Genomic DNA, 275,230 nt, shown 5'->3' on the forward strand with positions numbered 1-275,230 from the left:
CAGTGCATATATCTAGAGACCTTTTGCAAGAAGACAGCCCCTAGCCAGAAGGATGTAGTTAGTCTCCAAGGACCTAGTTTCTCAGAGGAACTGGATTTTCGGCAGTTGTCACAGGAGCAATGCTGTGGACTGTCTCCAATTTTTGCCACAGGAACTGGGAGCTCCATTGTGGTGGCCAGCCCTGATCTTCTCAGGCTCTGGTTCAACAGTGTCTGTTCAGCACCATTGCACAGCGTTTGAGTCTGTTCTAGGATTAAAAGCAGAGAAGCCCAGAGAATGAATGAGGAAATGGCAAGAGATACGGCAGTTATCACCTTCCCTGGGACTCGCAGGGTCCAGGAGTGCTCCCTTTCAGACATGCCCGGAGGTTTTCTTTTGTGCCTGCTTTTCAAGAGATCCTTCTTCCCTGGTGAGCCCTGAGAAAGCAGATCCTGGAGAGGCCAACACAGCTTCTGTAATCCTGAGCTGCCTTCTCTTTCTGAAAGGGCTGTGTTGGGAAGCAGGGCACCCATACCAGGACCCTTGCTCTATAGGTCACCAACTTTGGCTGAGGAACATGTTGTCATATTTTACTTGACTCTGGGTAAGCTTAACTAAAAGACAAAATTTAAGGGAGAAGTATTTGCAATAATGCAATAGGATACAGACAGACAAAGTAATAAAATCCCCACTGTTAAGATTATACTTACTGGTAAAGAGCCTTTGTGGATCTCAGCCATTTTATGTTTTTCTTTTATCTTATGTTAGGCACCAAAATGTCCCTTTATTTATAGAAGATGGAGTTTCTTTGCCAGAGGTGGCTGCTGCAGCTACTGTCTCCCCTGTCACTCCCCAGTCGCCCAAGGGAGGGAAGGGTAGAGGGCAAAGGCTAGGACTGCTTTTCTATGCCATCCAAAGCTCCAATACCCCAGTTTTCACAAAGCTTACTTGAGAAAACTTTCTTCTCAACACCTGTGATTAGTTTCTGGACTCCACAGGGCATCATATAAAGAATTACCTTACTTCTGTCTTCCCTGTTCCTCAAGATCCTTTGATTGACATTTTGGATCTATACCCTAATTAACAAAATCCTAGCTCTGGAATACCTGTCTTTGTCACTGTCTTCTGCAGATAAACAAAACACTATGCCTGTGTAATAATGTCCACAGTCTTCTCACTAGACTTACAACCATTGTATTTCAGTGACTACCTTGTTAAAAAAAAAAGCAGTACTACAGATGATGTTCAGCAATACCAAACACTACTCTGTACATTTCACAGAGGCACCTTTGACAGACACTGTCACAGATACTACGTGAAAAGCCATCTTGACTTATGCCACATGTAGGAAAGAAGAAGCCATCTCATGGTCTGGATTTTTAAACAAGATGCTACATCTGGCATTGCATTTAGGCAAGAACTGATTTTTATGTGAATGAGAGTTACTAACAAGATGACAGAAATTAAAATCTATTCATACCTTTTCAAGAGTGAGATGTACAGTCACTGCAGTCCTCCATTCCACGCTCTGACACCTTCTCTCCTTCTCTTGAATAATCTAATAATAACTGAGGTTTCCACTCCAAAAATCCCTCTGCATTAATCTTTTGGTCTGTTGAGATCTCAGCTCAATTATTGTCAGCCTGCATCTCTGCAACTAGGAAATTACATTAAGAGTTCCTCCAAAGTGATGTCAGAGTGCAAGAGTTGAATGGAGAAGGGGTAGCTGCGCTTCACTTTTACAAAGCATTCTCTCCAGCCCACTGCTGAGCTGGTATGCAGTACCGTTTCCCAGGAAAAAAAAAAAAAAGTTAAAAAAAAATTAATGCAATCAATTTACTTCGCGTTTTGCCTTGTCTCAAAAATTATTGAGTCATTAATCTTAGCAATGTCATGGTGTTGTCATTCACCAAATTCAATTAAATAGGAGCTCACCATTAGAAATCTGTGTTCTTCACATGCAGTTATACCCTTCTTGACCATAATGAGTGGAGCTCCCCTTGTCGAATTAGTGGGGATTTAAAGGAAAGGAACTAATGAAGATGAATAGGGTAAACTGCTTCAGTATACTGCATATTGTACACACCTAACCCTGACAGTACCAGGTCAAATTCTTCTTATGGAGGCATAGGCATTAAATGGAAATGCTAGTTCACAAGTTTCATTTCAGCTCTTGTGTCCTTCCATTCTCTAATTTCTACTTTCACTGAGATAATGCAGAGTTTCTGGACCGAGAGGCCGGCAGCCTTCGTAGACCAAGGCAGCCAGCTGCCTTCCTCAGAAAACCGTACTGTGAAGTGGCTTTGTGCCCTTGTGTCATAGTAGCCACTACTGAAACAGCACGGTGTTGCAATGCAGAGAAGTGTTCACCAAAGGAGCCGAGTGCTTACGGTCTGAAGGAAAATAGCAGGTCTGAAGAGAATTTGGAAAAAAAACAACATATGTCAAGAGGTTAATTGAGCTGAAGCTAATTTACGCTGCATGAGCAAGCAAAAGTTTCTGTGATGCCAGACAACAGTGGAATTAATATGGGAATATCAATGAAACCGCAGTACATTAGATCAATAGATCACCAGGAAAAAAAAATTTGATCATGTCTAAGGGAACTGCCAGAACAAAAAGTCACATAAGAGTCTTGGGTTTGTCCATCGGGTTGAAATTATGTCACTGGGAACGCTACAAAAGATGGCACCCAGACTCTGATCAAGAGAAAGTGTTGCTGCTGACCACTAGGGAATTCTTGGGGGGGTCTTGGGTTTACCTCTATTTCACACATGAGCACGGTGCCAGGAATCCCAGGCTATCATTGACTGGTCTCAGGCCACCTTATGACACGGGCTGCAGGCTATTAGAAATAACAAATGTTAGTTTGATTTCCTACGGATGTAAAGCTGGAAGATAATAGGGCTGCACCTAAGGTAATTAGTCTTGCCTGTCAGCAGAACTAATCAGCTATAGCGATAGTGATAGTGTAATGACATGACAATAGGGCTTCTGGTTTTGGAGCTAGCGTGGATGGGTGTCTGTTCTACCTGTCATTACGCAGCACTCGTGCCATCTCACAGGCACCAAACTCGGCCTTAACTCCAATCCTTATGCTTGGAAATGCTGTATACAAAATGTGTGCTGGATACCATACGAGACACTTTCTGACCTGTTTCCCAAAATTACTAATATCAAATAGGGTCAGCGCATGTATTGTCATGGGGCTACACAGAGTCAGTGGTAGGCAGTGTAGATGCACATGGTGAAAGCGAGTTCTGGCATTGACTCTGAAGAGCTCCTTTCAAAAGAGACAGAAGTGGAGCACAGAGCGCACAGGTACACACAGAGCACACCATGACCATGTAAACATGGGACACAGTCAACGACTACAAAGTGATTCAACTCAATGTGTTATGTTAATGCGCCTAAATTACAGGGTGTAGAGTGCCATGAATCCTCAGGTGAGTAGACTCATTCAGATGTGTATTGTATTTTCACTGCAATGTAATCCTCTTTAGAGGATGAATTTATTCCCAGATGAGGACATCTGCATAGGAGTTTAATGCACTTTAACTTGTGATTATTGACTTTGAACCATTAACTGACTTGCTTTCACTACCCCGAATGCACCTACGACAGAACAAAGTTTGTAGCACTGCAGCTCTAATCTTCACAAATATCTAAAGACTCACCTGCCTTTGGTGTTATGGACTGAAGAGACGAGGGCAAGTTATTGATCACACTGTGCTCCTGTGGACAAGAGGTATGACTTCAGAGTTGCCAAGGCAGTGGTATTATTGTCACTGATACCGCCCCAGTCCTGGGTTGGGAAAGGAGCTTTGCTCTGTCGCTGGCCAGGTGTAACCACAGGAGGGGAACCTGAGAAACGATGCATGTGTCTTCATCTGTGGTCATTTTCTGGCCTCCTAGGCCAGACACAGCTTCTTTCAGAGGACACATTAGGGTCTGGTCTATCAGTTACTCAGTGCACACTTTGCTTATTCAAAGTGTTTCAACAGGCTTTGTAATGACTCATGGCAATGATTATTGTTCATATAATAAACAGTCATAGTGGCTTAACTCCTTACAATTCCCCATCATTTGATTAATTACCCTTTCTTGGAGATAATTCCTTCATCAGAAGAGAATATGTGTCTGCCTTTACAATATCTCAGTTCACGCCATCTTTCTTAGCCCAAGCGACCCTTCAGTAGACGCATCACTGAATTTTGAACATCAGAAGGCAGGCAGGTGTCTTGGCAACAGCTTGCATCAGAGCTCACCAAAGTCTTGACTGGCTCAGGACTGTCCACCAGGATGCTTTGGGCAGAGTCCTGCAGTCCTGCTGCAGCAAGTGATCCATGGCTGGTACTCAGCAGGAAAACAGTCTTGCAGGGAGCTCTGTACTCTGAAGCCTTTGCTTTATTAAGAAGAGGAGTGCTTGCGTGGTGCAGCACCAGTTTGCTGGGGGACAAAAGTGGTCTTTATTCACATAGATGTGTTTATTTGTAGCTCATCACTTTGAGCAGATTTTTCAAGTAATTGGAAATACTAAGTCCTGTATATTGTCGTTTTTATCACCTCACATATTTTTTTCTGCTTTCTGCTCTTGTTTTATCATTGATAAAATATCTCTGACTAGGAAAATAACTAGAAGGAAAAAAGCAACAAATGGCCACATCTTAAAAATGAACAAGTATTTTAGACTACATGCTTGCACCTTCCCTTGCACTTCTGATAAGCTGTCAGTTTGCAACACATTTACCACAGACAACTTTTACTATTACTGAATTACCCTTTGAGTTCTCACAGCGTATGGCAGGAAACAGCTTGTATTTCTGTACATGTAACCATTTTAATTAGTTAGCTAGTTTAGTTTGACTATTAAGGTGCTAACAGCAGCAGGGAGCTACCTTTGTCCTGCCCTGGGCCCACTGCAATACTTTGGATGCTGAAGCCAGCGGACCGTGCTAAGCGAAGGGTGTCATCCCACCCCAGCGTGTCACGGACAGGCTCATCCCACACTGCCTTTATCGTGGGAATTGGCTGGTGTGACGGCTGCTCCCCCCATCCCCTTGTGGGATGCTGCCTGAGGAGAGGATCTGGGGAATGGAGTGGGCAAGACAGGGAGAGGAAGAGGAGGAGGAAGGGAAAGCTGGCACCAAACAAAAATGGGTCTGGCAAGGGGAACTGGAACAGAGCTGGGGAGGGGTGGAATAGCCCCACAGATGAGACAAGGGCACCAAGAAGAAGGAGTAAGGCTTGCCAGGACCTGAGGAGAGCGGATACTGGGACTGGGAGAAAAGGACCAGCCTGGGCAAAGGCATCAGCATAAGGAGAAACCCATGGAGCAGAAATTGGGATGGGATGGGATGGGATGGGATGGGATGGGATGGGATGGGATGGGATGGGATGGGATGGGATGGCATGGGATGGCATGGGATGGCATGGGATGGCATGGGATGGCATGGCATGGCATGGCATGGCATGGGGTGAGATGGGGTGGGATGGGGTGAGATGGGGTGGGATGGAAAGTGGATTTGATGGAGAGGGGAAGACTGGGGAAGAGAAAGCAGCCTCATCTGCTGCAGAAATCCAGAGGTACAGGGTGAATTAGGCATTGAAGTACAGGGAATTAAAAGCTTATCTCAAGGTTGAAGCAACTGATTGCTGCTCTGAAAAATCCAATTCTGTCCTAACAATCATCAAAAAGATCCTGTGTCATGCCTGACACTCCACTTAAACCAAATTTGGCATCACTGATACCGTTTTTCTTTTTCTATTTTTTGGTGCCTGACTTGAGACGCTGGAGCTCTCCCAGATGCAGAGGCTGACAACGGACAATGCTAGTAGGTGTGTTTAGTGATGTAAATTGCCAAATATGCCCAAATCATCAGCACACCCTCATAGCTTCAAACAAGGTGCTGAAATCAATGCTGCCTTTTGTCCTTACCCTTGTCATACCTCAGCTGTGAAACAGGGATCAGACAGCCTCCACCCCTCATAGTGCTGCTGCGGTGCAAAGTCACGCACAAATTCAGCAGGTCCCAAGGTGTGAATCAGCCCACAGGGATGCAGGTGGGTGGCCCGTGGGATGCACCACAAGGGCAGGAGCCTGGCCGCAGAGCTGGAAGCAGCACGGCAGAGGATGCCGCGCTGTCTCGGGCACGGAGAGAAGGAAGAGGGGTGTCACGGGGCTCGCCAGGAAGGCTGTACTGGGAAAAGCAGCTTGGGAATTGTTGGACCAACATTTGAGATGGGTTCAAAGACTGTAGTGCTCACCTGGCAGACAGCCAGGTGAGGAAACGCCCAGCTTTCTGAGAAGGGTTCGTATAATGAGCAGAAAAGTAGGTTTCATTTGCAGAAAGCTGCATTTGAAACAGAAAATATTGAATATCTGCCCATCAAGGGAGCACAATCCACCACGTCGAGTCACTGCAATAGGCTCCACGATAAGAAAAGAGATGGGGGCACAGTGATTTCAGACACGATGCGTTCCTAACTACCTAATTTTTGAGGGCGTAATTTGGCAATCTTAATAACGCCTTTCAGTGCTGCTTTTCCTTGTAATGACTGGCATTTTGGAAATTTTCAGCACAAAAGCAGCACATATTCAGCCTCACTCAGCAGGACTCACTTGAAAATAATGAGACTTCAGACAACAATGCCTGTGTTGAGCACAGTTAGGTATTTATCACCTTTGGGTTGGAATGAGGTTAAAAGTACCGGTATTGCTGAATTCCATGTTAAATGATCTAATCTCCTAAAGAAATTCTTCTTATTAATGACACTGTAACGGGCTTTAAGCTGCAATGAGTGCTGATGGAAAATGAAGTCCAAAGTTGATATCTTTGGGGACAAAGCAACAATCGATCCAAAACATTGTCTTATGGAAAAGCTAACATTTCTCTCTAGATCCTTTTCTCCTGTGACCTTTAGTATTTGGACATGAAATTTCTTCAGAAAGTTGCATCTGTCTCACAGCAGGGAGAAAGAAATGGACCGGTAGGTGGGAAATCTCTGCTATGCAACTGAGGTAAGAAATTCTAATTGGAACACTGTAAATCAGGATAATTTCAGAAAAAAAAAAAAAAAGTAGTTGTGTCTGAGAATTTGTGATCTTCTCCAGCCATTGTGTCTCTATACAGCATGGGATGGTCAGCTAACTAGCCTTTGTGGCATCTGTTTGCACAGTTCCTATGAAGCACAGAAAAAGGAAAAGTGAAGACCCAGCCAACATGGCAGCAGTACAAATATCTTTCAAAATAGTCATCATAGACAGAGTCAACAAAAGCTGAAAACCCAATATAAAAAAAGTCAAGTCAGGGGGAAAGATTGTCCTGTGTGCTCAGGCCACACACTAAAGTGACGATATTGCAATCAGGAAGTAAACAAAATGAAGCGCAGCAGTGAGGTGAAGAAGCTGGTCATCGTGACCGTGGTATGGTGCAGACTGGGAGAGAAAAACAGCCTCTTACTGTACATTCTGCAGCAGGAATCATGGTGCCACTTCTTTATCAAGTAGCTTCCCAGGAGCCAAGGGGGACCATGGTGAGGCACATATGAGAAGCCCCCACAGTTGCAGGTGAGTGGGGTTATTTCTGAGCACCACACTGGACCATGTAGCTGCTGCAGTTGGGCATGTGCCAGCGTGCTCCTTCCCAAGCTCTCATTCCAAGAGTGAGAGTTTCAGTTTCAGCCAGCCAAAAAGAGAATGATCCAGCATCACTTTTTTTTTTTATTTTTTCTATTTTGAACCATTTATATTTATAGTTTGTGAATAACAGAGAAACGCAGGGATGCTACCATGCCAAACAAAGCAGTCGAAACACTCTGCTCGTCCTTCCAGACCAGAGGAAAATAAATATCATGGCATTTAGTGAAGAAGCAACACAGTTGTAATAATGAAGTACTTCTTTTTTAAGGCAGTGATTGAAAATAACAGGTTCACAAGCAGAATAGGTGGGACCAAACACATTAGGTACGCAAACCTAGTAACAGTAATTAGGGTTATGTTCCTGGGAGGAAGAGTGTGACTAATACAGATGACATGCAATTTTTTTCAAACAATAGCAAATTGTTAAAAGGCCTTTAAGTGGAGTAATATGGCACACGAGTGATCCCATCTTTTATTTGTTGCCTGGCAAACTTGATTAAGTTTAATAGATATAAAAGGCTGCAAGCAGCTACATGATCTTCCTCTAGAGTTATGTAAGCAGGTTTTGACTTTGCAGGAACCTGTGTGCTTCAGCAGAGAATGACCAAAACTCAGCTTTGATTCCTGTCAGAAAGAAGGGGAAAAAAAACCTGCAAAACTGATGCAGAATGTTTTCTGCGTTAGCTCCCTTTGAAAGGCAGAAGCCTGGGGCCTGATCCTGAGCTGTTACCAAGAGAGACGGCTCCGCTCCCTCCAGCTGAACTCTCAGCTTCCTCAAGGTTGCAGACCTGGCCGGGAGCTTTGCAGCCCATGCCTTTCTTTCCAAACTGCCTTTGAAGCTCTAAATAAAAGCAAAAGCAGTAGCCATACAACCCTTCTCCCTGCCTTTTTAGGTGCTCCATTTTTAGTACAAGCAGTGCAACGTATGAATAGGGAAGGTCAGAGAAATGAATTTCTTTTTTGAAGTTGGTAGAAAGCTGTGGGTGGCCCACATGAGGTCTCGTGTCAGGAAGCTCCACCGACTCGGAAGCTGGGGCACAGGGGAATATTTTATTTTTGAAGGGCATATTTTTGGTGAGGCTGAGTCAGTGTGACGTGCTCTTGACAAAAACTGAGATGGAAAAGTGGAAAGGTGCTCCTGTATTAGTTGCTAACACGTTTGGTTCCCCTACTACAGGTGTAGGACCTCCTAGACTGGCACTCGCATTTCAACAGTACCTGCAAGTGGCACTCAGGAGCAGAAGCTGGCCTTCTGGAGATCAGCCCTTCGCCAGTGTCCCAGTGTCCCACCGCCCCTCAATAAATCGCTGGGGAAACTCTGTGTTTCCTGAGGGTAAATTTTCCCTCTGCAGAGTCTTCAGGAAAGCTTCCCCTGTTTATGCTCTCATTCAAAAGCATCAAGCTAGGAAGGCCTAGACTTCCCCCATAAATTATCAGGACAATTTAAATTTCTTTCTTACAGAAACAAAACCAAGAGTCTGTTTCGGTCTTAAACGCTTCTGACTCACATATTTTGTATTCAGCGCACTGGCTCTCAACATATAAACAGCTATTCCACAGAGTCATATCAGAGAGAGATTTGACTGTTCCCATTTTATTCTTAGCTAATTTGTAATAAAATGTCCTTAAGTCATGGGCCATAGAACTTCTGATTAATGTGTACATAATAGTTTGCCCCTGCGTCATAAAGAAACCAAAATAAATCACCGAACAACTAAATTAACACTTTAGCTCTTAGCTAAATAAGTAAATGCAATTCTTGATTAACACGGGAACTTCAACGTCTCGTCCCAACTGCCATAACCACCACCACCTGCAATATGGTTGTGCCTAGTTTCTATAGCGGGGGCCCACTCCATGACCTGGCTAGGGAAAGTCTCCCGGTAGAAAAAAATCACGATTGACAAAGAAACAAAGGCTTTCTCCCTCCTTAACAGCCGCGGAGAGGAGAGGGGAAACTGGCGACAGGCTCACTGCTGCCATGAGTGAGCATAATGTACATACCTCGACAGGCAGAATCTGAGATTTTGACAGATGTAACATAGCTGCAAAGCAAGTAATAACCGAGTGTTAAACCCCCGTAGCGAGGGCGCAGCCCATCTCCGCTGGCACTCTCCTTATCCTCTTTCCCCCACCCTTCCTTTGTAAGATCTTCTTTGTATTTTTCAGGTCTTTCTTCCACCTCCTTTCCCCTTTCTTCCTTTTGTGCTTCCCCCCACCTCTTTCTCCCCTCCTGGGATCTGGCTGTTTGGGCCCTGCGATTCTCCACGGTTCATTGGTTTTGCTTTGCAGGGCTTCATTCCTCCGCATCAAACAAAGATTGCGAGGAGGGGGGCAGAGGCTATAGAAAGGAGGTTACATCAGGCATGTTGTAGACAGCGCTGAAATGTGTTTGTAACCTTGCCAGATGGATGGACAGCCCCTGCTGCGCAGGGGCTCTCGAAAGCAGATTCAAAGTCATACATACCAGAGGGTGGGAGTGGAGGGGGACGGAGATGCGGGATGTCGAATTTCCATATATTTCCATGAGCTTACTGTCATTTCTGCCTAGCATGTCACTAGCAGCATATTACAAGGCTTTCCTTTACTAACCCTGCCCACTGAAAGCATACCCTGACCTAGATGCTTCATTTCCCCTTCAAAATAAACATGTACTGGGGAAAGATCATAGACACTGCCTGGAGCTGGTAGGAAGCATCCCTTGTCATGGTTTGCTCGTTTGTGCTTGTTGCAGTTGCTGTTCTAAGTCATGCAAAACAATTAAGCGACTATAAACAGGGATATCCCAGTCACCCTTTAAGTGTATCAAGGATTTGATTCAACGTCATCCAGGTACAAAGGCGTGTTGTATTAACGGGCAGACGCTCATCACGCCAACACGTCTTACAGGTGTTACAGTCTGCGTGGCTTCAACACCTGCAGCCGCAGCCCTGGATGGAAACCCATGGTGCCAAGCTCCATCCAGAGGGCAACAGGGAAGAGCCTGTGCTGGGGACCTTAAATTGTAAATGCACCTGAACAAGTGGCATCGTTAAAAATAGCAAACAAGAGCATTCAACACTGTTTATAAAAGGGGCTTACAGCAATGGCAAGGCCTTGATACTCCCCGTCTGCCAAAGCCCCAGGGAAGAAGAAGCCTCACAAATACTTCATCCCATGTGCAGTCTATCTGAGGCACGGTGGGCGGCCCAAGCGTAGCCCTCCATCCCACCATCACCGAGCCAATCACCATCAGCTCTGCTCCACTGAAAACCAAAGGGATAGATCTGTCCAGGGAGACATGAGGATGGGGTTTTCAAAGCAGGGCTTTCTCTAAAGGTGCATTTTTCTGTTCTTCAAAATGTGCCATAGTGACCAAACCCCTGGTGGGCAGCTGGACTACTTTGCAGCCTGTGCTGAAGGCTGAGCGATGCCCTGCTGCCCCAGCAGCTGAGGCTTGTAAGAGACTGACAGAAACCTCCTTTTACTCCTGCCAAGACTGTGATACCAGTCGCCACGGAGAGGACAAGTCTCTGTCCCGAGAAGCCAATGTCAGCAGCTCTTCCTATCACGGCAGTGACTCACAGCTCTGCCATTGACCTTTCAGGGTGGAGACTGAGGAACCAGTTTTTCTGTTTCTCATGTCCCAGAACAATATAAGGTGTGTCCTACATCACACCCACCAACCTTGGACCCTACAGGCTTTTATGTCAATTGAGCATTACTGAGTTGTGATGCCCAGAGGCAGATGCTTTAGCTGCTTCATTGAAGTGCTCCCTGCACTCAGCCAGACGCTCAGCCCCGAAATGCTGTCCTTATCTGGAGAGATGCAGCGGGAGAATCCAACCTCACAATGTCCATGCCCAAGTAGGGCAAGACATTTTTGGAGGAATTCATGGCTTAGAAAAATTGTAAAAATTTTTAAGTATCAAAAAGTAGACCGTATTATATCATGCCTGTCTAGTATCCACTTTAAAATCAAGTTTTAGTCCAACTCTCTTAATTTAGCTAGTTACAAAAGCTCAACTACTTTTGAGATATTTTTTCATATATTTTGTCTTATGCCAGTGACAACCATATGTAAGTGCCTGTGTGTATGTGTGTTCTTAGTTTAGCCAAAATCAGCCAGTTCTTTATTTTAGAGGGAAATAAATAATTTCTTTTCTGCCTTTTCCATTCTCTACCTGCCTGCTTCTAGCACTGCTCCCTGCTCCAGCAGCTGAAGGCCAGAAGATTTCCACAGAACTCACAGAATTCTCAAAAATTAACAAGAAGAGCCTGAAGACCACAGGTTTGGTGGCTTGAGACAGGTCAGCTGAGTCTCCAGCCCGTCTTGCCCCTGTGCGTGGCACCACAGCCTCCAGCACGCTCTGGCACACAGCAAGCTGCGTAACTGCTTGACTGCTTCAAGGAACTTAAAATAGGACCCTCCCTTGGAAGCAAAGTTGGTGGCTGAGGGTGAGCACAAGCCTAAGGATTTTTCCCAAAGCATCAGAATGAGCCCGGTTTGGCTCTCACACACAGTGGATTTCCAGTGCTTTTTTTACGGCATTTCTTCTCTCCTTGGCACTCTGTAAAACAAGGAGTATCAGGCCCCTCAAACACCTTCAGATGCCACTGAGACATTTGTCACTGAACCTTAAAGCTGTTGTTTAATCACTTTGCTCACAGCCAGATTCAGCCTTTTGTTTACAGAAATTTCTGCAGTCTCCTATTCGTTTTCAGGCAAGATCAAGCTGTTTTCCAGAAAAAAGGTCTTTTCAAATCTGCAGTCATGTCTTATTTGAACTCCAGCTGGGCTCCTTTCTGAGTGCAACTTGTCATGGTTTACAACCCAGCGTCTCTTTCTGTAGCTGTTGTTTTACCATTTGCATTTAAAGATGACTCAGGTTCTGCCATCCTGTGCCTGCATCGTCTCCTGGTAGGAAGCACTGGGAAACGAGGGCCACCACCATGCCATGCTCGGTCTGGTGTAATGCGGGAAATACATAAAGATGTTACGTCATGTTGTGTTTCGTTATAAGCAGAACACTGCAGCCACCTGTGCAGAGCTACATCCAGCAATTGGTGTCATAACACCATGCCTGATAGGTGGCTGGTTTACCCAAATATCTGGTGGACACTCGGTGGTCTACTAAGATAAGTTACTGTCTAACCACTGCTTCCTACCCCATTAACTTATTCATTGGTTTCATGCCAGTGATGAATAATGGTAACATTTCAGGGAATTTCAGGGAATTACCATTTTTGTGATTTTTTTTCACCTCACAGCTCAATATTGTCTGATTTTGCAAGTTAAATTATCAGCTCGGGGTCTCTCTTAACCTGCTGTCACAAATTTGACATGCCTAATCTTTTTTTTCTGTGTTTCTTTTTTTTTTTTTTTCTTGTCACTTGAAATAAGAAAATTCAACCAAAATAACCACCTAGGAAATATTAAGGATCTTTCAAGGGTAGTTTAAAAGATCTTTTTTTTTCCTCTTCTTAATTTCTAAAAAATACTAATTAAAAAAAACCTTCACCCTACCCCAGTGGGTATCAAGTGTAGAAGTAAACTGTCATATTACAAGAAATGCCATCCAGTAGATGACAATTCTGTCTAGCATGGCTCCCATGAGAACATTACAGTGTTCAGAGTAAGCAAATGTAGCTACAATAGCTCAGGTGCCTCCCAAATACGAGTATAACAGTGTCAGCAACCCATCTAGTGTCTAGGGGCTATGCACAGCCCATTTTCACCGCACACAGAAATAGTCTGCAGAAAACTATTTGGTCAATTATCTGCCATTTCCCTGTTTGGCTGAATGCATAAGGGGGAATAAAACAGAAAAAAAAAAAAATCAGAATACAAACCACTTAGATGTCAATGCAGTAACAGGATGTGTAGGATGACTGCTAACAGTAGCTCATTTCAGGGCTCACAGATAGCATAATTTGTTACTTTACTTATGGCTGCTATCCAGCAATAGTGGTAAGCGCGGTTGGGCAGAAAAGGGTAGAATAGGAAAAACATCTACAAATTTTACACGAAGTTTGACAGTATCAGCCCCCAAAAGGGACCCAGTAGAGCTGGCCACAGCCAGGTTAGCTGCAGGGTGCCAGAGGAGGGTCCCACCGTCCGGACCAGTCCGCTCAAGCAGGGTTGTCAATGTAGGGAGCAACATCTCCTTCCATCCACCAGCAGATCCACACCTCACAGAAGAGGATTTATTTTTTTCCCAAATTTCAGTGAATCCTGCTTGAAAAAAATAATGGAGTCTACCAATTTTTCACTTAGGTAAAGATTTAAATCTCACATTTATTTACCTGTACAGACTAACCAGTCACTGGAGAGAGAAATTAAACAGGTTGCAAAGCCCCACACTTGCAAGATCTCAGCTCCTACTGAAATCATTGGGATTTAGGCACCCATTTTCCTTTGAGGTGGTGAACCCAAGTACATCCCACATCTCCAGCAGTTAAATGAATTCCAAAACAGGAAGAGGGCTGGAAAGCTTAGCTTCTAAAACCAGCAGTGTACCCCATTAAAAACCTCGTGTTATATTTCATTCAGTGGCTGCTCCACAAATACTCCCAGCAGCTGTTGCAGCGTCTTGGTTGGGATTCCTCTCACCTAACTTTAGTCTTCCCAGTTGAGGCCTCCAATCTGAATTTGATCCCTTGCCCCCCTCCTCCCCCCCAGCTGGGCAGCTCCTCTGGATGGCAATTCAGAAGTCCAAAAATTTAGTAAGGGGAATTTCTGTGGCTCCATAGTTGAATTTACTTTAAATAATTAGCTGGTTTATAAAGTGCTGCTCTGAGAAAACACCCTTCAACCCTTTAAAAATCACTGCATTTTGTTACATGGAGCATGAGACACACAGAAACCTAGATGCAAAATAAAACAATTGTGTTTACTCTGAGATTTCCACTGCTCCTGTAAATCATAAGCTGTAAACCAGCAGGGAGCTGGCTGGGGATGGCCCCTGAGAGCAGGATGCTGAGCTCCCGAGAACTCCCAGAGACCCCAGAACAGGAATTAATTAATGGCTTTGGCCTCATTTCTGTCTCCAAAGGGTGGCGGGGCAGGATGCTTTTATTTCAGCAGTGTTACTTTTGAATTGAGGGTGACAAAGCCCAAGGTATCGCCCTAGCTAGGGCTGCAGTTTTCTGCACTACAGTAAAAAGGCCTTTCCCAGGCACAGGGGAGAAAAGGAGGAGAGAGGGGATGGCTCTCTGGAGCCCACAGCAGCCTCCCGGCACTGCAGAAGTGGCTCCGGAGCAGCCATTAGAGCTGACACAGCTTCCAGGGAGGTTGTGAAGAAATGCAGCCACTTCCCCAAGGAGCGCTGGTGAAGCCCTTGGTGCTACAGCTTTGTCACATTAGTAGGCTCTACTTAAAAGCAGCTCATTTCTCCAGGTAAAAGACAGACCTTCCCAAAACAAAGAGCTCCTTCAACTCTGGGTAAAAACCGGTATCTGGGACATGCAGATTTGACTCCTTGGTCAAGGCATTGAAAAAAAAAAGGGGGGCGGGGGGGATTAAGACAAGCACCAAGACTTTTGGTAGAGTGGGAAACTAAGCTATTAACCTGGGCTGCTACTGTTGTCCTCTTTCTAGAAGGTTTGGGGTTTTTTTGGTTTTGTTCCCAGTGCAGGGGGGTGAGGGCATTTCTACTCATTTAGGCCACCTGAAGGAGGTAATCAAATTTGCTAGTGAGGTAGCCCAAGCTGCAATTAATGTAATGACTTGCAAGCACTGGAGCCTGTGATGGCTGCTCACCACCTGCGGCTAATGATGAGGTGCCTCGGCAAGAGCCCTTTGACCACATAACCTAGAGCAAGGAGAGCAGTCCTGCTGAGCAGTGAGGTGGGTCCTGATCACGTTTGGGTGGCTGATGGTGAATTGTTGGGAAACTGTGCTTACAGTCGGTGCTGAGAGTGACAGAAGCAGTTTTGTGGACTGAGCTTCGTAGATGTCTGCTAAAACTTACTGGTGAGTGTTGATTTCTACCCGTTAAGCCTCTATGCAGCAGCTTGGCTGCAATTAGCAGAATGGAGCACTGTAAGAGTTGACTGCAAAAAGAATCTGTGTCCCTTTTAATAGTATCTGAGCAACCCTTTAGTTGCCTGATTGGCAGGGCCCTTTGAAAAGTGTTGCTTTCAGAGGAGGTAATTGTATCTTTGCACGTTGTAGCTCTGGTGCTCTGATGTTTGAAGTTTGCAGTAGAGTTAAATATGAGAGTTATCTTTCGTGGTCAGGCTTTTCTTGACCCTGCTGAGTTCTGGGCACCCATCCCCTTTGCTCAGAGGGACTAGTCCCAGCCATGCTGAAATTGGTCTGTGGGAAGAATTGTTTTTGCTTTGGCCTGGGATGACTTCTCCTTTTTCCTCTGAAAAGAGAACTGCTCCTTTTGAACTGGTTTTTAATCTCAGCTTTTAGATCTGTTTCATGTGAAAAGCTTGTGTCCTCCTGGGACGTGGCATTTTCCTTTCCTCAAACCCCAGCTCCTATGGTCTCTCCACCTGGTGCTGCTTCCAGAATCCAGCTTTGTCCCTGTTGGTGAGGAGGGGTCTCAATCCGTTTCTCAGAAAGCAAAACTGCCCTCTCGTACCTGGGGTCTGCCCACATAAATCCTGTGAGCCACCCCCCCACTGGCCCAGGGCCATGCCACGGAGGAATATTTCCAGAAAGGCTTTAATTTGGGGAAGGGGAGGCACGGAGGTGTCAGTGTGTGACCGCTGCCACAGCTGTGCTGTGCATATCTCGGCTTTGTGCTGTGGCTTCTACTCTGTTGGTAATTGAATTGAAATCAAAACATAACCATATTGCTCTGATGCTCTGGCTGCTAAATAACAGTATTGTGAATAAATCAGAGTTACTTCAGAGAATCGCTTTAATGTGGCAGAATTGCAGCAATCAGGGGACAAAGTTAGATTTAAGAGTGCCTGGTAAAGGAGCTGATTGGCATTGAAAGGAAAACTGCTTTTGTTCGGTCTTTCTGCGAGTGGGGGTAAGCATCGTCCAGAGGAATTCGCGGTGCTCGAGGGCCAGGGTAACTCCTCGTTCCTCCTCGGCCCCTGATTTTTACCCTGTGGCTTTATGTAGACAAGTTTGTTTCCTGCCATTTTTTCCTAGTTTTAAGAGCACTTACTTCCTCATCTCTTAGTGCTGCGTAAGACTGCTCGTTTCACTGTATGAAGAACTATATGGGCAATGAAGAACCTCCCCCTCCCCAATACCAAACCAGCCAGGTTGAAGGACAGGGAATGGAATTGCTCAATAGCTGAAACTGCAGGGCAATGATTGGAAGGGCCTAGTGGGATTTCAAACAATTAATCCCTTGAGATAACCTTATGTCTTGCCTTCTACAATGATAAATGATGCCACAGTTCAGTATCGCTGCTATTCAGTGCTCCTTCGTGTTGATCTTGTGCACATCCCGCTGTCTTTGCTGTCGTTCCCGTAACGCATCTTCACCATCTGCCGCAGCCTTTAACAAGACCATGCTCTACAAGCCCTGAACAAAAGAATTAGCCTACTGAGATAGAGGGTAAGGGGAAAAAGATAAACCGATCTTAAAAATAAAAACCTCTAAAGAGACTATTGTTACTGGTTGGCTTGTGAAGGAAACTTGTGCTACAGTCATGGTAGGTTGGGATGGGCAGGAAGGGGTGTTGGGCTCTCCGGTCTTTCAGTAATGGTGATGGGCAACAGGTGAGCATTTGGTGATGAAGCCTGAGTCTCAAGGAGCCCAAGTATGGAACTTTCTGGTGTCAGACTGCCACAGCCATGCAAATGGTGAAGAGGAAGGCTGATCAGAGGGGTATCTGACCTGGGTTTACAAAACCAGATTATCTTCTAGGTATTCTGTTAAAGACATTAGTTTTCAGGGAAGTTGAGCATCTGTGACTTTGACTTAATTGAATTTGTTAGGTTTTAGAACCTCTGGAAACTTTTACTCTAAGTCTGTGGGTCAATGATTTTTTTTTTCTTTAAACCCATGGATATCTTTTTTTTTTTTTTCTCCCTAGTTTGAAATGGGCACAAAGACTTTCCACGTAGCATGAATTGGCGGAGGGAAAGAAGTCAAGGCTCAATCCTGTTATCATGGGCACTCACACTTTAATGAGCTCTAGTAAATGGCCCTGTGAACAGATAATAAAAATACAATCTGTTTTTCCAACCTCTTTTATGATGGCAGAAAAAACAACCCTCAGCTTGCCCATTTAAAAATGTTTTTTCTCAGCTGAGCTTATGCAAATTAGGATCTTTAAGATTTTATCAAGAGTTATTCTAGTTTTACTCAGAAATGCCTTTAACTACAGCCACATTAGCATTACAAGTCAAAAATAAGCTCTGTAGATAGATATCCCCCATCAAAAGTCACACTATGTCACCTTTTTTTCTTTTTTAAAGTAGAGATAATAGAGATCTGTGACAACCTGATTTATACATTCATTATAAAGCATATGGATGAACTAATATTTGGGTTTGTTTCTGATGCACTCTTAGTTGGGTCTATGTAAGTTTTATGAAAGATCCTTTCCATGTGTGCATGTGCAAGTTTATTTCAGTTTTGAGATGGAAAAGATAGCATGTACTTTGAGTTCTTGATGTGGTATGTTGGCACTAATCTGATTCACTCTAAATCAGGACAAACAAATCTGTTGTTTCTGATGTGTAGGTCAAATCTATTGCCTCTTATAATTGCCTGTATGACAACTTCTGTATAAAAGGCCTTTACGCTTCACAAGGTGGTTAAAGACACTGAGAATAGATTTTATTTTTTTTTCCTTCTTAAACCAATAACCAGATCCCAAGAACAGGTTGAAGTTATCCATAACACTAAGGCATTTCTTTCTCTTCCTGTAGATGTTAACCTGTTTGTACTTCAAAGCATTATATGCTTTGAAGTATGCACTGTTGTCCTCTTTGCTGTTCTTCAGAATATAAGGCAAGGGTCTAAGGCAAAAGTGGCAACTACTTAAGCATTATATGGGACAACCTACAGAAGTCCTTGCTCCAGGATATTCCTGGCATTCCCTTTGTGTGAGTAAAGGAGAGGGGGGAAAAGCGTATATGGAAGTAAAGTTCTGCCTTATCAGATTTCCTGTATAACTACAAAGCAATATGACAAAAAATTTCCAGCACTATTCTTCTAAGTCAGCCGTTTCAGAAGTCTTTCCAAAACACCTTGGTTATAATAGGAGCCGTACACCTTGGTTGTCCGCCTCTGCTGTTTCAAAAGCTCCTGCCTGTCAATACAACCATTTCCCTATGCAAAGCTGCCAAACTGGTTTTGTCCTGCCTGCGGAGTTCACTCGTTTCAGCTTACGAAGCCAGGCATGAGGTGGAAGAATGTCTGAATTTGTGTGGTGTGAAACTCCCTCTCAAGTTTCATAAGCGACATGAATACATTTGGACTGAAACACAGTGGGAATAACAGGCTGGGGCACTTTCTTACCTGTCTATGAGAAGTTATTTCCCCATGACATACAAGATATTTTGCTTAGGTCTGGTGATCTCTCACACTCTGTTACTCAGGACATGGTTTACAAGCAAACAGGAATTGTCTTGTAACCACCACAGAAGGCTTTTGGGGTTTTGTTTTGGCAGTTTCCATGGCTCTTGAGTTACTTGCAAGAGATGCACTGTCCCAACTCAATAGCACATGTCGGGCTCCAGGCAGGTTGCCATCCTGCAGGGTGTTTCAGGTTGTCCAAAATTCCTGAAAATGCTGTCAGTGAAGTATCAACAGCTTAGAGACCCATGTGATTATCAGGGGTGCAGAAAGAGCAAGACTGAAGTTTGTCTGATTTGGGGAGATCAAGAATGTGAACTTGATTCTCCTGTACTCCAAGGAAGCACACAATTGCTTGTCTACTAGCTATGGTGGGAAGCACTGGTAGCTTCTTAATTGCTGGGGGGGTTTTGTTGTTTTGTTTTGCTTTCCTTTCCTTGAGCGAGAAGACTGACAAAGCACGATTTCCTCAGGAGGGATACAAAAGGGAAGGTTTCTTTTCATAGGATAGGAAAAATATTTCCTGCCCAGCAATATTCCATTAGTTCAGATGGTATTTCAGGTAGGCAGTGTCTCTGGGCGGTTGGGAAACTTATAGGAAGGAAACATTTCCCCTTAAAACCATCTGTTTCCAGTATTTTCTGGCTCTTGCTCAAGTCTAGAACTAGTCAAAGATTGTTTCTCATCTCCATCCGCCCCCTACTCTCACAGGACCCAGGGGAAGGCAGAAGGTGCGCAGCATAGGAAGGGAAGGCTTTGTCGTTCATATTTGTGGTTAACCAGGCTTGAAAGGCAGCTCAGCCTCAGTCTGAGCTGAACTTTGCTTTGGCCAATGGCTCTTATTCTGTCAACACCAATTCCCTCATCCAGGTTCATCAAAGCAATTTATAGGAGCCTGTACCTAGGTGCTCTTGTCAGTGGAGAGGACAAAGCCATCAACACCCTCAAAGACAATAGGAACTTGGCTCTTGCCTCTGGGTGACGGTAGCAAGTACCAGCAAAGCAGAAAACTCTCCAGAAGGCCAATGAGTAATGAGGAGGAGTCAGGATGACCTGGGACTTGGACCATGTTGTTGCCTCTGTCCCAGCCACCTTGGTAGCTTTTCAACATGCTGTTTTGCTGCTTGATGCTCCTGCGCCACTGTGGGGTCAGCCTACGGCAGCACTGGCTGGACAGGGTGTGCTCTGGTCCTTGCTGGATTGCTCCAGTCAAGTAGGAAACATCATTGTAGATATTCATGTGTGCAGGTTTGTTCAAGCAGATGGTGCATCCTATAAACCTGCAAACAAATCCTGTGCCTCAGTGCTTAGCTGTGGAGATCCTCCTTAATAGAAAGTCCTGTTGCTCACAGCATTGCCCCAAGGAAATATGGGTTTGTTGTTGAATTTATTTATTTCCCCCACTTGAAGATTAACCCTGCTAGCTTTCCCCCAGATAGCAATTCCCAACGCACAGCAAAGATGAATATAGAACACAATAAATGTTATTAAAAGGAGAAGTTGGAGTCTTTGCTGATCTAAGCTGAAGTATTAGATGGCAAATGAAAGCCATTAAAGGTAGGCCAATTTGCATCTGTATTACCAGTGAAACTCAAAATGTTATCTGCTGCCTCTCTCATTCTGTGTAAATTGTCACATGCATGTACCTTGTAAATGGTGATACTACTGGTGGTGTATATTTTGGTCTTGGGTTTTGGTGGTTGGTTGTTTGCTCTTAAGTGTTCACCGCATGGTCCTCTGCAGTCATAAAAGCACAAACATCTGCACAGGGTTACCTCTTGGCCTGCTGGCTCTGGCAAAAGAGGATGAAGCCTCTCTCCTCTTTGTCTAGCTAAGTTTTCCACCTATGCTGCACTGTGAAGTACTGGGCAAGAAGGAAGTCCCAGGTTATGCAAGATTGTGCTGGAGAAACAGCCAGGAAGGGCGAGTGTGTGGAGGAAGCATTTGGAAAGCAGAGTTTTCTAACTGTGAGACTCTGCATGTGCTAAAGGAGCAGCGTGATTATCGGGTTTGTTAGAATCATAGAATCATAGAATTATCTAGGTTGGAAGGGACCTTTAAGATCAGAGTCCAACCATCAACCTAATACTGCCAAAACCACCACTAAACCATGTCCCTAAGCGCTACCAATGATGGATATCCCAGACCTTTTGTTTAATGGTGGGACTTCACTGTCCAGACTTCTTCATTTATTTCAGGCTAAAGTAAATGAAAAAAAGCATAAATCCTATTGGGGTCCTGTAACCACAACCTTGAGCAAATTGTGATGCTCCAGAGCAGCAGTTCCCGATGGTGAAATCTGAACCTGTGGACAGAAGTGGAGGGAAAGCTGTGTCCCACAGCCTGCCACGGCAGCTTGGGGCTGGCGTGCTGAGGTCTGTGCCCCCACCCAGCTGGGGGGACAGGACAACAAGGGTGTCTTAACAGGTGGGTTTATCAAGGCCAGCTGGTATAATGACCAAGAACATCAGTTGGCTGGGTGCGAGGCCAGGTGTAAGAGGCAGTTCCTCCTGCCCATGGGTTTGAGCTCACAGCCCTGGTCTCCAGAGGGCTGCTGCATGCCAGCATGCCCCTCCGGCAAGTGAATGCGCTGGCTTTAGTTTTTGCTCCTCCTTCCCTGTCCTTCACTAGCTGCTTTTCTGCCTTCATGACTCTCCAGCCATCTCCCAGTGATGATGGCACAGCAATGTGCAGAAGAGTGTCCCCTCTCCTGGAAAGGGAAATCCCGTCCCTCTGGCATGTAGTGTTGGATGAGTTATTTCCTAGCTGGAGCATGTTTGCAGGGTGTCCTTGAGTGTTCCTCTGACAAAGGAAACCAAACAAGAGGTGGTAACAAAGGAGAAAGGGCCTGTCTGCAGCAAGAAGCTTTAAAAAGTGGGAATTTAGGCAAAGAAAAGTCATCTCTGGTTGCCTTGCTGTAACTCACCTCAGTCTCTGGCGGTCCTATGTTTATAGATCTTATTCCCTCTCCCTGTTTACATCAGATTCATCTGAGCTTTGCACCTTGCATGTGAAAGGATCTTCAAAGGTTGACGCTCTCTCCAAAATTTGTGCTGTAAGGTGCTCTTTTTCTTTTCTTTTATTTTTTTTTTTTGAGAGGGGAAAAAGAATTCCGACCTTTATACAACAATGCTTTTGGTGGTTTTCTAGTGTGCAATTTCAAAACTGTCGCTCCTTCGTTACTCATAGCTGCTGCTTTACAGCAGCAAAAACATGTAGTACATTCAAATTGTTTACATCCTACCTTGAGATTGAAGTGGTAGAGGGATGTATGTTCAATAAAACAATGCTTCACAGTAGGGACTTAACCATCCAGCCTCCTTAGGAAGGTATAATGCTTTAGAAGGGATGTGGGTTCTTTGAAGTTTTGTACCTAACTCTTCTTTTAAGAAGAGTCAGGTTCAATTTATCATCTGGACATTGTATGAAAATTAACGTATTGGTCTTGTCTTGACTTTGGGTTTGAAGATCCATCTTGTAGCCAGTTGTAAAAGCCTTTGAAAGCCTGCAGTTGTAGGCGCTGTGACGACCGGCTGAAAGCGTGCCACGAACTTGTGAGGAAAGGCAGCAGATGCTGAGCGCGTGGTCGCTGTGCAGCCAAGGGGGCTGCAACGCACCAAGGGAAATTAATTTGTTGCAGATGCTCAATCTGCAACTGAGCCAATGGAAGAAGGGGGAGAGGGCCATATTGCCTCTGACCTGCATGCCACAAATGTACATTTTTTTTTCCCTTGCCAGCTGCGTTTGCTGTGTACGTTTGGGATGGATGGGAGCTCTCATTTGAAACCTACTACTATTCTGTGTGGTAAAGAATTTGGTGTCCCCTACAACCTTTCTGCTCCCTCCCGTCTATCTGCCCCTGATGTCTATAGGAGTAGGACAGACTACTCAGTGTTTGAGACCTGAATATATCAGCTAAATAATGGAGAATCTTGCTGGAGTCCTTAAAGTTGTATAGCAAGCATGTACTTTGCTAATCTTAGATGGGCTTTGATGTCAGTGTTTCAAAAAAGCTCAAAAGGATCCCTTTTCACTGCAACTACAATAAAAGAGAAAATATAGGAGATGACTTTTGAGACGGAACAAAAGCTTGTAATTGAAGTTCTTTTCCAGGTGCCACATGCAAGTGCAACAATACCTGGAAATTCAATCTGAAGGGACTCAAAGTCAGATTAAAAGGTTGCAGACGCTTGCAGGATTTTGCCTTCACTAATTCATTGAGTATCCTCTATGAAATAGTCCTTAAAAATGAAGGTGTTTTCAATGTAACACTGGATGGTCAAAAAAAAAAAAGGAGCTTGTAGTCTGCACGACCCCTCTCTTTCCCAGCCTTTCTGGGGGGTGGCTCTTCCTGGGACTGCCAAGCCTTTTTTCTGCCCTACAGGCATTTTGTTCCCCTCCTGAGCCTCAATACAGGCTTTCAGTAAATTGAACAAACTTGACTCAAAGTACGTACGTAAGCACCGGACCTGAAGGTTCCTGATCTTCACAGGCCATAGCACCTGCAGCTCCCACAGAAATTGGTGGGAAGCCCAAGCATTCCTCTCCTTGGAAAACTGGCGCAGCCTCTTTGGCTCCTTGAAGCCAAACAGAAGGAGACAATGCAGGAGAAATGTAGCTATTGTCCGTTTAAGGGATAGCTACATCTTGCTAGAGTCTGAGATCCTGAGAAAATCTAATCACAGGTTTTTACTGTTGTTTGGAGGGGGGAAGTGCCTTTCCCCTTCTTTTCTATTTTGTCTGTGCTGTCCCGCTTCCATGAATAGAAGATAAGGAGGGCCTTTACTCCAGGCCCCTGGTCATGTCGTTACATTTGGCAGTCTGAGGTGCCAGAGGGTAAGGAACTGTGTGATACAGGACAAAGGAGGTTCTGCTTTTTCACCTGAAATACTGCTGTCTGAGTGAGCTTTGGACCGTGGTTTTCTGTTGTTGTTGTTCATGCAGAATTTGGGAGGCGGTAGCAGCCCAGACTATCAGTGTACTCTCTGGCGCTCCTGGGGTCTATAAATGCTACCTGTTTCAATGCACTGTCAGGTAGAAGTTTTGAGCTCGTCATCATGGGGAAAAACTACACTATTCTGGCTTAAATGGAGCTAGATGGCTGTCCTGACGCAGCTACCTGGAAAACTGGCGTCCAACACCTGCTTTTCAAAAGAGCAAAGCCCTGCCTCAAAGGGGAAAGCAAACACGTTGCAGGTGTTGGAAGACGGTGAACGGAGGTGAGTCCTGAACTGGAAAAGGACCAGCTCTTCAGAGACCAGGGGCGTTTTCTGTTTGGTTTGCACAGAATGGCTCGGAGGACTGGTAACTAATGAGCCAGCGCTCGGATGTGGTCCTCGCTGATAATGTGGCGTCAGCTGCTTGGGACCTGGCTGCTCAGTGAAGTACGGCAGGCTGTTTGGTTTCTGTCCCAAATGCACGTGTTCACATCAGGAAGCAAAATCAGAACTGGTGCTAATTGGCATGGCAGCCGGCCATCTGCGTGCGAAGGGAGGGCGAGCAGGCCCTGAGCGCAGGGGCTGGGAGAGGGCGGCCCCGAGACGGGCACGCTGCCTGGGCTGCTGACTGGACTGAAAGCAGTGGAGAAGTCAGGCTGGCTCTGAATTGGCTTTAATAGCCATTGAGGCTTGATGGAGATACAATTTATCAAGTGAGAAGTGAAGCCCCGACTCCAGATGGGGGAGGCCAGTAGAGAGTGGGAAGGGGTTAACTCTCCCCAGCTGAGCTGGGGGAGAATGTCTTCATTTCAACAAGCTAGGACGTTTCCGCCTGCAGAAAATGCTGTTTGTTCAGAAAAAGCGAATCTGTGCTAAAGAAACACTCTGCACTGGACAAACTGGTAGGGAATAAGGCCCGTTGTTACTGGGTCCCAGACCTTTATTTCAGGTGAAGCTCACTGGAAGTGAGGTGTTTATTAGCTGGAGGGGAAGGTGGGAACACTATCTACAATTACACCTACTGGAGTATTGGGAAGAGCTTTAGAGCCAAGCAAATAACATTTGTGGCTTACCTATTTCCAGTGAATGCATGGTGTTTCTTCTGTACGTGGAACTCTGCCTCTTCTCCTAAAATACATCTGGGAAAATAAGTGAATCATTTCTCATCAGGCTACAAGAGTTTCAAAATTCCTCTCCAGGGTTCCTTCGACACTCTTCTGCATACATCTTAATTTCCTGTAACAGTCCTAATCCACTTCCCATAGGTACCCATGGGAGCCTTGTTATCGACCTCAACTGGAAAAAGGATTGTTTCTCTCCCTCATTAGAATTGCTATTAACTGGCATAGTTCTTGTCTGTCTCCATTGCGGGGGCCATTAACATAATAGGTCAGAGAAAGCGAGCTCTGCCTGTGCCCCTCAAAGCTGTCCCTGCAGCGTGGGGATGGAGCGTGTTGGCTCTGCGAGAGGGAGCTGGACTTGCTCCCCATCTGCTCTGGGAGCACCGAGACCTGGGGCTGTCAGTAAGGGCATCCTTCGCCAGCATTTAAACCCACACGCACACGTCTGGGAGAGCGATATGGGTGACAGGGCAGAAGCTTCCCTTCACTGCTCTTCGTTAATTGCCTGTTCCTGAAGCAGCCTCTGGGGCAAACCAGTGCGTGGTACCTTGTTACCTGAGTGGCTGCTGTAGGCTTCCTGCAGAGCCAGGGGGTCAAAGAGATGCTGAATGGCCCTTGGAGCTTGCCTTTCTCCTTTGCCTTCCCAGAGTCACTCGGCACCGGAGCCAGGGCGAGCTGCCAATTTGAACAACGCGCTCCCTCCTGCATTGGTGTGACAGAGCACACTGAAGTCTCATCTTCCTCTCCAGTACTGGGATTACCCGAATTTCAGGCCAGGGCTCAAGTGGAGGGACTAGAAACAGATTTGGTGGAGAAAATACAAGGATGGTGGAGTCCCATGTGCTTGTTCTAGGAACAAGTTGCAGGTCCTACAAGGAAGATCCTGGGTTAGCTATGGCACCTGAAAACCCCACAGGAGTTTTAGCTACCGAAACTAGATGCATGTAGGGCCAGAGGAAGGTGTAGCACAGGCTTGCCTGGGTCTTGGACTGGCCACTGGAAGGTATTTCAGATGATAGTGTCCTCTAGAGAGATCCATTCCTTCTGGAAAAGCAGCCCCTTTCCTCCCTGACAGTAGAAGAGGAGGGGGATGCTGGTTCTTCTGTGCCCGTGCTCTCATGTTTGCGTTGCCTTGAGCCAGCCCTTGCATGAAGCGTTTGGGATGGGAGGGCAGGGCAAAGAGGCGCTCCTCCCGCCCTGTGCAGCCTGCTGGCATGGGCAGCTACAACTACTTCTGTTAGAGTAGCAGTCCCAAAGTTCAGGTCTTTGGGTATATCCATGCATGGCACTTAGCCTGAGAGGAGCACGGTGTCTGTGCTAAGGCTGGGACAGGCCTGTAGTTAAAATCTGACTGGTGTCACAGATCTCGTCGCCTGACGTCTGCCCTGAATGTTTTCTTGTGGCCATACAGATTAAAGGGGGTGTGGAGGAAGAGGTAAGAAAAATAAGCTTCTGTGCTGGGCAGCATATAGTCTTCAGTCCCGACAGATCAAAAGCATCAAACATCAGTCTGGATAAAGGAGGACTTGGAGATGTGCTTTTGCGGGGGGGGGGGAAGTCAGAAAATGAGATTAGAGAAGTACTTGTAGTTCTGCACGTGGCCGGTATGCAGAGCTTGCTAAGAGCCATAAAGATCTGTAATTACATTTGTATGGATTATACTAATCCACAAATTTGTAACCCATGGGACCTGGCCATGTTGGGCTAGAGAAACACAGAGTTATCAGACGCTGCTTTGTGATGTGCTAGTACGTGTCTTGTGGCTTTTCTCATTAACCCCAGTAGGACCTTTCTAGTAAGGTGCTGCTGCCCTCCGACAGTTTGGGTTCTGGTTGATAACAACAATTTTTCTCTGTCTTTTTGGGAGTGTAGCCTCAATTGTACGTTTAGGAGGCAGGAAAACCTCACCACCCTTTAAACTTGCCTTAAGGGACAGCATAATTGGGGATTTATTTAAATATAATTGAGGAATTTACTTGCATGTTCTTATTTTCTTACGGTGGTGTTAGTTATGCAAATGCCAAACAATCTTAAAATCACAGATCGCTGTTTACATTGCTCACTTTTGAGAATAAATTCACCCCAGCTTCGTCTGTTTGACTTCTAATGTTTCTCATTCTCTGGCTTAATGCTGCAATTTCAGGGTCCCGGTGTCCGCAGGGGATGGCTGGGCTCAGGCTGCTCCCTGGCAGCTGTTTGAATCTTAGCTCTCCCCCTTAGCTTTGGCGATTGCTCGGCTACCCCTGACCCTTTTAAAAATGTTTTATCTGACATAATTTGATAATGGCTCTGCTGGGACAGAGGCAACACTATTTCATATGCTCTTTAAAAACTACAGAGACTATCGAGGAATGTGACTACTTAAATATTCACCTGCAACCTATACTCAAAGGAGGTTGTGGCCAAATTGGAACACCTTACGTGTTATTAAATGGGACTGAAAGATAAATTTAAAAATCATCAACCTCAAGGGATCAGGGCATGGGTCAAAGCAAATGATGCTTCCACTAAGCTGTTGAGCATCATCTATACCTCCTGAAACTGAGGATGCTGGAGGGGCTTGTGATGTGAACATCTAACACCTGTAGTATCGAACACTTCATGCTTAACTGGGGAACAGCAGTGAGATAACATCAGCTGATAACATCAGCTCAATATTTGCCTGGACTATGTCTTGTGTTACAGAGTTTGCATTACTAATGTGGACTGAAGCCAACCTGTGGAGGTCACGTTCCTGTGAGTTCTGCAACCACGGCTTGTTGGACCCTGGATCTATTCGATATGTTTTCTTTAAAGATGCAAAAAACTAGGCAGGGGAGATGAGCTGTGCTGTGGAGTAACTCACTCTGCAGAGTCTTTCTGAAAAGTTATGTGTTTGTAGGAATCCAAGTTGGGGGGCAAAAAAATGCAAAAAAAATGTATCTTCCAGCTACCAGAGACAGGGAAATAGCAATATAGTCACGGAGGGGCAGCAGGTCTTGCAAGTGCCATTTGGGAAGCATTGGAACAGCAGTAAATGAATTTCTGAACTCCAGTGTGCTTGTGAACTGCTAACCTGACGTGACTGCTTCCTGGCATGTACAGCACTTTAAAAAAACGCTTCGGCATGTGATGCTGCCATCTGCTAGGAGATGGAGGCATTTTCATTGTGGCTAATAATGGGGTTTCTCTCAGCAAGCTTCATGTGTTCCTCCAGAAACGTGGATGGGCCCTCAGTACCCTCCCCAGGCTCCCAGAGGTCCTTTGTCAGGCCAAAAGACAGGAGCCGATCCAGAGCATGGCCAGATTTTGTCCCAGACACTAGCTGTTATAAACTGCCATTCGTTTCAGCGGAACTGGGATACAAGACCTCTGGTGGGGCGTGTGAGAGGAGGGGAGAGACAGATATCAGACACTCAGCACAGGCGCAGGCAAACAACCCTGCCCTGCTTGGCTTAGCAGAACCATGGCTAGACTTCTCCAGTGATTGATGGCTTCCTAACAGCCACGCTTCCTAATTCGGTGTGTGTGGACTGACGGATGGATACTGCTCTTCTGGTCCTGGTTTGCTCCAAGACAGTCAATATTCTCTATCCTGACAAAGTTTAGAAGTACCTTCCCAAAATAAAACATTCCCTCAGTTTAAGTCACACAGTGCATTTGCACTGGGCAGAAGATATCGTCTGTTCCTCAATATTATCCATCCACCGTTGACCAGAGAGTTAAGACAAGTACTGAAACTTCATTAAGAAGCCTGTGAGCTGGAAATAGAGAGGAAGGCAATATGGCCCTGAGGGTGGGGAGTGGGGGGAAAGTGAGGAGAAATATCATGTTCACGGAGAGCATTTGATATTTAAAACTCGGTAGCATTTGCAGAGTAAACTGATATCTGTGGTTCAAAATGGCCTGTGAAACGCTGCTTTGCCAGCACTCCTGGGGATGCACATCCCGTTCTCTGGTTCTGTGGGGCTCGATGGAGCTGTCTACAGACTATTTGGCACCGCCACCTGTGACACAGCTACTGAGTCAAAACAGGCTCATAGGCTCTGTGACTCTCACAAAGCTACTTTTAAACTGGTTAAACATCATCTGACACAGATACCACAGCTCTCATACGATACATACGTGACTGATGTGTTAAAGTGTGATTTGGCTCAATAACATGTCTGGGGTACACTGGTGGAGTGTATTGAGGCAGGTATGGACTTTCCCTCGGTCCTGCCATGTCCCCTTGCGTCTCCTGACACAGAGCACCCCGGCACCATGTGCACAGCAGCTCTTCAGCATGGTGGAGCAGTACCAACGCGGTGAGTCACAGTGCAGCAGGTGGCACGGCCATCCAACAATGTGCCTGGCCACTGCCTGCAGCTTCCCTGGTGCAAGAACCACAGCATTTATGTGTTAAATAAGAAAATGTAGACCTACTTTTACCAGCTAAGTACTGTGTCAGAATTGGTTAATTAGCCCATATCATGATGAAAGTGGGGTCTTGTATGTGCAGGTAGGAATGAGTAGTACCAAAGGGCTGAGAGGTGGGGAAGGAGGGAACGACCCTTCAGATTGACTGGGGATATTGTGCCTTCATCTAGATAATACGTGTCCTGACTGCTGCATGAAACATGGTACATCTGTCTGTGCGCTGATGTTTGCTGATCTCTGCATTCACTTCTCTTGGTTTCGGTGGGTCAGCGGTGGGATAATCCCTCCCCTCTCAGTGTGAAGCTGATGAGAACCAGTGGTGGGAATGGTGAGCTCCTTCCTCCTGCCCCTGAGTGGGTGGCACAGAGGGGTTCTTTGCTGCCTTGGAGTGGGCTGCTGCTTAGAAAGTTGACTTTAGTCATTTTATCGACCAGGCTTGAGGATGTGCAGGGAGTGAGAAAGGTATCTCTAATGTGGGGTGCAGAATGGAAAGGAGCAGTAGATGGAGGAAACCCTCTTAGCAGGAGCTCCCTGTGCAGACCAGGCAAATGGTGGGGGGGGGTCCTTGTTTCTTTGGATTAGCTCCACACTTAGACACGGGTCTTTATGTCTTGGTCCATGAACCTGGGTGAAGGAGGCTGTTTGGCTATTTTATGCTGCGTTTGCAAGACTGTAAATCCTGTGAGGGAGAAAGAAGTTACTGTCCTTGGTTTGACATAAAGCACAAAATTTGTTCCACACAAAATAGTCTGGCATGAATAATACTCCTGCGAACCCCAGGTGTGTGAGGAGATGGTGGTTGAACTCCTCAAGTCACCTTACCTCCTCTTTTCACTAAGAAGGCTGGGTTGTTGTGTTTTGATTGTGTTGGGTTTTTTTTTGGGGGGGGGGGCAGCGGTGGTGGTTTTATTATTATTAATCCACATAACACAAGGAATGGGGGACACACCACCTTCTGCACTGTCTTGCTGTTGACATAGCGATGCTAGTGACTCATGCTGTGGACCAATGTAGGCAGACGTTATGTATGGATATGTAACCACCTCTGTCATGACAGGGATGCTGAGAAGATGGGTCCATACCCCTTTGTGGCTGTCAATATTTAATTAGGCTAAAGACAGGTCTTGTTTTGTAAAAATAAATACCTTGTTCTTCTCAAATGATCTTCAGTTTTGCTGACTTACATTCTATTCCCTTATTGTGGCTAAAAATGAAGACTACAGCTTTCATTTTCCTTGTTAAAACGGTTGTGCAGCATCATTACATTAGAATGACTCCCACAACTTTTGCACAGGGGACTTTGTTTCAGCTGGGGTGAGATGTTCCCAACACTTTTTGGATGAGAGATGAAATAAGAAAAAAATCTAAGCGAGGTAGTATTTTCCTGAGAGAATCCAATGGTGGCAGTGCTGCCACCTTGAAATGCATGATGGGCTCGGAGGCCTTACAAGCCCTTACACAGAGGGAACAATGAAATAAGGTATGCGAAACTGTGCCTTTGAAGGGACCTGCCTCGCATCTCCTACTTCACTGGATGAAAAATGTCAGGCTCATAGGTAATTTGTAGAGATTCTGCGGTGTCTGGCCTGAGTCTGTTTTCTGTTTATTGCAAGAAGAGCAAGTTCCCATCATCCTCTGAAAGCTTCACATCTGTCTCTGAGCTGGAGGAGCCAGGCTTGTACTTTACTTTTCAATGTCTACCTTCTGGTGCGAAGTTTCAGTGAGAAATGTCGTCATTTCTGTTATTTTATGAGCAAGAAACAGATGAACTGAGAGGACTGTCTTATACCAGTTTCAAAGGGGAGAGACACACGAGGAGCCCTAGCGGAGTTCAGATGCTGTAGGGATGTGGCTGCAGACGTCGGAGCTCTTTACCTTGTCGCCACAGGTCAGCCTTTTCTTAAGCAGCTCGGCTGTGACTTCAAAAGGGGCAGTGAATTGTTCCTTGTGCTTAAATTTTATGTTTGGGTCAGTGCTGCTTGTAAAGATGCAATTCAGAAACGAAATGCACTCACTGGCTGCCGTTACAAGCATCCTGTGTGAATAAGTGTCGAATCTCAGGTTTTCCTAATATTTTAAGAGCAGAATTCGGGAGCCATGTCAGTGGCATGCCTCTTGCCTCAGTTTTTCTCCTGATATCACTTTGTGACTCTCCTTGGAGAACTCTACGTGATCCTGCACGCTGTAATGTTCCCTCCAGCAAAACCTCTTAAAGGATTACTTTGACTTGTGATTAAAAGTGGCAGGGAACACTTGGCAGATCTGAGACTCAACAAAGCAGGGAAATTTGCTTTCTGGGCTTTTTTTTTTTTTTCTTATTTATGTTTGAAAACTGTCAGATTGCCTACCAGGCCTGGGAGGGCAGGTGGGTTTTGGTTCAAGACTCGACATTTAGTCTGGGAGAGGGTGGGGTGGGAACGTGTGTACTGAGGTGTAGGCGGAGCTTTCCCTTTGACAGCCATCCCCTGCTAGAGAGGCTGGATTTCTGCAAGGACAAACCCTGAAGAAGGAGGCAGGGTCCCCAGAGGGCATCAGCAGGTGGAAAGAGAAGCTGAAAATCAGCACCAGGCTTTTAGGAAGCAGCTGAGGCTGTGGGAAGTGGAGCTGCCTGCTGGAATCACCCGTGTTGAGTAGTGCCTGCTGAAACTCAATCCGGGTCCCTCCCTGCTCAAGATCTGGTCCAGAGCAATGTTGTTCCTCCATGTGAGCTGTAGTAAAACTGCTACCTAAAAATAGCACGGGGGACGTTGTTTCACCTCTTGGTGAGATGATGCTAACACCATAACCTCTTGGCCAGTGGCTGGTGGTTGAAGTACTGGCATTTGATGTTGTACTTGAGGCTGCTGCTGGGGCAACTTGTTCCCTCTGGGTGAGAATTTAGCGGCGTTCAATGACCTACTGAGAGAGATTTACAAGAGACATGGTTGAAATCTTGTCACCAAGTCATAAGGAAGATTTGACCTCTAAGGGGTACTGAACTTTGCAGTTTGTGTGGTCACACAGAGCCTGTTTTTGGTTTTTTTTTTTTTTTTTTTTTTTCCTACAGCACATGCTTCAGGGAGGATGTCTTGTGAGCATCATTCCTCTTCATCAACCAAGGGGTTACACAAATCCCTGCCTAACTATAGATGATCATGATGCTTTTTCTTTTGCCTCAAACTTCCTTGAAGCGCTATAGGCATTTTCAAAATTAAACTGGTGCCCCAAGTCAGAAGAGATGCAGACCCAAAATAAAGGGCCTGATGAACTGTGTCAGGTGCACAGTGCATCCTTGCAGAGGGGGTTCCCACAGACTGGTCAGGAGGTGTGATTGCCAAGAATAAAGAGGCACATGGATTTCATCCTAGTGTTAGTGAAGAAAGACTGACTAGAAAGCTCAGCAGGGACAGCCTTGCCATCCGGTATGCAATGTTTTTATAGTAAGGACGTTGGTAAAATTTACGAGGGACTTGGGTTTACATTCTCAAAATCACTGATGTGCTTAAAGGCCCTGAGGGACAGGGACCTCTGCCCTTTCATCTCCCTTTAGCGAGGACAGCGCTGAGCAACACTACGAAATATTTGAGATAGGTTGGAGTTGCCTATCAACTATGAAAGGTTTCCTCTCTCCTGTTTCTCTGAAGTCCTTCACAACTAATGACTGAGCTACACGGGAACCGCGCAGGACTGATACGTTAACTCTTGCTGAGCCTGGTACAGCGAGGTGCAGGAAGCCCGGGAACACACAGCTGAGTTTTGGTAGGGTCAGGTGGAGAATCAAACCTCCCTTGACTCTTGAATTTGTTCTTGTTGTATTTCCAAGCAGATAAGTTTGCTTTGGCTTCGCAAAGACGGGAAAGAAGGTGTGTGTGAACATGTTACTGCAGCTGATAAGCCCCTGTGAGAGCCTGAGCTTGGTAGCTCAGGTCTGTGCGATGCCGACAGGATCACGCAGCTCTTCCTCCTCCGGGGGAACCACCAGGGCAAGCCCCTGCCTGCCCAAATGTACCTTCTGCCACCTGCTTCAATCCGCAGAACTAACCTTTCTTGCCTATCTGGTGGTGTTTTGTCAGCGTTTTTTGCAGCGATAGGGAGATTTGTAGGTGCTTTGGGCGTGTGAATAGAGACAAACGGCTCTGCTCTGTGCCAGGCCGGCCTCAACCTCTGAAGAGGCAGATGTACGCGAGACTCGGCTGAAAACAGCTTTCTCTGAGCTGACCCCCAGGGATCCTTAATCGCTGACGGGCATGCCTGCCTGCCTGCCTCCCCCGAGCACCAGGCTCTCAGCAGGCTTGGACCCAAAGGAGTCAGGGTGAAGCATCTGGGCTCTGGTTATTAATTTTGGACCGACCGTGTGTGCGAGGAGGCATGCGTGTGCCCAGGCACGTGCGCGGAGTGCAGGGGTGAGGGCTGCCACAACCACCCGTGTCTCAGAGCTGAGGTGCCAGCCCACGGCAGAGGCAGGGTGCTGTGCAGAGAGATCAAAGAAGAGAGCTGAAATGAGAAGATGACTAGCGCTGGGGGGAAAAATCCTTGAACTCCAGTATGAATTTTGCTTCTCCCCCCCCCCTTTTTTTTTTCTCAAATCTGTGCACCATTTAGGACACGCATAAGCCATATGTTAAAGGTGTTAAAGGGACGAATGTGGAGTACATGTGTCTGCCTCAGTCTCTAGCCAGGGCTGGACTGGCTGGAGAGAAAGATAAGCACCCTGGGAGCTCCTGAGCATGAAACATCAGCCACTTTGCTTACGTCGCTATAGAGGACTGTCCGTACACAGGACCTGGGATTATTTTCTCCTATTGACTCAACTCCTAGCTAAATATCACCTCCCATAATAAATGGTCCAGTAACCATTAACAGTTTTAGAGGCAAAACTTGAAGCTCACCAATATCTTTTGTGAAAGATAAGCAGGCTCTGTTACCAATTTATAGGGAAAGTGAATAAAGAAACACCTGAATGATTGCCCCCCTGGCCTCAATACATCTTGTGGGAAGAACTTTCTAAAGCCTGAGAACTAAGGCTGCAGAAGAGGAGACATTAACCAGGCCTAGTGATTTATTTATCTTGCAGGAGACAACATTGCTGCTTCATTTTTTTTTTTCCACTACAGAAGATCTTCTTTATTTCAATAGGATTATTAAGCATTGACATTTAAGCAGACCCAATCAATATTACATTTCCAATTCAGGATAATAAAAAACACACACAGTAGTAAGAAGGAAATAAAGCTGGCGATGCCTTACTGTTCCCGTGTCCTAACCAGGGGGTACTACTGTGCTGGAAGAGCTGCTGTGTGTTGCTGCCTTCTGCCCATGATGCTAGGGAGAACTTTCAAGGAGAGTTGGGGATTTGGTACAGCTGTAGCACGTACTCATTCAAAGAATTTGGGGCACTTGATGGGAAGACAAAGAAGAAATGTTTCCCCGTCAGGATTAATGGAGAGCGACTGGCTTCACTTGCTACAGCTCATTATAGAAAATTAGCAATGACAAATCACGTATGGCTGTGAGAGGCAGGGTGCTCTTTTCACCTTTCCCTTCTCATTTAATGAAAACAAGCGGCAATAGGTTGATCAGATGCCAGCGCCGTGAGCCGAGACAAGCAGTGCCTGATGGCTGCAGTGCTGGTTGGGTTTCTTTGGGTTTTCCTCTGTTGCAGAGGATGTTGTGCAGTGGTGCAAACAGCTGTGCTGCCTCTTAGGCTGGAGCTCAGCACGAGCGCTGCGGCGCTGCCTCGGCTCTCTGGCCACCCAGTCCGGTGCCGGCATCAACCCCGTCCTCCTGGTGCTGCACCGTGAAATGTGCTCCCAGCCCAGTTTAACCTGCCTGCCCCTGGGACGGAGGAGATTTGGCTGGAAACCCTAGGCTCCTGCCTAGTCAGGCTCTGCAGCATTTTGTAATAACTTCAGTCCTGTCGTCCCAGGAAAGAATTACAATAAGCCCTTCCTTAACGTTTGGTTTCACTTGCCCTTCTAAGCTAAGGTCAAGATCAGAGAGTAGGTGAATAGGCTTTTCCAACTTGCAGACACCCAGCTGCCCTGTCCTCCCCGGCCTCTGCAGCTAAACAACAGTTTATCAAAGCATTTCTGCATTTCTTCTTTCTATGTCGTCTTTTTTTTTTTTTTTTTTTTAAAGCCAGTAAGGAAAATGCCTATATTTTAAGGTAAAGCACTGTGACTATTCCTCGGTGCCACACGTATCGTGCAGGTTGTACAAACCTGTGTCGTGGTGTTTTCTGAATCAAGTGTGTTACATCTGGGATGCAGGAGGGCTTTTTTCACAATTTTGGGGGGGGGGGGGGGGGCGGAAATCCCAAACTTGCTTTAACTTTGAGAGACAGAGTTTCTTGTTCTAATGGTCAATTACTGTCCTTGCTAGAAATGTCTTATTTTTCTGTTGTGGAGGATTCTGCTAGATGAAACAGTCAGTAAGCATTGGAAATCTTTCTCCATGGAATTACTAAAGCACATGAGAGGGTCACCTTTGGTGTTTAGTTGGCGAAGTTATTCGTATTGAGCTTTGCTGGTCTTCTGTTGTAAGGATGTTAGTTTTTCCTAATCTCCAACCATTCTTGTATCTCTTTTCCTGAAACCTTGTCTGTTTTTACTTTACGGAGGCAGCGGAGTTGGCAGCACTTGTAAAGTCTTGTCAGTGGCGTGTGCGGATGGCAATGCCATGTTTCTGCTCTTCAGCGTTGCTCGTTTAAGTGGTGGAAATGTCCTTGTCAACCAGTCAGCTGCTGCTCCAGGATCTCATGTTATTGAAAGCGAAAAAAGTAGGCTGTGATCCAAACTCATCAGACAATAGCTGAGAACAAATAGGTCTCATTGTTTAAGCCAGAAGAAATTAAACGATCCTGGTCCTTTTAAATTTCATGTCATGGAGGATGCATGAGGAACTTCCTGAAAATATGCTTTAAAGCAAAAACAAGAGGAAAAGAAAATTTTTAAGTTTCTGAAAGAGCACAGAAATAGTAAGATGGATGTGACCCTATCACCACTTCAGCACCCAAGGAGTGGAACAGGTTGGCCCTGGTATGTCTAACCCAGTCTCTGTGACACAGACCGCCAGCACAGTCCTGGAGGAGCTCCAGCATGCAGAGCTGTGCCTGGCTCCAGGCTGCCGCTCCCCAGTCTTGCACTGGGGCTGCTCCTACAGGGAAGCTTGAGAGTGGGCACAAAGCTCTGGGTTTTGGGATTGAGCTGATACGTTTAACATCTTGCGCCTACTTGGCAAGAAAACCCAGAGGGGCTTCCTTTTGGTGTTTCGTAGTCTCATTGCCAGAAAATTAATAAACTTGAGCTTGTTTTCTTCCCCCTCGTGAACCAGATTGTCACTGTGGAAAGGTCTCTTAATGTTCCACTTCTCCAGTGAGATCTATCATGTGTCTCCTAGCTGTGACTCTGATTATTTTAATATTCTCTTTCTCTACTTAGTATTCCTGTACAGCTGCTTATAAACTATTTGTTCAACTTTGCAGGTGATTATAAGAACAAATAGCCTAGTGATGTATTGACTTTGCGAGCGTCTTTGACAATGCCCCAACACCCCCATCCCTAAGACACTGCTCTTCCAGACAAGAAAACAAGGAGAGACTGACTGAATACCGTGCATGTGAAGAATTCGGACATTTCCTTACTCACGCAACCCCAGATGTTCCTTTCCCAGGCCTCATATTTAAGCCTTCATTAGAAATTTGAGAGAAATGCTTTACTGTGGCTGTTGGCTTGGCTGCCTTTCAGGTTCAGAAAGAATCTCCTATATTTACAGGCCCTTTTTTTTTTTTTTTTAATATCTCTCTAGAAATTTGTATTATCTTCCTCAACGGTGCAGAAAAATATCCACATGTGCATAATATTTCAGAGCTTCTTTGTAGCATGTTAATCTCTGAGACTAAAAAAATCTCTTGGTCTCAGTCTCATTTTTAATAGGATAGCAAAGTAAGAGGATACATGAGGATTATTCTAATCTCGCCCTGGAGCTCTCTCCAGCACTTCTGCCTATCTGGGACCCATTATTGAATTGCCTTCTCCGGTGCTCTAGAAAAGATGTGCCTATCTTGATTTAACAAGAAATTATAGCAAAAGCAAAAGCCTGAGCTGTCACGCTTTAGAAAGAACAGATTAGCTAACTGATTGCAAAAAGAAATATTAGGCTGGAGCTAAACACTGGTTGGGGTGCTGTGTCCCCTCCTTGCTTGCTTCTTTAGTCCCTTGAGAATACGTTTGTACACTGGAGGGATGGGGGGGGTGTATGAAACCCAACCAACTTCTCATTCTCCAGAGCACATGCAATGGACTGCTCATGGTGATCTGCATCCTCATCTTGCAGCTCTCCTCCAGCAGTCCATTGCATGTGCTTTGGAAGGGCAACGAAGCTGGTGAGGGGGCTGGAGCACGAGTCTTACGAGGAGCAGCTGAGGGAACTGGGGTGTTTAGCCTGGAGAAAAGGAGGCTGAGGGGAGACCTTATTGCTCTCTACAGCTACCTGAAAGGAGGTTGTAGTGAGGTGGGGGTCGGTCTCTTCTCCCAAGTAACAAGTGATAGGGTAAGAGGAAACAGCCTCAAGTTGCACCGGGGAGGTTTAAATTGCATATTGGGACAAATTTCTTCACTGAAAGGGTTGTCAAGCACTGGAACGGGCTGCCCAGGGAAGTGGTTGAGCCACCATCCCTGGCGGTATTTGAAAGACAGGTAGATACGGAGCTTAGGGACATGGTTTAGTGGTGGACTTGGCAGTACTAAGTTAACAGTTAGTTGGACTCAATGATCTTAAAGGTATTTTCCAACTGAAACGATTCCGTAATTCCATTGCTGTGGCAGAGGTTTCTGTACACAAAGCCTATATGCCTCTCTAGGTAGTCAAATGTTTAAGGGCTGGTGTCTCAGAAAGGGAGAGCATGTGTACCAGGCAGGGAAGGGGCTTATTTCTGGTGAGATTCATTGTTTGCAGGTGATGGGAGACCAGTCCACCTGGAGGTGACAGAGTCCTAGCAAGCATATGTAAAACTGTTTGTGTTTTGGACACAACAGGCACTCTCCTACCTCTCATCGTGGCAATAAGGGTGTCTGAGAGCATGACTTTGACCTCAGATAGTTCCGTAGCCACTGCACAGTCATACTTGCCTTCTGTTGACGCTTTTGCATGGGTGAGGAACTAAGGGAAGGCAGGCAGGAAGGAATCGGTTGCACAGCAAGGCTGGCTGAGTGAAGCCAGGACTCAAGCTATAGAGACAGGTAAAACCTGAGCTTATTTCTCTCCCTTTCACACTGAAAATAGCTACATCTTGCTGTGAGACGCTAGTCTTGAATGTGTTTTTAGACTGTTTCCAGAAGGCATCACAGAATTTCCCAAGCAGAGGAATCACTGCTGTTGACAGCACAGTAATAGTCACACACATGGTTTCTTCTTCCCTCTCCTCCCCTCCCCATTAGTCCTCCCTGCCCCAGGATGAAACTTATAAAATCTTCTGCACTGCACAGAATGCAAACAGACACTGGGCTAGTTAAAAACATACTTCTCTTTATTTGAAAGTTTTCCGTCCACAGATAAAAGGCAGATGATACATTGCATACTATACTTTTTTTTTTTTAGTATGTTTATTATTCAGCACGTCTGAGAAAAGGAATGATTACTGGCTCTAACTTCCCACAACAAACAGTGAAGTTAATGGAATAATAAATTAAAGTAGTAGTAGTCCACATAATGTATAAAATATATGTTAACAGATACAAATATGACATGAATGATGACTGATTCAGTTTCCCTTCTCCTCAGGAGCTCAGTGTCTTTATTAGAATGGTTGTATAAGTTGAATTTTTATTAAAATGCAGCAGTTCTCTGAAGCTCTGAAACACGAAGACCATGCAGGTTTTTAAATTGCATGGGAATGCCTTCAAGAAATCTTGCTAGTGAGACTGAGGGTGCTGCTCTCCTGCCCCTGTGACGGTTGGTTACTGCCCCTGTTGTTAAGCCCTTGCTGCTGCAAGGAGGAAGCCTTCATGCTTCAGCTGCGGCTGATGCTGGCTCTAGGGCACACACAGCGCCCACCAACTATTTACATTACAGGCAGTACCTATTCAAAGAACAGAACCCCACACACCCCTCAGTGTGTGGAAGACAGGGGGTTTTGCAACCTCAGTGTACTGGCCATCATCTCTGGGGTGTCCTCCTCGTCCTGTAAAAACGCTCATTGCTGGAAATTCAGCACCCAGGCCCTCTGTGGCGTTAACCCACGAGCAGCTCCTGCTGGCCTTAAGGAAACAGCTGTAGGAGAGATGTGCCATGTCAGTGTGCTTTCTTTTCTCTTTACCTGAACTCACGTGGGTTTCCGTGAGTGCTTTCTGGCTGACAGTCACCCCCAGGCAGCCAGGCTGTGCGTGCCCAGCCAGGGTTTCCCAGGGCAGCCCCTCCTGCGCATGGGCTGAATGTCAGTGCCACGGGGTGCTGCCTCGAGCTGGGACCGAATGCCTTCATCATCTGCCTGGGGGAGTTTTGAAAAAGTGCCAAATCTACTATGAGGAGGTAAGTGTGGAACAGGGACTGTCCAGCAAAGCCTGGAGAAAGAAACTTGTCAAACAGAGCACAGCAGAAGAGCAAGAGAGCTCCCTTTGAGACTGGGGATGGGAACAGAGTAGCAGAGTCCATGCAAGGTAAAGATCCATAAGTCTTTACCACAACGTGGATGCTGACCCACGTATCATACAACAAGGTAAGTCAACCGCATTCTGATTTACAGGGTTGTAATTCCACCGTGAGGACCTGATGACTACAGAAACCACCTGAGCTCTGCTCCCCTGGTTTGACAACTGTATACTCCTGGATGCAATTAGAACCCTTTGTACGTCTCAGCTGCCTGGCACTTTTTTTTTTTCCTCCCTTCGTATTTAGTTCACATTGAGGTAGAAGTTTCAACTAGTATTAAAACACACAAAGAAAATGAAGACAATCTGAGTGGGCTAGTAGTCCAATGACCTTCAGACTTTGCAAAAACCTTCACAATGTGGCTATAGAATGAGTAATCGAAATAGCAGAAACAAAATAATTCTAAAAAATGTCAGAAAAATAGTATCTAAAAGTACAGTACTGAGTTGCTTCATCTACTGGCTTAAAAAAAAAAGATTTTTTTTTTTAAATTCTCCCTCTGCAACAAATGGCAGAAGCAAAATTTTTTGACATCAGAGATACTCTGGTATATATACTAGTTGGCTTCAGTTGAACATTGTTTCTATTTCTTATAAAAATACATGTTTAAGTATGTGTATATATACACATGTGTCTATTGCAAAAAAATCTGCATTTCTTCTGAAGTTTATAAGGAAGATCAGAGTAATATAATAGCAATAATAAACTTTACAAGGAGATTTAAATGACTTATTGTTCATACAATATTTAAATATAAGGAATACAAATCACCACCACAGTAATTTTTTTGTGCTTTACAATCCCTGTAATACTAAAGCAAGTTTATATTAATACCTAAATGAAAAGAGTTAGACTACTGCTATAGGGGCTGCTGTTAGTTACCTCCATTGTACTCAATACCACTGAGTAACTGAGGTCCAAATTTCAGTTGGAAGAACTTGATTAGCTTGAATTTCATCCTATTGATTTAACTGTTAGCAGGAATGTGAAAATACATTCAGTGTAAGAAAGCTGTTTAAGGCAAAGGGGGGGCGCGGGGGGAAGCTCTTATTCTTACAGCTTTTTTTCAAGAAATACTAGATGTTCCAGCTTTAACGCCACATTTTTAAATCAGGGAAAAAAAATCCATGGGTAAGGAAGACAGATACTGTTTGTGAGTCTTCAAGGAGAACATTTCACTGACATTAAAGGCAACTCTGCAGACTCACTTGAAATGTATCAATTTGTAATCTACACATTTACAGGGGATGCTCTGCTCTGAAAGCTGTTTCCCAATCTGTGCCAAAACATGTGAGGCTGTGTAGAATACTTCTGATGATAGACCTCCAGGCTCTGTTTCTCCATAATTGATTTAGTTATTAGTTATGCAGGGAGCAAAGAGATCCCTGAGGCTTGGTGAAACAGTATTCAGTTACTAAAAGCAGCCCTTTGTGAATTAATGTCATCCTACCAGCTCTTTCTGCTCATTATTCCTTCAAGTCTTGTTTTCCTGGACACCAGCTGTCACAGAGGAAGTCTCCAGCCTTTTCTTCTCCTGCCTCCCTGGCTGGCTGAAGCTGTACCAGCACGGTCTGGAGTGTCTCCTTCACCACCTGGATCTCCCTCTGCAGAGACTGTGCAAGCTTTATTAAGGAATAAATCTATAGGTGATTGGCAGTCCCTTTTCTCTTTCCAAGTTATTAAATAAATTCTTGTTATGCTGCTCACAACAGATGGCCATGGCTATCTAATTGTAGCTTCAAGTTCTTCCAAATTGTTTGGATTAAATATTAATACATTTCTCACACTTGCTTTTTTAAAAAAAAAAAAAAATCCAGGCAAACTGAAGTCCTCAAGTAGTAGTATTCAGCACTTTGAAAAAGGGAGGGGATGGGGGATACTGCTTGGATACTGTTCTCACGGGAAGGAAGGAGATGGAGAAATCGTACCATGGAGGCAGCAGCACGAGCCACGAGTTCCCTGTTGGATGGAGGGTGGAGCTTTAAGCCAGAGACGCAGACCTGGGTGGATCAGACCCCTGGTGAAGGCAACAGGGCAGCGGGAGAAGTCCAAGACAAGCCCAGTGACCACAGCTTGTGTGGCATTAGTGAGCTCGGCAATGTGCGCTATGCAAGGCCGGGTGGGAATCTGGGCAAGTAGCAACATAAGGTTACAGTAGAGAAAGTGTTTCTGCTCTACTTAACTCCAGAAGCCTTTAATCTTAGCTGAATTATCAGTATAATTATAGCACAGAAAACACAAATATAAAGCAATACAAGGCTCCGCAGTGAATGCTTTGAACAAGCACAGAGATTAGCAGTAGCGAGGTCACGCTGTCATGTGTTAAAAGGAAAAAGGCCACCCAAAATGCATCTGATAATTCAATAAAAATATTTAATTTTCTTAAGAAAGGAGAGTTTTCCACATTTTATTTGCCATTGTCTAGTTCAGGTTCCCTGCAAGACACTCAGGAAGAAAATGATGGCTGATGGCTCTGCCTCTTAAACGACCTTTCACTGCCCTCTTTCCCCAGCTCCAAAACAGAGGGAAGACGAGGGGTGCAGCAGTCAGCAAACTGGCAGATGAAGGTAGGACATGCACGGAGATATTCCTAAGTGCTGAGACATGCACAAGTTTTAAAGTGGCTGGGCTTCCCAGGCAGTAGAGCTTTTTGTTCTGATGACTAGTCTCTCCTGGGAATAAGCGCAGTTTGTACCATCAATACATCGGTCTTTTTGCTGAAGGACTGGGTACAGCTCAATGAGACAACCAACCTTATCTTCTCTTCCATAGCTTACACTACATGGACAGCAAAGCAAGCATGAGCCAAGTCAGAGCCTGCTGAAGCTCTAAACCAACAACCAAATCTATGCGAACAAGCCCTAGAGCCCACCCCACTCACACTCAGGCCTCCTGTACAGACATGGCTGGAGGGCAAGAAGCTCAAAAGTCTAACCCAAACGGGTCAAGAGAGAGAGAAATAAGTTCATCTCTAGCACTAAGTCATCAAACAATCTCTGAGAGACCCAGAAATTCAATTCAAGGGAAATGAAGCAGCCGGACACCAAAACCACTCAATTTCAAAAATACAACGCACAGGAAGGGTAACGCACAAGGACAGGCTTTATCCTATACAGAGCTCATCCATTATGAAACATTGTTTTACTCAATCCCAATGTCAATGCAATGCCAAGAAAAAAAGACACCTTCAGGTTATGTGACTGTAAAAAGTGAGGTGCTACTTTTGAAAAATTGAGACTAGAGAAGACCATGGGAAAGCTATACAAATCACTGCTATTTCAGACAGCCGCAGTTATGCCTTTGAAAAGCTTTTTGGCTGCTTTTCATTCTGTTATCAATCCCTAAAAATTTCATCTTTGTGTATATACATACATTTACTGTGATGTTTTCCTCTTAATACATTCCCCAGGAGTGTTCATGCATACTTCTAATTTCTGGACAGCTCTATTAACATAAAGGGATTCTGTCTCTGCTTAAAAGTAAAAAGTACAAGCAAAACCTCTCCTATCCTAGGATCTCAAAGCACTGTACAAGGACAAATTAATTATGCTTTGCATCCTCTCTGAAGTAAGAAACATTATTATCCTCTTATAAGCAGTCCTGGACTGTCCACCACTGTGCCATTTAATCATGATGCTCTGCTGAAAACCCAACTGGTATAAGAGAAATTCTTCAGTTTACGAACACCGTGAAGTCTCTGAAATTTAATTACTTCTGATGCACAGTCTCTGACTACATGCTGTTATTTGTAATATCCCAAGCAATTACAAAATTCTTTTCAGATAGAGAGAAAAAGCAAAATAGAAATGTTTTGCTGCCAGTGGATCAGAAATCTTGAAGGATAGAGGAAAATGAAGGAAACGGGGAAAGAAACTCAACCAATGGAAAGATGGAGCAACAAGAAAGATGACTACATAGTCTACCTACAGCAAGTCTCAATAACCTCATGAATAATACCACAAGCAGCTGTAGACCAGTAGCTGTCAAATGAGCCTTCATGGCTAGGCAAAATATATGGAATAGGGCTTGAGCATGGAATCTCTATCCATATACAGAGCTTATTTCTGGATAACCAGCTTCACCCATTTTAAAAATGCAAAAAACTTAGTTTTGCATAGATCCACAGGCAAATGTGTCCTTCATGCTTAAATTCTCTACCCAGTGCTGCAAATATTGAGCCAGTATCAAAGGCAGACACCAAAATAAATTTTAACTAGGAACACTTTCTGGTCCTGCTGCCTTCCTGTGAAAAACTGGCAATATTTCTCCAATGTCTCATAAGCAGTAAATTAAAAGTACTTGGGAACAGCTTCACAAAAACACTATCCATATTCTGCGACAATTCTGCAGCTCTGACGTCTTGGTGGGAGGTTTTCACCTATTTGACTTGCTCTCTTTAAAAAACTTGGGCATCATGACAGTCCATGATTTACAAGGAGATAAAAAGCAGAACTAATTACTGCAAACTTACTTAATTTTTTTTGAAAAAACAAAATCTAGATATTACAAACCAGGTGCCTTCCCATTGGAAAGATTAAAAACAAAGAGGCCTTGTAAGACAAAAGGCCTTAGAAGGACAGCCAAGGACTACCACTGGACTGAGGCAAGGGCCTATGGGAATTTGGAGAATAATACCAATTTTGGACTTCTGAAGAGGAAATTAAGACTCGAAGAACAGAAATAATCAGAAAGAGGGCTGTTTTTCTGGGTTTTTTTTTGTTTGTTTGGGTTTTTTTGTTGTGTGTTTTTTTTTTTTTTTTTTTTTTTTTAACCTGTTTAACTATTCTGCTTGTTTCTGAAAGCTGAACATTACAGTGGCTGGAGACAAAAGCTCAGATAGATGTCCCACTACATCACTGCACGTGTCTCTCCTAACCCCAGGCACCAGTACAGACAGGGGGGCAGCCAGCTGGAAAGTAGCTCTGCAGAGAAGGACCTTGAGGTTATGGTGGACAGCAAGATGAACATGAGCCAGCAATCTGTCTTGTGGCAAAGGTGGCCAACAGCCTCCTGGGCTGGATTACAAAAAGCATTGCCAGCAGGTGGAGGGAGCTGATCCTTCCACTCTGCTCAGCACTGGTGAGGTCCCATCTGGAGTGCAGGGTCGAGTTCTGGGCTCCACAGTACAAGGAAGACTTACTGGAGCAAGTCCAGAACAGGACTAGTTTAATGGACTGGAGCATCTGTCACATGAGGACATGCTGAGAGAGCTGGGACTGTTCAACCTGCAGAAGAGAAGGCTCAGGGGAATCTTACCAATGTGTGTACATCGCTGAATGGTGCGAATAACAAGCAGGAGCCAGACTCTTCTCACTCGTGCCCACTGACAGAAAGGAAGCAACAGGCAAAAATTCCAAAATAGGAAATTGAATCCAAACACAAGAAAACAGGTTTTTTTACTGTGAGGGTGGTCAAACACTGGAACATGTTGCATGGAGAGGTTGTGCAGTCTCCATTCTTGGAGATACTCAAAACCTGCTCTTGGTGACCCTGCTTGACCTGATGACCTCAAGAGGTCACCTCCAACTAAACAATTCTGTGATTGTGTGTGCTACTGCCAAAGGACCAGCAAAGAGGCAAGACAATTCAGTATTTATTTGGAATGACCTGGATTTAGGCCTTTTAAAAGTGAACTATTGGGAATGAAGGAAAGACATTAAGCAAGTCCCTACTGATCCTATACGAGCCCTGCGTGTTCTCACAGCAAGAGAGCAAAATGGCCTTTGGAAGTCTATCATTTACTTCTCCTTACAAAATACAGGGGCGCTCATGGTACTGAAACCAGACTAGAAGTTTCCCGTTTCCCCCCTCCATTGCCCTCTCCCTCCTTCACACCCACAAATGTGTTTCTACAAAATAACATACTATCCCTCCCACATAAAAACCAAAACACTCTCCCCAAAAACGAATAAACAAAAAAACCCAACAGAATGACTGCAACATTTTGAAAAATTGATCACTTCAGGGGTCTGGATATCAGCTGTCTCCAAATCACTTGTTCCAGCAGAAAAAGGAAGGCAAAGAAGCTGCAGCACAGGGGTGGAAATTCACTGATCTACCTCCATCATGGCATGAACTATAGAAGTGGAACCACGGTCTCATCGTGATGCACATTGGAAAGGGCTCACCCCCCTGTTACCCAGAATAAAATCAAAGAGGACATCATTGCCACCTTTCACTCTTACGGGATCCCAAAATTTCTCACAGGTTCACCAGAGTGAGATTCCACAGTGAGGTACCTTCAGGGGCCAAATTCTACGCTCCTGAGTCTGTTGAAAACATACGCTGGTGTAAAGTAAGACTTGTATGACAGCCTGCTGTATGATGAAGGCAAAGGGTTAGCAAAGTGACCTAATGAACATTTAGGCACAAAATTCTTTATTCAAAATAACTGTTTAAAACGCTCGTTTTAGGGCAAGGAATGGAGATTGCTTTTATAATAATAGTCCAGCCAGGTTTTCTTCCAAGAAAAGCATTTTCACCAGGAGGAACAATTACATGCATTCAAATTGTCTATCAAAACGTAACTGCTAATTAAGAACAAAAATGACTGTGAAATTGCAATATAGGCTCCATTTAATTTTACTAGGAATTCCAGGCCTTTACTGTCAGGAAAGTAACACCTCTCATCAGCTCTGTAGACACCAGAATGAGTCACCTCTCGTCCTTTGGTTTTTCCAATTAATGATGTGGACTGTTTTCATACACTCGCCAATGATTAACCGTAATTGAATGTTTTGTGGGTTTATTTGGTTATACTACATAGAATTTAGCAAATATGTCATAGTGCTACAGAGGAGCTCTTCCCCCCCGCATTGTTTGACGCTTTTTATACAAAATTACAGTTTAATATTTGCTGTGAAAGGCTCCAATAATAAATGAGAAAAAGCGCGTCTGTGCCTATACTGAGGACCAAGAAATATCACTGGATTTCTCCTTTGTTCAGGTCGTGCCGGCAATTACGAGCAGCATGGTTGATTTCAGTGTTCCATGCCATCGAAACGTAGAATGAAAAACAATGACATCTGGGATTTTTCTTCTAATACAAACTTAATTATTAATCAAAGCTATGACACACACTAAACATTGGCAAATGGCTTGAGAGCATCAGGAATTTATCTTTCTCAGTGGAGTCTTTAAAAGTCTTTTAATAATCAGACGACAGGACTAATTTACATCAGTGTAGCCCCCAGTCAGATTTTTGACCTAATAGTTTGTAATATTCATGCGTAAGGCAGTTTTTGGGGGGATGAGGGAAAGGGCGAAAATAACTGGTGAACAAGAGTTTGAAAAACTTATCCAGCTTTGATTACGATTTCAGATCTTTAAGCTCCTGCTCTCAGAGTTCTACAGATTTTTCATGAAGACTGCGTAATTGTCCCATATTTGGGATAAGTAATTGTTTTATTTAAAACCAAATAAACTGCCATGCAAACAACAGCTCCACCTAGTAATCATAAATTCTTCTATTGAAGCTAATTATTGGAACCAATCTCAGTGCTAGTTCCTGCCATATAGGCAAGTTATGAATGAGTGAAAGTTTATTTTACAGGCACTGAGCAGTTTTTATTTAAAAAAACCAATCTACAGGTCTGTAGCACTGTGGTAGATATTTTTCTCATTCCTTTTTGAAGTATAGCACAGCGATTACATGTACCAGATGGTAACATTTTATGCACATTGATCCGGACTACCTCTGAGATAGCAACGGAATGTTAATGAGGGGTAGTTGAATTGCTGAACTGCTTCTCTGTATGCCCCTATGTTTTAAACATGTTTTAAACATGGTTTCTTATTTTGTGACTGATGGTCTTGCTAAGAGGACCAGGACATCACACAGTGTACACTTCTGTATTTAGATAACGTGAGCTGAACTTCACTGATAGAGGAGATCAGATCTATATCAAATAACTACGGCTTAGAACTAGACTAATCTACAACTCTTCTCAAACTTTCAATGATTAGATTTTATTTTTTCAACTAACTCTTGCAGTTTCAACAGCTACAAAGAAATACGTATGGTCCACAGAAATTACAAATTCTACTATTTTACATACTCGTAGCATATTTTCATCAGGAATCAAAAAGGCACTTTTTCAGCTTATTTCACCTTACCTAGTAAACTGTAACTATGGTCAAACCTGACTGTTTGGTTTGAATATGAACTTAAGTCCACTGCAAAGAACCCTTAACTCCAACCCTCGGTGTTCTTCTATTAGGGTCAACGAGAAAAGCTCTCAGTTGAGAGCAAATAGAGGTAAGGGAGGAAAGAAGTAGATGCTCTGCACACACACAGGGCACACACATCCATATAGCTCCAAGAAGAATGCTCACAAACAGCATTGGGGAAACACAACTGCAGCCGCGCACGCATGCTGTAAATACAATTAAAAGAATATTGCAATCTGGCCCGTGGTAAACACAGGAAAATAATCTTTCTGTACAGTGAAACACTTAGAAAAGAAAGATTTGAAGTAGTAACAAATTAGTGACTGGACTGCTCCTCTCAGATGCAAAGCCCTCCAGCACCTTCCCTGCCTGCCTCCCCCTTAAATTTATCATTCTGATAACTTTAAAGAAACCAAGTTGCTAGAATAGGAATTTTGCAATGAGCTGGCAATAGGTGCCCAATTATCTAAAACACAGTGGTATTTCCACACACTATTTATTATCCTTTCTCTGAACTCTCTCCTGCAGTACTACCTGCCTCAGCTTAGAAGGAACCGAATCCTTCATCTCCACTCACCTTCATCATCTCAGCTCAGCTTCAGGTGTCTGTAAGGGCTCCTCTGCTAATCTGTCCAACTTGAATGTATTCATTTTTCTTCATTATGCCATTGCCTGCCACCTCTTCTCCACTAAAACCTAACCAGCTAAGTATTCTCATCTTCCCGAGCCTCACTGATTCTTCTTCTCTTTCCCCGTTCTTAGAAAGACAAAATCTCTTTTGCGATAAGTTTTACTATGGATGTTACAAATGAAACAATACTCTGTGCTCTTAAATTCTGAAAAACGTTCACAGATGTAGGCCTAACAAATGCCTCATAAAGGTTAAGCAATCTTCAGTCAGACACTGAATGACAGATGAAGCACAGAAAGAGATCAGGGTGCTTTATAAGACAACATCTCATCTGGTTACTTGCACTGGAGTGTCAGAGGCAGATTAAATTGCATAGGATGCCACATGATGCATCTGCTGCCCATTTTTTTATAAAGGAAAAAAAGCCAAACTATCTGTGACAATATACAGAGTCTGTGTCAATGATGCAGCATTTAATTTAGCGAAATCATGTTGGGAAATGCAGGTGCATGGATGCTTGTATCCATGCAGCTTTTGATGCCCTACGTTTTTACTTATACGAGCATTACAAACAAAAGGATTTTAACAGTAGAGTAAAGGCTTTTCAGCGCTTAATCTCAATTTAAAGAACTAGCTTCTGTTTAAATCAATTAAAGCTGGATCAGACCACAGTGAAAATGCACTGTAGGAAAACTTGCTACAGCAAGAACGCCCACTTCAGCAAAACAATCAATTCTCCCCTTCTTGATGTATTTAATCTGCATTAAGAACTAGTACTCCATATGAATCTGAAAGGCAAGTATTTCACATACATACTTACATAGCTTTATCCATATCTATAGCTATATCAAAAAGGATATGAATAACTCCTTCATCAGTTCTGCAGGAGGAAGTCTGCAGTTGCTCTTCCAGATGCACCAATTTCTCACTTATTGCTTCACATTTTTCTCCCAGCTCTGCAGAAAAAATGAAGAACTCCTACAGGAAGTTGAAAAAGAAAAGAAAGCATGTTTGATGCTGTTTCTACATCAAATTTGCATCAAATTAAGGGGAAAAATAAAATATTAGCAAGGGGATATGATACTTTACAGTGCCAAGACGCTGCCTGAAAGCAAATTCCCATTAGAGGGACAGAAAGTTGTTACTATATAATAATTTGGTGATGTATATGAAATGGAATGAGCTTGTGGTCTCAGTCTATTTCCCAGCAGAAAAAAAGTCACGATCTCATTTTCAGCAGAGGATTAAAGGGGTGTGAAGACTGAACTGTTCTCCCTCTTCCCTGTTGTCTCACCACAGCAGGGGAGGGAAATCTCATGCTGACTACACCATTTAGGTTCCTAAATTTCAAGTTTTTCATGTAAATATGATTTACGCTTTTAGACCATTTAAAGATTTCAAGCAGCATCACTTTCGGTATCTCTTATAAACACAAAATGTACTTACTCTTTTGAGGAAAAATCTGGCTAGAATACTTAGGGACTTTGCTCAACTGATCAGAGAAAACACATCAAAGCCTTACAGATTACAAGATGAAACTATATTTTTTTAGTGCGTTATCATGAAACAAGACTAAATTTTCAAAAAACAATGCTTAGATACTAATACTTAGAACTTATACAAACACTTTTTTGTATTTTAAACCGAGTATTTTAAATTAGTTGCAAAGTCCTTCCCATAACTTTGTCTGCTTTCAGATACACTGCACAAGGGTAATTTGTATCTTTTATATTTTGTATTGAGTACATTAAGAAACAACCCCCCAAAAAGCAGCAAATATGAGAGGGGGAGAGGAAACAAAACCCATCAACCAATTTGTGTAGCACTGAGACAAGCCTCTCCTCTCCCTCCCAGGGCATCAAAGTGCTGTTTACAGTGAATGACAGGGGTTATCGGTAAGGAAAAGATTATGGTGCCAAGATGAAATTCTTCTGGAGCCATGTTGAAAAAACTGGAGTCATTAATCAGCTGGAATCCAGAAAATTGGATTTTCCTCTAGACCTAGTCTATGCACTCATCCATAAAGCCAGCTGCACATGTGGCCATATACAATCTTCAGAAAGTTCTTCTCCTTTCACAAAGCATTTGGAGTTCTTTGCACTGATCTGTTGCTATAATAGCAGCCATCGGTGGTTGCGTAAGAGAAATGAAGCCTTCAACCAAAGACCTTCCAAAGAAATCGCGCTAATACTTGTTGGAACACTGCCCATTGTGAAACAATCTGATTTTTGGTAAACAGATTTACCAGACCTCGCTTCTGTGCTATCCTTACTTTGCGTCACACAGCGCATACGCAGAGTCAAATGTCAGAAGAGCTCTGCTTGCTGGCACGTCCCCTGTTACAGCGGAGAGCTTTGACCTTCCTGCCTTCCTAGGTCTTCTGCCAGACAGGGCTATCCAGCAGATCGCACGGGTAGACAACCAGCTGCAGCTCGAACCCTGGATGAGCGAGCTGGTTAAGAGGGGTTACGCTGCAAACACCCACAGCGTAGACACAGAGAAGCGCAATGTGAGAACCAGCTGGCTGAGTCCCTGGCTCTGCGCACGAGGCCTGAGCAGCCATCTTCAGCGTCGTTACCAAACAGGAGAATCTACAGCAGCACTCGGCAGAATTTATAGACGTAACAATGAACCATTGTTCTTCAAATGAGCACAGGGGAGGAGAAGGTACACATTTCTCCCTACAGCAACTAGGAATGTCCTTGTCTCATGACCACGCACAGAAGATGAGGAACAAGTCTCCCATCCAGCTGATAAATTGTTATTCAGTATAGCAGCAGGACTCCATATGCTTTTAGGGAGTGGGATAACCCAGGCAATTTATATCATTAGAATGCTTTCAGGGAATCATTCTGTGACACTCATGCAAGAACAGATGACAGTTGTCTAAAAGAACTTAGGTCTCAGGCTACAAAAGTCAATAAATTATAAAAACCTCGCACTCTGAAAATACATCTAAAATGATGACCATCTAGAGAAAGCTCCACCTCTGAACACCAATTTTTCTCTAACAGTTAATTACACATAAGAAAATCAGGTCTTCGCATAACCACTATCTCAAGATGATGAACAGGAAAAACAAGACAAAAAATGCTCAGTGCTATACTATTATTGACTAGTTCATTTAGGAAGAACAGCTTTTAATTAATACACAAACCCCTAAGTATTATGGCTTTTGTCTGTCAGCATAAGTGAATTTTTCAAACCAGACTTTCTACAGACTCTGTACTCCAACAAAATGAATTAGTCCTGTAGATCTCCTGAAGAACAGGTCTTTTATAGTGACACATCAAAACCAGATTCTTGCTCTTATATAACCACTATACTGAATACTTTAGTCTGATCCAGTCACCGCTTTTATCAAGAACTACCACTATATGAGATTTTGGATCACATTCACGCTGTCAAGAAGGATGACACTAGCAGTCCTGATTTGAAATCATCAGTTACCACAGAGAGCAAATAAAAAAAGTACATGTTACGGTACACTCACGGATACCTGTGCCACTAAGTATATTTAAACATAAAAAGCATTATAAAGATGCACATTACAGTAGGGTATCCCTTTATTTTTTAGGGTATTGTTGATGGCAGGAATGTTTATCCAGGTAACTGGTCACCCAATTAGCACTATCATTAGTTGCTGTAAGAGAAGATCCGTTTCCTCCACTTCAAAACTGCCCTCACGGTTCCCGTCTTGTATGCGCAAATACAAGGAGTTCACTGAGCAGCTATTCTAAACAATAAGCACACTGGCTGGATTTGTCTAGTCCTGCTAGGAAGACCCAGAGTGGAAAATTTTTCCCTGTTCACCACGTCAATGAATGTATGGGGCAAAATGGGCCTTTTAGACCTACCCCCTCACTGAACTTCAAGCGGGCTGAAAGATGCTGGCAACAGGAGACAGCATTTAGATACCCGGTTGGCAAAATAAGGTCCAAATTGCAAGTGTGGCCTAGCTCTAATGTGCATATATCCTGAAAACCCGAGATAAAACCACAGCCTGAAATCTACAGTCGCAGCATAGCTAGATGACTATACTTATCAGTGTATTGTTACTAATATGATCTCACGTTTGACTTTTTCTTTTCCTTTTTAAATAAAACTTTACAGCCACGTTAAGAAAGGTCCCAGGAAGGATGGAAGGAAGGAACCCAACAAACAAGCCCCCAAGACCCTAGGATGTCAGGTGAACGCTCGTTCTGGAGGCAAAGGCACCTCACAGTGCTTTGCATCGGTACTAACCTGTGTTTTGGGGTTCCAAGCTTTTGCCAGTAGTGTCTACCCCGCTGAAATTCCAGACAAGGACTTTATTGGTTCACTGGTCTCACACTAAATGCGCTTAGAAATAAGAGACTATAATTTTTAACTCACCAGCTTTAATTCCTTTGTGAACTGAATACTTAAATTCTCAGTTAAAGTAAAATGTCCATTCTATCTCATGTAAAAAACTATAGTGTATTCTTCCTGAACAATCACATTTTGAGTACATAATGAATCGTCTACGAGTGTAACAAAGATCCTGTTTACTTTGGAAATTAAGTGAACAATGAATACTATGAAAATGTGCTCAATGCAGAATTGTGACAACAATATGGGAAGGCAGGGAAGTCTGAATGAGTAAAAATCAGATCAAACTGGTGTAGGTCTTTAAAGACTTGAAACAAACTTAATCGTAACTGTATGGCTATGGCTGTGCTGCAGTGGAACTAAAATAGCTCCGTAAATTAGGGTCTATATTCTACTAAGCTCCTAATAGGTATTTTGCAGCTTAATTACTCTTTAATACAGCAGTAATAGTGTATGGATAAACTATTTTTGTACCTACATGACACAGCTGCCTTTTTAGTTGAAATGAGAAGTTCCTCCATAGTTTAGACAAGCATCTTCTCTCAGGAACTTACTTGCAGGTGTCATGTGAAAAATGCAGGAGGATCATGTAGATTATGATTTTCCAGAACATGTATTTCTTTCATGGCCTTTCTTACTTTGGATTGAAAAGATGTGGTCATGCAGAGAACTCTGACTTTAGTTTAACATCAAGAAGAGTTATAAATGAAATGGAAAAATATATACTGCTCTCAAAAACATACAAGAATAATTTCAAATATTCAACCGATTCCACAGCTTCTGCCCCCAGGCCCTCGTTGGAAAAACATTCGGTAAGCCAGAGAAGTAGATAGGAAAGATTTCTCTCAGTGCCTTTCATGCCTAGTAACGTCACTGGTAACATTTTTATTTGACATTTGTCTATGTAGGCAGGGAAACCGCTGTCAGTGACACACAAACTATTCAGAACAGCTCCTGGTTGGAAAGTGGCACTTTACACTGATCAGCAATATCTCTGAGAGGGGAGTGGACTCTGCCTCCAGCTCAACATGTTAATAAAACACAACCCATCCAAGCTTGTAGGTTATGTCAATGCTACAAGCTACTGTAAGTCTTAAGAGTTCTTTGGTTATTTTTGCACTAACAGCACTTTTAGGAAACAGCTAGATTGCAGGAGTCAGAAAAGAGCTGAGATACAATATTGCTTTATGGATTTTTCTGTGAACAGCAGATGCAGCTGGTTGGGATTTTTATTTTTTTCCCCTAAATCCTTAAGCAGGTGAAAACAGCACAAATGTGGGTGTGTTTCGTTATTTCTTATGGTGGTAACTGAAGAAATTCTTCTGCCTTCTCACACAAAGTAGAAATTCTTATTCTCTCACAGAGATGCAAGTCTGATGTCAGAAACAGGAAGAACAATGTTCCAGATGATGCACAGCTGGAGCATCAGCACACTGAATTAAGAGCAGAGGGAATGGTTTCCACTTTAGTCTTCCGCCTTTCAATTTACTCTTTTACAAGTCATTTTAGTCATCTATGAGCAACAGTTCCTTGCTAGCATCGCTCAAGGAAAATGTTTGATTAGCTTTTCCAGTGCAAACACCTTCCATGCTCTCTTGGATCTAGGTCAGCAATTTTATATAGAAGAATTGGTACTCTAGCAGCTAGGTTAATCTAACTCTACTAGGGATTAGAGTCTCTATTAGAGTCTCTGGTGGTCATACTGAGAAGCAGGATTCCCAGATAGATACAGATATATATATATATTGAGGTGCTAATCTCTTTTCCTTGGTATCCAGTGATAGGTCACGAGGGAATGGTTCAAAGCTGCACCAGGGGATGTTTAGATTGGATACTAGGAAGCAGTTCTTTACAAAGAGGGTGGTCAAACACTGGAACAGGCTTCCTAGAGAGGTGGTCAATGCCCCAAGCCCATCAGTGTTTAAGAGGCATTTGGACAATGCCCTTTACAACATTCTTTAACTATGTCAGCCCTGAATTGATCAGGCAGTTGGACTAGATGATGGTTGTAGGTGCCTTCCAACTGAAATAGTTTATTCTATTCTACTATAACCTTAAAATTCATTCCTGCTACAGAGGAACTTTGAAAAAAGGAGTTGCCTTACTTCAAACTAGCAATATCATAACCCCAATAAGATACGTAAAATAAAAGCCTCAGACTTTCTGCAGAACATCAAAGCCAGATTTCTTTCACCTGTACTAAATCCTCTCTCTCCTATAATATTTAAAATAATTCAAAACAACAACTATGAAAAGTTGCCCTGGCAGACAGACACTTCGTGTTATGCCACAATGTTTAGAACAGTGACTTATTGTTGGGAGAAGTGCTGCATGCACTTCTCGCCCCTTGCAGAAGTTAACAGAAACTGTGAGCACTTGAAACTCCACAAAGTCAGGCCAGGACATCCCTTAACTAATTTCTAGAAACAAAAGGCAACCACCCATATGTTTGTCCTGCTTGAGCAGATGCTTCAGTCACATGCAGGCTAAGTGCACATGCCCTCAGATAATGAGCTACACAGCCACAAAGTGTCCAAAGCGGAGGAAGCTTTGTCCCTGCTTACTGTCCCAGATATCCTGCCCTGTGTTGCACTACCCTGGGCCGGTGTTGTAGATGAGGAGGGCAAAGTGGCCACAGAGAACTGCCTAATCTCTAACTCTGAAAATAATGCATGTTTCTTATGACCAACACCATCCCAGCATCATGGCAAGGCTGACCAGGAAGCAACCAGGGACCACCAAAGCCCACTCTGTGACTTGCAGCGAGATCAAGCCCACTGTGACTGTCCTCAGCAGGAGTCTGTCTACATGACTCTTAGCAGCTGACAAGGATTTTGTGGCTCTGGTTGCAGGGTAGAGCCTGTTCCAGGATGAAACTGCCTTTGCAGTGAGCAAGTTTTCCTAATCCAAACTTCCCTTGCTACGAACCAAGACAGTTACACTTCATTTTACCCTTACATAGCACATAATAATAACCAATCGTTGTCGTCTTCATCAATATTTTTAATGTGATTGAAGACTTCAACTTTCACGCCGATCAGGATTTCTAAACCTTTTCTTTCTATTCTTTTCCTTCTTTTCTTTTCCTTCTTTTCTTCGGTGTGTCCCTATCTTCTACAGAGTGAGGTGCTCAGACCAGTGCCATAGTCCTCTGGAGGCTTTGACATTCTCAGCTAAGCACAGTAATTATTTCTGTCTTACAACTGACATTCCCATTAATGAGGCTGCAAATGACATTTGCCCTTTCTTGCAACAGGATGAAGGTAATGAATCCCACTCTATTTGTAGTCCACTATAACCCTAGATTCTGCTTCTGCAGTATTGTCATCTTAGCTGCTGTTTACCATCTGTATACATAAATCCAACTTTTTTACTTCCTCAAATGTAATTTGCACCTGTCTTTTAACATATCCCATCTTATTGATTTGGGGCTATTCTTTCAATCTATCAAGAGAACTAGGAATTCTAATCCCATTTGCAATTATGTTGACTGGCACATAAACTCCTGGCCTACCTCCTTTTTAAAGGCAAATACCAAGTCTGCCTTTTACTGATCCCCTGGGACTTCAAGCTTCCTCCAGGAGTTTTCAAAGCAGCCTGTTAATGGTTTGGAGATTGTTTTTCTTGGCTCCTGTGCACTCAGAAGAAATTTCATCAGTCTAGCCTGACTTGAGTACATCTCACTTGCCTTAGGACCCTTTACTGTGTTCGTCTCTTGATACCCGTAGTGAATACTGAGAGCACTACATATATTGACACCGTTTATCATTTTTAGAAAGACCAAAAGCAAAGATAATAAGGAAGACAAAAAATTTTCTGCCTTCTGCTATCTTTTCATTATTTTCTTATTCACCTTTCTTACTAGAAGACACAAAACCTTTCTTTCACCTACTCCTTACATACAGCTTATCCCTGAACTCCCTTGCCACTTGGCATGTCTTTTGCTTACAGTAGCTTAGTGTGGTCAGTGGTCTTGCTGGCTCACTCTCACACCGTGCAGTACCCTCTCAGGCTCATCCTTAGGAACATTTTTGTCCTTTCCCTTTCAATATTCTTTTGGGCCACTGAAGAGTTCCTGACGTAGGTACGTAGCCTCTTTCTGTGTTTGATCTTTTCTGCACCAAAAGAAGATGGTGCTGTACTAGAAATATGATGTCTTCTGGAGGGTGCCAAAGATCATCTGCTGCTGCTGAATCCTACAGAGTATGTCCCACTGAAACTCACCTGTTGCTTCCTTGATTTTGTTTAGGTGAATTTTTTCTTTCATGGAGGTGAGTACCCGTCTTTTCTCAGAAGATGGATCCAGGTTGCTTCCCAATTACTTTTGCCCTTATCACCTTCCGCTTACAGACTGCTAGTTGGTTCCATCAGCCTGTTTATTTATATTTAGAGGACTGCAGCATTACAACACACTCCTCAGTTTCTCATATGCAACAATTCAGGCATAAAGCTTTCCAGACAGCTGTTTTGCAACTGTGACCTACCTCCTCCCCATCATCACATGCTTTTCCCACATACCCTTTGCTTGCACTGATCCCCTTCCCTCCTCTGCAGGGATACACCACCACATGGGAACGTTAAATGACTCATCAAAACTGCAGCCTGATATTGGCAATTCCTCCCCTCATGTATCTTCCATTACAGCTATGGAGGAGGGTCCTTGGAAAAGCATCTACGCAGAAATAGAGCTTTTCACTGACTTCCAGTACCCCGCTGAGGTCCGGGTGATGGCAGTCTCCCCATTCTCATCTTTACTAGACTGAAGATCTTCCCTGAGTGCAGACTTCCTAAAAATCAGTGCAGACTACTTCGCTGGCTCATTTAATAAACTGGGACAATTCCAGTTCCTGCTGCGGGAGGATGAGGCTATTTACTGACTTACCAATAAAAATTCACAGTGGGCCAGGACTTGGAAGAGAAACAAAAGCATCCAACTGTTTTCTAGTGTCCACGCCCTGCTGTGCCAGGAGTCAGCACAGCTGGGTATCGTTTATAGGTGGTTCCTAGTATTGTTCACTCCCATCTCTGCTCCCGAGTCACTAAGATCCAAAAATCTGGAGCGAGTGACTAACAGGGTGCTCTCCTGCAGGCAGCGTGGAGACTGACAAGAGTGGATTAGGGGACCACAGCATCAAAGGAACATTTAGGCAAAGCCTTGACATGGTACAGGGTGCTGACAGTTTCATAGAGCTTTTATAGAGCTGTCTACAAGTCAACATCAATCCAGCTGTGGCAGTGTGGTAGAGCCTGGCTTTCTAGCAAAATTCCACTTCCTTTATTTGTATCATTGCTCTCTAGTCTCCTTATGCTTTATTTTTCTCCTCAAAACTTCAAAAGGTCAAAGTTCCTCTGCTTGCGAGGACTCTTAAGATATTAAGCTCTTCGTGAATACTTCTACAGTGGCAGCCCTCTATGCCCGTGAGCTCTGGTGCATTTGCAAACCCAGCACACACATCACACTCACATACTCTGAGCGCATCTCCTTTTAAGCAAAAGAACAACTTCTTCAGTCATGGGCTGGGCTGTACTACAGCTTTCAGTGCAGGTCACTACTGGACACAAGCACGCAGTTGTACTCTCATTTGCTTCAGTCCAGACCATATGCAATTTTTAGTTTCCAGCAAATATTTTGCTGTCTTGGCAGCCATCGCTACCAATGTGCCCTGCTGGCAGTAAGGCTTTTTGCTACCTCTATCCTGTGGGACTACACGTCCCTGTTTCGTGTCATCTGTGGACACAAGCACCTGTATAGTTTTGCTTGAATTCACAGCAAAGTTCACTGATGAGAAAAACTATTTGCATTTTCTGCAAAGTTCACCTTCAAGGCTTCCCGTTTTTATTTATGCTGAACTCACACCCAGCCAAGCGGTCCGTCCTGGGCATGCTCTCATGTCACAGTCTCCTCGTACACAAGGTCAACAATCTGAGTTTGGTCTTGCAGTTAGATAATCTTTCCTGGAGCATTCCAGCTGCTACACAGTCTTTGGATTCATTGGTGGGAATCCAAAGAAATGCCTCATCTGAATAGTTATAGTTGCAGTGTAATTGATTTATTTATTTAATATTTGCTTGGCTGAGCACTCGTCACTTGTACTTGACAGGTGGCATGTATGCTGTTATGGAAGGTGAACTGGGGGTTACTTACCCGTGTCATTAATTTGCTGGCTGGACACAATGCTTGGATACTAAATTTCCTTAATACGGAAGTTGCAACCCAAGGCATACCAATATAAAAATGAACCAGATTGAATCAGTACAGCTCTTAGAACCAGCATAACTCTCCTTACGTATATATTACCTCAACTCTTAGTTTGCATGTAGACAGATTTTTGTATGTCAGCAGATTTTTCTCCTCACTCTCACAGGAAATGCATCTCATGTTAGTCAATTATCGTAAACTTTCTTAAATACATTGACTAGGATCTGACATCTTTTTATTTATGAAAATAGTGTAAAATGACAAACATTTAGTATTTTTAGTGAGATGAAATTCCTATTGCCCTGTACTCTGCTGCAATATGCTTTTATACTTCAAAAGTAAATGCAAAGGTATTTTTAGTGGTACACAAGGAACAAGCATCATGATTTTGTTCCATTCCTAAGCATCATTCCAGTGCTACAGTGAGGTTGGCTACGTGTTATTGGTCCTACACTTCCCCAACATATTCATCCTGTTGTTACATATTAAAAACACTAGCACAGGATTTAACTATAAGCTCCCTGAAATACACAGCAATTTTACACTATCCCCAATGGAAAAAAAAAGAACAGGCTCACTCTAGTTGTGCCTGTGCTGCTTTTCTAAGTGCCCACACACTCTCTAGCAATTTTTACCCAAAGGTAATACTATAAAAACAAGTGTCATTAGTTCTAATTGAGACCCAGAGAAGTCTGTACAGTATCACCACTTTATACTGCCTAGAAAACACTTACCTCAGATAAATGACCCTCTGCTCCAAATGAAATGTCTTCCATAACCTGTTAGAGATAAATTATTAAGTATACGGTAGATACATGCTATATAAACAGTAAGATTTGAATGGAACTTATAAAAACCATATAGCACATTAAAAAGTTATATAAGCTGAACAATTACATCATTTTGCTTCATATGCATGAAACACTTCAATTGCATTTATAACGGAGCAGTGGCAGCCACCCAAATTTAAAGCTAAATTTGAATACATTTTATTAAAGCCTGCCTTTGGCTTCCCAATTAAAAACCACAAGGAATACTGCCTATAAAACTGAAGGACTAACTATAGATTGAAACAAACTTTTCTATCAAGCTCTTATGGATCTATAAACCGTTCAAGAGACTACAGAACTATTTTTTGGCACAAACCCTGGAAGGGATTTTGGGCAGGAGAAACAAGAGACCCCACTGATGTTTTGTATTGGTAACACGTGCCAATTATAGTCAGTTCCTCCTTAAAAACTTCCTTCGTCTGTAAAGTCTATAAGAAATTAGCCAACATTTCATTGATTGGCTGAGGAGCAAAGAAATTTGATATTAACATTATTGGAAAGTCATTAATACTTATCACACATAACAGTATTGATAATCTTTAAATAAACTGAGATAAGGATATTGCTTTGGTAGGGCAATACTTAGTATTGCAGGTATGTACATATATATATAATAAAGTGCAAAATCCTTACTCTGCCATTAAAATCATTATTATTACTGAGTACTGTTTTGAGTAATCTACCTGCAAAGAGGTTGCTTAAATTTCTTTTACCTGTAATACTAATTTTCTGATGATATTTTTACTGCAAAATGCACGTAAGCATTAAGCTTACTGAGATGCTACAATCTCTAGCATTTTTACCCGTAGATATTACACAACAGTATCACACTCAGCTAAGGGGCATCTTCCTGCACAACCATGATGATCTGACCCTTGCGTACAAGCCAGCTGCCTGTTGCTACGAAAACGCTTTCCAGCTTGGATTAATACAAAAACCACTCAAACACTGACTTTCACTGATGCTTAACGCTGACATTTAAAACGAAGATTAAATTTAAAAGTTTTCAAATTTTTTTTGAAGCTCTACAAATACAACATTTAATTAAAACTCAAATGAATGCACAGTTTATTTAGCTTTCTAAAGGCTTTGTCCTTTACACATTGCACATTTGCCTCCTGGACCACAGGCTATCTCAACGTATGGTAATGAGTTACAGCCTGCTGACAGAGGCTTTTTTGGTGCTTGCTATCGCTAAATTCTGAAAAATGTTGTGTCATATCCTATGATGACTTCTTTTTAATGACAGACACCGCATTAAATATTAATGATTATTTTTTCATGATTGTCCACTTAGTATCACTTAGAACATTCCTTATCTTTAAGAAAGTGAATCAAATGAAGGCTTTGCAATTATAGAACATCTTCCCAACACCAGAGCGCTCTACAAAAGACCCTGAAACATCATCCCAGATGGCAAAACTGAAGTATGCAGAGGTGAGGGAAAGACAGCAGGCCTTACTCTTACCCCCGCTCTCTGCTTATTTATGGTGAAAAAGTGAGAAATTATCTACAAAGAATTCTGATGGGGTAGCTACCAAAAATGCTGACTTACAAAAGGTAACACTACTGAATTTTAGTTTTTACCTTGTAACTTTAATCACCTCAATTTTCTTGAAATCTAGTAGGTGTTTCTTTCCTTCATAGTGATTAAGAGGGAGCACTGCACAGCATGCCAGATAGCAGAAGGAGAAGAAAAAAGGATAGGTCAGGAACTCAAGCCTGCAGGTGCACACAAACTCATGTTCATCAAGACGCTTGGTGTTAGGGAGGTCCCAGCACACACACATCTCTCTTGGTTATCAACGGCATTTCTGGTGTTATAAAAAGGTTTTGCTTACACATACACTATCAACAAGCAAAAAACAAAGCCAGATATCATAAGGAGCGGAACAAGCAGGCATTAATGACTGAAGAGAAAGGAAATGTTACTGTCTATTTTAGAAATCACCCAGATTTGTATCTATCTCTGTAATAACGATCATAGCAGCTTCCACCTCACTCACATGTCACCTGGGCAAAAGAATTTGCAGTCAGTTTAACAGTATGGAAATTTCTGGGATGAAAACTAGAGCCTATCTTTACTTCCTCAGAGACTTGAGAGAAAATCAAGCCCAATTAGTCACAAAAAGACAAACTAGAACTGCAATGATGGGACATCCTAATTTCATCAAGATAGCTACCAGCTGGAGAGTAGACGCTTATATAAAAATTCAAAAATCTATCTCAAATACATTAGACAAGAAGCTGACTTTGATGTGACTGAGGCTAGTAATATTGCCTATATTTATATACTATAATCTAATGAATTATCCATAATTGAGAGTACATCTTAATTTTTAAGTAACTCGGTGTTTTCCACAGGATAATTTGTGCTGGCCTCACTTTATTTAGTTTTGACCAAAAAATTAGTAATGATGTTTCGACAAGCTGAGCTGCCAAAGCATGTGATTGTCTTCCCTGTTTAATAGTGTTATAAAGGAAACCTGATTTATCGGATTATTTTGGGATGCCACAGTCTACCACATAAACAAACTGGGAAAAAAATCTGTACTGTCTTAGAAAACACAGTTATGAAGACTATAAAGTAACTGTTGACAGTTAATAAACCTGTGCTCACACATGACAGTAAAATATCTGAACTTTCAAAGAACTTATACCTTACGTATTTTATACCAGAACATGTCACATTTTATGATCTAGGGAGGATATTTAATTAAAAATGAAAAACAGCCCCTCTGCAAAGCAGTATCTGAGGATGTAAGCGAAGGGTTCTTTCCATTCATCTATTTTGCTTTTCTTTCTTATTATTATGTTTCTTATTTGTTTCTTTGTTTTCTAATGAAACCTATAGAGTAAGATACAGTTATATGCAAGAAAATTGCATTTATTGTATACATCAGCAAAACCAATATCCACTCCACAGTAATACTTAGCCAGATACGACATGATAAATAACTGGAGAACTTTACTTGTAGCATTTCACCATAAAGTAAATCAATCACCTGGGAATGAAAGGTACCTTCCAAAGTGTATACGCACGTATAGTATTATTATCCTTTGCTATACTGTTTTGAGGCAAGTAATTTAGTAACTTCTCAATACAAAGAACGCCACTCTCCTTTTGCCTCAGCGACCAACAGTTCTCTTTAGAAATTCCCAAGAACAGTCATTCTAGAAACATGGCAACCACATCAAGCTGCTCCTCTCACAGGGACACCACAGCCTTGTTAAATAATTTCAATATAAGTATTTTGATAAATACATGCTTTTCTATTAGGTATCCCCACTTGGTGATAAATGGCTAGAAAAAGGTTCACTGCTAATGGACAATGGGTAGGATTTTCCATGTAAGTCACACGAACGGCTAAATTTAGAGACTAAAAGCCACGCCACTTTTTTTTTTGCCACAAATGTGATTTTTTTTTTTTTTTTTAAATACAATACCACATAACAGCGCACTTAAATGCTACAGAAGTGGTTTGTCTTTCATCTCTGGAAGTGCTTAAGGCCAGGCTGGATGTGGCCTTGGGCAACCTGGTCTAGTGGGAGGTGTCCCTGCCTATGGCAGGGGGGTTGGAACTCGATGATCTTCAAGGTCCTTTCCAACCTAAACCATTCTATGATTCAACTATGTCCATTTACAAATCAAGACACATTCTCTCTTCTACTTCAACACATCAAAAATTGGAAGTTAGCCTGATTTGTAGGTAATGTGTGAGGGTTTTTGTTTGTTTTTTTATATTCTGCCTTGTGATGAATTACTAGATGTTAGGGAATGTTATGCTATAGCTCTTCTCTAAAAGTTTAGATACCGCCTGTCACTTCTACTGAAATCCTACCAGCTTCACTACCTAAAGCATACTACTTTGGGTAAAACACCTATATGCCACAACAAGGAAACCATCCTAGCTCCTAAAAGTATACAAGCAAGCTGACCAACCCTAATTCCGGAACCTAGAACACAGTCTATACGTTGGGGTTTTTTTACGGTTGCAATGGGTTGCAGCCATCACTGATGCATAGCTTTGCCTCCAATGGTCAAAGCTGCAGGCAGCCCCGAAACTAAGGAAGGCGAGTTCAGTAAGCTGTGATGAAATACTGCTGCGTTGCTCAACTCCTAAAAGCCTGAAAACAAATTAACATTCTTATATTAACAAAACTGCTTCTTTTTTTTTCAGGTGTGTCAGTCCTAGGAGTGTTGTCAGAACAGATGCAGGAATACTTCCACAGGTCCATCACTGATGGGCATTTTCACATTTACATTTGCACATCAGCTTCTGAATGGATTTTGGCGCGTTCTGAAAATGGAGTTTATTCAGGGTACCAGGATAGGCCAGATCCCATGCAAAGGCATTTATACTGCAAAGTTTAAGCGCCTACACGAAGAGCTGAAGTTAAGGGGATAGCCTCCATAAGTTCACTCTATGGTTGATAAAGACAAAGAGGAAATTATCAAAAAGCAAGTTCAAAAGGAGCAGCTCAATGGAATCATAGCAAATACGCTTTCCTCTTCCAGTTAACCTATGGGCAAACTGTCCCTCTGAATCCTGCACCTCTCTCCAGAACCAGAAGTCACCACACTTCAGTTGCCTAGATGTCATTCTAGGACAGCAACAGTGATTTCCAGGGAAATGATCTGTACTTGCAGTGGTGAAATAGACAATGATCTACAGCACAAATCTCAAGTGCTACAGAAACAGTCACAAAAACTCCAAACCCTCCAGAGCTTCTCATCTGCGCTTTAGAAAGGGGAGCACAACTTTCCATAACCAACAGAACTGCTCACATTACTTCAGCAGACTCATCAGGAATGCTATGGGAGGGGGCAAAAGTAAAAAAAAAAAAAAAAAAAATAAAATAAAATCAAAGCCACAGCTGACCATTTCCAAATACTCTCTATGTGGAGTCAGTCCATAAACCATTTTCCCTAGGAAAAGGCCGCAAGTATTATTGAAGACCAACTTAAAACCAGAATTTTACTAACAAGAGGAGATTTTACAGTAAGGCAAGGGCCTGCTTTCCACTAAGTCTCAGCCAGTATAAATGCAAAATTAGGCATCAGCTTTCAATGTAACCAGCAGTTCAATGGCTTTTAACATCAAGTGCAATTACGCACACTTTTAATTTCTGTCAACCAAATTCCAAGGTAATAAGACTAACAACTCCTGTTGGAGGGTGTTTTTGTCACAGTGGTGCAAGTTGAGTGATGAAGCTTTTTAACAGCTTGTTTACCTTGGCGGTGCAGTTAAAAGATTATTAGGTAGCTGTTCATTTTTAAGCAAGGATGGTATTCCAGAGCAGGACACAAAAACTTAAAAGAAATTTGTCAAACCCTTTAAGCCTCATGATTTTTTCCTCCTTTTAATATTTGTTGGATGCTGGAAGCCTACCAGCATCTGACCTAGGAAACCTTTGATCATTTCACTAGGGGAGGAAAACTTCCTTTCTCCCCATTTCAGCTAACATAGGTCCCGGCTAACAAGTCAGCAGAACTAACTCAGAGTGAAACTTGTCAGTGAGATGAGGAACAGCTGATAATTTGTGTTAAATACTTAATCGTTTTTCCTTTAAATCCTGATGTACATTCTGCATTCACTGCCTGAATAATTTCCACATTTTAAGAAGACTGATGGTGAAAGGATAAAGGGTTGAAGGGCTTCTGAGAAGCTAATAAGCTATTTTATTCATGTCCCAGACTGGAGGCCAGATGTTAAGTTCATACTTAACCTGCCCTGCTGACCTGTTACCCGGATTCAACTCCTCCTCTCAAAAGGAAAACCGGCAGTATTGCTTGAAATGCAGCTGTAGAATATTTCAGATACCTTTTTTAGCTCACTGTGTTTGGGACAGGGAACACTGCCCCACTCTGCGCCCTTCGGAAAGTGACCTTCTTTTCTTTTTTCAGAATCAGATGGGCCATCAGCAGTCATCGCCATCTCATCCATTTGGTTCTCCTCTTCCTCAAAACCACAGCAACTGGTTTCTTTCAGCTGAAACCCTCGGATCAACAGCTGACAGGCCTCCAAGTCAGCTTCCCACACTCTCTGGAGCAGCTGGCTCCCGCAGCTGAAATAAAAGCCAAAAGAAAATAAAACTGGAGTTCAGGGAGAATAGTTGCTATTTCAAGTAACTTTTGGGGTGACAGCTTATTATTAGAAAGGAAAATAAAAACAACAAAAAAACAACAGCAGCTCAAATACTTCCACAGAGATTATACAAGCTATTTCAAACTGAAAAGCAGGAAAATTATGGCCCTATTACAAAGCCGATGCCATAAAAAACCGCTTTGTTGCTAAGATGTTGCTTCCAACTGTACAGCGTACACTGGCTGCACGTGACCTTCTCCTGATCGGACACAAGTCCAGGGGCCTTGTGATCACAATCAGGACTTCCTTCATGCTATCGGATATATAGGCCTGTCATGCTAAAAGCAGTCATGCAGTTTTCCTGGATTTCACGTAGAAGATCATGTATGAGCAATCACAGGATTTACTGTATTAAATCAGGTCTAACTTTTGGAAAATAGGAACTCTAAATTTCTTGTTAGACTGAAATGTGCTTGCTTCAACTCTGGTGAATCAAATTAGATTAAACTACAACACTCTTCCTTTCCTTCAGTCTTACACTTTTGAGTGTTGTCCTTATTTCTCACTAATGTGCTTTGGGTTTGGGCTTTTTGTTTGTTTTTTTTTTTTTTTGGTTGTTGTTGTTTTTTTGTTTGTGTTTTTTTTTTTTTTTTTTTACTTTGTTATCCCACCAAAGAAAAAACACAAGTATTAGGAAATTCAAAATACCAAACTTCTTCATACTTTTAATCCATTTATCATCTCTCACAGATGTCTATGTACATTACAAATACTGCTCCTGAGATGCGTCCAATAGGTATTTTCACATGCAGTAAATGGGAATTCTAGGCATAGACAGTTTTTCAGAACAAAACACTGAACACTAACATCACACCGTTCCCTGATGGGGTCACATCTCCATTTAATACATGTTGTCTCTTAGGAACCAAAAGATTAGGTTGCCTGCTAAAATATAGCAGATCAGGGACAGAGCCTGGGATGGGACTCAGAAGCACTGATTCCCATGGCAATAGACACTTCCAGACAGATTTGAATGCTAATATCTAATAACTGCAATATTTTTTTTTCACAGTGCTTTTCAAATTATATCATTTGCTGTATAATAGCAAGCAATTATAAGTGACTAAAAGGAGGAAAATAACTATTTCATTTTAACTTTTCTGACTAAATTAAATACCAGCTTATCTTTTATTCTGAATGAAGGATAAAGGAGCTGCACTGCTCACAATGAATTCATTAATCTAACAAAGGTATGTGTTTAACTCTACAAACTCTACAAGATGCCAAGCTGTAAAATTCACCCAGCAATATTTTCAGACTGAGAGTAAAATTAAGCTCCAGAAGCTGAGCTACTTGATCTGTGCTTAGAGTCAGTATATATGTTTATCGAAGGCAGTACGCAGCATGAGGTCCACAAATTGGTCTCCCCCAAGGAGCTCAGAGTATCACTAATTAGAAAGGGGAAAAAAATCTTCACTGGATTACACTTCTGTGTTCCTTCCAGGTAGCATTTCACCTACCAAGCCAGAAAAATAAAATAACCCCCACTGTTTCTCTACTTGTCAGTCACATCATCATGGTTACACAGTCAAAACATTTCCCTGAAGACATACATAAGCCCATTTACTTGCTTTTTAAAAACGTTTGCAGCTATATATGGCTTATTATTAAAGGCTCAGAAAATACACTAGAGACCTAACTCATAATTTCCAGTGGATAGCTTGTTTTGGCTATTCAATTTAATGAAGAGCTCTATTGACAAAACTAGGGCAGAGATAGTGATGTATGTGGTATTCACAGTGAAGAAGATGAATAGCATATATAAAAATACAGTGTAATGGTGCCTGAGCTGCCATTATTGGTCATGACTCAGCTCATCGGTCAACGCTTTTGATTGCATCTAAGTTTTACACCCATTTTAGTAACCAGCAATTACTGAACATACTGCTAATAGCTTGCTTTTATTTTAAGGACATCTATGTTTTGTCATTGTATCTGTAAAACTCTGATACATCTTGAACTAAGATACTAAGATGTTATGCTTAACTTTTCAGCTGAAATCAGTGAATGTACGTATACTTGGCTATTCTGAACATACCTAAACCCAAGGACTCTGCATCTTTTAGCCTGTATTTTGAAATTCAGTGCTTAGAAGCATTTTTCAAACACACTTTTAAAATCAGAATTATTTGAAAGCTACAAATAGCTGACACAGAAACACATACCAAACAATTACTAGAAATTATGTTGTCCCCAGCACGCAGAAATCTTCAGCTTCCACATCAGGTGTAAAATCAAGCTCAATTGAATTTCAGAGTTTGATTTATTCATGTTCAACCCACGCTGAAAGTGCATTTGCAGTGCCCATGAAGCTAAAAGTGTGTGGATACCTGAACTGAACACAGTGAGGTTTTTCAGGTATGCAACTTTTTAAAATGATGGCTCGAGATTGGATCAGATTTTATATTATTCCTATACTTATATATATTTTATGATGTATCAACCTCTAGGTGTTATACACCTGTCTGTACGTTACTATCAAATTGATATATGCGGCAAGTTCAATGGAGGTGCCAGGAGCACCACTGAATCCACAACAAATCCATTTATATAGACCCAGCCATTTATATAGACCCACCAACAACAGAGCACACCTTAATCACCTACTGATTGTGAACTTCCAAGTGCCATAATGCTCATAAGTCCAAATTGTCAGGCTTTGTACAAGCACCAAACAGATTATGATGATGGTCCTTTTCTGAGAAAGACTATTAAGTTTACAACAAGCAACAAGAGCTAGGATAGGAACAGATGAGGATGTTCAAAGAAACACTGAGACAACAGTGGACTGAACATGGCACATTAGTTACAGTACAACAGTTTAATTAGTTACATCAGTAACTAATTAGTCTAATCACTGTCAAGCACACTGAGGTATCACAGTGAATGAGAATTCTAAGGACTTGCAGGAGACCAATGAAACAGCTCAGTGGATATCTAAGATCTCCATCTGTCCATCAAGGAATCAGGTGAGAAAGGCAAAAGATGCTAGTATAAAACCATAACGGGCAAGTGATAGATACAAATGTGGTTTAACATCTGTAGATGGAAATAGGTCTTGATGTAAAAAAAAAAAAAACAAAACAAAACAACCCAAAAAAAGACTGAGAGACTGAGTAGGTGGTAAAAGGTTGTGAGAAGCCTTGACATTGAAGGTTAGTAGTTATGTTTGATGTGACAGGACAGAGGGAACCAATGGAGAAAAGAAAAAAGTTAAATGATCAGAAACACAGAATTAAAATTAAAAAAAAAAAAAGAAAAAAGAGAAAGAACAGTCATTGCAGTGGCAACAGCACTGTGAACGGATGAGAGTAGGGCAAGACTGCTTTTGTCAAGTCACGGTCAGAGAAATGGATGCTGAAATGAGACCCAAGACTCAACCCAAGTAATTTTTTAGCTGGATGGATAGCTGGGACAGGTCTTATCTCAAGGATACTATGCAGAAGAATCTATAAAAGCAGGCCTAACCTGACTTGAAGAATGGCTGAGACATCCACAGCAACACAAAAGGACGCAGCAGGGAGAATTCTGGATTAGGTCAAGTTGATGATGATGAAAGAGCTGTCAGAGAAACAGAACTATTTATGGACAGGAGGAAATGAATGTGGAACAGAGAGGTTTATCCTTGAGTTCTCTTGATAAAGCGGCAATTGAAATTGTAATTGCAGATACCTTTACCAAGGCTCAAGTAGTTTTCTAGGAAACAACACCGGAGACTGGAGGGTACAAGGAAACTAGCAGGTATCTTCAATCTACACATAATATTGGGTGAAATTCAAGTTGAGAATCATATCCAGCAAGGATCCTCTCTCTCTTCCTTGAAGTCCAAAGAACATTGCTTCTCTGCCTTTTCACAAGATTCCCAGAGATATCAATGGGGGCTGTCTATGTGGCTCTCTGCACAACATTATTCTAAAGCTATTTATAGTGCTAGCTGGAACTACGAGAACATGACTTTCCTATTGAGGGCTCTGCAGACATATAAAAGGCACATTCAGTTCCTGAACATTATAGCTTAAATGAAAACATGCCTGCGTAAAAATAGCCAAAGGATTTTATATTAAACCCTATTTAAACAAAACAAAACAAAGTCCCCCAAAATCTCCTCAAAAGAAAATCGGAATCAACACAGGGGGATGTCACTACTTGTAAATCTCATCAACTCTAGTTTTTAGGAATGCCCGTTGGTGGGTGAATTGTTAAAACCGGTTTATAACACCCTGGGGTCAACACTGTGAGTTGATAGAAGATGTTGCTTATTTTAAGGGAAATCCCTGTAAGAAGCCACATCTTGAAAGCCAAGGGAGTGAGACTGAAGCTAAAAGGCTACATAGAAAGACACCTGTTTAGAAACTGCATAAACAAAAGCTAACTTATGATGGGAGACTGAACTAAGAGCTAATGCTCTGGACAACTTCTAAGAGGTGGGCCACGCTAAGATGCAAATTCAGGAAAGCACGTACTTACCTTTTCTGAGTACCTGGCACACACATTAACGCTGCATTCACTGACCCTAAAGGCATTTTTCTCTGGCAAGAGAGCAAATGAAATGCAACAAAAATAGTCTGGCAGAAACAACAGGGATTTTCATTACAACAATGAAAATGATTGGAAATTTTGAGGCTTGCAGAAAATGGCAACGCGAATCAAAAGACTTTGCTCTATATCCCCATTCTTTGTTGATCTATTGTACAAACTAGGGAAATTTTCTCTGTATTTTGGTCACTTCTATTTATATTTTGCACCACAGGGAATAAACTAGCTCTTCCTACTCTACATTTAGTTATGTCTTTGTTGCCTTTTCTTAAGGCAACAGCCATGGAGTGAACATAGGAAGCAAGCAAAAGAAAGTGTGAAGTAACAATAATACTTAGAGGAAGGCAGACAACCGTATTGCTTTACTGTTAGCAGAAATCCACCCCTCTGATTTGGTTTATCATATTCATTCATGGTCATGCATTAATACCCCTTCTTATATTTAACAAATATTTACAAGTTCAGGAATATGTTTTGCTTCTGTCCTTCATAAAAAAAAAAAAAAAAAAAAAAAGGGGTTCCAGCCTGATCTGTTCTTAATCTTTAACCTTAGCTGTTATATGGTGCTGAGGCACTGGAACAGGTTGCCCAGGGAAGTTCTGGAGGCCCCATCCCTGGAGGTGTTCAAGGCCAGGCCGGACGGGGCTTTGAGCAACCTGGTCTGGTGGGAGGTGTCCCTGCCCATGGCAGGGGGGTTGGAACTAGATGATCTGTAAGGTCTCTTCCAACCTAAACCATTCTATGATTCTATTCTATGATTTTAAGATGCCTACAACGAATCTTTTGAACAAACCAAGGACTACAATGTTCCTATTGGTGAGTCACATGAGGCTCTTAGGAGAGGGAGGCACATAACCCTGTTTTCTCCATCTGGCTGGTGTGCAAGGACAGACTGATAAGGCAAAAGGTATAGCTAGGGCTTGTCAGATCACAGCTTTCAGCTGATGAACATAAAAGAAGAAAGAAGGTGCAGGAAATGAGACAAAGAAAATCTGCACTCTGCCCGAACAGCAAAATATATTTTTTTTTCCTTGACCTGCACACTAGAAGGTTACCCTTTCTAAAGATCTGAAATCAAAACCTTTTGTTTTTTAGTTCTTGTGAAGTCTCCCTAATCCTATAAACCCCTTCATACAACCTCAATTTCATAATTCGATTCCTTGCATTGTGTCTCTTCTCTCCAATCTCCTCAAGAAGCAATCATCTCATGAATTGACTTCATATTGTTCTGATCATGTGGTTGGCCCCAGTGCATGAGACATTCTTTCTACTCCCTTATTTCAAAGCTCACTGAAAACACTTGTTTGCTGTTCAGCACTATTATTGCACTTCATGTAAAAACAAGAATCATTCCTAGAAGGTCAGGAGACTCTACACTCCCTTGTCAGATGACAACCTGCTCTAACATCTACCATGGAGACAAGCTAGAACTCCTAAGCAAAGTCTGAATCTTGCGGTACTTTTATCGGGCACAATTTTCTTCTCTGACCTTGCCTTCTCCCTTATAAAACATACAATAATGTCTAGAAAACAGCAAGTAGCTCACCCTCTTTAAATGTGATGTTTGACCTACCGGAGAATACAGAACCACAAGAGCCCAAGAAAGCAATACTCACAATCCCCATATAACTTCTAGACTCTTAACATTTTTGACCCCTAAATATTTTGCTCTGGGCTGACTTTTCTAACATCTAAACCTTAGAAGCCACAGACAAGTCCTTTGCACAACAGTCCTATCCAAAAGACATCCACCACATCCAGACAGGACGTGACAGTGCAGCACAGAGATGTGGATGCTACTTTCGCACAACTGGAAGAATGGGTGACAGCAGGTGCTTTGCTTTCTACAGCATCCCAGTAGCAGAGGCAAATGTGCAGAAAGGGACAGATTTGAGGAAACAGGTGACCAGCCCAGCCCAGCCCTCATTGTGGTGGCTATGGCATCCTCCTCTCTGCTACTCAGGGATGTCGCAAGGGAGGATACCTGGAGGTGCAGCAGGCAGAGTAACTGGAGCCAGGTCTCCTGTGTCTTTGTTGAGTGATCTAACCTCTATGATATTGCTAGAGAACACCTACCACGGTTTTTTAACTTATGTTGGGGTTAGGAGCTATCGCTTTTTGGCTTTGTAAGCAAAAAGAGGAGCAACAGTTAAATCCCCTCCTTGACCCTTTCTGCCAAATTTCAGACAAGTCCTAGTGGAGAAACCCAAATATGAGCAGACACCTGCTCATCTGAGATATTTAACACTGTAGACACCCTAGGCCCATAAAAAAAACCACAAGCAAACAAAAAAAACCACTTACAGAATGGAACCGAAGTGTTACAAAATGCCATGCTGGAATGCAACTACTCAAACGCTACACAACCTCCTTCAGACTGCTGCTGCCTGCTGCATGGACCTTGCTGCTTTCACATCTCTCCTTGCCCCTGTCTGAACTTTCACACCAGGAACAGCGTATTTCTGCAGGTCTGGCCACAAGGACAACCTCCACAGGTCTTTATACTCTTTTCAGCTGAAAAGGGAACTGTTTCCTTCCCTGCCTCTATCGTCCCCCCACCCCGTGCTGTTATCTAGCAAGTAACACTACCATTTTATTACTTGTGATAGCTCCAGGTGTGTAGATGGAGATCCTATGAAAGATCGTGCACAGAAAATTCTATAGTGCAGCACAGGCTTAAACTAACTGAGAACATCTAAATTACACATTATGTTTATAACAGTCTATTTGCAAACAATTTCAATTGTGTTAGTTTACCCTCATGTGAAGGACTTCACAGTACATGAAGGTGAATGTATGTATGTGAAGACGTATATATATGAAGGAAATTTTCGCATTGTGTTTTACAGCAATAACTGTACGTTAACAAAGTGATGAACTAGGCATAACTTGCACACCTCCCATAAATTTCACTCTGCACACACACACAAAGAAAATCTAAATTATCTGTAACGCATCAAAATATTTGTCACTTGAAGATTCATTAAATTCTCACATTAATATCTTAAATAACTTTTGGGCATTTTGTACATATGCATAATGAGGTTACACCACTAATTCTATAAATTGTATAATTAAGAAAAAATGGAAAACGCATTCTATTAAGATGGATTCTAAGATTCCTAAGGAATTTTCTCAGACCTTTCAAATGCTGTTAACCTGAACTGACCTCATAAAACATTTTTCAAAAATTCCTTCCCACTAAGGCATTCAGATTTTTTCATAGCAAGAGGCTAATAACAACAAATAAGAAATAATATTCATGTAAAAAAACATGCCCACTCACAGTGGTCTCAGTAAACAGAAAAATATAAATATCTGATAGCATTTTCTGCCAAATGTTTAAAAAAACCCCTAAGCCTATGAGCTACACTCATTATCCCAAAATTCTTCCACTCAGTATAATATTACCTACTGCTTCCAGGATACTGAAGGATTAGAAGCTAAACTGAAATCTGAAAACAATCTGCTAAGAATAATGACATCTTTCCCTTGCCAATAGAAAAAAAAAAAAAAAAATGATATCAGCATCTTAAGGACAGAACTACCACCTTGTATTTTCTGTGAACTGTACATATTTTATATCTGCTTTTTCTTTTCTGAAAGGCCTGCTCAAAACAAGGAGGAAGAACAATTTTTCTGGTGCTTAAAACCAATAATGGACATTTGATTAGTGTTATTAAAAAACAAGATACCACACAATACCAAACAATATTTTTGTCATTCTCTCTTCAATCCTCCAGCCATTTATTTTACCCAGCACAAAACTTTAATCACAGCCTGTCATCTTTCTATCAATATTCAATGTCACTGCGTTATACTTAAATTATCTCCACTGGAAACACAAAATGATAGAGTGCTGCAGCTGATGGTTTTCACTTTGATTCTTAGTGCAAGGTGGATGCGGGAATGGGACTGACACGTCGAACGCAGGAAATTAAGTAATTTACAATGGAAGAGGGAAGGCACCTTGCAGTAAGAATTTACTACTCAAATTTTGTCCCTACATTTACTGTACAGTTTATTTTTACTATATTACCTAATCTATAATGTAAAAATTTACTACCTCCTTTCAGGGCTATTTATTTCTCTTTAAAAAATGGAATAGAGTAATGGTCCTCTACCCCTGCCTCCACTGAAACATCTATTACAAACAATCTATTCTAAGAGTAAAAAACTTAAGTTTGACAGATGAGGAGAAAGCTACCAGGGAATTCTTATTAAGCAGTCCACATAAAGGCCGCTTCTCAACCCTAGTTTATCATTCACCTCATCCATAATCTGATAAAGCAGCTTCAAGTTTGGTACTAACTCCGATAACTCAGTCTGCATCCCGCTTGCCTTTGGATCCTGCAATAACAGCAAAGCCCCACAATGTCACTAAACAGTTGGGATGGGTTTTTTCTGACTGAATGGGAATTGCTGGAATTAGATATTTTTTCTGCACTATTTAATATTTGATCCCAAATCAGATTTAAAGGAGAGGCATGAATTAGGCCCTGATTTTGGAACGCATACATCTCAGGATCTATGTATTCATCCAAGCTCGGTTCAAACAGTTGACCTGCTGCACGAGCCTCAACGTTGTCATGAGCATGAACCCTACAAAGGATTCCAGCGACTTCCACTGAAACTGGAGCAATTTAGCGGCTTTCAAAGTCGCAACCCATTCTAATCCAAGAAAGCACACTTGTTTCCGAAAGTATGCCACAGGAAGAAAACACAGCGTTTGCATTGAGACCACATTCTCAGCTGCTACAAATCCGCACTGCTGCAATAGCAGCAATGGCTATTTATACCAAGAGAAGAATGTGTTCTTATCACAAAGCAATTAGAATAATGAGCCTGATCTCTTACTGTTTATTACAGTCTCTGACCACAAGTGTTAGGAAGCACACAGAAGGAATTTACAATTCTCCTATCATTTTTATTCACCTCTGATCTCTGATATAAAATTCAATAGCTTATAATACATACCCCTCTCTGAAAGGATAACAGATTTAGACTTTCAGTGTCAAGTGAATTTGGGAATGTGAATCATCCTGTGTACTGACTGAGCAGGAATTAAGCGTACATAACAATTAAAAACAACAGGACAAAGAAATGCCCTTTTAGAAGAGATACAGTTGGGAGAGATGACACAGTGTCATCCTGTGGGAATGTACCTTGAAATTCAACCTTTGTAACCAGGAAGGCACACCTGGAAAAATGAGAGTGTTGGCCAAATACTGATGTCAATAGCCGCGTGCTTACGGAGTTCCTCTGAAACGTCCGAGGGCACAATATCACCCGCTGTAGCTGCAGGGTCAAACAAGGTCAGGAGCCAAATCCTGTTCTGGCTCAAACAGAGCAAGAGAGAAAGGGCAGGGTCTACAGATCCTCCCTGCTTGGACTCTGTTAGCCACAACAAACCGGTGCTGCTGCTGACAGCACACTTTAAATTGCTGGGGCCTGCGTGTCTTCCCAAACTGGCAGAGTACATTCCCAGCAATAAGTGCTTTATGCTCCAAATGCTAGAGGGAAAGACTGTCCCAGTTGCATGCAGGATAAAGCTATCCTACATCTTCATGCTTATGCTATGCAGGTGGTGATACTTTATTTATTTTCTACTTCTTTAATTTTGTGATGCTTGTATATACTTGGCCAGTCAGGACTTTGTGCAATGTATCGTCCAAACGCAGGACAGGAGGATTTAGCAGCACTGCTAGACAGCATGCAGATGATGTCAGCCGTCCACCCTCACCTTCCTTGATTGCTCTACACCCATTACCACTGTTGATAGCAATCCCGCTCAAGAGAGATGACAAAGCTTCTGAGAAACGCACAAACTGATTTCAAGTCTTGTCTTCAGGGATGCACTCAAGAACAGTAGCAGTAGGAAAATAGACATTCACCTCTGAACAATTTTCTTGCCAAGTTCAGAAGGTCTTTCTCCCCATGTATATTCACCCACATGCAACCACCACGGGGACTGGGCAAGATAGCAAAAGCTTAATGCCACAGACACAGAGGTAACAAACAGCTTTGCACATCCCTCCCCTCATGTAGTCATATCCCCACAACTAAGATCAGTTGAGGTTTGCATGAAATCAGCTCCCAGAGAAAACAGCAGCACAATAGTGCAGGGCAAGGTGCAGGTGACACTGACGGGAAAAGTGAAGCACTTTGAAGAGTTTACAGCCACGATGCACTCACCTTTTTCTCAGTGAAAATAAAAGACTGGGAAAAGTCCCATGAAATTACAGGAAACAGTTTCTGCTTAAGCAGATATCTTTTTATCAATTTTAAAAACTCAGTCCCTAGTTTCTAGAGTGCCTCTCACCTGACACTATGCTCTTACAAAACATCTGCAAATTACGCTAGCACCTCCTGGTGCACATTTTCTCAATTATTTGGATGGGATGATGAAGCCACTACCCTTTAGCTCAACAGAGCATCCAAAAGTAACTCCTCAGCAGCTATCGCACCTGCAAATGCATCCTCATGTTGATGGTCTTGGACCTTCTCTGAAAATCCCAGGATGAGGTCAGTGGCTGAATACTCTTTCTGAAGCACAATGGAGCTGTGAGCTAGAAAACTCTCACAGTCAAAGAATTTTTGCATAGGAAAGGGAAAGCTACTAAAAGCAAATCACCAAAGCTCTTTGTACCAACCTTGCCTTCGTTAATGCAAATGTACATTAGCATAGATATCTACAAGAAAAATTGTATAGGCTTCCAGGTCAAAAAACCACACAGCCTACTCTCAGGGAAGAGGAAGCCAGTGTGATTGATGTCTGTCACGTTAGACATTTGCCATTCACAAAATGGGATCCTCTCCGCATTCACAAATATCACTGATTAACAAACAAAAAAACGGATGCATATAAATTTCAAACTCTTAATAAAATTAATGTAATTTATCCCTGGACACATTCAAGGTCAGGTTGGACGAGGCTCTGAGCAACCTGATCTAGTTGACGATGTCCCTGCTCATTGCAGAGGGGTTGGACTAGATGACCTTTAAAGTTCCCTTCCGACCCAAACCATTCTATGATAATTCAATAGAAAGAGATGAGAAAACAGGGAAGAGCACAATTGATTGGAAAAAAAAATACAAAGGAAACATTACTTCTGCTCCAAAATAGGAAAATCTCATCACACCAAAGCAGCAAAGTGATGCAGAATTACTTATTCTTGATGAGGCAAGAGTTAGCAGTAGAAAGGACCACCATGACATTAATGAGTTTCACCAAAGTGTCAAACTCTAGCTTTGTGGGCATGACTGACCAGCACCAGAACAATGCAGTGTGGGGGAAGAAAAAACAAAAGACGTCCAGAATAAGAAAAGAGCCTAACAAAACACACAATTTCTAATCAGCTAGAGAGGCTGTGAACTTTCATTACATTTTCTTTTTAAGCAAGGGCAATACTTTCTGCTTTTAGAAGGGGAGACCCAGTCTTGCCCTCTGATGATTTTTGCTACGCTGAATATGAAATGAATGGAAGACAAAAAGCCTGGAGGGGAAGGGGGGAAGCAGGCAAGCTTTTCCGTGCACAAGCGGCAAAATCCCCTGTCACCTTCTCTTTGCCAATGCTGCACACTATCTACTGAAGTTAATTCAGTAACTTTGAAAAAGCCCTAGCCTGGATAAAACCTGAATTAATATGGACAGATAGTTAACTAAAGGCTGTGTGACCACGTGCTTTGCTTTTTCTAAAGCTTTAAGAGACATTGGAAACTGGCCCCAAACCTGACCTCATTTTTTTTTTTCTAAAAAGATCTATTTTCCATGCTGAGATTAGATTTAAAAAGAAGAAAGCTTTCCCTGTTTCTCAGAAAACAGTGCAGTCATGTGCCACAGTTCCCCCACCTCCCAATTAAAAATGGAAAAAATAAATCAATATTTGTGACCCAAAAATCCCTGAACAGGCAAAACGCCAAAAGAAAGAAGAAAAGACAACAATTGCTAAGCTTGTCATTCTTGTACCCTTCTTCACTTCTTACTGCCTCATATAGAAGCCAAACAGTCATTAAAAGATATTCAGGGCACAACGTATACCAAACATACGTGGATGCAATACTAACTCTCTACTAGGACTTAAAGTGGAAAGTAAATTTTGTGTAATGTCCCCTTCCCCCAGACAACTGCTGGACCCCAAAGCCTCCCCATCACATCCCTTGCTTTCTGCAAAAAATCTCCCTCCACACGTTCAGCCAGCAGATGGGTCCTCAAGAATTAAAAACACGGTCCTCCTCGCCTTGCAGCAAGCATTCGTTTTACCACTGCAGACCCAATAGATAAGACACGGTGAGTTCCATCTTGTGGAGGCCACAGACAGAAACAATAATGGTTTGGGGGGTTGTTTTTTAATAGTTTCGCACTTAGTGGAAGAAACAGATTGCGTTCTTTGTCCTCCTCCATTTTTACTGCTTGTGCAACGTGCATTTAATCTATAGATGGGTATAAATACTACTTCTGCCAGTGCTGAAAGCCACAAGTTACAGCTTGGGGACTAAGAGTTGCATCCTGGCACAAGACATGCATTTGTCTATCAAAGGATCTCCACTAGGACATGGCATCAGATCACCCTGAAGATGAAACGTGCATTATGCTGCAGAGACATGATTACAAACTATCCGCTGCACTTCCAGAGAGATGATTTCAGTTTCCACCTCCTGTGGGCATTAGCTACGCTTTCCACATCCAGAAACACAAGGAACAGCAAATATTCTCCCCTTTCCTCCAGACCCTCCAGAATTGAGGCTAATCCATTTCCGTGAAGCAATAACATCAAATTTCTTGTGAGATTATTTAAATTTACTAAGAGCTTCCAAGATACTATACTCTGTCGGGGCATTGCAGACATTTTCAAATATATTGCAAGTGATTGTGAAGACAGTAAGAACATTTAATGAGAACCTGCAGTGTGGTCATGCAGTTGAAGATATCTTGAAAAATAACCTGCTGTGTTTCAAAGGTGAGAACAGGTTTTCTGTGAATCAAGTGCTTTCTTATATTCCTACTGTCCAACTTTCTCCCTGTTGGGAGACAAGGAATGATAGCTTGACCACAGTCCCACCCACTCGCTTTGTCGTACCTAATGGAGAGATGAGAATTTAACACCAAATCGTAGGGACAGATCAACAGGTTTTTTCCTCCTCACCCCCAAAAGGGGCGCCCCCTTTCAGTGAGATTTGCCACCTTGGCCACACCGAGTGCTTACCCAGGAAATCAAGCTTGTGATTACAATCATATCTTTAAAGCTATATAGCTATTCTGCAGTTTACTGCGTTTATCACCAGCAGTCTCAAAGAATCTGTATATGCTGCATAAAAATAAACCGTGCTATTCCTGCACCTGACCGCTTCTTTTGAACACAGCTGGATCTACAGCTGACAGGCTGTTCACGCATCCGCTGTCAGGCCCGTAGTCACGGCAATAAGTGGTCCCACTAAATGCAACACCACCACCCCCCCACCCCCCCATGAGGACATAGAGAGGAGATACATTCCTACATACATATATATACATACATATATACAGCATTCATATTTTTGTGTATGTACATATATGTATGTAGGAATAAAGTTGGAAACAAAAGAAAGAAGGTAAGAATAAAATTTACAAAGTGGAAATAAGACAAGTGGAAGGGAGACAGAGAAGCCACAACAAAGGAAAGACCAGGAGGAGAATCAGAAAGCCCCCTCTCTAAGAATGCTAACTTCAAGCTAGAGCAATTAAAGAACCGCAGCACACAAACATTTAAAGCTGAGGGAAAGAAAGAAATAGAGTAAGAAAGGACACTTGAGTTTTTCTTCTTTGTTAATTGGATTCACCATTGTGAAAATTATGTTTTCAAAACTACTAGAAAAAGAGCATGTATCTCCCAAATAAGGCTTGGCCAATACAGCAACCAAAAAAAAAAAAAAAATCACCTGTAATTTATTAACTAGCACACTTAGCAGTTTGCTTTTCATTATTCACAGCTCCTTTTATGCATTAATATTTCAGGCAAGTGAACCAAAAGATTGGTGTGATAGCAAAAAACTTGAACACTGTTTCTGAATATTCTGTGGGAGCAACTCTGCATGTACATGCGGTTTTGCCAATTTTCCCCTCTGCTATAGAAATCTATTTAAAATGCCATTTTTGTTAACAAGTTCCTATGTTCTTGTTACCAGCTACACAGCTGAAGTGATAATCCTTCAATTCCTGATATCATAACCTTTCCATAGCAAAGTAAGTGCTATGGCATAAGTTGCTGTTTTCAGGCTGGAAAGGAATATCAGGAAAACATAAGCCTTTAAGAACCAATAATACTGTTTTCATGACAGTGTCTCTCACATAGACTGAAAGATAAAGTAATGGCAACAAAGCGAACGTATTGTTAACAACAAGGAGAATTGATTCTCCAAAGTAAAGTCTTTGCCCATCCCCATGTGCATTGCTTTTTCAACACTACTGAACCCAGACAAGTTTTTTGTTGGCAGTGGTGGCTGAAAGCTTTTTGGGAAGCTTTACCCATCAGTATGGTAAAACTACACAATATGTTCAAAAAGAGAGTTTTACTATAAAGAACAGCAAATTACAATTGAGACAGAATGCTTCCAGATGTCACAATAGCATACAACAATTTCTTCCAGTTTTGTGAATCTGCTAAGTTATTTACCATATTCACTTTCAGTGGCATCAACTTCTAGCCATGTTCCCAATTTTCATTATTTAAGATAACCGTACCAGACCTAGTCCTGCAGCCCTTTGTTGCACTGGCAGGCAACGCAAGTGATTACACTGACATCCAAGGGCGCTTTTTCAGGGAGATAAGGATCACTCATAAACAGCTTGAAGTCACGGGCAAACAACACATTTTAGGAAACTACCCCTGTATAGTCAATGTTATATTAAAAAAAAAAAAAAAATATCCCGCACAGACAGGAACAGTAGAGAAGTCATAACCGGATAAGAGAGAGCGCTATGCATCCACAAGGACACTCAGCCCTTTTGACATGCTCTAAGACCATCTTAGACCAGTTTTAAGACCATCAGCAGTATGAAACGTTGTCCCTCCTGTGAGCCATGCTATTTAAAGCATTCATACCCAGCTCTGCTCCCAAAAACATTTCTGTATGTTATAAAGGAGATCCAACATACTTGGTATGTGAACTAACAGGATGAATAACAAGGGAACAGAATAACTGTTTTAAGACTGTTCATTTCCAAGCAAACTGGAACATAATGTGGTGGCAATTAATCCTGAATTATCCTCTTCTGGCACGGGACCCTCAGGACGTCGGACTTGTCTGAAGGGATGCACCTCAGTGAAGATGACACGTTCAAATACATCGAAAATACTGCCTGCAAAAGAAAACTACAAACTTCCAATGCAGAATGCGTGCATACACTAGCAGCCTGAGCAATCAGGTTGCAGTACATTTGTTCTGAAGTAGTCAAGTGCCATTAGATTGAAACCTTAAAAAAAAAAAAAAAAAGTAGTCATAGATTTATGAGATCAGGTAAAACACACCTTGGGCTTGACTTCTGCTTCTTTAGTAAATGCAAGTTGCCCTAAACACACATAGTCCCCTTCACACCTCAGTGAACAAGGAGCCATGCAGATGAGCACACCTGAGACCAGGGTAAGACTCCACTACATTTCCGGCACTGTGCATCCATGAGTTGGAAAAAAAGCCACCGTTAACATGAAAGCAAACATTGCTGAACAGAAAATGAACCAAGACAAATAGCAAAAAAGAATCAATTATAGAAGAGAGGTGTTGCATACGTTTGCAAAGTTACCAGGTGCTGTATCATTCAACAATGGCAAAGCACAGTCATTGATATTACATCTTACTAGTAGGCATATTTATTCATTTCCCCGTTCTTGCAGAATAGCCCAGAAAATAGCTCAATAAAACACCTTTGTGTAATTGTCACCAGTTATTCTGAACCAACATTATTCCCCCAAAATAATTTCACGATTGCTATCTGGGAATTAGAAAAAGCAACTAAAGCGCCCCATTTTTGTGATGAATGGAAGTCACAGCATAATCTTTTTGAGGCCTGGAGAACAGTACAATCATATTAAATTCCCTCAGCTGAAGAAATGTCATCTTTACATCGGCTGGTACAAAAAAATTGTTTCCAGCCTGAGGCAGTTATGATAAGGGATTTAGAAGCCATCACCATGTGGGCCATGAGATATAAAGGAATGCATCACCGCATATAAAGTGTCTGCTGCTCACAATTTCGGAGCTAATGTTCTCACAGCTGTGTATGACTTAGACCAGCTGGGAAGAAGAAAGGGACTAAATGAGTCCCTAGAAGGATCTCGTATTTTGTCTAACCTGCATTTAACACTCCTGCAGCAGAACTGCTGGTAAGCAAAAGAAGATCAGATCGTTATCCAGCAAGGGACGGGGGCTGTGAGCTCTCTTGGAAGCGCAGTAGAAAACACGGTATCTTGGGGGAGATAGGCAAGGATGGCATTTCAGTCCTATCTGTGCACTCATACACTCCCAGCAGCTGAAACAGCCCTCAGCACGACTGAGACGGGTCACAGGTTACACAGAATTACCGCAGGCCATCTGGCATCCCCAAGCATGCCTGCGCTGCTGCCTGTACAAGAGGGAAAAGCTTTTGGAAAGCCTTACTCAGCAGCCTCAGCACAGCAGCTCTCCTCTGGCAGACACCAGGGCTTCGACACAATGACATACAGGACACTAACTGCCCAAGATGAAATCTTACCCTTACAGAGGACAAGAGTCTGTAGATGGACACAGAGGGGCTTTGTCATTCAAATGCTTCACACTCGCGAGCTTGTACTGGTAGACTTGGATACCACAGGCTGCTCTTCAACAGCAGTGTCAGACTACAAACAGGGTTCTGGGTGGGTGCAGGAGGCTAAAAAGCTCCAGTTGGACGCAGGGACCTCATCTCACTGCAGAAAATCATTATACTCTTGAGAAACGTTTAAATGTCTAATTGTTTAATTAGCGATGAAGGCAGCTCCTTCTGGGGTTTCTGCTGCCTCGGGGTTCAATGCTCTGTGACAGGTCTGGCTCTTACATTCTGAGTGCGTGCAGAAGGATGAACAATGGTCCCAAGATCTTTGGTTTCTCTTGACATTTCATTTGCTCTCTGCCTTCTCCCCCTTCACTTGCAAGATGCTCCTTCATTGCATATCATATCTATCATGAATTGCTCAGGCTACGGTTCAGGCATAACTTTTATGTTAACATGCACTGCTACTCAAGAAATATTTGGTATGCCAAAAAACCCAGTTCTGAGGGCAAATGTCAAATCATTCACAGCCTACAAAAAAGAAATCTTCAGATGACGCTTTCTTATAACAATTCCACCACATTCACTCCATCTGCTTAAGATTGCAAACTTTCACAGATTATCAGTTTCTAATAAGTTTCACAAGGGCAATGTATTCCAAATATGTTTCCATGGATGTCTAGCAGATGGACGCTTAAAAACTAAAAGCATTGTTATTTCATCCTAAATCTCATGAAGCTGATTTGCACCATTAATTTAATCTTAGTTTTCTTTGGTATAAAAAAATATTTAGAAAGAAAAAGTATAGAAAAGTAATAAAAAAAGTTATTTTGTTTTTAATAAAATGGCTTATTTCCCTCTACTAATGCAAGAATAGCACAGTAGTGTCTCCAAAGGTAAGACTGAGCTGAAAGAAGCAAAGCCTTTTACTGCATGTTTCAGTGATGTAACCGAACTCCTGTTTTTGCACAGCACTTTATAAGATAACTGTATTTGCTGTGAAACATTTACTAGCGTCTACAAGGGCAATGGTCTGAAAGATAAATATTTTTTTTTTTTTTAAATTTCACCTTGTTCCACACATTTGTTTTCGTTTCTCCAGCTATCAAATGCAGTTCTCACACAGATCAATCTTTTTATGCACATGCATTCTCCCAACCACCTTTGCACTGGAAAGGAAAGAGACTGAAGCTAGAACAGAGATTTAATGAGATACATGATGCGTGTAAAATGTGACAGATACACAATTGCTCATGTCACATGACTTTCATTGAGATAGGCAAGAGCTAAAAAATAACTCAGAAGATTATGACCTTTCATGCTGAAATACCTATCTAAGGTTTTTTACCCATTTAAAAGGCAGATGATTTTTTTGGTATCTTCAAAAACAAGTGAAATTTACAAACCTCAGGCCTAGACTTGGATTCCCACATCTAAGTAACTAAACAAACATAACTTGGTACTCTCTCTCCATCTCCACTGATTTCAAAGGTGTTTATTCATACCCAACACATTTTGCAAAATCTGGCCACTTTTATTTAAGTATTGATTTAGGAGACGGCATTTAAGCACAAAATCCCAACACAAATCTTCATCTCTTATGGCTTTATAGGACTCTTTCCTGGGCTCAATTCACAACCCTCAACCATTTACATGACTTAAGCTCACTTCATAGAATGGTTAGAGTTGGAAGGGACCTTAAAGATCATCTAGTTCCAACCCCCCTTCCACTAGACCAGGTTGTTCAAAGCCCCATCCAACCTGGTCTTGGGCACCTCCAGGGATGGGGCATCCACAGCTTCTCTGGGCAACCTCAGCCAGTGTTTCACCACCCTGACAGTACAGAATTTCTTCTTAATATCTGATCTAAATCTACTCTCTTTCAGTTTAAAACCATTACGCCTCATCCTACCACTACACTCCCTGATAAAGGGTTGTCCCCAGCTCTCCTGTAGGCCCCCTTTAGGTACTGGAAGGCCGCTATAAGGCCTCCCTGGAGCCTTCTCCAGGCTGAACACAACCCCAACTCTCTCAGCCTGCCTTCATAGGAGAGGTGCTCCAGCCCTCTGATCATCTTGGCCCTCCTCTGGACTCGCTTCAACTTACGGCAGAACTTGGTGGTTCTTGAAAGAGCTGGATTGTTGAAGCTCACTTCAGTTATGGTAATGACATAAAACCCCAGCAGAGCCTTCACTTAGAGTGGAAAGAAGTGAGATGAAGAAATACACTTTCTGTGGAAGAACAAAGGTCCCACAAGAAGATGCTCAGCTGACTCAGTGAGCTAGATAAGACAGCTATGGTAAACTTCTCTTAAATGGCTCAAGTGATGAGCTGAAGTTACCTAAGCAAAACTTCAGAATTTCATATAGAAAGATGTCTTCACTGAACACAGTTTCATTATCCTAACTCTGACCACTTTTGCACATCTCCTGTTTACTAACAAAAGGTCTACCATGGAAGTGATGGCAATGGTATTTAACATTCGCGAAAGACCAGCTAGTGATTTAATGTATAAACTCTAGGAGTGGCTTGATGTATATTGGTGACTGGAAAAGAGACAACCTGCAGGATTACTAAACATGCTATTTATTTATTTTTTTCTTGAAGGATACTGTCCTCTACAACTGTCAATCCACTACTCAGAATACAAGCTATATTTTAAAAGGAAAAAACAATGTCAAGTAATCTGTATACTTAATGGGTTGTTAGTCTTCTTTGGGGTGAAATTATTAGCTACTGAACGTATTTCCTTTTTTTTTGTCAATGCGTATTTCCCCTTTTTTTCTGCAGATGCAAGGCTATTAAAAGAGTACTGTTTTTAATCAAACAGATTAACTTGTTATTAAGCTACTTGAGAACAGATTCATTCTGTAGGCTGCAGTCAAAAGTACTGCATTTGCTTAAAAAAAAATAAAAACAACAAAACAAAACCAGAAATACTGAATAAGCCAGGTTCCACCCCCCACAAAAAAAAAAAAAAAACAAAACAAAACAAAAGAAAAAATTGCAAGAGGAATATATTCCAAACTTTTCTTAAGAAAAAAAAAAAAAAAAAAAAAGAGAAAAGGAGACCAGGGAAAAAACTTTAACTGATAAAATTGATACTTTTTGAACTTTAATCTTCATTTCATCACAGTTGTTTTGGTCTGAGTTTGCTTCATTAATTCTCTTCTAGTATAAAAGTGGTCAAAAATAAATTTCTAACAGTTCTACCTTATTTTGGAGCTATATCTTATATTGAAGGCTTTTGAATCTAGGTTATTTCTGTTTGAAACATTACCTAGCAAAATGATATGTTTCGTCTGGAGAAAAACTCTACAAGCTTATTTGAATTCATGCTGCACAGACTTGATCCTCTATTGCTTTCAAAAGCATCCAAAAAAGTGCAACTGTGAGCCAGATGCAAATTCTACCTCTGTCTACAATGTAAACCTAAAACTTATTCTTTACATTTTCCTTAGAGAGTCTTTCTTTAGGTTATGATATATATAAAGGAGTAATCTGAGCATCTATATGAAGACCAAAAGAAAGAGAAACAGTCTCTCAAGTTGCTTCTCTAAGGGGGAATGGGGGGAGGGGGGCAAAGCTGCCTCTTGGGCTCTTGCTTACTTTTTTTAATTACTCAAACTGTGAAGCAGGTGTAGGTAATTACTTAAAGCCCAAATAACCTTTAAAAAACAAGTAGCTATAACCACTTTATTAGCATAAATATGAAAATATTTCAAAAATATAGTATCTTAGAGACTTCTTTCTGGTAAAAACATTAGAGATTTTTCTCTTCCCACCAATATTAAAAGAAATTCTTAGCCCTTAATTACTTGGTGTAAACTATTTTTAGAATAATACCATTTGTACATATTGAAAAACTGTCACTGGTTCAGGACTGAATCTTTGCCATCTGGGGACTTGGCCAGCACTTTGCGGGTTTTTGGGGGAGGTTTTTTCTTGGGTTTATTTGGTGAGTTTTAGAGGGTTTTCTTGTTGGTTTTTTTTTGGGTTGTTTTTTTTTTTTTTTCTTCTTAAGGGCAGGAAGGGAAATTTTAGAAGCTTGGGAACACCACAACAGTCTGTTAGAGGCAGAGAAGCTGATGGCAAGCTCTGAAGTACATGTTAAATGTACCAGTACGGCTGCAATGATATACTTGGACTTCATATATTCGTGTCCTCAGCAAAGGCTGAGAAGAACACTCATCTCAATAGCACAACTTTGAAGCCTGTAGCCTGGTTGCAATAGAGAACCTAGACCAAAACAGGCCCAGGTCTACGTAGTACTGAGGAAGGCAACCCTTGCATACAAGAGCAGCAAAATATATTACAATATTCAACAACTCTTAAATCTGCTACGGGAAATTTGAAATGGTCGACTACTGTTCATTAAAAAAAGCTTCCAAAATATAAAGCAGTTCAAATAGGAGGATTTAACTTTTAATCCCTCCCTTGAAACGATACTCCCCACAGGAACAGGCTGAATACCAGCAGTTCAGCGTGGAAATTTCTCCTACAAATAGCAGGAAGAGGGGAAAAAAGCATGCTGCAAACTCATTAACAACACCTATCAAGACATATAAAAATGTGTTGCAATTTAAGATAGTGATGCAGAGAAGTCCAGGCAGACAACCCAAAAATTATACAAAAAAGGCATAAATAAATAAAATCAAACCATAACTGCAAATTCTATCTCATAAATTCTTGGAAAGAGAAAAAAGTCTATACAGATTCTTCAAGTATTTAATTGTTAAATAGAAATTTACTTCTTTCTGGGAGCCTGATATGTCAGTTAAATCCATACAGCCTAGAAGCATCAATACGTGCTGTTATACTTTATATTTTATTTTTTAATAAAGAGTATGGTTTTCAAAAAGACAGCCCACAGAAAGTTCTTAAGACTTGTCTCTCACATGGATTGGAGTATATGGAGTATAAATGTTATTAAAGTGGGGGTAGGCAGGAAACAGACACACAGCTTGATCTTTGAGGTCTGTTTCCCTCATTTTTCACTTAGCTCTCTAAATTACTTTTAAAGTTAAGAGTTATGCAAAATAAATACTGCTGTAGTCAAAAGTATGAATGAGCAAATCTAAAGATCTAGAACCCTCTTCTTTATCAATACAACAAAAAATAATGAGGGCAGCAAGTTTATTAATTAGACCTGCTCAGTAACAGAAAAGGAAGTGGCGCTAATTTGGCGGGTTGCATTTTATCAAGACACAAACTCTAATTACTTCCTATGAAATCTTTTTCCAATATAAATACACCCACGCAAGGCAAAGTCCACTGTAATAGAAGATCCCATTACAACAGCAGAGCAACATTTACCAGCCATACTTTAAGTAAGCCTAAAACTTGAGAGTGATCTAGAGCCCCCTGCACACAGCAAGGGAGGGAAATATAAATGCTAGCATTTGTTTGGGGAAAAAAAGGCCTAAAAATAAGTAAATTCTGCATTAGAATTCAGTTCTTAAAATACCCCCATTGTTGTCTTGGTTTCTATTTGCTTTCCACAATCCCCCCAAATGGCAATCTTTCAAAACTGTTATATAAAGAGTCAGTACTTGTTAAAGATGCCCAGAATTCTGGTAAGGGATCCCTTGGCTCTGCTCAGGGTTGCGTTTTGCATAGCAACAGAGTGGGGAATTTTTCAACCAGCCGTCACATCCCCGACACTTCAGGGCTTCTGGGTGTTCAAGAGCTCACACCACAGAGCACAGCACCTGCAGGCAGAGCTGGAGCGATGCGCACCAGCTGCACTCATGCTCCCTCTTCTCTGGCCATACCAACGCCGCTCCGGCGCAGTCCTGTGCACTACAGAACACAGCGATTCTTTCTTTTACCTGCATCCATTGACAGGCCAGTGGCAAAGCTGCTGAACATAGCCATGAACAGAGGTCTTTACACTTACGGGATTTCCAACTTTGAACTATTTTTACTATTATTCTAATGCAAGTTCCAAAACATTCCCGAACACTTTTATGCACGTCAATGCTGCATTAACAAGCATTTTTAAACTTTCAAAGGTTTCCATGATATCATCCTTACCTATGTAGTTTATCCTCCAGCACCTCCATGTACTTTTCAGCATTTTCTTTTACACTGGTCACTGCAAAATAAAAGTCACAGTTAGGTAATAGTACAACCGTACAGTTTTTTTTTGTTTTTTGTTTTTTTTTTTGTTTTTGTTTTTTTTTTTGTTTTTGTTTTTGTTTTTTTTTAAATATCTCATCTCTTACCCACAAATTTTACATATATCAGTTAGAAATGAGAATTACATTTATCTTTTCTACACTCAAATTACAGTGTGGGTGTCGTCTTTTTCTTGAAAGTCTATTGTATCTCTATTACACTAATATATCTAGTAATTAAGGCATAAGCCAGAAGAACAGTGAGACTAACAAAGGCACAGTTTGTAGAAGTTTTCTCTTGACCCCAAAAAAGAACAAACACAAAACCAAACCTAGATATTGCCTGCATACGAGTCCCTACAACTTCTTCACTCAGAAGAAACTCCAATAAACTACTCACCATAACACACAATAATAAAGCCCTTCTTTTGGATGACCCTCAATACTCCATCATGGGTACAAATGATATAAAAGGTAAATCCCCTCGATGAAAACGGAGGCTTTTAGAGGATAATAATTTTCACATTTTGGTAACCTTTTTTCCTGGTCCCTAACAGCTGCTTGCCAACTCCAAGTCTAGCAGGACTGTTAAGCAGTGGCTCACTGTCCTGGTTTGAGGTAAGGCAGGACCAATTTTGCTCAGTAACTACACGATACTCACTTTTAAACTCTTAACTCACTGTACGTCAATTAAACATATATTTTACATGAAGATGCATTCCAGAGAGCTTCACTGTTTCTATGGGCAAAGCTTGCTACATGGATCAGGTACCCTGTGAATTTACCCATCCATCTCCCCCTATCTTCCCTACAATACAATGCCTCCAAGCACAGCTTACACATATTTCTCACTTTCCCCTTTTATTTTTTGGGTGGTTTTTATTTGTTTGTTTGTTTGTTTTTTCCACAAAGTAGAACATCACACACTAAAGCCTAATCTAAAAACTTGGCATTAACCAAATCAGCTGCACTAAATTTGTGTTTGCGCACACACACAGGAGTTCACTACCTGAAACCACTTGGGTAGCACCATTAGCAGCAAGCATCAGGGTCAATGTAACATTGACTGTCTGCAGAAGGTGGTGTTCACCTCGTCACACAGCAGTCACATCACTGAAGCAGTCTGCATCCCAATAGAAAATACATGACACATATTGCAAGGTTGATTTACTTTTTCAGGGGGGTGGGTTGTTTATTTTATGGAGATAGTTTATTGGATCAGGAAAAAAGAAAAAACAAAAACCAACACCACCACCCCTAGCCCCCCTCCCCCCCCCACAAAAAAAAAACCAACCTAACCAAACCACCACTAAAAAAAAAACCAAAACAAAACACAACAAATCCACAACAAACAAGAAAGACAAACTCCACCATAACACTAGTACTCCGGAAAGAACCACAACATCCATAATATCTTTAATCCAGGTTCACCGCCACAACAGGTTCTGCAACACAACATCCAGAATCCTACTGGCTCAAGAAGATATCCATAGAATCACGGAATCACTTGGGTTGGAAAAGACCTTTAAGATCATCAAGTCCAACTGTTAACTTAGCACTGCCAAGTCCACCCTTTAAGTGCCATGCATTCGTTTATACATTCACAGACACATCTCACCATTAGATGAGTGCTGGTGAATGTTACGGAAAAGGTTATTAAGGATTTTTGCAATGGCACTGGAATTAAATGTTTCCTTAGCTCGTAGGAGTTTTATAACAACTACAGGGCTCAGTAGAAGTTCCCAGTTTCCTTACCATGCTTTTATTCCTACGCTTCCTGTGGAACTGCAGAGAGCCAGCAAGACTGCAAGTCTTCCTTTAATGACACGCTACAGTTTTGTATAGACTACCACCACTTTTTCCAAACTCCCCATCTGTCAATCCCCAATGTGCTGACCTCAGCGCGTGCTTTGATAGCAGATCGCTTAAAGGTGTATGGCGGCCGTACTTCCCCTTCTCTTGCCATTGTCATAATATCCTTCAACGCGAGCTGTTACAACTCAGGGGCTTATTCTTTTGGATAATGAAGTCAGCAGATATTATTAATTTTTGGAGAGGGATGAGAAGAGGTGGAGAATCTGTTTCACACTCACTTTGTTTCTAACCGATATAGTGACTTCTTATGTTACATGAAAGATAAACCTTGCTTTCAATTTCTCCTGCTGTGCTTGTCACTTTTTAATTGGGTATGATCTGATAGAGTAATTCGCACTTTCACAGTTCAGTCCTGCCCCTACATGCAATTTTACAATGCCCTTGAAGCACACAGCTTAATATATCAGCATTATTCAATGACAAAAAGTAATGGACAAGAATACACCACTAGTCAAAAGTAGGTCAGTACAAAGCTAACACTCATTTGGAAATCACCTCACATCACTAAACCCTATTCTCTCCTGTCAAATGTTTTAACTACATTAAAAGAAATGCAAACTTTGCTGCCGAAAGAGAAAGCTACCCAGACTAGCTTTGTCTCCTTGCCACCTTCTGCGTGTATTTGGAAGAGCTGTGACCTGGAGATTTTGCTGAAAGGAAAATACTGCTTAAAAATCCAACGGAGGTTACTTCCCTCGTAACAAACTGCAAGCAGCACTTCACAACTACACAAATACTTTCAGCCTTTTAGATCATCCATTTCAAACAGAAGACAAGCAACAAATTAGCAGATGTTTTTTGTTCTAATTTAATGAATCTATTCACCATCACTTCAAAGCAAAAAATGCAAACAGGAAGCTGTGCGGGCCTTCAATCTAGCTAAGAAAGTACTAGATGACAGAGGAAAAAAAAAGTAATAATAATTTATGAGATTCTTTTCTGCATAAACATGCCAAATGGTTTATTTTTACATTTAAGTGAATGGGCTTGATTTTTTTCATCAGTTCTCTGAGGATTTACATGCTTAGCTCATATTGGCCTTGAGGGGAGTTATTAAAATAAAAAAGTATAAATACTCATGGAAGATCAGACACCAGGGTTTTTGCTAATATTAAAAATAGACATTTCTTGTGAAGCCTTAATTGAAGAAAAGTGATTCAGCATTTCTTTCTCTTATTTTACATATACTTTTCTTCCTGCTTACAGCAGCAAACAAAGTCTAATTTTGGAATCAGTCCTGGTCAGATGGACCTGAGGGGCAGCAGTGAGCTCCTGTGGTGGCCTTCTAGTTGTTACAGAGTGTAAGGCTGCCATTTTAGAAGCTGCATAAATCTTTTCCAACAATCAACCTACACAGAGTTCTTTTAAAATAACATCACGCGTTGTTTCTCATCTGAAAGCAGCCCCACTGGGATAATGCTATTTCTCTTCCTTACAAATATTGTTTGAGCCTGCACACGAAGGTGTATCATCATTTTTATCCTTCAGTCTCGGTCCTCACAAATTGAGCTTACAAAGACCTCTGGACCATGACATGTGCTTTGCATTCTAGGATCAATATTTTCAAAAACTTTCTAAAACTGATTATCTGACTGGAGACACCTTGAACCCAGTGTCCATATGGAAGCTCTGGATGTGGATGGTTGGCACACCAGAAGAATGTTTGGCATCTCAGAAGAATAAAAATTGCATTGGGACCCTCAAAAAATTGGCAGCCAGTATCACAGCAATTTTTAAGTGCTGGTCTACAGGTCTATAGTTCTCTACCAGACTAGTGATCTATGTCTTGAGTCCCAGAGATACAAAGCCCAAAGTTATTTTTTTTTGCCTTTCATCTAAAAGGCATTATTTCTTTTTCAATCTTTTTCCCCTTTTTTTTTTCTTTCCTTTTTTATTTTTTTTGGGGTGGGGGTGGGTGAATAGTGACACACATTTTGACACAAAAATAAAGGTTGGAACAGCCACAATGATTGCTAGCAGATCTAGACCCAGCATGAAAAGAACTGCCAGACACTACCTACCTGCACAACAAACCTGAAACCTATACACTTAGCCTCTCCGATCCAAAAGCATTACATTCCTTCTCAAATACTTTATTAGTCAGGTAAAGCGAAACTCCCACTGGCTTCAATGAGTTTTTTGGCCAACTTAAGGATCTAGGATGAGTCTTAGCTCTTAAGAACGATATAAAAACGGAAGTAACTGCAAGGACATGCATTGATCCATCTGGGTTAAACTCTGAGGGCAGAGCTGGGCACGAACAAGGTTGACGGATTGTTTGTCCTATCAGCATTTTATTTTTTAAATGTAGAAATTATTACTAATGCTAAGAGAAAACCAAAAGTAGAACATGATTAGTTAAAAATATCTGATCTTTTCTGTCATGGAAGATATGCTGCATTAATGTGTGAAGCTGTGGTCTGAAAAACTGTGGAAAGGCTTTGATATATTGAAAGGTTAAATTGAAAAGCCAGTGAAATTTCAGAGATGACATCGCAGCTGCTCAACTACATGTCAAGATGATTTATCAAGCCCCAGTAACAAGATTTTGGATTACAAAATGATAAGAAATTTTGCATCTTGTAGACAGACAGTGGAAAAACCCAAAGAACAAGCTCTGCGTAAAGAACAACTGCCTCTCTCCACTGAATTATTCCCAGGGAACTCAAGTAAAAAGAACAGAAAAGACCAGCATTAAAGAGAAGAAAATAGGTGGCTCGATAAAGATGTGCAAATACTCCAAGAAAGCTAACTTTCTGGGTCAAGTCAGTCAACCAAATTCTATTCTGGTTCACCAACTGTCTTCCAGTAATGAAGTAAATACTGAGATACGTAGTTACTACCTGTCTCTTGCATCAATTGTGCTTTATTCTAAGGAATGTGCCGATCCCCTAAATATTACTGCAGAACAGCACAAAATTAGCCTGGGGAAATTACTGCCACCAGAGATGAGATGGCTAAAATTCAGGGGAGTCTAAACGGATTAGCTATTCTGTGAATAGGAAGACTACATAAAGGTGAACCGGAAAGATAAAAATTGGTACTGAACACCTATGAAATTAGAGCCATACATTTAAAGACATAACCCAGTCTTACTTGATGGAGTTGAAGATACTATCTGCCTAATTGGAGATGATTCCATAACAGAACCACAAGTTTTTTTTCCTCCTTCTGAAAACAGCTGGCCTGGAGAATAGAATACTGGTCTGCCACACAAATGCAAAGCCGTGCCACCAGCAGGTGGTTCGAGCATAGCAGTTCTGCTGGGTCCGAGTTGTGTGAATGCAGCAAGGCTGCACTATATGGGACTCCCAGGCAGCCTCAGTCGTTCTGGATGGAAGAGAGTCTGCAGCAACTGCTGGGTGATTTGGTAATGTTGGTGTTATAATCCCATCCCACAAGAGGACAGGAGGTTTTCAGGGATCTATTGTCAAATGCCACTCCGCTGCTTTCATGGCTCTCAGAGGGATGCAGTATGTTGCCTCTTGTCCATATGAAGGTTTCCACCATCAGATTCAGTTGCCTCTCCAGCACTAGAAGGTCAACTACTCTGACACTGTAGGGCAACTCTTCTGATATATAGAAACAAAAAATTAAAGGTTCTAGCTTGAGCATCGCTGTCTTAAAATATTTTGCTCACTCTTACATTTAAAATCTTATAGCATACTGCCAATTGATACCCTCAGTCTTTGTAAAAATATGAGAATTAATAAAAATATATGAAGAGTAATAAAGAAACAGAAAATTGGCATAACACAGGACAGCATAGCCTTTTCCCACTTACGCTGCACTGAACCAGGAAAAGAGGAAAAGTACAGAGTGAACAGTTCATCTTCCTCAGGAAGTTCCTTTCGGGGTTGTTGATACAGAAGGTCTACCGTTAACTTTCTCTCAAACACATGGGTACATCCTGAGCAGGAGGAACAGTACAGTCTAACCTCTAGACATGCTGGGAGTGGGTGGACACTGCAACACCCAAGACAATCAGCTTTCTCTCTTTAGGAGACCCCAGGAAGGCCAAGTACCAGCTCATTTGGAGAGATGGCAGTGTTTTACACATAGCAGAAGCAGGCAATGAACATGCTCCATCTGCTTGTCTCTCTGCCTACAAGGCCCCCAACTTATTTATAGCTGGCTTAATTTGTAGGCCTTGGTGCAACAACGAATTTGAGTCTGCAATGAGTCAAGTGATACCTTGCCTTTGATGTAGAAAATTACAGCTAAACATATATAGTATATAGAAATTACTGATTTTAACAGAAGCCATGTCCTGCCCTCAAGGTAGATGTCAGGGCAGATACAAAGCATAGAAAATCTCAGCGTGAACCAAAGTTTGACAAAGAAACAAAACCCAGAAAACTAGATTTTTATAAAGAGAAATAACAGGAGGTGCCAGCAGCTCTGCCTTTGACAACTTACGATTCTCTCTCTGGACATGGTACAAAAGGTTTGCAAGGCAGAAAAGGAGTTGGGGGGGAACCACCCTGCATAAAAAGGCACATTTGAAAAACAGACATTCCCAGAATTTACCTCCTGAGCCTTCTTCTCATCTCAAGTGAGAGGTGACGCTTCAAGTTCTGTGATGATTAAATTGCCCAAATTGAAGGAAATTACCATACTTTCCCAGGTTTTCTAAGCTTCTTTCAGATTTCTGTAAAATCCTGGCACGTGAGACATGCCGCAGTTCCTCCCGTGCTACATGTGGGAGATGGAGGGGGCTGGGGGGGAAGCAATTTACTTTCTAAGCACTTTCAGTAAATAATCTACCTTTAAAAAAAAAAATCCACTGAAATTTTATGAATTGTTTTATTGTGCAGTATCAAAGCAAGCATATTGCTTCTAAATTAAAGGGGCTGTAGGTGAAATGTTGGCCTAGCAGAGACCAGAGCACTGGAGTTACATAAAAACAGATCTGCCTTGATACTTTAAGAGGCTATATAAAGTGTAGGGAGGGGTTATAAAGCGATTAGGGCAAGACTACCCACCGGTCCAGCCACGGGTCTGGAGTAGACTCCAGGCCTTCTCACTTAACCTTCTCTCCTGCATGTACCATCTCTACTGGCCAGGCGCAGACCTCCATCAAAGGCTTGGTTACTTTTCCACACATGACTCAAAAGCTACGAATGTTGTGTTTGGGGGGCACTAAATGGTGCTTTAAATTGGCTGCAGATCTGGAGGAAACCATTCCTGCTTCTTCATGCGCTTGGCACCAGATGGCAATCGTTCTCACAGCTGGGAAATCCCAAACCCAAACTATCTCTCTGCTTTGCACTGCTGACAATGAAGCCAGCTTCCCCAGAAAGGTTTTCTTCATTGCAGACAGGTTTTACTTTATTTAAAATGAGTTGAGACATGAAACCATGTGCATTTTTTAGCTCCAGAGTGACTGCACAGCACCATTTCTGAATCAATACTGGAGATCCAACTGAACTATCCTACCCACATTGAGAACATCCTTGGGGCAGGAGGCTCCTGAATTCTCCTACAGGCAAGGTGAGGGTTGAGTTTACTCTCCCATTCCGTCACACAGATAGGACCCTCCTAAATGTTTTGCTAGCTTCTCTGCAGCCACCCAAGTGACTGTTTACCTAGATCATTTTACAACCATTTATCAATGCACCTTAGTATTGAAAGTATCATATTCTTTCTAAAAACCATGAGGAAATTTTCCTTTCACTTTCCATTCCTATTTCTCTTCCATTCTTCACTGAGCAACTGGGGAGAAATGAACGCGAGGGCAGGGGGAGAGAGAGAAATCTGCCGACATTTTCTTCACGTTTTCTCTTACCTGGTTTTTCTCTCTGTATGTTCACAACTTATTACTTCGGTTCTCTGCTGCCCATCTGTTCAGACCCCCCCAAAACAAAACATTTTCTTTTTTCTCATTTCTCTTCACAAAGCAACACCTGAACATCAAGGAGAACCATGCGTCCAGCCTGCCCTCTGTGGATTGTCAGCAGTCACAAGACATCATCTGGGAACCATTACCGCAAGCTAACAAGGCAACCAGACTCGAGATATGCACAGGCAGCAAAAGAGTTCAAACTTGTGACTTGAAGAGCCACAAGTTTTTCCTGAAAGTAAGATTTATTTTAACACTGTTAGATAAAACAAAAAGACCCAGAATCAGCCATTTATACAGCTATCCAAGAGAAGCAATTCGGCTTTACGCAGGAGCTAAGCTCCATGACAATAACTGTCAACAGCTAATACCTATATTACGAAAAGAAGGAATAGTTCAAACATTTTTGTCTGAGGAGACAAATTATAAGACAATGTTTGGCTTAACAGGATACCTTATGGCTAATAGCCAGTGGGTCCGTAGGCAACCAGACCTATGTCAGAGCCATTCAACAACATCGTGGCTTCTAAAATTCACATTAGCTGTTTTAAGTTCTCCCACAGGGGCTGTTCTGCTGAACTTTCAAGTATTCAGTATTACACCTGATATTTTAGTCCCTGAATTGCAAATATTAAATTAGTAACCTGCTTTGGCTTTTTAATTTAAGGTCACAAAGGAAAGATGGTCAAAGATTTCTTTGAGACCCTCTAACCCCTCCAAAATTTTTTTTCCAAAAGAACTCCGCAAAATTTCATGCTAGTCTTAATAATGCTAATTCTCTTTTCTCTAGCTCAACATGTTGGCTAGTCAAGCTATACAAATTAGCAAGAACCCAGGCTCCTACGGAGAGACAGGCCTCAGCCAGACGATAAAATACATTTTGTACTTCAACAAATATAATTATTTAATGCAGAAGATGTTTGTGCTCAACAATTCTTTATGGAACAAAACCACAGCACTGCAGCACAGCCGAAAAAAAAGAAATTGGAATTTGCTCCCAAATGCTGCCATAGAATCTGGCTACTAAAAGAGATGAAAGGGAGAGCAGAGTACAAGCACAAAAGCTTTGAAAAGCAACAAAAAAGGAAAAAAAAGTGTTAAAAAAAAAAAGCCACTGACAAAGGAAAATGACAAACACATATCTTCACTCCAGTAGAACAAATGGCTGCCAATACATCAGTTCTTGAGATTATTTTAAAGAAAGCAAAGTGGGGCTCAAAGGTATATAGTGAAGGTTAGAAGTAATACAAATTGCAATAGCGATGAGAAAGAGGAATATTCAGCATTGCAAGCTATTTTTTAACAACCTTGAAATGACATCAAATAAAGCAGCAACTTCCTGTACCAACGCTTACAAATGATAACTACAAATAGCACTAACGTGTGTTTTTGCACTGCTGTTCTCTCCAAGAATCTAGAACAGGTCTTCAAACTACAGAGAAGCAGAGATTTCTTTTTTGAAAAATAGCTGACAATGAGCAGTGATACAGAGAAGCGAAGTGTCCCACATAGTCCGATACACTGCAGTTTTCAGAAATCCTTTCTAAACTACTTGACTGCTGTTGGCTATACCAGGCATCTTTTCTGCAATGCAATTACAGGGCTTCTAAACAAGAAAAAACATGAAGCTGCCCAGCAGAGAGTCTGGGCAGAGCTTGTCTGTAGCCGTGCCAGGTACAAGGAGTAAAGTAGACAGCCATAATATATCACTTCCCTTAATCCCTAATAACCTTTGCCCTGGCCCCCTCTTCCTCCTAGCATTATCTCTGGACAAGCTCGAGAAGTGGGCCCATGTGAACCTCATGAGGTTCCACAAGTCCAAGTGCAGGGCCCTGCACCTGGGTCGGGGCAACCCCCAGTACTGATGCAGGCTGGGGGAGAAGGGATTGAGAGCAGCCCTGCCGAGAAGGACTTCGGGGTACTGGTGGATGAAAAGCGGGACGTGAGCTGGCAATATGAGCTAGCAGCCCAGAAAGCCAAGTATGCTGGGCTGCATCAAAAGAACTGTGGTCAGCAGGTTGAGGGAGGTGATTCTGCCCCTCTATTCCGCTCCCACGAGAACCCACCTGGAGTACTGCATCCAGCTCTGGAGCCCCTGACATAAGAAGGACATGGACCTGTTGGAGAGGTCCAGAGGAAGGACACAGAGATGACCAGAGGGCTGGAGCACCTTTCCTATGAGGACAGGCTGAGACAGTTGGGGTTGTTCAGCCTGGAGAAGAGAAGACTCAGGGGAGACCTTATTACCACCTTTCAGAACTTAAAAGGGGCCTACAAGAAAGATGAGGACAAACCTTTTGCAATAGGACAAGGGGTAATGGCTTTAAATTAAAGGAGGCAAGATTCAGACTAGACATAAGGACAATTTTTTTACAACAAGGGTAGTGAAACACTGGAACAGGTTCCCCAGAGAAGTGGTAGATGCCCCATCCCTGGAAACTCTCAAGGTCAGGTTGGGTGGTGCTCTGAGCAACCTGATCCAGTGGAACCTGATCCTGCTCATTGCAGAGGGGTTGGACTAGATGACCTGTAAAGGTCCCTTCCAACCCAAATTATCCTATGATTTTATGATTATGCAACCTGCACACAACTGATTATGACTTCCATTAAACCCATTGATAATATTTGGTTGCACTTGACATATCAATGTAAACATCATGCTTTTGACGATGAACATGCAGTGAAGCCATAAAAGCTTCTCTGCTACTAACATGCAAAGCTAGAGCAGATTTACAAAATATAATTGGGAAAATTACAGCCGCTGAGCCAAACAGATAGTGCACATACATTCTTGTAGCTACAAGTGCTCATACTAATCCTGAGCACCCAAAAGGGCAGAGTCACACACAAGCGTGCACTGTTGCGTGTGCAGACTTTTTCTGAACTGCTTTCAACGCAGGATCATTAATTTAATTGGCTGACTTAAAAATATTGCTTACACTATAAAATCTTTTTTAGCTTTCTTATTAACTTTCTAGTGCAAAACTGTACTACAGTAGAGCTCTTGAAAGCAACAGCTTTAATATCTCTAAGTTAAGGTGGTCCCAGTGAAGACATAAAACTTCCAATAAGATGATAAATTACATTTTATAAATGAGTTGCACAAATCACTTCCAACTGCACAACACGGGATTCCAACAACATTCCATTGGAAGACAAAAAACTTACTACATTGCAGATGACCATGTAAGTTTCACCTATGCTACTCTATTTCATATTTTTTCCCTTGATACCCTCTTCTGTCACCAGAGCCAGACATGCATTTTCCCCTTATCTAGATAACTATAAAATATTTGAGCTCCCTGTAACCTTTATTTTTCCAAAAAGAGAGATTTAATTCATACTTTGCTTAGAGAGATGATCAAAAAAGCAGCCTTATTACTAGTTCAAAATTTCTTTCTAGATTGAAGTAGACAGTTTCAGCATCAATAGAAAATCTTTTATTTGAATTAAACTCGAGACCTCTGTTTGAGTAATTCCCATAAAAGAAGGGAATTAAAGACCTTGCCCTTCACATGGAGTCTCAGCATTGCTATATTCTAAGTAGAATGAGTGGATTCAATCTTCAAAGCAGAGTAATGCTTTAGTGCAGTGACTTTTTTTTTCCTTCACTGAAAATAACCATTTCTGGTAGAACTGACACTTCTTCTTGACTTTTGATTATTATTTTCTTTTTCTGTTACATTTTGTCTGGCATATTACCCTAGCTATCTCCCTCCATGACTCCTAAGCCTACATTGTTTGCGTCTCATTTTCTCCTCCATTCTTCTTTTTACTTTCCACTCCTCTACCTTTGAAATTCCTCTTTTTCAGTTCTTGTCAGCTTTGCTCTTTCCCATTACCCCAGGGAAGTTTTACCTGTTTTTTTTTTTACCTGCTTTTGCTCCCCACACCAAACTTGCAGTGATTAAGTTACTGCCAGAAAAGAAAACTTTTAGCACAATCTAATAAGGACTCCCAAGTCGGTAGTTTGTGGACACTTTACTGGTCGTTCTGGTGATGTTGAAATAACTTCCCAACGGCCAATGTAGACTCTTTCTACAGTAGCTTAATTTAACATTTTCTAATACCAAATGTTCTTTAGGTATGAATTTACATGCTTCATCTAATCTTCACAACCCAAATTATGTTTCGAGTGGCACCTGGAAAGTTTTAATTTCTTAAGTTTTGAAGACATGAGCTACAAGTCCAACTCTGGTAAAAGTAAAGGCTTCAAATCTTCAGGATGACCCAAAACCCCATAGCAACAGCACCAGCAGTAATATAAGGCTGCTCCAAAATGCACAAAATTAGGATTTTATGCCTCATCTCTCAACCTTCTCTTCTCATTAAGGTGCAGCAATAACTCTTACTTCTTCTGGCCACTCTTAGGAGGAATTAATCAGCTCTCCAGACAACATCCACCCATTTCTCATCACTCCTTCATGGAAAAGGTGGCCAGGCAGATGGAATTGTCTGCAAGCCACCAGCCAGACCACACCAAATTTTAGCTGTGATGCCCAGGGAATGAAATTTTCCACCAGTCCCACAGCCTGACCATAGAGAGGATGCCTTGGGTTTCCTGCTCAGGTATCTGGTCTAATTATTGGGCAGTTAACAGCATAAGAGAGACAGTCTGCCCAGGAACAGACTGGAGTAGTGCCAGAAAGAGAAGTGGATGGAGTCAAATAGGAAAAAAAAAAAAAAGTCATAACGAGAGCGGGTTGAAAAGTAACTGCTGGAAGAACTGAGCCCAAGGGGAACTCTGTTGAGTCTGAGCTGGTCTGCAGCTGATGAGCATCACAGCCCACTTTCTAGGGCATTCTGTTCAGGTCTGAGTAGAGCCAAGTGCTACAGAGCACCAGACTGCACATTTTTTCAACTGAGCTGCCGCCTCTTTGCTTGACTGACTGACATGTCAGTTGAATAATTAGAGTGGTTTCCCCCCCCCAGCCCCCGCAATTAAATTTTAAAGGTTAGACCAACATGCTCACAGTCTAATAGAAGTGGCCTTCTACCAGCCTGTATGTTTATGCAAAGTTGAGGAATGTGCAACAGTTTTCTGAACTTTAAGGTCTCCCATAAATTTTGCTGCTTCCACCAGGTCAAGTTGTAGAAACGAGAAATGCTCACACAGCAATGCTTCCACAGTGTTGGATTGCAAGAGGCTTTTTCAAAGTGCTGTTTATGCTTTTTAGCCATGAAACCTCCAGTGATATCAGTAAGAGTCACACAGCTAAATCCCCAAGCAACACTTTTAGAAGATGACTTATATTTAAAGGAGGATTAGAAGAAAATACTTCTTACACCATTTTCCACATAACATTATCAGTCTTAAATTTGGAGAAATACGTAATCATTTGGGGGAAGTACATGATTCACTGGGTATCAATTTTTCCATCCAATTAGGTTGGGCAGCTATGCTGAGTGTTTAACACATACCCATGCTTCCCCCTCTCTTTCCACAGAGTGTATATATTAAACACAAGTTCAGACTTCTGGGTTTTCAACTTTGTTGATTTTACATTCCTTTTGGGATTTAAAGTACTATTTTGTTTAATTATTTTTCCTCTACTCATCTACAGTATTGAATGACAGTAATAATGAGCTCAGAATCATTGTACAAATCCCAGCAGAAACCATTCATAGTTTGCTAATAGGACATTATATTTGCATTACCAAGTTCAGTTCAAAGCACGTTGTGTAAATTCGCTCTGAGGGTTACTACCACGAATTGAAAACCAGAACTTCAGGTCAATTAGCACAGCTCTAAAGTACATTAGTTTGGGTGAAAACATAAGGGGTATGATTAAGATTCAAGGAAATCCTCTCCCTTCTTGGGCTAAGTGCCTCTCAAAAGAAGTCTGGTTTTGCTTCTGGGAGAGACCAGGCGGCCTCAGCTCACAGCAGTGTGGTCTGATGCCAGTGACCTCAATGCCTGATAAGCCTTATTGGCCTGTTCTAAAGAGGGCACAAAATTAACCTGCAGGAGGTGCAGAAATCATCAGAATCCCATAGACACACTTTCTTCCCCATCCAAATTAAAAGAACAGATGAGTATGAGGAAGACTCGGAGGATCTGGGAATTTAACATAAAATATATTGCTTACGTGAAAACACAACTAACACAGAAAAGCTAGTTAGCTTCTACCACAGAGATAAACTCAGCACAACCAAGTCCAGAGCCACAGACCAGAAAATCACAGTTTAATAATGATGAGAGAAGGTCTACAACAAATTAAGGCAGGGAGCTCCCAGTAACAAGTACTGTAGGACTACTTACCTTTTAGGCAAACAGCACACATATATATACACACACTATATACACACATACACACACACACACAGACAACTATGGAAGTAGTTAATGAACTTAATGAACCTCAGAGATGACATACAGCATCTTTGGATCAAACTGCTAGAACAGAAACATATATATACACAACAGGAGAAAGGGTATCCTAATGAAGTTCTACCTCAGGACGACACCTCTGATGAAGCCAAAGGATGTCACATTAAACTAAAAGGCCAAAGGATATTGTTTTGGTCAAGTCAGTTGATTGGTCTAAACGCTCTAGTCAGTTCAAGGTTAGTTTTATCAAGCCATCAAGTCAGCACAGTATTTGGGCTATACCTCTGCCCAGCCAAAGATCATCTTAAGATTCATTCCTCGGATCATTTTGTGGTTAGCTTCTGAAATTTAGGTAAACAATGGTCTTACAAAGCTGTTCATTCTGTAAATGCTAACTCATAATACATTATATTACAATTTATGTAATCTTAACCCAAATTATGGGATTTCAGGTTATACAAAAGAAATAATTCAATGGACATGTTTCGTAGTAAACTGCGTAAAAATGGTCATTCCTCATAAACTGACATGGATATAGCTATGACAGAGGAGAATTTGATCATTAATATTTATAATTCCTTTCTCTGTACCACATAAGAACCTGTTTGGTAACTGCCTAATGGATCTATAGCAGCTGAACTCACCAAAGCTTCTGACAAGCCCTGGAAGAAATGACAGTGATACATGCAGAATAGGGTAGAAAGGTATAAAAAAAAGAGATACTGGAAAATAAGTTTGGATGTTTGAGTCAAGTGCCTCTGCAAAATGCTTTCAGGCCGATGAACATGACTAGCTAAATCGTTGTAACCTCCTGGTGGATGAAGTGGTGAGAATGAAAAGATTTGCCTGTAAGAGACACTGGCCATGCTTTTGGGGAGAAAACAGCACGCAAATGCATAACAGATTCCACCTTACCTGCAATGTATGATGTGTGAAACAGAAAATAGGCTTTTAGTGAATTATAAACAGCTGTCAAGGATTTATGAATACTCAGCCGGGCAAAAAATGCTTTATATGGAAAATGGTAATACACAAAAAAATCAGAAAACATATGTAAATTGAAAGAAAATTAATATATTGTCAGAATACAAACAAAAGGCGTATTTCAGAAAGAAAGCACTACAAGATGCTTACTATTGCATGAAAACTCAACAGCACAGCCAGATGAGCTAAAGTACCCAGCAAAGTAAAAGCTATTTGGTATAATAAGTGCTTCTGAAACCAGGTAGAGTAACACAAATCAACAGGCTGCTTATTCTATCTACTTATTTAGTAGCACAGAAAGGCTTGGATTAGCCTTAGAAAGATTAGATTACAAGCACAAATGAATTTGCAGAGGCAGGAAAGCAACATATTACTGCAAGACTCAACAGGATCTACTGTGAAGAAAATTCTGTCTTTAAAGGACTATTCAGCAGAATTGGAATTCCCCAAATTTTGTAAAATCAACTCACGAGTTATTTTCTATCCTTATTTCAATTACACTGTTCATTTCAATTTGCTGTTCTTTTCCATCAGGTTCTTGATTGCTAATGTTTCTTCCACCACTTTTTAATATCCATTACAGAGGCACATAGACTGCCAAATATTTGGGGGGGGGGGGGGGAGATGGGATTTTCTGTCATTCTTTGTTCCTATATCCCCACAAAAACATCAGTTAGAAGTTTCTCTTTAACATATACAGATGAACAAACGTATGGGAATTTGTCTCAGACTCTTCTTCAAGATGCATCCACTCAGGGTCAGGGCACGCTCTGAAGGCAAAAAAGCTTCTCTCTGCTTTCTCTGTGTTTCACATGAGACTGTCAGTCTGCTATCACTTCCCTAATGAGTGGTGCAACAATTATTCTGAATTGTGCATTATTCCAATTTTCAATACTTTTTAAAACTAAATTACCCAAATTAAAAGGAGATGTCCAGAGGGGAACTATTCCCTAAGAAAACGCATTTCAGTAGTAGCAATTAAATGCCCACTTTCTAAAAAGTTGTGAGGCAGAATTGCTTAATGATGATTCATTTCAAATTATCCCAGAGAACCTCAACTTTTTTTTTTTTTTTTTTTTTAAATAGCTTCATTCTCCTTGGTCTTCCCCAGAAGATACTTAAACAGGGTACAACACAGCAATTGGCAGCAGGAAGCAAGCACTACTTCACCAAAACTGCAAGTGGAACATGTCAGCAAAGGAAAATACAGCTGCTTAACTTTGATTCCTGGCATTGCATCTTTGCTCAAAATACATTCTTGTGGGAAGTTACATTTGGACAGCTATGACTCTTTGAAAAGCATTAACATATTGATGTTTTCATAATTTTTTTTTAACAGAGTTTTAAACACTTGTTCTCCCACCAAATCAGATGATCTGGAAGAGTTCTTGGCCAGCTGAAGTGGTCAAATAGACAACACGGGGCCAGGTATGGTCATTTCAGAAAATGAACAATTCTACTGCCTGAAGTTACCCCCTCTTTCTCCTGGGCTTCTTAACGATTTCTTAAAATCCACTCTTTATGGTTTTGAGGAGCTCTCCTCAAAACTTTTTCAATCTTGCCTTCAGTTACCACTGTAGTCATCCATTTTCTACTTGGAAAACAGGAATTTCTCGTTCCCGAAGGTTCAGGACCAGGAGCACACTACGCAGCAGACGCCAGGGGATGGTCTCCAGCTCGGAGCACCCTGGCGGGACTCGAGCCCTACAGAGAGTGAACAGTGCCACCTTCTGACCCACTGCCCACTGCCCTGAGCTCCTCGGGCATGCCAGCCTTCTCCTGCAGGCAGCCAGGCATGTACTGACTTACCCAGATTCAGATGGCAGGACGGACCTGCCGAGCTTGCACGGTGCGAGGAGGAGCGGAGAGGCAGACAGAACGAAGGAGAACAGAAAGAAACCCGTGCGTAACGGCTCCTGTCACCCTGCCGTAAAAAAATCACCTTGTAGTCTAGAAGGAATCATCTTTGATTAACCTTTTATCTCCTGATCTCCTTAGCTAAGAAATTAGCAACAAAGGCATTAAATGACAATGGATTTCTTGTATTTGATTTGTACTGTTTTGAGACTTTATCAGTTCTGAAAGGTGTTAATGTAATCTGCTTTCTACTGGGGCATGGGAAATACAACATAGATACAACTCATTCCATCTGTAACAAAAATAAAAGTCCTTATCCTACTTTGTCAATTACTTGAAGAATATTTGTTGTTTTGAGCTAAACTGTCCAAGAAACAGACTGCAGTTTCAGTGTTTACCTATAGTGCATCTTTTATTTACAGTGATTTCTAGGAAAGGAACAGTACTCTCAAGTACATTTTTATGATGGTCTTCAGTTTTCCCTCAGGGCAATTTCATCCTTAGAAACAACACAGTAATGCAAAGATTCTTTAGACAGAGCAAAAATATACAGGCACCCTAAGAGGCTATAAATCCTTTCCACAAACTTCTGCTGGTTTTTTAAGACTCTTAAATTATCTCTGGTGCTGTGGATTGGGTAATCATGGCATTCCAGATGTGGAGGAAGAGACCAGATGGACAGCAGAGGAGAAAAAAAAAAAAAAAATAAATCCTTCACTGTTCAAAAAGGCCTATTTCAGGAAAAAACTTCTTACAAAAAGCACGGAGGCAGCAAAAGTACTTTGGCTACCACGATGGGAATTCTAACTGATGGGAACCACAACTATTACAGATCAAGGAGCTTCAGAGTGAAGTGACAGCTTGTACGTCTGGACTGTATTTAAGGGCAAATCTCAGCTTCTATTTAACTGTGCTTTGTCCACTGCAACTGCTGAAACAAAGTGAGGATTCTCATTTTTGCCTAAAACAGTGAGCAGATGAAATGTCTTCTGGACTGGTCAAGATAGTTAATAGAAGATCCCTTTGGGAATTATCTCTTGGCAAAAAGACAGCAGCTCTCAGGCTTCTGCCCAGGATCGGATGATCCCTACCGAGCAGCCTCCAGATGATGGCTGCATGTTACCTCCTCTACGAGGAAGTTCCTGTGGCAAGGAACTGCTCAGCACCCTCCCTTTAAATGAACACCATTCACTGCTGAATCCCGAAAACTAAGTGATGTTCTTCACACTGAGGGGAACTGTTTCACCGTTTCACAATTACATGACCAGACCCAGAAAGACATGAGTACTGTGTGAACATCAGCTGCGAGAATATGAGGCAGAGAAAGCGGCCGAATCAAAGCGTCCTATGGTCAGTTTGTTGCTCCAAACTGCATGCTGCTTCAACAGACCCGCAGCCTAAGTCTATTGAACACATAACCAAAAATATGGCTATTTCTGGAGCTTCATTTCTGAAAGCATTACTGAGGTGAAAACAAAGTCCCACCCCCGAGCTGTAAAAGAGGATACGCTGCATCCTGCCAATGCACATTTCACCACAGGTGATGGGCTGGATCATTGCGTCACCTGAAGGACCAGAATGATTCAGAAGCTCAGCGGGGATATTCTCGAAACCAGAAATAGTCAGTGTACAGGGGAGATTGCTTTCCAGCCTCCTGCATAGGGATACACCACCTGTCCCCAAAAGAGACCTGAAAGATGCAGTTTGTGGAGGGCAGGGCACCCTAGGCAGCAGATCTGACTACCGACTGTCATTGACAATGCCTACCAAGGGGGCCCTCAAACTCTCCTCAAAGGGAATGTGTAACTTGCACAGGTCAGAGCAAAAAGTTAAACAGCTGGTACGTACCACAGAAACAAACTCTAACTCCTCTCATCCTCTCAGCGGGGCTCTGCTTCTTACCTGCCTTTTTTTTTTTGTCCACTTCCATTCACCTTTCTTCAAAAGACTGTTAACAAAGGTGTCTCATCTATCTGCAGTAACAGCATCAAGTATCTGCATTAACTGTCTATGTTCCTATAGCATTAGTGTCAGCATTCACCTTAACCCAGAAATGCCATACAGACCATTTGCAGCTAAGATGGGCTGGTAGGGAAGGCAGCCTTTGGGGAAGGAGGCACGTCAAGGCACATCATAGCACAGGAACTGCTGCAGAGGGAGGGGCAAGGAGGTACCAGGGTGCTTCATTTTGAATCTGATAGATAACTGGTGGAAGACCAAAACAGAAATGGGAAGATCCCCTGGCACAAAACAAACTTCCCTGTTTGTTCTGCATGGACGTTAAGGTCTTTGCGTCTTTGAAAGAACATCTGATATAAAATAACTGTAGAAAAATCCTGCTCTCGCTGCAGTACTTAATATGCTTCCAGCTCAACACTACTATCCCCTCACATACTTAAATGGTCAACACATACAAAGGCCGATGTCAGTGTGAACAGCTGTTTGTAGTGCTGCATCAGCACAACTCACAGTCAAGTTATTTGCCATAGGACATAATAGGGAACACCCGATCCAAGCACAAGCCACGTGATTTTTCAATTCAGCGCTTTTGTTTGTATTTCTTCCTATTGCTATCATTTTTCACATTTCCTTTTATAATTTTAATGGAAATTCTTCCCCCCCAAGCACAATGTTTTCAGACTTTCTAGTAGAACTAGTAAAAAAAAAAAAAAAAAAAGAGATCCCTCAAAAAAACCCTTGAAAAACTTATTTCTGTTCTGATTGGCTTTAGCTAAGTTGAAATATTTATTGAATTATCAGTGTAACAAAGAGGTAAAAAGAAAACCAGAATGTCCTCAAGAATCAATGCAATACAAAACACAAAGAGCAGAGGGGACCCACCTTCGCAGAAGCATCTTCACAAATGACTTATATAAAAAAATACCAAAAATCTTTAACAAAAACAAAACAAAACAAACTAAAAAAAAAAAAAAACCAAACCAGAAAACAACCACAAACCAAGTTTGAGATACAAGTTTCAAGCACTTCTAGGTCTTTAAGTGCGACATTCCTCATAAGAGACAGAATGCCCTCTCCTTCCAGAGAAGGCACATGCACATTTGGAGAAGTGAAGAAAGAAAAAGAATCACCTATCCTACTACTCACCCTGATATTCATTTTCAGTAAGTTTAGTTACTAATTCTCTCACTGACAGTGTTCCGCTTTGAATCCTTTTTCTGGTCATCTGCTGAGATCAGCACCTCTCAGCACTTCCAGCCCTTGGGGAGCAAAAGTACAACTCCAAGATCCCTTTTTAATTGCTCTTCTTAAGCGATTAAACATTTTCTCCAATAATAACAGATTTTGATTTCAAAAACTTCCCATAGTATTGAGTGATGTCACTAAAGCTCTGGTTCAAAATAGCCCCAAAACATCATTTTATGCATACTGCACAAAAATTAACGGCAATTAAAGGCAGCACCCTATTTAAATTGTTGTTAGGAACAAGGAGCAAAACTCTGAATTTCTAAAGAAACACGGTCTTTTCATGCCAGGATTTAAAAAGACTCTCTCATCTTTTCCATGAAGATCATATCAGATTTGACACAGAGAATGTCGGAACAAATTACCGATGGGGTGAGGCATTGCAGATTGAATCAAAGAGTTCAAATAGATAGTGCTCACATTACTGCCACTGGAAAAAAGCATCAGAAATCTCTTTGCCTCAATCACAGCTCCTTTGTCCACCTGCACAAAACCCCAAGACAGAGTCTGGAAGCCTACTGCTTCAACTCCTGATGAGCATTCATAGTTCACAGTAGGTAACTGGCACAAGAAGACGTAACAAGGATAGATCAAGGGGTCAAAGGGTTGAACTCCTCTTAATGACAACCCATATGGAAGGGGAAGTCAAATACAAAATGTAGTGGTTCTGAGGCTCAACTGGAATACACAGAATGGGCTCAAATGAGATAGCAGAGCTATAACAATAGTTTTCTTGTGAAATACACTTAATGCTACACTAATACAAGTAAGCACAAATGGATTATGTTTATAATAATTTTAAGAAGTAGGAAGTCACAGTTTACTGAATAAGACTGTTCTCAGATGAAAGTTAAAACTGAAGGATTCTCAATAGCATTATTCTGGGGTTTTTTGAAAGAACAGCGCTATTTTATTAACAGTACCTTTACTTCTCACAGTTCTTTTATAAATTAAGCAATAAAACACAAAACATGAAGATAAAATTATGCTAGTGCAGTTCAAATATAAAATATTTTTCCATTTAAATACCATAGAAGCATCCGGAAAAAGCACAAAAAGAAAAAAATTCAGGTCAAGTGAGGATAACTATCTTGCTAATAAACAAGCCTTTGCACATATTGCTTCAGAATGCTTTTTATCTAGTTAACACAAACAGCTTTGGTATGGGAATTAGGGACAAAAATCATTGCTTGCTAATCTCTTGCTTGTTTTCAATTGAGATAAATGGAAAACTATGATGGACGGTTTAAAACCACTACCATTTACTCATAGAAAACATATCCAACTCCATCTCAAAATATTCTTAAGTTGCACTTAAGCAAGGAGTATTTGATAACAGTGTGTTAAAGACCACATTTAAAGACAAAAAAAATGGTTTTGGAGTAGAGACACACACAAATAATATCATGGTAAGGATTCAAAAGCAAGGCTACTTCAAAGCAGCCAGATTATTCCTCAAGAAAAGACTAGGAAGAGAAAATCTGATTTACAACCTTTTTCAAGTCTTTCACTGTTCTGGACACCATTAATAGATCATTTTAACTCCATAGTAAAGGTACATCAATCCGAATTAAATATTTTTGTGATCTTAAATCATCTTGTCTGGACTCAGGCTGCTCCAGACTTGGAACACAGAAAGAGCTTCCAAAAAAGAAACTTCATAAATCCACAGATATCACTTTAAAGATTTCAGGTTTTAAGGAAATGACAACTCCTTCTTTATAGTCTTAGAGCCATGAGACTGGGACAAGCACAGAGCTAACCCGTGTCCTTTCTGACTCCATATGCAACTTTGATCCTGTTCAACCTGAGGATTTCTGGCTGGAGATGAGGGTCAGAAAATGAAATTTGTATCTTTGTAACAGACTAAGCATGACAAGATGACAGCGTGAAGGAGAGCATACATCTCTCACAGAGATGAACTATTTATTTAATTAGCCTGCGACCAGAGGCTGAAGTGAGCTGGTTGCTTTTGCTGACCTCAGACACGCAAACTGTCCTGAGCACTATCAGTAGCTGCTGTCCCCAATTTGTCACCAGCATAAGACTATTGGATCTTCATGGTACATTCACATCTAGGACAGAAGAAAAAGAAAAGGAGTGGTCTGACTTACATACCTCTGGAAGGCAAAAGAAAGTGAATGAAATCTGACAATACCTGCTACACCTGGTGAGGAATCACCTGACTTTGCATAGGTTTTTATAAAATGTCAGTGATTGCCCCTGCACTGCACTGCTGGGCAACATCCACCATCCCACAGCGGGATCTCTCTGGATTTCCCTTTTTTTTTTTTTTTTTTTTTTTTTTGGCCAACACTGATATTGGAAATATTTAGGTTGGAAGGAACCTTTAAGATCATTGAGTCCAACCATTAACCTAGCACTGCCCATTCCACCGTGTCCCTAAGGACCACATCTACACATCTTTAAATACCTCCAGGGATGGTAACTCAACCACTTCCCTGGGCAGCCTGTTCCAGTGCTTGACAACCTTTTCAGTGAAGAAATTTTTCCCAATACCCAATTTAAACCTCCCCAGTACAACTTGAGGCCGTTTCCTCTCATCCTATCACTTGTTACTTAGGAGAAGAGACCGACCCCCACCTCACTACAACCTCCTTTCAGGTAGCTGTAGAGAGTGATAAGCTCTCCCCCTCAGCCTCCTTTTCTGCAGGCTAAACACCCCCAGTTCCCTCAGCCAGTCCTCATAAGACTTGTGCTGCAGACCCCTCACCAGCTTCACTGCCCTTCTCTGGACACGCTCCAGCACCTCAATGTCTTTCTTGTAGTGAGGGGCACAAAAACTGAACACAGTACTTGAGGTGTGGTCTCACCAGTGCTGAGTACAGGAGGATGATCACTTCCCTCATCCTGCTGGCCACACTGTTTCCGATACAAGCCAGGATGCTGTTGGCCGCCTTGGCCACCTGGGCACACTGCTGGCTCATATTCAGCCAGCTGTTGACCAACACTTCCAGGTCCTTTTCGGCCAGGCACCTTTCCAGCCACTCTTCCCCAAGATTAGAACAAACCCGAGACCAAAGAACACTTTCTGGGACATATGGGTAATGGTTGACCTACTCCTACCATCTGTCCAACCACCCCTTCACGAGGTGCTCACCCTGTAAGAGAGGCCTACAACTGAGCTGTAAAGATCAAGGCAGATTTTTGGGGTGAAGGTGAACCCCTCACCATCTATCAACTTTTCCCGGAACTGACTGTACTGTCAGAGCACTTCACATCCAACAAATTCACCTGGGGTCACACCAGAAAAATGCAGACACATGCAAATGGGGCAACATCAGGAGATAGCATCAGAGCATTTTCTGGAGACATGTAGTCAGATCAGTGAATTCATAGAAAATTTGTGAGTTTATGAGTAGCAAGCATTAGGGGAAAACCAGAGCAGAAAGTACCCTGACAGAAAGAGAACCAACCCAGCTGTGAGATGAGGCCAAGCAGCATAAACCAACCACCTGACGGAGAAAGAAAACCAAAGAGAAGAAAAACAAGAGCTTTATTTTTGCAGTCATAGTTGTGATTGCAAATGATTAGGCCAGCACAGTGCTTTCAATCACAAGCATAATACTGTGTACCGAGTGTTCTCGAATCATAACACATGGAGATGAAACACGGTTCATTTTAATGCTGCCCTTTAATACCAGCAAGAAAATGATGGACCTTTACAATCTAAAAAATGCTTCCTGACAGAATCAAAGATGGAATAAACCAATACAGGCAACATAGAAATGAAGTCACTTTGTTGCAAAACATTGGCTGCCTGGAAAACTGTACAGCTGTATTTTTGAAACATAAACTCAAAGCCAGAATCATAAGAAGATCAGAATTTCCAGTTCACTGTTTTAGAGCTCTCAAAATCCTCTAGTCCCTGTCAAGATACAAATTGCGTGCTCCTTCTGTGTTACAGAAAATCAATAAATGCAGCTTTGGATCATTCCCTGTATAAGAATCTAAGTAGAAAGTAAAATTGAACAAAACAAAGAAACCCACCAACATTAGCATGCAACACCTCAGAGCTAAGCAAAGACCTTTCTCCTGCAACTGAAAGGAAACACTCTCTCTCCTTTATTGGCGATCTTCATTCTAAAAAAAAAGAAAAAAAAAAAAAACCCTAAAAAAAAGGTGCTAGGGAGTTTTTTTTTTTACCTACACTTTCAGTTACTCAGTTCTTCTGAATCCTAATATTGGCTGAAGGAGATACAATTACTATAAGATTAAAATTTATTTCTTTGTAATTACACAGCCCATCAAATACATTGCTTTCAGGCACACTTTTATATATGCATTAGTGAAGTGCCATCACTACTTCTTCCTTATAGTTCTTTTCCCTTAGTTACAGTTGTGGTATCGCTAGCCAAGCTTCAAAAACTGAATTTTCACTAAATTCTAAGACAATTCTCATTTCTTCTAGAAAACACCTCTATAGGTCTATAGTTTTAGTCCAGTTATAATAATTATTATGCAAATCCCTCAACTCCGCATGGTTACCCAGCCTTAGAACTCATTACAGATTCATTAGAAACACAGTTGCTCCATCTTCTCTTTCAGATACTTTGAAATCTAATAATTACCATGAACTAGGGGATAATGCTGCAATATGAACATTATATTCATCACAAAGCTTTTGTGCTGGTGCACAGGATTCTTTCATGCTTAATTTGTTATTAATCGTGCTTTACATTATAGTCACTGTTGTGTTTTCGTTTTTGTTTTTGTTTTTGTTTTTTTGGTGGGTTTTTTTTTGTGGTTTTTTTTTGTTTGTTTGTTTTTTCAAAAAAAACACTGAAAAAATTCCTTATTTGAAAAAAAACAGCCTGCATCATCTTCCAAGTAATTCCCACTCTGCTCACACATTTTACCAAAAATATTAAAAGTCATGTAAAAATGAATTACTCTTCAGACACTGGAGTGTCAGACTACTATTTTACTTTTTTTTAATGGGATGTGGAAAAGTTCTGAAGATAGTAAGGCAACTGAGGGTTAGGGCAAGAGGGTAGACAGCTTCAAAGAGGGCAACATCAGCAACCGTGATAGTTACTTCTCTCGGGGGCACAGATGCTTAGGTGAGGAAAGCAACCAGGATGCAGGACTGACAGGATGAAATGCAATACTGGAACACCGTGCCTCAATTTACGGTGGCAAGAATTACGTACTAGCCCAAAGGAACAGGAAGTACTTCCAACATATTTAAGCACAAAAGGAAACTGCAGAAATATCTCAAAAGTATAAAAAGCACTCAGGTGCTTTGATGCTGCTCAAGTCTGGAGAAGCTCCAAGTTTCATTATTTTTTTAGGTTATTACTGACTATGAACATTATTGTATGCACCAATAATTAAATCTCAGAGGTAAATAAGGAGTGGGTCATTTAAACAAATGTTCATAGCAAAATTGATGACTTGATACAGTCTTTAAAAATAGAGAGGATTTTAATTAGGCAAAATTGACAGTGATGAACAACAAAGATGAAAAACAGATTCCTGCTGTGGACACGAATTCTGCTTAACTAATCAATGTAATCAAATGAATAAAAAGTTTTCACCCTGGAGCTGCACACAACAATTTCCCAGGAGAGGAGCAGGGAAATTTCCCCTTAACATAAGGGAATCACCAAAAGGTTAAAACAAACAAACAAACAAACAAACAGTGTTACTTCACTGTCACCATGGCAGGCAAATACGATGATGGGCTTTCACCTACGACATAGTTTGAACCCCTGCAGCAGCTTCATCTGTCACGATCCCTTTTGTTGTTCCAGATAAATGAAGAAGATATCACAAAAGGTACCAGAAACCATTATCACAGCAAACTGGAGAAGAATAAAAGCAACCGTGGCAAGTTCACTGCAGAATGCTGACGGCAACCCAAGCTTGGAGATTATATAATGAACTTCTCCAAAACTTCACAGCAAGGCTGTTTTTCAGGCAATACAAATATGCTGAAGACTAGGGGAAAAAAAAGAAGAGGGAGGAAAGCAGGATGACTCATTCAGCGCCTTTTGCGTGGAAGAAGTGGCCTGTACTTGTTCACTGAAGAAAAGTCACAACCCATCTATGCCAAACTATGCAACAAGGGAGGGAAAGCAAAAAAATCCTACCACTGCTGTGTGACAGAGTGACAGAATTCAGAATGGAAATAAAGCATTCCAAAGGAAAAACAAGATATTTATACATACAAACAGATATTCTTTTTTTTTTTCTTTTGTGGAAAAAAGGAGGGAGGATCTACAAAAAATTGCTTGGTACGTGATGAATATGATTATATCCATACATGCTGCAGCAATAAGCATCCCAAAAGTAGTTGTCTTAGTAACTTAGCGAAGCATGTTTCTGCATTAACAATTCAATTCTAATCTTCTCCTCCTCTAATTTCCCCAAAGAGATTGAAAAAAGCAACTTCATCTGAAATATGCCATCTAGAACGACGACTAAAAAGGGTACACTAAAACCAAACTAAAATTGCAGTGGAAAGGCCGATCTGACCATTAAATGTAAAGCATGAGAAGATAATTGATACATCCATTTTGAGTCGCCAACGTGTCAGAAGTCGCTTGATTGCCCAACTACTATAACAGTAAAAGACCTATCAGATGTGGAAAAAACACTTCACTGAGACCACCCTGACATTGTTTCCCCATCATAAGAAAGACATGGACCTGCTGGAGCGTGTCCAGAGAGCCATGAGGATGATCCGAGGGATAGAGCACCTCTCCTATGAGGAGATGCTGAAAGAGGTGGGATTGTTCAGCCTGGAGAAGAGAAGGCTCCGGGGAGATCTTATTGCAGCCTTCCAGTACCTAAAGAGGGCCTACAGGAGAGCTGGGGAAGGACTTTTTACTAGGGCATGTAGCGATAGGACAAGGGGGGATGGCTTTAAATTGGAAGAGGGCAGGTTCAGATTAAACATTAGGAAGAAGTTTTTCACTTTGAGGGTGGTAAGGCACTGGAACAGGTTACCCAGAGAGGTTGTTGAGGCCCCATCCCTGGAGATGTTTAAGGCCAGGCTGGACGTGGCCTTGGGCAACCGGGTCTAGTGAGAGGTGTCTCTGCCTATGGCAGGGGGGTTGGAACTCAATGATCTTCAAGGTCCTTTCCAACCTAAACCATTCTATGATTCTATGATTGCTTCTCCTCAGAAGTGATTGATCTGAACACACTTCCCTAAGCCACATACTGAGTAGTTAAAACCAGCAGCACAAGTCCTCAAGTTATAGGTGGGGGAAAAAAAGCAGGCAAAAAAATTCAAGTATGAATCCCTCTTCCATAAAATCTAATGTTAGACTTCAATGTTTAACAGGAAGCTTGATCTGTTTAGAAACAAACAGTCTCCTACAGATCATGACGGCTACTCTTTTAAGAGATTATTTTGCAAGTCCTGATTTTTAATTTCTTATGGAATTAACTGACTGTAATTGGTCATTAACCCTGTGAAGTTACAATCCTTCACTTATAATGGTATTGATATTTCCACCACACCACTCTTCAGTATTAGACTGTAATTTAGCAAGGGAATAAGCAGTAGGGATCAGAAAACTTCAACAGAAACATAAGACCTATTTTGCCACAAATCTCATTTAAGTTATCAAAACCAAAAAAAATTACACAATTTGCCTCTTCTGGAACACTACAAAATCATTATGTGACAATTCAAATGGTACAATAATAAAGGAGGAAGGAAAAAAAATAATTAGATGCTGATTTTTGATACAATACTAGCAACCTTTTCAGACTTGGAAAGTTCCTGAAATATCAGTTGTCATCATCCTGAAAAGTGATGTTGTAATTATCCCAAATCCCAAAAGTCCCCATGTTGTAATTATAAGAACTGTCTTCTTGCCCAGAGGAACAAACGGGAAAGCAGGGAGAGAAGGGACTGGTACTGGAAAGGAGCTTCAAAGTCATTCCAACAACAGTGTGCTTAAAAAAGTTATTCAAAGGGGTAGGAGCGAAACATAGCAATTAAAGGAATGAAAACAAAGTTTAAGATTCTCCACAGGATGCTGTATTCTTATTTTAAATGATACAGGTATTAGGGACTCTAACCTCCACTAACATCCAAAGATGAAGTACCAAAAATTGTTTAGCGTATGTGACTTCAGCTTCCAAATCATACTGGACCTTTTGAAAGCCATGACTTCTTTGCTCAGTCACTAAGACATGCTTTTATAAGACATCCCTAACCAGAACAAAACACTCCTCAGGACAGGAAATGTGGCTGTGGTTAAGATAAACCTCCTTTCTCTCCCTACCTCCAACAATACAGCTAATTTTTTTTGCCATGTAATTTAACTGTTCTTATTGAGAATACAGTAACTTTAATTCCCAAGAGAGTTAAAGACAAGTCTTGTACAGTATATCCTGATATCGAAGTCCTGCGTCTTATGTTAAAAGTGTCCTCTTTACAGGGGATGTTTTCCTACATCATAATTTTAATTTATTCCATAATTTCTGCAGCAATTTGTAGATGGGGTGTTACAGTAGTCACATAAGAAAGACAATGCTATCTTAGCAAAAATGAGAGACAGTGCTGACTCACAGTCAGCAAGAATGGAATAGATTCAAAAGTAATTTACCAGTCCTTTGTACTGTAAGTTTTGATGATGTTTCAGTAGAGATTAATGGGCAAAGGCTTTACTTTAAAAAACAAACTTGAAAAATATTTTCAAGAAAAAGCCTAGTGGAAACTAAGTTTTTGCAAGTATATTCCCTATGTTATTATTTTTTGTTTCTAACTATTTATTTGATGTTTTAAAAACATCTAAATGTTAAACTGGAAGTAATTAAGGACTTAGGAAACCTGTAGCACTGAAACCTTGCAGAAAGCCTTCTATGCAAGGGATTTGACACCATACACTGTTAGGTCTTTCTAGCCAAGAGGAGTCAGTCCATATCAAAAAAGTAAAGGACTCATTTCACACATTTTCATCTCTACTAAAAATGTAACCTATGCCACAAGCTCTCTGAGGACACAGAATACATCATCCTTGGCAGTCTAAACCACTCAACATGCCTCTGACTTCACTAAGTTCCACCCTCAGCTAAAGCCTACCGGGTTTAGTATCCCTGTTTTAGCAAGAGCACGATGCTCAGTGCCTATCTCATATCAGTCTAGACAAAATATTAACCACCCACTAGAGAGGAAAAAGACATCACCAGGAAATACTACTGTCTCTCCTCTTGGTTAGAGACAAAGACGACTGGCAGTAAACCGAGGCTCCCTTTCCTTCTCTGGCAGTCTTGATATTCTCCAACAAAGTGACATCTGTCAGTCTCCACCACTCCAGATGATAAGAGAAATGAAATGCTGCTTATACTTTAAAGGACAAACAGCTTTGCTTAGGGGTTTGGGGGGAAAAAAAATGAAAAAAACAAAAAGAAATCCCTTTGTTCTGTCTTCAGGAGAGGGCTGCAGGCCATGAACTCAAATGGAAAGAAACCTGTTGGAGCAGGTCCAGAGGAGGGCCACAAAGATGAACCGAGGGCTGGAGCACCTCTCCTATGAGGAGAGGCTGACACAGTTGGGGTTGTTCATCCTGGAGAACAGAAGGCTCTGGGAGGCCCTATAGTGGCCTTCCAGTACCTAAAGGGGGTCTACAGGAGAGCTGGGGAAGGACTTTTTACTAGGGCATGTAGCAATAGGTCAAGGGGAAATGGTTTTAAACTGGAAGAGGGCAGGTTCAGATTAAACATTAGGAAGAATTTTTTCACTGTGAGGGCAGTAAGGCACTGGAACAGGTTGCACAGAAATTCTGGAGGCCCCATCCTTGGAGGTGTTCAAGGCCAGGCTGGATAGAGTCTTGAGCAACCTGGTCTAGTGGGAGGTGTCCCTGCCCACGGCAGTGGGGTTGGAACTCGATCTTCAAGGTCCCTTCCGACCCAAACCATTCTATGATTCTATGAAACATTTCCCTGAAGGTCTGGGCTAAATACCTAAGGATCTGGAGGAACATGGGGCTGAGGACTCAGCTCTCTCCTTAGCCTTTCTTACTGGCTAGCTCCAAGCAGTTGCTGCAGATGCCTGTCCAAGGCCAGTCATCCTCCCCAAGCACTGTATAAGATGCCCATATGCATGACAGCATGCTGCACGACACATTGGAAGGTCTAGCATCTGGAAGCCAGTGACTGCAACATCCAGTTCTTTCAGATCAAGTCCTCAATAACTTATTAAAGACCAGCAGGAAACACCACATTAGGTTGTCTGTGAGAGATAGTAAGAGAGCATTTGCCTTGGCAGACAACAAGGGGAAGTCAGACTAAATGATATTACAGTTTCTCCTCACCTCAGCCCCACGTAAAAGGATCTTTATCTCAGAGGGGCTGGGAGACTAATTAATTTGTGCTTTAAAAATCCTTCAGAAACTTGGAAGAATGATGCTATGTTGCTTGCAAAGCATTCATTCTTCGTTGGTTAATTCCATTCAGACTCCTTTTCCCTTAGCACATATCAATGTATTCCCCAGTAAGATACACTGAATAAAGCATGGAAGTAAAAGATGCTTTGCAGTTCAAGGCTGATGATTGTGTATATTGCTTCAATACATTGTTTTTATATTCTGTGTATGCTAGGCTGACTGAAAAGCCAAGGAATACATTAAAACTTTAGACTGTAATGAGGCAAGTGGTTTTGCCCTTTGTTTCTCTCTGCTGTCCTCAACATGCCAGAAGGTTGGGAACAATACATGCCTACTCATCTATGGCAGATTATGATCCCCTACAACAAAAAAAGAACTAGGTACAGCTGAGAGGCTTAATTTCTTTTGGTATTATCAGGAGATCCAGGCTTGCTCCAAATTAGGGGGAAATAAAACACCAGGATCTTTCTACCATGCCTTCTGCCCAAAACCAGGATCTGCCTCCAACTAGGTACTCGAGGGAGAGTACTAAACACTGAAGAACCACTACCCCAAATACTGGGATACTAACCCAGGCACTGGGAACAAACTACCCCAAAGCAGTGCTAGCAAGGACCACGGCTTACCAGTGCAGGGATTCTCCACCAACACTTGTGTGCTGAAGTGAACGGTACAAGAGCAATTTATCCTGCCAGTGCACCAAGACGACAGGCCATGCACAGGAACACAGGGACCAAAGGTACAAATCCCACTGCATCAAATATGCAACTGGAGAGTAAGCGAAACTACCATGTTGTTCTCTGGGACAGTTTTAATCTTGGATTATAAACAGAACAAAGCCTGGCTTTAAATCAGTGTTAATCCACACTTCTACTTTCTAGCTAATCTTCAAAAGACGTGATTCTCTTTGGATAGCAATCATTAAAACATGTTCATCCGCAACCAAATCATGCTGTATGCCAGAATATACACTGTATGTTCTGAGAGCACATGGCATAAACACTATTTAAGCAGTTATAACCTACCAGAGTAGTATCTTCATTAACTTCATATTTATTTTATTAGAAAATAGTAAGCTAAGTTTCCATAGTGATTTTAATAGATTTATACCAAACTCATCTTGAATGAAAAGTCAGTCCTTTTTAAAAGGTATAAAATAACACTGCAAATGGTATTAATGCACTAAATAAATTACTTTCAATGACTTGTGTACATATGAAATCCAAAACTGTATTTAAAATTGATCAAAAGGAAACATTGCCTCAAATTAGGGAGTAGACACAACCAGTTCCGGGTCCTAAATCCTTCTAAGACTGCAGCCTTGTTTGTCCACGCATAGCTTTTACTTCCAGATTGGAAGAAGGAAAACAACTTTGTTACTAGTTTAATTCAGTCAGTTCCTCGCTGTGCAATAAACCAGCCGCTAAACTGAATCAGTCAAATAAACTGAAAGAGAAGAAAATGATCTCGCAACTCCTGCAGGAGAGGCAAGAAAGATAAGGTGCTGTCAAAAGTTCACTGTTTCAAACAAACCGGGATCCCAGGCGCCCGGAGTCCAAACTCCCTTTCAGATCAGTGGCTGCACTTTCCTGTTAAAATTCTAACTTCTGTGCACGAGAAGCTAAATACAAAAAATGCATTTAACACATCATAGCAAGCTTAGTTCATTCCTGCCTTAATCATAATACCAAACCCAATTTCAGACCCTTTGTTTCCACCTTCGGTTCTAAACTCACCCTGATTTATTTGTTGGGGGTCTGCGGCTGCCCCGGGGCTGTGGGGGGCACCAGCAAGGAGCGCGCCACCAGGACAGGCTGCACCTCCCCGGCCTCTTCTCCCTCCCCATCGCCCCGGATCTTCTGCTACACAGAGGATGTGAACCACAGCTGCAATTCCCTCAACGCACCTCAACATAATGAGGGTTTACTGCAAGAGCACTCATCCTCCTTTATCCTTCCCAAGGCCTCCTATCCTGGTTGCAACCCTGCCCCCACCCTTTCCACTGTGAGGATTTATTTATTTTTAATCACAAGCAAATAAGGCACGCCGACAGCGCACCGGTTCTTCTAGCTGCCATTTCCCCAGGGACATCTCCACTGCCAATATATTCAATTTGGTGTTAATAAACCATAATGAGTCAGCAGAAATCACTCCTATCCCCACCACCACCACCCCCCGAGGGTGCCAGCAGATGTTCAAAGGAGAGATGAGCAGCAGGGCACTGCCGATCACCTCCGCGTTATTTTAACTTCACTTGCCTGTTCAGCTTTTAACTGTCTACCTTATAAAGAGGGGATAAAAGAAACAAATCTTTTCTGTGAATATAGTTCACTCCTGAGGAGATAAAAATCTAGACGATCCCATTGACACTTGCATGGAAACACATACATAATGTCGCTTTATCACCTGAAATGATACAAAGCCATTGTCATCTGAATCAATTGGTCTCCTGTTTGCTACACAATATAGCACAATAAAGCTCAAGGGGTTTTGTCCACATTTGGAGAGACATCAATTGCTGAAGCAGAGAGCTGAAAGTCCCCCCCCTCCGCAGAGCTCTGGCACAGGCACGTATGAAATATTGCATTCGGCTCTGGACACCTCATTACCAGAAAGATAACACATTAGAGAGAGTTATTAGAGAAGCAAGAAAAATGATAAGTGGAGATTTAAGAGATTGATTACATCAAGACATTAAAAGTTAACTGCGTAAAGGTTGGCTAAGGAACAACTTTCTGGGGGACACAGTAACAGCCTGTAAATATTTGAAGGATATGTACGCCAATAAGGAAATGAATTATTTAGGCTGGCAAAACCTAGATACAATTAGGAATAACATGATGAAATTAAGAAAGGTCTGAGCCTCAAGAAAAAAAAAAGAAGGGTGATAGAAGGCAGGCTTTGAGAAGTCTACCGCCTGGATGACTTAATAGGTCTTTTGTATCTCTACCTCCTGTAACTCCATGATAATAATGATGGAGCGAAAGAAAGGACTCAAAATATGAAATCCAATTAATTCTTTGCCAGTAGGCAAACCATCTTTATCAGATATTTTGGCTTAGCAATAAGCTTAAGCTTGGCATGATAGATCCTACCTGTCAGTTATTCGAATGTAGCTTTTGTAAAGTCTTCAGGGAAGCCAAGAGTATTTTTGTACTTTCATTAAAACACAGACTACATCCATCAAAGGAGGAAGTTATATTAAAAAGATCTGTGGCATTTTCAGACTAATCTGTGCATCTGACCGGTGCCATATTTAGCATTATCTAATCTGTTTTGTGCATCTAACAGACTGCAAACCCTTTGGGGCAGAAATCCCATCCTCCTCTTTCTTTATATTACACAGCGCCGAGTGTGTTGACAGCGCCCAACAAATAATAGCCAGTTCCAAGGGAGGGAAGAAGTCTGCGCTAGCACACACTGCAGTGTTATTTTCAAGGGATGAACCCTTACATTAGTAATGGAGCTGGGAGCCTTCGCATACGTTCCAGTAGAAGAATAACTCCTACTTCTTCAGGAAGAAAAAGAACTTTACAAACGCAGAAAATGACTCGGAACACTCAAAAAAATCTACTATCTGGATAGGTACAGAAATTGGCAGGAAACAGTGACAAAGAGGATACAAATTATTTAGAAAAGGAAGAAAACAAATATTGAGACTAAATATTGAGACCCCCTTTCAAAGACACATACAGACAATTTGTATGGATCATGATACCATCTTTAAAAGCACAGTCAGGCATCACTTCTCAAATAACAACAATGCATCACTAGGGGTACATTTAAAACAATCTGTATCAGCGTACTCGTCTGTTTCCCAAGCAAATGTTTCATCCAGAGCTCACATTATTGATGCTACTTTGGCTCATGCGAAACTCTTGTGGAAGCAGGTCCTGTCTGAGGAGCCAACAAGTCCGCTCCCCACTTCAGTATCTGCCAAAGTTAATTTTCGAAAGAGCATATAGGGATATACATAGTTATATATTGATATGTTGCCCTTTAAGGTGTTCTGAATTAAAACATAACAAGCCACAGACTATTTATAAGATCAGTGGGAGCAAGTTATTGCTGGCAGCCTGCATGGCACACCTGGATACTCCTCTGACAAACTCCTTTTAATATTTGATGTTTTATCCACATATATTACAGACTCCTCATGGTTATAAATTCCATCTTGGAATCATACACCTCTAACAACTCTACTCTCTATCATCTTGAACATTTGTTTTTGGGCAGAGATGCTGCCTATGCTGCTTTTAGATGAACTTTCTTCCAAGAAGCCAGTGCCAAATGAAATACTGATGGCCAAGGAAGGGACAGGTTTTACAGAGATGCTTTGTTTTTTAAATTATCCTCGTTAAGCATATGAAGCATCTGTTGTGTACTGCTCCCTGTACACAAAATGGATATTCAGTAATTTACATTATAGTAGTACAGCAAGGGAGATGAACACTCCTACCTCATTTGCCACAGCCTTCAAACACTGTTCATTTACAGAGTTGCTAACTTCAGAAAGATTTGCACTGGAGCTTCTCTTTCCAAGGATAACATTAGTTAGAACAATTTAAAATACACACTCAGAAAATAGTATTTCTCTGGCTTAGTTTTGTAATCCTTAATACTCAATGAAATGAATCCCAGGTTTTGATGGAAAACTTGGGAATTTTGCTGTTCATAGAAAATTATTTTTCCCATCAAATTTTCATTTATGATGGGAACTACACTTTAAAAAAAAAAATTGCAAGACTTTACTGAGATGGAAAAATACATTTTTTACTCTTTTCATTAAACAATTAATGATCCAAGTTTAAAAAAAAAAAGTCTGAAAAGATATTGGAAGCAATACATAGAAAATAAGATGTAAATCTTGTTTTTATAATCACTTATGTCCTTAAACAGCCTAAATTCTCGTCCGAGTCAATGGGACTTCAGCACTTGGGATAATATACTCCATCGGACAAGCCAAGGGAAGAGGGACTCTCAAGACACATGACAGTATCCCAGGCTAGCTTGCTGCCAGCTTCACCGCCTCAGCTTCTCAAGTAGCACTTGCAGGCAGATACATTTTCTGGAACTCCTAAAAGTCAGAGGCAAAACCAACCATAATGACAGATAGATTTTGTGATACTGGTGAGAAACAAGCTCTAAATAAAGAAGGATAGGAGAATTTTTGTCATCTCAAGTGATTTTAAGATTTTTAATGTTATTTGTCCAATATTAGCTAGAAATCCCATCTGTGGTGGTTACGTGGCTGCCAGAAAAAAAATAGAAACCCAGATGAACATGAAAAACTTCTAACCTTACATTCAGTTTTGTCAAACCTGACTGAACCTTTCATGTTGTCCTGCAACTGATTTAGACATTTGTGGTAGCAACCACTCACAAAGCTACAGAGTAGCTGATCTTCTAAATAATTTAGACTAAAAAGGAAATTTAAAGCCACTCTTCCAACATGATTTTAAATATTTACCTAATTGCTGTTATATTTTGGGGGGGTGGGGTTCTTTTCCTAGCTTTTTAAAATACCTTTTGAGAGTGCCTTAAATATATGCCAATTTCACTGAAACAAAAAACTTTCAGCATACCGCTACCACAATAACAAGCAAAGGCATAACTGCAACAAAACCCATCAAACAAATCTGAGATTGGGATTGCATTGGAAAGCCTATCCTTGCAAGATTCCCAAAGCAATTTTTTGTTCTTTCTTTAAAACTAGCTAGAGACCCAAAGAGGATCATCAGTGTCTGAATGACTTGATTATCAGGGGAAAGAGGGGACAAAAAAAAAATGCAGGGAGGGAAAATGGGTGAAGGAAAAGGGAAGTGGCAGCAATTGCCTAAGTTATTACATACTACAGACAACATACAACTGAAGAGTTCTCCGAATAAAGGCCAATATTATTTTGTTGCTTTCAGTTAATGACATTTAGAATTAAACAAGGAAACTGAACGTTGCTCGGGGCTCTCTGGTTTGGAGCTCAAAGGAGAGCCCTGCTCCCACCACACTGGAACTGTCAGAAAACCAACGTGCAACAGCTGCATTTAACATGAACTCCATTTTACCTCGAGGGAATCTAAATCAAAACCAACTCATGGTAGAAGGATGCAGTGATGAGCACCATGGAAAAAAGAGCTGCTATCCGTTCCACTGTTAGTACATACGTGTTCTTGCGAAAACTAGAAGACAATTCAGAGACAGACGAAAGCCAATGAGCCCCACGCAGTGCCTGGAAAACCACTACTAACACTCCTGTTTTGACAGGCCCAGAGACCCTCTGCACACAATTTAGCCCTTCCAAGTTCTGAGCTATCACACCACCTTCACGATTAAAGTGACAAAAAGCCAAAAATTACTTAATGTTTCAATGGAGGCCTATGGGCAAAACCAATGAATACTAACAAGCATTTTCCACAAGATTTTGCAGCCCTTCAAACTTATCATGAAGATCAAACCATCATTTTTAACTCGACTATAACTTTACAATTTAATCTCTTGTAGGCACATATTACATTACATGCTAAGATAGTTTATAAGACACATTAGTTACCAGGCACAAGCTCTGGACACTCCATAAACTCCTCCCCAACAGCATTTTTGTCATAAAATCTTTCAAGAGGAGAAGTTTAATTATATTCTGAATTCCAGAGATCTCTGTAAATAGTTTCACAGCTTTAATCTCATCCATATTTGACAGCAAAAGCAGTAACAAAACTCTTGGAATGACTTTTATAAATCTTTACACAAAACTAACCACTTGGGCAAACTATGAAAGAGCGCTGTCTTCACAACAGCTCCCACAGGAAATTTTCTGTGCATCGTGGGCCTGAGGAATCAAACCCAGCTGAAACCAGGACTGTAACACAGTAACCTGCTTAGCACGGGTTTTCACAGGAGACTACCAACCTCTTTTTGCACCACCCTCTAACATTTCTATCCCATTCGTACTCAACTCCCTCATTTCACCTAGACACTAGAAGTTCCCATCATCTCCATAGCCAAGTGTTTCAGAGGGGTCACACTGTAATTGAGGGTTGATTTTTTTCCCTAAACTGATCGTCACAAATTGTTTTCAGCTGTGCTCACAGCACATTCAAAATTGAGATATGAAAGGACAAATTCTGGTTTTTATGATCCTGGTAGATATCTTGCTGTTTGCCACAGGTCCAAGCACACCCACAGAAACCCCCTGCTGAAGCACCTGTTTCCCTTGGGAAAGGCAAGTTAGAAACAGCCAAACCTGTAGAATTAGGTTCTGGAAAAAAAAAAAAAAAAAAAAAAAAAAGAAAGAAAAAAAAAAAACTAAACCCTCCCAAAACCCCAAACCCAACCAAAAACCAGTTTTGCATGATAGTGCTGCATCAATAATTGCACTCCGAACAGACAAAACTATATATACAGGCAGGGATGCGGAGGCATGCTTTGCCAGTAACCACACATAACAACACGAATTTGACTTGATATTCCTACCCTTGTTCAGTTCCAGTGTGAATTGGAGACACTAGGGCACAGCAGGGTAAGCATTTTGGATGCACTAGATTAACTGCATTCGTGCACACACATCAAATGAGTACACTTACAGCGCCCCTTTAAGAACAATCACCTAAATTAATTTCTTTCAACCTAGCTAAGCTTTCTGGGTGGAAGACAAAGAGCCATACTCAAAACTCGAAAGAAAAAGGCTTAATGAGAAGGGCTTTGTAAGAGACACTTAAATAACTCATGACACGTCACAAAAACTCATGGGAAGAGAAATTGCTGACTGCAAGGCTTTGAGTTCAAAAAACACAGAGGCTCTAGATCCTGGCCACCATTTCGAAATTCTCTTTCAGGATAGTTGGGTGGTGATGACAACTTTCAAGAGCTATTCTCATTCTTTCCTTAGTTGTCATTTTAATTGTGCATAAAGGGCTTCAGAAGCCTGACTTCATTAAAACTGTCCACATTTCATCTTATACCAGGTGTTCTTCTCCAAAGAAAAACAAGAGAGAAGTCCAGAGAGCAATGCAATCCAACTGTAATTCCAACGGCAGGTTTTCCCATCTTCCAAAAAATAGAATTAATAAAGAGAGAGAGGGAGGGAGGGAGAGAGGGAGGGGAAAAAGACCATCTCAGTAAGGTCAACTAGGAAACTCATGTTTTCCTTTTATTACTAAACAAATGGCTAAACACTAGCACTGAAAGGAAAACGGCTGCATAACTCAACATAAATCATATTCTGAAACAGTAATTCGCCTGCAACATTTGTATTGATTCGCACAGATAATAATATCTCCCCCTAAAACATATTTCACATTGTCTTCACTCCATTGATCAGGAGTGTTTTATAAATGCTTCGATCAGTCTGATGAGGCTTTTAGCTACACATGCGCATCCTGCAATTTTGTTGAGCTCCAAAACCACGGAGGTAGTGCATGCTAAGTAAAAAGAATCCATATTTTTGTTACGGGTTGTTTCCTTCTATATATCCACTACTGTGCTAAGGAACACGCTACACTAGATTTATTAGCAACAATCAGCGGTTTGTGTCTTTTACAAGAGAGTAATTGTATCAAAAAGGAAGGTTTTCCCCAACACATATTTTATATGTTTGGCAAAATACTGATAATTTTAGGTTCCCTGTTGATACAAATCCAGATATTTTTTCATCCTAGCACACTGTTGTGGCAAATTGAAATGCACGGACTCCAATATGCAGGATCGAAATCGAAATCCGCTTTATTAAGCAAGCGTGCTAATCTTTATATACTTTTCTACCAAGGCCAGTAATTTTCTACTTTACTTATTTACACCATCACGTACTCTAAAAGATCATGTTCCCCCCAAAAAAGGAATCTCTCTTCCCTGTGAGCAGCACCTCCTTATCTAGGGAGTAGCTTCACACAACTTCATCATCTGCCAAAACAGTGCTGCAGCTGCTTATTTCTCCCTATTAGTTCTACCACATTTAACCCTTCTTTTGCCTCAGTCCCCACACATTGTCACTGAGTTGTCACATTGTCACATTAACTCTTACCAACATAGTAAGTCTGACACTATATCAGCATGGTATGTTGCATGTGCATATCAAGATACAGGTGAGCAATAACACTCATGAAAACTAGAATTGCATTTATAACACAGATCTTAAAATCAAAAGTTTGTATTAAGGCAAATAGTCCAGAGATGGACACTTGAGGGCTATTAAAATCATTAACAACATACATCATCTTAAAAGATTACAAAGATGGTCAATCTGACAGTCTGAAGTCAGTGTACATGCACGCCACATGAGCATTAGTACTCACAGTTACATCATCCCCCCAATTCCATTTCACTACTCCAATGAACCTAAATCTTGACTTTCAGGGAACAAGCCTAAGAAAGAATTCAAGTACCATGCTGATAATGCAGCGCTAGTTCTCATGTGCAAATCCCATCAAGGAGTAAAATACCACAACAGGTTGAGCTGTAGCTGTAGGAAAGTGGACAGTGACCAACAACTCATTTTATCTATACTACCAGAAATCTGCCATGAGCAGACCCATCCTGAAGATGGAAATCAAGACACAGAAGGGCCTGCCTTTCAACAGCGATTACTTGAAGCACGTTCGGTTGTCCTTCTGAAACTAAGCACGGTTGTTATGAACCAAATAAACTCTCTTAGAAAGCTCAAATCCCACAAGCGACAAAGGAAAATGGTGCTTCCACTTCTGTCAGTAAAAATTATCATGGACAGAAGGCTAATTTTATGCACACAGTGGTTACACAGAAACAAATCTACAGCAGTGTCAATGCACCCGCTTCTTTCCTCCCTGTACTGACAACATTTGAGGAGATTCGTCCCCTCTATGAAAAAGCACTTTATGCATCTCACTCACTCATTACTATACAAGCGTTGTAAAATTTTACTTCATTACATGTTGCAGCATCACCAGCACTGGCTAGGGATAATAATTCAGTTTTGAAGCAGCATTCTTGTATTTTGTGGTTAGGTCAGACAATGCCCAGACTCATCTGGTCACCGTCTCAAGAAATATTAAACCTCAGTGTCTGTTTACAAGCGAGAAGATGGATCCATCCACCCCAGGAAATCTGGTGCAGAGACAAAGGCGGCGAGAGGCACAGCATGTCCTCCCTACTCCTCCACCACCTCATTCTGCAAAGAAATCAGTATCCAAGATCGATCTGAATCAAGCCACGCATGGATCTGTACATGGATATCCCATTTCCCAGATCACTGTATTTACCATCTGTTTTTCATCCTTTGCTTGAGGAAGTTTTAGTCAAAAGTCTCAGCAAAACATTCTGTGATGCTCCAATAAATCAAAAAAGTTTTCACAGAAAAGTCTTCTCACTGCTTCTACCTATTACACAGCCTGTACCACGCGCTTTTCCATTCAGCATCTAAAAGAAAAAAAGCTTCACGCTTCTCACTACTATGGTTTTGAATAGGTATATAGGAAATGCAGAATATCATTATTCCATTATGCAGCAGCAGAAGTAGCATGAAATACATGTGTGGCATCCTCTCCCTGTGCTCCTGTGATAATTTTAAGAGAGTCTATTATTGGTGTGACTAACAAGGTTCAGCTCAGTCTTACCAATTTAGCAGCACACATAAGGTCTGTGAGCATACCTGTTTGTGACACACTCCCACCCCATTATCTAAGTTGGTCTTTTCCTCTTTTGGAACAAAATCTTCTCCTATAAGTGCAACTTGAACAGGATTTTGAGTTTGTGAGGCATCTTCCTCCACGTGAAACTGATCCAGCTCTTCCATACTGCACTATTGCTTTAAAAATTTACCATCAGGAAAGATGCAGACATAATATCCTAAATTTTAAATGGTTATTTTTCCCCTTGTTAAATCCTCAAGTGTTTTGAATACAGCACCAGGGTATAATAGAATGTGAATAAGTAATGCAAGATAAAGAAGTGGATTTAAATAAAATATCCCCCATTACCATTCTTAATTCTTATCTATTGTTGAGACGACAGCCATCTGGAATATTACAGCAAGGTGTGCGTTCAAGAGGAACCCAGACAGAGCAAAATGCAATTCAAGCCCAAGAATGACAATCTGAAATCAGGTTTTAAGAGGACGCCTGGCTAACGAGAAATACTGCAGCCATAACAAATTATCTTATTCCAGCCTGCCTTTTGCTGGGCGGGAGGCTGGGGATCCCGAAGCTGAGGGCAGGATTCTGCGGGAGGCTGCTGCGGAGGGTCTCCGGCGGGAGAGAGGGAGGGGGTCCCCCCCAACACACCCCCCCTAACACCCCACAGCCCACTCGCAACCGCGCGGCGCCTCTCCCGCGGCAGCACCGCCCTCTCCTGGCGGCCGGGGCGGCGGCTGCCGGCCTCTGGAAGGCTATCATTACTTTAATAGCAGATTAATTACAGCCTTTCACCAAGGTCAAAAGGAACATTCGGAGGCAGCGTAAAGCGTATTATGTGGAAAATGCATAATGTTAAAAAAAACAAAAAAACAAAAAAACACACACACAACACGTAAAATTTGACATTTGCCGCCTTAATGAGTGCAGAGCTTGCCTCTCCCAGTGCAAAACCCTGCAGTGAGGCATCTCTCACGTACGAAAATAGTGACCCTTCGACCCACACACCAAACAAAATCTAGTGAACATGAGGCTCTTTTCTAAATTAAATCATTCTTGAAAATCCTTTCTATTGAAATTAATCCTTTACCAAATGAGACTGGCCAATAATGTTACGCTACCTGTAATTATATTTATGTGGTATTTGTAAACACATCAAACTTTTACATGGAGCCAATTCAGAAGTAATGGAAACAGCAGTGCAAAGTGACTGTTGAGTGCAAGCAATAAATCATACAAATTGCATAATTACAACTTCCCATGGCTCCAGAGACAGTTTGCACTAGGAAAAGCAACGAATGATAAAGCAGGATGAGTTTTTCAACTCCTAAAAGGAGAAAGCTCTAGTACGGTAGTCAGCACACAGAGGTGATAGCACAGTCCCTCCTCCAGAGCACATTCAACTCTTGGGGGCCCACCACCCCCTCCAGCCTTGGCCCTGTCCTGTGCGTCAGGGCAGCCAGAGAGATGGATTCAAGTCCTAGACACCGAAGAAACTGAATCAGATATTGCACACTAAGATAGCCCTAACCATTGGGCCACTGATCTCCTACCTCTTCTTTAAGGAAAGGGGGGGGGGGGGGGGGAATGAGTTCACCTGATTCTGGAGGTTTGCATGTGGAGGAGAATTAAGCTTTACTTTTGGCTGAAGGAAACATTTCATGCATTACTAAATCAAGAGCTTCTTCCAATCTACAACACCTTCTCTTCAAATGTATCCTCGGTTCTTGTGCCTTCTCCCTGCCCCCGCTTAAATTCTTCCATTGAAGTTCCGCCCCCCCCCCCCCCCCAATTTTCCACTTCATTAGACAAAATGAAAAATAAATTATATGCAGTATCTAAATCACAGCTGCCCCCTCAGGACAACAGAGGAACAGCCCTTTCACTTTTTCTTCTTCATCGCAGCTGATTTACAAGCAGTTACAACTGAGCTGGGCCGGGACCATACCCCGCCAGGCAGGGAAGCGCTTTCTCCAATAACGCAGGCACAAAGTGGCACAACAAGAACTGGCATAAGGCTTCTCGCAACGCACAGTTAAGCTGGCAGAGCTGATGATACAAGACTCCAGTGAACGCTACAACACTTAACGTAATGTTACTTTCTCTCTGCTAGCAAATTGGTCCCATTTTCCGACCAATTTACGGCCCACATATCTACTCTGCTGTTATAACTGTTTACAGTCAATCAGATTTGCCTGTGACTGTTGAAGCAATAACTCTCAGCAAAGGGGGCAGTAAGAACGTATTTCAATCTAATAAAATAAATGATGGCAGATTAAGCTTTCTTTTAAAGAATGCCTTATCAAAACCTACAGACAGACTGTCATTTCACAAAGGCGGGGCTGGTTGCTGAAGATGGAAAGAGTTAAAGAGCTTGCTGTCACTCACACATAGTGTGCCAAAATAACAAAAATAATGTGTGGAGAAAGCAATCACCTACAGCGGGAATGGGGAACAAAAGCTAAATGAGTTTCGCCAGTGCTTGTGACCTTTGACTGTTAGACAGTCAGATAACTTATCCTACCCTTTTATTACAGAGTTATTCTTGGACAGCAACTCTTCTATTATTACGCTTTTTACCTATTTTATATCATTAAAAGCTCACAATACTCAGACTCAAGCTATTCCTTGAAAAACACTCTATATACTGAAGCAGAATTCTTCATTAAACAATCATTTTAGGTAGGCTGTTTCTAGAAAATTAATCTTTTTGCCTTTTTAAACTTTAGAGCTAATGTAATTTCCAGAAATATCTTGGGTATACAAGTTTATCACCAGTTCTACTGTTCAGTAGCAAAGCACCTCGGAGGAAATAAAGACCAAAAGAAAGAAAGAATAATTCCAAAGCCAAGACATTTCAGGCTCCCTGATGCTTAACATCGGAGAAATACTCCTCTGAGGGATCATCACACTCTGCCTCGAGAGCTTAGTACTTCATCACAGCTCAGCATGGTCCTTTTTCAAACAGGGAACTGAAAGAACAGATGGGAACCTGGAAAACACTGCTGAAGGAAACACACATTTGTGATGTGCGATGGCACAACTAAGCCAGGGTTACCCAGCCTCAAACCCTTTAAGCACCACATCGAACAGGGCAGGGTAAGAAAAATAGCAAGTTTGTGATAAGGAAACGGTACGCCAGTGTATGTTCACCTGAGAACGGCACAGTGTTGTCTCTAGCCTGGTTATCGTTCACAAGAGAGAATCACCTTATAGCAATGGAGAGCAGTATTCTGAGTGAAGGCATTTCATCACAGCACCCACCTGTTCCGGGACAGGAAAAGGACCTGGCAGTATAAAGCAACACTTAACTAAACAGAGATGAGTCTCCTCCTCTTTTCAGAATTTGAGACATGTTGCTGCTGGGAGGGGGGAGTGAAACACTGCCGATTAGTCCCTGCTGGTTTACACTGCACAAAGTGTAAAATACAGCCTAAAGAAGTTTCTTACGATAGGAAAAAGGTGGTATGTACAACACAGAAGCAAGAAGCAGAAATAGCTTCCCATTTGGCTTACTCTCTTCCCCTAAACTTGTAGGCTAGAAAAACGCTTGTCAGCAGGTATTGGCAAGTTTTAGAGCAACCATCTACCCACCAAGCCCACAAATCATGCAAGTAGAATGAAGAGCCTTTCTGTAACTCAGGTTTGCTACATGTGGATTGAAACAAGGAACCAGCCTGCAGTATTCTTTTGAAAAGAAGTAATGTTGAGCATCAAATGTGGAAAGCTTGGTTAAACTGGGGAAAAAGACAACAACAAAAGTAATTTACATAATAGAAAAAGAAATTAACAGCAAAGTCTGTCCATGCAGCTTACTTCAGGAACCATTTGCATCAGAAAAACTATTTGATATGAGAACAGCATAATAAATTAAATGAAATTATTTTGCACATACATGGACTGGACTTAGGAAGATGAAGGCTTACAATGAAAGCAAACATATAACAAAAGTAGGAAGAACAATTAAGGGGGGGGGGGGGGGGGGGAGTTGTAAATAACTTAATGCCCAGATTTTAGAGGTTAAAACTTTTTTTCTGTTGTAGAGATGCATGGCATTTATCAGACAGAGGAGTATTAAAGTACATACTTCACAGGACACTTAAATGCTAGAAAGAGGGTATAAAATAAACACAGGCATGCCAAAGATGACAGACTCTGGGTGTTCAGAACTTTCAAAACAACTGCCAAAACCCAAGAGAGTTTTAAGAGATACAGTTTTTCTTACTTCTTCATATTTTTTTGAAAGGCATACAAGGACGTCTGGTACTTTACCTAGGGGGACGCTACAGAAGCCGAACTAACTAATAAATGTATAGCCTGATGGTTCATAGCTGCAGTTCAGCATTTCAGAGCTGTGACGAAGTATTCTAACACATGAAAAGATCCTGGTGCCCTGGTACTTTATCCTGTAAAACTGTGAATACATTTTCCATTTAGACCAGCAAATATTGGTTTTCAAGGTCAGGCCGACAGCTTGTAAAACGCTCTATGCTTTTAGAGTATTCTGTGTTTTTCTGCAGTCTCCATTTCCCTAACCAATCCACTCATATGCTACATAAGTAACCTCAGCAGGGGTCACCATGAGAGGCAAAGCGCAAGCAGCATAAGAATGAGATGACACCTACATACTGTGCCAAGTCAGAGAAGACTTGGACATGGCAGCTTCTTTTAAGAATAAATAAATCGGGTAGAGAGAGTGGTCTTGGTGAATTCTGCACTGCCTTGGAAAAGGTGTGAAATTGTTCTCCACATGATTAGGAGCTCAGATGAACTGAACTTCAACGAATTATTGAACTGTAAGAAAACAATTTCATATAATGTAAGCTGGACACAAAAATAACACTAGCAGAGATTGAAAAAAGTAGTAAATTAAAAATGAAAGGAAAAGAGAGGGAAGGAAGAGAACCAGGAGTTACTGCAGAATCCAGTGAATTGTAAAACTAACAGTAAAGGTTAACAACACTCTGTATTGGGCTTCATTCATCTAAAAAAATGCCAAAATAGGAATAGCTTCTATATTTATCATTATATATTGATAAAACAACAGTTCCAGATCACAAGTCTAGCAGAGATGACTGCATTCACTGATCCTGGTCATCTGCAAAACGCAGACAGTAAGCTTTCTCTGAATTCATTCCAGCTGGAACTAGGTATAAAAATCCCTAAGAGTTACTGGGAATTTACAACAATCTCGGCTGAACTCTGGCAAAAGCTAATTGCCCTGTCAGTTAGAAGGTGAATGACTCATTTTTTAATCCAAAGTTGTCAAGCTTTAATCGCTAGCCATTAGAAGCGATCGCTTCTGCTTTTGTCTATCACCATAATGATCTTTCCACTATAAAGTTCTGGTCTCTGAGCAGGCAGCTGCAGACTGCCATCACATGATCTCAGAACTTCTGTGCGTTAGGCTGAGAAGACGCACTAAGCACCCCGAGCCTTCCATGACTAGGTCTGTCTCCCAACCCTTTATCCCCCACGACTGCTCTACAAATTATCTTGAATTTTTGAAAGTACAGACTTCATTCCATCGAGTGTCGTCTGTGACATTTCAAAAGATATGAAACAAACATTAAAAACATTGCAAGTTCTATCTTTTGTCAACATTAGGGAAACAGCTACTCGTGATACAAAAAAAAAAGTGGTTTTTTTGATAAAAAATGAGAAAGACTAGTTCAAATGACAATCTAAGATTTCTTTTTTTTCTTTCAACTGCTGTCCAAACCAATTCTGTGATCAGCGCAAATACGCTCACATTTCACTCAAGACACACTCCAGGCAACAGAGAACGCTCTTAACTACCTGAACATAGGCACACTCCTGTCTCAGGCTGCCTATCATGGCAGTACAAAGAGGGCTCATACCTGCAACTGGTTTTACCCGGGCTCATTGGCAAAAACTATTCAGATACATGGCTCAATTTTTCCATTTCCTCTGGTCCATAAGCCATACTGCAGACAGGGTGCAGGCAAAATCTTTTTGACTATTGGCCAATCTGCTCATGAAGCATCTTCAGGCTTCACTGACACACCATCCATGCTTTTTTGGGCTGGTGAAAGACTAAGCCAAGTACACACAGAAAATGTCAAAAGCTATGCTCAGCAGCAGAAAGTTGCAGGAATAGCTGTGTCCCTCTCTAGACCGTTGTTATTTTTAAGTTTTCCCAAAACTGTCATTATTTAGCATGTAAACAGAAAGCGTGCAGAGAAAAAAGAGCTAAGCTAACAAATTTTCACACCTATGCCTTTGTAATTCCATCCAAGGTGCTAAAAAGGACAATACAACATTGGTTAATTCAGTCAGTGTCTAAGGCTTATTTAAATGACATCTCTCCCCCTACAATAATATCCTGCCATCGGAGAACATGGCTGACCACTTCATGAGCTGACAAGTGATGGCACGTTACACTGGTACTTACACAGCTCTTTTCCCAGGTACTGAATAGAAGGAATAAACATACCAGGGTTTCACATTTTTCTGCTGGGATGTGTAAATTTTAATTTTGATTGCTAGATAAGAATTAAGAATATTTACATACCTACAAGACTGCATATTGGAAACCTGAAAATATGACAGCAATGCATTTCATTCAGGTCGTTCTTTTACACTGCAATAAAATTAATTGCAGTAACAAGAATGAATGCTACAGCTGATTCTGTTGGAAATGCCACATTGGAAATGCTCTGACTTGTAAAGAAAATTACTTTTCTCCTAACAACAAACACTATCCTAAAATAAAAAATTCATTGCAGAAATCAAAGGGCTATAAGTTCACTAGACTAAAATCAAAGTAATGAGCTTTTAGCTTAAAAACTACAAAATAAAATATGTTTCTTGTCTAACAGGTGAGGTCTACCAACTGCAAAATGCATCAGTTAGTGATAAAACTGAAGGATTTTCTAGTTAAAAGAATTCTGATCAAGTTCTGCTCTTTTTTATGTGGACAGCACTTCCATCAAAATAAGAGGACCTGCGTCCAAGCTGCTCAGATCAGAAATGGACAATGCAGTTTCAATACAGAAGAATGCCAGAGGTGAAACCCTGAACTCTGCTGAAACTGGAGGTAAACCTCTTACTGATACCAACGAATCAGGATTTCTGCCTCCATGTATTTTCAAAATTCTCTCTCAAACAAAAGACGCAAAATCAAGAATACAAGAGATCTGCAATTCACACTTTTCTGCAGGATTTAACATTTTCCAAAGGTTCTTAAAGTCAAGCCCACAGGAGACACAGCTGGTGCCTATTTGTTTTTCTCTGGCATGGAGCACAGATAATTTTTCTCTGTACAGTGTTTCAGAATACAGGAACTGTGAAAAAAATTAGTAAAGAATATGTTACTATGACTTCTGATCTAGATATAGGATTGTCTATCTGCACAAAAATACACATAGTTTCAGCCTGCCATTTCCAGCTCCCATTGTTAATTATATTTCAATGCACCTCACTAGATAAGAGCTATAATCCAGCCAAAAGCACATAAAGGTTGTGGTCCAAATTACGCAATGTGTCTTCCAGCTGATAATTCCAACAGGTAATGAACTGTTTAATCTTATGCAGCTTGGCAAACACTGCCTGTTTATCTTTACCCACGCCTTCAACACACACATCAAACCAAACACATCTTCCACAAATATGATGACTGAATCTTCTTTTCAGTTAGCATGATTCAAAGTTTTAATTATATTCTGCCTACTATTACCATATTTTCGTATAACAGCATTCGAACACAACAACAAAAAAAGAGTAGTCTTACAAATATAGAGTTTGATGTATTTCTTACGTGATCCCAGCCTATCAGTTGAAATCTGGCAGGTAACCAGAAATAATAGTCATCGCTAGCTCCTGCTGCACATTATAGGTGACAAAATCCCTGGTCTTATATTATAGCCTGCTACTACGCTCTCCTGTGCTTAAGTATTGAGTCTGTGGACCACGGACCTCACAACATAATTTAACAGAAACACTTGTTACCTTTACTCCTCATAAAAGGAAACAGTGGCACAAATCAACTAAAACATGAGCAAACTCTGTTCCTGCTCCAGTGAGAAAAGAAATCAAACTGAAGGATAGAGAGTTCCAGCTCCTAACACCAGGCATTAGCAATTCCTTGGTTTTCTGCCTTTTACTCCAGTTTGTGTCTCCAAGGCAGAGGCAGGAAGAAAATTCTTGGATGCAAATTTTCAATTCCTGAACAAGAGATCCAAGGTACTTAACTCTGCTCTAAATAATAAGATTTCCATTGCCTCAGAGTAATCAGTTAGGATTTAATGGAAGTACAGAAAAAGACAAAAAGCTTAGAGAAAAAACCCAGGAACTGTAAATACATTTTCTCTGGGGAATCATATTCAGAACAAGTAATCTCTCTTTCTTCCATTTAAACTCTCTGTATTTCTGCTTTTGTATCCCGGTAAAAGGTGTGAATTGGAGGAGGTTTTCTATTGTAAAGCCTTTTTTAGGATAATGCATGCAGCATTAAAATAATTTTGGGGACAAAACCCAGCTGTCTAGAGGAGCTTACAGTTTCAGTGTTTTTATTGTGTTTTTAGCATCAGATATTATACCTACCTCATCTTTTGATAAATATTTTCCATTACTCCAGATTTGGTTATACTTCTGCATATCTGTGGGTATAAAGTCCGCAGTATGCTTGGAACCCTGTGGTGATGCAAGTAACAAACTATACAGCAGATAGTAACTATATACTTAAAAGGAACGAAGTGACTAAGTGAAAAGTCAGTTGAGGATGATAACGCCCCTATTTTACAATATCTTAATTACAGAAACCTTCATTTATCTCGTATCTTTACTACTGTATTTGCAAATACCTCAAAGGAAACCTTAATCCAGCAACAAGAAAGAAGGAGGCAGAAAGATCTAGCTACTCTGCACCTGACAATCAACAGGAACAAAAACTGGAAAAAAAAATCCTGTACTTCATGAGGCACATCTTGTATTCCAGAGTGGAATGGTATCCCAGGGGTTTCTTTTGCTTAGATGTTCATACTCCTAGATGCTGTATTTGAATATTGCCAGTCAATATCAAAGCAAAGATGAAACATAATGTCTCAGAAAATCATCCGACTTTTCATTCAGTCGCTGAGGTGGAATTTACCATCAACGCAAGGAGGTATAATTCTTTACAAATTGCACGCATTTATGCAAGCATAGAATTGAACTTGCACACTGTAACCCGAGAACACTGCCAAAACTCTTGAATGAAAACTTTTGAGTGGAAATGCAGTAATGTGTTAAGATTTTGAATTAAAATACATATAAATCTGAAAAAATACCTGTAAAGTTAAACATCACTCCGGTTCTGCTGCAGTATAACCCTTTTCTAGGATACGAATTTTACATCAGTGATCCCAGATGACCCAAACCAACATTTTCTTGCTTACAGCTAAAAAAATTAAATAAAGTCCAAAACATTACTGAATGTAAAATGCTGTACTATTTTTATCTTCAATCTGCAGAAAGCTTGAATTTTTGGAAGAATAACTGCCTGGTTGGTTACACTAAAGTGCTACTTGAAAACAAACTGACACTATTCCTTAAATATCCTATCCATCTCTATGTGCATCCTCAAAAGAAAGTAAATGAGGCAAAGCATTCCAAAAAGTCCTTTGCCCATTTTTGCGACCTGAAAATATCATGTCGTGTTAACATAACTTGAACAATCTCAAAAAAACCCCAAGAAATCAAAGAAAACCCTGCTGTATGACATCAAGAATCAAAACTGAAATTAATATAACTTAAAGAAACCTGCGAATGCTAGGCCAACTGTTTACTGACTTTTTTCAATAAAACTTCAGGTTTTTAAGAGACTAAACTCTGTTTTCATACTTCCGACTTGTTAATAGTTCAGGATCAAGTTGTCAAATACATGCTGTAATCCCACCCAACAGGTCCTGACCACATACATACAGGCAGTACCTAGAAGAAACGGCAAAATGAACAGAACCACAAAACTGATTACTTAAGTTACCTCATCTGTGAGACAAGGAAAGCAGTATTTATCTTTCTTTGAAAAGTAATTGGATCCTATCTGCTAAGTATAATTACATATGTCGGCAGTTTTCTTGGTTCTCTCCTGAGCACCCCACTACCCTCAGACAGGTTCCACCTTTCTGCCTGCCTCTAAGCCGTTCCAGAGACACACAACCTTATCTTTCGGCCAAAACTGGAATTCTCTTAATGCAAGATCTAGAAATGGCAGATGTACACCATCAGGAAAAAAAGAGCTTCACCGTGAAATAAAACAAAGTACAGTAGCATGACCGTACTACCTGCTCAAACTCCAGAAGGAGTGGCAAACCTTAGAGAGTGTTTGCTTGTCATAACGAGGGCTAGTGTTGTGCTAAGGTAATTAGAATTGCATACAGGAACATGTTACATCTGTCCAATGAGCAAAAGGCACTTTATTTTTTCTTTCTTTTTTAATCCTAGCTTTCTGTCATCTTAGCATCTCATTCCTTCTGAAACTAACTACGGTCATTAAAAAAAAAAAAAAAATTGTGGAAGTTCAATCTGAGCCCAGTATCTCAGAAGATGCAGCTGCAGAATTAGAATCTGATGAAGAATGATGAAAATTGGTGGTATATACTTCCAAATTTAATCCAAATTCACTCATCTGCGTTGCTTCACATTTATCCTGTTGCAAATCAATCAGTTGAAGCAGCTGAGCTAAAAAGTGGAGTAATGCAAAAACCCAGAGCAGAGATGGAAAGCCAGGAATAATTTGATATTACACACCCCCCAGAATTTAATGCACTGTGTACACGGCTGGCAATAGCATTTCAGATGTAAAGGAACAAGTTGCCTGACATATTATCAGAATCATAGAATTGTCTAGGTTGGAAGAGACCCTTGGGATCATCGAGTCCAACCATCTACCCTAGTCTACAAAGTTCTCCCCTACACCATATCCCCCAACACCACATCTAAACGTCTCAAACACATCCAGGGATGGTGACTCAGCTGCCTCCCTGCTCAGTCTATTCCAATGCCCGACCACTCTTTCTGTGAAAAATTGTTTCCTAATGTTCAGTCTAAATCTACCCTGTTGGAGCCTGGATCCATTCCCTCTTGTTCTGTCAAACTTCCTGCTTGTTTGCTTGTTTGTTTGTATGTACACCAGCACATAAAAGCATGTGTTGCATGACAGGGTTGAGGTTGCCCATCTCTCATCACAGCAGAAGGCTGGTCAGTAACACTTTTTACCATCGGATTGCATTTCCATGATTCCAACAGAGCCACTCTGTATTTCTGTTGCACTACAACTTAAGAAACCTTGATGTCCTTACTGCTTATTGTAGTTAAAGACAAGATCATCATTTTCCCTGAAAAGAGGAAGCAGCATAAATCTTCAGACCAAGCTCTACTTCTTGTACCTCGTACATAACCACCTCTATGACTGGAAAACCAGTACCGGGTCATTTCAGGAGTTATTATTCTGTATGTAATTAGGTCATACTGCTCTCTACAAAGAAAGAGTACTACATAGGTATATAAAGCATTTCAGTAAAGTTCATACCATCAGATCTCAAAAGAAAGAGATAGAAGAGAAGCTCACCTTTGAGCATCAACAGAGAAATGGCCTGATCAAAAGACCCCCACAGATATCAGTGGGCTTTGAACCAAGCTGCTGTGTCAGTTCAAGTTGCCTGAACACACATTTCATATTTTCTGCATTACAGATATTTGCATCTAATTATACAGAATGGCCAGATTAAATTTAATACCTCCATTGCATTTATACAAACTAAATCTCTATCCTTCAAGTGAAAAATCATAAAGTATTTTACATATTTAAATGAACAACATCAGACAAGATGACCTTTATAATCGCCATTATAAGAAACACAATTACAAGTGACTCAAGACATATGGCAAACTTAATTACGCTAAAACAGACTGGTTTCCAGTCTTTTCAATCCTGACAAAAATCGATGTCTAAAATAAAAATGTATTACCGTTTTAGCTATAGGAAATGCTTAGCAGAACTTACTCTTTATATGTTACTAAATTCTACAGATAATATTTATGAAAAAAAGGCAATTACATAAGAAACCCTCAACTACTTACGATTAAATAATATTTAAACAGATGTTAGTAAAAAAATTGGGGTTTTTTACTTATTTTATAAAGATTTTGTGGAAGGATGACACAGAATTAAAACCATCAATGTGAATTAGGTCCTCAAAAGCTGGGTAACAATTCAAAATGCAGTGACTAACATTATAGAATTATAAGACCAAAAGATGTATATGGATATACTTAATCTGAAAGAACCCAAGTGCTTTAAAAATGACCCAAGAAAATGAGAATCACGCTCACAATCTATGAAAAGTAGACAAGCACGCAATATGCATAACAGTACAAGTCCAAGCAAATGCAGAAATACCAATTTTTCAAACGAAACAGCAGCGAGAATACTGATGAGCAGAGTGCAATTACTCATGCCATATTTGGCCATGACAACACAAAAGGAGCTCTGCAAGGTTAAGCATCTTGGGGATTTTATTGTTGTTTTTTCCTTTTCTTTTCTTACGTTGACCTGGCTTTTCCATGCTGCCTGACAGAAGGCTGCAGAGCGCTACTTCGGAGCATCAGCCGAATGTCAGCTCAGAATAAAGGATGCTACCAGCTGCAGTGTCAGTCCTGTTCCTGCATCACCACTGAGGGGTTTATGCTTCCTGCGAAAGCTCAGTAGAGTGAACGCTGGCTAAATCTGACAAGATCGCTCTTTAGAGATGGCCACAGACATAAGCAATAGGTCGTTCCGTTTCACCACTCGCTTGAATGACAACAAGCATTCCATATACGTATGACATGCAGAACGTAATGACCTTGCACAAATTAGAAGTGGACACACAATGAGACTCAGTGCAGCTCCTTCCTCAAGGAAGCCCATCTGTTACACACTATGTGGTTCTCCTTTAATGATTTATTTAAACAGAACCTATCAAAAGGTCCAGCTTTTCAGTTTAGAACAAGATAATCACTCAAACACAGGATGAACTGTGGAAACAATATGGAAAGCCTATTTGGTGCAGAAAAAACAGCACTGAGGGAAGAAATTAAAACCACCACACACACACACAAAAAAAAAAAAATCAGTAAAGCATAACGTGGAATCATTTTTCTCTTGTCATAGGCAGATACTGAGTTGGTATTTTTGAAATAATTAAAAGCAGTATAAAGCTCAATCTTTAGACATTTTCAAAAAGCACGACAAAAATCAGTTATGAAGAAAGATAGAGAAGCTTTTGTATAACGGTTATTACTAAAAGCAAATATTTAAAACTTTAAAAAGAAGAAAGGTTTCCCAGTGGGAAGCATGTTGCATGTGCTTCTATTACAAGGCTTTCAGTGTTGAATCTGTCAGAATAAAAACATGTCTTTGAAAGAGCGTAAAGTGCTTTGCAGTAAATGGCCGTTAACAGTTTGGTAAATCACATCCTATACAATTGTATATGAAGCACAGAACCTGCTTTTCATCAATATTCCAGTATGCAAAGCCAGTATTACTTTAAGCAGCACAACTAGTGCTTTTTGCTGTCCACATGATATTAAGCTTTAGACTAATTAATTGCATCCTCCATAACGGCCAAACATGCAGCTTTTTGAACAATGACTGTAAAAAGAGTAGGAGAATTTTTGTTATTCTTCAAAGTACATTCTGAACACATTTTATTCTTAAGTAGCTAAACCAAAAACATAATTTAAAAAAAAATCAAATTAAATATAGAATTGACTTGGATAGGATTCTCTTCTGTCAGAGGACAAAAAGCTACGAGATATTCTGCCCAAGTGTGCAGAGTGTGCGCATTGAACAAGAGAAAGAAATACTGAGTGTGAAAGAAAACTCCAGCTTCCTAAGAAACCCCTCTGTAACATCTAATTCATTATTTAATAAATATATCTGTTCAATTCCAGAAAGCTTCACTCTACAAGCAGGCTGGTAAGCGCTTTAGGACTGACACAAGCAATTTTTAAGACAGTAAAACTCAATGATGTCAATTAGAGTTGAGCAGTAGAGACCGAAGTATCGGCCTCCAAACAGTAGTTTTTAAAAGAGGGTTAAAAAGCTATTTTGATGTGCATGATAGCCTTTATTTTATATTTCCTCTAGAAATTAATTCAGTGTAGAAATTCTACTTAAGATCACTTGGTGAGCACAACCTAGCAATCAGATCGTGAAATACAGCCCCCCCCCCCCCCCAGTTTTGTGCATACATACATTATTTACCAGGAGATGCTTTCCCAAAAGTGTAATAGGGGCAGAAAATGGCTGAGTACAGCCAGAAAAGGAATTCAGCAAACGAGGCAGGAAAACCTGCCCATCAATACTGGTAATGAGGAAATCGAGACAAGAGGGTAGGTTTCATTTCCAGCCCTGGGTTACAAATGCCAATCAACCCAAGCCAGGATTTACAAGCACAACCCAGCAGTTTGGCAGACAGGCAAGTAATTAAGCTTCACTTGTCTGGAACAGGGTTTTGGTTGTTTTGGGCTGCAAAGCAGTTCTCTTCCTTGCCATAACAGAAACTTCTAATTTTATAAGGCAGATCTGCTCAACAGTAAAGCACAAGACCTTCAGTGATTTTCCCAGAACCACTATGTCTTCGGCTACAGAAATACCTGCAGCCTAGAAGAATGTAAAGCTCACACAGAGCATCACTTGATTTCAAATCTGTTTATTGCAAGTGATTAATTCAATCGTGACTGATGTTAGACCAATCAGGAAACTCAGTTTCACCATCATTTCAGGTAAAATTACATGACCTCTGTGTCCCTGGCTTTCCTATCTGTAGAATGGCAATAACACTTGATCCCTTATAGAAGTGTTCTGATGCCCTTAGAATAAAGGGAAAATTAGTACTATTCCTCCTAAAAATGCTAATAAATAGCATTACTTGTTGATGCTTCTATTACCGAATGGAAAAAACATATTTTTGAGCATCTCTAAAAATATGAAGGGATTTTTGTCAAATCTCCTTCACAGAGAGCACTGACAGCTCTCAGCACACAGTAAGCCAAGCCTGATTTTTGCACTACATCTGCAATATCTTTTATACTTGGGCAGCTGGCACAAAGTGAGAAAATTCATTAACATGCTAATGATGTGTCCTATTTAAAATTCCAGCTCTGATTATTGTGTGATTAAGTCTCTTCCCTTGACGTCTGCTTCCTTATATCTGCATTACTGTGAGAAATCAACAGTTATTAATGAAGTAAAAAAAATGGATGATCAATTTATACACAAGAGAAAGACAAACATACACACATATTTTAGCATTTCAATTTCTTTGTTTAATGTTTTCTAGACAAAGTGGTATTATATCTTCAGTTAAAAAAAAAAATCAAAATAAGTTTTTGGGAAGTTCACAGGCACAAAAGATAACAGTTCAAGTGCCAGATGATGTAGAAATAGCTATGTGTGGGAATACCTGCGCAGAAGGTTTAAAGGCGCTGTATCAAAAAAAGAGGGAGGGCTCCTGATGCAGAGAAAGAAGATTATTCCCTGGAAACAACATGAAAGCAAGAATGAGAGGAGACAAAAGTTCCAGTCAATTTGATTACCTTTCCTGGAGAAAAATGAAGCATCTCCTTTCTACACTGAAAGGCATATAAATCCACTAACTTACTTAAACTAGAATAAACATTCAAAGACAAGATGACTAAGGGACCTCTTTCTCTACGTTACTTTCAGTAACCTATGTTTAGTTTATAGATGGACACCTATTTCATAGGGTTGAGCCAAAGCGTAGCACAACTGTGCCGCAAGGAGGAATCGCAGGTACATCCCTGCTGCACACCTGGACACGGACCAGCCAGCCTAGCCCAGATCATTTTTGCTGTTCAAGTGAGCATGGCTAATTTGGCTCCCTAATAAACTCTGGGCAGGCAGACAGTAAAAAAGCTGGAGGACAGTAACATCCTCAGTTAGTAGAGTTAGATGGAGAAAGGATTCCTCTCCCTGGCTCATAGCTACAGAGGGAAAAGTCAAACTAACCAGGAAGGGGCTGCACCGAGCAATGGGACCAACCACTCACACGAATTTAACCCACAGCACAGAGCAGCTGAGCTCATGCTGAAGCAGCAGAAGTGTTTTAGGAGCCATTTTCCTGCCAGACTATACTCTCCCAAAATCACAGCATCACCAACAGGAGTGGGTCAACACATTCCCCATCACAAGCCCCACACCCCTGCCGTGTCCCTTATGCCAATGCCAGCAATCCCACCACGTGCTGGTGGGTCTCATGGGTGTGCTAACGCCCTGCTCACGTCGGGCTTCTGGTCAGCAGTGAGCTGGCGTATGGGATGGGGCAGGAAGAGGAGGAAAAGGCAAAACCGCTCATCTCAGCAGCAACATGGATTTTACTGGCTTAAATGAACCACAAAGCCTGTGGCCGTGCAGCAAGTCAGCTCAGCCACCCCGACACAAATCGCACCTTTCACGGTGCATACAAAGCCAACGCAATTCTCTCCAGTTCTTTTGAACAGCAGCAAAACCAAATGGTAACAAAAATCACATTCCAATCGTTTACGCTTTATTCCTCAAACATGAAAGTCCTGTACAAAATAAGAACTGGTTCGTAAAAGTGGATGCCATCTTTAAGATACAATCTGTTTACTATTTTCCAGAGCGCATCAGAAGGCTTTTATTCAATTAAATGTGTTGGTATCAAACTCATGCTACTGTTCTCAAACCTAAGTGAGCTTCCATTTGTTAAAGGAGAAAATGGTGGAGATTACATGCAAGGAGGCAGGGACGAGGAAAAGGGAAGATCTCAGACTTCAATTATCTATCTCTGACAAGTAGGGGTTGATAGAGTTTTATTTTACACATGGATAAATTTCTCCTTATGCCTACAGAATCACAACAAATTAAAAGAACAATGCACATAGTAAACATCCAGCGTTTTGCAATTTATTGTCACAAATTGTAGGACAGGAGAGGTCAGACCAAGACAACACCTCATTACAGCTACATAAATGCAAAGGGGGAAAAAAAAAGAATCTATGAACTGCAAACAATTCTGTTGCTTCAGCAAGTCTTGCACAGGTTTTGTTTAAAACCCTGCTGAAGAAAAATACAAATGAGAAGTGCATGTGTATTATAGGAAATTTAATTGTCCTAGAAACAAAGGAGCAACAAAATGGACAGATTGCAAGGTCAGAAGCCCCTTCAACTCACTTGGCAAATCCAAGCAATGAGGAAGTATTGCCTGATGTGGGGTTAAATCACACCGCTTAGGTAACAATGCACTAGTTTGAGGAATCATTTTTTAAATTTTTAACCATCTAGTTTTCCAAGAAAGTTCGTATCTAGTAGACTGTGTGTGTGTGTGCGCATATATATTCCTCCATGCATCTTTAAAATAGACGTATTCCACTGCCGACAACACTTTTTGGTTTTAAAATACCTCTTGCCTATCCACTTGCCTGTGAGAAACTTCATATACTTTTAAAACAGAGGCACTTTCCTCTCTTCAACCAACCTACTGCTCATAAGATCCTGAAAAGGGAAAGACATTTCAAACGCCTAGAGCTTTAAAGTAGCTCTCGGAATTATACTTAGCTGTTTAGAGGTAACTATAGTAACTGTACATTTGTAGTCAATTAAATGTTATTCAGCCTTTCATTTAATCAAGCAGCAAGGCCACTTTATCTGCTTAGCTTCAGGAGAGGGTACAGCAGACAAAAGGATAAGCCAAGTCTAAGAATGACTTTGCTATTTGGTTGTCAATAGCTTTCCCAGTGATTGCACAGAACTTCCCCAATTCCACTGTGACACTACAACCCAAGCACGCTGTTTATAGTTGTGTGTGAGCTGTGTTTGGCAAGCTGTTTAACTCCCCCCTCAAGCATAAATTTACAGAGAGAACCCTCGCCTTCAGAACCAGGAATCCCTTGCACCTCATACGTTCAGACTCGTCACCAAATATGTTATTAATACTAAATATTTAGTTACATATACTAAATATGCTTCTATTGTTTCTCTGTATGTGAATCAATGCACAGTATCATCATCATCATCACAAAAATGGGCTTAGAAAAGAAAGTTTTTGAGAATTGGGCTAAGACAGATCTCCAAAGGTTGTATATTGCTGGGATATCCCTGCTCCCCCTCAGTCCACCTTCCAGTGGAAACAGCGGAGAGCATATTCAGCATATTGCTTATCTAGGCCCTGGCCAAACTTCCCTCAGAAAAATCAGTGCATTTTGTGAAACGCAGGATGGTTCGTCAAACCCAGTAGACTTTCAGGCTCTCGTGACTGAGCAAAAGCTGCGACAGCCTGTGAACTACTTACCAAAGGCAGCCTCTCCTTGTTCAAGTTCTTGTTTCAGTCTGGTGTAATCATCTTTAATTCTCTCCAATTTTCGAACATTTCGAGCACTCAGAACCAGCAGTTCATTGAGAAGTCCTTCCAGCCCCTCCTTCTCAGATGTTAGTGATCTTATTTCTTCTGTCAGATCCTTCGCAGTACCGAAATTACTTCCTGCATGTTTTGTGGGGGGCAGGGGGGAGAGGGAGGAAAGAGAAAATGAAGCAGACACTTGCAACATCAGTAAATTACACAGCAAACGGGAAATTAAGCAACTATATCGCCCAACAGCAACTGAAAGACCAATTTGGGGGGGTGCGGGGGTAAGAAACTGCTTTGCAATCATCCATTTAATTAACATACCACAAAAAGAATCATAATTGTAACACATTTAACCTTATACACACAGAAATAGTTTTTTGGGTTTCGTTTTGGTTTTTTTTTTTTTTTTTTTTCAATTATTGATACAATTTACATTTTTGGAGAAAACCTTTTCCTAAGGTCCACACTTCAGACAGTGTCATACTGTAATTCATTGATTATTGTGGTGTGACCTGTCAGACCATCTTCTTGTTTTGGTGAACACCTCAACTTACAATACTTTTTAAACAGATGCTATCAATCTGCTAGACCCTGAAGTACTTCCTCCTTGAACAAAGCAGCACTATGCCATTGTTCACAACAAGCACCGGCAGGTTGTTTATAAATGAGAGGTTGCATTTCTTAAATGGCATGTACCCTGTGCAAAGACCATCAAGAGATGTTCTTCTGAGAGAACAAATTTAGAAGTCAAAACTCTCTGCTTCTGGCTCTCCTTGAAGTATAAAACCTCAGAGACGGGCAGAATACCTCAGTATCACCAGCTCACGCTGCTCTGGAGTTTTTAAAAACATTTGGCTCCTTTGGAAAGGGATACAGAGTCAAAAGTTCAATTCCCAACTGGTTTACAGTGTAGCCTACTAACAAATGCTCACTTAACCTTTCTGAAAACTATTTTTATAAGAACCTGGAGAGGAACGTTTCCTTACCTCACAGAGAAGTCTTAAGTATAAATTCACGATAACAGTGAGATGCTCAGCTATTAAATGACTTTGACACAGCAATAGAGTAACCATTATAATGATACATTTACACAGCTGTACCTGTGTCTTTTCAATGATTCAGCTGCTTGGCTAGGGGCGAAGGGGGGGGGGGGGGGGGGGGGGGGGAGGGAGGAGAGAAGAAAAAACCCACAAAAACCTGCAAAAAAGCCGCTGCAATCTAATGAATACTTGACAAAAATAATTTCCATCTAGACTTGCCAAATACAAGACAACAGATCTCTAGCACAAGATCTAAACTCTATCATCATCATAACTTAGCCAAAATTTTGTGGTATGATCTAATAAGTAAAGGCATCTAGTAAGTAAATGCACTTAGAATATTTAGCCTTGAAGCAAATATTAATGTAAGGCACATCCAGTCACACATAAGACGTCTCATCAGCTTCTGAAGTATGTGCAATGACTTGAGACTCCTGAAATAACTTTATAATACTAACAGCATTATTCAGCTATAAAGGTGTCTCAGCTTATTTTTCAGAAATATAATAAACTATTGCTTATACACAACAGATCAATTAAAAATTTATTTTAGAAAATTAAGACATAATCCAGAACATCAAATCCACATCACAGTATCCTTAATCCTTTTTACCCAGTATCTCAAAAGCGTTAGTCACAGTCTTCCACAGGAATGGTTTGGGTGCTGTTCATTTCCTTCAGGACAGGGGAGCAAGAATGGGACATGGGTATTTACACTGGTTGGAAGACGGCAAAGCACTGCCAGCTGCTGAGAGCAGATCCATTCCTCCACAGCATAAGAATGAACGTAAGCACTTCCAGCAAATAATTATAACCATCCTCCTGGAGGAAAGATGCTGCTGCAAACTCAAGTGGCCACATGAGGACAGGCGTGCTAAAAGGAGACTGCACTTTTGAAAAGTTTGGAAGAGACTGTATCAAGTAAATCACGTTTAACGATTGAACATTTTAACTATGATAGCCTTGTTTGGTGGATTATATTTTTTTTATTTAATCCTAAGGCTATGGTAGTTTCAGTCCAACCCTTTTCTTTGCTTAAAGCTGACCTTTTTTGTTTAAGAGTTCAAAACTCCCCTATTTCTAATTCTCAGCTAAAACCCCATTTGCCAGTTCTAGCTTACAAAGAATTACACAATTAAATAACTATAAATATGCTTTACAAATACTAGGATCTTACGGCTTGATAATGCATTTATTGTGAAATGGCAGCACAAATTTTATCTTAATCCGTCACATGTTTCCAAATGGTCAAAACACAGCAGCAAGATAGGCAAGACAAAATCACTGGAAAAATGGCAGATATTCAGAAGCTTCTAAAGCAAGAAGACTGAAAATTAAACAGTGCACCTTTACTTCACCTGAACTCATCTGAAGCATCAACGCACAAGAGCCTTAATAAAACATGAAGGCAAGAGATTCTTCATTAGAGTCTGGAGCCTGCTCTTAGATTTCAGAAGACAGCAAGGAAAAAGGTATGATATTACACATGAAAGTTTTATACATATTGAATGGATCTTAATTCCCAGAAGGGAAGTTTATATCAAACTGAGGCTATGAGGAAATGGCATCAGATATATATACCCAAAAGCCAAAACTGCCTGGTGCAGGTCCCCCTGACAGCAGAAATATCTGGAATTCTGCAGTGAAAAGTCAGAAGAGCTTACAAACGCATGCACCACAAGTGCCATCAGTGACCTCAATCACAGCAACCAAAATAACTGCTTTCTAAATGCCGTAAGAAGGTTAATTTAAAAACTAATATATAATCTCTAGCTGCCAGCATTAAAAAACATGCCCTCCTGGGGGTTTTGTTTATTAAGAGACAAAGTCACATTGGATGCTGTAGAAACATTCTGAAGACATGTGTCAAAATATTTTATTCTGCTAATATCCTGAAAATGTTAAAATTCCTTTTTTTTATGATAAAATAATTATTTTGCCTAAGTAAACATAATAACTGTTACTTTGTCAACCACTCAGAGCTATGTTTTTTTAGCCATACCACTGGGAGAGTTCTAGCTGGGTGACATTAGATAAATAAAGTCAGTCCTAAGTCTTTCCAGGAAACTCAAAAAAAATCACTGAAGTTAATAGGACTGCTCACTCAGAAAATCTGTACAGACAACAAAACTGCAGAATTAATAGTCTAAGACCAAAGCTGAGCTTCTGATCTAAACCAAGACACGAGACAGGGATTCTATGAAGGGGACTGAAGGGCGAAATGCCACTTTTCCCATCCTTCCTCCTGCCTCGCAGTGATGCTTACTAGCAACGCGCAGTTTTAGCCACTGCATACATGTTCATATAAACATACTGGGCGCAAACTGGCACACCAAATGGGGGAACCCACAAATTGAGAAATCTGTTTATAAACATCCAGGCTAGAAAGTCTGCTGCTCTATCAGAATCTTAAATCTATTCAATTTCAATTTCAATAAATACATGGAATCAACAGTGCTTGGACAAAATGGGGGGGAGGAGAAGGGGAGGAATAACCATGTGGAGTACAGTTGGGATGATAACAAAATCTGAAATCATTTCACATGAACTTGGCTGAACTAATTACACTTCTACAACACTAGAAAGTCATATTTTGACTTTCCAGCTAATTCAAAGTATCCAATGCTCTGAACAGGTTGAATAACATGCTTGCAGTATGCTGTCATAAGGAGCCGAGTCTATACACTTCACTTTGAGGGGCTGAACCTCACCGTTATCTTCAAGAGACAGCAACAAAAATCCAGTTTAAAATTCCTCCATAATCCTGCCCTCTAGGGCGCTCTCCTCACATGCATCCTTCATCCCCCACTCTCTACAGACAGGGACATCAGGTAAGTTCTGACGGCTCGATGTGAAGGCCAAAAATACTAACCAAATCAAGCAAAACCACCCCAACTGGAAAAATAAAATAAAATTAAAAAAAAAAAAAAAAAACAACACATCCCCAGGAACAACATAGTTGCTTTTACTCACTGTAAAAATAAATAGTATATTTACCTTATTTTCCTCTCTTCCCAGAATTTTACTTGTATGGCTGTATACTACAGCTAAATAGTGCTCTGCATATTAAGTATATTTTCTCTATACATAGTTACATGCCACGAACTCATGTCCATTATAAAAGCTCACTGTCAGATTTTCCTATATTGGGTAGATTGTTGCCCATCTAGTAGCCTCAAAGTAACAAACCATTATTTTGATACCATTTGCCAGCAACAAATTGACTAAAAATATGGTTTGAAACGCTCATAGCTTCCATTATTCATACCTGAAGGAGAGAGGTACGTCCCATCCCTACAGAAACTATGTTTATTGTGGTACAAGCAAAGGAGCAATTTTTGCATAACAGTAAAGCATACATACTGGACAATGGCTTAAATGTAAGAAAGAGTAGATTGGTCATTATTTATCATTATCTATAGGCTAATTTTTCAAAGACTAGCACTACCTTTAATAATACATAAGAAAGTGAAAATTTAGTTTAGCTTAGGGCATTTGCCACCATGGTATTTACCAATGGCAGTGCAACTCAAGGCTGAAAATCCTCCACTCTGTGATTAATGAGAATACAAACCGACTCCAACACCAGAAACAAAAATTGAAGAAAATAAATATCATTCAGCTTCACACAAAGAAAAGAGAAAAAGCTAAAAATGTGTCAGAACATGAGCCAGCAATGCACACTTGCAGCCCAGAAGGCCAACTGTACCCTGGGCTGCATCAAAAGAAGTGTGGCCAGCAGGTCGAGGGAGGTGATTCAGGCCCTCTACTCCACTCTGGTGAGACCCCACCTGGAGTTCTGTGTCCAGTTTTGGAGTCCTCAGCATAAGGTCATGGACCTGTTGGCGCAGGTCCAGAGGAGGGCCACAAAGATGATCAGAGGGCTGGAGCACCCCTCCTATGAAGGCAGGCTGAGACAGTTGGGGTTGTTCAGCCTGGAGAAGAGAAGGCTTCAGGGAAACCTTATTGCAGCCTTCCAGTATCTGAAGAGGGCCTACAATAAAGCTGGAGAGGGACTTTTTACAAGGGCATGTAGCGATAGGACAAGGGGTAATGGCTTCAAAGTGGAAAAGGGGAAATTTAGATAGCTATCAGGAAGCATTTTTCACTGCGGGTGGTGAGGCACTGGAATAAAGTTTCATCTATAAGCTTTATAATCAAATTACGCATGTATTCATTTGGGTACTTTGTTCTGTATAAAAAAAGAAATTCGGAAAAGTAGTAATATGTGATTAAGTTTGGAACATACATCATCTAGTAGTAAAAACATACTTTTATGTAGCTCTAGAGTGATAGAACTAACTACTGGTAGATCCTACCAGAAGGGATCATCTATGCTTTCCTGTACACAGTTTCTTTTTGCTGTAGATACCGCCTACATTTTTAGAAAAATCAAAGCCTGAAAAGTATTTAGCCATGCATATCTGTACTTAAAGGGGTCTACAGGAAAGCTGGGGAGGGACTGTTCATCAGGGAACGTAGCAATAGGATGAGAGGTACCAGTTTTAAACTGGAAGAGGGTAGATTTAGATTAGATATTAGGAAGAAATTTTTCACTGTGAGAGTGGTAAGACACTGGGACAGGTTGCCTGGGGAAGCTGGGGATGCACCATCCCTGGAGGTGTTTAAGGCCAGGCTGGATGGGGCTTTGAGCAGCCTGGTCCAGTGGGAGGTGTCCCTGCCCATGGCAGGGGGGTTGGAACTCGATGATCTTCAAGGTCCCTTCCAACCTAAATCATTCTATGAAATGTAAGATTTTTGAAGCACTGCCAGTGTGTTTGCACCACTGAAAAAACAAATAGCAAATGGGGGACAGCCTACTATCTTCTGAAATATTTTACAGAATTCCAGCATATTTGAATCACAATTCTTGCTTTTAAGCAATAACACATGCCAACACTTTTATGAAACATAGTGCAACTGAATGATTGATGTGATCCTGAAAGGTAAAGTAAGAAAATCCATATAGAAGCAGGCAAGAGACCCCAGACACATACATTTGGAAGAGGAATTCTCTGCCACAGGAAGCGCCGTGTGCCCAGACTGAATCAGTCACCACAGAGCAATGCAGGAATTAAAAGAAAAAAAAAAGGGGGGGGGGACAACAAAACCCCAACAACGATAAGATTTTAATCAGCAATAACAACTCAAAGGCTCGAGTGAAAGTTATCAATGAGAAAAGGCACCAAAACCCTGAAGAAAAAGGCAGAGGTTTGGAAGATGGCAATTCAGCAATACTGAGACACAATCTATTCCAAGGAGCGATAGCTACTGGTGAATGCTGAGCCACCAGATGCTCTCAAGTGCCTGCGCTGGGGATAACAAGTATAGCCCAGGAGCATATTAGCCTCAGCAATTTACTACGTGTGTTAACCAATAAATGGTTGTTGCAAGTCTCATATAATTCTCTTTCAACATGGTAAAGGATGCCCAACTGAAAGTGACTCCAAGGCTCAAGGGTCACCCAATAGCACAGACGTGTGTGCACACAGGCTTCCCTACATAATCACTTTGCCCTCCCTCATAGCTCCCACTCAGCTCATGCCTTTCAATCTCTGGTTCTTTCACATCTCCCTTCTCTTATGCCTTTGCACCACTCACTACCGCTACTAGTGGAGAGGAAGGGACATGCTGAGAGTAGGGAAAACACCCAGACCTGATCTCCATGATCGTGAGGGCTTCATGAAATCATCACCCTCCTTTTTACCAACCAGAGAAAGATTGGGGAGAGAAATATTCATGCCACCTACATTTAGGCACCAAAAGTGCATGCACTGAGGTTCACAGGTTTGTCACCTTGGCTCCCCTGACAGTCAGTGGAAAGAGGGACACCTCTGCCCCCTTCCACAGACTGCACAGGGGTTTTCCCTCGTCCCCACCAGATCACAGCAGAGCTTTTCCATGGGGTGAGAGTGCCTTTCCTTCACAGCTCTCCTCACCTAACATTCCTCCTTTGACCACAAAACCCCAGAAAAGGAACAGCCAAAGAGCTTACTCGACCCTCTCTCCCCCTCCAAGGATAACAGCTTAGGTAACAGGGGAGAAGAACAGTAAGTTGTTACATGACTGCCTGACTTCTGCAACGGAGGCGATGATTTTCTGCTGTCTGGTCACATATCATGCTGGAACTTCAGCTACAGCAAATTATCCTTGAAGTTCACTGAAAGCCAGTAACATCCAGCAGTCTCCTTTGGAAATGAGATAAAAAGACAAACAGCATAGCAGTCAGTCTGCATGCCTGTTTGGGAGTTGGATTAGGAGGGTCACTGGCATATTTTGTAAATTACTTAACAGGCTTGCCAAAAAGTGCATCACTTACAGCAACACACGGTAGTAAATTTTATTCCATGGAACATAAAGTGACCATTGTGGGAAGACACCCCAATATATAGCTGTGTATGCTGGAGCCAGACATTGAGATACAGGCATGAAGAAGAATTAATCTCAACATGCCTCAGAGCCATCAACCCAGAGCACTGCTGAAAGCAAGAATCTGAAAGTCAGGAACCATCTATGTCATCTGACAAGATACAGGTCTCTATCAAACTCCAATTTATGAAAACACTAAGCCTTTGTGAAAAAGCACAAAGAGGCATTGGCATTTTTCCCTCTAAGACTAGCCGAGTTCTCCAACTGATATCAAACAACAGTTCTCAGAAACAGGAAAGATTAAAAAAAAAAAAAAACCAAAAAAAAAAAAACCAGGACCACCATCACCTTCCAGTGAAAGACAAAGTACAAGTATGTAGAATGTCTGGGGAAGATCTCAACATCATGTCGAGAACTTTATGCCGATACATATTTCTGCATGAAATGACAGACATGAAATCACAGGCACAAAAACAAGACATCCATGTTACCAAAACACACAGATGTATGGCTGAAAACATCCTTCAGCCTGCACTGGCATCTTCCAGTCTGACTGCTCTGTCCCCTCTCTGACATACCGATTCCCAACTGGAATGGCTTAGCACCAAAGTTGGAAGGCTGGGGGCTTTTTTTGTTACAGTTGCTTTCTGAGCCTGCAGAACTTGCTAAAAGAGCATCAAAGAGCAGGTAAAGAGACAACAGTCCTGGCATTAAGTTTTGTGAAAATATGCTATCTAGTATTTATGTCCTGCTATTTATAAACTACACTTCTACATTAACATAAGGGGAAAAAAAAAAAAAAAAAAAAACCACAAAACCTTTTTGTTGTACTGCTGGAAATCCCACAAGAGTATTTCCAGTCAGCTCCCACTTGTAGGTATTTAATGAAATCAAGGTAGTGCTAATTATAGGATGATGACACAAGATCTCTTATTGGTATAGACAGTTTTAAGAACATATTTTTATTTTTTAAGTACTTACAAGTCACATGATTCTAACTTCCGTGGATGTAATTTGTACTTGCAAATACATAAGAAAAGTTAATGACATGCATCTCAGATAACTACATAATGAATTCAGTTTTTCATTCACATCTGCTTAGCTCCCTGCTAGCCACTGTCTGGCTATCTAGTCCCGGACTATTACGCATTCTCAAGAGAAAAAAAAAAAATCATATAGGGTATATGAAGACACTAAAATATATCAACCAACCTCTTTTATTCAAATATCAGAAACAGACAAAACAGTGATGAAAATTTATTTCAGTTTACATCTTCCCTCCTATTCCCAAATTATTTTCTAAGGAAAAAAATGAGAAACACACTGTTTCTCACACATGATTTGCTCTCCTGCAAAACAACCTAAAGTAGGAAAAAAATTTTCCATATTTTTAGAGTTACACTTGCTTACATATCTTACTATTTGAATTTTCTTACTGTCTGAAGATTATTTGATTTGCAATCCCCCCCCTAAAAATTCATTGTAAATAAACACACAATGCTAAGAGAAAGAACAGAGTATCATGTACTGCCACGTTCTTCCCATAACTGATGACAAAATATTTATAAGCATGTTAAGAACTACTGTAAGAAGCAACTGCTATAATAATCACATGCAGGTTTCCAAGCACTGACATTAAAGTGTTTTAACAAAAAACCCAAATCTACTAGATGCTAAACCATAAGATTTCATCGATAAGTATTTACAAATGTGTATGTCAACAGTAACATCTCATGCAATCAGGGTACTTGTTAGCTACGATTAGCTAAAGCTACTGACTTAAAAACCGTGAACAACGTAATAAGATTCTACTAATTATGTTTGGAGAAAAATTCTGAACTAGCATCTCAGGAGTATTAACTGCAACTTATTTATCATAACAGGCAAATGCCAATCAGAAGGTAAGGGAGTTGTTGATATAAAGGATCTGAATGATAACTGTTGGTAGAAATACCTCTAGAACATTTAAGTACAGGCTTCTTTCTTTTTTTTCCATGTGATATCTCACTGGGATTTAATTAGTCTACTGTATTTATTCAATGACCTTCAATAATCCAAAGATTCCCAGATCTTCTTTCTTTCTCCTCCATTTTTAATTTTACACTTCTTCCAAGGAAGAAATAGTAGGGAGGAGAGACATTTACATATGTAGCATTGTCTCTTATGTCTTTACAGTATCATTTATTACACAGTCTTAAGACCTAAGGACTAATAAAATTGTTATGCTTACATTGTATTTATTGCGGTACTTTACTCTCAAAACAAGATCAGCTATATTCTTACATTTTCTGGTACAAATGCACCAATACTGTAAATCAACGTGCTTGCAATAGAAAGTACAGTTCACATCGAAGATGAATGTTGTCTGAAGCTATCAAGGTAGCCATTAAAGGCTGAAGCATATATCATGCTTTCCAAGTCATCACATCATTAAGTCATCACATGTAAGCCCTGAAACTAATGCATCACTTAATAACTATATTCATAAGATCACCTAACTTAACTTTTGGGATACATGAACCCAGATGTGTACAAATGGATTCCGTTACTTTTTGCTTTGACACTGTTCCAAAATCACTTAACTTTGCTTCCTGAAGGAAAATGCTACGTTAAACAAAAACAATGCAACATCTGTTTAGAGAAAAACAGTTGTTCTCAGTATCCATTAGTACTGCTGTTCGAGGAAATTGCTTGAATGAGCGATCTAACTGCTACGGTAAAAAAATCAGAAATAACAGACATTTATCCCTGCCTGACGCTTCCAGACTAAATGAAAACCTCTAACTACAACCACTAAGCTTTATTCTTACTGCATATTTATATATACTATAATTCCCTCTGAATTTCATGCTATTCCAAGGCTGTCCTTAAATAATTGCATATTACCAAATCGAAGATTCTCCCACCTCCTAGTTATTTAATATACCCAGGCTGTTGATTAACATTCTGTTAGCTGCCTGATAGATCAGGGGATATATACATACAGTATCTTGCTTAAACCTTAGCCAGTATTTAAAAGGTTAAGACCTACTTCTTAACTGTGCCTTATTTAAGAGGTGTAATTAATTTATGCCTAAAACAAGAATACACAGAAACCGAATACTTTAGGCTTCTCTAAATTGTACACTGCTCACTGTTCTTAAGTAAAAAAAAAAAAAAAAAAAAAAGCTCCTCCTTCCACTTTCCTCTTCTGCATTTACCAAATCTTTTCTTCCTGACTTGTTTTTCTGCTGGCTGCAATTCATTCTGCATCCTGACTTTTCTGATTTTATCACTTCAAACTCTAAGACTGAATTTTTTTTTTTTTTTTTTTTAAACACTTTCAGGTCTTCAGAGAGCTAATTTTTTGATACCTATGTTTCCCCTGTATCCTCTGCATTTAACATAAACAAGTCCCATCACATCAACTATACATATGCATTTCTTACAATGAGGTAAAGAAATTACAATATCCACTGTCACCAAGCTACCTTTCATCCTTGATTTTCAACCAGTTCCCTCCAGAATTTTGCTTTAGTAACACCTTAGGATTGCACCATTCAGAGTCATTAAAATTCCCTGAAGTAAGAGTTTTTCAGAGTAAGAATAAAAAAAAGAAACAACGCTATTTATCAGTACTAAGAAACAGCACTGATACTTCTTAAAGAGTGTAGAAAGGCAATCATAGTCACAGTACTGTGAAAATGGTTTCTAGAAACATCAGCATTAAATTGTCTTCCGAATTCAATTCCCGAAACAAGCAGCCTCTTTTAAGAGCTAACAAGTATAAAATATTGTTAGGAATGTTTTGGAAATAGTCTTCAAGTTGTCATTTACTCTCTCAAAGTGCCAGACTGAGGTACAACTTTTCTGGCCAACTGCTTCCTGCTGGCAGCACAAAGCAGTTGCACATCCAGTTTATGGGCTATTTTGTTCTCAAGGAAGTCATCAAATGGCTGGGGAAAACTTTGACCCCATTTCTGAAAGCAAGAAAATTACCTACATTCCAACAGCCCACAGGCAGAGAAGGGCGATCGCTCAGCTTACCTCTCACAGGTGGACACAGAGAAACAGAGAGGGTTTCCATTTTGAAAAGGTGTTACGAGAAGCAAGGAAATTGAGCATGCTCAGCAGCAATACAAGATCTGGTCCTTAATTTCCTTTACGATTTTGCTTAAGCCTGACATTATCCACTTCTGGCAAACAAACCATGAGACGCTGAGCAAGTTTTCATTTTAAAATAATCCATGTGTGCCAGTACTACATCCTTGTATGTAACTGAGAAGGCAAATCACCAACAGATAGCTACAACACGTCGCCTTGACATGTATTAAAAACCCTCTAGCCTTTCTTTACTTGGCATAAGACTGGAAAATTCCTTGTGCCCAAGGCTACATTCCCTCCTATTCCGTTTCCTCTCTGAGGCAGGTGTCCAGCAAAGAGACACTTACTTACACATCTGCAAACAATTTGCTGAATTAGAAAACCCACTTAGGAGACAGAACTGTGCTTTGCCTTTTTTCCTTGAACAGTGCAGCAATCCCAAGTAAGTGGCATGTAAAGCTGTTATGTATCAGGCTCTGTAATCACATTTCAACGTTTTACGGGTGGCAAATAACATGCACGAGTGCTCCAAGGACCAAATTGCTCTTTTGCTACCAACATTAGTTGTTTAATGATCTGAACAGCAGAAGCTGCCAATTATTGTATTCCGTTTTAAAGTGTCATTTAAAGCCACGCTTGTAATTATTACACCTTTGTTGTAAACTTACAGTCTTAACTAGAGAGCTCCAGGCTATAACTTGTAAGGCCCAGCAACAGCTATTGATAATTATTTATCAATTTCAGCTACAGAAAAATATCACATTCTTTGCACATTTACTGCCTACCACACAGCATCTGCTTCACCAGTAGTTCCCAACCACGGAGAGGAGCTTAAAGTACTTGACATGACACAGCCCTGTTCTCCTGCACTTGCCACGACTTCAAATGATCTAGATAAGTGTACATCAATGACTTCTAAGAAGTCTCAGCCAAGAAAAGGTCAACAACTGCTCTGACACACCACTCAATGTTAGTCCTCTCGTCACTTAAAACTTACCTGAAACAGCCAGCATTTTAGCTTCAAGTAGAGCTGGGAGTTGAGTCTCAATATCGCTCACTTTCCTCCTCAACGTACTGCAGAGTTTCTGACTCGTACAAACCTAGATTGAGGCAGACAGCCATGATATAAAATTCATTCATGTAAAAGTATGAGGCAATTTAAACAGGGTTTCAAGTGTTCTTGGTTTACAGACATGGCATAACATCCTACAGCAAGGTGAAGAAGCTTAATAAAAAGTGATGTCTTTACAGAAATGCCCAACATGAAACAAAATTTCCAGTCTTTGCCACATATTCTATTATAAAAATAGGGAATGGTATTAGTATTAGCTATCTGCAGGAGAGAGAACGTGTTTCACTACTAGATACTGAGGCTGCACGTAGAAGAAAGGCCATCTTACACATTCTGTGCAATTTCAGCATTAACAGTGGAGTGCAGCACAAATAAGCCAACGTTTGGAGTTTAAGATATCATAACACAGAAGGTACAGTGATTTTTATACAAAATATACCATGCTGCACGTCTTAACTGAAAAAAAGGTAAAGCAGCCACCGTTAATTCTCTGCACAGGCAATAAATAAGGCTGTATGAGCTCAATGCTGCACTTCGTTTCACAATCAGGAGACACAGCTGACTGGGGTTTAGGTTTCTAACTTTTCCTCTCTCTCTATCTTTTTAACTGGAAGTTCCTTCAGCAATGAATCAGGACTGGTATTAAAAGCAAGGAGAGACAGGAGAAAAAAAGAAAGGAAGTTCAACTGTTTCTGTACTTTACATTTAAGTGTATATTACCACCTCAGAAGGACCTTATACAGCATACGCAATTCATACAACTCCCACATATTTAAAAATGTTGGTTCTTACTCCATATTGCATCATTTGTAAAGGAAGTGAAATGAACAAACAGAAAAATCCCCCATCGAGCTAAGGCAAATCTTTTGTTCTGAAGGCAGACATCAAACACTTACTTAAAATTGTAGCTGACACTGGAGAAAACATTGCATTCATTGGAACCAAGGGTAAAGCAATAGACAAGGGAGGCACAGGCCAGTTGTGAAGAGATGACATGTGAAATGAAATCTCCAGAGCAAAGTTTCTCTGCCCTCCTTGTCTTCCCCCCCCCACCCCACCCCCCTTAAAAACAAGTGTATACAGAAGCACAGCTATCACTTTGCTTTTAAGAGCAAAAGCCTTACAGCTCTAATGGCTTATCTGTTTGTACAATTAAAGTATAATAATTCAGATATGACACTAACTGTAAATCCCTTTAAATGGATAATAACCTCTTGCTTTAGTTGACAGCATCTGTTAAACATAAATGAGTAATATTTTTTCTTGAGTCAACAGAACTCTCCTCCAAGCAGTAAATGTTACTATCTAAAGACTTTGGAGTCTTCCTATTAATTTAGAAGCACATATATCTCATCACTTCTGCACCTATTATAATTTTTCAATTCCCACATATTTCACTTTGTTTCAGTACCCCCTTCTAAGTGACTTGCCTATTAATTCACTTAAAATGTTTTAAAAGACCCAAACCTGTCAGAGGTGAATAAACGTGCCCAAAGAACCCAAAGGCCATTTCTGTCTCGCATGTCCAAAATAAATCTGAAAGTTTTTAATGACTTCTTTCTAAGCAGCACTCTCTCTTTAGGGGTACTGAATGGCTCAGTGAATTGCAATTAGATGGGGAACCTTTCAGCTCCAGGAAAACTGCATGAATATATCCCATGCTGGTAGTAACTTAAAGTCATTACCAGTAGACAGCTGTTTGGCAATTATGCAAAATAAGCTGGGAGGTTTAATCAGTTCCTAGTAAACCCTGTCCACTTTATAAGCACTACTGTCAGAACCAAGCTTGCTGGCACTCTTCATTAATGGACGCAAATGCAGGGACCAGAGGCTGAAAAGAAGTTCCTCTGGCTCACAGAGATGATTCTTCTGGAATGTGAGATAAGTACGTTACCAAGCCTCTGCTTGCATCTATGTCACGTGTGCTCTGTAGATAAATGAACAACATTAATCTTCAGAGCTATCATATGGCATAGTTCGACAAAACTAAATGAGCAACCAGGAGAGACAAAACAATATAACGTTCTCTAAACTAATCGCACTGCTTCTACATTACATCAGTTCTCCTCTACAAGCTCCAGTTCTTTTCATTTTTTCTAATTATTTTATCTTAATAGCAGCTGCCATTATTCATTATAGTAGCTTATTCAGCCACTGAGGAAAGGTTATTTCTTATCTAACAAAGATGATGAACGCTCACAAAGCCAGCGTCCTCCTTTGCTCCCAGGGAACGCGGGAGTTCCCTACCCAGTCTGTTTGCAAGCGCCTGTGCCTGTGGCCCCAGCAATGCCCTTTCCCTGTTCTCAGTGACCAGCTCTGCTGCTGACCATGGACCAACCAGCTCCAAGTCTAAAAAAAAAATTCCCTTTCAGTTTCAGGGAAGTTCTATACAGCCAAGTATTACTGTATCTATTTAAAAATCCTCTTCAGTGGTTGGTTTGTTGTTTTTTTTGTTTGGTTTTTTTGTTTGTTGTTTTTTTTGTTTGGTTTTTTTGTTTGTTTTTTGTTTTTTTTAAAGCAGACCTCCAATAAAAAAAAATAAAGATACTCTTGTTTAGGTATACACCTTAAAATCTGTGTTCAGACACATACACACTACTCAAGAAAGCAGTCTATCTGAAACCAGTAGGATGCTGGTTAGCAAAGATATGCGGAATCAAGATGAAAAGCATCAAAATATCAAAAGCAAATTTGCCCATTTCATCCTCTTCCATCCTTCCAGCATACGATGTTAATCTAAAGTGGCACAAAGAGGGACAAGGACACTGAATAAAGCATTGAAATTTACTCTTCCTCCCACCATCTCAAGGAAAAATAAATTTTGAGTAACCTCCACATTTCTCTACAACAGAGAGAGAGAGAGAAATTCTCTTTACACTGCCTGAAAAAGACAGTCCACCTGGATCTCCCGTACAGCACAATCTTGCCATTAGCAAAAACAGATATCAATTTCTGAAGGAAGGTGGTAGATAAGGGAGATTGTTCCCTTCATTAGGAGGCAAATCTTAGCTTTTGCAGCCACAGCTGAAAACACAGATGAGGCAGAAAAGGCCGTATAAATATTAGCAGCACAGGGGGAAAGAAAAGACCTTTGACGAAGTAGTGTTTTCCCCACACAATGAAAAGGTTTAAAAGACCAGCTCTACTCAGCATGAGAAGAAAATAATAGGATGAGACAATCTGAATAAATAAAATATTAAATGATTTGGAGCAGTCTCATTACATGCTTCCTATTTATCTTCTCTAATACATAAAAGCCATCACATAGGAATGGGGTGAAATTAAAATAGTATTTTATCTATTGAATATTTAAAGAAACAGGCTGCAGAATTCTGCCTCGCAGACTTCTCAGTTGTGACCCAATGTTTCAGCTCTTATTGAAAAAGTATCTAGATACTTCAGTTGTAAAATAAAACTTCAAGAGGCACACAATTTTAGGGGAGAAGGCAAAATCTGTAACTTATGTTTTAGCTTGCAGATAGCTTGAAACAACACATCACTCTGAGGTACTGAACGCATCAATAATTTCAGTAGATGAGCTGTGGGTCAACTGCGCACTTCTCCTTCATACTTTATTCATAGTAATTTAAAAAATACAGGGGAGAGCATCATGATATAATGGTCTATACTAGTTTTTCCCCAAGATCTGTGCATAAGCAAGGAATAGAGGAGAATGAGCTCAAAATAAAGCAGAAGAGAAGCAGGAAGGGTTATTGAGATGTAATCTTTAAATGGACTTTTTAAAGACCAAAACCAGTGCATGTTAAAAGTGTTGGTCAAGATGATTAGGAAGAATAGATTATAAAGGATAAAATTTTCACTAACTTTGGTGAGTGCTATTAGAGAAAAAACATGAAAAATAAACTTATTTCAGAGTATAAATTCATCACTGATCAACAGCCAGAAATATTTTCCAGTGCCTGTTCCATATAGATGTATATGAATTAGCTACAATAAATGGGCCTTTTTTTCTAGAGCACTCCTGGAGCAAAGATGGTCTGTGGCTCACTGAGTCACTCCGAAATAAACACTTCAGTATTCTCTTTCTTGGAAGGAGGCAATGAGAAGTAAGAAAATTAAAGGAAAAGTATTAACAACTCTGGTTAGAAACAAAAGGTATGCGAAATATGCCACATCACTTTTCTTTGTATTTTTAAAGGGGGACGAGAAGTAGATTGCTAGTTTATTATTAGTGAATGTGTGGGGAAGAGAGGTACTTCATTTATGGTCTTCCTTCACACCAACAAAACTAATCAGGCTAGGAAAGTAGGAGACTGTATTAAGAGTGAAAACATTCAGCTGTGACCAGAGTACACTTTCATTTCATGAAGCTGAGGAGTCTGTTCCTAAATGGAGACCAGCAAGACGACTGATCACTAGTAAACATAAGCCGAGAAACAATAGATGACTTCATCGGCTTCCTTAAGCATAATCTCTGTGGCCTGTCCAAATATAAAAGTTGGCTTTTTTTTCTCCAGAGTGTGTATTTAAAAATATTTACATGAAAAATCTGTTTAGAAGAAACAACACAAAACCAACTTTCTAAAACACAGACAATTTATTAAGATGCAAGCTATTATCTGCTTCTCTAAATGTTCTAAATAACTGAAAACTGATGTGTACTTACTTTGGCAGTAGTTTCTTTAATGGACATGCCGAACAATTGTTCTTTTTCCTGAAGGCTAGAAGGGATTAAAATAAAATAAAATAAAGTTGACCTTCTCTGCTCATTACAGTCTGCTACACAAGACACATTTTCATATGGAAGCACATAGGCTTTAAGATGACTCGTACTAACACAAAATAGCCAATACCACGATAAAATCAGTATATTTGGTTTCAGTGTTGCTAGTTACTAACCAACATTTTTCCACCCAATTGCTACCCACTTAATCCTGCTTGCTTGCAAAATGGTTTGTACACCAGCTTTACAGTTCTTAATTAATGAGCTTATATGTATTTTACTTACCATCTGAAACACAATTATGATTATTTGTGTAACTATAATATCTTAGAAGTTCCCAGCAGTGTCCAGGACTGGTGCTTTGCTCGGCTACCATCCAAACACCTAACACAAAGGTGTTTCTGACACAAAGAGTTTGCAGTTAACTATCCTCTTATAATCCAGTTTCCAAGTCTGCTATGAAAAGTTTAACTGCAGTCACTTGCTCTCACTTCATTTTATATGAAATATCACTACTTAGTTTGTTGGGTTTCAAAAACCTACAAAATATTTGTACCAAATTGATCCAACAGTGGACTGAAATTGAGGCATCGTCCATGCTTATATGAACAAAATCAAGGTTTTCTGCCACGTATGAAAATAGGTAGGTTTACTACTTTGACATTGCCAAACCTAACGTAAACCTGTGCCTTTGGTGCTTGTAAATAAACTCACAAGTTACATTTTTAACATAAAGTTCAAAAATCCAAGTCAAATCGAACATTAGGAGTTAGCATAGAGATTAGTTTTGCAACATTAACACTCCCCTCTCTCCTGCTTTGCAGGCGTACACTTTTATATAACGTTCAATTACTTTATCACAATTCAGTGTACATGACAGTCAGCACTCCCCATCAGCAGCATCTCAATTCTTCCTTTTAGCTGCATTGTAAAAATTGTACTTCTTTCACAACCTAGCACTGCTGTTCTTCCCGAATAAAGAACTATCAATTTATTTCTGAGCTTTTCTTTAGTGTTCAGCACTGGAGTATCCAAACATTTCAGAAACATCACTGGATTTATTTCAAAGACACTCTCACAAGATAAGGCAGAATTGTATTCATGTCACAGGTGGAAGAAACACAAGTCGCTTATTCAGAAAGCCCATTGAGACTGAGTGCCCATTTTGACAGGCACACAGTCCCTGCTGCCTGCCTCTATGCAGTTCAGTTTTCTTTTAAGAACTTGCTCCTCCGTACATTCCAAGCACAGCACTTACTAAGTCCTGTTTCAAGATCCATCATTTATGTAAGTCTGAACCCCAAAGCACGTGAAGATGCACTTGCAGTCAGTTACTGACCACCTACGGAAAGGCTGACTGGACCACCGCGCCCAGCTGCACATGGGAGTGAGATGGCCTCAGAGGCAGAATTCAGCTGTCCAGCGTATCATTTAATTGCATTAATGAGACAGCTATTTGCATTGCTTTCCCGAACGCTCTGCTTCATGGAACGTACACCTTTTCCATCTACAGCCCAGCAAGGCCGGTCCCCTTATTACCACCACAGCACACGGGGGTCCCCCTCCAGCCCCAGACAAGGCAGACCCCTCAGAAACAGCTCATGACAGTGTAAATCAATGCCTGTGTAAGGCAACAAACAGAAATACAGCTGCCAAGCTACATAAAAGAGGTTTAACAACATTTCCCACATAGCAGTCTCCAATTTCTCCTTTTTTTTTTTTTTTTTACAGCAATATATGGGCAAAACACGAAATATTACATGTGCAACGATGCCATTATCAGCTTCCTGCCTGCCTCTGGGCATGCCAGAGGGAATGATCTATTTAGCCATTTCTTTTCTCAGGCTCTGGAGCTCCCAATGACTTTCAGCATCTCCCACAAGCAGCTTCTGAGCTGGTCAGGTTATGTAAAAAAGAGCTGGGCTTTGTGTACAGATGTCAACAGGGAGCAGCAAGGCTGCAGTGGGTAATTGAATGAATAATGGGTGACTGGCCCAATTGTTCTGAAACTGCCTTATAAAATTCAACTCTAAAGACCCAGGCCATAATAAAATGTAAAGTGCAGTTATAGCCAGAAGAACAACAGCATAAAGATGGCACCTCTATTTAACAAATCTCTTCCATGTTCTTCTCCTCTTACCTGCTTACTTTTTTTGCACAGAAAGGCCCCCCAGGTTCATACAACATTTCACTCCTCTGCAGAACTCAGACAGCTAACAGGAATAGAGATCAATTTTTAATTTCTGTTTGAATCATACATCCAACACAGCATTACAAACTAAGGCCCAGTTGTAGAGCCCATACTGCTAACAAGGATGCACAAGCCCATGCAGACTTTCAGGTCCAGGTGCTGAGTGGGAAAAACCACCCTCTTCATACCCAGATTTCTTTTTTTATGCGCATCTATCAAGTCACTGGAAAATAAATAAGGAACTGTGGACTGCCTTTTCAACGACAGCAGAACTATAGTTTTAAGAGACTTTTATATCAATCTGAGGCATATCAATAAACATTAACATTAGTAAATCATCATTTTGACTCGAGCTAGTGATAGCCACATTAACCACAGACTTAAATCTAAAGAATCCTTTTGTTACAGTTACAGCATTCATGCAGACTCTTACAAGCGTATTTGTATTATTTATGGTATGAATTTCACAGTAGTATCCCATTTTGAATCCTTGTTAGCCTTCAGAGTTGATACCATAGGAATCCCCTATCCCTTTTAGAGATCAGCCCATTATACAATTCACACACAGCAATCCAAACACTGTACAAAGCAGCCATAGTTACCAACTACAAACAGCTTTTAACTAAGTTTATTCCTGGGTTGTTTTCTTCTACCACAAAACACCATCAGGGAAAAGGCCCTCACAAGCTTTCCAATTAACTGACAAGCTAATGACCCGCAAGAGAAACCAGGCAGTCAATACTGATTCATTCTACCGACAAAGGGCTTTAACAGCCGTGATCTGTTACGTGTGACTTGAACCAGAAATACTATTTTCTTTTACCACCACCCTGGAGCATCATATTTCATTTTAAGAGAGGTATTCTGTCTGCTTAAAAGTTGCTTTACTTATTACTACCAGGCAAAATGGCTTTAAAAAAGAGCTCCTTGGAATAACACTAAATTCTTGCCTGGGAAGACATCCATAGTTTTGACTCATTGCTATTCTTCTCTGGCAGAACAGCTAATCAAGAATTTGACTGCTTGTCCTCACAGTCTCTGCAATCTATTATAAGGACCATTTAGAATTTACTTCTTAAATTCAATATAAGCTAACTCCATCACAGAGAAAGCAAAGTTCTTGACCCAGCTGACAGAAGGACTAGAATAAGACAGGAATTCAATTAATGCAAATTTAACTGACTAAAAGCAAGAAAAGAAAGGTTTTTAACACTTGCAGAACTGACAGCAATCTATGCATCATGTCTAATTTCTTCATTCATGTAGATGGTCATATAGGCCTATCATTTAAATAGCTTGCACTGGATTTACACACGATAGGATCCATAATGAGGAGAGAAAAAAAGAAACAGAATGGAGACTTACTCCATCCTAGGGCCTCAATTGTATACGCACTAGACCAGAACAGGAAAGCAGGAGCTGAGGAATTACCCTTTCTGGATGATGAAGGAAATAATACTTCGGCAAAACATGGACTTCATCTGGAGGACTGCAGGAGGACGTGGGAATGCCGCGTATTCAGGAGCTGAGGCTGACTTGGCGTGTAATAACAGACTATGGGAAAAATGTTAAGATCCAAATAGTTCAAGCAAGCCAGTGCCTTTTAAACACCTCATTTTAGGGACCTTAAAGAAATATAGGTACTGAGTATGTTGAATTGTAATTACACAGTTGGAGACTGCTGAGGTGACAATGTTCGTAATCAGGAATGGTGTGCTGGCAAAATGAAGAAAGCCCATTCAATGCAATAGGGGACAGAAGAAAGACTGCAAATCGAGTGGTCTGGTTGACACATTCCTCGCTATCACAGGCTTCCCACATGACTGCAGAGGACATTAAATGTCATGATATAACAGATAATGTTTAAAAAGCCTTTTAAAGAACATTCCGAGAAGTTACGATTTACATGCAGGAACTGCAGATACTATGGAAGTGGCTTTGTTCAGAGGAAGGCTGAGTAGCACAATACTGGGAAGAAAGGCTTTCTACTAAAGGAAGGCATGTTTCTGAATGTCTTTCCTTCCACTTTGCTAGTATACTTCCCTTCGCATACCAGGCTATTGTGTATTTATGTTTTGCTTCCTAAGAAAAAATTCAAAGAATGAAAATGGGCAAAAGGTAAGTCATGCTGTTCTCCGCATTCAAAATATATAAATATACATATTGCTTAAACAGAAACAGTTCCTGTATTAATGACAAAATATATAAACAGTGACCCAAAAAAATGTAGTCAGAATGCAGTTTGCATAACTGCACAATAGAACACGCCACACACATGGTACCAGTGCAAACTAAGTAAGTTCTGTACTGGAAATTCTTATTTTCATACAGAAACTAAGCAGCCATCTCTGATCTCTGCCCGAAGACAAAAGGATGCCCTTTAACAGCAAATATTCTTCCTTGCGTTACTGTCACCCAAAAGATTATTCCAGATCCTGTTATTTCACTCCCTATCTCTACACCACAATACAGTGCGTAAGCAAAAAGCACTTTCATTTCTTTAAAACTAAGCACAAGTCAGAAAAATTTAAAATTCCTCATACTTGAATTTTTAATTCAAGAGTAACAGCTTAGAAGTCTACGCTCAGATGGTATGCATGTGAGAGAGCACGATGGGCTGAATCCTCAATTCATATGAATGTGCATTCCCTCCTAGATAAAATTATAACTAAAGGATATTGACTTTGCACAACAAGATTTGGGGGGGGACGAGGGGGGGGGGGGGACGAGGACTACAGGGGCGGCTTCTGAGGGGAAGTTTCTAGCAGCTTCTCAATGTCCAATAGATCCAATGCCAGCCGGCTCCAAGACAGACCCACCACTGGCCAAGGCCGAGCCAGTCAGCAATGGTGGTAGTGCCTCCATGATAACATATTTAAGAAGGGAAAAAAAAAAAAAAACAAAAACAAACAAACCACACCTGCACAACTGCAGCTGGAGAAAGAATATGTGACAGCCACAACTCTGCAGACACCAAGGTCAGTGAAGGAAGGGCAGAAGGTGTTCCAGGCATCAGAGCAGACATTCCCCTGGTGAAGACCATGGTGAGGCAGGCTGGCCCCCTGCAGCTCCTGGAGGTTAATGGTGGAGCAGATATCCACCTGCATCGCATGGAGGACCCCATGCTGGAGCAGGTAAATTCCCGAAGAAGGCTGTGACACCATGGGAAGCTCGCACTGGAGCAGGGTCCTGGCAGGACCTGTGGACCAGTGGACAGAGGAGCCCATGCTGGACCAGGTTTGCTGGCAGGACTTGTGACCCTGTGGGGGACCCATGCTGGGGCAATTTGTGCCTGAAGGACTGCACCCTGTGAAACAGACCCACGGTGGAGTAGTTCATGAAGAACTGCAGCCTGCGGGAAGGACCTATGTTGGAGAAGTTTGTGGAGGACTACCTCTTATGGGAGGGACCCCACGCTGGAGCAGGGGAAGAGTGTGAGGAGTTCTCCCCCTGCTGAGGAAGGAGTGGCAGAGACAACATGTGATGAACTGACCACAACCCCCATTCCCCATACCCCTGCACTGGTTGAGGGGAGGAGGTAGAGAATTTGGGAGTGAAGTTGAGCCTGGGAAGAAGGGAGGAGTGGAGGGAAGGGTTTTTTTAAGATGTGGTTTTATTTCTCATTACTCTACTCTGATTGGATTGCTAATAAATTAATTTCCCCAAGTCAAGCCTGTTTTGCCTGTGATGGTAACTGGTGAGTTATCTCTCTCTGTCCTTACCTCAACCCACGAGCCTTCCGTTATATTTTCTCTCCCCTCTCCAGTTGAGGAGGGGGAGTAATAGAGCAGCTTTGGTGGGCATCTGGCATCCAGCCAGGGTCAACCCACCACAAGTATTTTCTTGACTATCAGCAAATTTAAACAGTTTAGAGTAAGTCTGAATTTGGCCCAGAATAACGAGAGTACCTGTAAAGGATAACCTCATTCAAACAGTCACAGTCTGCAAAGAGCATGACTTTTCCAACTTTAAGTCTTCTAAAATGATTCCTTCTCTGAAGTCACAAGAAGCTGTACTCTCTTGGAAGATGAAAATATATAAATCAAGTCCTACATTTGTAATCTTGCTTTTAACAGCAAACAGAAGCTGACCTTCCAAAAAAGCCTTTGTCCAGTCCTTTGCAAAAGAAATCAGAAGTGCTACTCAGGGAACGTTTGGGGTAAACCTCTGCTACAGTCTACATCAAGGCAAAAATCCAACAAAAATCCAACAAAAAAATCTCAAGTCTAGGGACTTCATTGGGCCTTTAAGGAAGAAATCCACAACACAAAAATCAAATCAAACAATCAATAACTTTCTTGTACTTTTACGGTTCCTTTGATGTGCATATCTCAGAAAGCTTTGAAGGCAAGTCAGAAAAAAAAAGCTTTTGAACAAAACTATACTTAACAAAAGGCAGCTTTAAGCTAGACACGTACAGCTAGAACCGAAAGAAAAATAAGAAAACGTACTTGTACCCAAAGTTTTCTTGAGTAAAATCAACAGATCCATTATTACAGATTCCATGTGCAGTTTAGTAGGACAAAACCTGTAAGTGTGTCACTGGTCCTACACTTCTGCTCCATTAAGAATGTTCAGAGCCAGACTGCATTAAATGCACTGAAGTGAAACAGCACTATTTTTTTTTTCTTTTTAAAGTCTCCCCCACAAAGTTCAATTCTACCTAATCAAGGAAGACACTGGATAACAAGTTTTCTATTCTATGTGATCTGTTCATAAGCCTCGCTGGGCTACATACCTGGCTATTACCACACCAGGAAAGCAATTTTTCAGTCTGGCACATAAGTTCCTTTTCATCTTCATGCAATGATCCACGAGGCTTTAAACAATGAAATTTTCACAGCAGCGTATCTCTGTGTTAGGAAGCAAAATCATGCTTTAAACATAAGTCAGGGTTTTCCAAACAAACTTTGATTTTTCCTTAGATAACGCAGCCCACAGAAAACTCCTACAAGATGACAGAGCTGGTTAAACAATGATAAAAACACAACAATTTCTGCTGAACTGATGTGGTGGAAATCCAATTTCTCTATTTAAACTTGTCAGTGCTCTTGAGACGTGGACTTTGACACTAAATAGACGGAGAGAAAAGTTGTGTTTAATTCATACTGAAAATGAAATTTGTGGCAGTTGCAAGGACTAGTCACCTGAATTAGAAGTAAAATGCAAAGTGTCACCTTGGAAAGCTTCCAACCTCAAAAATTAATCTGATCTGAGACAAAAATTATCAAGAGATGTATTTTAAAGTACAGGAGCATTGAACATTCTGCACGTTTCAATCTACAGATTTCTCCGAGGAATATGAATGAGAACCCAAAATTACGCACCTAGCTCTGAACCACCCGAGAGACGATTTTGCTCCAGCAATTTGCTCTTCTTCTGGCTATCACTGGCAGAGCAGTCTTTCTGCATTGTTGCTTTATGTCAAGGATTACTTCAATACGTGGGATCCCCCACTTGGAATTTATCAAGAGGCAGAACCAGAAGTGCACTTTCCCCAATGTCTTCGTATAACGTCAGCTTACCAATAAGGCTTCCCATTGACTCATGGGTTGCTGGGTGACTGCACTTGTCTCTGTCGAGTCTCAAAGACTTATACCTATATGAAGGGGGCTATAACAACTCCTCATCCTGGCCAGAAGCTCTTACATGCACAAGAACTCTAAACTGAGATGACCCTTATTTCCTGCAGTGCTACCAGACACTAGCCTCAGTTATGGGTGGCTTGCAGAAAAATCAGGGCATTAGATGACACTTCACAATTTTCTGTAAGAACGATTAATAAGATTATTTTTTTAATGCTCACAATAGGAGGACTGAAGCAGCACCTCAGTCTGCATAGTATGGTAGCTTTTTTTCGATAAAAATCACTCCAACTGAAACAACCAAGTTCACAGTCACTTGAAGATGCTGCTGGCTTCTTTAACGATGATTCCAAGCTGAATTTTCATTGCCATATATTGAGAAATCTTCTGGTCCTACAAGATACCATTCAGACAGCTGAACTGGCCATCTCTTTCAACCAACCATTTGCATGGTGCTGTATTTTCCACCACTCAGAATTCTGTCAGCTGCTGTCGCAGAGCGGTCATTGCTACAGCTGCTACCTGAAACAGGAGCATCAGACTGAAAACAAAGGCACAATTCAAACAGCTATCTGCAGCAGCAGTTCATCACATCCAAACATTTTCCCCAGATTTTCTGATGTGTCGAGGGATCCCCATTTTTCTGCTACATCTGTCTGGAGCGCACAAAAACTAGAGCTTGCTCACAGCAGCTGCAATTATTCTCCTAAGAATAACATCCATTGTACTTCACTGACTGAAAGGGTCTGTCCCTGGATATTGTTGTTAGCTATTTCTCCTTATATACAAACGAATTCAGTATCATGTGTTGATTGGAACAGCCGGTCATTTTTTCCTAAAGAGAAATAAATCCCATTGTACGCACACCCAGAGGAATCAGCACATATGTGACCTGGACTTCATAGGCTGCTACATCGCACTGGACGCTGCTCAGAACAAGCAGGGGGAACCAGATGCTCAGCAGGAAAAAACAGATTCCTCATTACACTGCACACATGGGTACTCAAGCAGTTGGTACTCATCTTTCTGCTGGGACTTTTTCCTTCTATAACGCTGCTAGGAAGGACAAAAAACCGCCTCTAAGATTGCTCCAAAATACTTCAGGTTGCTAGCAGATCCTCTGTCCTCTATGTTGGAAGACTTGCTTTCTCCTTTCCTTACTATGTTTCCAACCCCTCCTGTTCTTCCCAAGGAAGACCAGTGCCTACAGTGCGGGAGCAGACTTCACAGAAGCCCTTTTACCTCCCTACAACAGGGGTCCCCACTGGACCCGGTGGGATCCTAGTCAATATGAACTGCTGAGCCACAGAAAAAAGGACTCAGCTCAGACACAGGCAACTCGACCAAGAAGTCCTCTGCCACAATTTCAAACACTGATAGCTCTTGTCCGGTGACTTTTGTTTGCACCTTTGCCAGAAGCAAATTCACTTCATGTGCTGAAGCACAGACATTGTATGGCATGCCAGGCTTTCAGTAGAGTTCCTTCTAGAGTTGCTTCCACAAGCGAGACACAAAAAAAACCCAGAAGTCCAAAACAAAGCCACTTGCCCAAGGAGTCTATCCTTCAATCCTAGGCAGAGAACAAAGGAATAAAATTAATCCGAGGTAGAAAAAAATGGAGAGGAAAGCACTTATCTATCTATCTACAAAAAGAAAGTTGAGCCTCCTAATCAGTCAGATAACAAAGGAAGAGGCAGACCTCTTCTCTCACCTGTGACTTGTCTTAACCTCTCACAAAAGCCTGCAGCCAACTTCTTTGAGAAAGCCAAGATGATGGCTTCCTCCAAACACAAACCCAGACATGGGACTAGCTGAAAATAAGAAAATCCTATTATCAAAGCTCGGGTTGGGTTATGACATTTGACACAAAATTAGGAGTTTCCCTCAAAAAGCTCCTTGTGGAAGAGGAAGATCGCTGTGCAGCCAGTTGCTCTGAGGGCAGAAGGTCTGAGGAATTTCCAGGGCAGAGTCCTCCCCAGGTGCTGAGGAACATCCTCTCTGGCTCTGATCCTCTGCTGCAAGCCCACTGCTGCAGGTTTTGTGAAGCTGCAGCACAGAATAAAACGGATCATTAAATAAAAACTACAATTAAAAAAACTGGGCACCATAACATCTTCATTATGCCTTGCTATAGTAGCAACAGCGGTATTGGAATATTTTAAGAACACCATAATTGTGTTTTGGTTCATCTCGCATAGCATAGACAGAGACCAGAGAGAACAGTTTTAAAACTCTGTGTTAAGCTTTAAAAAAAAAAAAAAAAAAAAAAAAAAAAAAAAATCAGAGCAGCATGAAAGGGCCCTGAGTCAAGGCAGTAAAGCAACTACTCAAAGTGACCTGTGCGTTGTCCTTGTGTCATGGAAGATGAATCATCACTGAAATGAAGTCAACACAAACAGGCCTGGGAGGCAACAGCAGCTGTCAGAATCTTTGAAGACTCCCATGCCCAGAGCTTACGACTGGGACAGAAGTGAACAACAGGGAGAGCAGTTTCTGGGCTGTGCAGCACTTCTTCACGTGGTGTATTTCATATTCAAACACTGTTTTTCTATTCCTGCAGACCCACAAAGCTAAAATAACTGAACTAGTGAGGTGCCCGAGAGCTCTCTCTTCTTCACTCCTACTATTTGGTGATGGAACCCTAGCTATAGTAGCCTCTACACAATTTACCTGGTTTGTCTGCGCATCTGACAGCTCGAGATGCTCATTTCATCACGCATATTTATAAGAGGGGAAACAAAGGGGAAAAGCTCTCTTCTCTCACTTACCTATTTTACTTATTTGCATTCCTTTTCAACAACATCCTTTCCCTGAACTTTTGATATTTTACAACAATACCATGTGGACAGATAATGTGGTATGGGTGTGAGAGAGAGAGATTTTTAAGAAGGGGAAAAAGAAGAAAGATTGCCATAAAAAGAGGAAGGAGCCCAGGAGCTTTATCCTCTCACACAGCACAGGAGCAAGAACCTTACACAGATCAGACACATATATACACACGCCCACACGCTTACACCATCATTGGTGAAACATAACTGTGTCAAGGCAAGTGGCTATCGGGTAGTGACAACTGACAGCAGGGGGCAGAAAGTCTGGTCAGAAGGGCTGAAAGCCTTTCTGCCAAGAGAGCACCACAGGATTACAGACATCCTCCCAGGGAAGACACACGAGGATGCAGCATGGGAAAATCATCCATCAAGTGTAAGACCCAAAAATCTAATTAAGTTGTGCTTGAGAAGGTGAAAGCAACAGTGACTTGCTGAAAATAGCTTCATGTATACCCAGTCTGAGGACCAGCTAAAACTTCCCCAGCAGTACATGAGGCCAGAAGAAGTTACATAAAATGATGCAATATGCTTAGAGGTCTCCTAAAATTCGGGGTCTTCATGGTCCGACTCATAACACAGCACAGGAGTCTCTCCTGAAAAATATTCAGGAAGATTTAAAAAAAAAAAAAAAGTTTAGATTGTTTTACCTCTAAACTACCTACCAACTGTAGTTTAGCACTACTAAGGTTGTGAAATCAGGAAAAAGTGCAGGCAAGAAAGCTCCAAACAACACAAAAACCCAGTAAGTGAACCCAGAAGCAAAGACTCAGAGAATCTGGCATTAAAAAGACAATTCCATTGTCTGCTCTCCCACACGCAGGCCCAGCAAACAGTCAGAAACATTAACAGCCTGTGCACTGTCACAGAAACTTTTTCATGCTATAAAGCTATTTCATCCCTCTGCTCTTTGTATATGTGCTACCATTCTATTCCCAGAGGATATTTTTGATATGTATGCATTTTCACAGAAATAGCCAAGGAAAAACCTCGAACCACATATTTAAAAAGGACTTTCCTGGAGAGACTGCAAGTTATCCAGCAAACAACAGCTATCTTTTTGAAAGCAATAAGGTGCAATTTGTTTTGCTTCTTCTACGATTTTTGTTGAAAGGCTGATGTGAATAAACATGACTGCATTCAGAGTTCAGTAATTTCACATAGCTTGCTAGCCTCTAATTTGACTAGATATTTCATGTGGACATACACTTTGAAGAACAATAAAATGTGTACAAAGCAGTCTCTCCTAATGACAGCAGATGACAACCCATTCTGAACGGCACTTTTTCTAAGTTAATATGTGAAACTGTGTAAGTCTTTTTTGCCAAATTTTCCCAAGTAAACCACCTTCTCTTAAAAAAAAAAAAAAAAAACAACAAAACACACCACCACCTTTTTTCTTGGTTTTATCAGGCTTTGGCCTCAACTGAAGTTGCCGAATGCTTTGAGTATATTCCAACTAATAAGGTTTTCAACCCCCTGAGCATTTGTATTTCACTTTGAATTAATCTTTGTCAGATAAGCTCCAGGCATCACTAAAGCAGGGTGAACTGGTTGCATAAAACTTCAAGTTCAGTTCCTTGTGCCACTGGCCATGACTGTACTGTAATAACTAATATACAGAATAGAGAATTTCTCTATCTTCAGAATATCCCCCTACACCCACTGTGGAACAAATTTCTACTAATTAAAAATGGTTCCATGGGAAGGGTGGAAGAAGAGGTGGAGTATTCAAATATTTTGAAAGATAGTTAATTTAATTTCTTTCTTTCAACCAGCATTCAGTGCACAGACAATAGTCCAGATGGAACTGTGCAACTTATTTAAGGATGACATGTTGTACAGTCACATGTATCTATAGATACGGATAAAACCAAAAAAAGAAAGTGCTAAGTGAAACTAAATATGAACAGAAGTATAACAGACTTCCTCAGTTTTCATTGTGAAATGAAAAGAAACAAAAAAAGGAAACAACAGGTACTGAAAAGAACAAGTCAAATAATTAACATGGTCTTATTTTATAGTTAGAAGATTCAAGCCATGTTAGTTAAAAACATTTATTTCTGAAATTATGTCCTCTTCAGTACAGGATACCAAAATGATACATTTTGCTACCTTTTGCAATCTCCAGGAGAAAGTACTTCACGCTGAAAGACTCAGACCTATTTCCCTCTGATTTCAGTATGTCGTCTTTAGTTAAAACACAGACATGTGTCGGTGCACACAACATTAGCTGCTCCCACCTTTTAAACACACCTCCACGCAACCCCACGCAAGCGAACTGTGCTTCTGCACTGCAATTTCCTTGGTTTATAATACCGATTACACCCTTCAATTTACTAAGGGCAATTAGGCCTGTCTGGATGAGCAAAACAATCACATTCTGGTCTCAACCTCCACGAGAGTCCCCATCAAAACACAAGCTAATGTATATGTCTGCACAGTAACCAGCCAGGTTTTAACCTTGACTTCCAACAGCCCCCAAGAAAGATCCCAGAGTAACATGCCTAACATTTCTCAGTTCTTCAAACTGAAAGCATGCTGACAAAGGCTTTTTGTTTTCAAAACATCCACCAGGTACCGAATATAAACAAGACAAAACAAAGCATTATTAACCTTCCTGAATATAACAACGTTTGACAGGAAAAATAAGCTTGGAAACAATGCTCAGCCCAATGTTACATTGGCTTGCTCTCCTGCTTCTGCACACTTCTATCTGGGCAATTACTCTTCATTTCAGATGTTCTCTTACATTCCCTGAAGTTTGCTTTAATAAGTTGCTATTTAATAGCATTTAGATCAAGAAAAGTAAAACAATTTGTATTTTGTAGTGAGCTGCAAGCCACTCAATATGATTCATTATAGCACAGATTGTCTTAAGAGATGCTTCACATCAGCCCTGTGTTATTGCAGTGCTCAGTGCAATTCATGTACTCAACAAATAATTATGCAAAAGCACATTATAGCACTACTTCACTGACTAGAACAATGCTTTTAGAATACATACATAGTATCTTGCAACCCAATACCCAGGAGCTTGTAATTTATAGCCCATCAATACTGAATGACTTTCTAATAAGCACTGATCTTCAGTATACGTACATGAGTAATAGCTTTATTTCTCACACAGATAGCCCTAACTTTACAAGACTTTAGAAGACAATTATTTTTTTTTTTCCTCTGCAATGATTCATAAAATAAAGTGTACATTTCCAGAAAAATCTCTTTCACTTAAATTCCAAAGTCTTGATATTTAACAACTAATATGCCGAACTGGCTTTGTCAAGTATTTTAACCTGTTACCTAATATACAGTTGCCTTTCAGAAGAAGTATTGCCTTATCCTAAATCAGTACAAGTTGCAACAAGGGAAATTCTGGCTAGATACGAGACAAAAAAAGCTCACAGCAAGACTGGTGAAATGCAGGATGCCTAGCAAGGCTGCAAAATCTCCATCCTTGGAGATACGCAAGACTCAGACAGATGGAACTCTGAGTGACCTGATCTCACTTGGAAACTGTGGCCCTGCTTTGAGCAGGGGTTTGACAAGATGACCTCTTAAATTATTCTATGATTGTATGACAATGTAGGGGATGCCCATCGGCACACAGGAAGTAGTGTATCCACACCAGATGTCTTACTATCTGCTTGCTGCTTTTGCATCTCACAGAAAGAGAGAACAGAAGACAACTGGATGCAGACATAAGATCACTGTGCTTGAGGTATGATGCACTGCACAGCTTTAAAAGGAAGACACCCATCACTTTGTTCAGTTCAACAGTGAGCCTAACTCTCACTGTTAATTAACTGCAACCATCATAGGAACATAGTCTTCCCCTCAAGCCCTTCTGGATATATAGCCTGCCCTGAAAACAAGAAGTGACAGAGAGCCCATGTGAGAAATGTGCCTGCTGACCATTACACAAGCGCAGCTCTGGAATGCTTTCAGCCACCTAAAGTAGCAAGTGGTTTGGGGGAAGAGATTTGAGAACCAAAGGCAAGGAAGGGGCCACATGATAAAGTCAAGTCACACCACTGGACTGGAGATCTCCGTCTGTGCTCCCAAGGCGGTTTGTGCATTTTTCAATACAGCAGCAGGCACAGCATATACAACACTTAGGCAGATTTTGAATGGGATTTACCAGACCACAAAGCCACATCATGTAAAGAAAACACCTACAAGGTGTTTGTACACCTTGTGTAAAACCACGAAGACCACAAAGCTACATCATGTAAAGGAAACACCTACAAGGTGCTTTTAATTCAGAGAGCGCCACAGAGGAGAGAGAGGAGAGAAGCTGCTGAATAGGCAGCAAGTGATATCTTGCTTCTTTGAAAGGCTGCATCAGCCAAGCTGTGACACATTCCTACCAGCTCACTTCGCTTTTAAGTTGGGAAGGAGAAGCATTTACCTGTCCCCATGTGCAACAGGGGAACTCCACCTATGGTAAAGGGAACAGAAGCACCTGATCATTGGCCCGGATAACACCAAGTTGATCAACAAACAAAACTAAAACAGAAAAGTTCCATTCAAGGTGTCTTTTAAAAATGAATAGAAAGGAAATAAATTAATTCTAAGTCTTCATTAAAGTTCTGAACCCACTTCAAATAATGAATGCCTGTATTCCTTCAAGTGACTGAGTTATTCATGGCACCAGTGAGTGAGGAATTCTGCGTAAGTTCCTCCCGAACCAGTCCTAATTTAACTCATGTTTAAATAATCTCCCAAAGAGTTAAGTGCAACTCAAATACTGCATCAGTAATGTGAGAGAAAAAAAGAAATCAGAATATTCTTTTGTAAGCAAATCCAAAACTAAGAGAAAACTCAAATCAAAGCACAGGTTCTCAGACAGATCCCTTGAAACCTTTTATTTCTCAGTCTCAGCAACACAGGTGTAAGATACTATTAAAACAAACTAAAGTTAATTCAATAAACTATTTCCCACAACCTAATTTAAAATTTTAAGCAAACCTCAAAAAAAAAAGAGGAATATGTCCTCTACAAAATGTTCTGCTGACTTTAAAAGAAAATCTGTATAAATTAGCACACATAAGCAGCGATTTCTCATGAATGTTAATATAACCAAACTAAACCCAATAAACATGGAGGAAAAAAAACAGGACAACATGCAAGCAACATAGTTATTTCTTAAGAAATGCAAGTTAGGATAAACAGGAATTTTATTTTGTCCTGGTGACACAGCAGCATTAACGCTTTCAAAGTTCCATCACCAACGTTCCACCGACAGCCAGTACAGTTTAGGCCCTGAAGCACTTCTATTGCTTTTGTAAATAAAGACAAAGTTATTTCCAAAAGGTTAGACTAGCTACTTTTCCATTTAAAAGAACCATACGCTGTGCATTTAACTGTAGGCGTCCTGGAAGTCTTCATGCTGTATCCCTTCCCACACTAACTCAAGTCCACTGTCTGAACCTAACACTCATCACATCGGACATGATTATGATTGGAAGTTCACTGAAGCAAGAAGCATCTCTAATATTTATTTGGATATTGCCTAGTACAGACTTTTAGGCTGCGAGAAACATGTTGCAATTACTGCATTACCAAGCTGGGGAAAAAAATTCCACTAGTTAACAAGAAATAGTTTAAACTGATGATAGATAGTAACAGTTGATGGATACATATGCTTTCTGTAGGTGGCTCTTTACCATAAAAAAAAAAAAAAATTAAGTGCAAGACCTTCAAATAATTACAGTCTTCCTTCCTGATGAAGTATATTAATATTAGAACTTCAACATCTGTTCTTAGAAAACTTTAAAGTGTGTGAATCCAGCTAATTAGCTGGCACAATTACGAAGAAGACAACTGACAGCCAAATGAACAGTACATTGGTAAGATGCAAGACTCTACATCACTGATGGCATAATGAAATTTAAATACCTCTTTATTGCCCCTGGAAGATCCAGACTGAATGGAATCTGATAGGAAGATGCTAAAGTGTCATCCACAGCCTTGCTTATTTCCTGTAGTTCTCTCAAAGAAACGCAGCCAAGTAAAGCAGTAAGTTCACAGTCCTGTGCCTGAATAAGCCTATCTTGTTCTTCAATTTCTCTTCTTAGCTGTTGATCTTTTGCTTCTAATACAGCCAGTCTTGCTCGGAGGTCTTCAATTTCTTTCTGCATAGAACAGAAACCTGAGTTTATTATGAACACTATTAAAGAAACCCCTCTGCCCCTAGAAAAATGCAGTACAAGTCTTAGAAGTAGCATGAATTAAGTTCATCCAGTTTAGCACAACATTAGATGAGAAGACATTCTTTTATAGACAGACAAAAATTCATTGTATTTATAAACTCTAGTGCTTCCACAGTCTGAAACACCCCACCTCTATTTCAACACCAAATTTCAGTTTCCTCTTCCAACACCAACAGCCAGCCACCTTTTACCTTTAAAATAGACAGGTATTTCCCAAGTTAAAAACTTCCCAAAAAAACCCAGAATCTCAGTTCGACCACAACGACAGAATCTTGCTGCAGACTGGCAGCTAAAGTGATCAACCGTCTATCTGTCCTCCTGCAGAATATCCCTGCAATGGTTCCGCCAGACTTCCAATCCAACGTCAGACACAGGATGCAAGTAGTGACCCACTGACTGGCCGGTCCTTTTTATTATTAATATTTCATTTTAATTAAAAGCACAAAATCTCTCCCTTGACTTAAAATTACCAGAGCTTCAATCTCAGTTGTACTCATCTTGCCAGAAGTTCAAACCCTATGCATTACGATACTGACATTCTTTGCAAGAACACATTCTAATTTTTCCTTGAAAACCCAACAAATAGCTTGCACCCGAAGACGGAGCATTTCATGAAGGAGTCTGGTTTGCTGAGTTAATAAAGTTATTTGATATATGGCCCTTGACTCATTGTCCCAGAATTTAAAAAGTGAGTTAAAAAAAAAAATAAAAGGAGGACTATTTGCTATCAAAGTAGTTGAATGCCATACTGGAGAATTTTATTCTATTCCTACATTTGTTATAGTCTCTGTGAAACTTTCCAAGCCACTTAAACTATTATCTCAACACACAGCCACTGATTGAATGTTCACCATTTGCCATACAACCAACAAGTGTGGTCTCTGAAGTGCTATCTACAGACTCTCAACAGAAAACACAGCTCTTAATTCCATGCTCTGACCATATTTCGTCTTGCTAAAAATGAAAAAAAAAAAAAAAAAAACCCAAAAAACCCCACACTCAAAAAAACCCACAAAACCCACAACTTTTTCAGGTAAATAACTAGGCATTACAAAACTGACATTAGAAATTACCATATAGCTTTTTAATGGCAATTCGCTTCTTTGGTCTCTATCTGTAAAATGGCAATAAGAATATCTCTTCACCCAAAGCGATGTTATGGAGATAAAACTGATTTTGAATCGCTGAGATGCCATGTTGATTAATACTGTAAAACAAGCCCATTCACATATTAGTAAATCTGAATCCAAAAGAGGGGTTGAGTCACGTGCAGTAAAAGGGTTCTGGGGCCAAATACTGAGTAATGAAGATAAAATGCCATTCTGAATATCTGAACAAGCACTTTCCATCTTCAGCAACGTATGAGGCAGGGATGCAGGAAAAAAGGCACACTCATAATTAAAGACTTATAAAACAGACATACGATGCACAGAAAACTGACTTTGGCATTTCTTTGCTTTTTGAGTGCTTCACTTTGAAATCTTACATTACCTTGAAAACACTAAAAGAATGTTAAGTGAAGTTTAGTTCAGTAATGCTCATTTTGTCAACAAACACTTTCAGCTTTGCCGCAGTTCAACAAGCTCCCCGAGTATCACTTTAAACAAGAAGAAATGGCCCTTGCATGTTAAAAGGTTGACTGTCTCAAAAATTTCAACTTATATTAGTGCTGTGCACTAGATTTATCAATTATTTTCCTCCTTTTTTGGTTTTAGATTTCGCGACAAGAGAACAGAGTGGCCCACGTTTCAACCCACAGGCATTTGTCAAGGACAGAAAGGTCAGCGTGCCAAAACCATCAGTTTTGTTTCTTTCAGTCTCAAATTAGGCTTTTAGTGTGCACAAAGGACAATTCTGTCTCTGTGTTACTGGTTTGGGAATGCTGCCAGAAATCTTAATAGGCCCTACTTAATACAAAGACCTTCATATTCTGTGAAAAAGTAGTAATTGCAATCACTGCAATAAGCAGCCTACATGGGAACAAAAAGGAAGATGAACAGAATTTGGTTTTACAAACACACTTTTAGTACCGAAATGTTTTTACAACATAAATAGATACCAGAAGCACACAATCTGCATTCACAGAGAGAAAGCTGTTCTGCTCAGGAATAGTTCACAGGCATTCTTGGGAGAATGGAAGTTTTAGTCAGTAAACTGGAGTTCTCCTGTGTTCTTTTCCAGAAAAGCCAAGAAGCTTTTAATGTGCTCTTGGTCAGCCTCCAGGGACAGATAAAAAGGACTTAAAGTCTCAGCATGGAGCAGCAGATGTTATTCAGCTCACTAGACATAAGTTGGAGTTTTACTTTGTGGATTTGAATTTAAACTGAGATTTCTAACACATCAGCTAATCAGTACTGATTGTAAACCTCCAGCTTCACTTATGGGCTGGTGTTTTCCATGAAGTACAGATTGCAGTGGAAGCATTAATATGTAAATTTTAGATACTGTCACAGTCTCTCAAATCCCTGAAGGCAAATGCAGAACCAACAGAAGAGGGCAGAAGGACAAGGAAAGTAAAGTAGGGCTGAGAAAAAAATAAAAAATAATAATGACTATTTCAGATCATGTGAGATTTTTGGCAAAAGCAATCCTTAAGGGATGCTGGGAGCCACCAAACATCACAGGTCAGCCTTCTCCAGAACCTGGAATTTGTGATAATTTTGATCGTAAATAGCATGCCTGTACAACAATGTGGCTAATTTGTCCCTAGTATAACTACATAGGAATAAAGATTCACCTGGGAGCAAGTATAAAAACATGAGCTAGCATGGAGTCTTAAGTGCAGCAGTTTTCAGTTGAGTATCTTGAGGTGGCTGGCTGGATGTCTAGATTACCAGAAATAGTTTTCTGGACACTGATAATGTCAAACTAGACTATATCTCCTCTTATATGTTGATGAAAGAAATCCAAACAATACAAAAGGTGATGACTGGGATGAAAAATACATTTCTTCATTTAAGTAACATTTTGCAATGGTCATCTAAGATGTTTTTCTCCATTTCTTCCTGGGTTTTATGTATATATTTATGTGTATACATACAGATGATTATACTATCACATCCACCAAAGGAAGAAAAGTATCAAAAATAATGAGATTTCAAGACAAGACCATAGGAAAAAAAGAAAACTAGACCTACTAGCTCTGCAAGATTGTCGCATTGTCGAGTGTGACCGCCAAGGTTTAAAAGGAGGTGAAGCAAAGACTTGTACTAGACAGTAAACTAAGATTTTTGAAGGACAATGAAAAGAGAGAGAAAGAGAGAGCGCTAAATTTTGCTTAAAAGGCTTGCAGACTTAAAATTGGACAGAAGCCATCTTAAAAACATTCCATTTGCCAAATTACCACGCTGTGACATCACGTGTCAGTGCAAAGTTATTGTTGGCAAATGCTGACTGCTCCATGATGATTCTTTCATCCTTATGAAATGTATCAATCATCTTTCAGGAACAAAAGCTGGTAAATCATGTATTTATAGTCAATTCTAACCAGAAATGGATGAAAGATTGCTTTCTTCAAAACTTTTTGTCTTCGAATAAAAACTTCTGAAGATCAGTGAAATATTAAAATAGCAAATTAGAACACAAAGAGCACACTTAAAAAGATAATGAGGAAAGTTAAAGCACGCACACAAGCCACCAAGCCTTCCAGTTCTGCTTCTCCATAATGAGATTAACACAACTCCTGTGGCTGCCATCTCCAATCATCACTTAGATTATCAACTGGACTACAGCCAAGGCTCTAATTGCTGCACAGAAGCAAAGTCACTATTACAATAAATTTATTTAATTCTGTGAAACAGCTTACAAGCTTTTCCCCACACAGCACTGGTTCTTATAGACAACTTTGCATTCCTGTTACCTGTAACCATTTCTTTTCTTGAAAAAGTCGGTGTCGTTTTGTGGCCGAAACCTGCATCCTCTCCTTGTAAGTGGATTTCAAAAGTTTATGTTCGTTTTCATGCCAAAGCTGGGTTTCTTCAACTCTAACCCTTTGAAAAAAGTGACAAAAGCTAAAAATTAGCATTATCATCAAGTATAAACTTCTCAAAGATTAAATAGATCAGAATGCTATATGTTACCTTCACAGTCATAACACCCCATCACCAAAACAATTACATGTTAAACAAATACAGTTAGAGAACAAGAGGTTTTTCCTTGGCATATCTTCCTTTATTATTTCAAACATTTACACTGTTTTTACAACAAGCTGAAGGAGGAAAAAGGAAAACTTGTATAGCTTCAGGCTTCCCCCAGCTTCTTCATATTTCAGAAATTTATCCATCACTGCCTTGAATGAGACAAAACTAAGGCATGTAATTTCTATCAATACAGAGAAAACTCTCTTAGACAGAAGTTTAGAAACTTGCCAAAGCCATTTTTGCAGCTTCTGTCAGCTTTTGGAGACTACATTAGAGATCATCTGGAGTGTTTGCTCCACGATGCCAAAATTTTACTTCTCTCTTGCACAGCAAGTTCTTTCAAAATCACAGTCAGTGGGATACCTCACAGTGGTCGGTACAACCCTCAACTGTAAATCTTTGCATGATTGGACCCCAAGGTAATCAGTACATCACATTAAGTGTCACATCTATAATCAGCCTCTCAAAATACACCTGCAAACAACGCAAACCTATTTTGTCTTGCAAGCACACATGCTCTTACGCAGGAACATGCAAAGCCAATTGCATTTCTATGTCCATCTCCAGAGACAAGTGTGTGCATTTCCACATAAAGGGTACAGATGTATTTCAGTATCTTGTTTAAAAAAATACTGTCTCAAACAAAGAATGTTTTCGAAGCATGATTTCCCATTGTAATCTTGCAAAGCAAATAGACCCATGCCACATACACAACATGCATCACAACTATGGTTTAAGCATGATTAATCACACAATTATGATCTCCATGCACAGCTGTTTAACAAGTGTGTAAACAAGAGGTTCCTGTCTCTTCTGCAGGACCACCAGAAAATATGCATGCTTTACTCCCTCTCTATGGGCTGAAGAATGTACTGAAAGAGCAAAACAAAACCTGGCACTAAAATAAATGTCATTAATACTTAAACAAAATAGACATAATTACAGTATAACTGTATTTCTGTAATAACAAAATAGATCCAAGAGACACCCACACTGTGAGGTTCTAGGCCATCACTATGTATGTGCCTTAAAACCATTACAGACTACTGTTGCTCCAACCAGCCACACTTCCCAGCAGCTCAGAAGCTGCTTTCTTTTAGGAAGAGCTGCATCTTTCCAAGTGCTGTATGCAATAGAAATTTCCAAGTGTCCGGTCAAAATTTAGGAAGCGTTCTACGATAAACATAGGTTATTCTCAGAACCTCCCTGGAAATCCCATGTACACCTGCCTACTTTGTCCTGAGGAAACAGAAACAAGATCCCTCTGATCTCACCAAACCCGGGTTATTGCACGAACAGCAGCGTTGTTCCAAAGCTAAACATAACCAAACCTGGCTCCTACCACCTGCCCCCAATATCCTGTATCAACATCGAAAGCATTCGCCTAAAAACTCGCCCCATAATTTAATCAAGTAAAACAAAACAAGGGCATGAATTTCAGTCTCATATATTGACTAAATAACCTGCCATACACACTTCATTTTAAGAGTTCTTTATTTGCAAAAAGACGAGATTGGTTTAACTACAGTAAAATTGCAATGATCTGGTCTTCTGGTGCTAGTCTGATCATCTTTTTAACTTTCCAGGCGAAAAAAAGAAACCTTGGGTATACTGGTTTTGTTCCAATTCAAAACGAGAATAAAAACTGAAGCCTACACAGTTTCCTTGAAGAAGTGGCCATGTTTTCCACCCTGTACTATTTAAAAATACTGTTGGAATAGAAAAATTGTAAACACCCTGACTGAAGATAAAGGGTATACTTTCCACATCAACAAGAGAGTCAGACCACAGACAGCAGTGTGAAAGGCTGCAAGAATCAGTCGAGAAAAAGAAAGGGTGTCACAACAACAGTCAAACTCAAGCTCAAAGAAAGGAGTGTGCACAAGACAGAAAACCGAAGAGGATATTCATCTGACCCTGAAGAACGGCACTGCTCTCAGACCTGTGCAAAGAGAAGAGTTACAGATATAATAATCTGAAGAACAGGAACACTTTTATAAATGTATATATTTTATACATAAATATATATACACGCATTATATAGGAAAAAAAAAAATAAGCAGACTGTATTTATAGGATGCTTTAGTAACTCAATTTCTTTGACGCCGAAGACAACACCACCTCTGAAGTCAAAATCATTATTACAAATTAATGCATAGATCGAACGTGTCTTAATGACAAAATGCAGAATGTTGTATCCTAATCTTTAAGGAATGGTAAAACAGCTCCTTAGAGCCTCAGAAGGTAGAAGGAAACAGCTCTAAGGGAGTGCAGCTTGTTTTAAACCTGCCTCATTACTAAATAATATAGAGACCAAAAATACCCTTAAAATTCTCAAATTTTGCAGTAAAATCCTATTATGTGTACTGATTTTATCTAATTTTCACGTCTACCAAAAATTCCACACAAATGTATTGACTAGCACACTGCAGCCTTTATATGTACAAGCTGCCAGAAAACAAAAGGTTTTTCTTCTTTCATTGCACTTGAGAATAGCTTCCAATGTCTATCAAGAATCCTCTTTCCAACAACAGTAACCAGTAGCACAGCTGAAGACAGACCTAGAAATTGAGACAACTTTTTCTTCCTAAGCTAACTACCTCCCTTGGGTCATCCAACAAATCTCGTATTCCCCCAAACCTTTGAAGTTGTTATCCCTTCAAGAGAAAGCTGAGAATTTATTTTTGTGACTTCGTACAGTGCTGAGCACATTACAGCCACCTAACAAGTGATGCATAAAAGGAAGTTCCAAAAGATCTATTCATATCAAAAAAGAATCTGTTTTTACTTTATATTTAAATATTCTTTCATTGCCTGAAAAGGACCATCAGAATTAACTCCACAGGGAACCACTGCTCAGGCTGCCTTGCTGTTGTATGCTCAAGCTGCTATGTCAAGGATTCGGTCCCACTCCCACTCAACATCCGTGAGAAAAGTTCCATTTAATTCACCAGTTCATCATGATCAATGTTTTTTGGGGCAATTCTGAAAGAATTGTAGAAAGAAAAAGGGGGGTGATGGGAGGGATTTTCATAAAAAAGCTCCACATTGATATGCTAGAACTCTGAATTGAGATTATTCATAAATTGTACTCCACATTTTGAGACAAACAGAAGCGTCATTTTATATAATAAGGAACCAACAAACTTACCGATGATCAGCAGCCCAGCGCAATGCTGCTTGAACTTGGGTAACAAACCTATCCAAAAAACTGCTAAGCGAAGGATGCCTTGAAGGAAGCTGAAATTTTAAGGAATTTTTCTCTTTCTCCAGTTCTTCCAGTTTTCGTCTAAATTTATCAGCTAAAAATTAAATTAAAAAGAAAAGTTACTTAACTGTGACAAAAAGGTTCCATTTCATCTGAAGAAGAAAAAAGGTCAATTGACAAAAAGTAAAATTCACCTCACAGACAGTTCTTCACCTTTTGATAAAATATATCAGTCTGGTTTGCTCAAGGATGAATTACTAAGACTACAATAGAAAACATCAGATAACCAGGATGCTAAGCTACTTTCTTCTATGACAAGGACAAAACCGCAGCCTTCGCAGCACTTTCACAGAGTTTTAATTTGGTAAGGCTCCAAAGAATTGGCTCAGTTATCATCTGTGCTCTTTTCTTAGAGTAACAGCTCTGAATTCAATTCTAAGAAAACTCCTACTCTTCACCACTCCAGTTTTAAAACAATCTTAGATGGCAGTTACACAATTAAAGTCTGACATTTTAAAAAAAAAATTGCACTATTATTAGGTCAATAACTGAAGAATTGCATATGATACCTCAGCAATATATTCCAGCAGAAAATGCACGTGCAATTATAGCAATTAAGCAACTGTCTCATTCCAGGCTCACCTGAATTATGCTTATTTTATCATCCAACAAAAAGATTTACTTTCAACTTTAAATAGAAATAACAGTGGTCCTTTAGAGTTGCTTTGACTCTACCATAACTCTGTAACTTTCTTAAACACTTCTCTATATGTTAGTTCTCATTTGTTTTCTGTCCCTGTCTAGAAAACAAAAGGAACATAGTTCCAATTACACGTTATTATTTCTGGTACATATATTCTCTATAGTGCCAGCCTACTACCAAAATTACATACCTGACAGATAACAAGCCTGGCTGGTCCAAGCCAGAACACCTTTGATAATACATTAGTCAAATCAGAGAGTTTTGAGCTATCCCACAAATGGAAAACCTTTACAGTTCAGTACTTTCCTCATGACCTCACTGTCTACAATTTTGTGTCATTAGCATTCCTTCTCTTCTAACATTTTCAATACAACATGTTACTATCAGAATAACAGCCACCTATGCGGGCTTTTCACTCCTTATTTTCTTTATCCTCAAAGGGATTTTAAGAAGCAGGGTTGTTTACATTTGCTGGTTTAGTAAAATGATCCATTTTTTACAATAATCTATCGTTAGCATTGATCTCCCTTCTGCTTCTGTGCTGCTGGGGTGGAATAAAGACATGGAACATACTAATGAGATCTTCTCCCAGAAGACCATTCCAGGGCAGTTAAACTCTTGTCGTTTTTAGGTTGCAAAATGCCACCAGAAGGCTCCAGGCTGAAATGAGGACCACCCAAGTTACTGCAGGGGGGAGACCTTGCCCCAACAACCACACGTACATGTGTGCATACTCTTCCTACAAAGGAGAAACACCTTTTCAGAAGTGGAGGTGAACCACATCTGTGCTGTGTTTCTCAGGGACCACAGCTCAACAGATTCATCCTATCCCTATCACCACAAGGAAACTGGAATTTGGGCCCAGATGAGACTTCTGAGCCCATACTTTGGCCAGAAAAAAAATATATCAACATTTGCATTTTGCATGGAATGTCAAGCACGGCCATCAAAAATATCACTGTTACAAACAGAAAAGTAAGGGTTGAATTGTGACAAATGACCGCTGAATGCCAAAACACACGGGAACACCTCTTTTTACTCAAACAATTCCCCACTGGCCTTCCTGGGTTACTCCAGTGGGAGTTGTGGCAACCCTCTACAGCCATTCAACAATGTTGTCATTGTTCTTCAACATAATTATGCTCACACTGTATTTGTGTGTCCAGTTGTTCCATCATTCTACTCCTACCCATCCTGGCCCTAGAAACAGGCTATTTTGAGAAGGAAAACAGATGAGGGGATCCACATGCCAATTCATTTTTTCTTTCTCATTAATTCTTGGCTGCATCCTGCTTTATATATTCCAGTCTACACAGAATTCAATTAGTTTCTACTAACAGACGTTTCTAAATAATTTGTTTCACTGGCATTTTATAAGTACTATTGCTGGCCATATTTTCTCGTTACATCTCAGCACTAAATGATGGTTTACCCTTTCAGCATTGTGGTTAGGGATTATGTCTCAAGAGACTCCACCACCACCACACTGAACACTGCAGCACTCAGCTTTTAGGCTCCTCTCCTGGAAAAGAGACCCCTCATTTTGACCTAGCTGATGTCTTCAGTGCATGGAGAGACCAAAGCACCTCAGTGCCAGCTGTGGAGCAGGGAACCATGCAAATAAGGCTTATCTCAGTCCAGTTTTCACTGCTGCAACTCAAGAGATCTGGATCTAGCAGAAATAATGGAAATGATCACAAGTCTAGCAAATAGGACATGAAAAAGGCGGCAATAAGCAGGGTTCCTCCGTCTAGTGAAGATAAGGACTGAGGGCAGTAGCTTCCAGTACTGTTACACGCCACGAAACTGAAAAGAAAGCAGTGATACAATTCTCTTCACTTTTCCGCAGAACTTGAGTCCTCAGTAACAAACCTGAGTTGCAGCAAAGGAGATGAGGAAAAACATTAGAGACAGTAAAGTACTGACTGCTTGGGATAGCCAGTAAATCTCCACCAGTGTTGGTTTTCAGGTCAGATAAACAACTCTAGTTCTGGCATAGTTTTTAAGGTTAAGGCCAGAAAGATCAAATGTGTTCTCCCAGGATCCCTTCCCACCATATTTTCTAGGACTTTCCAGACAAGAAGCAGACACAGAAGGCGTTTCCCGCTCATAAGCTGTCAGATTCAAGGACACCACTTTCTTTTACCTTAATTCCAGTCTTTTAAGCACATTATTTCAACACAGAAAAGACCTTCACAGGGTCCCAGAGCTCACCGATGGACTGAGACACCAAAAGAAACCACATGCACTCAGATACCTCCATCACACACAAAGGCTTAATACTTCGTTCCTCTGTCCCATACTTCACCTCAAAATAAGTCATTTAACACACAGCTTACATGCAAAAAGCAATCCTCCTGTTTGTTGAGGTACTTAAATGAGGGAACTTTAATGTGTTCAACACATACTGTTTTACAGACAAGCATTTGCAATAAGACTTAATTCTTTTTACCAGCCTTTTATTTCACTGTATTCCATTGCTAGCTTGCTGCCTTGCAGCAGTCCTATGAATACCCTAGATGAAGCTTCTACTTCAGTGCAAGCAGCAAAAGTCAACCCTTAAATTACCCTCCATCCCAATCCATTACTGCCTGGTGCACTTCAGACATCCCACTCAATTTAAAGCCAACCCAGGGTACAGGCTTGGAAGATGCTGACTAACTGCTGTTCTCAATTAAACAGACAGCAGTCAGAGAACCTCATTGTCTCCAAAGATCATATTTTGTAATAGCTTTGAGCAAAGGAAGCAATTTCCATAATTTTAAATTGACCATATGAGAACATCTGGCTACCTCTCTACTTTTTACATATTCTGATATTGGTTCTATTCCCTTGAAGAGAAGGCTCACTTTATCAGAACTATTTATCATCATTTAAAAAACATTTAAGAAAATCATCACAGTAAGGGTAGAACCTCATTTGCTACATACTGCATATATTTATTTAATTTATGTCTGTTCTTTGCTGATAGGTGGGAAGACAATCAATCGTGCTATTCTACAAATTGCTGGACATTAAGGAAGTGTTTCTTCAGCTAGTTCAACTAGACAAATCCATTCGATCCTGCCCCACAATCCTGTAAACAACCCCCTCCCTCTCTCCCTCACATCCCCCAAAAATCTGAAGGACATAAACCAGGATTTATGCAGGGTTTACATGCGTATAACACACATTGCAGCCCTAACATCTTTTTCTTACCTGCTAGATACACTTCCAGAGCCAGGTAATCTCCCCAGCATTCACTTTGTTAAGAACTTAAAGCTTCCGAGATGACTGAAGTGCTTTTGTATGCTCAGCATCAAAAATATTGTTACCTATTTTGTAAGAACTAAAGAAGTCCGGGGTTCAGATCCAAAGATCCCTCTTCTAGCAGTCCGCCTCCAACCGCACACCGTAGCAGGCCTTTAGAGAGACATAAGAACCAGGGTGCAAAGTGCCCCTTTACTTTGATACTGCTCCTGAACCTCTAATGTTTGTCAGCTGAAGACCTCCTGAGCAAGACACTACTCTTAGATTACCTCACTGTTTGGGGGGGGGGGGGGGGTGGTGGTGGTGGTGGTGGGGAGGGCGGTGGTTGTGGAATCACCAACAGGTGGACATCTATCCACCAGAAACTTCTCTTTTCACAGGCTATCTATGCTTTTGGTCCCCCAAAATATACTGTGACAGAGAATTTCTAAATGGAATTATGAATTACATAAGTACATACCCCATTTGGTAATTTTAAACCTAATGTCTGATGATCTTATCAGCTATTTCCTTTCTTTTTTTTGTTTGTTTGGGTTTTTTTACTGTAAATAAATAAATAAAAAAATATTCCTTCTTCACTTTCCCTGCACATTAATAACTTAGGCATCATCATGTTCAAATTGCATCACTCATTTTCCAGGACAGAGAGACTTACATAGCAACACTACAAAGGCTAGAAAGTGAGGAGTCTAATGCAGAGCTTGAATACGTGACTGAAATCCAGCTGGAGAACAGACTAGTAAGCAAGGTGTCTACAGCCCAATTCCTAGCATTGGCCTCCTGCAAAATTACTTGCAGAACATATATGACATGTAAAGACAAACTGTGATCAGGAATTAAGGCGTTACAAGCCACTGGAGTATGCATGTGCTTTTAAATTTAAGACTGAAATAACTAACCATTTAACAGTACCAAACAGATACACAGCAGAAGATATTCCTTGCAACTCCTAACACACCAGATATGCATAAAAGGGAGCTTCAGATTACATTTGGATAGTTGAAGAGCTAGCCCCTACCATGTGCTGTCTGGTCACTGGTACAGAGCAAAATCTTTTCTACCCTCCATTCAGCCCTGCAAAATAAACCCAGTGCAGAGTAAAAATGGACACCCAGGCAAGGCTGGCTCCAAGAAGGCATGGGACTAGGCACAGACACTGGAAGTGCCTGTTAGAGGGACCAGAGCAGCAGCTGTACCCCAGAGCTATGCCTACCCTTCCAACTATGTGGACTGTCAGGAGCACATCTGCAGAGCAAAACAGTTCAGGACAGAGCAATCAACATCTGCAGTTCAGGGGGTCTTTCTTCAGACTAGGTTTAGTGTAGTCCCATGGACCAAAGGCCAGTTAGCAGTTGGACCCTCTCAGGTATACCTCTAGAGCACATCTTCAGACTTTCTTCCACCTGAAAGAAAACCAATCCATGCAGTCCAAGACTGCTCTACAATGCAAAGCAAAGTACAGTAAATGGGACAACTGGGAGATTCCCTTCAAAGTCTCGCACACCTAATCTGAACTAAAATGATCTTTGGGCCAGGGTCCTTGGAATACTTCCAGCAGTCAGTGGAAAAAGTAGCTCCTGGAAAGGCCAGTAAGAAGCAGCTAAAGCTTTCCAGACAGGGCTGGGTACCACAGCAAAATGTTTGTGCTCAGTTCATAAAAGACTGGAACATAATGGTTGCTAGAGCAAAACGCAAATGAAATTACCGCACTTACCCACCACTTAATTTTTTCCATTCCAACCAAAAAGGCAACTTTGTGAAATCCACCACTCCAGCTGTGCTCCTGAACTATCAAGACTAGCTTGAGGAACAGCTGAGCAAATCAAACTCCTGGCTGCTGAACATCCTTTGGAGTCAGAAGCAACTGCTGCAGAAATCGCCTCAAAGCATGAGGGCCAAAATCTTTAGAGAGTACTAGAACTCCATAGTTCTTTGTTTTGTGTGTAGTCCTCAGTTATTTGGCACTCTTAGTACAGGTGACAAACCCTTCTAATTCCTGCTTTACCCTACCGAGATGCTAGATCAATATTTGCCTCCAATTTAAAGTTAAAAGACTAGTAACCTGAAGAGTACAAGAGAGTAGGTCTCCTGCATTCCCAGCCAGACTCAAGGCATCAGAATAGCCAAAATGCACAGGGATGACCTGGTGTCACACATTTGATGCCACAGGCTTCCCCTGCTGCAGGCAACATCAGCTGTCTACCATCTCTCCGCTCCTTTTTCTTTCCTAGCAATGAGACCAGTATACATACATCAGGTGGAGGAGGAAAGGGATGGAAACCTGGCACTCGAAATAGTCCCTAGGAGAGAAGCAGAGAACAGGGTCTGAAAGATTTCTTACAAGGGCTGCTCAAGCAAGAGGCTGCTCTGCCTCTCAGCAAGCCCTGCATTTCCCCCCATCAGTCCATACCAGTTACAAGCCAGGAAATTGCTGCATCCTTAAAGCATATATTACATTTCAGAATCTAATGTACCGAACGTCAGTATTGCAGCAGAGTTGGGAAGTCTAAAAGCTTTAAAAAAATACAAGAACAAACACATTTCAGCTGTTATAGTTCTTATAAAAAGCAGCTTGACACATTGGCAGATATTGATTTTTTCTCCTCTAAATCACATTGAATTTAAAAGCATTCATTCAGGCTCTGAGCAAAAAGCTAAATTCTCTTAAGTTTCACTGATGCTTCCCCCAAAGCACAACACCAAGTTTCCCACCAACAATTTACACCTTAACACTGAAAAGTCTATGCTGTGTATGAAACTTCTTCCCAGAAGGACACAGGTGCAAGCCTAGTGTTGAATTTCAGCACAAATTTTGACCGGTGCCCCTGTTTTGTAGAACATCCATAGCAACACCACCACTGACAGACCGCCACTCAGATCTGTAACGTTCTCTGTCTCTTAGTTAAATAGAGTGGTGATTTATGGGCCCAAGCTGTAGGACTTAGTGGGTCTTGTGAGGGTGTAAGTACAGTTACTTTCAAACATCAGCAGAAAGATTAGCAAGAAGCCACAAAGCCAGAAAGGTTCTTCCAGCACAGCACACCTCCGGGAAAGGAGGAGGGCGAGAGTCCAGCAGGAAATGTCTGAGTCCTGACTTGGGTGATTAATCTCTTAACTTATTTGGCCAGCGTTAGAAAAATTTTGCTTTCCCGTGTTTCTTTCTCATTATCACCTGGCAACGATGTAGGCTGAACTATCCTCACAGCTGTTCTTTCTGGGCTGAGTTTAAGGCACATCAGGACTATTTGGACAAACCTACATTACAATTTCCTATAACACGACTATCCTGCAAGCAAAGTAGTTACTAGTTGCCACTACCATCTCACAGAGGAGGCTCCAATCATACTAGGCTCAGACAACAGCAAAAAAAAAAAAAAATCCTGCTCCAATAAATTTACAAGTAACAAAATAAATGACAGCCAACAAGACAAATGAAGATGACAAAGCATCAGACATGCAATATGGGTGAAATTACGTACAATAATTTCAGTGTACCAGAAGCAGCTTAATCCCCACTGCTCTTAACTTGACACTTCTCAAAAACATGAAGTTTTTATAGTACTTTTAATAGCAAAGTTTTTAATAGTAAGAGCTTCATAAGTATTTTACATTACAGCACAAACTAGCCACTTCAAAAAAATGTAATTATTCCATCATTTAGAAAATTTTGGAAGTGCCTAACATGCATAACAGTTGCTGAAATACCAGGCAGTTTTCTGTATGTGGCAATTCCTTATCTTTGTAATTGCACTAAAATAATGGTACAATTCCATACAGTGTCTATCCCATATAGTCCTTATCTTCAGGTTTGCTGCATTTACAAATTCCTTCAAACACCAGAGTTTCAATGTGTAGGCATTTTTTGGAGACATCATTTCTGGTTTAGTCAATTCACAATACAAAATAAACAGTGCACTGTTGCCTGTTTGCTTTTCATAGTCTTTCATAAACATCGAGTTTCAGATGAAACCACTGAGATGCCTACGTTTCCAATATGACTTTACAATAAAAATAATTTACAGTAACATCGAAAGATACATTAAAGGAAAAAACTCAAGCTGATTACTAGTGCACTTTATGCGATATCAACATTATTGTGTAAGCAGTGCTGACAGTACTGTCACTACATATGAAATTGTATAGAAATAAAGAAAAACCCATATCGCTGATTCCAGGCTGAATCTGCATTTTCAAAAAAGTAAGGCTATGCAGCACAAAGGCATCGACGCCTATCATGAATTAAATTCTACTCTTAAAAAGTTTCCTCAAGACAAGGAAGCTAGCAGAAATCAATGCAGAGCTCCTTAGCTTGCAGTACAGCTCCTTCTTTTATTGGAGATGGCGGAGGAAGAGCTTTGGTAAAGGTTTCCAATAAGCACAATTCACATACATGAACAACTGTCAGCTATGCATTAATGTGGACGATTCAATCCCAGTTCACTATGTCCCTTTTCCTGCTCCAGGAATCTCTAAGCCAACATCTGCCTTTCTTCACCACCTCTGAATAAATGCCATGGGTTGATTAGAAGACAGGCCAGTCAATTAACAGTGAAATAATGTAATACTCTACAACTAATTGCATTATATTGTGAGATATCAGTCATTTTTATAAAGCAATTTCTAAATACAAGAAATATAAAAGTCTGATGGACTATATTTGGGCTTTTATATCACAGATTTTATGACTACAGACACAGTCAGATTATGTTGGGATTTTTTTGTACCAGGCTCTATTTAAGCACTTATTGTGAATCTAACATGCTTTGTTCTAGCTGTCAAACAACAAAAACTCTCCTTTGTTATTGCCTAATCTGAATATATTGAGAATACCATCCTAAAACATACCGTTTGAAAGATTTTTTTTTTGTGATAGAAGTCCAGAACTAGTATAGATAATATAAGAAGAGCTCTGCAAAGGTTTATCTTCATATTTTTAAAAGCCATGCTATAAAAATGCACAACAAAGCAGCACAAAGTCTAGGCTAAGGAACACAAACGAGTAGGCGTAGAGTTGCTTTAAGTGGAAGTCTGAAAGAAAGAAGCACAGATTTTAAAGTGTGGTGTATATTAAATTGTGCAACGTTCCCCAAGGACTATAATAAGTGAAGAAACCGGCTTGTAGTTCTGCTTAAGCCACCAGCTACAGATCAGCACCACCAAAACCAAAATGTAATTCAACGTTATATTCGTACTGTGGCAAGGCACACTGAGGAAAAGGTATCAAATATTCTTTCTTATAGAATGGATGTTACACACAGAACTATAAGGAGAATATAAATAATGTGCACACAATCCCAATGAATTGCTCTGAAAACTGCAGCAGGGAACTCAACAAGGAAACTTCAAGGGTTGCTCTAGAAACAAAAGGGGAGAGAGAAGATAAAGGAAGTCTTTGTGGTAACTGAGCTGAAAACAGTACATCCATTCATTACAGACATGTACCTGGATGCCAGAATTTTGCTTTTGTTTAAAGACAATCTTTTTTCTTCCTCTCTTGCTCCCTGCATTCCCATTCATGAGTTCCCACAATAATGCCCAACGTTTTCTCATATTCCAGGTCTCCACTCTCATATTTAGTAGTCTACATAATCTCAAACATATAAATCTAATTTCTTTTTTCATTGTTCCTTCCTTAGACCCAATGTTTTTCAAGAATTAAAACTTTACCCTCAAATTAAGCTGACACCCTTCCCAAGCACTCTGGATCAGTCAATGCGAAACCAAAAACTGTTTAAAAACTACTAAAGATGCTAGCTTAGTTCAGCCTAGCTATTTTTCAAATTTCCACTATGCATCACTGTTCTAGCACCCAGAAGTTACACTGTTGTACTTCATCCGAAAAAGGCCCTATTCTAAGAAAGCAAGCAATAAGAGAGAATTGTTTACAACATTTGCAATTTGTTCTCAGGCTAGTTTGCCTGCTGTAAGTCAAAAATCAATTCACAAATTTTAAAATGTCCAAGAATCATAGAAGAGTTTGGTTTGGAAGGGACCTTTAAAGGTCATCAAGTCCAACCCCCTCCAATGAGCAGGGACATCCTCAACTAGGTAAGGTTGCTCAGAGCCCCATCCAACCCGACCTTGAATGTTTCCAGGGACGGGGCATCTACAACCTCTCTGAGCGACCTGGTCCAGTGTTTTACATCGTAAATTTTTTTTTTTACCCTTAATATTTAGTCATATCCAATAATTTCCACCCGCTCAAGGAATCTGAATTCAATGGCAAAGGACATAATTTAAACACAGAATAGTTGCTGACTGTTAATATCACACAACTTATTTCCTGCCCTTGCCTTTGAACTTGGCCTCACTAGCTAATTCCCTCTCCTTGGCAACTCACAGGCACCCTTACACTCCACTTTCTCCCCACTGTTTCTGCCCCTTCGTCTTCTTCCCTTCCCACATCCTCCACACCTCGGCTAGCATCTGCTTCTTCAGTCCCCTTTCCTGATGGTGATTTGGGTTCCTCCTAGATTTCCTCTAGACTTTGAAATACACTGCCAGATTTACATAGACTCCCCTTTCCCCCACTGCACTCCAGACTGTGATCAAAGATTAGAATAAAGTTAACTTTTGGAGGGGCACAGAGACACAAACCTGGACAAAATAAAGCTTTTAGTATTTGACTTACACAGGCAGTTTATTTGGCTTACATATACAAATACTTAGTCTGTTTCCTAACTACCATCTTCAACATTGCTTTGCCAAGACTGCTTTTAGTACAAAAGCATACAGGGGTGAATACAAAACAATTTAAATAATCTTGCACAGTGACAACTATAGTTAGACATTTAGACCCACCTAAAACCTCAAAAGACACCCATGCCAGCAGGTTCTTATTCTAAAAATTACTTTAGTTTGCCGAGCTATTTCCCCATTCATGGCCTGTAAAAGTCTGTTACAGACGATGAGCAGATGTAACACACTTCCCTTGAAACAGTAGCTGCATGTTCTGCATGTGAAGAACAAAGCCTTGAAACACTGAGATCCCCACTGCAACAGTCATTTATAAATGATCCAGTCTGTACGGTAGGACAATAGGGTGCAAACAGAGCTGGCAAGCAGGGGCACCACCTCTCTAGAACAGATCTATACCAACGTATGATGGCAGAGTCAATGCACATTCAACCCTTTGTGGAGCCTTCCAGACACGATGAAGGTGGCAATTTTGACAAGCTTGGTCTCAGAGCTGCCCAAATTCCACGACCAGAGAAAAAGAATAAAACAACTAAATACAAGGCAGGCAACCACCCACACTGTGCGGGCTATGGTCAGAAACAGACGAAAAGCTTAGATGACTCACTCAGAAGTCCAGCATCCTACAAAGCAAGCATTGTAAGAGTATCTCAAAATTCTCTTTTTCCCCACCCTCATCCATCCACCAATACTTTCACAGTATTTCTTGTGGAGTCATCAACAGCTCAAGAGTATTATAGGAAGAAAAACAACAATTAAGAATTGCTTGATTTCCCTGTAGGGAGCTCACAAAACAATCTATTTGTCTGCTCGGCATTGGAAAGACTGACATGAATACATGAAAGGAATTAACGTACACCACCTCACCAACATAGGTATGTTTTCCTTACTGCTGGTTCCCATAAGGGTCTCAAAACACTGAACGCTAACCAAAATATCACAGGAACCTGCAATTCTTAAGCACAGCAATAAAAAAAAAATAAAAAAAAAAAAGTAGTTACAAGCTTAACTAAGACAGACCATCTAGAAAGAGTAACTTTTCTTAGTCCACAGTTTCTTTTTATACATTCTCGGGGGGGGGGGGGGGGGGGCACAAAAGGAATAAACTGCACGGTTTCATGGAAAGGGTTCTGCCCATGGCTGTGCCAGGTGGCTCCAAGTCACACTGTGCGTGTTGTCTCATGAGCTCTGATTCTACAGTGCTGCACTACAGGATCTCAGACCAATAACCCCATTTCTTTCAGCTTCTAGGTCCTCTGAGTCTGTAAAAATGTAGATAGTAACAATTGCTCCATAGGGGCCTCATTAGGCTTAATTAACACCTGTGTGAGATATTCAGATAAAAGGATTGCTATAATTACACAATCTGAACTGCTTCTTGCATAAGAAACCTTGTATTATCCCTTTCATAATTTGACCTTTTCTTAAAGGTTAGTGCCCTTTTGTTCTGTTACAGGACTCTGTTCCCCATAAAAGATTATTACCTCCTGGAATCGCCTCTTAATTTTCTAATTTCAAAAGCAGATAAAGCCCAGCCTCTCCTTCCTATTTGAACAAAAGGGATCCCGGCGTCTTTTTATTATTTTTTTTAAATAATCGTTTCCCGACCTTCCTTTCACACACACTTTACTTTTTTCACATTTATGATATTCTTTTCATCCTGGCTCTGCAGCTGTCTCCACTGTCCCAGCACAGAGCTCCTAGAAGTGTTTCATGAATAAGAATTACCCCTCAAGCACACAGGGCAGCGGGCAAAGACGCACAGGAGGATGTCGGCAGAGGCCAGTGGGGAGACCACCAAGAGAGTCAAGTTCCACAGCCCTTTAACTCTACTTTGGTCCCCCTTCAGCAAAGCAGTTATGAATGAGACAACATCCCACCTACTATCAAATGCAATGAAGAGGCCCATCTGTATTGCATTCACACAGGAACAGCAGAGCCGACCCAACAACAGCTACTGCAAAGAAGCCTGACCTCCTCCAGCATGCAAATCCACAGAAGAGCCTCTCACATATCCAACCTGAGTGGAGCACAGCAATCCCAAGGCTGGATTCCATGCTTCAAGCTACAAGACTTGAAAGTTTTAAATACAGGTTCACTGTCTTCTTCCAGCCTGAGCCCATGAAGTTTCACTGCCTCCAGCAGCTTCTCCACCTGCTTATCAGAGCCTCCTCAGGCTGGAAATTAAAGCTGCCAGATCAGTATCTGTGTTGACTGACAGCCAGGTGGGAAGGGGAAAGAGGAGCAGAGTGGGTCTCTGATGGGACTTGGCCTGTGGATGCAAGGGCAGGAGCACCTGCTAGAAAGCAAGCTTCGGCAGAGAGGTTTGGCTATTGCCGTGCTCTCCAGAAGGGGTTAAGAAAAGCAGGTGCTCTAGAAAGGATAAGGGATTTCCCATTTTAATATGAACCCGCATACAAAAGACAGGACATCTTTCAAATTTGATCCTGTTGTAGACCCCAGAATTGCAGCTCACCAGACACGGGTTCTGCTTCCAGCCCCACAGCTGAGCTTTCTACATATCTCCTGCAAGCACATAAAATAAAGGCATTAAAGCCTACTATCTTCTGTAGCATGCATTAACGACAAATGAAAACACTGCAAGAAATGTTTTTATTAGCATACAACTTCACAATAACTAATCTCTACTTTCTTCATGAGTTAGTTAAATAGTATTGGAACAGTAGTGAATCTTGCTATGAATTTCACTCTATGCCAGTACACCCACACCACCTGTTTCACCATAGCACAATAAACATTTCTATCCAGCCTCCCACCTTGAGTCTGCCCAGCAGCATCCCCTTTTATTGAAATTGTTTGAGCAGATTGTCTTTGAAATAACAGGTAAGGATTACATTAATGTGTCTAAACAGCAATCTCTACAAACACTCCCTCCCCCCCCCAAGTACCTCCTGCAAATGCGAGCTGAGCTGCTTTCCCCTCCCACACCCATTCAGCTCCTTTTTACTTTACCTCAACTGGACAGCTTGAGAAGAACTGTGGTAAAATATGTAGATCAGACAGATGGTATTTGCTGCTCTTTTATCAATCCTGCTGCTCAATAGTTTTAAAAAGCCATAATAATTCATTGCTTGAATAGTCTCAGATAGATCCTGGCTTCCGCTACAACTTCGTCTTATCCATCTTGTAAGCGGAATTATTTTATTTACAGGAAGTATCAGAACCTTCAACCAGGGCAGAAAGAGATGCTGGATTATAAAAAGACACCCGACATAACTGACAGAAGTTCTTTGCTTTTAAATTTCTCCTCAAAAAGCACAATCCTGTCCCTGCTTTATTTCAAGAGATCTGAGGAGCAGCTGAACTCTGTGCTTCCCAGCTGGAGCAGTGGGGCAGTTCTCTTTACAATACCCACCCTCACCCTAGCGTGTGCTCATAGCTCCCCGTTCCTCCCCACAACCAGATCTGCTCTCTTCCCAGAATTATATCTGACCATTATTTAATATATTAATAAATAACCAAAGAAGCTACTCATATACATAAAAATATATCCCCGCTATGCAAAAAAGACATGGACAGGGTAGATAGGGTCCAGAGAAGGGCCACAAAGGTGATCAAAGGACTGGGAAGCCTGCCACATGAGGAAAGGCTGAGAGAATTGGGGTTGTTCAGCCTTGAGAAAAGAAGGCTTAGGGGAGACCTTATCACCATGTTCCAGTATTTAAAGGGTAGCTACAAAGAAGACAGACTCTCTTTTTACCAGGAGCCACATGGAAAAGACATTGGGTAATGGATACAAGATATTCCTGGAGAGATTGGACACGTGTGGAAAATTTTTCACAATGAGAACGATCAGTCATTGGAATAATCTCCCCAGGGAAGTGGTGGGTTCCCCAATATTGGGCACTTTTAAGATTCACCTGGAAAAGGTGCTGCGCCATCTTGCTAGACTGTGCTTTTGCCAGGAAAGGTTGGACCAGATGATCCTCAAGGTCCCTTCCAACTGGGTATTCTATGATATCCACCTTCACACACACACACATATATATATATACACACACACACCCTCCCATCCTCTTGGGAGACATTTCTTCCTTGTCATATACTGAAAACTGTTTATCTGACTTTTATTCCTCTTCCTTTTACAGACAGAGGTGTTAAGAAGCAAGGTTAAAATACAGAAAACCATTGTTATTTGGTTACAGAACAAAAAAGAGGAAAAAGAGTTAAAGCAATAGATTTTACTCTAAAATACCACTATTCGATGACTGTTTTGCTAGAATCTCAGTTAATCAGTGTTCAAATTGCAGTTTAGGCAGCAGTCATTTCTAAGCAAGTTGCTCCTTAGTGATGGAAGATATGCAAATAACTTATCATGTTATTTACTAGAGGCTCCAGATTTCAACATACATCTTCCAAACAATAAGCTCCTGTCAAGTTAGTGTTCCATCAAATCTGTCAATTGCAACTCATTTGGTGCTACAGGACAAGCCAACACATTGCATAAAGGTCAAGTGGAAAAACGTCCCTTCCACTACATCAATGTCATAAACTGGTAAAGGTCACTCCATTCAATAATTGCTACTAGAGAAAGTAACTTTGTTGTAATCTACATGATAGAGGGAAAAAAAAGCAGTTCAAGTCCTTCATTTTTTCCAAGACATGACAAACCAACAGTACTGTCATTTTCATGCAGCCTATACAGTCTAATGAGAACAGCTTAACCTACAGGCTCTGTAGCTTTCACAAGTACATCAATTATAATACATTAAGTTACATGAGGACAACTTTTCCATGAAAACATGAAAAGGAAAATGTCAGCATTTATTGCTAGTAACACCTTACAACTCTGAAGCTCCACTCATGATAGGAGCTCACTGGACTTTACAGTCATTAATTAAAACTCCAAGGACTGTAGTATGGCGAGTGATGATATACCCATTTTATGGACAGCTCATCTGAAGCAGACTGAAGTAAGTAGCCTACAGTTAAAACAGCAAAGAGCAAATATGATCATGTAGTTTAAAATAAACAAACAAGCCATCAAAAAAAAAAAAACCACAAAAAAACACAAAAGGGAATCTGTTGCAGTTTGGTTGGTTGTTTTGTTTTTTGGTTGGTTTGTTTGTGTTTTTTTTTGTTTTGTTTTTTTCTTTTAGCTTCCTATTCCTATATAAGGATATTCCTATCTTTCTCCTCAAAACTTTTTTCTGCGTCTCCAAAAAGTATCACTCTATCGTTTGGAACACCACAGTGTGTTGTAAAATGTAAAATTAATGTATAAAAATACAGAAGTTAACATTAGGCCACTTTAACGCTGGAGCTGAAATCTTAAGGTTAAGTGAGCAACAACCTGCCTTACACAGACACATGACCCTCGTCACCCAAGGAAGCCTGGGTTGTGTTGTGCAATGATGGAAGAGATGGGGAGGAAGATGTTCGGGTTCACCTTGTCTCACTACATCAATGCAAGAGTAATTCATACACAACTCTGTGTCCTCTCAGTTTCCATTATTAACAAAAGATTAAAAACTGAACAATAGTGCATAAGATTCAGATCCTGTTCCATCAAGACAAGTTTGGAAGAAATTTTGCAGTTACTGGGAAGAGTAGTAGAAATATTTTACGCACAGAAGTCTAAAAGCAAAAAAAACCCAAGGACCTTTCTCACCATAGTGTGCAATCAGTGCTCTGATCGTAAGCACTGGGCTTCTGGATTAGCTGCAAAGCTGCTTAGGTCTTACTAGATTTCCCAGATGCCAGCTGAACGTAACGAAAAACTGTGTGCATCCTAAGCAAGCTTTAGATTAAATCAAGAAGAAATTATGTTTTGTTAAAGAAACAAAAAGTTCAGCAGAGAGGGCTGCAACTCTGTCCCTGAGAAACAGAATAAACATTAACTACCTGAATGTCTCCAGAATGAGGCTAATGGAAATTATAACATCAGCAACATTAATAACCGAATCAGGCCATCTTATCAGTAAGTACTGGAAGAAATACAGTACAGATATCTGAAGCCACAGACCTCACTTTCAAAGCACTATTGCTCCATTAAAAAAAATAATCTGGTATAGCACAGTAACATATAAGTCCTTTCATAGGTTTTCACTTCCACAGGGAAGGGGAGGCTGGAAGCTGGCCAAGGGATGAGGTGGCATTCTTCACAGACCTCTCCAGTGCCACTTCAGCTGCCACATGCAAGAATGGGAGTGGTGTTTGGTTTACCCTCTGGCACATATCCCAACTGTGTCAAATTCAACTAGTTATTCAAAGACACTCAATAACAACACTATCAAGGTCTTAGGAAGCCATAATGGTTTCTTCAGTGACACGCACTATTAATGATGGCAGCATCACAATGTTAGGTTGCAAGCAGCTGCAGTAAAGCACATCCAGAAGAAAACAAAATTAGTCTCAAAAATCGTTGTTTTCTAGATGTTCAGAATGATTTTTCCTTTCCATTATTGAAGCCTTTTACTTCTAGGTTAACAAAGCACTGTGTTTGACAAATGCCCTTTGAGACGTGGATGCTTTAACTGTAACTACCTTAACACAATACAATATACCCCCCATTCTAGAGAATGTTATTTATGTTTACTTGGAAACTTCATTAAATAGAAGCATTACTGTGTAAATAAAATTTGCCCTTGGCCAGCTGTCTCCTACCTGAAGAGGTGAAAGCTCAAAAATCCATAATATAAATATAAAGAATCTGATAACCACTGAAATCAGTGGGGGATTCTCAGGTGCGCAGCCTATTTGCAAGCTGGAGCGCTTATATGAGCCTAAGGTGCAGAAGAGAAATGTTTGACTTTTTTTTTTTTTAAGAAAGGACTAGAACGAAAAGTTTACAGACAATACCCTATACCTTTCCAAGCACAATCCAGCAGCAACACATATGCCCATGTTTTGATATATGTACTTATTACACCAGCAGAAGAAAAAAACAGTGTTGAAGTGACAAGGATTGCCAGACTAGATCAGACTCAGGTCCATCCGGCACAGGATCCTGCCTGCAGGAATGACAACTGGATGTTTTGACATTTCAAAGGATGAAGATAAAGGCCTACAGGGGCAGACTACAGAGTCTGCCAGCCTCTGGAACACTGCATACCCTTCTGGTGCCAGGAAATCCTACAGACCTCTTCAGCAGGCTCCACAAATTACCGGGCTGCCATCCCTTATGCTTAATGCAATTATGCTATGATGAACGTTAAGAAATAAACCCTCAAACAAAATTCCATTGTGCTGTGTTTCCAAAACCTTTTCCAGAAATATGTTTTTTAACAGTTAAGCAGAAGGTGCAATCAGGTACAATAGGCAACGTGTCAAATACATGAAAGAGTATAATAAAAATGCAGCAAAGTATTTGCATAAAGTTTCAAAGAAAGTAAAAGTCTGAATGTTATTCTTTCAGAAAACTCTTACAGAATATTTCCCTCTGTACAACTACCTTGTCTCCTACTTTATATCCTTGTTACTGAGCTTCACTGATGATCAAAAGCCTTTTTTGTTTTTTCAAACAAATGCTACAGAAGTTCTCCCTGACGCTGCAAAACTTGCACTATCATCATTCTAATTTATAGTCACCTTCTTCCTCCAGTGTTATTGGACAAGAGAATTAACATAAAAATCCCAAAAAGTTAGAAATAAAATCTTTTATAATCAGCAAAAATCTCTCATGCAATTTGGATATTCCTGGTCACTCCACCCAATTTTACATATCTCCTTTGGGAACCAAACAAGCCATCATTTGTCCTTGTACTGTACTTGACTCTTTAAATTACTTATTTTCTAAGGAGAGGATTAAGATATTTAGATATTAAGACTACCTCTAGCACTGTATCTTCTCCTTTCCCAGCTTGACTTTATTTTCCTCACATATAAACACCACTTTGGCTTATTTACCTAAATCCATTAACAATGAGCCCTAACTGTGAAACAAGTACAGATTTCTTCAAATTCTGGCAAAAAGGATTGAAACGGGATTAAAATCTTGCTGGTGGTTCACCACGAGGCTCTCAGGGCAGAGCATGAAGGTCGCCCAATGTGGTTTGAGCAAGGGGTGATTCCAGCTGAACCCCAGACCTGCAGGCTGCCAGTATGCTTGCAGTTATATCAGGACTACGGAAGCAATCAGACCACCAACAGCTTTAGGTTCAGGCAGTGACTTGGAAAGGAAGAAACAAAATGACGTGTGAGCTTCAGGAGCAAGGTCGGCAGAGATGTCCCGTGATAGCTCAATACAGGTGTTCCACTCCCAATACTAAAGGTATCCTGGGAATTTCCTGGAGATACTGGGGGCAGAGTGACTGCACAGGACTAATAGGAAAAGAGAAGGAGGAAGGAAAGGAAGAAACAGTGATGCAAATGATTAAGGCGGCGCAAATGGTGCCAGCTGCAGTAGCAAATATGGCATAAAGCACAGAAGACGACAACTGCAGGCAGTGGGCAGAGAGGTTTCAAGGAACACGCTCCAAGGCAAGAGGTCAGGCTGGGAAATAACAGAAAGCAGCAAGGAAGTAGAGTATTTGAGGCCAGACATTTAATCTCTTGGGAAAAAGAGAAAGCAAGAAGTGTATGATTCAATGTAAATATCTGCATTTTTAAAAAGAAAAAAAAAAAATCCCACTGTTCTCCCAAAATGGGAAGCTCTGACAAGACCAAAGATAAAAGATACAAGCAAAGAGCAAGCCAGAAGTACAATCCTGTTCTCTCGCTCCCAACAGACCAGGACAGCAAAGGCTAAGTTTAACCCGGCCTCTTACCAGAATTCTTATCCTGTGATCAGCCATAGAAGCCTGAAGCCTCGTGAAGGGACAGAGAACTTCATTAGGAGCTGAGGATGGCCTTGCAGAATCTGACCCAAACCATTGACAGGCAGCAGAAAAACAAAACACAAACACACATCGTCACCACCCAAATTTCTACTAGTTTCCAGAGGGCACAGATTCAAACCACCAGCATCTAATTTTGATGCAAGTAGATATGCCATATGAGGCTCCCTCCCGTACTAAAGAGCACAGCAGCTTGACCTCCAGCTTCTTTCATACATGCACTGATGTTCCTCAGGCTCCTGGGGGTTGCGGCAAATAAAGGAATGCAGGGAAAGACCACCTGCTAAGAAAAGGTCAACAGCTTTCCAGTCTGGTGAAAATTAACTCATTGAGAGAAAGGGACAAGGAAGATGTACCTTGTCATCACGTTCCTAATCTTGACCTCAGATTACTGGGAGGCAGCAGTGACTATTTTGCATCAGCTTGGAGCCTAGAGCCCAGTTACAACCACAGAAATACAGCACAGCAGCAGGCTGATAATATCCACCACCACCACCCCCAGAGTACCACAGTTAGCAGGGGAGGAGCAAATTCAAGCCCTGCTCACCAGGTGACAAACAGGAACAGCAGCAGCACAGGCTAACAAAGCCTGTTGGCTAAATAAATACATAAGAAGGGCACAGGAGAGGAAGAAGCTGTAACTCAGGGGAGGGGGCAAAAGACGCTTGCCAAGCCCCTTCCTAAAACACAAAGTGGAGGGTAGAAAAATTACTGCTAGGAGATGTCCTAACGTTGCAAAATGAGGTCATGTGAAGAGTGGACACCAGAGCAGGAGACTTGGGAAAGCAAGCTTCTTGCTTTACGGTCATATCAACGTGTGCATGCAGGATTCGCTCTTCTTCATGCACAATTCCCATGTTTTAAAAATGAAGATTTTCAGTTTTTCAGACATCATCTACTGGGGCTGAATTTGCACAGCAGGAGCCCTGGCAAGTCCTCATGGCCAAAGTTAAAGCAGTAAAGAAATAGCCATTTGTTAGCCCATTTGCCCGAAAGGAACCCCAAGCAGCATATTTCTGAATGACTAAGTGCAAAACCCCAGAGTAAAAGAATCCATGTGGGGACAGCAGTTCTGACAGATCCATATTTCCCACTGCAGTTACCCTGGTAATTAACACTCCCTTTTTAATTATGGCCATTCCCACAGATTTCAGTAGCAAGCAGCTGCCTATGCTTGGAAGCAGCTGAGCAATAAGAAACGAGGAAGCCATTTAAATATTGATTAAAAACAAGCACAGCAAGAGCATCACCTGCACAACGGCCATGCACAGGCAGTATGGGACTGAACACATCACAATACTGCTAAACATATCCCAAATCGACAGGATGTTTCTCAAACAGATATTCAAGGCCAAATTGGCCTCCTCACCAATAGCAGAAAGCAGAACAGCCATGAATTTCATGAGAGCTGGCAGTGATCAATCATTCAACTTTTTGACCTTACCTTGAACTCCTAAGAAGAACATTCTCTGACTAGAAATAAGCCTTGCCACAGCTTCATCTTAACCTTCAAAAGAAATCATTGGCAGTTAGTTAATCTTAGCTGAGCAGAATATTAACATCAAGGAAGATCCAGCCTCTCTGTATCTCTCTTCTGCAAGTTGATTTGGGTTGTTGCTTTAAACCCTTTTACACACAAGGGGTGATGGGTATTTTTTGTGACCTTTAGCTGGCCCTAGTATCTTCTGTCTACTAGCTTGGAAGCTGAGATGATAGGTTTGTGCGCTATATATCACTTCAAAAAAGACCTCCAACTGTCAAGAGTCAATTGGCCTGCAGATAAGAACTGGAAAGAAATCCAGTATTTCACACAGGTTCCTTGATTTTTCCAAAGATTGCCCAGTGTACGTTGGTATAGGTACCCTTCCTGGTTACCTACCAAGGCTGTATAAATGCTTTCTTTGCTTTCCCAAGGGTACTTCAACAAGTTCTACACCGCAGGCAACATTTAGCAGTATTTCTTTTAGGTAGACATTGGAGATATTAGGAACAATGTGTACTGCTGCATGACATAACAGATAAATCTTGAATATTAAAAATGGACTTTGGTAATTTTAGGCAGACATACAACATATCTTTGTAATGGATTGGGGAAAAGAAATTAAAATCATATAAAAAAGCATGAGAAAGAAGATGTTCCTTAGAACTAACAGGCATCAACTATACACACCTGGACAACCAACCATCCGAAGAACAACTCTTTAGATTTTCCTACAGACAAAGAAACATGAACCCCACAGACATCTGCCTTACATGAAAGAAATGAAAAAACCCACATCTATCTTAACTAAGTACACCCCAGTTTTTAGGATCCCTGCTCCAGCAGTGGGGAAGGTACACAAGCCACTGACCTGCCCACATCTGTTACAGAAAGAAATAACTTGGGTAATTGCAGAGAAGGCCAGGCAGCACGCTGAACCCTGGAGTGAGGAATTGGGAGCACAAAAGTTCACTTTTCTAACAGAAATAGAGGAAAAGCTGCCTCTTAGGAAAGGCAGAGCTGGGAAAGCTTTTAGGAGCAAGGAGGGTAAGCTTCTTTGAAGAACTAATTTTCCATCCCTCCTAACTTCTGAAATAAAAATTGATTTTGTAGGCAACCATTCAGTTCGTTATTAGTTGCTCTTAACAGCATTCAATCTGAACAATTAAAGGCACTTCACAAGGAAGTTTCTATGAAGCAATTATACCCTATAAAATTAAAGCAGTGTAAAAGGGGTTTCTAGACAAATCAAAGCAGGCATAGCATGTGAGGCAGACTTGGCCTCTAACTCCAGAGAGGCAGGAGACACGATGCTGCTGCTCACACACAAGGGAGGCCAGGAAATAGGGCTGACACCACTAATAGCACAGTCCCTATAGAAGCATACATGGAAGTACAAGAAAACCTCCACAGGCTTGAAGTCAACATCCAAGTTTGCTTCCTTAAAGTTACAAGCCAGGGGATTCTTGTCCAGCAGAACCAGGCCTGCTGCGTTATCCCCCCAAATGACTCCAGCCCTTACACAACCCACGCCTCCTGTAGCCATCACATAACTGAGCTCTGGCTTGGATAGGAAATTAATTCCCCTCCCCCCTCCCCCCCCCCCCAATCTGAGCAAAAGCAGCATTTCAGAGGACACTTCAACAACCCACAAAAGCTTCGTTTCACATTTTTTGACATAAGGAATATTTTTTTTTCATGCATTCAACAAATAAATGTGCTACAAGATAAGAATGTAAGTCAAATACAGCTCAGCTGCTTTGCTGCCCACACTGTTTCTGAGTAACTCCCATCTGTTTACACAGAGGAGGCATTAGCCATCCACACACAGACATGCAGCCTTGCTTGATTTAAAAGGAAAGGGCTTTTTTCCTCTCCCCCCCACAAGAAGTAGTTTTGCTGAGCATGTAAGGCTGCCCCCAAATATTCCGACTGAATGGGTCCGTCAATACAACACCTATAGGCAAGCAGAGCCTAAGTATTTTGAAAGCAGGAGGAGGGAAGGGAGATACACCCCTTGTATGCAGTAACAGGCAGGTTCAACCAACAAGCAAAGTGGCCATACATGAAAAAAGTAAGACATTTGATAATAGCACAAATAGAGTGCATGGCGTGGGGAATGAAGATCATTTGCTCCTCTGCCAGATTTCCCTCCTCCTCCTTATTTGGAACTGCATGATTGTTTTTGAAAAATGTCCAAAAGAAGAAGTGTAAGAGTCATTTAAATGAAATAACAGCATCCTACCAGATCCTGTGTATTCCTTGTTACAAGTCCTGGGAGTTACATGTTGAAAAAAAAGCACCTAAGATGGGAAATATAAAACTGCACAAAACTCAGAAGACTTATATACAGTAAGACATGAACAGACTTGTGATAGCAGAACAATTATTATCAGAAAACTATTCTAGTAGCAGTGCTTCTAGAGGCACAGTGCTCTGAAACAGAATTAATTGTAATTCTGGAATAATTCTACTTCAGATTTCCCCCCCTCCCCCCCAAATATTTCTCATTGTTTCTCCTCCTCAGCATCTTCAGCGTTTCTTTCCCTTGAAGATCTTGTCATTTTATACAATATTATGAAAAAATTTAAGAATTTTATTAAAAAAAAAATTACTCATACATTTTGACCCTTATTGCCCTAGGTCCTGCAAGGCAGGTGACACAGCATGACTGGAACCTCTTTGTTCAGAACTCCTCACTATTTTCATTCTTGTTATTAGTTAGATGGCACCAGGATAACCAGCTGTTGAAGCCTACCTGTGACTGAGGCGATTTCAGCTCTTGCTCACAAGCGTTGTCTCCAGCAAGGAAAGGTCATAATTAAAATATTTCAAATCAACACCCCCTGCATTTCAATATGAATTTGGGTTTGATTTTAATTACTGCTCAGCTCTTTTAAGCGCACAGCTTTTTTGTTTTATTCCTTTTGTTTATTCTTTGAAAGGACAGGACAGCAGATTCTTGATGAACTTGGGCAACAAAGCATGACATTTGGTCTATGAATATAGAACAGCAGATACTCCTTGTACACATCTAGAGAAGGTGAGAATCAGTGTAGCACCCTTAAGTCACCAGAGCTACTTTCTTAAACCTGTAAACACAAGACATCTGTTGAATTACTAATGCGCTACTGAGCTTTCTGCTTCCAGCTCACCAGTTTGACTATTGCTCAAATTAAGGATTAAGTGGTTCCCCTTGAGTGGTATTTGATAGCCGAGGTTTTTTTCAGCAATAAACCCCATGAGCAGCCTTTGCACTACATTATGGCATACAGCAGGAACCCCTTCTCTCTATATTCCTATATGCTCATCATAAAGAGTCATTTAATTTCAGATGACTCCCACTGAGAAAGTTCTTGCTGTCGCTCAGGATTCATACTGAAAAGAGCACAGCTTCAGCCCAGTGCAGAACATCAGCCTCAAGTCATTCCACTACAACACCAGATTATTTGCCAGTACTAGGAGTCACCCATACCCTTGAGACTGAGCAGATGAAGGTCAAAACATGGGAAAAAAAGTCCAACACTTTATTTGGTTAAATATTTGAATGTAATTTGGGGGGCAGAACTACACCCTCAGTTATTTGAGCTATAACAAATAGGAAGTCTTGTATATCATGTTTATGTGGGCCTGATTCATTGCAGTCTTAAAGTTTCCTGAGCTCTTCTTTGCTTCCACAAAATCCAACTGTACTGATTATTTCCTACAACTCAACTTGATCCCTTCTCTTCCTGAAGCCTAGCTGTGATGTCTCCTCATAATTTAGACCTCATTTAGAGATAGAAATAAGTTGTGACCTCCATCCACTGCTGAGCTACATATAAGACTTCACTCCATCCATAGATTTAAACTTAATGTTAAACCATGCTTCCTGGCTAAAGAATTTCCTCTCCTTCCATAACCCTAAAAGATGCTCAAATCCTGCCATCTCCTCCAGTGCATGCATGCCCACAGACCTATAGCTGTCACCTAGACTCCACCTTCCCTCTTTTCTAATGAGGGCTCAAATCTACCCCAGATTTGCTCAATGCCTGGCCCAACCAAAGCATGATCAAACCGCTCAAGGCAGTACCATAGCCAACAAATATAGACTGAGAAGACTCTGCATTGACAGACCAATGGTTTGAATGGTTACTCAGAAGAAACCACATGTGGTTTATGTTGTAGCGCAAAAGCCTACTGCCTCTGCCATTTCTCTTCATTATTTTAAAGCATTCCATCAGCAATCATTTCCTATCCTGCTCCAGAAGCCGCCAACAGTCTCACAAGTGGCTATGGTGAGCAGACAAGCAAAGCAACCCTTTTTCCCTAAGAACTGATGTAGTGGAGGGGAGAATGCATGCAGGGACTTAAATACACACGCTTCAAGTTCACAGGGACCGTATACATTATGTGGACGATAGAGACACACAGTGGGAACATCAGTATAGTCAGCTTAAAGAAATGCTGGCTTTTTGGAAAGGATTACCATTCCCAAGCTCTCAACTGCTTCACCTGAGAGTGAAGAACACTCAAAGTGTTCTTGTTGCCTACTTCCAAATGGTTACATTTTCATGACCTTTCTGAAATGATTCAGAATAATGCCAATTAAGGGTGAAGGACAGAAAAGGGCAATGGTGGGCAGGCACGCAGTCTCACAGCTGCAGCAGGACATAACTCTCAGAACAGCAATCCATTCCAGAAGGCAAGTATCTTCTCCATCCGATGACACTGATGGTTCTCTTTCTGCATCTCTATCTGCCATGTCTCTTCTTGAGACCATTATCCCAGGTGCTCTAGGCTACAACACTATTCCTGACACTTGGGTGCAATGAAACAGATGCTTTGTATGGTGCCATAGCACATACAAACCCAGTCTGGTTTTGCTCTTCACCCCTACTGAGACGGTTCCTTAAGAATTTGAGCTAATCATGGACAGCTTCTAGCAACCCAAACATTATAGTCTTTTCTCCAAGATGCTACTTCTTCAGTGAAATGTCACTAGCAGGGAAACAAACAGAGGCACGCCAGAGGTGTGCATGAATTAACACCCACAAATAAGTCAGGTGAGTAGTACATTCTGCAATTGAAGAGGCTGTACAACTTTGTATTTGGTCCCACTATCATGTCTGAATTATGCTTCTGATATACAGCACCATTTTGCTTTTTGTTCAACTTTGCCTTACATCAAACCAATCCAACTCATTAACTTCATTTACTTTTTCATGCTTTAAAAATCTCAGCAAGCATGGATACGTCCCAATTGCTTCCCACTCCTCAAATCAACACCTACCAGGAATCCTGACTAGTACTGGACTGGTAGAACGGTATCAATAGCAGACATTTAAAACTCACATGACCTGGCATCAGCGTGGATGCTCCCACTGTCAGCATTTCCTTCGGACCAGTAACTCTTTGTCCAAAGCACATTATTGTGCAAGAGTGCTAGGAATTTTAAATTTACCCTCTTCACCTTTTTGATTAACGCTTCTTGCTACAACCCTGTCACTGTCCTAAAAGGACTAAAGACATCCATAAAACAGCACTTTTTACTACTTTTACCTTCCACGGGCTAAAGATAAGAAAGAAACACACAAAAGCTTGTACATACCGAAGGCAGTGCAGGGAAGCATCAGAGAGAGCAGACATGCCTACAGTATTATGAACATACTCATGCATGGGCAGCTGGGTCTGGGCATGTGGACAGGGAGGACAGGAGGGAAAACCTCAGGAGAAAGGAGAAGTTAATTGACTTAAGGCAATCCCACTTTGCAGAGGAGTTTGACAAGCGATGGAAGGTCTGCAGAGGTCTCCAATAAAAGCATCCTATTAAGGAATTTGACCAGATACCACCCAGCAATCAGCAAGGAGCATTATCAGTTCCCCACAGAGGACTCACACTGGAAGACTTTCATGTTTGCTTTCAAATAGTAGTCACAGTCATTCAGTGTCTTTTAAATCCCCTATTACACAGAAGCTGCATTACTATGCCATCTAGAAGTTTCTGTCCACGTCCAATCATTTATTAAGCAGACAATAATTAAAAAGAGCAGGTGTCCCCCCACTCCCTTAAAATTTTTATATCCTAAGTGTAAGACAAGGGCAGCAAAATCAATTTCTAGTTTTTCCATTGAATTAATAGTCTTACCATCTCCAGTAGTCACATTGCAAATGAAAGACAATTTTCTTATCTGGAGCTAATATTTCTAAAGAGAAAGGAAAAGATAAGTCTGTCCTGAATATAAAATTGGGCTGCATGATTTTGCAAGTGCAAAGTAAGCAGATGGGCTGGGTAGCAGGAGAGCCGTGTCACTCACTCAGTGGGTACTGTCCAGATAGCACATCAACACTTCTCCCAAGTTACACCCATCAGAGCTCTATACTTCAAACTGCAATTCAGCAAGTAGGTTCTTAAATTATCCATAATTGCTTATTTTGTTCAGACTTTTTCATTGCTTGTTTGTTTGTAAAAGACTAGCCAGGCTGTCTGGGAACAGCTTGGCTGCATCACGGACTGAGAAGCAGAGCCCAACTATCATAGGAGGGGTAGCCTGCGGTGTCAGTTTTAGACAGCAGATGGCCGGGAGTATAGAAAGCTTCCAAGCACATGGTATGCCAAAACTTCAGCAATTTTCTTTTTGTCACACAGCTTCCAGAAACACAAGATGTAGCTGAACCTCTTCACGCTGGCCAAGATTAAAATAAGAGAGCATAGTAAAATCCCACAAAATACTACCGCTTCCTAAAAATATTTAGGCTGCACAGTCTAAGTGAGATATTGCATGACTACAGCAGCTTCCTCTCCAATATTAGCTAAGGAATTAGAGTCAGGTCTTTTGCATCTTTATTTTCAATGTGTGGGCACAAGCAGACCAACAGCAAGGTCCTGATGGACCTCAAAGATGCACTCTGACATGATGGAAACTGAACAACTAGGCCAAAATGAGGGTTCACATAAAAAATGTTTCAAGAAGTTGCTGAAGATGCATGTGCTACACACATAATAAAACAGAAGTGAAAGTACCCAAAAATATATATCAGACCTGCCTCTTGTCAACATCGGCCATTACTATATTGTTTTAGTATTTACCAAAAAAGAAAAAAGTCTGTTTTGCAGCTGTCTACATGGCAGTAAGATAAGGAGTTTCAGACCTTTAAATTGTGACTAGCTGAACTCCTGTCCCAGTTACGCGATTAAAAAAAAAAAAAATAAAAATCAATAGCAACTGGATAAGCCTGCCACAGACTGCATAAAAAGAAATGGTGATGGCGTTACTGCTGCTAGTAGATAGAAGCCAAGACCAAGCATTTGAATGACAGCATCTTGGTCCACAGTTTCAGCTAGAAACAATAAATGGATATGGACAAAAAAAAAGTCTTATCTTTTCATTTCAGACTGTCGTCTTAAACAGAGAAACCCAGGCAAGCTGAAAGACTTGCAAGGCTTGTGCTGCTTCTGTTTTGTTGGAAGGAAAATTAAGCCTAATTTATACTTCACATAAGTACATACCTTCCTTAACCACCCAAACCCTTTCGTGGACATTATTTGAGTTTGTCAGAGAAAGACAGGATAAACAAGATCCATGCAAAGAAGATTCAGTTTTGAGAATTTGTACAAGTTCTTCACCCCAACCTCTTAATAGCTTTACTGGGAAGTTATAAAAATGAAACCCAAAAAGACTTACCCACAGATTTCAGGAAGCTTCTACAAGCTTATGTCCAAACAAGGCTCTGACAGTATAGCACAACAGAAAGCCCTGTTTGTCCCATCCACCCCAAACCCATTTCCAACTCAACAGTCTGCAACCTCCCAGTAAGTCTTCTGTGTCACAGAAGCTGTACCCCTCCCAGCATCCAACGCCTTCAATTTAATCAGTAGCCTCAGATATAGGGCTTCACTCCATATACAGCTAAGTTTAAGGATTTTACTTCCACGGGTACACACCATCCTGAAAAAAAGTACAATCCAAAGTAGCATGTTCTTTGGGAGTTATTTCCAGATACAGCTTCTCTCTCAAATTCACTGTCCTTCCTCAGAAAGAAGCTAATTTGCCTTCGTTTCTGTGTCCTAACAGCCATCTGTCAAGCAAGCATTTTAGCTCAAAATAATAGAAGTACAGTAAAGCAGGGATTCTATCCAACCCTCACCTGTAAATATGTCTTCCAGAAAAAAAAAAAGAACATAAAAGAAAAAAATAAAATCAAAACACACCCCCTACCTGCCTGAAGATCAAATTGGTTCAAATATTTAAGAGCTATGACTAGAAATAGCACTTTAAACTGTAAAAAGAAATTTGGAAAGACAAGCAATTATACACCTCACCAGGAGTTTGGGGTTATTGCATAATTCAGTATTTGTAAGTACAACCATAAAAAGTGGCCAAGACCTCCCTCTGAATACCATTTAACAAATGACATTTTCAACCCAGACGTTACTTAACACTATACTCCACCATTTTTTCCTCTCTGAAGTCGCCTCAAAACAAATAGCTAGCTCAAGTGAGCAACAGCACCTCTTTCAGTGTAAATGTAAGGGAGGCTAACCGCTACGAAGTCTTTCCTTTCCCTTCCTACACTTGCAATCAATGGAAAATGTGTGAAATGAGATTCCTCAACTCCTACACAGCATAGGGTTTTGTCCTCGATGCCCTGCAGATCCTGGAGACATGGAAAGGACAATACATATGAAGAGGTCTCAAAGAGCACAAGCCAAGATAAATAAAAAGAAAACAACATACAAACACTATTTTTCTGCAGAGCACACAGTGCACAAGCCCATGGTAGCTCACTAATTCATATAGCTTAAGCTTTGAGACCTCAACCAAAATAACTGAAGGGTCACACAATTTTAAATGCATCTACAGCACGAATTTTCATTGCCAAGATAGGATAGGTTTTGCCACGATAAGCATATATGTTTCTATATTCTAGCTACCATGTTGGACTGATGAGGAGTTGCTCTGATCTAATCAAAGGTCTTCACTGGAGGACCCTAACTCTTAATATAATCTGATTGCATAGGGAAGTTGCCATTCCCTACCAGTTGCAACCAGTGAAACCCCACGCTCACATTCCTGCACATAAGAATTAAAAAAAAAAAAAAATAAAAAAAATCAGGAGTCCTGCAGAAACTTATTTCTGCGTAACAAGAGGGCATGTGAACCAGCAGTGGAGTTCAGCAGCAAGACTCAGTCCTGACACTTAGTTACCAATCCATCTGCCCCTTGCACCAGGCAAGGCTGAGGAGTTCAAGAAGCAAAGAACAGGAAAAGGGTTTTGAAATATTTGAGCATTGTACTGAGTAAAATACACTTGCTTCCACTGCAGGCACAACTCCCACAGACACAAAAATATGCTGCTTTTTTTTTTTTTGCCTCCTGTGTTCAGCAGTGTGTTTAACCTTGGAGCTGTCAAGCTCCATCATGAATAATGAGCCATGACAACACTCCAAGTGATCCTTGGAGAACAGGCCAATTTTTACTATATGCTACACAAGGCAAAACACTTTTATCATATTCCCATGGTACTGTACCTGCTTTGAAAATATACAGTAATGTGGCCATCAAGAGGAGACCACAAGTAAATACAGAAAAAATAAGCTCCTTCCTGATATTTCACCACCTACAAACACAGGACAAGCAATAAAACATGTAACACCCTAACAGTCCCTATTTAAAATTAAAACAGGACTGAGAAGGAGATTTGTCTCATTGAATATGCATGTCACAGCTGAGAAACACCTGCATTTGAAACAACCCATGGTTGCTACAGTATGAAGAGAGAGTACCCTGCAGGTCTTGCAGCACCGTGCTCAGTGACCTCTAGCAGATGAGCACAGACACAGACGGGAGGGTGGCCTCTGCCCCAAGCAGCACCCCCTGATGCTCTCAGAACAAACATACATCCCCCCTATACACATGCACTGCCAGAAAGTATAGGAAGAAACTGTAGTTGCTTGAACGAATGATTGAAGACCCTCTACACCAACACCTTAAGCATCTCAAGGCAGGCCTTTAAGAAAAAACAGGACAGAAACAAACAATGGCAAAAGCCATTTCTGCTGTGCACCTCCCAGGCTTGAGGAGAAGATGATGACAGAGCAATAGATTCATCTGAACAAAGGAAAAAACTATGAAGAAACCAGCACTCACTTCTTCCCTAAACAACAACGGAGGGTTGTGGTTCCAAATATCCCTTAAAAAAAAAAAAAAAAAATCATCACCTGTACAGGAAATAAATGCCAATTCATTAACATACATCTGGGATACACACATGCTTTCTAACAGGTCCAAGCAGCAAGCATCTGTTCTGTGTTTCTGCAAAGGGGAACAAAAAAATATATCTTTATTCCTGACCTGTTTGCAACAAGGTATTTGTTCATGGCTTTGTAGTGGGAAAAACTTGCCTTTATTTCTGTGCCATTCCCTAGTTGATTCCACAACGAAAACACAGTGCTTCACTTTCCCCTCCCTGTATGGGCACCACTTTACTTACACTTCAGTTTCAGAAGTTACTATAAACTATGGGAGCTTTCAGAAAGCTCTGGAGAGTGGGAAAGCAGCAACGTCAGACAGTAGATGCTTGCCTTTCCTTAAGTTGCCAAGTTTGCTGTGTCAGACAGTAGAAACCAGTCCTGAGCACTTTGAGGAGTCTTAAGTGCTAACACATCTCGTTCCCAATGAACTGCTGTTAAAAAACAAGACCCCCTCTCCTGCAGGATTAGAAGGCTCTCAGAGAGCCAAAGTCAGAAAATCTCTTGAGTTCTTGTCTGTGGTTGAAGCTGGAAAAGAAGCTCTACCACTGAAGCGATAATATAGTTACACATGATAAGGTATTTATTGAAGTTTAGTTTTCCATTTGAGGTTATAGTCACCTGCAACCCGCCTCCACCTGCTCTCCTTCCCCTCTACTCACCGCTTCCACATACAGGGCATTTCACAGCTACCCACATCATACTAGACCTCCCCTTCCCCTGCCGCACTCCTAAATCAGCAAGACCCATGCTACCACCACACACAACACTACCACAAACTCCAGTTCAAAACAGTTCTGCTCTTAACAGAGGACTCGCTCTATACTCAAAGAGGTCCCCCAATTACAGGGACAGTAATTTCCTTTTTAGCATTATAGTTAAAATGTCCTCAGCCCTCTGCATACACCACATTGGTTTCCCCCACTCCCTGATAACATATTTCCATTTATGCTCCACATCACAGCTCTGCACATTTAGCAATTCCATTCCCTGCTAGCAATATTTGGCAGTAAGATCCCTTTAAAGAAGGCTAATTACAGATTTCACTTAAACAGAAATTGGTACTGGGCCAATCTGTAAGCTTTAATAAGCTTTCAAACTTTGCTTCACACCAGGCAAGACTTTGTTCTCCACCAGGAGCACCGACGTATCTCTAAAAGCAAAGGTGGAAAGCTTGCCACTACAAGAGGAGGAGGGAAGGTCACAGCCCTAATTCTTCTTGCAGCACTGCACCTTCTCCATGTGAGTCTTTCCAAAAAAACTAAGGAAGCCAGTTCAGATATCACGAAAATAATGAAAAGTAGTCACAAAAAAACAACCCAACTGACAGTTGTATTAGAAGAGAAAAAAAGACCAGCATGACAGAAAGTGGGTCAAGGACTCAAAAATTAGTTATTGATAAAATTAAGGATGCACGGTCATGTGCATGCACGGAGTGTGGCATTTTCCAAGAATGTTTGTATGAAGATGGAGTTCCAGTTATCAAAGGAATGGAGGAAGCGAAAGCAAAGGGTCTCAAGCACCTCAGTATCTAGTCCCATACGAGGACAAATGCTTTCTGCTTGTACCTGGTGAAATCACATTTCAGCCAGACTATTTTCCTGAGAAGAATCAATGCAAGACTCTGCGAACCACCCTCTGTGCTGTCTGCCCAATAACTACAGTGGAAACTGAAAAGGGTAATTGCTAAAACTACGGTCAACAGAAAGATGGTCCTGTTTTGAAGATACAAGACTAGCACCCAGGAAAACTACACAAGAGCTTTCTGTGCAAGAGTAGACTAGTCATCATTTTCCACTGTGGTCAACGACTACGTGGCATCACATGCAGATGTCATACCTGATATATTAAAATACTGCTGTAAGAGTGGCTGACTGAACAGAAAATCCCAACTGGAATCTGTGGGAACCACACACACTGAGTACACAGCTGTCAGGAAGTCTCCAACTGAGAACTCAACCCACAGACACTTGAAGAAGAGTTACAAGTGTTATACATGTAAAGCATACATATCAATATTGTCTGTTTGACAGAGATTAAATCCATAAATATCTACAACATCCTCAGCTTTTAACATGCCTAAAGTTTTCCCCCATTGGGAGATGCAACACTAAAAGAATGACTTGTGCAAGTAGCAGACTTTTCTCCTACATATAGGCGAGCCTTTAAGAGGCCAACAGAACCGCTCTCGCAAAGGGGCTACACACCTACACCCTAGATATTATTAAACCACATCGTAATCAACTGGGGGAACACCTTTGGGAGCAGGGAAACAGAGCCATAGTACAACTGCAAAGCTTCACACATTAATTTTGAAAGGCAAACCACAAGTCTGACCACTCCCCAGCCCCTAAGCTGAGAATAAAGAAGTGGCACAAAAGGAACTATCTTTTCCCAGCTTTATTCTCTGAAGTATACTCATGCAGATTTTACTGAAACATTTGCAGGGCTTCCCAACTGAAGATAGATCTAGCAGGAAGAATTTAATCTAGAACTTCAAGACTATCAAAATATGAGCACCTGAACACAGACTACCATAACAGGAAACAGTAAGAAACCCAAGACGTGTGTTAATAGATACTCTAATTATTAATACACGCACACACAGAGCTTATCAGAAGTGCCGAGGCATTTGAAAGGAAAAGCACTATTCAAATACAGACGTTTGCCAGCAGCTGTATCACCACCATATTCTCTAGCTGGTTTTGATTCAACTCAGTGGACATCAAGTTAATCCCACCAGACAGTATCATTCACTTTTATAATAGCTACTGACCTCATTTCTGTGTTTGAGCCCTGCTGTAGTGTCATGACTAAATGTGGCAAGCAACAAATCACACTCCGTCAGCAGCCAGTGCCTGTCCTTTCTCCTTTCAAAGCTTTCATTCATTCCTGCATTTTTTTTTAAAGTCATGCTGCTTCAAAACACCTGATCCAGATGGTGGCTATTCGGATTTCAACCTTACCACATGGCGATGTGGCTCAAGAAGATAAAAACTGTTGCTACCTGCTGCTGACCCACTTCTTTCTTTGTTTCCTGCCATACAACAGAATAAACAATACAGTTCATTGAACCACTCTACCACAGCTAACCATTGCTATGTAGCAAATATAAAATTAAGTTAATAGAGAAAGGACAGAGAAGGAAAAAAAGGAAAAAAGCAGCATGATCCAGTGGGGGGACAGGGAGGAGCAACTCACCTCTATCATAGTCATCTTCCTCTATTGCTTTTTCCTGAAGCCTCTGAAGCCGTAAGATCAAGGATTTTATCTATGCAAAGAGAAAAAGGTTCATTATGAAGAAGTTGCATTTAAAACTATTTAGACTATTAACCTCTACACAATATTAATTTAATAGAGTACTACATCAGCCCAATTTTGAGAGTTAAGCCCAACACTTGTTAAGTGGACAGACCTATTTGGAAATCAGTTGAACTGCAGCTACTTGAGCCAAGCATGGCTTTAGTCCAAACACATACAGAGAATAACAAACAATATTTCTTGAAAAGAAAAAGAGATCATATGATTATATATTTTTCACCCTTTGAAAAAATCAAAGTGAGGATTATTAGAGGATTCTGTCAGCATGACATCTACTCCTGATCATATGGTCTCAGCAGTGTGTTCTTCAGCCCATTCTAACATTTTTTTGCCTATGAGTTTTGCACAGAACAAATCCAGAATTTCCATATGCAAACCACATTTTCTTCCGTAAGTAAAAAAATAAATACAGCATGAATATTTTGGAACAAGTATACTCATGTTATGGCACAGTAAATTGTGTTCACATGCAGCCAATGAAGTTTCATTAAAATAGAATTTAGGCTCATCTACATAACGTTGGTGTTTGCATTTTCAGAAACGTTCACATCACAAATGCTAGATGGGAAAAGAAAGCAAAACACCAAACACATCTGTATCACAGAGTGCCCTTTCCACTGAAAAGAAACTCTTACCACAAATAAAGCTTTTTTTCAAATAAGTTACTGCTTCTCTTTGTTAACGTGAAGGGCCTGGATCAAGGTTCTGAATTTACTAAAAATTCATAAGACCATGTGTGCATTCAAAAGCAATTAAAAGTTTTCACTGTTAGGAGAATTTGGTTAAAAGGTAGGCAAGCCCTCTCCTCATTGCCATGCCAGCCACAGCCTAACATGGCTACAGTTAAAAGACTGAAAAGTATTTTCTTCTTATTAAATTTATACATAACCTGTACCACCGTCAGCACTGAAAAAGGTAAGCCTGGAAAAAGCAGTAGCATATATTCATTCTCATAGCCCAAAGCCCGAAAGTACTTGGGAAAGCATTTTCCAAGACAAGAAAATCCATATTTAGGACATTCTGCATTCACAAAAGATTTCGTTCCTCCCTGAAACTCTTTCATATTTAAATCCCTATATTTAAACTCTAAATTGCACAGAGAAAAATAGGTACAGCCAGTTAGCAACTTAATAGAAAAATTTAGTTATCATGACTACAAAAATCAACACACAAATTAGGGAAGGCACTTAAATTCATGGTATCCCTTCTAAATATAGTATGTGAAAGTGGAATAGTCAGAAAAGAACTATAAAAATAAAGACAGAAGAGAATAAAAAAATGCTTGATTAATAATAGGCTATAGGATACCCTAGAGGAAAAACAAAAGCAAACAAAAAACAACATTATATACATATCCCTTCTCTCAAGGCTTTATTTTATTTTGTTTTTCACATCCTGAATGTCCAATCTTTTTTCTCTGAAGCTGATGAGGAATACATAACATATTGAAGGGAGAAGCTGTATTTTACGCCATACTTTTGACAGAGTTTTAAAGAAGCCTCCCGTAGGAATGGTACAAATGACACTTTTTTCATATATACGATACATAACAACCATCTGTACCGGGAGTAGAGCTTTGTTGCTGTTTGCAGTGTTTATCCCATCATGTGCTCACAGCAGCAGGTCACTTGAAGACTGCTTGGGTACAACAGCCCAGGCATGCCCACAGCAAATTGACTGATGCTGTCACAGTAAAGTGTTTTCTATTTGTAGGCTGGTAAGATGTTTGGAGCTCAATTAATCAAAGAGCTGCTTCGGCATGGCACGTCCTGTATCTGTACCATGTGACGTTCACCTTTTTTTTAAAAAAAAAGTACAGAAAAAGCATAGTTTTAACAACTTTAATCTTGTTTCCTTTTCTTGACTACAGTTGCCTTTGTTTTTTTCTGAAAAGTCCAAGACTTGCTTGTTATCATGACGATAGGAAGGTGTTTCAAATTAAACATACACAACTGGCTAACCAAGGGCAAAGACATCTGAAGGCATAAATCCCCAGTTCTCCATTGAATGAATTAATGAATACAGAAATTAAAGATAGCAATGTTTCTTTTGTGCCTATCAAATAAAGCATACCAAGAAGACAGAAAAAATAATTTCCAATTTTGATTATGTTATATAATCCCAAATTTGCAGCAAATTAATTTTCCAAACTGCCCCAGACTATGAGCACATTGTCTTTCCAGGCATGAAGCCAAAGAAACTGCTCCCTGTCAATGTGTGTGAAGTTTGTAAATAAGAGAACCTAGTTTGACTCCTACATGCATCCTCTATGAAAAGTAGGTATTAGAGAGCATCAGAAGCCCAGGTCAGATATCATGGAGAGTAAAGCAAAAATAAAAGTTTCTTGATTTTCTGTCTTACCCAGACAGCAGGGTTGTGCAAAGCCTCCCCAGAGCAGGTTGTTTCATTAGGCCTAAAGACAATAGCAATGCATCTCAGCAAGTATGTCTGAGCTGAGAAGTCACAAGAACCTGGATTTCTGAAAGCCATCCCAGAAACTTAAGGCACTAGTAAGACACTAAAAAAAAAAAAAACTAAAAACACGCCACCAAAAAAATACCACCATGCCAAAAAAAAAACCACTGCCCACTTAGTGCATCTTGAACAAATTTCTGAAATCGATCATGTCCACATTAACCTCTGCATACTGCTTCCTGCATGCACAATAAAGCCCATATTTGATTCCTTACTGCAGGTAAGCTCAGAGTGGTTTTCCTCTGATGCCCACTCCACCATCCCAAAAACTGTATAACAAAACATAACTGATCCTTCCGAAGGTTTCCCCACCCCTCTCCCACAAAGAACACACTGAACAAGACTGCCTGCATATGTGGCAGGTATTCACATGGGTATATGCATGTGCAAAAAGAAAGACTCCAGACTCAACATCCCAGTACTCCTCTGGGGTTGAAGGAAAAAAAAAAAAAAAAGACTCAATTTCCAGTTTGAGTTAGAGCAGGGACTTTATCCCCATTTTTGTTTGCGCAGGAAGAGTACCCATCTATTAGATTACAGACTACTCTCATACAGGCGCTTCACTCCAAGAAACCTTTGGCTAAACTTACATTTCCAGTTACAAAGTTTAGTGTTGTTAAATCACTGTTCTTCAAGAAAAGAGTTCTTACCACCCCCAAATTTTGTACTACATATATTCCAAACTGCAGGCAAAACAGCCACCTGTGAAAGAAAATGGTATTTGTTGAATTCAGAAACTGATGTGTGACAGCTTAGAAATAAGAGGACTACAGTTTCAGTAGAACATAGGAATCGGGTACTGCAACATCACCTTTTTTTTAAAGAACCAAGAAGAAAAGGAAACTGGTTCTCTCACTTTTATCATGCAGACTGCTATTGTAAACCTCTGAACAGATGTCACAAAAGCCACTAATATCCCAAATCCTACATCAACTTTGACTTTGGCACCATAAACACAAATGTTTTGGGGGCAAAGAGGAGGAATCAAAGAGGAAGTCAGATAACTAACCTTTAATGTATTGCGGTTGCCAAGCAAGCAGTCCTGTAGCACTGGTTCATATTTTTTCATCAAAGTATCCCAGTTATGGTCACTAACAGTAAAACTACTCTCATAGCCTGAAGTGACAGAAGAGCCAGCAGATGCTGCATCCGAGGAATCTGTAGAATATGAAAGAGTTGCATCTGTATCCGAGAGAGAGACAGTCTCACAGTCGTGTTTCTCATTTGCTGTGGTCTCATTTTCATACTTCAAATCCTCTCTGCGCCTGGAGAAGCAATTCAAGGATCGTGAGTGCTCACAAGTCTGCTCTGTCTCCTCCGGCTTCTGCAGATTTCCTGTGGTGCTGGGATGCAGAACGTACTCGGCTTCCTTGACAGCTGACTTGCTTTCAGCATCACTTACTCCAGAGAATGAGTTCAGGGAAAGCTGTATGAAGCTGAAACTTGAACTAAAGCTATCATGTGTACCAACAGAACGAGAAACAACATCTCTGTTTTGATATTCACAGTTGTTATTCACTTCTGTCTGATCCAAAGCGTACATGTTTTGGGGCTCACTCACTTTAGCACCATGGCTCTTCTGCCATGTACAGCATAGAGCAGAAACATCTTTGCTTGTTGCTGCAGCAGGGCGAACCGGTAACACTGTGTTTTCTGACCGTGCACTCTTGCAACATGAAAGATTTTTGCAGCTCCCTGGCATATTTCCAGTAGTGGCCAACACTGTTACCCCACTAGTGGGAACTACAGCACTATCTGCAACTGAACTACAGTGTAAAAATTCAAAGTTATTTTTGTATTGTCTGCATAGAGGGCAGTTCTCAAAGTCTCCACAATGCTGCCTGCCATGTTTGAGCTCTTCTGGGTTGAATGGTTTGCAGGCACCTAGAGACTGAAACTCTATCTGCCACTGAGCTTCTGGTCTCATGTATCCAGGTCTTTTTGCCAGTTTCTTTTTACGAAGCGAGCCTGAAGGCATTAACTGCTCCTGACTATCTGAGGGAGGGGAAAAAAAAAAAAAAAAAAGTCATTAGAGTGTTTCTGCAGTTTTATAGGCTTAACAGATTGTAACATCTGAAAATAATTGGTTCAGGAATGTCAAACAGCGCATCAGTTTCCATTTCAACAAAACAAAAGACACTGACCAAACCTGCAGATAGAGGAGAAAAGTTGTTACCAGAGAACACTGTGTGTATTCATTCACTTTCTAAAGAGTTTGCACCTGCTTTTAAGTGAACTCACTAACACCATCACATCCATCAGGACACAAACCTGGGTAAGATGAACCACATCATCTTCCCTGTTCATAGCAATGCTCTGCACTCTTTCATTCTCGATTCACTTAGCAGTACACTAAAACACAGACCTTGTTTGAGTCTCTCCGATCCAGAGGTATTTTCAGACCTACAAGCACATCTAGGATAGGGCTAAATATGCATAAAAAAAGATGAGAACCATACTCACAAAGAAATTTTGCACATAATCTGTTGTTGCTCATGTCCAGTTTCTTGTGTTCATATCCTTGCTTTATTAATACAAGCAAGTGTTTCAGATTCTGCTTCCAGAACAAATGCAAAACCCTGTGATGCTCAATGGCTGCATATCTGTCAGCCTAATGAGATATTTTATACATTTTCATTTAGATTTACTGTACTACCTATTTCCTTTAACTTCACATTTTGGACAAAGTTTTGCATGCAGGATCATCAGTCCTAGAAAACTAATGCTACCATATGCTTGCTAGCATTACTGTAATATTAATATCATTTAAAAAGGGCCCCCTGCTCCATTTCCACACATACACCTTACACAGATTAAAAGATAAATTTCCTGCTTGCAGAGCAGAATAGAAAGAACCAAGATAAAACCCACACAGAACATTAAAAGGGGGAGATCAGAACGTGGTATCTTGTGTTTGTTGGTTTTTTTGTTTTGGTTTTTTTTTTTTAATATAAATGTACAGAAAAGTTATGTGTCGATTTACAAGATTACATGGTGACAACTTTCAGTTTCTTATGGATTTACTGCTAGTCAAAAGGTATTCCATTCTTCTGTCCTGCACACAATCAATGGGAAGACAAGCTCTGCACCACCATCCATTTTCTAACACAAATATATATTGACTGGGCCTATTTGCCAGAATCACCCTTCTAAGGGCTCTAGTGACTAGCTGAATTATGCCCTCGATTAGTTGCCCTCTACTCACTGAAACAGAATCAATTGCCAGAATCTCAGGTGTTAGAAATATCCTCCTCACCCACACAGAACTCTTTCAAAAACACAAGTTTCGGAAAAAAAAAAAAAATTCTTTGCATATTTACTATCCATCTCTAATGACAACCCTTTATGTGCGCATCTCAATGTAGAAGTTAATAATCTAAACAACACAGCAACTCCTAGCACACATCTTATACACACCTCACTACAATGACATCCTATACAAAAATGTAAGCATTAGACCTGAAACTTCCCAGGAGACTTTCCCCAACATTCACTACACTCTCTCCAAATAACCTTCAACAAAAGCAATTTATACATTTCCCACAGACTAGAATAGTGGCCCATCTCACCATGGCACTGCAGTTAAAATTCTGTATTCTGCTTCCTATCACCATAAATTAGAATACCCCGGCTGTCTCTTACGTTCTCTTTTGTCAGAGGAAAAAGCATCACAGAAATCAGAAATAAAAAAGGTCATGGAGTCCATCAGCCTGTCTACTGTAAAAAGACAGTGAAATGCTGTATTGGGAGTAATGTAATAGAAGTCTTAAGAAATAGGAACTGCTCTTGGAGTAAGGGAACAAAAATTGAACAAAATATTCTTTAGAATTTAGTTCTTTTAGTTTATATACAAAATAACAGTCTAAATTTGCCTTCAGCAGAAGAAATCAGTCATGCAGAAAAAAAGTCATTCTAAAACTGGACATACTTTATTGCCATTTACAAAGGCTAGTCACAGGCTTTGTCTGTAAAAATGGAAAAGGTTCTTTGGTTTAATTAAAATCAGTTTAAAATTGATCTCACTAAATCACTATGAATTTTTAAAGCAGACAGATAATTACAGCTCTTTAAACACCAAATTTAAACTAAGCTAATGTAAGTAAAGTTTAAATTTGCCAGTGCTAGATATTTGCACTAAGTGAACTAAATGCAATTCTAAAAATCACTTGGGTTGAAGTGGTACAATTCTAGTATCCTGAACTAGTACACGCAAGAACTGCGCACCTCTGCACTACTCCCTACGTCTGCAGCTAACCCTCTAGACAGGTTTACCTTTCAGCTCCTTTATGGGCTCCAGGTCTGTCTCCTGGCAAGTCCAGCAGCAAAAGTCCCTCAGCTGGCCACCAGAGTGGCACCACTGCCCAAATGATACCCAAGATTGTAGTCCAAGACACAAGCCATTCACAGGATGCTACCAGGAGAGGGCTGCAGGTCCTTCGCTCCAGTATACCTGCACTTGAGCACAAGGCAGAGCAGTAGTGGACCAATAGAGAGCTGGGGCTAGCACCTCAGCACCAATACACATGCTTTCCCCAAAGGAAAGGAAGGGGAGATGTGGCCGCAGCCAGACCCGTCCCCCAGCTAGAGAGCAGTCACAGTGCCCTCAGCCATCGCAAAATCCAGCCAGGTATACTGTTTGTGCACTGTTTACCCTTCTGTCACGTCTCTTCTCTGAAGTTTAGAACCATTTCTCCTATGAAGACAGGCTGAGAGAGATGGGGTCGTTAAGCCTGGAGAGAACTCCAGGGAAAACTTATAGCAGCTTTCCAGTACCTGAAGGGCACCTACAAGAAAGTTGGAGACAGACTTTTTACAAGGGCATGTAGTGACAGGATGAGGGGAAATGGCTTCAAACTGGAAGAGGGGAGATTTAGATCAGATATTAGGAAGAAATTTTTCACTGTGAGGATGGTGAGGCACTGGAACAGGTAGCCCAGAGCAGCTGGGGATGCCCCATCCCTGGAAGTGTTCAAGGCCAGGCTGGGTGGGGCTCTGAGCAACCTGGTCTAGTGGGAGGTGTCCCTGTCCATGGCAGGGGGGTTGGAACTAGATGATCTTCAAGGTCCTGTCTAACCTAAACCATTCTATGATTCCATGATTTCAGTTGTTTATCACATACACGAAATTTAGTTACAAAGATTGTTTTTTCCACATGGCCTTGCAACCACAGCTTGCTTTGTCTGCACATCAGATATAGAAACTACACGGAAACAATTCAGCTAGCATGTTAAAAAAGACAGGCCTCATTTTTCTTCTAAATCCCTCAGTTTCAAGCACATCAAATAACTGATAAGTCCGTGGCAATTAACTACAGGACTATCAAAATGGTACTTTGGAACACTGTGAAACAACTGAAGGTAATTAAAAACATTACATTAGTATGTCATGCATTGTATGAGACGTGCACTTAGAAAAAATCACAAATGGAAGAAGGGCCTTTCAATTGTAATATTACAAATCAACTTTAAAAAATATGTAAGTTACAATCCTAGAAGAAGCTGCAACATATATTCTAATGTCAGATTATGTGCAAATTCCTTCAAATCCAAATTATGAAAGCTCAGAAAGAACTTCATTATAACATCTCTTCACCATAACAATCTTTCCTCATGGCCAATGTTTCATAAAGGATAACAGCTCAGACCCAGAGCATGGCAGGGGGTGGGGAGGGGAGAGAGAAAGAAAGAAAAAAAAAAAAAAGTCCAGTGCTCTAAAACAAGGCATGACCAGCAATGCAGTTCATGTCTTAGTTGCACAAGTAAGATCAAAGAGTGAGAGGTAAAACCAAAGAGCATTTCCCACTGATAAAGAGCACATTCTCTTATACCCAACCTGATGCTAAAGGACAGTAGAATAGTCTTTTAATGTATTTTAGTTAATCAGTCTTTGTTTTCAGCCATAAAAGTGGCAGTTCAGGTTTTCGACAAATGCTCTAGTAGCATCTGTGGATGGACAGGCATAACTACCTCACATTTTTGTAAAGTCCACTAGGATTTTATAGATCAGTGCAGAAACTCTGAAGTGAGTATCTCCCCGCCTCTGCTTTAAACACACAATGCAGTATGCTTCCAAGCTCATTAAGTTCTCCCTGAAAATAACTGAGAAATTATACATGCAGTTTTAAAGAGAGCTCAACTATCTGAATACACCTATATTACACACAGTTAATTTTTATTAGAATAACAAATTCACCTTCAGAGCATTCGTGGGTAGTAACTGCGGTGTGGAAGAAAAGATACTTGGTCATATTCAAAGCAAGCTATCAAAGCACTGCTCCCAGCAATTTCTGTAGTGCTGCTTCTGTCAAGGAAGCCTTAAACACCTGCATTAAACTGTACACAAACAAAGTAAGTGAGATGAAAATATTTATTATTTACCGAGACACACACAAAAGTTTAACCTATCATCAACAAAAATGAACCATTCTCAGGGATTAATCAATCTAACACTACAATAACCATCACTGTTCAGTTCCTACATCATTAAAATATGTAAAATGTTGCAGATTTCTAATAAGTTACATTTTGACTCATTTGCTGAATTTCAAAGACACCACAAAATATTCAAAGTAAGATGGCACCGATCTCAATGCAGCCTATGTTGAAACAAACCAGCCCTGTCTCTTTACACAAGTGAGCTTTCCAAGAAAGTTACTTTTGAATACGGATTTTTATAACTCTTAAAATGCAAAGGTCTCATTCAGCTTTTTCCTATTATTTTCCTATTTCCTTTTTAACTATACTTTGATTTATCTAGCATTTTATAAAGTGTATCTATAGAAGACAAAAGCAATGGCTGAGCTATGTTATATTTGGTACCATTTACCAATTATTTCCTCACCAAGGATTCCTGTGCTAAGATTGCAGGCTGGGTTCAGCTATTCAATTATTGAATTTCCAAGAAGTCACATCTTGGAAATATTTTGTGAAGTCGTTAAATGCATGCTAGTTTCTATTCTTCATTTAAATAAAAAAAAAAAAAAAAACAAAAACAAAAACCACACAACAAAACCAAACACACAACACCACTTCAGAGCTGTGCATTTTAGAAGTCAGTGGGCTTCCTTAGTCAGTGTTTATAATCATATTTTTATTGGCACAATCTCATGATGTGTATGTCATTGCATAAAGGAGGTAAGTGGCTCAAATGTAACAACTCATTTTATGCCATTCCATAAAGTTGCAGCAGCTCTCTCTAGAGTAAGAATCACATTAGCTGACACCAGTTTCAATACACCCATCAACTCCTCCCCACCCCCCCCAAAAAAAAAGGTGTTTTAAACCTGGTTTTGCTTTAACATTAAGGAAAAAAAAATCTACTAAAAGTTGGAAAAATAACAAAAACACTTCCCAGGTCAGGAACAATCACCTATTTAGTCAGGGGGAATAAGGGAAGCACCACTTTCCTTAATTACACATTATAATTGCGTTCAATCCTGCTAACGCTTTAAAACATGTCTGCATCCATCAGTATTCAGCAGTGCATTGACTATGCGCACAGGCAGGCTTTTTTCTCAGCCAAGCGCCTTGCTGAATCAGGCCCTAAACACCTTGATGGGACAAAAAGAACAGAAATATGCCTTTCTGACCTTTTTAAAAATACAACAACTACCCAGCCTGTGAAAGCATGCAGTTGCACTGTGAAGGCCTATTTGATAACTAATCAACACCCTATGGCTGGGACACCGAGACCCAAGGCTTGGCTGTTGCAGAAAATTGCATTCCTGTTACAGACACTCCTAACACATCTTATTCTCCAGCTGTTATTACATGTCACATTCAGAATTCATCTCTGGTTGACAGGCCTCAGCCCAAGGAATCTCCAAACCTCCTTATATAGCTCACTCATATATTCCACCCAACCCACTGCTATCAGCCTAGGATAGCTGGAACTGCCAAACTCACATAATCAACCACCTAACACAAGTTACCTCTCAGCCTCCCTAGCCACCGCTTACCCTGTACTCATCTCTGCAATACAGCCTGTGGACCACCAATGGACAACCAAGCACCCTGGGGAGCACACAAGCCAGTACCAGCACTGTGTGCATTCAGCACTATCAATAACAGAAGACAACTTCCCCACAAGTATCCACCCCAATCTGTTTTACACCCATCAGTATAATTGCTTTTAACTTATAGTTAAATAATTGAGAATCGTTTATCCACTTTCCAAGGAGGCAGGAGGACAGAGAAGTTGCAAGCCTACAGAACACTCAAAGAGAACCAAAGCTTGTTTCAGGAGCTTTTTTTTTTTTTTTAAGGTTCATTGACATTTTTCTTCCTGGGAAAAAAAAAAAAAACAAACACACACACACACAAACCTCATTTCCACTTTCAGTACAGAAGTCTGTAGAGGCAGTCCATGCAAATGTCTCAAGTGGAGAAAAAGCTCTGGTTCTTACAGTCAAGATCTGAAAACAGCTTTAAATATTACACAAAAATCGGGGAACAAGGATTTGGCATAGAAACTGTGAAGTTTGGTTAGGTCCTAAATTAATTTTCAAACAACGCTTAATGGGCTTGCAGTCATATCCCATAAAATCATTTCACAAAACATGCATGTAATTATGAAAGTAGTACACAGCAGTTCTTATCAAGAATGGTCTATTTAACACACCACACTTCTCTTTCATCACTCTGTCTACAGAATGACAGTGTGGATTCCCACTACTTCTGCTCAGTCAGATCATCTACAGAAAGACTCTAATATAAAACTCATCGGGAGGGAGGAATAAAAAAAATAATTAAAAAAAGAAAGTGAAGTGTGAGAGCACACTGACAGCAGTCAATTTCTAATTCAAGCACAGTTTGAGTGCTCCAGCTTGGAGATTTGAATTTTTAATTTCACCAAGAGAGTGGGTTCCAAATTAAGCATCTGATGCACAGTCAGTCTGAAACTAGAATTGAGTTTACTGAAATAGAAAGTAATTTTCTCTTAACAGCTCAGTAGTGATCACATATAATGAAAATAAAACAACGTGGCAGTTCCTATATTGCCAAGGGTGAGGAGTCAGAATGCTTTTAGCTTTACAATTTAATATCAAAGTCCCAGGACAAATGCTCCTCCTTTGCCTGTTGAAGGAAGTTTACCTTACAGCCCCAGTTGGGCTGTCAGGATGCGATGTCAATACTGCCCAGACAACAATGGAGATGGAATGGAGCTCCAGATATCAGGAAAGACGAGCAATAACTTCCCACAGAAAGCACAGCACTTCAGGATGCAGCTTAAATACCAAGATACTGCAAAAGCCAGGCATGTACAAAAACTGCAGTTACGGCAATGCATGAGACACAGAGCCCGCCGGCAGCAAGGAGGCAGGCAAACGAGCAGTGCTGGTCCCTCACCCACTCCCCTAAAAGGGGGGAACCCCTGCAACTCTTTATGCTCCCACGAAATTTCTGTACTTGGGTATTCTCTGCTCTTTGCAGTGGCGATTGTGTGGACTGTGCTTTTGCTGACTGACAATAAATCGCCACTCTGAGTGGCGAGATGAACATTCTCAGCTGACCCAGGAGGCACAGGCTGCAGCACTGCTCCCCTATCCTCAACAGCTGCACAGACAACTTCAGTTAATACAAGTCCTTCCTAAAGGCCAGCATATTTCCCCAGCATCATCAGTCTGTAGATGTCATAGCCTGCAAGGGATCAACCTTTGTGCCTCCAGCAAAGCCGAGTGCAGTTCCCTTAGAGACCTACACTGGTAAGCAGAAAAGATGCATATGATACGCCTTTTGAGACCTTCAATGAGACTATGTCTCAACCTTTACAACCCTTACCAAGGCTGTAGACAGACAAAACAGAAGTTGGAAGTTTGTTTTATTGGGCCTGAGAACACAGTCACACAGAATGGTAGGGGCTGGAAGGGATGTTCAGAGATCATCTAGTCCAACCCCTCTGCCAAAGCACGCTCACCTACAGCAGGTTGGACAGGAATGCATCCAGGCAGGTTTTGAATATCTCCAGAAAAGAAGACTCCACAGCTTCTCTGGGCAGCCTGTTCCAGTGCTCCGTCACCCTCAAAGTAAAGTTTTTCCTCACGTTGAGATGGAATTTCCTGTGTTCCAGCTCGTGTCTGTTTCCCCTTGTCCTGTCGCTGGGCACCACTGAGAAGTCTGGCCCCATCCTCTTGACACCCACTCTTTAGATATTTATAAGCATAGATAAGATCTCCTATCAGTCTTCTCTTCCCCAGGCTAAAAAGACCCAGGTATCTCAGCCTTTCCTCACAAGAGAAGTGCTCCATTCCCTTCATCATCTTTGTAGCTCTCTGCTGGACTCTCTCCAGTAGTTCCCTGTCCTTCTTGAACCGGGGGGCACAGAACTAGATGCAGAACTCCAGATGCGGCCTCACCAGGGCAGAGTAGAGGGGAAGGATGACCTCCCTTGTCCTGCTGGCCACAGTCTTTTTAATGCACCCCAGGAGACCATTGGCCACAAGGGCACATTGCTGCCTTCACAAAAATGAAGACATCACCTATATCCCTTTCCTCTAGCACAGAGGAAGAAAGTAGATGGTTCGGGTGAAATTCTGAGATTATTTTATGAACAAGCTATGGAAGAAGTATTATAGCATATATTGCTGAAACTGTAGCAGAATACTTAACAACAGGCAAACACCTCTATCCAGCAGATATCACAGCTCCTTCTAAACAAAGTGGGACAGAAGTCACTCTGTCTAGAGCAAGTTAGATATCTAAAAAAAAAAAACCCAACCACCAACAAAAAATTAACATTCCAGGAAAGAATACAGTTTCTCTCTAGAAGTTAACTGCATTGAATTACAGAATTTAGCAGATGTGCCAGGAAGAGTGACAATGGCAATCGATACAGAGGATAAGACCTCAAGAAAGGGCTGGAGAACACTCAAAGAGGGCACTCACCAGCGCTAGACTGCTAGCGGTTCATACCTCCCCAAATAAGAGCCCTGGCATTAGAGGCTAAACATGCTACTTCCTATGCGCATCACCAGGTATTGCAGGAACACTGCCTCCATGACCAGACTACTTGTGTGTGTTGTCACTCCGGATCTGAGCGACTGCCTACTCAACTCCATGCAGGAGTTGAGAGTTACCCCATGCACCTCGCACCATGGCTGGAGACTAAAGACTCAACAGGACCAAAGCCCTGTCTTCACGGGGATTTGAAAGCCATGCCCACTAGGGACAGACAAGGATCAGGGGATATAATCAATCAAGCAGCAGCCAGCCAGACCCCATGCTGAGGGAAGACACCATCAACACTGACAGATCTACTTTGATTGTCATTCATTCATTTTTGTCTCCATCCTAACTCTGCCAATAACAATGCTGCACATGCTTTCCACTGCTCCTATCAAACCCTGCCTTCTTTTCCACCAACTTCTCTTCTTGGTCCCCAATTAGTTTTCAAAAAACAATTGCTCATTTCTCTTCAAGTAAGTGAAAAAGACAGCTGAACCAGAAATCTTTCCAATTGCTGCTCTGGACCTTTGACCAAACTCTGCACTGGTCACACTTAATGCTACACAGTCCAGAGTGATAACCATCCACAAAGGTCCCAAACAACATTCAAAGCCACAGATGCTGTCTTCCCCAATATCACTCCTCAATACCACCTCTTTAGTCCTTTTTGGCTTAACCTTTTTGTCACAACCCCAACAAGCACAAGCCTCCCGCAATCCCCTAACAACATTCCCCTCACAAGAGCAAACAAGCACGCCTCAACTTACCTCCAAAAATCCTCCTTGCATGAGCTTCCAGGCCCTCCAGCTCCCTGGTCCCCTCAGACTGCCCCCCATCCCTTCCCAGGTGGGGAGCCTTCCTGCTTCACACTCCCCATCAGCAGGGCTCAGAACTTTCTAGGCTTCTCCAGGTGCATTTAAAAGGAGCCCAACCCTACTTCAGCTGTACCCACTAATTTCATTGCTTGTCTCCAGGTGCTGAGCCTTTTGGCTACCAGGACTTCAGACAGTTCTCAGGGCTCCTGTTACTTCTCTCACAGCACACACATAGTTTGTATGAGCATCTAAACCAAACCCCAATCTAAAGGCACACTGGCTCCATTCAGCCCCTTGAGATCACCTCAATGAAAAACACTCTTGTAAGAGCTTTTTTCCCCGGTGACTGTAAATCACTGCTATTCACACCTAGGAAATCAAGACAATTACCTGACACAATTTACTCTGACAGTCTCCCTGGGCTAACATATATTAGCTAATAATACAGGTTACACTTATTAACATATGCCTATAATGCTCAACAAAAGCAAGTTTTTGCCAAAGCTTTTTTTAACTTACTTAAGTGAGTTACAAATAGCATGTGACATAAGTATTTCTACCTAAGTACATGGCCATAGGATCTGCCACCTTTTGCTGAACCTTACCTGTCTGCTCTTATTACCCAAGTAAATTAAAGCATAGTATTAATCTTCAGAAAAAATTGTACCCTTTCGTGAGATAGCTTGCAGGTGTTTCTTTGCATGCCAAGGACCATGTGGTATTTTAGTGAAACAAAGTCTTAAGCAAAATACTTCAAGTTAAAAAATAATGAGAAGTAAACACAAAAATCAGACTGACCTTTCAAAAATATTCTCTATATAAAAAGAAGATAGTCTTGAATAAGCCAATGAAACAGTTTTTCAGGTCAACATATTCTGGATTCAGCTTAGCATTTTAAATGGATAAAAAAAGGTGGTGATTGTACCATATGGCGTTAAACGTGCACACCTGAAAAGATCTGCTTCAGCAGCAAGAAGCTTGGCAGAGAAAAACTTTGAGTATCATTCAGATCGTTTTCCAGAACAAACATAGATCATTAACTCATTATTTCCAATACTGTTTTTTTAACACATTTATTACTTGCTTTACAAAACATGAATTCAGAATGTAGAATTTGCAGTGCTTTCTGCAAGGTAACTCGCATTTGCCTATCCCTTTCAGTTGTATGGGACAGGCCTCTGGGGAGTATCAGTGTCGTAGCAGCAGGGGATTTCTTCCCCTGTTTCTTTGAGGTTTATGAATAGTACTCCTGACGAGTATTGTTATTAAAAAGTAGCAGAGAGAATTGCTGTAGCTTCCTTTCAATAAAAGCAAAGTGTTTTCAGAGGCATTTGATCTCATCAGTCCTGAGGTATAACAGTAATCTGATGCATTAGCTTGTGGTTTAAACAGACCATGTGAGAAGCTACATGACGTACCCAAGACACAAAGCACGCCCAAAACAGAACTAAGGACTTACACAGGACACCCAAAACACAGCTTGGGGGGGGGGAAGAATTTTCACTATAAGAATATATCTAAGGCTTCGTACCATTAGAACTCCTGTCTTCATTGAAAAGACTGGAGATTTTAAAAAGCATATGTAGATTGAATTTTATCTTAATATTCTCAAAACTATTAAACCTTGGAGTCACGGGTCTCCCTGAGACAAATCCTGCCAATAATGCTATTCTGTGTAGCACTCCGTACAGCGAAGTTTCATCAGAAGCTTCAGGTTTAACTTTGAAGCAAACATCATATTGAGATGACTCCTCATTATCCACAATAGGACTTGAGCCTGCTTACGCTTTTGTACTCCAAATCTAAACAAGTCTATACTAATCTGCAGATTTGATACAGGAAAGTATATTTATAAAATATCTGTCAAGTAAGTCCACTGGGATAGTCCATAGACAGAAGTTCATTGATGAACTCCTTTAATTCCTGAGTAAAAAAGTGCTAGCTTTAAGGTGGAAGCCTTAAATTCTCTGCTGACTAGGAAAAGGAAAACTCACAGGATCTTGAAGGGACTTGCAAAAGCTTCACAACCTAAAAAGCATCCTCTCCCTCCAGCCCCTAGAGAGCTGGAACATCTTGCATGAACAGCCTTACAAAAACAAAGAGGTGCCAATAAAACTGTGACAGATACTGAGAAGACACATGGATTTTCATTTCTGTACAGTAAGTGTCACAGTGCTTCACTGAACAAAAACATATGAAATATCTTAAACTTAAATTACCTTAAAGTCTGAGTCATAAGCCAGGACTTCTGTACCAGAGAAAGCCATGAAGACAGAATTAAGGACATCTTTAAGGTTAGAATGCCCTCTTTGGGTCTAAAGATATATTTGCAGCAAGAGTAAATTTCAGCAAATACAGTGCCATAGAAAGAAAAGTAAATAAAAGAATGCAGAGTGAGCTACTCTAAAACTTTTGAAAATGTTATAAATGGCATCTGATTACCCTCTACTAGCAACAACATACCAATAACGAATACAAGAGCAATCCATACATAGCAGTGCACAGGGGGGAGGAGAGAAAAAAAATAAAATAAAAAAAAAAGAGATGGACATAACTTAAAACAAGAGAGATTCAGACTGGATACAAAGAAAAACTTTTTCACCCTGAGCAGCCAAGCAGTGGAGCAGGCTGCCCAGAGAGGGCATGCAGTCCTTTGAGATTGTCAAAACGAAACAAGATAAAACCCTGAGCAACCTGGTCCAACGTCAGTCAGCCCTGCTTTGAGCTGGGACCAGAGACCTCCTGAGGTGCCCTCCAACCCCAACGACCCTATCACACATCTAAGCTTTAAATATAAGTCCCAGGATTTGCAGTATTCCACTGGTTACCTATACTCACAACAAAAGTTCAAGAGTTTCATCTGTGAAGATGCATCCAACTTTGCAGGAAAACAATTTATCCAATTTAATTCCACAAGTGAATCACAAGGAAGTTAGTAAACAATAGTTTCATCACATCCTAGAAGCTGGAACCAGCCGACTTTCTATTAACAAAATTAAGAATAAAGTTCGGTACTTGAAATAAATAGGTTCTTAGCCAGCATTTAAGCATTCAGGATCCACGTACACAGAAATCACAAGGTTCAATGATGGTCAGTGCCTTAAGCAAGACAGACACAGTAAGACATAATAATATAGGAACTCCTGTTGTTCCACAGCAGCAGACATTTAGTAGTCAGCTGGTGATTAAATGATGCTCATGAGCATCACTTAAATGTCACTTTGATCTACTGCAGTTATATCACAAAATGTTTATTACCAAGGCTTTTTTTATTGGCTGTACAAACATCGGAGAGCATTTCTCTCAAGGCATTATTCAGTTTGCTATATTAAAAATTATTTTGATACCTTTTCCTAGGCTGCTTGCCAACTGGAAGACAAGACAGAGACATCTGCTAGACTGTAACTGTCTGAAGACACTTGCTTTTCAAAAACATAATCCCTTAAATGGTGCCAGGAGCATTACAGACACACACACACAGACAACATCACCTCTAAATAGCTGCAATAAAACCTGCCTCTCGCACAAATTCCCTGGCAAAGGAAGGAGGAAGACTCCCTCAGCCCAGGGAATACTGCCTCTACCGTATCCAGTCCGTGAGGTCTAATTATAACGTGGGCATGGAAAGAGGCAAGCCTGACTACTCTGCTACACAGCTGTATCAGGCAGCCATAACCATGCCACAGATGTATATGTTCTATATAACTGAATGCACAAATACAGTATTTCTGTATCTCCTCTTCTCTTTCTTGGTTTTATTTAGAATTCAAGGAATTTCTGGGGCTGATCTCTTTCTTATTCCACTACTTTGCCATGCTGGTGTTAAAATATGTACACAGGCTGCTACAGAGAGTTCCTTGGAACAACCCTAAGCTGTCATCTGTGTTGTCTTTACCTGGTGCATTTGGGTTTTTATTACTATTATTATTATTCCCTACTTAGCTTCCTGCATTGTAATCCTTCTTTTAAAAACTTCTCTCATTTCATATCATGATTTTCAAGTCATCAAAGATCACTTTTAGACAGCTAATATGTAGAACAACTGCTCCTAAGAAAAGATCTGGAAGACAGACAGCAACCCCATGTACTTTTCATATGGCTTACACTGAACAGTTATACTGGGCCTTCAATACTAAAATCACAGCCACTCTAAACTTGCTATGGCCACACTTAACGCCTAGGCTTCCAACTTAATTCCTAGAGAAAGCACACAGAGTTTCAGTAAGACTCGGCAGCGCAGAAAGCAGTAACATAAGAAATGTGTGTGTCCAGATCCATTAAAAAGGTCCAGACCTTCACCAAGAAATTCAGTGCCACACCAAGCTCACCAGAAACACAGCAAAAATGTTGCTACACAGTTATCACCAGTTATAACAAAGTTAAATTCTTTTGAAACAATACCAAAATAATTCAGAAAGTAAGTGGGATCAATAATACACAGCCTAGTCAACTCAGCAAAGATGAAAAAACCTTACTTACTAGCTGTGTTCTACAGGATAAACAGAAGGCCCTGAACCAGAATAGGGCAAGCCAGCAGATTTCACAAAGGGCGATCAGAAGTCCTATGGATTGTTCTTCCCAAAATGGCAACACTGGTTATTAGTTCCAGTCCTGCCTCATACAGAAAAAGATGGTAACAAATGAACCTCCGAAAAAGTAAGCATCATAACTATACCCAAGGCAGGCAGAGAATATTTCCTCAGCTAACATGAAATGTTTTCCTAAATTGACCCTGGAGCAGATGATCCCATGGAAAACACCGTCATTGGCAAAAGCTGGGGCCATAGCAGGAAAATTCTCAATCTGATAAAAGAATAAATACCCTACTACTAGTGCTCACTGCATACAAAGGAAGCAGCAGGAGTTGGTCTTTTCTTCCTTTACAGCAAGCCGAGACCCCCTGACAAAGCAGGATTTCCCCCCCGTCTTCATTCTCACAGGAAGCAGCCAGCCAGCACTCGTACCGCTCAGAGGGAACCATTAACTGGAGCAGCCCTTCTCGTGGCCAAGTCTGTACAAGGCCCTGGTGGACAACAAGCATGAGAACACTACAGCAGCTGTCTCACCATGACCACATTCAGGTTTCCCAGGGAAAGGGGAAACGCAATACCTGCTGATCATTAACTAGTTTGGGAGCAAAACTGCACGAGGAACAGCTGCACTGGTGCTACACTTCAGGCAACAGCGACCAGGCCCTTCTCACACAATTTCTAGGAGGGTCTCTCAAGATTGTCACTGCTCTAAGCAAATAAAAATGTACTGCTCTCCTAAACAAGGGCTCTGGCAGGACGGGAGCAAAGTTTGAGCACAGTGCCCTGCCAAAACAGCGCTACCTCACTACAGTGGCAGCTTAGTCTGGGACCATCTAGGTTGTCTGGGAGCATCTCCTGCCCCTGAGACTCCACACCACTGCTGATGCACAGATGTCAGCACCCCTTCCACGTCACTCCCACTGTTGTGATAGCAACCACAAAGATGTTAAAATTAAGGAAATCTTACTACAGCAATGTAAAACACTACCAACCTCAGCAGCTGTCTGTCCCACTCTCCCGAGACTGGTGTGCCTATCGCTCTTCAAGAGTAGAGCTGGGAATGCAACACACCCACAGCTCAGCTCCCTTGATCACAGCCTGAGCTATTAGTGCAAATACTGACAGGTTAATGCACTGCTCAATAACAGGAACAGCCAAACCCCAGCAAACAGCTGTGCTGCCCATTCCTCCTCCATCACCTGGGTCTCCATGGGCCATCAGCAACAGGAAGCACCTGGACCTTAGCCCAGCGCATGAAATTCAACCTCGTCCCTGCCTCAGTATCCATCCCGGGCCAAAACCCTAACAGAGAAGGGAAAGCTCTTGTTCCCAAAGCCATGCTCTCCAACAATAGGGGAAATTAAGCCCTTCCTGATAGGATCAGCTTAGCCCTCACAACAAAAAGTCAGATATTTTACAGGGCTGAGGCTGCCTGGATTTGCCACCTTGAACAGGCTTGGTGATGTTCCTTTCTTGGAACCTCAGGGTGCTTCCCTGAAGTAAATCATGGCGGGGAGGGGAGGGGTGGAGGCAGCGGGGGGGAGAGCAACCAGACCACAAGAATTATATAGCGGTGACATAAGGAAAAAACCTGCAGCTATAAGCATTTGACCTTGCAAGTAGTCTCCACCAGCACAATTCCAGGTGCCTGTATATCTACAGGAGTGATAATCCATAAAGCTAAGATGATATGTCAGTGGAAAGGAAGCTTACCATCATACCATTAAAGATGGGAAACAAAATACTTTCAGTATCCCACTAAAACAGCAAGAAAGCAGCTTACTAGCAGGGAAAAACTGTCCTTCCAATTCCCAAGCTCTCTGGAGACTTTATGGCTTCCAAAAACAAAACAAAAAGACCCTAAGAATTGTTACCTTCAACACTCAAAACATCTTTTCAGACCCAAAGGCCTGTCTGCCCATTTAAACTCAAAGCACTGCCAGATAGAGGAGCTGAGCTAGGGACTACTCTGCTCACTCCATCAATCAGCAAAGTCATGAAGCTATTGTCAAACTTCATTATCTACAGGCATATTGAAAACACTGCTATCATTTGGTTCTAATTTTCCATTATAATTATTATTATGCAGAATTTAGCAAGGTCTTGAAAAGCTACACCAATGCCGCGTGCCTCACTTTACACAGATCTGGAGACCTGCAAAACAATTCAGAAAATCTAATGATATCAACTCCCAGTTCCTGCCGCTCTCACAGATACTAACCCTCACATTCTTACTCAGCTTTACAACAGTGTCAACCTCTTGACTTTTCGCTCCATAGGTTGCCTCAAAGTCACTCTAGCAAGAGATTTTCCTCTGTAACGATTTCCTGCCCCACTGACCTCTCAGTCCAGCAAAAGAAACCTTTCAACTAGAGTCCGCTAAACCCCTCCAAACAACCAACTCTTCTGCCACTGCAGAGAACGGGGAAAGTTCATGCACATCTCATTCATTTTGCTCTTCATTTCAAGCAGCCATTTCTCCCACGCAGCTCTTTTCCCAGGAGATTTTATCATCTGAGCATACATACACTGTGTTTAGCAAATTACTGTTGCACTTGCAGTTCTGACTCGGGTTCTGTTTGATCTATCTATAAATGCAGGTAATGCATACACCTTCAAAACAAAGGGAGCTAGCTAAGCACTACTAAGAAAATACATTTTCCACTTTCCATCCCTACTTCTGAGTACACAGCTGTTTATGTAGTAAATATTTACTTTTCAAGGTAAAAATCTGATATTTTTTTTTAAGCTCGTTACAAATAAACATATTGACAGAAGGCAAAAAGAGCTGAGTAACTAGACATTTTACTCTGACACCAGGATCACACAACTAACACACCTATTTGTAAGGCAGCAAGAGAGGAAGGGGTGAGAAAGAATAGAAAGTGCCACTGATCATACTCATTAGACAGCAGGGTCCCAATTAGTAATTTATCACACAGAGATAATAAAAGATGTGATGGAAGGAAGCAGGGCTATAAGATGAAGGAGGGTCTGAAAAAGAGAGCGCAGCATTGTACAGTACGTACAAGGGGGAGGCAGAATCCAAATTCTTCATGGCCCAAAGGAATCGCACCGAACAAAGAAACCCCACTTGGGGGAAGCACATGATCTCACTCCTCTGCCTGCAGACTTCAGATTAGTCATTAAGCCACTTTACATTCTCGGCATCAGTAAATAGGGAAGTAACTCCACGTCAATAGCTAATTCAATTTCCATACAGAAAACTCATGTTTAACAAACAAAGTATGTCAATAGCAGATCTCAGCTTCCAGGGCAGCAGTAGCTAGAAGGCTTGATGAAGAAACATTTCTCCCTGAAAGCATTTTTCAGGTGAGCAGTTAATGTAATGTGTGCCTATAAGCTACAACAAAAAAAGAAAATTCAATGGAGCGTTAAATAGTTAACATTACACAGAATTAAGTAAACACCTCCAAATAAGGATACTACCACGCTTAACATAGGCACAGTAGCCTTTGTTCAGTGCCAGAGCGCCAAGTTTTTCCTTGTGAGACTGCTGATTTACAAAGGGCACATTCATCCCAAATACATAAGGGTTTTGCTGCAGTTTTCCTTCAAGAATATTGAATAGTATTACAACATACCCCAGGCTCAATCCTAATCTAAGTGACACAGCATGAACAGGCTGCTCGCTGGAAAAAGACACAAGATGCTAAAGATGAACTTGGAAATCGCTATGGCAACTCCGCAGGTTCCTTTCTGTTCACCTTTGAGTACTCTAGTTCACCAGTACTCTAAAGGAGGTAAGAAAACTGCTTTCCACAGGAGTCACTAATATGCATTATGGCTGAAACCAGAAAAGGCCGCAGCCCGTCTGCAGCTCAATTAGAAAGAAGATTTGCTCAAGGAAACCCAATGCTAAAATGAAAAAAATCATAACTCCCAAAGAGCGTTCAGGAGGTGTTACACACTCCAGTAAATCTCATTTGAAAGGTCAGGTGGTTCAGTAGCTGTCGGAGGCCCAAGTTATGGTGAGCAAAAAAAGCCTAACCGAGTGTGCCTAATTTGTGAACAAAGTCAGAATTAACCTTTAGGGTTTTCGCTTTTGTGCGTACAAAACATTGTTTGCAGTGCTTTCTGTCTTCCCATTCGTCACAATTAATTTATCCTGGTGCTCATAAATCCTCTTCGCTTACACGGCCCCACTACAATTCCAGCAGCAGCAGCTTAGGCCCAAACTTTTGACTTCACTTTACTGAAGAGAACAAAGGCTGATTTATCTAAATTTAAAGAGGGAGGAAGCCAGCAGCAATACAATACTTGCCTCTAAACGCACTTTAGAGGTCTACACTGCTGCACTGTAATCATCAGTGTTGTGTATGAGAACAGGTTATTTTCACTGCCCAATCTCAAAGAACTATACAGAAAATTGATAACTTTGACAGTATAAGCACTGGGAAGTAAGAAAAAAAGACATAGTTGGGCACAGTCTTAATCTCAAGCGTACAAAACACTGTTCATAAGCAGCTGGGGATTCGTTTACATTCCCTCAACCCACCATGACCACAACATTTAAAGTAACCACAAAACCCTAAACTTTGCTTTTTTCTTTTCAAAACAAATATTTATTTTAAACATCCCTACTTTTCAGTTTCATAAGTGCCTGAAAGCCCTATCAATAGTAAAAATCTAATGTAGCTTCAACTGGAAAACCACTCTCAACGCCTTCCCAGAAAGAACAACAACTTCAACTTCAGCAATGAGATGGGCAAATACCCATACAACATAACTAAAGGGACTTAGTACTTAACCAACAAGAAAAGTTTAATAAAGTAGAACTACTCCCATTTTCATGAGTTACTGTAAGGCCAATTGCAAATTAGCAAGTAAATGAACAAATACAAAAGGGCAAAACCAGAGATAATGTGTGTACTTTGTTCATTTCTTTGAAAACTCTCATTTACTTTTAATTACCAGTAACGCGTGCTGGTATATGTTCCACAGCATATTTTGCAAAAGCCGTTATTATAAAAGCACTTCGCTGCAGAGCTCTTAAATCACTATTCAGAAGCACAGCAAAAAGTTACTCAAGCACTTGCACACAAAGATTAGCGTGGATTACCAAAACGTGAATGAGCTGTTTTCTATTGAAACATTGGCCAGGACAACTGAAGTGTTTGCAGAAAGGCTAACGGAGCTCAGAGAACCGCATATCCCAAACAACCCAAAAGGCAGCGGACTCACCTGGTGAGCAACACGCCCATCTTCCCCAGCTCTCCTGGGAAAGGTGAAGTGGGTTTCCCCCTGCCCCCCCCCCCCCCCCCCCCCCCGAATTTTCCCACAGCTTCAGCCTTTCACCAGCACCATGGTCGGCAATGTGGGCATCCCTAGGTCGGGCCGGCTGATGGCTGCTGCTCCGAGGGAGGAGAAGGAGGGCAGCTCATCCGTACGAGAGGTCACAGTCTTTTAAAACTCAGTTATTCATAAAAGTATATACATACAGCTTCTCCATTAAGATGTCGGTTTCCTTTTTCTTCCTTTAAACCTAGTTTAGAGATATTACATGGGTGACTTTTCTAAGAGTACCGTTACTTCCCTCTTTGCAGTTGGTTATTTTTGGGGGGAGGGGAAATATTATACAACTTTGTATCAATATAACTGCTTCCACACTGGCAGAGGTGAAATTCGAGGATTTTTTGAGTTTAAAAAAAATAATAATGATGTTATTTCAATGTTGTTACACGGTTTCCTAGACTACATTTACTGTGAAATAAATGCTAACATCACTAGGGGCTTAAAAATAAATAAATAAATAAATAAAGTAATCGAAACCCCCAGGACTTTCAGACTGCGAAATGAAAAGACCCGTATTTTTTTTTCCACCCAAAAGCCCTGAACTCCCCCGTCCGTATTCAACACTGGTCCCCGCGTCAACAGCTGCCGTCCCTCCCCGCCCGAAGGCAGCGGTCCAGCCCAGCCGCCCGGCCCCTCCAGCCGGGAGAAGCCCCGCCGGCCCCGGCCCCGTGAGGGCTCTGCCTCGCACCCCGACGCCCGCTACGCGTTCCCGGGCTTCGCTCCGCGCCTCGCTCCTCTTCCAGCTCTCCGGCCGGGCACCTGCCCCGCCGGGCCGGCGGCCTGAGCAGGGGGAGAGGGAGGGGGGTAACGGCGGGTGAACCCGCCGTTACCCCCCTCCCTCTCCCCCCGCTCAGGCCGCCGGCCCGGCCCGCCCTCCCTCCCCCTCAGGCCGCCCCCGCTCACCTGAGCTCGCCGCCTCCCCCCCGGTACCGCCCGGCCGGGGCTGCGGCCGCCACATCCCCGTTGCCCCCCCATTCACACCCCCCCCCGCGTTTCAGCCTTCCACTCCTCACCGGAGCGGAAAGCGGCGGCGGCGCCGGCCACTCCCAGCCGGGGGCGGGCCGCAGGCAGCTCCGCCGCCCCGGGGAAAGGAAGAGGGCCGCGGGCGGGCCCCGGCGTTGGAGGGTGTTGGCGGTGGGGCGGGAGGAGCGGTGCTGTCAGGGCTGCCCTCAGCGCGGCTTGGAGGCCCGCACAGGCCCACAGAGCAAAAGTCATAGAATCACAGAATGGTTTAGGTTGGAAGGGACATTGAAGATCATCGAGTTCCACCCCCCCTGCCATAGGCAGGGACACCTCCCACCAGACCAGGCTGCTCAAAGCCCCATCCAGCCTGGCCTTGAACACCTCCAGGGATGGGGCATCCACAGCTTCCCCGGGCAACCTGTCCCAGTGTCTTACCACTCTCACAGTGAAAAATTTCTTCCTAATATCTAATCTAAATCTCCCCTCTTCCAGTTTAAAACTGGTACCTCTCATCCTATTGCTACATTCCCTGATGAACAGTCCCTCCCCAGCTTTCCTGTAGACCTCTTTAAGTACAGATATGCATGGCTGAATACTTCTCAGGCTTTGATTTTTCTAAAAATGTAAGTGGTATCTACAGCAAAAAGAAACTATGTACAGGAAAGCATAGATGATCCCTTCTGGTAGGATCTACCAGTAGTTAGTTCTATCACTCTAGAGCTAAATAAAAGTATGTTTTTACTACTAGATGATGTATGTTCCAAACTTAATCACATATTACTACTTTTCCGAATTTCTTTTTTTATACAGAACAAAGTGTCCAAATGAATACATACGTAATTTGATTATAAAGCTTATTTTTATAGATGAAACTCAAAATCCTTGCAGGTATTTTGATATTGCCCAGTAGGAAAAAGGGTACATTTTCTTTTCTTTTCTTTTTTTTTTTAAGTATAACAGGTGCCTTTAAAGTCCCATACCTCCCAAAGTCCTATTACAAACAATGATTCATTTGGTATCATTTACATACAGTAAACACCCATACCTGCAGCCCCTTTACCATTTCCAATAGCCACTAAGGCACATATTGATTTTTTTCTGCCTTCCTTTGCCTTCTTACGAAATACATCCTTCATGTCAAGGCAGGTCCCTGCCCGTACGGTTGTGTGAGGTGGTCAGGCCTCTGTTCCCCCAGGCCTGCAGGACGCCGGAATTAGGTTAGGAGGGAAGACAAGGTGACTGCCATCTTGCTCCCCATCTGCATCCTTTCAGCCTGAAGGGACCAGCACACCAGAAAAAGACGCCTCTGCCACACACGCAGAGGCATGTGGCCTCCCGCCCGCCCATCCTGGGGACCTGTGGTCCCAGCGCCATGGGGATATGGCTATAGTAAAAGTATATATACCAAACACACTGCTGGGGGAACGATACATTTTCAAACGTAGCCATACTGTGCGTTGCTTGGGTCTTACAGCCGTGATGGTGACTGTTCACGGGCCCTTCCCTGGCATTGCTTTGTGTGTCAGATAGTTGCTGAATTCAGCAAGGTGTGCATACAATTAAATAGTACGGTATTCATTGGCATCCTCTAGCTTAAATGTGGAATCAATCTCTGCTCTGTATGTATTTTTATTACTTTTGTACATCTTCGCATCTCTTGATGGGAAACACAGAGCTTTTTCATTTTGTTGCAAGGTGCTACCATTTATATATATGTATGGGTTTTGGCTGGGATAGAGGCGATTTTCTTCATAGCAGCTCATGTGGTGCCGTGTTTTGGATTTGTGGCCAAAACAGCGTTGATAGCACAGAGATGTTTTAGTTACTGCTGAGCAGTGCTTCCACAGATTTGGGGCCTTTTCTGCCCGGAAGATTAGGCTGGGGGTTCAGAAGAAGTCTGAGCCAGGACAGTTCAGAAGACAGAGCCAGGACAGCTGAACCCAACTGACCAGAGAGATATCCCAGACTGTATGACATCGCACAGCAGTAAAGGTCAGGTAAAAGAAGGAGAAAGGGGGGTCATTCAAAGTTATAGTGTTTGTCTTCTCAAGTAACCATTACGCGTGATGAAGGCCTGCCTGCCTGCAAATGGCTAAACAACCGCCTGCCAATGGGAAGTAGTGAAAGAATTCCTTATTTTGCTTTGCTTTCACACACAGCTTTTGCTTTCCCTGTTGAACTGTCTTTATCTCAACCCATGAGTTTTCTCATTTTTACCCCATCCCACTGGGGGGGAGTGAGCCAGCGGCTGTGTGGGGCTCGGCTGCCTACCGGGTTAACCCACAACAATGTACAGCAAACCATTTCAAGTCCATTTTCCAAGATCACTGTAATTTTTCTGACTCTGTCCCCTTGAACTTCATTCAAGCAACTATCATTGCAACAACATGAACTTCTACTAAAATCCCCTGTCCTGTTTTGTCCTGTAGATAATTCTAGAGCCCCAGGATTTCCCATGTATCTTCTCCTCCCTAGTTACCACATGCATTACCTAGTATTTTATGCTATCTCTAGCATTTCTCTAATGACAGTTTTATTTCTATAATTTCTCTAATTTATTTCCATAATTAGGAGCTTTACATAAGCTTGTGACTGTCCACTGACTACAGCTTTGTATCAACGTTGATAAAGTAGTACCTGCTTCAATCATGGATCATCATATCCAATATATTAGCCATGTACAGGGCATCAGCATTTTTCAAGATGACCTCCGTCCATCCTAGTCTTCAAAAATCCTTTTGCCCTCTCGGGTACAGCAAATGCTTTTCTAAGTTAAAAATACCATCCCATGGACGGGGAAGTTTTCATAACATTCAGAAAAGTTGCTAAAAAAAAGAGACCAGGTTTATCTAACAACTGACATCAGCTTACTGATTTTCCCAGGTTTCAGCCCATTTATTAAGACGTACAGGACACACTAAGGGAGTTTTGACCTCATGTTCCAGTCTGTGCCCTTCCTGGCTTGTGAGAGAAGACAGCGAGCAGCTGTGCCTCGTGTGCCAAAAATAGCCACATGTCCTTCTCCTTCTTCCTCCAGCCCTGCTGCGGCGCGTCTGATTCAGACCATGTCAGTGGTAGCTCCCATCAGTCACAGAGAAATCTGTTATCAAAGGGCAGCTGTGGTGGAGCAGACAAAGGGCCCGTCTCGCGCAGCCTTGCCTCCGACTCGAGCCCCAGCAAGGGCAGGAACAAGGCAGCACACACAGCGCTTCCCCTTTGGACTCTCCCACCCTCTGCCCCGTGTCAGCTCAGGGGCTTCCTCAGCCCAGTTCCGTTTGTCCAGTCAGTAACCCGCGGTGGATCTCACGCTCTCCAAGTGCTTGCCCAGTCTCCCCTTGAGCCCACTTCAGCTTTTGGCACACGCAGCATCCACGGGTGAGGGCTTCCCCAAGTCTCCAGCCACTGCGCAAGGCACCAGCTCCTGGTGCTTGCTCTGAGCCTGGCCATGGCCAGCTGACTTTGAGATCTGCCAGATTTTTATACTTGAAGAAACAGATATTTTTTCCCGCCGTGTCTGTGCCTCTGATGATTTCCGTATGTGTTATCACATCATGTGATCTCTTTTCCAAACTGCGCAGCGCTAAGCTACTTAGACTGGCCTTGTGCAGAAGCTGCTCCAAACCTTTGATTTTTTTTTTTTCCCCTCTCTAAATCTTTTCTATTTCTGCTTTTTGGGAAGAGGGGACTAAGTAAAGGTGCGGATTAGCTACGGATTTCTGCAGCGGTGGCATCTTCATGTTCCCTGTTGTGTTCTTTACCAATAGTCTGTAACATTTTATTCATTTGTTCTGACCGCTGCCACACATTTAGCTGGTATTTTCTGATATGTAACTAACCCCACAGTTTCCTTCTCAGTGGTGGTGATCATCTCAGAGCTTTCCATCTTCTATGAGAGGCTAGGGTTGCTCTTACCAGTAGGCGCTGATTCAATTTATACACAGCGAATTTCATCTGTTGTTTGATTGTCCAGTCATTCAGCCTCATAAGGTCCTTCTGCAGCTCTTTGCAGCCAGCCCTTGTTCTCGCTGCCTCAAATAACTCGGCACCATCAGCAGACTTGCCTCGAGTGCTTATATGTTGAACAAGAGGTTTAGAGACACTAATCAGTCCAAAGCTACCAAAAGGTAACTATTCTCCAAACTAATACTCAAAAGAAGCCCAGCATGATCTGTACTCAGAAAGAAAACCTGTAAATGGGTTCTTTGCATTTGCTCTGAGTTATAGTTTATCCCAAACTTCAATCCTTCTGCTTCAGGTGACTTTGCCTTACCTGATGTGTATTCACATCAATGTGTATATTTAACAAAAAAGTCCCACCACAACAGAATACTCAGCAGACTGTAATTCATTACCTTGGTAGATAATCAGCAGTATGTGTGAATGTGTGTGTGTGTGTAATATTGAACATGACAATCTGTTCCTTTATCAAGAGAAAAGCTGCTTTTGGACAATCATCCTTGTTCAATTGTCAGACCATTGGAAAGGAGTTGGAGGGAGATGGCAGAGAGTTTCTACAGAGAACTTCAAGCATACCTGGAGAAAAAGCTGCAGAAAGCAGGTAGACTTCTGAAGCAAATACTAGTAGGCGAGAACAGTAGTCTTGGGTTTTAGTGCTGTTTGAATTGCGCCTTTCTGATCCCAATGGCATGGTTAGACATCAGGAGCTTACAAAAAAATCTAGAATTTGCCCTAATGCGCTTTTGGGCAGTACTTAGGCGTTTAGAGTGAGGTGGATGGTGTAAGACATTACACAGAAGAGCACCCCTAACAGCAGATACCACATGGCTATCTTCTATCTTAGATTAGACAGGAGGGAGCTGGAGTGTTTTGCTATTTCTTAATTTCCAGTTTTCATTATAATGGTATATATAGGCGCAGCTGCCAAAAGAAATGGTCCTGCCTGCTCCCTCCACTACTTCTTCTCCAGTTGTGCCTTCCTTCCCTTCCCCCACACTACTGCCTGCTTTGTGCTGGCAAGAGAGGTTCTCTGGCTCTACAGTAAACTGGGAACAGATGTGGATTTAAACTTTTTTTTCTTTTTCCCACCAAAAGCCTTTATCCAGTTGAAAGTGACTGTGAAACTACAGCATTACATGCTGCATCAGAAATCCCACCAAATTTTAACAATCCCTCCTGTGTACTGAAGGCAGTGCTGCTGCCTCTTTCCTTCTCAAATGACTTCCTGAGCCCTCATGCCAGCTCAGAATTGACCCTTCTGTTTTCCATTCCTCCTCCCCAACTCTTTACGTCTCATTGTCTACACATGGCTGCTTCTTTGTGTGGTACCTTCACTTCCAATTGACATCAGTGTATGAGAGCTCCCCCTGCACCTGCTGCCACCATGAACAGATTTCCTGTAGCTCTGTCCCTTATGACCTCTGGTTCGTCTCATAGCTCAGCTGCAAACTCTGCTTTTCTTCTTCTTGCATTCATCTTTGTTTTTTACTCCCTACCCCATCACTGCTACACCAGAGACTTTTTCTATTTCAGTAGTAAATAACGTATTCACCAAAACATGCCGCTGAAGGGAAGCCAAGTCTACATGCAAATTCAAGTCAAATTCAGGAAAAAAAAAAAAAAAAGGTTTTGCCTAGCATAAAAATGAGGAAAGCTCAGATGTGTTAAACTTCTTGATTTTGATCTCACCAGGATCAAACCACCTTGGTCTTTTTAAGCTAGGCTCACATGTGGCACTGTAGCATCTACCACAGAGCGGGAGAGTAAATAACCATCATGCTCATGTCCTCATGTTCCAATATGGATTTTCTCAAAGCTGTTCTTCTCATCATCTCTTCTTCACATTAAAAAACATTTACATGACACTTTTTGAAGCATGTCTTCAGCATGGTCCAGGGAAGCTGCAATGAGGTGGGAGGCCAAGAGGGGGTGGTTAGGGCAGAGCAGCAGCATGTGCTGGCACAGACCAGAGGGAGATGGAGGCTGTGCTCCTGGGGAGGTAGAGCACCCAGCCAAGCTGCCATATCACACCAGAAGACTCATGGCAAGGGATGACGATAACCATAGCTGGCCAGGAGGCTGGGAGAGGGCAGCTCAACTCAGGGGTTGGCTGTGGCTCCCTGGCTGATACTTTTCCATTGCCTCGTCCTGATGGAGCCACAACCTCTGAGCTGCTTCCTTTTCACCTGCACACCCTCATGGCTCATCTCACCGCCTTTTCTTTCTTCTCAGTAGTGTCTTTTGCGGGGAAGACTAACACTTTCTTCCACTTTTCCTTCATTTTCACTTTAAATGTCCAAGGCCAGAAGAACTCATTTCACTTTCAGTGGTAAAGTTCATGCCCAAAGGATCATTTTCCATCAAAAAAGAGTAAAAGTAAGGGCACTTTTGGGTTAATCTGCAAAGAACTTTTAAGTACATTTATTTTGGCTCATCCACAGAACTGAAGCAAATTTTTGTTGCACAGCTTTAATCAGTGCTTAGCTTGGATATATGATCATGCCTTCTCCAAAATGAGATGTTCTAAATTTGATTGTGCTTTAATTAACTCTGTGGGTGCTTACAATAACTCTGGAAACGTGCTGTGTGATGTGATTAGCATAAAGGGAATCTTCATAATAAATAAGCAAATAAAATAAATCGGAGTGCTTAATGCAAGAGGTAAAAGTCCCTGTCCCAGTTATTAAACCGCAGAACTCCTAGAGACTTCAGCTAAGCCAGGATTTTGTTAAAAAAAAATTAAAAAACTTTTTGAAACAAACTCATACAAATCTGAAGGAAACTGAGGAGACTTTAATGTGATTGTTGTTACAGGTGAATACCTTTCACTTTCCAGAATCTTCTTTTTTGTTCTTCTGTATATCTTTCTCTTTTGTTCAGCTGTAATGGAGCAGCTGGTTGACTTTGCTGGCATCATTTGCTGATCCTGTTCCAGAGACAGTGACTCAATGAGTGTCAGGGTAGACTTCAAAACAAGAGTAAAGCCGATAGCTCATTACCACTCAGTTCAAAATATTTATGGGATTAAGAATCATGTATTATAGATAACTCAAAAATATTTGAAATCCTAATCCAGTGGATATACAAATCAAAAGAGTTAAGCCTTTGGATGTTTATTTTGACTGAATGCCTTTCTGTTATCTTAAATTAGGTCAAGAAAAGAATCAGTTTCCCTAGAGACACCTGATCACTAGTAAACAAGCTGAGGATTCATATCGTGGTTCTCCAGGCTTTAAAAATGGATTTTAGGGACCTTCACTCATAGTAGTGTAGACCAGCCATAATTTTAAGGCAGTAGACCAACTAAGAACAAAACTGTGAGAAATGCAAGCAGGACCACTGGTGGTTTAAAAAGCAGAATAAGCATATTTTTCTCAGCAACTACCCTTTTTACTGTACTAACCCCCCCAGGTGCCCAGTTGCCCCAAATTTATTTGTCTCACAGTCTTCAGTATCTACCGCTTGTCAGAAATGGGGATTTAAGCATTACAGTACAGCCACTAAGTAAACACCCATTCCTGCATTTATCTTTTTACACCTTGATATTGAATTGTTTTCTGTTGAACTGTCTATTATGTTGTTTTTCACAGCATGTGTGTGTTTGGATTTGAACTTATTATTTGGCTGTAGCATTCATGTTATTAGACTTTACCCCTTTAACATTTCTTACCCGTAGGATGATCATCGTATACACACATTTTCCTGTGCGGATTGAGGGGATCATATAGAAGAGCATGCCTGGGGTCTGGGCAGTCACAGTGACTCTGGCACAGAGTCCCTCACAGACATCTCACACCTTCACGGAGCTGTGGCAACAGCTTGTCCCACCCTGCAGCACTGGGACACGGCGGTTCTTGCTGGCTTTCCCACACTCCTGCCCGTCCCTGGCTGACTGCATCAAGCGCTATCAGCTGAGCTGCCGGTGCTGTGATGCAGGGGAAAATGCTGGCTGAGGAATGATCCTGTGATTTGCCCACAGCTGGTCAACACGGTGCGTGTCCCGGGTTGCATGGGGCCCCTCAGAGCTGCTGACGTGCCCAGCCACGCAGGGCATCCGAACTTGTTGGCCTTGGCAATGAGCGACTGCCACATTTGTTTTTCCCATTTTCATGCCAATATACCTTATACGCATAGGAGCATTTAAATGACGTATTAAGCACAAATACAAGAGATGAAAAGTGCAAACATGTAAAGAACGTTCCTTGCCAGACAGGGAACTGCATGCCAGAAACCCAAGGGGTGCCAGAGCAGGACTGCAGTCCGGGGATTGGGTCTGCAGCTGGAGGTCGGGGTCTGGCTTCAAATCCAACTTGATCCACATAGGTCTGTGCTGAGGCTGTCCTTGGTGTTTACATCAGGAACTGCAGGTTATCCTCTGATTGCGTGTGGCTGTGTTAGCAGTAATTGCAGAGGATTTTTGCTGCTCTGTTAAAGCCACTCTTGTGTTACCTGCAGAGCTTGCAGAGCAGCGGGGGGAACTCGCTGACATGGGAAGGCTGAAGGGCTCAGTGCAGCGAGTGCACTCTGTGCCTAACTCTGAGCTTGTGGCACATCCAGCAGGCTCTGGGACACAGGACTGAGCGGGGCCCCGAGAGTTTGTTTCATCCTTCCCTTTGCCCAAAGGAGGAGTCACAAGTCCAGCGTCTAACGCGCTGTTGGTGACTGTGGTTAGGTGATTGAATCTCACCTTGGGGTTTTACCCCAATATAAGTGCTTATACCCTAGGTGATGAAGGCTGATAAACTAAATAAAGTGAACTCTACAGCAGCTGATGAAAGGCTTTTTTTTTTTCTTTTTTTCAGTTCTTTATTTATTTCTGTGGCTCTTTGATGTGCCGGCAGAATTTTTTTCTGTGCTCTTTTTCAGTGGGAGTGCTCCAGCAGGATACGTATTCCAGCAGTGGTTTCATGTGGGGTTTTTTATCCCTACCGACTTCTCACCAATTGTGTATCCAAAGAGAGCCAACACCTTTTCTCCCATCATGCTGGGACCTCCTACTGAGTTGCTTCTCTGTTCTGACCTCTCTAAAGTATTTCAGAGTCACTGCTTACCCTCTGAAACTCACCTCCTGGGAGTACAGCCTCTACTCCTGCTTTTTAGATATCTAATTTAGTGAGCTATCTTAGGACTGTACTAAGACATCACTTGCCTGGATGGGCTCTCTACTGAGCAATCCTGGCCACTCTAGGTGACCTCTGTTCATTATTTGCCACCTGGTCAGTGTTTGCACCACCTGACTTCTTAGCAGAAATGTTATGTTTACTCTCAGATCTCAATAAAAATGTTGAAAAGCAATAAGTCTTATACTGCTCCATGCAGACTTCACTACAGTAACTCCCGTTCCTTAACAGTTCCCCTTGGTCAACTGTACCTTTTCAATCCACCAGGTCTCATACCATTGAATATTTTGATCTTGCATAGTTCTACCTTTTGTTTTTTCAAAAAATCAGGCTGTTGTGTGATATTTATTCAAATAACTGACAGAAAACTCTGACACTTATGATGGTCCATATCCACCAAACTTGTGCCCTCATCAGCAACAAATACGGAGCCCCAGGCCTGACAAGGCTTGTTTTTGTTAATACCTCCCTACATCAGCATCTTCAGTTCACAACTGATTTGGTCCTTTACCAGTAATTAAATAATTTTTAGTGACTTTGGCCAGGGCAAAGGTTAAGCTGACCTGCCTAGAGTTCCCTGAGGCTAGTATCCCTTATTGAGATGGAGCCCATCACTAGCACCGCCTGACCTGGGATTGTGCCGGCATCCAAAAGTCACCTAATCCAAACACTGACAGAGACTTCCTTGGCCAAGACTTGTGACCGGGGAGGGAGCAGGCAACTCAGGCCAACCAGTTTCTTAATATTCATGACATCCTCCCAAGTTACCAAAGGCCTGGAAAGCACCTGAGATATCTTCATAAATCCCAAGTACCATCCTCCTGCTTTCTCATTCTTTGTCGTCACCAGCAGATGGAACAGCTACATTGAGCAGTGAGCCTCGCCTGTCACTAAGATTTGTCTCTACCTAAGATTTCTAAAACAATCCCTCATAAGTCTTGCTCACTACTGCGGTGCTTGCCTGAGAATGTGCGGATGGGCAACCTAGCAGGTATCCAGGCATTTCTGTGGCAACAGGAAAAAACATACTCTCTTCTGTGACCTTCACGCGCTTTACTTGTTCACAGGTATTTTTCTGACTGTGCTAAGCCAAGAGCCAGTCCTGCTAGTGGCACTGTTGTTTCTGCCTGATTAGAATCATAAGGGAAATATTTCTCTGGTCGGTGACACAAACCACACGTAACAATTCCGGGAAACCTGGTTGTCAAAAATAGATTTACTTTTTAAGAAATAAACTATATGAATTAGAAAATCCTCCTCATTTTATTCTCCAATTCAGGAAATGCCATGAGATGACACAAAGATTTTCATTTGTTAATGCCTGGAAAGAGGAAAGCTGGTTCCATTTCAGACACCATCAGATAATACCTTTGCCAGAGGATGTTATTACAGTTTTAGGCTAAATATATAATATAAATAACCCGTCTTCTGCCGTACAAAAAATGTCTACTGGCTGGAAGCAATTATTGTGAGATAATACATGGAAGTTTGCCAGCTGGGCTTGTTAGGTTTTCTAACTCTACATTTATAATTTACATTAGTGCATAGCACTATCTCCTAGCACAGCCAAGGCTCTGTTGCTCTATTTATGAACCTACTTTACGTATCAGTGGTAAAATTATAGAGCTGAAGTAAACCATGCAGTGAACTAATCTAAACCAAATCCTTCGAAGAGATTCATTTCCATTCAGGAAATAAGCACCACCTTTAAATGGATGACATTCAATATGAGTGAATTATTATTCCAATTATTTGGCTAGGTTTACAACTTGCCAGTGGCTCAGTGCCAGAATTTTACTTAACAGGCTAATAAAAATTTGATTATCAAAGCCACCAGGTCAGCTGCACACAGAAAGGCGGTGGGGGGCAGAGAGTGAGCTATAGCAGCCACCGCCACAACAGCCACCTTGGTCAGACACAAGGCCAAGGAATTACACTTTTCTGTTACGTCATGTCCTGTGGCCAGTAATAAAAATTAACCAAAAATACTCCCAAGAGCTATGTGGGCCAAAGAACATGTGGACATGGACCCAATTTTCCCTCCGCCAGTGATCTGCAGAGAAGAGATAAGTGTGGGAAACAGTGTCCTACAGAGCCTGCCCTGGGGACAAGGGGCCTTCATGGTTGTCTGTCCCTCCTGTGCCCACAGCTGTTTAAAAGGGAAGGGAGGGCAGAGGTGCACCGGGAAGGGGAGGGGGCATGCGACTGACAGATTTTTGCATTCCTGGATCAGCAAGGAATAAAAGCTGTGATCCAGCCTGGGGGTGAAATCCTAGGAAAGCCATTGACAAATCTCGCAGGCAGACCATAGGACCAGATTTCTATGTAGAAAACAGACCTTTAGCTTATGACAGCCTGTCAGCAATCTCAGTATACAATAGAGCATGCCTATGGAGAAACTCTGGGAGGGTTGTTATAATGTCACCTGTATTTTCTTGGTCTGATCACAGAGAACTGGAAAGATCTCTTTGGGAACAAATGTCTGGATGGAGATAAGGCTGCATTTGCAGTTTATAGTTCCTGTGTGATTTGCTGTTGAAAAGGCTAAACATGGGTCCATTCAAAATGTTAAAGCTAGCCCCTGGGAGACATTCTCCTGGCAAAATGAAAGCTGTGGAAACTGTGCACACACCTGCTTTTAAATGGTCGGGAGAGAATGAAAGTCTTGCTTCCCTTTTCACTTTTATTTCCTTATTCCTGACGTGATATTTATATTTAGAGCAAAAAAAAAGGAACCGGAGCAAAAATGCTCGCTTGGCTTGTTGAAGTCGGACCAAATGCTTTGTCTGTAGCAGAGAGATGGGACTTTGGGGTGGCTGAAAGTTGTTGCAAGGGCCTGTCGGCAAGTCTGCTGCTGCACCGCAAGCGCGGCTTGTGCTGACCATCAGGCTGCGGGCAGAAGTCTGGCACCTGGGAGAGCAATGTTGCTTAGAGGGAAGATGCTCTGATTTGTGCTCCCCATCCATCTGACATGTGCCAAAAGACTATGCAAAAGCAGGACTTGTACTAAATAACTAGATTCAAAGCTTGTAAGTTAGGATGTTCGTCTGTCTTGCAGACAAAGCATGGCAGCAGATCAGTCTTCATAAGGTCTTTCAACACCCTTAAAAACTGAGTCACCTTCTGGAGGCTCCTGTGTCTCCCCAGTGACTACAGAGGGAGCCCAGGAAGATCACCTTCCTCAGCTGAGTGCCCCAAGCTGTGGAAGATGACTCAGGGCCATACAAATGGCCATGCAAACAGAGCTGCTGTGATTCAGCCCTTGTGGAAACGATTGAAAAGGGAGAAAGTAGTACGTATGGTTCGGCAGAAAGCAAGAGGGAAAAACAAGAGAAACAGGGAAGCTAAAAGAGGAAAAGGGGGAGAAATGGAAAGAAATGAAGATGAGTGGTAAAAGGGAAAGCAACCACCAAAGAGGAATAACAAAGAGACTAAGGGGGGAAAACCGTCTGAGAGAAGAGATCGAGCAGAAGGAAGTCAGAAGCAGACAAGCGAGAAGTCTGAGTATCATGTGGAGAAGCCCTCGTCCCCAAACCCTGACAGGAGGAGTAGCTGCTGCCTGCGGCCACAGGAGTCACTGGCTCAGCCACCCCTGGGGGCGGAGGGAGACCTGCGTGAAGGACACTGCAGCTTGTTCTGTCCGAGCCACTCCTGCCACAGCCCCTTCTGCCATTCCTGTTAACAGCAGAAATTTAGCACTTGGGAGGCAGCAACCAGAGAATGAAAGAGTCTTTTCCTCATGACAAACATACAGCACTGTTTAATGGACACAGGGCAAGGCTTCTGGTGCCAGCTGGAGGAATTTTTCCATTTTCTGTTTTCATTTTCTTTTAGATGTGAAAAAGTTGGCAAATTATTGAGGGATTTTTCCTTGCTCTGCCGCCAAAATGATCACAGCATGACCAAGGCAAGGTAAGCACAGAGAAGCCTCCAAACACATTCTGTGGGTGCTAGGAATCTCTGGAAACACTTCTGGTTTAATTGTTTAATGTCTTTTGTATCCATCGCGTACTTGGAAAGTTACACAAATGTTATGCAACGCCAGTGATTAAAAATCACTTACTAGTTCATAACAGTAAATATACTGCTGACTGGCAAAGCTAAATATGGTTAATAGAAAAGAATATGGGAGACATTATCCGCTGTAATTGCTTTAATAGTCTATTATCTTTAATGGAGGTTTTACAAACACACACATACATGCACACACAGAGAAGATACCAAATTAGAAATAAAACTGTAGCAGAGCCAAGCCACAACGTAACTATTAAGACCATTGATAAAAGGACTGCACTTGCAGCTGGATTACGAAGTACTATAAAGCACAGTGAGATGTGTTTTCTCTTTGAGAAACCTTCCTGATCGCCATTTAATACTGTGAGGAAGTGTTGCCTGGAGGGTGAGCCGGCACATCTGGGACACGAGCATCCAGACTGCGGTCGCATGGCGCTGCAGTATAACGTGCCGCAGAGCTACAATGAGAGGCTGAGGGAGGGAGAGAGGAAATTCTCACAATTGCCTATTTCCCCGTGTCGCATTAAGCGACTCGGTGATCACAGGCCACAACTGAATTACAGGAGTGAGTCACAGAGTTCAAAACAAGAGCATCCACTAATTGTTTCATGGAAGAGGCTTGGGGAAGTCTGAAGAAGGGTTTTGTAGGATATTCTTTTACTCATTGTGAGCTCTGTAGTCTTTTTTAGTAAAGCCAGCCGCTCTGATCCGAGAGTTTATTTTATGACTCATAGCCCAGGGAGAGCTGTGTTCCAGGGCAGGGCATCCCTCATGGGCAGCAGTTTTCTGCCTGTGAGCCTGGAACAGCTTTGAAGCTGTCCAGAAGGAGCTCTTAGACACCACCTCATGGCAAACGGGAGGAGGGGATAAATGGCCTCATTCCCAGTCTAGCTGTCCCATCAGCTCTGTGTCGGGTCAGTTTGGTTAAGATTTGTCCGCCCACGTTTCAGGTGTTCAAGGTGAGAAGACGATATTGTAATTATTATTCGGCAAATATCTCTGCCCCTGAGCCCCTGGACTCCGTGCTCTGTGGATAAGAAGTCTCAATGATCAGCCCCTGAGCAAGGCCCAGGGGCTGTAGAGCTGGATACAAGATGGGGAAGAGCTCCTGGCTTCTGCTGGAGGTTTGCTTTATGGGTGCTGGATATTGCACCCCGGGTGATGAATGGGAATGACCGGACCTCTGGGAGCCATGCGGATCCAGGGCCCTGCATTGCCACAGTGTTCCTGTATCCGTATCCCAAGTGCGTAGTGGAGCATCGGCTCCCTTTGCTTTGCACGAGGACAATGTGCCAGTGCTCCTGTGATGCTGATACACCCTGGTCACGGGCACTGGGGATGAATGCGAGAGCGATGAGAGCAGTCGCAGCCCCAGGGGTTGCACGAACAGCTGAGGACACGCTGCAGGTTAGAAGGAGGGGAGAAAGGGCATTCGTCCACCGGCAGCTCGCTCTGGGCAGGGGGTCAGTGAAGATGGGGACGGCTTCCACAGTGCTTGTTGCCAAAGGGTTACAAGCAGACTGCAACTTTATGGTGGTGGGACTGTGCTTCCCTCTCCATTACTGACCACCACCCCCAGGAAGCTGTGGCATTTGGGTCGCGTGCAACTCACTTGCTTTTACAGTGCTTCTTTCCTTCATCTTTTTGGCCTATGTTTTAGGCAGAGGAATCAGTTTGTTACTCCTTCTGGGTAACTCGGCTCCTCCAGAAATGCTCTAACCCCTGATTTGGCGATCTCTGTCTTGTCCCTCTCCCACAGCTTCACCTCTGCATGTGCTCCAGATTATTGGGATCCAATTTCCAGGATCCAGAAATGCAGAAAGCAGTCCAGGATCTGACATACACTAGTAGCATAGAAACCTCTTCGCCAAAAATTCGTCTTAGTGCACACTGGGTTACCACATACTCTAGGTAATTCAGATTCTTGGTCTCCAATCACTGTCCTGTTGGTAGCCCTGAGCTTTTCCTTCCTCCTTTTCTCTCTGTCCTCTGAGGCATGAAGTCTTCTCTCATTCTTGTCACCAAGTTTCTGATTCTGGTTCCATAAACTTGCCTAAGACAGGAACAGATCACAGTTTACCTGCTGGACTGTTGTTTTCTGAGCTAAGGCTTATTCAGTATCTCAATAGGCTTTCTTGCAAATCAAAGATAACCAAAGCTCTCATTGGTCTCATTGACTCATTGGTCTCTTCAAATGTCAGTCCCAACCTGGAGACTAAAATATCAACAGAGAAAGCAGACGAATCAAAGCGGGATTTGCAGTTTTATACAGAAAAGACCTGTGAAGGCAGATCCACTTGGCAGAAGCTCAGTTGGCTGGTTCAGAGGCAGGCCGGAAAGACTTTATGCAGATACAGTGGTTTCTTCCCATTGAGATGATATGGGCACGAAAGATTTAATGACCTAATTAATCTAATCTCATCTAATCTCACCCTTGCTCTTTTCTGAATGAAGAAATTAAACAGTGGCTGCTTCTGGACTAGTGTGCTGGTTTGAGGTAAAACAGAACCTATTTTCTGTTCAGTAATTTTACTTTGCAGCTAAGTCTCTTCTAACTAACTGAACTCTCTGAAATTAACAGCGTATTGTACAGACATTGTTCGCTCTGAGAGTGATAAAACCTATGTTTATAGTTGATGCCAAGGCACGCTATGCGGAGAGGCACTTGCTTGTATGTATTGCTATAATAGCCAAGGTCAGCTAACTTTGGGTTTGCCCCATTGGAGGGTCAGAAGCATAAAAGCATAGTGGGGTCCCACCTGTGGGGAGAGGCAGACAGGATGAGTGACCCAAAACTGACCAACAGGGTATTCCATCCCATCTGCCTCACACTCAGTATAAAAGCTGAAGGATCAAAGGGTCGATCTCTTTCTTCAATGGCCGACGTCCGAGGAGGACTCTGTCTGTTCGTCTGCCTGTGATCCCGATCCTGAGAACAGATCTTGAATCCAGTTCCTGTCCATCACTGAGTCCAGTCTGAGACTTTCCCCGTGCCTGCCAGTGCCGCGAAAGTCATCCCGGGACCTCGATACTGGTTTTGTATATATTGTATATATTTCATTATTTTTAAATTATTTTATTAATATTTCATTAAAGTAGATTAGTTTCTTCTAAACTCATAAGTCTCTCCTCTCTCTCCCTCCTCTCCTTGGAGAAAGAGGTGGGGGAAAGCACCTGTCATTCACTTCAGTGGCCTGTCTGGGCCAAACCACGACAACCTGTTGTCCTCTCAGGTCTCACTTGTGGGGAAAGGTCCCTGCTGTTGACAGGAGCTGGGCTCATTTGCGTTTTTCTTCTATCAAATTTTTATAAAAAATTAAGACAAACTTTTTTCCATTGCCAAAAATATGGAAAATTCAGCAGGCTGGGAAGGTGAACAAAAATTAGAAAATCTTGCCCCCAAAAATTGAAATTGACCGTGTTTTACACTTGGATTTAATCCAAAATCCATTTGGTGTAAAAGTACTTGCCAAATTCTTATCAGAAAAGTGAGAGTTAGCAAAGAGATCTGCCAGGATGCAGAAGGAGCCCAAGTTAGTGGAAAATCATCACGTTTGGGAACCATCTACTAGAATAGTAACACTTACGGTCTTATATTTAAAACAACAGCTTGGTCTCAGCTGTCTAAAAAAACTCATTGCATTACTGCCAAGTCATTAGCTTACAAAGCTCCAGGCCCTGTCTACACACAACCCTGCCATCCGTTTAACTAAAATCACTATTTAATCCATTTAGAGCAATCAGCACAACCCTTTTTTTGGGTAACCAAATTAACCTAAATCAATACGAGCCTGTTACAAACAGAGACAAACAATTTAAGGACATCAACATCAAAACCTGCGTTAGCTCAAGCGGTGTGAGTTTTGTGGTGAGGCGAGAGCTCAGGTCAAGTCTGGGGGATGCAGTGATGGTCCTCTTTGCATCATGGAGCTGTGCCTGAAGCTCATCCAGCAGTAGCTTTGTGTTGAGGTGCCCAAGCGGTCTCTTCTGCGCAATGCTCCATGTGTAGTCTGGATCCCCACCGCTTCTCGGGGCCATGCCTGTCGCGGATGGAAATACTTGACACAGTTATGATTTATCAGCGATTCAAAATTTATTAATGATTTAAGGTAGATCAAGAGGTTGAATTTTAGCAGCACTTAATCACTAACCGGTTTAAAGGTTTATGAAGTGAGTGAAGAAAATAATTGAAGGGTGACTTAATTACAGATTCGAAGATGGCAATGAGTACTGAGCAGGATATGGTGAAGGCATTCCAACATTCGTGTCCATAAGAACAAACATGTGCATGGTCAAAATCATGTTTGAGTTTATTTCCAGTATATTCTACAGTAACATGTAGAGCTGCTGTATATTCAGTATGGTTTTCGATTCCGCATCATATTGAAATGGTGTCTCCACTTGTCCCTTTTAGAGGCAAAGGGGGGTTTTGGCCTGAAGCATGGTGGGGGGAGGTGGCACCACCACAGTGCCCTGCTGCGTTTAGGAGCTGTGGCCAGCCTCACCCTGTCCTCTTCCCAGCCCTGAGCTCCACGTGAGAAACCCAACCAGTTTGCTGGGGGAGCTTGAGGTGAAAGGTGTAAGACAGGTGGCTCTGGTACAAAGCATTTGGCTTTGATGACCCGGGAAACCTTGTTCAAGCTCTATTCTCCTGAAACACATGACCGTGTAAGTATGGCCGTGGCAGCTTATGCCAACATCCTCCCTCCCCATGCTCATGGATGTCTCCATGCAAACAGGCCTCCCAGGAGACCCCCTGCACCCCCCTCCTGGGAAGAAGGAGGAAAAGATCATCAGCAGCAGCTAGCCCAGAGCGCAGACTGTTGTCCCCTGGGTCTGCACGGTCCTGGTTGGTGCCGCTGTGCTCAGCTCCTGCGGGGGCTGCCCGTGGTGGGGCAGGGGGCAAAGCTCCTGGAGGGGCAAAAGCAGCAACTCACTTGAAAGGAGCCTGGGCCCCAAAAGGGGCTCAGAGGCTTCCTGTGGTGGATCTCACACTCTCCAAGCGCTTGCCCAGCCTCCCCTTGAACCCGTTTCAGCTTTTGGCACACGCGGCATCCTTAGGTGAGGTGTTCCCCAGGTCTCCACCACTCCTCATGTCACCATCTCCTGGTGTTTGCTCTGAGCCTGGCTATGGCCAGCTGCAGTTCATGGCATCTAATTCTTCTCTTGCCAGAGACAGTGAACGGTTGCTCCATATCCACCCTCTTTATGGCACACATAACTCTGTAGACCTCTATTATACCCTCCCTAAAGAAATTTTTTCCAAGCTGAAGGATTCCAACCCACTGGACTTCCACAGTTTCCTTTCATACAGAAACTATTCCCTACCTTTGGTCATCCTTTCTGCCCTTCTCTGGATCTTTTCCAGTTCTGGTATATCCTTTTTGAGACGAGGGATGAGAGTCACACTCAAAAGCAGGTACCCCAGGGATTCATATAGTGGCATGTATACAGCATATCCTTGTCTTTTTTTCTGGTCCTTTCCTAATACTTCCAAATGTTTGACTGTTGTGGGTTTTTTTTTTGCTTGCTGACAAGCATTGACTTGATATTTTCATGGAAGAAATCCCAACATTTTGCTCTTGAAGGGCGGAGGCAGAGATTATTTTTCCCTATCTGTGTCACTTCGCATCCACCTACACGCAGTCTGTTTCCCCATCCTGTCACTCTGCAGACTCATAATGCTCTTCTGTATTTTTTCAGTCAACTGTTGCCTTTACTACAGCAGATACCTCATTGTGAGCAAACTCTCTCGCCTCACAGCTCACCTCCTTTTCCATGTCTTTACAGGTACGTTTTGTGTGCGTGCGCAGGATATAAAAGGCAAAAATACCGGTATGTACCCATATACCAGTTATTCGGTTTTCAGGTGCTGCGTCAGCAAACCCCTGTGGTAACATCCTACAGCAAAACGCGATTCCTAAAAGCAAAGCAGACCAGAAGCAGAAAAGAAGCAGAGCCACAGATGGGTCAGGGAAGGACTGCTGAGGTGCGGAGACACCTTCATAGCTGCCCATCTCTGGGTCTTCCTGCTGCCTGGAGGGAGCATGGAGTCCAGCTCAAAGCTCCTGATGACTTCAGGGAGAGCTTTGACCTGAGGCAGAGCTGCAGGGTGTAGCTGCTACATTTCGGCAGGTGACAGATGCCAGTAACTTCCCAACCAGAGCTGGGGATTTCAAAGTGGTTTTACCGAAGTCACCACCTGGATTCTCACCCGAGTTTATCCAAAAGACTGAGAGGACTCCAGCTCTCTCCCTCCTTTATACACAGTGCAAGTCGTGCCGTATACATTCAGAGGTTCATACGAAATCTCAGTCTTTGTTAAGCTGTGGTGGGAAAAGAAGGAAATCCCTCCAAAACCTGTGATCTTCCACAGGCAAAGGAACTGCTCTAAAACAAACTAGTACCTCCTTCCTCCTGTGGCTGTCATCCGGAAAGCAGTTTACACGGATGGGGTATCTGGCCCCCAGCTAAGCTACGAAAAGCCAAAGATGCTCAGATATGACCATGACAATATGTAACATAAAACAGGGCGAATTCTGTATTGCAGAGTGCCTGGGTGGCAATAGATGACTGCAGCCACGGGCCCAGATGCACCAGCCTTGCCCGATCGCCTCCAGTGTGCCCACCCACCACCCTGGAGAGGGGTGTAGGACAAGCAGGATCTGTGGATGTAAGAACAGGAGATCTGGGCTGTTCAATGGCTTTCAGTCCCAGGGCGGGTATCCTGCGGAAGGTACTCAGTAATGAATGGGCCCTGTAGGAGAAGAGCCCTTAAATTATCCTTGAATGACCTTTAGAAGAATAAATAAGTCTCCACGGTGACAGTGCCACCATTTCTAAGTCTATTGATGCAATTCGATAAGTGATTGGTATTCAGTGCACTTCCACTGGGGCAATCCAAGAAGCAGCTCAGGCTGTGTTATCCCCTCTAAAATCCCACTGCGGTGTTTCATCATCCCTCTGCTGTGGTGTGTGCCAGCTCTCTCCTGGCCCGGGGCACCCCTGAGCAGCCCAGGGCCAGGGCGAGCTGCCGGACCGGGACAATGAGAGGGACCGACTCCCCTTTAGCATCAACTGGGCACCGTCCCAGGGCTTAAACACCAGCCCCAGCCCCACGCTGTTCACAGGGTGCAGCACAGCCGCTTCCTTTATGCGACAGAGGCAAAGTCTCGCGGGTTTGAAGCCACTTGTGCTTTCTACCTGAGCGTTTTCTGTGGCAACCGCAGTCACGGCGGGGAAGTACACAGGCACAGTCCCACATACAGAAGCGTTTGACCGTATACCAGGAGTTCAACTGCTAAAAAAGGCTTCCATTTCATTGTATGGGTAGCACGATTATAATATAAATTAAGGAATTTAGGACTCAAGTCTACGAATCCTTATTAGCGCTAGTACTCCTTCAATGTACTAGTTTAAATAAGAAGATTTGTACAATTCACAAGTCTGCACGAACACGTCTAGTCCAAGTTTTTTATGGCACTTTATCGATTTATCTTCAAAACACCGTACACACGTATGATGAGATATAAAATAAACGTAATACTATTCCTTGCTATTCCCCAAATTTGCAAACAATAGAAGGTGCTGAGTATAATTTATTACTATCAGAGGCCTATCTAAGTCTAAAAATAAAGCTTACACCGCACCACTAATTGTGTTCATAAGAACTTAAAGAGAAAACAACAAATAACTTGTAACTTAAAAACCCCAAAAAAGCTTATTTTGAGTATTTCTAGAGCTGGACACTAGATGGCAGAACAAATACAGGTTCTGTAATAATTGACAACTAATACATCTTTTTAGTAAGAAGGCAGGCCCAGAGAATTGACAGTACAGCACGTAACTAAAATAAATTGAAAGCTTATAGCTGCCCTACTTTTCCTGGTCAGTTCCTGTAGAGCACAGGCCCTGTTAAGGTTGGCTTTAAACCTTTTATGTTCTTTACAAGGAGCATTACGATTTAGTCACAAACGCAGGTCTCTCGCCACAGATGCCCGTGGCTCCTCTTTCCCCACACAACACATTTTTAAAGTGGGACCCAGGGAAACTCTACCCCAACACTTAATAGACGACAAAAGCGTTTATAGAGAGGTAAGACTCTCAAACGAGCCCAAGTGATTTAGGAACACCAGTGTAACTGCAAGTTGGTAGGACACTGCACAGGGAGCTGAAATTGAGAAATAAGAATCGAAATGCTTTGCTAATGATTGCTTTGCTCCTGTAAAGCAACATTCCTTCGACAGCATATCAACCAGGAGCCCCCGTGGGAAAAGGCTGAGCTGAAAAGGCTGGGAAAAAATGTCTGGGAAGCAGGCAAAGGAAAGGGTTTGCACCACGAGGTGTCAGCAGGCAGCCGGCCCCCGGGGCAGCAGGAGCTCGGGTTTGCAGTGGTGGGAGCTGGGCTGGAAGTGGAAAGAACCCAGTCGAACTCCAGGCTCCTGGCTCATTTGCTCCATCACCTTGCACGGCGTCATCTTACTCGCTTTTACTCACAGCCCTGTCCCTCATCTTCCCCTTGAGGTGTGAGGTATGCAAAGCAAAACATACCTACCGAGGGATGCTGCAAGGAGAGAAACAATCCCTCTCCTCCTAAAATGAGACTGCCAGTGCTTAACAATATTCTTACGACATTGAAACATCCAGGGCTGTCTATTCAAGTGCATGCTTCACCCATCTGGTTCCTGTCCCCAAGCATGCAAAAGCTCATTTTAACAAAACCTGGCCTATTTCCAGATCCACTTAAGCATCGCCAGTTCTGTCAGCTCTTCTTCTTGGGGCCATGAGAGGAGAGGACCTTGAGGAAGAATTAATGGAAGCTGTAGGACCCTTCTGGATTAAAAGGGACTCGCAAGCCTGCAGGAAAGCACAGGGCTGTGGCAGAAGTGCCCAAAGATAGATGATGTCCCATGAAACCTGCACTGCATCAGTGGCTGAGAAACAGTTTATGATGGGCTCAAGAAGTCATCTGACCTGTTGTGGCAGTGGAGGAGCAGAGCCTACACAACAGCTTCTTTCTTTGGGAGGAGCAAACATCTGCATGGCATGAAAACAACACCATTAGGAAAACAAAGAGGATGAACCCACATGTCACTGGTCAACAAAATCCAATATCGGAAGCTCAGAGTTCAGCCCCCTTGGGTGGCTAGAGCCAGCCTGCCCAGCCTGTGGGAGGAGCTGAGAAAGGACCCATCGTATCACTTTTGGCCCATGTTCAGGGAGGCACCGACTGGCTCCAGAAGAAGTCGTAGGCAAGTTTCTTCTGCTACATTTGAAAATAGGCCTTTCAAAGGCATCAGGTAAAAAGAAGCAGAGTTGGTGGGAAATAGTACTTTTGAAAGACAACCTTCCTCAGAACTGGAGAAGAAACTTCTTTCATGTTTGTAGGCAGTTTACCTTGGCTTGCGATGATTGCAAACCTCAGAATAACTAATGTTTGCTCACCTGCAAAAGCAACATGAGATCGGCCCACCCATCCATCCTGACACACAGCACCATGGCTGCCATAGGACATACGCACCAGGACTTATCTGAGTGCCCGAGTTCCAGACCTCTCCCCTTACAGCCAGAGCACTAGCTTCCAAATTTGGAGGTAGACAAAGTAGACAAACCTACCTAAGAAACTACCGATTTCTCTTCCTGCATGGAGATGTTTTACCCCAGGATTCCAGCTAAACACGGAAAGGACCGAACCATGGGATGGACATGGGCAATGGCTCAAAAGAACTGTACAGCCTAAGAAAGGATAAGTAAAGAAAGGGAAGAAACAGAGAGGGGGTTGAAGCAGCCATGACAGCGAAACGGACACGTAACAGCACACAAGGGGGAAACAGTAGTCACCGTAAGCGTTTCTTTATGTTAAAAACTATATCTAACCATGTCTCTTAATAACTGCAAATGGTGGTAGTTCACACATCAAGGTCTGTGGCTACCAATACGGGAGTGAAAGGAAAGCGCGTGGAAGTTGGGTGGTGTGGGACGTAAGAGCTTGTTGTTGATTTGTGACAGCACAGCTGGAAGCCTGCAAACCCTGCTCAGTCCAGGACCTGCAGGTTCTCAGCTGCTACGAAAAATCAAGTTCCCCTTATTTATGACCCAAGGATAGATAGATGCTTTGCAGACCTTGTGGTCATTTTAAATGCAGTTCCTACGGTCTACTCCATGTCTCTTTTATAGCTGAGTCACCTGGTTTTGAAGCGTTGTTTCCAACTTCTTGCAGGGCTGTCTTCCTGTCCCACGTCCTCCCCTGTCCCACCCTACTCACACGTGCACCCGCTGTCCCGTAGCTCAGCCTGCTCTTCCTCCATGCTGTCCCACTCCTTGCCACTCTTCCCCCCTTTGTCCCTACCTCACTTCCTTCCACTTTGTCTCTCCACTGCCTTCGCCCTTCCCAACTAACCCTTTACTGTCACACTCCTGACTTTCTGAAGTTTTGACAGGTTTCTTTTCCGAAATGGGAAACGGTGAACCAACCTACTACCACACAGTCTTCTGGTAAAAATCCCGTCCTCCCATCGTCACTTAATCTCCCCCGCTTTCTACCATCTTCCTTTTGTTTGTCTTGGCTACTCTTTTGGCTACTCTTAAATTGCAGACTCTTTGAGGGCAGTGCCAGAATCCAGTCCATAGAATTCCATAAGGCACCTAATATGCTAAATATTATAAAAGGTCCTATTTTATTTTTTTTTGCTTTTGATTTTCAATAAGCTCACTGAAAATCCAAGTAGCAGGACTCTAAGTAGACAGACATACGTGTCCTGTCAACAGGAAGTTTCTCTTGCATAACTTAACTTCTCTGGCAGTTCTGTACAGCTAAATGTGCTTGGGTTTATTTTCCTCACTCCAAATTAATAGTCAGGACAAAAGTGAATCCGTAAAGAAAAAATCATTTCTCAGAAAGGAGATTCTAGAAAGGCAGATGCTTTTTAGCACGCAGTGCTGTCCTCGTGAAACATCTGCTATGACGTAGTCCTGTTCTGGCCATAGACCAAGCATATCAATAGCTCCGCAGAGTAATGGGATAAGAAATGGGAAAATTGCCATTGCTTGTTTAGCAGCTTGTTTTGCTGATAAATGTCTGTCACTTTTCAAATAGCTACAGTGTAATTGTTTTTTGGGGAAAATATTTCCTTGAGCAGGAGGTTTGCAGGCCATTAGCTATTTCCCATGTGCACTGGTGTTTTAATACACCGCACATACACTTTGCTCCCTATTAGAAATTATTCACAGCTTTTTGGTTACGGGCAGGCAACCTTAAGTTTAGAAATCACATCTGTTATTAAAAAGTTTCTCTTGCCTTACAGAAAATTTACATCTCAAAATCATTAGAACCATTATGTATTTTTTGAAAGAACCTCTATTTATAAAGAAAAAAGTACTCTTTTTGGACATCTGTAATTTTAAAATAATGAATGATTGTAGAAAACCAGGAGCTGTTTGACTGAAGAGGTGGCCACTGTTTGCTTGTTCCACGGCTAGAGGCAGAACGTCACTCAGCCAAGCACTGCCACATGCTGGAGTTCATCTCATCCCTTTTCAAACTCTGCCATGAAAATTTTTAAATTCCAGCTGATAGCTGCTAGGACAGACAAGAGCCAAACCTCTGTTTAACATCACACAATACCTCCAGTAGCTATCTGCTTTCGCTTCACACACATACACTCAACATGCAATTACTTGCAGTAAATTCAGCTATGCCAAAAGACACAGAACTATACTCTTCCCTGCATCAACAGAAATACTAGATGCATACATTTCGGTGGGGGGTGTGTGTGCAACCGAAACCATTCCTTATTAATAAGTATCCTTATCCTTTTTTTCTCCTCCTCCCTTCAGAAAA

The 275,230-nt window shown here is 41.4% G+C and overlaps 1 protein-coding gene across 1 annotated transcript; it reads right to left on the minus strand.

The window, feature by feature from the left end:
* Positions 1–39,767: 39,767 nt before the first annotated feature.
* On the minus strand, positions 39,768–229,715 carry DISC1 (DISC1 scaffold protein). Its single transcript, XM_082480189.1, has 14 exons — positions 228,741–229,715; positions 225,137–225,206; positions 190,722–190,872; positions 187,291–187,420; positions 183,118–183,353; positions 166,559–166,613; positions 161,857–161,959; positions 149,311–149,499; positions 89,850–89,910; positions 66,191–66,434; positions 60,270–60,314; positions 49,854–49,964; positions 41,637–41,808; positions 39,768–39,808 (listed from the first exon to the last, which is right to left on the minus strand). Exons 1-13 carry the CDS (start codon positions 229,707–229,709, stop codon positions 41,653–41,655), a joined length of 2,520 nt encoding a protein of 839 aa, XP_082336315.1. The 5' UTR covers positions 229,710–229,715; the 3' UTR covers positions 39,768–39,808; positions 41,637–41,652.
* Positions 229,716–275,230: the final 45,515 nt, after the last annotated feature.

The sequence above is a fragment of the Vanellus vanellus genome, assembly GCF_965231255.1.
Source record: "Vanellus vanellus genome assembly, chromosome: 3".
Classification (NCBI taxonomy): domain Eukaryota; kingdom Metazoa; phylum Chordata; class Aves; order Charadriiformes; family Charadriidae; genus Vanellus; species Vanellus vanellus.

What these genes read in the sequence shown, in the direction of transcription:
- DISC1 (XM_082480189.1), bottom strand. Translation starts at nt 229,709, where the DNA reads ATGCCTTCAGGCTCGCTTCGTAAAAAGAAACTGGCAAAAAGACCTGGA. An exon ending in TAAAATGCTGGCTGTTTCAG is followed by an intron (nt 149,500 to 161,856) that starts GTAAGTTTTAAG and finishes CAAAACATGCAG; the next exon opens with GAAGTAATTTCGGTACTGCG. An exon ending in AACACAGTGAGCTAAAAAAG is followed by an intron (nt 60,315 to 66,190) that starts GTATCTGAAATA and finishes TATCTCTAACAG; the next exon opens with GTTATGGAAGACATTTCATT.